The sequence below is a fragment of the Salvelinus namaycush genome, chromosome 21, assembly GCF_016432855.1.
Source record: "Salvelinus namaycush isolate Seneca chromosome 21, SaNama_1.0, whole genome shotgun sequence".
NCBI lineage: Eukaryota > Metazoa > Chordata > Actinopteri > Salmoniformes > Salmonidae > Salvelinus > Salvelinus namaycush.
This window is the reverse complement of record NC_052327.1, coordinates 9,580,511-9,868,868: the sequence shown is the minus strand read 5'-3', so window position 1 is coordinate 9,868,868 and position 288,358 is coordinate 9,580,511. Positions and strand designations below refer to the sequence as shown.

The 288,358-nt window shown below is 42.3% G+C and overlaps 8 protein-coding genes and 1 long non-coding RNA gene across 17 annotated transcripts; 3 read left to right on the top strand and 6 right to left on the bottom strand.

Moving 5' to 3' along the window:
* The first annotated feature begins 9,808 nt into the window (after nucleotides 1-9,808).
* adpgk (ADP-dependent glucokinase) lies at nucleotides 9,809-15,717 on the top strand. Of its 3 annotated transcripts, none has more exons than XM_039017169.1 (8): nucleotides 9,809-9,975; nucleotides 11,609-11,834; nucleotides 11,989-12,214; nucleotides 13,263-13,325; nucleotides 13,557-13,677; nucleotides 13,863-14,059; nucleotides 14,172-14,270; nucleotides 14,511-15,717. In XM_039017169.1, exons 2-8 carry the CDS (start codon nucleotides 11,623-11,625, stop codon nucleotides 15,075-15,077), a joined length of 1,485 nt encoding a protein of 494 aa, XP_038873097.1. In that variant the 5' UTR covers nucleotides 9,809-9,975; nucleotides 11,609-11,622; the 3' UTR covers nucleotides 15,078-15,717. The 3 variants fall into 3 exon arrangements, with proteins under 3 accessions (XP_038873097.1, XP_038873099.1, XP_038873098.1); XM_039017171.1 differs by having other exon boundaries at nucleotides 9,810-9,975; nucleotides 14,514-15,717; XM_039017170.1 differs by having other exon boundaries at nucleotides 9,834-9,903.
* A 9,518-nt stretch (nucleotides 15,718-25,235) lies between these two features.
* bbs4 (Bardet-Biedl syndrome 4) lies at nucleotides 25,236-38,020 on the bottom strand. Its single transcript, XM_039017982.1, has 16 exons — nucleotides 37,997-38,020; nucleotides 37,018-37,069; nucleotides 35,727-35,806; nucleotides 34,596-34,659; nucleotides 34,354-34,465; nucleotides 34,046-34,118; nucleotides 33,821-33,874; nucleotides 32,424-32,551; nucleotides 30,430-30,484; nucleotides 30,259-30,327; nucleotides 30,004-30,156; nucleotides 29,413-29,584; nucleotides 28,811-28,880; nucleotides 28,515-28,650; nucleotides 25,928-26,117; nucleotides 25,236-25,556 (listed from the first exon to the last, which is right to left on the bottom strand). The coding sequence occupies exons 1-16, from the start codon at nucleotides 38,018-38,020 to the stop codon at nucleotides 25,408-25,410; spliced, it is 1,581 nt and encodes a 526-aa protein (XP_038873910.1). The 3' UTR covers nucleotides 25,236-25,407.
* Nucleotides 38,021-49,730: 11,710 nt separating this feature from the next.
* On the bottom strand, nucleotides 49,731-51,914 carry LOC120066071. The gene is made up of 4 exons (XR_005478730.1): nucleotides 51,776-51,914; nucleotides 50,934-51,008; nucleotides 50,673-50,841; nucleotides 49,731-50,502 (listed from the first exon to the last, which is right to left on the bottom strand). It is a non-coding gene; the product is annotated as an uncharacterized LOC120066071 (long non-coding RNA).
* A 498-nt stretch (nucleotides 51,915-52,412) lies between these two features.
* On the top strand, nucleotides 52,413-57,066 carry ppib (peptidylprolyl isomerase B (cyclophilin B)). The gene is made up of 5 exons (XM_039017168.1): nucleotides 52,413-52,601; nucleotides 55,971-56,084; nucleotides 56,198-56,291; nucleotides 56,389-56,573; nucleotides 56,675-57,066. The coding sequence occupies exons 1-5, from the start codon at nucleotides 52,467-52,469 to the stop codon at nucleotides 56,795-56,797; spliced, it is 651 nt and encodes a 216-aa protein (XP_038873096.1). The 5' UTR covers nucleotides 52,413-52,466; the 3' UTR covers nucleotides 56,798-57,066.
* Nucleotides 57,067-57,291: 225 nt separating this feature from the next.
* On the bottom strand, nucleotides 57,292-75,412 carry snx22 (sorting nexin 22). 4 transcript variants are annotated; one of them, XM_039017164.1, is made up of 7 exons: nucleotides 75,137-75,412; nucleotides 63,617-63,700; nucleotides 63,242-63,346; nucleotides 61,981-62,131; nucleotides 59,804-59,836; nucleotides 59,250-59,317; nucleotides 57,292-58,055 (listed from the first exon to the last, which is right to left on the bottom strand). In XM_039017164.1, exons 1-7 carry the CDS (start codon nucleotides 75,215-75,217, stop codon nucleotides 57,831-57,833), a joined length of 747 nt encoding a protein of 248 aa, XP_038873092.1. In that variant the 5' UTR covers nucleotides 75,218-75,412; the 3' UTR covers nucleotides 57,292-57,830. The 4 variants fall into 4 exon arrangements, 3 of the variants coding, with proteins under 3 accessions (XP_038873092.1, XP_038873093.1, XP_038873094.1); XM_039017165.1 differs by having other exon boundaries at nucleotides 62,037-62,131; XM_039017166.1 differs by lacking the exon at nucleotides 59,804-59,836 and having other exon boundaries at nucleotides 62,037-62,131.
* Nucleotides 75,413-81,866: 6,454 nt separating this feature from the next.
* snx1a (sorting nexin 1a) lies at nucleotides 81,867-95,862 on the bottom strand. 2 transcript variants are annotated; one of them, XM_039017163.1, is made up of 16 exons: nucleotides 95,699-95,862; nucleotides 91,769-92,038; nucleotides 91,165-91,720; nucleotides 90,346-90,482; nucleotides 88,405-88,468; nucleotides 87,878-87,921; nucleotides 87,634-87,775; nucleotides 87,306-87,384; nucleotides 86,987-87,062; nucleotides 86,454-86,567; nucleotides 86,136-86,229; nucleotides 85,742-85,947; nucleotides 84,185-84,328; nucleotides 83,485-83,565; nucleotides 83,321-83,392; nucleotides 81,867-83,027 (listed from the first exon to the last, which is right to left on the bottom strand). In XM_039017163.1, exons 1-16 carry the CDS (start codon nucleotides 95,816-95,818, stop codon nucleotides 82,977-82,979), a joined length of 2,250 nt encoding a protein of 749 aa, XP_038873091.1. In that variant the 5' UTR covers nucleotides 95,819-95,862; the 3' UTR covers nucleotides 81,867-82,976. The 2 variants fall into 2 exon arrangements, with proteins under 2 accessions (XP_038873091.1, XP_038873090.1); XM_039017162.1 differs by having other exon boundaries at nucleotides 91,165-92,038; nucleotides 95,699-95,861.
* Nucleotides 95,863-97,357: 1,495 nt separating this feature from the next.
* sv2 (synaptic vesicle glycoprotein 2) lies at nucleotides 97,358-116,991 on the top strand. 3 transcript variants are annotated; one of them, XM_039017159.1, is made up of 13 exons: nucleotides 97,358-98,033; nucleotides 98,267-98,365; nucleotides 100,360-100,521; nucleotides 100,855-101,017; nucleotides 101,351-101,472; nucleotides 101,816-101,979; nucleotides 102,218-102,298; nucleotides 110,878-110,970; nucleotides 111,324-111,412; nucleotides 111,562-111,689; nucleotides 111,953-112,048; nucleotides 112,367-112,526; nucleotides 115,529-116,991. In XM_039017159.1, the coding sequence occupies exons 1-13, from the start codon at nucleotides 97,919-97,921 to the stop codon at nucleotides 115,710-115,712; spliced, it is 1,656 nt and encodes a 551-aa protein (XP_038873087.1). In that variant the 5' UTR covers nucleotides 97,358-97,918; the 3' UTR covers nucleotides 115,713-116,991. The 3 variants fall into 3 exon arrangements, with proteins under 3 accessions (XP_038873087.1, XP_038873088.1, XP_038873089.1); XM_039017160.1 differs by lacking the exon at nucleotides 97,358-98,033 and adding an exon at nucleotides 98,044-98,153; XM_039017161.1 differs by lacking the exons at nucleotides 97,358-98,033; nucleotides 98,267-98,365 and adding an exon at nucleotides 99,285-100,050 and having other exon boundaries at nucleotides 100,112-100,521.
* A 17,694-nt stretch (nucleotides 116,992-134,685) lies between these two features.
* On the bottom strand, nucleotides 134,686-155,261 carry cpeb1a (cytoplasmic polyadenylation element binding protein 1a). Its single transcript, XM_039017981.1, has 12 exons — nucleotides 155,247-155,261; nucleotides 154,574-154,748; nucleotides 153,002-153,208; nucleotides 141,517-141,719; nucleotides 137,302-137,587; nucleotides 136,785-136,898; nucleotides 136,548-136,640; nucleotides 136,024-136,172; nucleotides 135,539-135,737; nucleotides 135,183-135,277; nucleotides 134,978-135,058; nucleotides 134,686-134,796 (listed from the first exon to the last, which is right to left on the bottom strand). Exons 1-12 carry the CDS (start codon nucleotides 155,259-155,261, stop codon nucleotides 134,686-134,688), a joined length of 1,728 nt encoding a protein of 575 aa, XP_038873909.1.
* A 2,162-nt stretch (nucleotides 155,262-157,423) lies between these two features.
* On the bottom strand, nucleotides 157,424-256,459 carry LOC120066608 (AP-3 complex subunit beta-2). Its single transcript, XM_039018032.1, has 28 exons — nucleotides 256,347-256,459; nucleotides 200,451-200,526; nucleotides 195,379-195,453; nucleotides 194,796-194,891; nucleotides 193,860-194,020; nucleotides 193,684-193,750; nucleotides 193,226-193,408; nucleotides 192,879-193,088; nucleotides 192,634-192,731; nucleotides 191,533-191,587; nucleotides 191,290-191,361; nucleotides 191,145-191,207; nucleotides 190,844-190,976; nucleotides 185,888-185,997; nucleotides 185,396-185,572; nucleotides 183,608-183,794; nucleotides 183,206-183,324; nucleotides 181,739-181,798; nucleotides 174,566-174,680; nucleotides 173,595-173,775; nucleotides 168,534-168,705; nucleotides 166,481-166,568; nucleotides 165,996-166,108; nucleotides 161,437-161,665; nucleotides 161,056-161,140; nucleotides 160,627-160,724; nucleotides 158,365-158,503; nucleotides 157,424-158,083 (listed from the first exon to the last, which is right to left on the bottom strand). Exons 1-28 carry the CDS (start codon nucleotides 256,457-256,459, stop codon nucleotides 157,933-157,935), a joined length of 3,426 nt encoding a protein of 1,141 aa, XP_038873960.1. The 3' UTR covers nucleotides 157,424-157,932.
* Nucleotides 256,460-288,358: the final 31,899 nt, after the last annotated feature.

Sequence of the window (288,358 nt, the reverse complement as noted above, 5' to 3'; positions counted from 1 at the left end):
GTCATGGCAACTTATCTTTTTCCTCTTTGTCAATTTTTTTGTGCTTTTGTACTTCTCTTAGCAGAGCTTCTAGAGCGCATCCGTCTATTATTTGATCATCATTGAAACTTTTGCTACCCTTGTGCCCTGACACTTTGTGTGGGTTGGGTGCAGGAACGTAGCGATCAGGTTGATTGTAGCGGTAGTCGTTTCGCTGGCGACATTCTTTATAGTTATTTGGACCGTGGTGGTTATTGGTATCGTGGTTTCGTGGTAGATACCGTTGTTGTGCTTCATCTCTCACCGCTACTATCCCACCGCTACTACCCTCTAACTGGAGTGACTGCTCCTGTTCAATATTGAAAACCCGAGATGTCAGGGCTGTAGGGCCCAAGTAGTTAATGAAGTTGGGATACCTGTTCGACAGAAACATTTGTTTGAATAGCATTAGCTCTTCCTTTCCTGTTTCAGTGAGTAGGCCAAAGTAAGCTGAACGAAGCCTATGATAGTATGCTTGTGGGTGTTCATTCCGAGCTTCTTTGACAGTGTTAGCCAGCGGGCTGTCATGTTTGTGAGTCGCAGAACCACTGAATTCTATTTTCAAAGCCGTGGCAAGTTTCGCGTAGTCGTTTTTCACGTGTTGCTGTTGTAGACGGATGAACCTTGTCACGTGGCTATTAGACGTTCGCTTCAACAGGTAAAGCCTGTCAGTACCCGTAGCATTTGGCTAGCCATCCAAGGCATCCTCTATGTCTGCTAAGAACGTCTCAGTGTCGATTGGCTTCCCTGGAACGGGGTCAAAGGTGCAGAAGTTCTTTATGATTTTGTCAAGGTGTTCCTCGTCAAGTGCGCGGAGAGGGTTGTCTTCATCCTGTTTTGAATTTTGGGCCGAAAGGCCAAGAGGAGAAGCCAAGCTTTGGCTTTGTTGGCGAGGAGGCGCCATAGTACTCTGTGCCTAATGGCCAAAAGGAAAAGACTGAAGGGGCACCTGAGAGAGGTAAAGTCTGAAACCTTCTGTCTTCACTTCTTTGTGTACCAAGCTCCGGTTGCGAGCTTGGTTGCTTTGTTGAGTAGTCACGCTGTAGCGCGTGACTGTTCTGGAGTTCTTCCAGGTGGTACCTAAGTGTGGTATTCTGCTGCATAGATGAGTCCACTTGGGCGCTTAGAGTACTTATTTTAGGGCCTCCCGGGTGGCGCAGTGGTCTAGGGCACTGCATCGCAGTGCTAGCTGCGCCACCAGAGTCTCTGGGTTCGCGCCCAGGCTCTGTCGCAGCCGGCCGCGACCGGGAGGTCCGTGGGGCGACGCACAATTGGCATAGCGTTGTCCGGGTTAGGGAGGGTTTGGCCGGTAGGGATATCCTTGTCTCATCGCGCTCCAGCGACTCCTGTGGCGGGCCGGGCGCAGTGCGCGCTAACCGAGGGGGCCAGGTGCACGGTGTTTCCTCCGACACATTGGTGCGGCTGGCTTCCGGGTTGGAGGCACGCTGTGTTAAGAAGCAGTGCGGCTTGGTTGGGTTGTGCTTCGGAGGACTCATGGCTTTCGACCTTCGTCTCTCCTGAGCCCGTACGGGAGTTGTAGCGATGAGACAAGATAGTAATTACTAGCGATTGGATACCACGAAAATTGGGGGGAAAAGGGGATAAAATAAAATAAAAAATATAATAATAATAAATAAAAAAAGAGTACTTATTTTAGACACGTGAATGTCGCACTTGCTCCGTTCGGCCTCATGCTTATCTGTCATGGTTTGCAGGTGGAGGTCTTGAGTGCTGAGTGAGAGATTCAGTGATTAGTTTTCCTCCGCTAGTTTAGAGATACATTTTTCCATCTTCCTCACTTGGGTTCTCTCATCATTCCATTGGTCACCGACTTCAATGAGTTCTGCTGTTTTGTCATCCAACTTGGTCATTATGTTCATTAACTGATCGTCTTTGGTCTGCAGCAGTTGGACTAGAACATTATTGCTTTGAGTGTTGTTCATCAAAACTGCACGCATGTTATCAAGTTGCGCGCCCGTTTGTAGATAACTCGTCAAATTTATCTAGATTGGCATGGACTTCGTCATATTTATTTTTGGCTAAATCGAGTTGTTCCTGTAGAAGACAATTTTCTTCAAGAGTTTGTGCTCATTCGTCATCATAAGTTTTTGCCATTTCTTTTAATTGTTCCGTTCTCAAAACGCAGTTCCTCGTCTAGCAGTATCTTTCCTTTTCGGCTTTTGTCATTAGTTTCCTGGTTCTCTCCACCTGTCCCTTTATCTCAACCGTTTCTTGTTTGTGCTTCTGCTGTGCACTGTGGTACTGAACCGATGTCAATCTCTGGTATGATTAATCATTCACCGCACATCTATTCCCTCCTTGTCTAGGCATTTTTTTATTATACTCAATACACATAGCCTAATTTTTACAAGGAAAAAGCCTAGGCGTTACCTTAACGTGGTCAGGTTAAAGCAGTAGTAATTTATAGAAAACAAAGTAAAAATCAAAAGGCCCAAGCAGTGCATCAAAACCAATTATTATGTTTACCAATGCCTGCTTATTTATAAAAAAACAGAAGATCGTAAATACAGTGCCTTTGGAAAGTATTCAGACCCCTTGACGACTTTTTCCACATTTTGTTACGTTACAGCCTTATTCTAATATTGATTAAATCGTTTTTCCCCTCATCAATCTACACACAATACCCTATAACGACAAAGCAAAAACAGGTTTGTAGAAAATGTTGCTAATTCATTCAAAATAAAAACTGAAATATCACATTTACGTAAGTATTCAGACCCTTTACTCAGTACTTTGTTGATGCACCTTTGGCAGCAATTACAGCATTGAGTGTTCTTGGGTATGACACTACAAGCTTGGCACACCTGTATTTGGGGAGTTTTTCCCATTCTTCTCTGCAGATCCTCTCAGGGGAGCGTTGCTGCACAGCGATTTTCAGGTCTCTTCAGAGATGTTTGATCAGGTTCAAGTCCGGGCTCTGGCTGGGCCACTCAAGAACATTCAGAGACTTGTCCCGAAGCCACTCCTGCGTTGTCTTGGCTGTGTGCTAAGGGTCGTTGTCCTGTTTGAAGGTGAACCTTCGCCCCAGTCTGAGGTCATGAGCGCTCTGGAGCAAGTTTTCATCAAGGGTCTCTCTGTACTTTGCTCCATTAATCTTTCCCTCGATCCTGACTGGTCTCCCAGTCCCTGCCGCTGAAAAACATCCCCACTGTATGATGCTGCCACCACCATGCTTCACCATAGGGATGGCGCCAGGTTCCCTTCAGACATGACGCTTGGCATTCCGGCCAAAGAGTTCAATCTTGGTTTCATCAGACCAGAGAATCTTGTTTCTCATGGTCTGAGACTCTTAGGTGCCTTTTGGCAAACTCCGAGCGGGCTGTCGTGCCTTTTACTGAGGAGTGGCTTCCGTCTCGCCACTCTACCATAAAGGCCTGATTGGTGGAGTGCTGCAGAGATGGTTTTAGTTCTGGATGGTCCTCCCATCTCCACAGAGGAACTCTGGAGCTCTGTTAGACTTCACTCCCCTGACCAAGGCTCTTCTCTCCCGATTGCTCAGTTTGGCAGGGCGGCCAGCTCAATGAAGAGTCTTGGTGGTTCCAAACTTCTTCCATTTAAGAATGATGGAGGCCACTGTGTTCTTGGGGATCTTCAATTGTGCAGAAATGTTTTGGTACCCTTCCCCAGATCTGTGCCTTGACACAATCCTGTCTCTGGGCTCTACAGACAATTCCTTTCGACCTAAGGTATTTCTGTTATTGTGTTTTAATAAATGTGCAATAATTTCAAAAAATCTGTTTTGTCATTATGGAGTATTGTGTGTAGATTGATGAAGAAAAAAATGAATTGACCCATTTTAGAATATGGCTGTAACTTAACAAAATGGTGAAAAAGTCAAAGGGTCTTAATACTTTCCGAAGGCACTGTACACACATACATACATACATACACATACATATACAGGTTATGGAGAGGTGTAGGGGGCAGCAACACTCGGGGCTTGGGAAGCTGTTGTTGTGGGGGGTTAAGTAATAATGACTTGGTTACTAAGTAGTGTCTTTTCTAACACGGACCATTATGTATTCACGGAAAATGGGCATATACCTGAACCATCTACTCTGGGTAACACTGCAGCATACAGTGCCTTCAGAAAATATTCACACTCCTTGACTTTCTTCACATTTTGTTGTGTTACAGCCTGAATTTAAAATGGATTGAATTGAACCATTTTGTTATGGCAAGCCTAAATAAATTCAGGAGTAAACATTTGCTTAACAAGTCACATAATAATGTGCATGGACTCACTCTGTGTGCAATAAGTGTTTAACATAATTGTTGAATGACTACCTCATTGCTGTACCCCACACATACAATTGTCTGTAAGGTCTCTAAGTCGAGCAGTGAATTTCAACACAGCTTCAACCACAAAGACCAGGGAGGTTTTCCAATGCCTCACAAAGAAGGGCACCCTTTGGTAGATGGGTAAACATAGAAAAAGCAGACATTGAATATCCATTTGAGCATGGTGAAGTTATTAATTACACTTTGGATGGTGTATCAATACAGCCAGTCATTACAAGATACAGGCATATTTCCTAATTCAGTTGCCGGAGAGGAAGGAAACCATTCAGGGATTTCACCATGAGCCCAATGGTAACTTTAAAACAGTTACAGAGTTTAATGGCTGTGATAGGAGAAAACTGAGGATGGATCAACAACAATGTAGTTACTCCACAATACTAACCTAATTGACAGAGTGAAAAGATGGAAACCTGTACAGAATACAAATATTCCAAAACATGCATCCTGTTTGCAACAAGGAACTAAAGTAAAACCCCCCAAAAATGTGGCAAAGCAACTTTTTGTCCTGAATAAAAGTATTATGTTTGGGGCAAATCCAATACCACGCTCCATATTTTAAAGAATAGTGGTGGCTGCATCATGTTATGTATATGCTTGTAATGGTTAAGGACTGGGGAGCTTTTCAGGATAAAAAATAAATGGAATGGAGCTAAGCACAGGCAAAATCATAGAGGAAAATCTGGTTGTCTTCTTTCCACCAGACACTGGGAGATTAATTCACCTTTCAGCAAGACAATAACCTTAATGATCGGCTATGAAAAGCCAACTGACATTTACTCCTGAGGTGCTGACTTGCTGCAACATCGACAACTACTGTGATTATTATTATTTGACCATGCTGGTCATTTATGAACATTTTAACATCTTGGCCATGTTCTGTTATAATCTCCACCCGGCACAGCCAGAAGAGGACTGGCCACCCCTCATAGCCTGGTTCCTCTCTAGGTTTCTTCCTAGGTTTTGGCCTTTCTAGGGAGTTTATCCTAGCCACCGTGCTTCTACACCTGCATTGCTTGCTGTTTGGGGTTTTAGGCTGGGTTTCTGTACAGCACTTTGAGATATCAGCTGATGTCACGACTCCGACCGAAGGTGACTCCCCTTCCCGTTCGGGTGGCGCTCGGCGGTCGTCGTCGCCGGCCTACTAGCTGCCACTGACTCTTTTTCCTCCCCCTCCTTATGTGTTTATTTGTTACACCTGTGTGGAGGTGATTATCATTAGTTGGGCTTTATTAGTCAGCCAGCCCGTACGTTTCTTTGTGCGGGATTGATTCAGTTGTACATTGGGATTCGGGAGTAGATGAACGTATTTGTTGGTTGCGTTCATTAGAGTGTATTTGGACTGGGTTTTTGTCCCTCGTGTATAGGACATTTGTTTTGTTTCACCCAGTGTTTTCGTGGGGACATTGTTTCCCGTGTGCGCATTAAAAGCACTATATTGAACTCTCTGTTGTTCCTGCGCCTGACTTCACACCCCCGACACCCAGAGCGTTACAGCTGATGTAAGAAGGGCTATATAAATAAATTTGATTTGATTTGAATAACCTAAAACACAAGGCCAAATCTACACTGGAGTTGCTTACCAAGAAGACAGTGAATGTTCCTGAGTACCCAAGTTACAGTTTTGACTTAAATTTACTGAAATCTATGGCAAAACCTGGAAATGGTTGTCTAGCAATGATCAACAACCAATTTGACAGGGCTTGAATAATTTTGAAAATAAATTTGGGCAAATGTTGCACAATCCAGGTGTGGAAAGCTCGTAGAGACTTACCCAGAAAGACTCACAGCTGTAATCGCTGCCAAATGTATTTCTACAAAATATTGACTCAAAGGTGTGAATACTTAAGTAAATGTATTTTTCAGAAAATTTGCAAAAATGTCTAAAAATGTGCATTCACTTTGTCATTATGGGGTATTGTGTGTAGATGGTTGAGAACAATTCAGGCTGTAACAACAAAATGTTGAATAAGTCAAGAGGTATAAATACTTTCTGAAGGCATTGTAGATGGTGGGGCCCCTTAGTGGGGACTAGTAGAGCTGATAATGATGATGAATTAGCTGTGCAAGCTAGCTGTGCAAGAACTAGAACCACCACTGGCTACTTTGTGACCTCACCCTGTTAGGGCACACTCATGTCCTGGTCACCTCAAATATTTGAATCAACCTTGCACACTTAGTTTTGGTGGGGGAAATAAGGCGGCACACTACTAGAGTAGCTGACTGTTGAGTTAAGGTTGCTTTCCTGTGTGGTTGTGTCGTGAAATACTTTTTTTATTTTTTGGAATTACCCATTGTTGATATGCTGTAAATGTGAATGAGATTAAAACATGAACACACACTGAAAAACAAGTTGGATTCGGCTAGTCAAGCACAACAGAGGCATGGCAGTGCCACTCATAGTCCTCCATATACCAAGAACTTTGTGAAACACTTTTAAGAAGACTTTTCCCGCCAAAACGCTAACAAGTTCAAAAGTAACTACTTGAACAATATTTCTAACATAGACCGTGGGGAATGGTCAGAGGCGACCTAAAAAGAACACTAATGTCATTTTGGATGTTATTTTGTGAAGTCATAAAAAAGGTTATAAAGGAAATACTGTAACTTGAAAAGTATACACACTACATGTACGAAGTTTCCATCCTCTGCATTGTGCTTGCTATATGAAAAATGATGAAAGTATTTTTGTTAAGAGAGGGATGTGATTTTAGAAACTATAAGAGGAAACCGTTTCTATAACTGTGCACAGTAAGTTGTCACCGCCCCCTTTAGTGAGATCAGAGAGCATGCCAGCCTGACGAAACCGCCCCTTTTGATTGAACTGTATAAAATGATGGGTTAACAATTAACATATCAGACCAGAGTGACGTGGAGCTGCAGCTCACGTTTAAAGTGGTTTCAACTCTGAATCTCAACACAAGGTAGAGAGCGATAAAGTCACCTCCCGGACAATCATTGGTACGGCTGATTAGCTGTCCTAAGTAAAGTATCTAGAAAAGCGAATTGAAGTGGAACCATGCTACTCTGCTCAAACCACAGTAGTACGCTACTCTCATCACCCCACTGGGAACCATCAACACGGCTGGCTAGCCTATCTTCAAAGAAGCATTTTCCAGAGCAAATGGAAGGAGATTAAACTTGTAGTTCTGTTCAGGACTACACGACATGTCACCGGATACCGAACGACTGGTTAGGAGAACAACAGAGAAACCCCTCTTGGACAATCAGAGCCTTACAAGCGTGCCGTGAAAAGGCCCAACCCCCTTTCCAAGAAAGCCCTGTCCACTGAGAGAAACCAAGGATTTTCACATAAATACATTCATGATTTCTTACTCCAAACGGGCCGCGGTTTGTGTGTAAAGTATAGGAGTGCTATAAGTGAGAGTAGATTCTAAAATGTACCAACGTTAAGTGTCTCTGTCCCCCTCTCTCTCTCTCGCCCTTTCAATATCTTTTGTAACAAGCAGCCATATTGTTGTCAGTCCGCTAGGGACCTGTTCTTAACGTATTAAGTGTGTATGTTTTTCCTGTGTTACCTTGCTAGTTAGCGAGTAAATAAACAATTAAACCAATTTGTGTAGTACTGCATCATAAGTAAAGCTCAGGTTTTTGCAGATGCAAGGAGGTTACGACTGTTCAGAATGATGATATGATACGAGGTTTTGATTAATAAGTTAACTGTTTATGGATGTGATAGGTAAAGACATTTAGAGTTTAATTCGGGAGATGGTAACACTTTAAAGAACCACTCTCATGTTGCCCCAGATCCCAATGAGTTAATTGCTACAGGATTAATTTAAATCGGGTAACAATTAACCATATTTAGGTTGATTAGATAAATAACAGTCTTCAAATGAATTTAGAAGTCAAGTCACGACAACCACCATAGATTACATTTCTTTGCCATTGTTATTCCTAATAAAAAATCATTAAATGTCTGTGTCGCTGCCGAGCTCTCAAATGCCGAACGGTCACTGCTATCCGGATTCCTTTGGATGTCCCTACCCTGAACCCTAGCCCTTACCTAACACTAAACTTAACCCTTACCTTAACCATTTCACATCTCTACTTGATTGAGGTAGGGACACCCCAAGGATCCTGGATAGCAGGGACCCTCTGGGAAATTCTATGAACTCCACTATTTGAGTGAAAGTCATTGACACCACTCTTATTGGTTGTCTGATGTACTGGGAATTGGTAACAACACAGTCTGCGAGATAAGTACCATCCCATGAGGTGTTGAGGGAAAGCCAGATTACTTATAGAATGGACGTCATCTTTTCTAGGCCGTGATAACCAGAAATACACAAGCCGTAGGCTACACAATAGCTCAATGTGGCTACATAAGAATGTTGACTTGCACTGGAAAAACTGTACGTTTCTAACATTTATGGTTGAGATTTAATTAAAATAAATATAAACGATGCACCTTATAACTTATTAACTTGCAGATGTTATTAAAGCATTGGTATGACGACATGTTAGTTACACGTTCAATGGTAGGGAATTTGATACACGCAGGCTTCACGCAGAAGTTAGTAAGGCATTGGTATCACGTCAGTCAGACGTTCACTGGTAGGCGACAGCCACATGGTGGTACTGTTGCCTAGGTTTATATTTGGCCTTCATCACCACTCATACGGAAGAGTTTTTCAAGGTCCAGAGAGAGACATCCACAGGAGCTCAGCCATCCACACAAAAAGATGTGCATGTTGTGAGAAATTTTACATGATGTCACAATCAGAACGATTGGGAAGATTTTTACATGACAAACATCACTACACTGATGGAGCCGAAATCCCAGAAGATAGATGTGGGAGTTGCAGCAGCAGAAAAATATTTGGGTGTGAGAAATTTTTGTGCAGAATATCTACAGGAAGTTTTGAGAGAAGGAGTTCCATCCTTCTGTAGGATTGTGTAGGATTGTTTAGGGCCAAGAAATGGGATAAGGTGGTTGGTTTTGGGGGGGGGGGGGGGGGTAGCAGGGGCGCAACTTTCACTGGTGACGGGAGAAGACATGCCCCCCCACATTTTGAAATTGCATCCCCCCACCAGTTTTATCATTGGAATGTGATACAAAACTAGGCATTGGTGTGCTTTAGGACCATGCGGATGCCTCCAAGCGTCCGGGTAGGCTGTGTGGAGTGTTTATCCGACTGGATATAAAATTAAAAACATAATAATAATGTTATGTCCCCTCCACTTCTAAAACCAAAGTTGCACCCCTGGTGGATGGTGTATAGATGCAGGGTTAGATGGTGGTGCAATGTAAGTTTTTCCAATTCCCCTTTATTTGTTGGTTTTGTCACAATGTGGAATTCACTTTGAGAACTGAGAAATGCAGCAATAATCCAAAAAGTGTCTAGTCTGTCGGGAATTCACAAGAAGAAGCCGAAACAAGGGTGGTTTAATTTACCCCACTCTCCCCTACTGCTCTGTCCTTGAGTTCAGACGTGGCGCCGGGTCTGAACTGTCTTTATACCTCAGAGATCTGAACACCAAGTTCCAGGACATCATCATCTACACTACAGAAAAACCCTAATTTCAACCCAATTTATCCTGGTTCGTAATTTCCCCCCCCCCCAGACAAGCCTATAGTTGTTTCCAGCTATCGTAGATAAGTCAGCTATCCAGGTAGCTACCAACCTTGTTTTTGATTGGGTCTGTCTTAAAAGTTGTCAAGCAAGCTGGCTAAATTAGCCAGCTAGCTAACAAATATATTTGATAGGATGCTAACGTACTTCTAGCTGATAATGCTAGCTAGCAAACTAGCAATGTTTGAATGGAGATAACGCAAGTTTGACAGTGGTTGTCAGTATGTTGGGTATAACGTTACCAAACCGTGGAGGCATTACGTTAGCTTACTAGAAACATGTTTTTTTTGTAGCTTTTTAGCTGCATTGGAGTGCGTGAGCTAGCCAGCTCAGCAACGGTAACGTTAGACCCAGAGCTATCCGATCAAGCTAGCTAACATTTGATACTCGTCAACAACTTCATTGGTAACTAGCTAGCCGTTCGTCCTAATTATAACCTATTTTGCCATACTAGCCGTGTCTGAAAGTGATTTACGAATGGATAACTAAAGTTAGCTAGCTACTAATAATATGGAAGTTAATGCAATGATGACACATCACCCTGTTTAACTTTGATGCTAGCTAGCTACCATGATTCAGCCTGTTAACCTTGATAGCTGTAAAGTCATTTCGCCCATCAGCTAACTAGTTAATTGTCAGTATGTGAGAATCTTGTGCATATCCATTGCAATTCCACTGCTTATTACATTTTCAGACAGGTTTATTTTCGCGCACACAAAAAATAGTAGGTTGTTAAAGTTACAATATGTAACTTTTTGGGCGACCCGACCAAATTCGAATAGAAATGTGAGTTATAGAGCTGTAATTCCCATTGAAAGTACGTCTAAGATGCGTCAGATCTGTATTATGTGCGCTATTCTATGCTTCCAGTTCGTAAGTTTAGTTTTTGCGTCTTACTTTTGTACACCAGCTCCAAACCGCTGAAAATACAATATTTTTGATTATTGAAAATATTTCATAGCGGTTTAGATGGTACAATGATTTTCTACAGTATACTTGCTTTGTCAAGAACTTAAATTAGGCGAACTATTAGAATCTTCGGAACCAGGAAATGGCAGCCAAATTTGTCTCATTAGTCCATTCTTGATATATAGACCCAAAAAATGTTTTTCATGTCAGCAATCAAGTTTAAGATATCTTTCAAAATACAGAAATACTGCAGGTATTATGCATTTTGCTGCCAACATACTGACTCATCTCTAGCCACTTTAATAATGAAAAATTGATGTAATAAATGTATCATTAGCCACTTTAAACAATGCCACTTTATATAATGTTTACATACCCTACATTACTCATCTCATATGTATATACTGTACTCTATACTATCTACTGCATTTTGCCTATGCCGTTTGGCCATCGCTCATTCATATATTTTTATGTACATATTCTCATTCATTCCTTTACACTTGTGTGTGTAAGGTAGTTGTTGTGAAATTCTTAGATTACTTGTTAGATATTACTGCAGGGTCGGAACTAGAAGCACAAGCATTTCGCTACACTCGTATTAACATCTGCTAACCATGTGTATGTGACAAATAAAATGTGATTTGATTTACAATGCAAAACTTAGCATCATATGTTGCAAAATGACAGACAGGAAGACTTGTGTACATTTAGCAGGTATCATTACAGTAGTATTATGCATGTGTGTGTTTGCACTCATATTTCAGAAGTCTGAGAAAACATGTGGCGGAAGGCTGCGGTAGCTGCCCTGTTGGCCTTGGCCGTTGGATACTTCTACCACACCAACCCTGAGCTGCCTGAACAAGTTCTCCAGTACTTGTCCCTGCCTCATCCATCCACTCAGGGCGACCCAACCTTGGAGCAGGTTATCTCCACTGCCTGGGAGACCCTAATAACTGCCCCCGCCAGTCAGTGGGGCAGAGTGGCAGTAGGGTGAGTTTCAGAGACAACTAAGCATTCATGATGTCATGATTTAGAGTTTGCTGTTTTGGTTTTCATCATTCATCCAACAAAACACGGAACTTCCCAAGTGAAATGGTAGTGCGTATTCGGCGTGTTTACTTTTTCTCTGGCTTCCTCCATTTAGGGTAAATGCATGTGTGGATGTTGTGGTGTCGGGGATAGGGCTGCTACAGGCTTTGGCTGTGGATCCTGGGATGGGCCGTGACCATGAAGTGTTACACTCTAAAGAGGAACTGAAAGAGGCTTTCATCCACTACATGGAGAGGGGGTCCGCGGCGGAGCGTTTCTTCACCGACAAAGAGGTCTTCCAGAGGATTGCACGGGCCGCTGCAGAGTACCCTGGTGCTCAGGCAAGTTAACAGTGTTTCTCCCCATTTTTATATCAGGGTCTTCAAAGCTATGATCCTGAAACAAGGTTATATAAGTTATTTTCTTCAAGAATCAACGGGTACATATCATTAACTTATGAGTCCAAAAATGGATATAGCAACTGCTGATCACTGATCTGACATGACAGGATTGTCGGATTCCCTGTTTTTGATGGTTATTCATCAACTATGAGAGCTGAACAGTGTTTGTGAATTTCAGTTGGCCACAATAACAGGAAACTGTTAGATAGCATACACTTCATATCTATTCTTGATCAAGCCTCATCCTGTAGCTAAATGAGTGAAACTAAAATATCAGCAGTATAAGCAAAACAGTATCAGAAGGATTTCCTATGGTCAGATCAACAATATATCACCCAACCCTTAGTTTGGTTTCACACTCTCATGGTCTATACATCAGATAGTTAACACTAACAGAAACCAACTTAGCCTAATTCAAGTTTTTGTATCCATTTGAAATGCATCATCCTTTCTGTACTTGAGGTAATCATCACCAATCCAACATGATTGAATAGGTGAAGGGGCAGTAGGTAGTCAAGAGGTTAGAGAGTGGGGACAAGTAGCTGGAAGATTACTGGGTCAAATTCTGAACCAGGCAATAAAACGTGGAAGATAAACTGGCAAAACAAAAAGTGAGGTTGGGAGCAAAGCAGACAAAGGAATTATGTCTCCACAGACAGACTGATAAAGTTGTAGGTCTATTTGAAAAAATCAGTTCAAGCTCACCCTGAAAGTTTGATATCACATGTATTTTTGGCATCTGTAATTGGCTTCACCCCCCTGAAGACGAAGCACTTTTCCTTTTGAATAAAGGTTCCATCCAGAGAGGTTTGAGTGTCTGTGTCAAATTTAATTCTACATGATCAACAGTAATTAATAATTTCACTACTGGGCTATTTCTTGGTGCAATTGTGGTTATTATGATGGCATTTTCTATCAGACTCACTGATAAACCTCAACTCATTTTTCATCTCTTGCTCTCTCTTTCCCTCGCTCTCTCACTAATTAGCTATATGTTGGAGGAAATGCTGCTCTCATTGGACAGAAACTTGCCACATACCCTCAGCTGATGGTAGGTTGGCACTTTTAATCTCTAAACTCCTCACTAGAATGCACACATTTTGTACCATTTCTACTGTTCAACCACTGTTGAATGGTTATCTGCACAGGGTTGTGTTTTTTTGGCACAGAGAAACTGTGGCAGTTTGTTTAAAAGGAATTGAGGACATTGCTTAACTTTTGAAATGTCCCCTACGTCTATATTACTGAAGTCAGTGACGGTGGAGGTTTCTGCCTTTAATAGGTTCTGCTATGTGGGCCTGTTGGGCCTAAACTACACGAGATGCTGGATGAGCAAATCGTTGTCCCCCCCGAGTCCTTGCAGGAGACTGATGAATATCACCTAATTCTGGAGTACAAAGCAGGTAAGGACCAAAGGCAACCTGAACCACAACTAAAAATAGGTTTCATAAGCTTTTAATAGCTAGGTGATTAATGGAAACACATTCCTTATTTGTATTTCTTTACCTCAGGTAGCCTAACTACACTGTCGGCCACTATCAAAATATTTGTAGAAAATGCATAAGTCTGTCCTTTTGCCTCTATCTAGGGGAGCAGTGGGGTGCGACACGGGCTCCCCAAGCCAACCGCTTCATCTTCTCCCATGACGTGTCCAATGGGGAGATGAGAGCACTGGAGATGTTCGTGGCCAGCCTGGATGAGTTCCAGCCAGACCTGGTGGTCCTGTCCGGTCTGCACATGATGGAGGGCCAGGGGAGGCAGATGTGGGAGCAAAGGCTCAAAGAGGTCCGTAGCAAAGCACAAACAACAGCACAATAGTATAGCGCATTTAGGGTTCTCGCCAGAGTTTTGTTAAACTTTTGTATAGACTGAGATGGTTTGCTTGATACCTTTTCAGGCAGTGGCGGCCATTTCTGACGTCCGCAACGCGGTCCCCGTCCACCTGGAGCTGGCAAGCATGACTGACAAAGACTACATGAACAGCATCATGCAAGAGGTAAAGGTGTAGGTTTAACAGTAACTAAAATACAAGTTTGGCAGAACTCAATATTATTATTTTTTTTTTTTAAAGGCACTGTCTGGTTAAAATTGGGATTTCTATCAAATTTGATCATCTTTGTACGTGATGTCGTCAAAATAGGTGATGTCAATTTAAAGTGGATTATAGCGCTGCGTAATAAAGTCATGTATTGGAGCTGATGCATACAATAAACGATTTGGTGTTGTGTTCTGTTAGCAGGTCATGCCCATAGTGACATCCATCGGGCTGAATGAGCAGGAGCTACTTTTCCTCTCCCAGGCCGGCACAGGGCCTCACGCTGAGCTGGCCTCCTGGGGGGGCATACCGGATGTAGGCCGAGTCAGTGACATCCTCCTGTGGGTCCTTGAGCAGCATGGACGCAGTGACCCCGAGTCGGAGGCTGACCTCACGCGTATCCACTTTCACACTCTGGCGTACCATGTCCTTGCCACTGTGGACGGGCACTGGGCCAACCAGGTGGCCGCCGTGGCAGCAGGGGCCCGTGTGGCCAGCATCCAGGCCTGCGGCCTCCAAAGCATAGATGCCAGTAAGGTGGTCCTTAGAGCTCCGCTGGAGTTCCACAGTTCCCATGGCGAACCTAGAGAGAAGTTGTCCCTGAACCCAACTGAGCCTGTCACTGTTTGGCACCGTGGCAACGTGACCTTTCACCTTGCACCCGTGCTGGTCTGCAAGCAGCCAATCCGGACAGTAGGGCTGGGGGACGCCATCTCAGCAGAGGGGCTCGTATACTCTGAGCTCAGGCCACAGCTGCCATTTTTGTGAGGTCCTTTTTTGTTACACTCTTGTTCTTTTATTGTATGGTGGTGTGCACCATATCTCCCCAACCCCAACCAACCAGTGATGTCTTTACCTGTACTGTAGCTTTTTCTTGGGTTGAAATTCTGATCCTTGGTTAGCTAAGTATTTTGCACTGGGCACAGTTTAAGCCATTTCTGTAACTCCAATGAGTTGTGCTGGGTTACCTCTGATTTCATTTGCCTTGTGAAAATTCAATGTAAATGTTTGTGTACAAAGACAATGCCAAAGCTGCTTGTCAGTTCGGTTTGGAGGGGGGGGAAATGGAAAAATATTCAGCGATATGGTCTCCATAAGTAGCGGTGCGATTTCAGACAGAGTTTGAGCTTTCATGCTGCACAATAGAGGAGCAAACTCCTGTGCACATATGCAGATGCTGAACAGTGCCAATGAGTTCAGCCTCTTGCATCACACTCTTTTGGAAGTTTATTTTCACATCATCTCGCTGAGTCTTAGTTCAATTTCCTTCAATAATCTTTTCTTGTTGACCCTGTTCAGAACAAGCTCCCTCATCCAAGCACTATAGTTGGGGAAAGTGGGGTAAGTTGAGCCAAGTGGTTAGTTGAGCCACCCCTTGTTTCTAGGAAACTATACATTTTGTGTATCATGTGACCAAATATTTAGGAAGAGGTCATAATTTCATGGAGTCTGTGAAGGAAGAAAGAAACCACATGGAAAAAGTGGTCCAAAGGGTAAAAAAAAAAAAATTCACAGTCAAATTCATTTCTGTTATAGGTTTCATGTTTGTATCTAAACCAAAGTAGATTGTTTTATACATCAGTTGCCGTTTCTATAAGCTGCAATATGAGGTCCTAAACCTAGCATTAAAGTGCATTCTTGTAGCTACAGTATATGGGCTAGTGTTTGGGCTAATATGGGCTAGTGTTTGCCTCGGGGTAAATTGAACCAATCACTACCATACCCCATACAAATTATGATTATTTTGTTAGTTTTATGCATAGTATTTTAGCAAGGTGTCATGCATATGAACTCGAGTGGTGTATTTTTATTGTTACAGCGCAGACATCATGCCACGTGTATACAAACGTAAAACAAGCAGGGGTCTAGCCCCCCCTTGAGGTTCTTGAGAGCAGCCAAGGAAGGGAAGAAGTCCATTCAAGCAGCAGCAGCAATGGAATATTTTTTTTTTACTGAATGACACTGAAGAGGTACTATAACGTTTTTATGCGAGTAAAATACATGTTGGATAAAACATTTTTTGACAGTCCTGATGGAAAACCATATTTCTTGGTAGACTTTCCAAATGTCGACAAAACAAAATATGCCAGACACGGTGGGATCTTTTTGTGTCTATAAAATGTGTTATGTGAGAAATGGTGGTGGAAAAGCTTTTACGTGCTAATATTGATATAACTATATCAATAACCACCAGGCATACACAAGGCTCATTCCTCTGCACAGGCGTTGCTGCTGCCTGGCAGATCTGGATAGGTATTATATATATCAGCTATATACACATGTTATGGCAATCTGTCAGTCAATGACACAGTTGATGATGTGGTATGCAAACATTGGTTAATGCATGCAATGTCTGATCAGGGGAATGTGACCAAGGTCTTATCTGACGACATCAAGTCTGACTTGCTAAACAGATCAAGAATCTTGCGGACTAGTTTTATGGGCTTAGTAGCCTCAAATACAGAGAACATGCCTATGATTTGGCACATCAAAACTACTTCCCTGTCCCAGACAACTGCTTAAGAAATTGAATAGTATTGAACAGAGAGATCTATATCAATGTAGGCATACATTTAAAATATACAATATACCACACTCCCATCCATGAATTAAACATTGCCCTACCAGCACCATCACCCAATTACCCACTTAGGGTAAGTTGAGCCAAGAGACCACTTTTTTCTGGACAAGCTATGTTTTCAAAACGTATACTATATTTCCCTTGACATAGTGATGCTGAATGTAAAAAATCTCACAACTACATCCCCTCATTACAATCAATACAACACCTGTGCAAACTGGGGCAGGAGCTAGAGGTTAAGCACCCAGACAGTTTTCTGTGGGGATTTGGTCATTTAGTTTTCATTTGGCCAAATGAATACATTTAATCCATCAATGAAAACAGTGATGAAGCAAAAACAAATATTATTTTGGGTTGGTTGGCGCTATAACTTATTACTGAAATTAAGGGGTAATAGTTCAGTGCTTCATTCAGGCTTAAAGTGTCCCCTTTTTAACGGAGCCTTTACAAGTTTCCATCTTACGCAGATGATAGGACCTGTTCAATACCCACAAAGTGCAGTAGGAAGGGTTGTGACTGACATGTCCTATGACACGCACAGCAGGGAAGGCTGCTCACCCAAACTGGGTTTCCCAAACTCGGTGCACGTTTTGTTTTTTTCTCTATCACTACACACCTGTTTCAAATAATCAACTAATCATCAAGCTTTGATCATTTGAATCAGCTGTGTAGTGTAAATGAAAAAACCAAGATGGCACCCCTTGAGGTCCCGAAAACCGAGTTTGGGAAACGCTGCAGTAGTAACTCTTTAGCACATCTGATGAGACTGCTATCTATTCTAGTACGTGGTTGCTGTCCTCTGGCTAGCTGTTTGCCCTGTCACTGTCTGTTTGAATACTTTGAATGCCAGTAGCACACAAGCTGTACTCCTACAGCTGTCATGACATCCACCTAAGCCGGAAATAATATTTGGATCTCCTGTCCGCAATGGCAGACGTACACAAGCATTCCAAGCCCATCTGTATCCTTGACTCACAACTGGGTCAAGCAGACTGTGAGGGGTGAAGTGTGGCAATGAAATACTTCATATTATTGTGAATTGTCACTTTTTGTTCAGCTATTTTGATCAACTTTAGGGCTGTTTTGTTTGCCCTATGTAGGGTGTTCCACATGGACCATTTTGTTTGCCCTATGTAGGTTATGCCACATGGACAAGTAAACATGGAAATTATACCTGTTACACTGCAACTAATGAAGCCCCTTGTTAAAATTCCTACAAAGCCGGATTGTTACTGACAGGGTGCTGTTGGACATTGCACACAGCAGACTGTGATGAAGCCTGCAGACCCAGTAGTGCTTCAGCACATCTGATGAGAGTACGATCTAGTACTTTGCTGTTGTCCTCTGGCTAGCTGCTTGCTCTAGCTTCTGCCAGTCTGACTGAATGATACAATGAATAATGCAAAGATGTACTTCTACGGCTGTGTAGTCTACTCTGCTGCTGTCAGGACATCCACCTCGCAGCCGGAAAGTACTATGTTAATCTCCAGTCCACAATGGCGGACGTACACAAGCATTCCAAGCCCATCCTTGACTCACAACTGCATCAAGTGCAGATTGTGTGGTGTCCAGCCACTATGTAAAGTCAAGCAATAGAATACTACATAATATTAATTTTCAGAGTTGCTACTTTTCCCCCCAGCTATTTTGTAAAGATTTAGGGCTGTCTTGTTTATCCTATGTAGGACATGCCATATGGGCAATTCAACATGTTAATAATTCCTGGTATACTATAACTGATGGAGCCCATTATTTCTACTTCTTGGTATACGTCATGTTTATTGGTTTCACATCATTTGTGACCTTGAGTAATTAAGTAGAGGAAAGATCCATTTTAAAAGTATTTGAACGCTCCATCCATGCTCAAACATCACTTACCTTACCATTATGGAACTTTGAGGGTTCATGACATAGGCTCTTTCTAGTAATTTAATAGGATCTATATGAAGCAGACTGACCGCTATGCTCACCGTTTCATTTAAGTGAAACAATGTGACCTATCATAAGCTTTGTCTGGTTCCACCAGGCTAAGAAAGCAGTGAGATTCGAGACAAATAAGTTCTGCATAGCTTATGATTGCTCTGTTTTGTACCACTGCTAAAAAGAACTGGAAATAATATTTTTTGTTTTGATGCCCAACGTACATTTTTGCTTTGTTGCCGCGAAACTGAGAATTGGGATGGTACAAAACAGAGCAATCATAAGCTATGCAGAACTTATTTGTCTCGAATCTCACTGCTTTCTTAGCCTGGTGGAACCAGACAAAGCTTATGATAGGTCACATTGTTTCACTTAAATGAAACGGTGAGCATAGCGGTCAGTCTGCTTCATATAGATCCTATTAAATTACTAGAAAGAGCCTATGTCATGAACCCTCAAAGTTCCATAATGGTACGATAATGGAGGCCATTTTGGTCAGGGAGAAATCCAAACCACTTTAGTTGCGGGAAAGGGGTTAATGGTAATTGAACGCAGCCGTTCCATTGACCAGAATGGCGCACAATCAACAAATCTAGTCTAACAATTTGGAGATTCTTCAAATCCGTCATGATTTATGCATTGTAACAGGCCCACAATGTGCTTACTTGAGTCCGATTTTGATACATTTGGCTGTTTTGCTGCATGTAGAAGCTGTCCCTTTTCAGGTTTAGAAGAAGTGACTGCTAAATGCTAACTCCCGTTCGTAGAAACTGGTTAGCATAGAGAAATCATTGATGGTAGCGGGTCGTTTTTAACTGTAATGCACTTGATTGGTAACGATGACTGACATGTGTTGGGGTTGGCATCCATACAAGCATTATATTCAGATTTTTACCTCAACATAGTGTGAAATACACATATAAACAATTGCCTAAATGTAGACTAATGTTGCTGGGGGTCAATGAGGAGACTCGGATGTTTCCCCCCACGCGTTTCCATGGCAATTCCATTGTTTTGGTCGAGTACGGTTTACCTTTTACCGCATCTATTTCGAATGAATGGCAGAAGAGGCATAGGTGATACGTTTCCTGCTTGTACTTATGCAGGAAAATAAAAGGCATGCGATATCAGAAATTGTGTAATAGAATTGTCAACCTAAAAGACTGTCATAATTATAAATACAGTTTATACAGGTTTTATACAAATGTTCTGTATAAATAACCTCTAAAATATGTAAACCGACCATAAATGTCTACATTTTAGTTTTTTTGGAAAGCTGTGAGTTATTATATGAGTACTTGTATTTACAATGTGTCTAAGTCCTATCATCAACTGATTTCAGACAGTGTATGGCTGTGGATTGACTGCATTGTTTGTTTGGAATATTCATTAGAAAACATTTATGGAATCATTCCACTAAAACTGGTTGGCTAGCTAGCAAACATACAGTGCAGATAATCTTCAAATCATTGTTTTACACAGTCGTGTATCCAGTGGTGGCTGGTGACACTTTAAATGGGGAGGACCTGCTCATAGTAATGGCTTGAATGGAATGGTATCAAACACCTGGTTTTCCAGGTGTTTGAAACCATCCTCCCCTCAACAGCTTCCCCTGCTCTTATCACAGCACTGGCTGACCATGGTTGACCAACTCCCTTACCAAAGTGGCTGATCTTTTATACTGTCAGGTTCATGTCCATTCTAGTATTCTAATTCCTAATTCTATCGTCTGCTTGACCAAGCTACTGCTTATTGTATGATCATGGGAATGTGCCAGTCTTCTTTGACAGCTTTGTGTTGAAATAGTGACTGTAAATATGCATTTAGTAAGAAATTGATTATTCCTTTTCATTGCAGTGAATTTGTTAGGTACAATGGTTTGGTAATACAGTTCGAGAGTTGCTAGGGTTTTCAGGGCGTTCTTCTGAGGCTGGTGAGACATATGCCTCTACTTCCTTCGCAGATTTCATCTGTTTTTGTTCGATAAATTCACATCCTACCGTTTGATTGACACTCATCATTGAGGATGTTGCCCCTTGGATGGAGCTATGATCAAATTTGGGCGTAGCTGCCATCACCCACACCTTTATATGCATAAGTAGGTTTCACACATTTTTGTCGACAATATGACGTCATACATATCATGGTTACTTCCTGCTTACAGATACTACCACCAACAACAATATTCAAGGTGCAGTGGCTAGATGTAGATGCGAGCATAGGTTATTTACTACTAATTTTCCAAAGATAATTGAGTATTTACCAGGTATCATTAAAGAAACATTCTGCCTTGTTCGTGTCTAGTTTAGTCACTTGTGGCTCTACTGAGTTTTCAGCACTTTAAAATGAGACTATATTTGATGTAATTTCATATTAACACCCATGTCTTACTGTAAAGGTTAGCAAGAGTTATGCTAGCTCATTAGGCGGAAACACTGCAACTTAACAACTAGACCTCCTTTTGAAGGTTACTTCAACTGGTACCGGGCTACCTTCAGACAAGTTTTGTGAGGTTTGTGGGCGTCCTAGAGCAAAACAACCAACACGTTCGTGAGAGTCTCACCTTTCCATAGAGTGGTCATATTAGTTTGTAGGCCAAACCGTTCGGACATTACAGATGTTTGTGAGAAAACCGATTTTCGGTATGTCTCATGGTCTGACAAACGCTGCTGTAGCCCGGCCACCTTCCCCCGCAGATGCGGAAGGCTGTCATTGGCATATGCGGTGGATTGAGACGCAGCCCATGCAACAACAAAAAAACATCTCTAGTTTAAAACAGACGGATTTTGATGGGTATGTTTTTATTATGTTGATTAGATTTCCGCGGGGGCGCGGACATCGACTCTATGGGGTTAAATGTTTGTGGAAATATATATGGAAGTAGTTTAGTGCCAAAAAAGGGGTTATATATGGGTACATAAAAAAAAATCCTTTTGAGTCTGAATCTGTTATTCAATGCGTTGCTATGGGCAGTAAGTAAGCAGTAAGTTTCCTCCAAAAAAATTGCTATATATTGATACCTAAAATTCTATATCAAATAGCTAAATGATCCTTGGTATGACCATTTTAACCCCCCCCCCTCCCTATAATTTGAAGGGGCAGTTATACACAAAATACTCCATATGTACATACATTGTTTGTTGATTAGCAGAGTATGGAAATCCATTTTTCCAGTACAAGTAGATGTGTAATATGTGGGGAAATAATCTGTGAATTTTAGAGATCAAATGTTTTTTTGTGTGTGTCAGTGAGATGCTTAGAATTTTAGTGAGGAAATCAGGAATTTGTCTTAAACTTTGTTGACTCCATAATCTGTTGTATGGAAATATACTGTACTCTCACCACGAACATATGAGTACAATAATTATTTATTAAAAATCTATTCTAAAATATAAAATAATTATTACTCAAGAATTGTTCAGACTTTTGTGAATTAGTGTTCATTATGCAAAGTCTTATTGGATTCCCTTTTCTTTTGTCATCTGATGTTAAGACTGGAACTCAACTGACATCTTAAGTTTGGAAATGTTTTTATATTAATAAAGTCTGCTATTTTCATGTCAATTTAGAGTTTTATTTTGTGTTAAAGATGCATGTTGCTAGCCTGGAAATCCAGACTGAATTAAGCTTAGTTTCACATTTGTTTCTCTTCGCATTCAGGTCATCCCACACATTGGCCTGGTTAGAAAACAACCAGGAAAGTCAAAATTATATATATATATTCTGTAATAACATTTTATTTAGAATGCAGCATTATTTTTTTTTATAATTGACAATATTTGAAATAAATTATAATTATCAATTGATTTTGTTACAAATAAAATCTGGCAAACAATAGTCATGATTAATTTCAATAGCCCTAATAAAGTCTATGCTTTACGGCTATAGATTTTTTTATTTTCAGAAAAATTCTTACACTTCGGAGAAAATGTCATAATTCTGAGAATGAATTTCTTAGTATTAGTATGCCTTGTGAATTTGAGCCCTGAGATCTTACCATCCTCAATAACTTGTACACAACTGTTTAAAAATGCTGATTCACAAAATACTTACTGTAAAACTTAAATTCAATGCACACAATCTCAAATAGCTGCCTGTCCCTTTTATTCGCGGCGCATCGGCACACATTTAAGCAAATAAACGTCCGTTTCAAAAAAAAAAATTTTTTACTAGTGAACTTCAGTAAGTACCGTAAAGATTGGGCAAAAGAAGAGAAAGGAGAGCAACATTATTGCCATGGATGAAACAGCAGTCTGGTTTGACATGGTTGGCTCAACTAGCAAGATCTCACGGTCTCACTTCAGTATTCAACGTTTGTCCAGGGGGGATAAACCTCTATGGGTGAAGTGAAAGTAGGTAAGGGTTAAAGGTTAAAACAGAAAATTATATTTTTAAAAAAGCAACAAAAACTTGACGGTTAAGTTGTCCCTAGTGGATGGAATGGAAGGCATCTCCCGATGTCCCGGGGACCTGAACAATCGTTGATTACTGAATTCTATCTGGTAAGATCATGTTGGTGCTGATGCATGACATTGGGGATGTATGATAGGCAGCCTAGTCTTTGCAAGTCTGATCTGTGATGAATTTGTTATGTTTGTACTGGTCAAAAACAGTGTGCTAGTCTTTTCAACATTTTATTGAGGAAAAGCTGTGTGCATTAAGGATAGACACCTGTCTCAAATAGGAGCCTGTCTCTAACAAACGCCGGTTATGTTCAGTGATTGAAGCAAATAAACACCCAGACTATTAATTTAAGTTTTAGGGTATTTGGACCACATCGTGTTGGCTTTCCAAAAGCAATTTTTCTTATGAAAGGCCTTCCATCTTGACAGGGAGAGGATGAGACAACACTCAAGTCAGTAACACTAACAGTTTATACATTTTTATACCACGGTTTTGTTGGACATTCAATTCTGATTGGGTGAAGGGTGCTTGATAGGTGGGCATACATTTGATTAACCATTCAGTTGCAACATCCTCCAGAGTTACACCTTTGTGTATTCAGACCCCTTGACTTTTTCCACATTTTGTTACATTACAGCCTTAATGAATACGTTTCTTTCCTTAACAATTTACACATAATACCCCATAATGACAATGAGAAAACACATTTTTAGAAAGGTATTAAAAAAAACTTATTTACATAAGTATTCAGACCCTTTGCTTTGAGACTCGAAACTGAGCTCAGGTGCATCCTGTTTCCATTGATCATTCTTGAGACGTCGCTACAACTTGATTGGAGTCCACCTGTGGTCAATTCAATTGATTGGACATGATTTGGAAAGGCACACACCTGTCTATATAAGGTCCCACTGCAAAAACCAAGCCATGATGTCGAAGGAATTGTGCGTAGAGCTCAGAGACAGGATTGTGTCGAGGCACAAAACATTTCTGCAGCATTGAATGTCCCCAAGAACAGTGTCCTCCATCATTCTTAAATGGAAGAAGTTTTGAACCAAAGACTTCCTAAATCTGTCTGCAATCGTGCGAGAAGGGCCTTGGTCAGGGAGGTGACCAAGAACCAGATGGTCACTCTGACAGAGCTCCAGAGTTCCTCTGTGGGGATGGGAGAACCTTCCAGAAGGACAACCATCGGCATCACTCCACCAATCAGGCCTTTATGGTAGAGTGGCCAGATGGAAGCCACTCCTCAGTAAACGGCACATGACAGCCCGCTTGGAGTTTGCCAAAAGGCACCAAAAGACTCTCAGACCATGAGAAACAAGATTCTCTGGTCTGATGAAATGCCTAAATGCCAAGCGTCATGTCTGGAGGAAACCTGGCACCGTCCCTATGGTGAACCGTGGTGGTAGCAGCATCATGCTGTGGGGATGTTTTTCAGCGGCAGTGACTGGGAGATTAGTCAGGATCGAGGGAAAGATGAACGGAGCAAAGTACAGAGATCCTTGGTGAAAACCTACTCCAGAGCGTTCAGGACCTCAGACTGGGGCAAAGGTTCACCTTCCAACAGGACAACGACCCTAAGCACATAGCCAAAACAACGCAGGAATGGCTTCGGGATAAGTCTCTGAATGTCCTTGAGTGGCCCAGCCAGGGCCCGGACTTACACTTGATTGAAAATCTCTGGAGAGACCTGAAAATAGCTGTGCAGCGACGCTCCCCATCCAACCTGACAGCTTGAGAGGATCTGCAGAGAAGAATGGGAGAAACTCCCCAAATACAGGTGTGCCAAGCTTGTAGTGTCATACCCAAGAAGACTCGAGGTTGTACTTGCTGCCAAAGGTGCTTCAACAAAGTACTGAGTAAAGGGTCTGAATACCTATGTAAATGTGATATCAGTTTTTTATTTGTAATAGATTTGCAAACATTTCTAAAGACCTGTTTTTGCTTTGTCATTATGGGGTATTGTGTGTAGATTGAGGGAAAAAACTATTTAATACATTTTAGAATAAGGCTGTAACCTAACAAAATGTGGAAAAAAATCAAGGGGTCTGAATACTTTCTGAATGCACTAACGTCTCCCCCTACTTTTATTCAAAACATCTTAAACCTGCAATTAAGAATCCAACCCCAATACAGTACATACTACTCAACTATACACTGCTACACTTCACATATAGCAGTGGATCATGGACCCTACTCAGCCACAGGTTTAGACTTGCTCTTCTTTTCTTTGGCTTTGGGATCCTCTGACTCAGGGTCCCCCAGGGGAGGGGAAGGGGCATTCTCCACATCATGCTCTTCATCTAGCGGCGTGGAGGTGGACTTGGGTGGAGCCTTAGAGCCTTAGGGATGAGATAAAGGATATTTTTCTCTTACAACGTCTGACACGCATTCCCGTGGAATCGTATCATATGGAAACTAAAAACTTTCTACTTCATGTCACTTTGTGCAGTGGTGGACAACCGTTAAAAAAAGGTAGGATCATATGCAATCTGTGTTTGATCAAAGGTGCAAAAAAATCAAGTAAGGTTTGGTGTCTGGATATGGTTGATCCAGACCAGCCTACTGCAGAACTCTCTATTTAGAGAAAGATGATATGGAATTACAACTAGAATCCAAAAACTCATAAATGAATGGGTGAACGAAAACATTCAAAGGCAGCAACATGGCGTCCATCTCTAAATTTGACCTCCGCTTTCACTGCCACACACACCTGCAGCTAGCTGGATGCTTTTGCTGGCAGCTGAAGACATGGCCTGCCCAAGGGCCTGGTTGGTGCCCAGGGGCTGCAGGGACGTGGTCTTGGAACGCTGACCGACTTTGGAGTCCTTACCTGGCTTGGTCCACACCGAGGTCTCTCCCACCTGGAGAGCAGATGCCAACTTCTGGGCCATCTCAATGAGCTGGGACAAAAAGGGTACAGACCGCTCAACATTAGGGATATGTGTTAGACTGGGAGCCAGCTTGAAGTGTTCAAGAAAGGAGCCCTGCTTCAGTATCAGAACATGGAGAACACGGTCAACACACTGACTTTTTATGATGTGATTGTGGATCTATCAGGAGTCAACAGCACTGATATGTTTTATTCCGGCTTTTTCAGTACCCATTTTCTACTTCTTGGTGTTAATGACATTGCATTATGAGCAACATGTTACATAACATCATTACTGCAGTGCAGATTGCACTGGTTACACTTTATACCTAATCCTCTCAAGTCTATGATGTGTTAACTCTTAAAGGGTCAATACACAGTTGAAACAATAACAAAATGACACCCTGCCTCGGTTTTGGTAAATTCATAGAGCTATTTATGCAAGGACTGACATTCCAAGATAAAGCAATTATCATATTTTTAAAGCTATATAATGTTTGTGGTAAAACAAGCTTATATTTTGGGTTTTAATGGTGTACGACAGTTGAACTAAGCTCATGAGCAGGGGTGAAAGTAAGACGAAGGTAAAGAAATAGTTGGGATACACCGTACCGGTAAAACATGAGCCTATCACAATTTTTTTTAAGATCACAAGAAAACTATGCTATTACATCGTCATTTATTATGACTGCCTGTCAGCCGCATTAAAAATATGGTAGGCCTATATACTCCAAAATGCGGTGTGGTTCGACGTGAACACAAAAATAACTGTCCGGGACCGAGATCCGCGCGGACAGCAGTGGACTCTTAAATCAATGTCATTACCCTTTTTGGTGTTTTAATAGACGTCTTTTTCCATTCATCAAATGGCGTGTGCACATTGCACTGTTATAGATGATGGAATTATTTTAAAGTGGACAAACATGGGCAGGTAGCCTACTTTATGAAGTGATTTGTTTGACAATCAGATGAAAACATCATGCCACATATTAAAAGGTCAAACATTTTTATAGTTAAATAACATGGTCTTTACTCTTAGGTGTACCGGGAAGAAACGATGGGTCTTTCTCAATAAGCATACTACCATGCCATCTCATGCTCCGAGTGCATTCTCAGAGGACGTTCTTGTGAGGAAGAGAGTGTAGAGAACGCATAAAACATTACATTTGAGCAGCACTTGCACTCCCTCTACTGTATTACCTCACGCTGCACCGCCCCATTCACTGAACTTTCATCCAGCCAGGACAAATGGTAACAATAGAGACGAAACAAGATACACAAAGCATACGTTTTACTTCATTATTATCAGCTAGCTATATGTGAATCGTAATAATCTAGCTAGCCAGCTAGTTAAACAAGCAAAAATGACCTAAAATGAATGTTATGCAAGGTAGATGTCAATTCTTCGTGGGTAGCTACTAGTTGGCGGCCAATTCTTCGTGGCTATCTAGCTAGCTAACAGTAGCTAGCCAGTTATCCCTGTTGACTTACTATGGGCATACCCATTCACTCAACCTTCTTCCAGCCAGGACAATGGCAATAGACAAAACAAGATATACACAAAGCAAACATTTTGCTTCATAACTATCAGCTATCTATATGCGAATCATAACCTAGCGAAACAGTTTAACAGGCAAAAGTTACCTAACACTAATGTTATGCCAGGTAGATTTCAATTATTCGTAGGTAGCTAGCTGCCAGTTATTTGTGGGTATCTAGATAGCTAACAGTAGTAGCTAACCAGATCGCCCTATTGACTTACTATGAGATTTCGATCTTCACTACAGTGGGTATTGTAGGCAGGTAAACATGCCAAAATTAACACAGTATGTATTTATCAAGATAAAATATTGTAGTCAGGCAACATATGAGATGTGAATGGGCAACATTTTATTTCTGAAATCTGGGTTTATTTTCTCTCGCTTCAGCTAAAATAATGGTTGATTTCAAGTAGTGCTGCGCTATTTTCTACATGGTTCTACATATTTATGTGCAAACTTTCTATTGAAGCTTGCATCGATGCATGCTTTAAATATGTACAAACGGAGTACACATCCGAGAAGTGCCCTCCATGCTCTGTTTCGTGTATTTTGATTTAGACTCATACTCCAACCCTCCCGTGCTCCAATTTGCATGCTCAGAGCAGGGTAGTATGCATTTTTGAGAAACATCCTATATCTACTTTCACCACTGCTTATGAGGCATGTATAAGTTATATTCTTCAAGAATCAATGAGTATACAGTATATCACTCATTTATAAGTCCAAAATTGTATTTATCAATTGCGGATTGCCCCTTTTAAAGAGTCTGTGAGTAATGGTACCTCAAAAACACAGACATGTACGCATGCACGTTCACACACACACACACACACACACACACACACACACACACACACACACACACACACACACACACACACACACACCTCTGGGTCAAATTCTTCATTATGGCTGCTTTCCATCACTTTACTCTCCATCTCCAGGTACTGTTCTGTGGCTCCTTTTTTGTCTCCTTGATTGTACAACAGGACTGCGAAATTCAGATTGATCAAGGGGTTACAGCTGTGAAAGATAGGCACAGAACAGTATACATGAGTTTAAGAACTATTAGACAATAGATTTTGTAATATTAAAAGGCCTGAAAATGTAGGATTGAGGATGATACCCCCCTCCCCCCACCCCGCCGTTCATTAAAAAAAATGAATTCAGGTAAAATACTTACTCATCCAACAACACTGCTTGCTCGTATGATCGCTTGGCATTCTCCCCGTCATCCATATTAGTAAGTGCAACTGAAAGAACATTTTAAAAATCTGATTGTCAATCAGTCATGACCAATAAGCCATGATCACACATTAGAATTTAGACATTGCTTTAAGCCACAAGAAAGTACTTGTCCACAAGAAATTCAATAAATTGGAATGGACATTCAAATGCAAGTGGGGGAAATTAGAAGAAGAGAAACACATCAGGCAGTGCCTGCTTGATGCCAAGTCAACAAGGTTAAAACTACAATCTGGGATTAACGGGCAAGATAAAATATATATATATATATATATATATATATATATACATAGAAGCCAAGAAATGAGCAAAACAGGCAAAAAAAAAGTATGTGTTGAAAGACATTGAATCGGAGATGGCAGCCATAAGGAAAAACACGAGGTACATTTGTGAAACTATAGTATCACTGAAAATGCCCAGGGGAGCATACATAAAAATCATCCCTGTATGGTGGCACTAAGGGTCAAAGTAGGTTACTACATTTTACAAGCTACTTTGCCCCTTGGTGCCACGGTACTTTTGCAATTAGTTCTCCTGTACCTGCCAGCAGCATATAGAGCTCTGCCATCTTTGGCTGCAGGTTGACGGCAGCACTGAGGAAGTGGAAGGCTGAGGCGTACTGCTGCATGGTGAGATGCACCAGGCCCAGGTTGTACAGGATTTTCCAGTCAAACGGAGACAGGTAGTTGGCCCTCTTCAGACAGCTGATGGCCTGAGGATGTGGAGGAATAGAAGATAAAAGGCTAGAGAAAGCCTGTATACCCAGTAGCTGGTTATGTCAATAACACAAAGTGAATGGTTTAGATTTGTAGTGGTCGTAGTTTCACAAATGCATTTCTATGTGGTACGTATTCGTAGATGTTAGGTATTTTCTCATTCTTTTTTAAAATAATTATGGGACTGACAGAGACAAATATTGGTTATGTGTAACGGTACCTCAAAACACACACACACAACCCTCTGGGTCAAATTGTGAACTATGGCTGCTTTCCAGCACATCAAATATTGGGATCAGACTGAAAATGTGGCATCGGTTGGCCAATTGGTCGGAGGGAAGTCTAGTTCGAAATGAGTCGGAGAGATGGAGCGAAACAGGCAAATTGGAGGTTGTCACCCCATGAATTTCCCTACCGCCACATATTTCTTGTTTCCGAAGAAGCACATGCCAATGTTATTCCAGAGGGGTGAGCTCTCAGGTACAGCATAAGCTGCCACGCGGTACTTATTCATGGCAACATCATAGTCCCCATGCGTCTGCATCATGCTGCCAGCTGCCAGTATGGCCTGAAGAGAGTAAAACACACACACACTGCTGCAGTGATATTTAAGCCAGTTGCAAATATAGCATCCAATAGGATAGGGAGTATTAGGGAGGGCCTCCCCTACCTTAAAGTTGTTGGGGTCATACGTCAGGGCATTCCCAAGGTGTTCAAAGGCTTTCTGATATTTGCCTTGCTGGAGAGGAAATAGACTGATTTAGTTTCAAACTCACAAACATGACTTGACCCATCATGGTTGGAGTGTGATCTTAGGAGGGACTGAAAGGCCTCGACTTACCTGCATGTATAGCAGGCCAAGAGTGGTGAGAAGATCCGTGTTTTCAGGAGAAAACCTGAAATAAGAGGATTTTTTATTTACTCAACCTTTATTTAATCAGGATGTAGGAACTCCAAAGTGGCGCAGTGGTCTAAGCTGTACCGCTAGAGATCTTGGTTTGAGTCCGGGCTCTGTCGCAGCCGACCGCGACCGGGAGACCCATGGGGCGGCGCACAATTGGCCCAGCGTCGCCCGGATTAGGAGAGGGTTTGGTCGGCAGGGATGTTCTTGCCGCATCGTGCACCTACAACTCCCGTGGCGGGCCGGGTGCAATGCACGCTGACACGGTTGCCAGGTGTACGGTGCTTCCTCTGACACATTGGTGCGGCTGGCTTCCGGGTTTAGCGGGCAGAGAGGCTTGGCTGGGTTTGTTTCGGAGGACGTAGGACTCTTGACCTTCGCTATCCGGAGTCTGTACGGGATTTGCAGCTATGGGACAAGACTGTAACTACCAGTTGGATACCATGAAATTGGGGTAAAAAATATATATTTTAAAAATAATTTACAAATATTACATTAAAAAAACAAAAACAGGATGGCCCATTTAACCAGGTCAGAAGACCTCTTTCCCAATGACATAATGTATGTTCGTAGATGGCCTAATATACTAACTATGTGAACTAAGCAAGCTCATGGAAATAACGCTAACAAACATTTCCTTGTTAATCTATATGTAACATTAAAACAACACACAGAAAAACATATACCGTAAAACTTCAATTAATAGCCCGGGCATTTACTTGCTTAAATCACTGAACACAACAGGCGATTATTAGAGACAGGCTTATATACTGAACAAAAATATAAACGCAACATGCAACAATTTCAAAGATTTTACAGAGTTACAGTCAATTGAAATAATTTCATTAGGCCCTAGTCTATGGAATTCACTTGACTGGGCAGGGGCGCAGCCAAGGGTGGGCCTGGGAAGGCATAGGCCCACCCACTGGGGAGCCAGGCCAATCAAAATATTTTTTTCCCCACGAAAGGGCTTTATTACAGAAAAAGAATACTCCTCAGCAGCAGCCCCCCTCCTCAGGCGATCCCGCAGGTGAAAAAGACGGATGTGAAGGTCCTGGGCTTAGAGGACGGTTGGACGTACTGCCAAATTCTCTTGATATGCCACACCTGCCAGGTGTATGGATTATCTTGGCAAAAGAGAAATGCTCACTAACAGGGATGTAAACAAATTTGTGTACAACATTTGAGAGAAATACATTTTTTGTGCGTATGGAACATTTCTTTGACTTTTTATTTCAGCTGATGAAACATGGGACCAACAACTTTACATGTTGCATTTCTATTTCTGTTCAGTATATTTGAGCAAGGCATCCATTTCCTTAATGCACACAGCTTTTGCTCATTTGCATAGTTAATTTTCTATTAAGGTATCTTTACTTTTACTCAAGTATGACAACTGGGTACTTTTTCAGCCACTTTTGTTGTTTTTTTGTTTGCCAGTTAGCTAGCGGTTCTCATCTGTTAGCAGTCAATGGCTAGCAGTTTCTTACTGGTGATAAAAAGGGATGATTGCCCTCATTTTTTTATCATTACTGATTTATTTCATGTAACAAATCAGACATTAAAAACTGTCAACAATTCATGGTAATCTTGTACACAATTCATTTAGAACCGGCATTTATTTGAAACAGGCGTTTATTTGCTGAAATGTGTGCCTATTGTGTGCCTACAGGCAGCTATTCGAGACTACGTTTAATTGAAGTTTTACGGTAGATAATAAAAGGGAACAGATGAGCAATAACCATTCTCAATCAGTCATGGAAATGCCAACACACTCACTCTCACAGACTTTAGTGGTCCTGTGTGACTCAGTTGGTAGCGCATGGTGCTTTCAACTCCAAGGTTTGTGGGTTCAAATCCCGCTGGGGCCACCATCCATAGGAAAATGTACACACAAGTCGCTTTGCATCTGCTAAGTCCCATATAATACTCACTCAACAGCACTCCTGTACACGTCGATGGCTTTGTCAGTGTCCCCTTCCAGCAGGTGAATCTTTCCCAGCATCATGTAGGTCAGGTCGTGCTTGCTCAACTCCAGGGCGATGTTCAACTGCTCTTCTGCCTGGCAGTGCACACAAGCACACAGCTTTTACTTTCATTAATTTACAATGTTGGTGTTTGAAACATTTTAACAATACTACACTGAACAAAAATGTAAACGCAACATGCAACAATTTCAAAGATTTTACTGAGTTACAGTTCATATAAGGAAATCAATCCATTGAAATACATTTCATTAGGCCCTAATCTACAGATTTCACATGACTGGGAATTCAAATATGCATCTGTTGGTCACAGATAACATAAAAAAAGGTAGAGGAGTAGATCATCAGAAAACCAGTCAGTATCTGATGTGACTGCCATTTGCCTCATGCAGCGCGACATCTCCTTCTCATAGAGTTGATCAGGCTGTTGATTGTGGCCTGTGGAATTTTGTTCCACTGCTCTGCAATGGCTGTGCAAAGTTGCTGGATATTGGCGGGAACTGGAACATGCTGTCGTACACGTCGATTCAGATCATCCCAAACATCCTCAATCGGTGACATGGCTAGTGAGTATGCAGGCCATGGAAGAACTGGGACATTTTTCAGCTTCCAGGAATTGTGTACAGATCCTTGTTACATGGAGCCATGCATGATCATGCTGAAGCGGCAGATGAATGGCACGATACCCTGATGAGGCGCGTTATCTCTGTGCATTCAAATTGCCATCGATAAAATGCAATTGGGGTCGTTGTCCATAGCTAATGCCTGCCCATACTATAACCCCACCGCCACCATGTGGCACTCTGTTCACAATGTTGACATCAGCAAACCGCTGATACACGTGGTCTGCGGTTGTGAAGCCGGTTGGACGTATTGCCAAATTCTCTAAAACGATGTTGGAGGCGACTTACGGTAGAGAAATGAACATTCAATTCTCTGGCAACAGCTCTGGTGGACATTCCTGCAGTCAGCATGCCAATTGCTCGCTCCCTCAAAACTTGAGACATTTGTGGCATTTTGTTGTGACACAAAACTGCACATTTTAGAGTGGCCTTTTATTTTCCGCAGCACAAGCTGCACCTGTGTAATGATCATGCTGTTTTATCAGCTTCTTGATATGCCACACCTGTCAGGTGGATAGATTATCTTGTCAAAGGAGAAATGCTCGCTAACCGGGTTGTACACAAATTTGTGCAAAACGTTTCAGAGAAATAAGATTTTTGTGCCTGAGGAACGTTTCTGGGATATTTTATTTCAGCTCATGAAACATGGGACCAACACTTTACATGTTGCATTTATATTTCTGTTCAGTGTATTTTCAAGAGGGACTAAAAGATGTAACTTACACTGTTGAAGTCTTTGGTATAGATGTAGCACACACCTAAGTTGTGGCTGATCTCCTTCAAGTAGAGAGGTTGAAAAAGGGGCATTGAAAATGTGATAGCCTGTAAACTATATTTCTTATCTGGGAATCATAAATACGTAAAATGTGGAGTAAAACTTTTCATACTTACATATTTTTTTTAACTGGTCTTCACAAAGTAGTATATTTATAAACCAAAGTTACTTACCCAGTCTTTCTCATTGAGCTGTGAAGCCTCATTGTAAACCTCTATGGCAGCCTTATGCTTACCAAGGAGAAATCTAGAAAAACAAAAATGAACAAAATGTCTAAATTGCCAAATCATATGTACATACCTGGGATTCAGACTTAGGAAAGTAAGCAATTTTCCATGGATCAATAAGAGTTAAAAAAAAATTGTATTCAGAAATATCTTGCATGGGCACAACACACACAAAGGCAGCAAATATCTTAGCAAATAGCCTTGACGCTTGAATTATAAAAAGGCCCCGATTTTTCAAAAAGTGTGCTCCTCACAGGGATCTGGCCACTTGTTTGAGGTTATCCGAGCTGCCAGGGTTGAGTATTGCACAGCTCTGGAACAGGTCCAGTGACTGCTGGATTTTCCCTTCCAGGCGAAGGATTAAAGCTGAACAGAGAGAGACAGACAGGTATCCCATCATGCTGTGAGAATCTAACATTTGGTCAGTTACACCTGACCTATTGTAATATACTTGTAACGATTGAAATGGTTCTGTTCTGCTAGACAATCGCCATACCTTGTACATAGATGGCATATTCACACATCCCCCCGGTTTCGTGTAGCTGCTCTTTGATAATTGACTGAATGAAAAAGAGGACAGCATGAAATTATACACTTTCAACAAATGCATGTTCCTGTCCATTGTTTTACAATGACACTTTATATGCAGTGTTGGGGAAGCTACTGTGAAAATATAGTTTACCAAGCTACCAATTACTTCACACTGGAAGAAGTTAAGTTACACTAAAGCTAACCTTTAAGGTCCAATGCAGCCATTTGTATCTCAATATCGAATCATTTATATGTAACAATTAAGTACCTTGTGATTGTTTTCAATTAAAATGGTCAAAAATAAACGAAATTAGCTTCTTAGCAAAGAGCATTCTCAAGCAAGAATTTTGCTTAGGACTGTCTGTGAGTGGTCTGAGCATAGAGATCCTATTAAATTACGTAATTAAAGTATTACTGAATAGCCGTTAATGGCAGAGAGTTTAGAACTCTTTCTTATTGGTCTATTAAGTAATTTACCACCTGGTGATGTCACCAGGAAGGCCAAAACTTGGTCTTTTCAAACAGCTCTTACACTAAAATGGCATTATCATAATTTTTGTTACAATTTCACAGTATTATCAGTGTGGAAATATATATAACACACAGAAAAATCAAGTTTGACTGCACTGGGCCTTTAAGAAAAATACAGTTACTTAATTAACTAAAGACACGTTGAAAGACACTTCAAAAAACTACATCCAAACTACGTAGTAAATTATATCTAAGTGTCATAGAATACAAATTGCAAGAACAGATCACTCTGGAGGCAGATGTTAACAGAATGTTTAATTTAGCCTATTAAACACAAAAACTGTTTCAAGTGTAGGAAAGTCCGATGTCAAAAACAAAAGGAAATTCTTGCCTACTTCATCCATATTTTATTTTTGCAAAAGAACTAGTGAGTAGTTCACTACAGTAAAAGTAATGAACTACTAAAAACACTACCCATATCTGAATTTAGTTCAACTACCACCAAGCTACTACAAAATGTAGTAAAATTACTGGTTAAATACATGTAGTTCCCTACTCCCAAACACTGTTAATATGACACTTTTTCTCTCCGAGACAGAGACCTAACAAACAGATGTCCTCCTACCTTACAGATCTCATAGTCTTTACGGATGTAGTGAAGGTGGATGAGCCAGTTTCTTCTCTCCAAAATAGGGAGCTCAGGCGCTGAATAGAAATAAAGGCAGATAAAACCCAGACCTATCTAAAGTATGTCATATCTCCAGTAATTTCAATTAATTAAATATGCTGCTTGATTTGAAAGAATATGACTTATAAATGGCTTAGAGGTGCAATCTGCAATAGTTACTGCCGTTCAATAATTACTATTTAAAAGAATGATATACCAATTGATTCTTGAAGAATATAACTTATAAATATCTCAGGAGCTATGAACAACTGTCTTAATGGCCCAGTGCAGTCAAAAATACGATTTTCTTGTGTTTTATATATATTTTTGAAAAGGTTTCCTGAAATTTCAGCATGTTTTCGTGGGATGAAGTTTTTGCCTGCCTGGTGATATCACCAGGCGGTAAATTAGCTGCCAATAACAGCTAGTTTTCAGTTTTTCCCTCCCGACTCAGACCCCTCCCAAACATTCAGCAAAATTCTTGCTTGAGAAATTGCTCTTTGCTAAGAAGCTATTTTAGTTCATTTTTGACTATTTTAATTGAAAACCACAGTAAGATACATAATTGTTACCTAGAAATTATTTTATATTGAGATAAAAACGTCTGCATTGGACCTTTAAGCAACCATAACTCTAAATAAAAGGTTGATCCACCCCTCTGAATGTAAACAACGTATGTTTAAAAAGTTATTTCCAGGACATCAAAGGCACTAAGGAAGCAAAGTGAATTGACCAACACAGCCTTGCCTTCCAGGCAGCTACCAAATCTGGTTTAGCTAAAGCTGATCTATTTTGGTCTAATCCTCTTCAAAGGGAAATGAACCTGCTCAATAATGACACCCAGTGGACAAAAAGAAACCTAGTCAAAAACATTTCTAATGCATGCAAACAATATATATCTTTACTAAACCTTTAGTGTGGATTGAATATACCCATGAAGTAGTCACCTGTAATGTTTGTATTCAGTGCAACGCAAATTGGACAGCCTGAATTAAATCTGTGTAATTGAATAGTGGCAGCTACAGCTCACATCAGAGCTGTAGGCCTACATACTTCAGAAAATAAAGGGATAATGGCTACTGTAGAACAGTTTACATCAAAGAACATGTCTCCGGGAAATTGGAATGCTTGGTAAGATAGTTCAACTTTCAAGCCCAATGTTGTACATTTCTCTCTCAGTGTAAAATAGTTAGCATATTTGTCAGTAATGTCAATCTAGGAGGCTTCAATATGGGTTTGAACAACAAACCTTTTTTCGGACGAGGCTTCCTGATTTCAGAAGCTGGAGGCAGTTGAGCATCCTGGGAAAGACACGCACAAACCATGCGTTACAAAACACATCATCATCACATTTGTTGCTCTATACTGAAAGTTCTCTATCTTGGTAACTTGATATGCACATTTTGGGGGGATTGTATGAACAGTGGACTAATGAACAACATATTAAAATATAGTTTGAGTGAACTATCCCTTTAACCTGTAGATAATACAAAATAATGAAGTATATTGTGGCACATGCCACTTGTAACTCATCTCAGTCCTGGGGGGGGGGGGGGGGGGTGTCTTTCAGTCAAAGTAACCAAATTACATCCAAAACAAAGTCATAGGCCAAATGTTTGACTCAAAGTAAATCAATATTTGTACTACAGTATTCCTGACGCAAGGCTACTTTATACCTCTTTCAGAATGACACAAGTGCAATATGGGTTAATTCACTCTGAGTGCAATTACAGTAGTATTCATATTGACACACATGACACGACTGACATGCAGTGTTGTTAAGTTGCAGCAGAGAAGCGAAATAGATGCAATCAATTACAAGTAATCTGTACAAGCCTCAACAAATCTAACTAATGATTAAAATAAAATCAGTATGCATTGCATATTTTATTTATGTAACCTTTATTTAGCCAGAGTGATTGAGAACTAAGTCTACAAAGAAGAGGTGCACAAGCTGTACATTTGTTATTTAAGTCTACAATATTTATCAGAAAAGCATTACTTTTGGAGGCTACATGGGGAGCAGGGGGACGTATCTCGAGGTGGGACGCATCTTCTCGATACAACACGCACCTTTATAAATCTTGCAAGGCAAGTCAAACTCTCTATCAGTTAAGGCTAAAATAATGGATATACTGCTCTATTCGCTAAATAAATGCTGCATATAACACAACTAAATGCAAATGTGCAATGGCAATTTGTTAAATTGTTCTAATTAAATGGCTTACCGCTACGGGATTGTCGTCTGCCATGTTTACTTCTATGGTCGGGTTCTTCTTCTTTGATGAGGTTTAACGGCAGTTGGCGTCCAATAAAATGTTGCATTACCGCCAGCTACTAGACTGGAGTATAACTCCCTTATACTTTCCTTGATAAAATAAAATAAACAAATACCGTACCATCTAACACTGCACTCACAATGTTTTAAATTATAAAATGTAACACCACCCTACTCCACTATTTTAATCTATTTAGTCCTACCTCAGGCCAACAACTTGAAAGGATGGGACACCACCAGTTAACAAACCCTGTAACTCTTCTGATGTCAAGTCTTGCACACCCAAATACCTCTCTGCAGCTGCCACCAAAACCTAAATTTTTTGCGATTTATGTTCCATCCCTACAGTACAGTTGATAACTATTTCTATAAATGCTAAAAATCCAATCTTACTGAAACATATATCACTTGTTGGCCGATCCCTCTGTACTGGTACAGATCTACTACTCACACCACTCCTCTCAGGAACCCTCCCCCTTGACCCATCTTCCTCTACTTTCTTCACTACCTCAGCAAATGCCAACTTCTGCACTACTCTAACCCTGGAAACCTCAACCTGCCTCTCTCGCACGGGACATTTCTGATCCCCAGCCCCATGGGCACCCCTACAATTAATACACTACTGTCCCCAATGCTACACATTCCTTTGTCTCAGGCCCTTCTGCACACTTCTCACACATAGAAACCTCCATCCTACACACTGCTGCCACATGCCCATAACTTTGACACCTGTAACAACCTTACAGCACAAAATCTCATACAGGATAACTTTAATATCCTAACATCACTTTGTCGGCCAAAGACTCAACATCAAATCTCAAAAGAACAGACAATGACTCTTCTGTTTCACCATTCACGCCACCTTGTCTGCGTCGCACCAAACGACGAGCATCACAAACATCAGGAATCTTCCCCTTCAGTTGGTCAACTTTTACATTTACTGGTGCCCCAGTAATCACTCCTTTCAATGGCACCCTTTTCTTGAGAGCAAAAAAACAACAAATTTCTTGCCCCCATTCGTTTAACACGGAGCACCTTCTCCCTCTGACCAGCATAAACACAAAGAAAATAAGGAAGAGCCCTACTAACTTCTAACAAACCCTTCTTTGGAGGGAATATACAGTCAAAGTCAGAAGTTTACATACCCCTTAGCCAAATACATTTAAACTCAGTTTTTCACAATTCCTGACATTTAATCCTAGTAAACATTCCCTGTCTTAGGTCAGTTAGGATCACCACTTTATTTTAAGAATGTGAAATGTCAGAATCATAGTAGAGAGAATGATTTATTTCAGCTTTTATTTCTTTCATCACATTCCCAGTGGGTCAGAAGTTTACATAGACTCAATTAGTATTTGGTAGCATTGCCTTTAAATTGTTTAACTTGGGTCAAATGTTTTGGGTAGCCTTCCACAAGCTTCCCACAATATGTTGGGTGAATTTTGGCCCATTCCTTCTGACAGAGCTGGTGTAACTGAGTCAGGTTTGTAGGATCCTTGCTCACACACGCTTTTTCAGTTCTGCCCACAAATTTTCAATAGGATTGAGGACAGGGCTTTGTGATGGCCACTCCAATACCTTGACTTTGTTGTCCTTAAGCCATTTTGCCACAACTTTGGAAGTATGCTTGGGGTCATTGTCCATTTGGAAGACCCATTTGCGACTGATGTCTTGAGATGTTACTCCAATATATCCACATAATTTTCTTTCTTCATGATGCCATCTATTTAGTGAAGTGCACCAGTCCCTCCTGCAGCAAAGCACCCCCACAACATGATGCTGCCACCCCCGTGCTTCACGGTTGGGATGGTGTTCTTCGGATTTGAAGCCTCCCCCATTTTCCTCCAAACATAACGATGGTCATTATGGCCAAACAGTTCTATTTTTGTTTCATCAGACCAGAGGACATTTCTCCAAAAAGTACGATCTTTGTCCCCATGTGCAGTTGCAAACCGTAGTCTGGCTTTTTTATGTCAGTTTTGGAGCAGTGGCTTCTTCCTTGCTGAGCAGCCTTTCAGGTTTTGTCGATATAGAACTTGTTTTACTTGTTTCCTCCAGCATCTTCACAAGGTCCTTTGCTGTTGTTCTGGGATTGATTTGCACTTTTCGTACCAAAGTACATTCATCTCTAGGAGACATCTCTAGGATCTCTAGGAGACAGATATGATGGCTGTGTAGTCCCATGGTGTTTATACTTGTGTACGTACTATTGTTTGTACAGATGAACGTGGTACCTTCAGACGTTCTACAATTCTTTTTCTGAGGTCTTGGCTTGATTTTCCCATGATGTCAAGCAAAGTGGCACTGAGTTTGAAGGTAGGGCTTGAAATACATCCACAGGTACACCTCCAATTGACTCAAATGATGTCAATTAGCCTATCAGAAGCTTCTAAAGCCATGACATCATTTTCTGGAATTTTCCAAGATGTTTAACGGCACAGTCAGCTTAGTGTTTGTAAACTTCTGACCCACTGGAATTGTGATACAGTGAACGATAAGTGAAATAATCTATCTGTTAACAATTGTTGGAAAAATGACTTGTGTCATGCACAAAGTAGATGTCCTAAACGACTTGCCATAACTATAGTTTGTTAACAAGAAATTTGTGGAGTAGTTGAAAAACAAGGTTTAATGACACCAACATTAGTGTATGTAAACTTCCGACTTCAACTGTAAATGCTGGCTCTTGGGCTCTGAGTCCCACCTCTTCTGCCACACATCTATCATAATGGATTTAATCTTACATTTGTCTTCACCTCTACCCAGTGGAGCATGAATATCAATTATATAAATGTATTCTGTACAGGCTTGCTTCTTTTCACTCTGTCATTTAGGTTATTATTGTGGAGTAACTATAATGTTGATTTCTCCTATCACAGCCATTAACTCTGTAACTGTTTTAATCCTTAAGAGATATCTGGATGGGCTGCGTCTCAATCCGCCACATCCGCCTATGTCAGCCATCCGCATTTGCTGTGGAAGGTGGCAGAGCTAGAGTGGTGTTTGTCAGACCTCCCGAAAATCAGTCTTCTCACAAAATGTCTGTAGCGTCCGAACGGTTTGCTCTACGGGACTCGTCTGAAGTTAACCCATACAAATGAATGGAAGTATGGTGGTAGTTCTGTGCCAACAAAAATAAGGGGTTAAATATGTGCAAAAAAATTACAAATATATATTTCCTGAGTTTTCTTATATCTTTTAGATATAGTACAGACACTTCAAAACCTTATTCCTTATGATACATTTTTTACTGTCTTTTTGGCCATTTGTGAACGTGTTATTCAATGCCTTTCTATGGGCTATAGTAGTAACGGCCAAATTAATTATTTTATCAAATAATTTTTCTATATTTTTTGGGAAAATTATGAACACACAAAGAGACGAAAGATAAATTATTACATTTTTAGATTTTTATTGGTCAAATATTTGGGGAAGCCTGGCTTTACCTGGCAAACATGAATGCACACAACTGATACAGACAGGGAATCTGAGCATACTACATTTCTGACCGTTTGAGTGTCCTCCACCCACTGGAGAGCAGTTACTATCGCCAACAGTTCAACTCAGTATACTGACAATTCATTAGTTCATCATTGTGAATAAGAATTTGCTCTTAACTGACTTGCCTAGTTAAATAAAGGTTAAATAATTTTTTAAAATTATTATTATTATTTTTATCTGTAAGTCTTCAACATATCTCCACATCAAATTCAGGAATGTAAACACCTGCTCCTGTATGACCACTATCTGGGTCCTTGATTAAAAAAACTATTAAAGCTTCTACTAATGTAATTGTCAACCAGTTCCCCTATGCCACTCCCTTCTGACCAATATATATATTTTTTCTACCAAGATTAGATCAACAGGATCCAGGAGTAAACATGGAGGAACATCTCCCATCACCACAGAAGGGCCAACCTCCAACTCTTCTCAGCAAACTTTCCATCCAAAGTCACTGCCTTGTCTATTAATATATTCCCAACATTCATCTAGATCAATAACAGTGGGATGATCAATCTTACAGCCTTTCAGTAGCAACGGTAGGTTTTAGGTTTTAAAAACAATTCCAATAAATGCAACAGTTGGACAAAGGCTGAAGATACTCCAAACTTTTTGAATTTTTCTAATCCATCAGATATTATCTTGTAAGGGAGTAAGTAACTGGCGGCAGGGAAGTCAGGCGCAGGAGAGCAAAACTGGGTAATCAACGGAGCAGTTCTATTCATAAAAAACACCGGAAACCAGAACAAACAAATGGGTACAAAAACCGTCGCGCACCAGCGAAAACATGCACTTACAATAAACATTTCCGCACTAAGACATGGGGGGAACAGAGGGTTAAATACACAACATGTAATGAGGGAAATGAGACCAGGTGTGTGGGAAAACAAGACAAAACAAAAGGAAAATGAAAAGTGGATCGATGATGGCTAGAAGACCGGCGACGCCGACCGCCGCCCGAACAAGGAGAGGAACCGACTTCGGCGGAAGTCGTGACATATCTGAATTATAGCACATGAAACCTTTTACTGGCACAGACAAATAATGAATGTAGTTCAGTGATTTTGGTAGGAATTCAGGTATTCAATTTATTGTGAAATTTAGAAGGCACTCATATATACATTTTTTATTGTATCAGGTATTTTGGTAACTCTTAATTTTAAGGGGTCCTTATTCATGTATTTAATAAAACATGTATTTTTACTGCTCTAATTACATTGGTAACCAGTTAATAATAGCAATAAGGCACCTCCGGGGTTTGTGATATATGGCCAATATACCATGGCTAAGGGCTGTGTCCAGGCACTACGCATTACGTTGTGCATAAGAACAGCCCTTAGTCGTGGTATATTAGCCATTTACCATAACTCCTCGGGCTTCATTGCTAAAGTAGATAATGGGTGCATTTGTAATTTCGCTCTGGCTATCTATTCCGATTTCAGAGCAGTCTTGTCTGAGTGTGCCAGAGCGCAGAATAACTGATGAATTTAAAAACACTCAGCACCGGTTGAATATGGCAAAAAAGCCAAATTAAATTGTTGCCAGCAGCACAGTTACCAACGCTCTGGAAAACATGAAAACAGCCTAACCAGCTCTGCTACAGCGAGTAAAATAATCAGAGTGAGGTGTTCTCTCATTTGTGTCTGTACCAGTGGCGACCCGTCATTCAGGGCAGGTGGGGCAGAGCCTGTTAGGCTGTTTTCATGTTTTCTAGAGCGTTGGTAACTGTGTTGTTTTGTGCTGTGCTGTTTTGAGCCCCACATTTTTAGCAAAAAAAAAGGGGCTTGCATGTTTTGCATCTTATTTTGGAATTATTACGTGTCACATATCAGTTTACAAACAATGTAAAAAAAAAAATATATCACTGAGTTAATAAAGCTGCATACACGCATGTTCAATTATTTGTTTTCTTGAGTAAGGCAGCTCCAAAATGCAGGCGTTTCAGCATATCTCAGTGCTTTCTGTGGTGGTGGGGCGTGCCAGCAAAAAATAGGAGCATTGCGCCGTGATTGGTTCAGTGTTCTGTCACTCATGAGGACACTACGTCATCGCAAAGTGTATGTCCTTAGAGAAGGAGAAATAATAGACATCCAAAATTTCAGCCCTTTGGCTGAAATTGAAATGCCATAGAGTTATATTACAAGTGCCCTTCCAAGAAGGCTCAAGATCACTGGCCACAGATAAAATGACATCAAATCACGTTATATGTACAGTAGCTTAGATTGGACTGTTCATGTCAACATCTTACTTTCAAAGTCTTAGCTAGGAGTCATCATCATGAATCAAGTTGACAATCTACTGGCAAATGCTTTTTAATCCTTGTCATATGAAGAGAAATAATGAAGAGAAATTATAGATAAAGCGTATCGGTGCTCATCGGCCATTGGACATAAAGATTACACAACAAGTTGGAAATTGCAAATTCAACAATGAGTCGTTTGTAAGGAATCAGTGGCTGACTGCAAGCAGTGCAAAGCAACCAGTAGCCTGCTATTCAATGGTGGCTGTGTGTTTGACAAAGTTTGATGACAAAATCACCTTCATGTTTAAGTGAGCACATCCGAAGCCAAGGTGAGTCCAAAAATGTCTTGTATGCTGCTGCATAAATTATGCAATATGCAAGGGAGATATGTATACTGTAGCTAAGAAAGTAATACTAAGTGTATGTTGTGTAGTAAGCTGTTAGTAGCCCATGTGCCTCACCCTAATAATTTGGTCTATTTTCACCTTTTAATTTCGCCTAACGTTACTGTTCTGACTCGGTGGTGCTGCACTTGTAGCCTATAACCTGTTTTTGAGAAATGTCATCATCTAATATTGTAAGTTTCATTGTCTGCTTATATGCTCCCTTTATTTATCCTACGGTTCTGACTTGGTGTACAGGTTAAATACTGTAAGAGCAGCCCACGTTCTGCATTCTGTTGCTGTACATTTCAAAAGTGCTGAACACATAGTTACTATATTGACTACGTCCGTTGTCATTCGCTCATTAATTTCTTAATCGAAATTACGGAATGACTCTTATCGTTCCCTTATGCCATCGTTTGTACATCTAAATTGTAAGTAGAAACCATATTTGCTTAAGCAAGTCAGCCATATCAGCTATGTTTTTAAACGAGGCTGAATTAATTTTTTCACTGACAGCCAGGTGTAGCGGTGGTAAAGGATTCACTCCATTGTGCTGGAAAGAAAGCTCTGCTGTTGGGCCAGCTTTATGTAGGCCCTAAAAGTTTGTGGGCACCGCTTGCCACCGTTATAGTGCAAGTAATGTATTTTTTAGTGTTGTGTAGTGTCTTTGCTGGCATGCATTTATTTTTTTAATGTTTGAGTTTTCCCCACCAAGATTTACATGTTAAAATCGCCACTGGTCTGGACGTAGCTAGCAAGTTAGCCAGTTAGCTTTGGTGCTTGACTGCGGTTGAGGTCAGAACGCTCGGATCAACCCAACTCCTTGACAGACTGACAGACAGAACGCTCTGAATTTACAAACAGTCTGACAACGCCCAAAGCGCACTCCAGAATGAATTTACGAACACACCCAAGTTGCTAAGTTTTTCAAACTTACTTCTACATTACAGCTATGTTGTTGCCATGGCAGCAGCCTAAGCAGAGAGCTCTATGTACATTTAAGTGTTTTTAAATGTTTTATCTGTTTTTGATAACATTGAGTTTTATTACAAATTTGCAGATGGACTGGCAGGTCAATTCTTTTTGGCTTGGCTAGCTAGCTAACGTTAGCTGGCTGGCTAATTATTATTGTTCGAATGATGCATCTGGACCAGCTTTTTTGTTTCACCTAGCTACTGGTTCTTTTTGTTTCACCTAGCTACTGGTTCCTGATCTTTTAAAACAGAGTCACCTGAAAGCAATGTGTAATGGAATAAAGGAATGCAGTGCTGAGGCAGAGGGCTTGCAGTGTTGCTAACTCCTCAGTAAGGAAAGTAGCTATTGGCTGTCCTAAAAGTCGCGAAATGGCGTCATCACCTAATTTGCATAATTGGCCATGTTAATGTAATTGTGATGGACGCTGTAGGAGAGGAATAACGTCGTGGGAGAGACAAAAGGTGAGTAAAAAAACACTCTAAATATTGTAATGAAACAGGCAGGGAGCAGGTCTCGAACCCTCGACCTTCTAGCCCGAAGTCCAGCGTGCTATCGACTGTGCCGCAAAAGCATGCTCGTGCGGCAGAGTCGATTTCCGCGCTTATAAACCCAGGGTCGTTACACTACTCCCTCCTTTCAAAGAGCGCGTCCTCGCGCTAGCTTGCGACTCTACGTCTTACAGGAACGCGCTCACCGGCCAAGCACACAGACTGCCGTGGATGCAAGGTCCGATCACTTCTGACAACAATGTAATGAAACAGGCAGGGAGCAGGTCTCGAACCCTCGACCTTCTAGCCCGAAGTCCAGCGCGCAAAAGCATGCTTGTGCGGCAGTCGATTTCCGAGCTTATAAACCCAGGGTCGTTACACTATGTTTAGAACTACAAATGAAATTTCTTTTTTTTTATGTCACAATTCCAACCCTCCTCCTTTATCCGGGATTGGGACCGGCAAAAGTTACACAAAATAGACACTGGCGAAGTTACTTTGTTGTTTATTTTATGTTTTGTTTTTTATTTTTCTTAATTTGGTTTGGTTTTTAACCTATGGTCCACTTAGGAGCCTACAACAAGTCACAGTAAAACATGAACATTTTTAACCATAACATAAAAAATATAAAATTTGTATACAATCTACATTAACAATCTAAATGGACCAAAAAGAGACAATAGAAAAAACTGTCAATGGCAATGTGAGAAAATTATGGTAACTAGTCTGGCCCTAATTCAGGTTAATTGTATTTTTTTATGTAAGCCAGGGTGGGATCAGACAGCGGTGGCTTCCCACATGAGCGATTAATTTGCAGTCTGGACTCGGAGGGGTGAACATCTCCTTCTCTGACTGCAGCTGGGAGGGACTGCTGCGTGAGGACTGGGCCGCAGTCCCTCCACCCCTGTGCTTTGGGACGGGGGTGGAGCCCACAGCAGCACCCGCTGCTCGTTGAGAAGAGTAAGAACGATATGTGCTTTCACGTCAGTCTCCAAAAGTTTCAAATAACACCAGAAAAAGTCACTAGATTTGTCGCCAGTCACTTTTTTGAACATTTGTCACTAGAGTGGTCTGAATACTCGCTAAATATAAGTTGGCAACACTGGCTCTGAGCGCACCTGCAACCAATTTCCCTTGTTAAATACCTGAGTTCCTTTGTCTTTTAATTCAGGGCCAAACAACCAATGCAGTTGTGAAGAACTCTCCCGCATTTATTTCTGTAATCTGTGCTTCCCAGTTTCCAATGTGAGTAACCTGAAATATTGTTTACATTTTACTTGCTTTTTCATGAGTATAGAACGCATTTCGATGCATTGTTGTTTATTAGTGTCAGTATGTTTTGATGTTGCTGCGTATGGATAGTAATGTTTGATTTGCTTTGAGATTAATATATTTTGTAAATGTTTAAAATTATACTAATGCAAATATATTTTTTAGCACTTACAGAAGTGAAATGGATCATTTAAAGGATCAAATAAATGGGAGCTGCAACTAAAAACCATAACCTCAAGTCTCTCTCCCCATCCTTGTCCTCTGACTGGGACAGCTGCACCTGTATCAACTTCTACTCCCACCAGTGCATTCAAAATAGGCAGCCTGCCTTAATAAGATAGTCTATCTTGATCATTTTCAAATGTAGTAACAGGTCCATGTAGAATAAACAAGTCTGTAGGCCTACATAATACCATAGAAGCAGTGTCCTGCTAATATAACAATGTGCACCTTCATCTTTGGTCATTCCCAGCCGATATAGATACTGTGCCTATCTGCATTTTGTCTGGTGGTAATGGGGCTGCCTTGGCAAACATGTGAGTGGTCATACCTTCCTGTGTGGTGTCCTGTATACAACAGGAGTTCTCTGATCCTGGTGCAGAAGGGTTTACCCTCCCCATAATGACTGACACTATTCATTTAAATAATAAAAGACAATGCAAGTAAAATTTGAATGCAGAGTGCCAGGTCTCTCTCCATTAAGAGACATAAGTATCAAGCCTGTCTGGCCTACATAATACCATAGAAGCAGTGTCCTGCTAATATAACAATGTGCACCTTCATCTTTGGTCATTCCCAGCCGATATAGATACTGTGCCTATCTGCATTTTGTCTGGTGGTAATGGGGCTGCCTTGGCAAACATGTGAGTGGTCATACCTTCCTGTGTGGTGTCCTGTATACAACAGGAGTTCTCTGATCCTGGTGCAGAAGGGTTTACCCTCCCCATAATGACTGACACTATTCATTTAAATAATAAAAGACAATGCAAGTAAAATTTGAATGCAGAGAGTGCCAGGTCTCTCTCCATTAAGAGACATAAGTATCAAGCCTGTCTGGACTTCATAACATCATCTTGCAAGTCTCCATGTGCAGCCCCATCCATGTTCCTGTGGACACATACAGTCACTGTTCTATTACCAATGGCAGTTAGAGATACATGTTTTTTTATTTTTTTTATTTCAGCTTTATTTAACCAGGTAGGCTAGTTGAGAACAAGTTCTCATTTGCAACTGCGACCTGGCCAAGATAAAGCAAAGCATTGACACATACAACAACACAGAGTTACACATGGAATAAACAAACATACAATCAATAATACAGTAGAAGAATCTATATACAGCATGTGCAAATGAGGTAGGATAAGATAGGTAAAGGCAATAAATAGGCCATGGTGGCAAAGTAATTACAATATAGCAATTAAACACTGGAATGGTAGGATGTGCAGAAGATTAATGTGCAAGTTGAGATACTGGGGTACAAAGGAGGAAGATAAATAAATACAGTATGGGGATGAAGTAGATTGGATGGGCTATTTACAGATGAGCTATGTACAGGTGCAGTGATCTTTGAGCTGGTCAGACAGTTGGTACTTAAAGCTAGTGAGGGAGGTAAGAGTCTCCAGCTTTAGATATTTTTGCAGTTCGTTCCAGTCATTGGCAGCAGAGAACTGGAAGGAGAGGCGGCCAAAGGAAGAATTGGCTTTGGGGGTGACCAGTGAGATATACCTGCTGGAGCACGTGCTACGGGTGGGTGCTGCTATGGTGACCAGTGAGCTGAGATAAGGCGGGGGTTTACCTGGCAGAGACTTGTAGATGACCTGGAGCTAGTGGGTTTGGCGACGAGTATGAAGCGAGAGCCAGCCAACGAGATCATACAGGTCGCAGTGGTGGGTAGTATATGGGGCTTTGGTGGCACTGTGATAGACTGCATCCAGTTTGTTGATTAGAGTTTGAGGCTATTTTGTAAATGACATCGCCGAAGTCGAGGATCGGTAGGATGGTCAGTTTTACGAGGGTATGTTTGGCAGCATGAGTGAAGGATGCTTTGTTGCGAAATAGGAAGCCGATTCTAGATTAAATTTTGGATTGGAGATATTTAATATGAGTCTGGAAGGAGAGTTTACAGTCTAACCAGACACCTAGGTATTTGTAGTTGTCCACATATTCTAAGTTAGAACCGTCCAGAGTAGTGATGCTGGACGGGTGGGCAGGTGCGGGCAGCGATCGGTTGAAGATCATGCATTTAGTTGCATTTAAGAGCAGTTGGAGGCCACGGAAGGAGAGTTGTATGGCATTGAAGCTCATCTGGAGGTTAGTTAACACAGTGTCCAACGAAGGGCCAGAGGTATACAGAATGGTGTCGTCTGCGTAGAGGTGGATCAAAGAATAACGAGCAGCGAGAGCGACATCATTGATGTATACAGAGAAGAGTCGGCCCGAGAATTTAACCCTGTGGCACCCCCATAGAGACTGCCAGAGGTCCGGACAACAGGCCCTCCGATTTGACATACTGAACTCTATCGGAAAAGTAGTTGGTGAACCAAGCGAGGCAATTATTTGACAAACCAAGGCTGTTGAATCTGCCAATAAGAATGTTGTGATTGACAGAGTCGAAAGCCTTAGCCAGGTCGATGAATACGGCTGCACAGTAATGTCTCTTATCGATGGCGGTTATGATATCGTTTAGGACCTTGAGCGTGGCTGAGGTGCACCCATGACCAGCTCTGAAACCAGATTGCATAGCGGAGAAGGTACGGTGAGATTCGAAATGGTCAGTAATCTGTTTGTTAACTTGGCTTTAAAAGACCTTAGAAAGGCAGGGTAGAATAGCTATGTCTGTAGCAGTTTGGATCTAGAGTGTCTCCCCCTTTTGAAGAGGGGGATGTGTGTCAGATCTCACCTATGTTGAAGTTTGAACAGGTCAGCCTAAACCTAATTCTGTTCTCCCCATCATAGACTGTTGGTGAGCAGGCAAGATGTGAGGCTGGAGGTGAGGTCTTTGCCAGAGCCCCATTGATGGACATAGTAGCGTAGATCAGCTCCTGGCCCCTCACAGATACTGGTCGGTCACACACACAGCACTGATTACATTATCAATGGTGGTTATGATTAACTTGGTGGAAATATCCTGATTGCTCCATTCACCTTTTCTATTTCACTTTAGATATAAAATTTGAAGTGAAATAGAATGGTGAACACAGGGATCAGGCTGGTTCAACCGGGCTAGGTTATGCCCTGGACATTATACGCAACTAAGAAGTAGAAAATAAGCAACAACTGTCAGTTTACATAATTGTTTCACAATTGGGTTATCAAATGTATCAAAATAATGAAATGTTTGTATTTGTACAAATGATGATCCTGTGAAAGCTTTTGCCGCGGACAGGTGAAGGTTGCTGGTTAGATACTTGTCAGCCACAACATGTGGCTGACTGTTCCATTCATAGGAATGCTCACTGCGAGGGCATGTCTGCATGATGCTGATGAGGGACCCCTTGCTTGTCTTTTCTATGCTGCATGTTCAGCTGCAAACTGGACATCTCTCAAACAACTGCAGCAGCCAATCTTATTAGGTGGTGTTGACTGGAAGTGCCTGTGACAGGGTGATATAATAGACAGCCAAGTGATAAATTGCATTTTGTTCTAAAGGACAAAGCTTTTTGCTAATGCACTTCACAACCAAAATGACTCTACTTGACTGGGGAATTAGCATATTTTATCAAGCCGGGTATTTATAAAAAATAAACTTTTCACAAACATTACCTGTCGATGAAGCCATCTCTGTCGTCAGGGCAGTAACTCAGGTCACGGTCAGAGGCCTCATGATGGCGTGTCCTTTTCATTAGAGTTGAGGGAGACTGGCAACAATGGATGAGGTGTCACAAGAGTACTTGTTGTGAAACACACTTATTCTGAGGTCTTGCCTGACAAGCTGTGAAAAAAGCAAGTGAACAGTGAATTCAATTATTTTTGGAGTTCTCTAAACCATTGCAATCACATTGCTGGACATGTTATGATACCCACCTTTGCTCCTTCTGGTAGGTTCCAGCATCCGTTCATGACCACGGGATCAGTCTGGCACCCAACTATGCACTTCGTCTAACAGAAAAACAGGGTCAACGATTGTCAGCCTACCTAAATTATAAACACAGCTCGAGAAATAACGTAATCTCGTTTGAAAGCTACTTCTTCTCTTTACAGATGTAGATTGACTGTTTGAGTTTGTTACTGCTAGTTGGTACACTGTTGTAGTCAGACATGAAGCTGCATCCAATATTTATTTGTGCCCTAGATGACATACATGGGTTGCACCTCAGAGGCTAATGTGACTGTTTCGTCTAAATTACACTAATTTCGAATGGCATGGCAATATGACATTGCTCGAGTAGGCAAATAATTAGTAGCAAACAACTTTGCCATAATTATGTCAAATTTACTTTAGATCGGTTGCAACTCATTACTGTTACAATCAAAGTTTGTCAAAAATAGCTAACAAAGCTAATGTTAGCTAGCTAAAATACAGCGGTCCCTTCAAATCTGCATCTGAAGTCAATATGGCGACATCACAATCATGACAAAATGTTTTCCTTCTAAGTATTTGCCTTCTTTTGAAATGTTATTTTTTCCAAGCCAAATCCGAGTTGTATTGAGGTAGGCTGACATTAGCTAGCTGTGTCAGCTATGATAGTGATAATGGTTATCAAAATATACTGACCTCTATGGTCTATGGTCTAACTACCGGTATACTGACATCCACTGGGGACCAACGAAATACAACCTGCATGATGGAGTCCTTCTGCAGGGCATGCAAACCATAGTTGTTGGGTGTGCATCCTGCTGGAAGACTAGGTTCAAAATATACCCACCTTCAACCTAGCTGGAAGCATGCTTTGCATGGTCAATCCGTATAGGGCTTTTCAGTCTCAAACGGCCATGATCGCTTTGGTTTAGGACGAAGAAACAACTGAGCTACATTCCATGAAGGGGAACGAAGTGGGAGGGGCAATTTACACGTGGAGTTTGACAAAAGGGGCATGATTTATTGACATAATTGTAATCGAAACCCAAACTTAATTTACTCGGTGTGATGCCCCGAGGTTCTAAACTCGGGTTTAGACAAGACTGACTTCATGAACAAAATTATTATTTTTACACTTTGTAGTCAAGTTTGACACTATAATACATGTTTCTGACTCATATCAATGCCACATCGCTGTTTTTTAGGGGCAGTCGCTCTTTAACCATTTTAAATGGAAATCTCAATGGGGTAGGGACCAACCCGGGCCAGATAATCGAATTCCTTCACGGATGTGTCTTTATGTGCGCATTACGCGTATCCATCCATGATTGGGTTATACATTGCATTATGTGCAGACTAAACCAATCATAGTAAAACGTTTTATTTTGGCTAGATTAAAACCGCACCTCCTCCAATTGGATATCATGGGCGGAGGGTAAAGACCTGCGTTAGGCAGCTGTCTCCACCCCGGATATACCCACTTTTCCCCCGGCACATATACGTACATTAGGGCCGCCACGGCTACACTTTTCTTGTTCATGGTTCGAATCTGCGAGAGAAGGATGAAGTTTTTGGTTGCGGTCACGGTCATCGTTGGGTCGGTGATATTTCTGCTCTTCCCGAGCGGATCAGACGCTGACGAGAAACAGAAGGGCCCAAAAGTGACGGCCAAGGTAAGGTATCTAGCAAATCGAAAGACGGGAGGGTTTTTTTTGTGCACAGCTAACGTTTGCAGTAAGAAACCGTCTTGTGTTGTCTGACTTCAGGTCTAAAACATTGCGAACTACAATGTCACAGGACGTGATACAATGAAACGAACTCGGCGAAATGCGATGCAGCCGTTAGTTACTAGTTAATGCACGGCCTCGATGCTTGCACGAAATGCAGGCCTTAGCTAGCTAGGTTTTTTAGCTGCTGTAGTTAACTAGGCCACGTCCACTTATTTGGCCTGGGGCTACGTGTGACTCTGCGCCCAACGTCGTCAGCAATTGTTTTTATTTAACTTGGTAAGTCAGTTAAGAAATTATTTACAATGACGGCCTACACCGGCCAAACCCTAACCAGGACGACGCTGGGCCAATTGTGCACTGCCCTATGGGACTCACGTTCACGGCCAGTTGTGCTACAACCCGGCATCGACCCATGGTCTGTAGTGACGCCTCTTAACACTGGTGCAGTGCCTTAGACCGCTGCGGCACTCGGGAGCCCATTCACGAGTTTAAAAAAAAAACGTGCTCACGTAATTGGAAGTCATTTTTGCGTTTGTTTGTGCAAACATTGGGTTTGACCGGTTATAGGCAATGCAGTTCGCGTGTTACTTCCATAATCAAATTTCCGGACAACCTACTGCAACTAATGGTTAACTGAGAACTAAGAAACCGGTGTTGCAAATCACAACCTTTCAAACAAGTCTTACTGCCAAGCATGTCTGGGCGGAGTCTAACTCCTATACCTTTTAAATGAAATACCAAAAGCTGTTTTAGGTTTAAAGCCACTCTAAGCAGTAGCGATGCGTGGGTAAAATCAATGGGAAAGCCATTTTACAACCTGGGTGATAATTGGGTTTGCTCTAGAAAATGAATGCTTTGCAACCGTGACACATAGGCCTAAAGGACAAGACAGAGGCAGAATAAATTCAACCACCTTTTTGTTTTATCACAAAACCGGATAGCAAACTGCCTGGTTTAGTCCACAAATCGCATGTAAAGACAGTTACATGACCTTACAGCATGGTAAAGGAAGTTAATGTTTCCGTATTTTTCGGACCACTAACACCAATTGATTTAGAACCACGCGTCGCAAAGAAACAGGAGCTGCCTGCACAATTAACGTCATCAAATCACCTCTGCTTAGTCTAAATCAGTGACTATTAAAAAACACCAAACACAATTTAGTCCAACTTATTGTAACGACCCTGAGTCGTTATAGTATGCTAAATATGTCTGTTCATGGTTCGAATGTGTGCGCTCGTGTTGACTCACCCTACTTGTAGAGAAATGCCAATGCTATCCACATGTTGAAGAAACTCTCACTGTCCTACAGTACACGCTGTTTGGGGTTTTATGCTGGGTTTCTGTACAGCACTTTGAGATATCAGCTGATGTAAGAAGGGCTATATAAATACATTTGATTTGATTTGTCCTAAGGCTACATGGCTAAAATGCTTGCTCTAGCATAACTTTTATTCATGGGTAACGTTAGATGGTTAACACTGCCTTCTACATTTAGCTACATATTGAACTTCCATCCTCTCAAACCAGGGGCACAACAATGTATGAATTGTTTCGAACAAATCGCCATTCTAATCATTGGTCGCTCTTGTGCCGAAAATCCTCCCTCCGCCCCTCATCTCCTCCCTCCCTCCGCCCCTCATCTCCTCCCTCCTCCCCTCATCTCCTCCCTCATCTCCTCCCCTCATCTCCTCCCTCCCTCCTCCCCTCATCTCCTCCCCTCATCTCCTCCCCTCATCTCCTCATCTCCTTCCTCCCTCCTCATCTCCTTCCTCCCTCCTCATCTCCTCCCTCCCCTCATCTCCTCCCTCCCCTCATCTCCTCCCTCCCCTCCTCCCCTCATCCCCCTCCTCCCCTCCTCCCCTCATCCCCTCCTCCCCTCCTCCCCTCCCTCCCCTCATCTCCTCCCTCCTCCCCTCATCTCCTCCCTCCTCCCCTCATCTCCTCCCCTCATCTCCCTCCCTCCTCCCCTCATCTCCTCCCCTCATCTCCCTCCCTCCCCCCTCATCTCCCTCCCTCCCCCCTCATCTCCCTCCCTCCCCCCTCATCTCCTCCCCTCCCTCCTTCCCTCCCTCCTTCCCTCCCCTCATCTCCCTCCCCTCATCTCCCTCCCTCCTCCCCTCATCTCTTCCGTCTTCATTGCTGCGACTTGCTTGCTAGTTGAGATTTCTGCTCTTCACTCAGTTTTCAGTCTGGCTATTTATTTCAAGTGTGTGGCGGTTCTAGCTTGTATGGCGCCCTGGGCGAACCCCCAACCTTCGGCGCCCGCACCGCCCCCGGCAAGATGCCTCCTTGGGCGGCTGCACATGTGGCCCGTACCTAAATCCGCTACTGATTTGTATTAGTCTATACAAATCTCAGCCAAAATTCGTCATCTCTCTCATGTCTTATTCGACTAGTATTTTTGAAAGTGTAAGGATAATTCAGCCATAGTTCTGAAATGTTTATTGCTTGCCAACATTTTACACCTATGTTTAACATGCATTCATTATTAATTTAGGTTGCCTATCCTGAAGTGAAGTTTATTCTATAGAAAGTTTGACTCGAGCCCCAAAATTAAGGCAATTAGAGGGGGGGATTTCTGGCAGGGGGGAGATTTGACACTGGACAGTACGGAGAATTAAGTAAAACCACAAGTCTAAAATTTGCCATATTAGGGATTTAGGAAAGGGCCTACTTTAGCTAGCTAGCCACCGGAGGACAACCACACAACGAGATGCAACACTTCAAGTTGTTGCTGTCAATAACGTATGGTCTCAATGCGATTTGATAGGAGTTAGGCCAAAACCCAAGCTGGCTTCCCATGGTATGTCAGGACCATTCACAGTTGAGCTCGCTCAGTTTAGCTCAAAGTTAACTTGATACAAAAAAGCAAAATGCTCACTGGCTTCCCTTGCATTCCATGCAATGCTATGGGCGGCAACAATGTTAGTCGTTTGGACCAGACGGCATCAGATGGCCTACACGTAGAGACAGAGGGGCGCTGTTTCACTTGCTCAGATGCTTTTTCCGGTGAGCTACATTCAGCTTCTTGAGAACTGAAGGAACCTTATGAAACGCGGGATGGAAGATATATATATTTTTTATTCCGGGGAAGCCTAGCATCTATGAATACACGCCACTAAGATGTGCGCACCATCAGTGGTCCTCTGGGGGGGGGGGGGCCATGTAAATGCATCGTGACATTTCTCTCATGTCACTTGAGTTCCATGATGGCCTATCTGTAGTGCTCAAGGGATGACATTCCAGGATGAGGACAAGTTGCTTTTGATGATTCCTGCTAACCCATTTACTCATGCTTTCCCTTAACAGGTTTATTTCGACATCAGAATTGGAGATGAGGATGTTGGACGAATTGTCATTGGGTTGTTTGGGAAAACGGTACCCAAGACCGTTGAGAACTTCATTACACTAGCAACTGGAGAGGTGAGTTTTTTTTAATTTTTATATATATACCCAGGGTATCGATTTAGCAAATTGGATGTGTTATGGTAGAACCATTGAGGTACTGACTAATGCATTGCTTCTTGTCTTCACAGAAAGGATTTGGCTACAAAAGCAGCAAGTTCCACAGAGTTATCAAGGATTTCATGATCCAGGGTGGTGACTTCACCAGAGGAGATGGCACTGGCGGTGAGCGGAATTCACTTGGATATCGCTCTAACTACCAATAATGATATGGGCGTCAATGCAAATGTTGATTATCGTCAATGTCCTTGTTTCCCTGAAGGAAAGAGCATCTACGGAGACCGATTCCCTGATGAGAACTTCAAGCTGAAGCACTACGGACCTTACTGGCTGAGCATGGCCAACGCTGGCAAGGACACCAACGGCTCCCAGTTCTTCATCACCACCATTCAGACGCCTTGGTTGGATGGCAAGCACGTGGTTTTCGGCAAAATTTTGGAAGGCACGGTGAGTACTCCCCACCCACCCCAACACAGAACAAATACACACCTCCCTCTGCAGCTGAATCTGTTTGCATACCCCTCACTCGCGGTTTTGCTCCCCTACAGGATGTGGTGAAGAAGATCGAGGGCACAAAGACAGACGGCCGGGACAAGCCCCTCAAAGACGTGTCCATCCACGACTGTGGCAAGATTGAAGTGGAGAAACCCTTCGCGATTGCCAAGGAGTAAAAACAAGTCAACTATTAAATGGGGGAACAGGACTGTGGGGTGTAGGTAGACCATTGAATTTTCTGTTTTGTTTACCACTGGTCCTGTAGTGGGGCTCCTGCGCGGGTTGTCCTGGTAGCAGAAGCTGCCCATTGAAGTTAAGTGCCAGATCAACGCAAAGGCACACTGGGTCCATTTCCAAACAGGCATTCCAGTATGGTTGTCGTGCAGCTGATACCTGCTCATTTTGTAAAGAATACATCTTCAATAAAGGATCCAGGTTTTGTTAAGATGGTTTCTAGTGTTCAATTATTGTCAATGTTTTAGTAGTGTCACAATCTTATGTATGTTGTACCTTATTTTTAGTATTACATTGTTATTGATTACTGCATTGTTGGGGTTAGAGCTGGCAAGAAAAGCAGTTCTTGTGCATGTGACAACTTTACTTTAAGTGGCACTTAGTTTCTTGTAAGAGATTGCAAGTAGAACAATGAACATCCAAACTGACCACTTGATTGGGGCAAGTATTACATTTATATATAGCTTAACATGTGAAAACATTTACATATGAAATGCCAGTGATTGTGAAACTGGCATTCCAGGCAGACTTGCATAAACCAATGGTTTGTTGCCACACTGGATAGGTGCAATGACATGTTTTACAGGATCAGCCATAGTAGTACAGCATCCCTGGGGGAAACTAGGGTTTAGTGCCTTGCTCAAGGGCAAAGCATTTGTCAGCAACCTTTCGCTTACTGGCCTGACATGCTACCTGCCACCCTATTGAGGCATCAAATCGTTGTATGTGGATAGCTGATAGACACATCTGGAAGGTGACCGATATGCCATTTTGAGTGAGTTAAGGCAGTTAATGGTGGACTCAACTCTGCTTACAAACCAAATTGCAGACTTGAGTTTTGTTTATAAGCAGGAACCACCCCGTTTTATCTTAACCTTCAATTGGCCTATATTTGTGACTTTAGTCAAGCAAACATCTATATGGTAGTATACAAGCAAATGGGCCTCCACTGGTTGCCGATTCTGACACTGGACATTAATCCAAATTACTATCAAGGCCATTTAAAATCCTAGTGTCAGGACTTCTGCACGGGCTGCCACTATATAGAGGGAATCGCTGGAGCTTTGAAGGTACGGGCTGGACTTGGAGCCAGACTGGGTCTCTCTGGGAGGCTGGGTTTTGTGCAGGCTGTGAAGCTGACACGGATGTCTCGGGGGTACAAGCCCTGCAGGACCCCATCCATGACGATGTCTGGCAGATCTGTTGGAAAATATGAATTCAAAGTTCAATACCGACTAGATTAGTTGCACGCCATATCAGCTTGCCATATGTGGATAGCTGATACCACCTATCCTGGCAGGCAACTCCAATGTACACTGAGGCCAAAAGTATGTATATAGACATCCCTTCAAATGAGTGGATTCGGCTATTTCAGCCACACCCGTTGCCGACAGGTGTATAAAAATCAAGCACACAGCCATGCAATCTCCATAGACAAACAGTAGTAGAATCAACCGTACTGAAGAGCTCCGTGACCTTAAATGTGGCACCGTCATAAGTCCAACAAGTCAGTTTGTCAAATAATCTGCCCTGCTAGAGCTTCCCCGGTCAACTGTGCTGTTATTGGTTCGGGCTAGGCTCCTTAGTTACAGTGAAGGTAAAGCTTAACGCTACAGCACATGACATTCTAGACGATTCTGTGCTTCCAAAGTTGTGGCAGCAGTTTGGGGATGGCTCTTTCCTGTTTCAGCATGACAATGCCCCTGTGCACAAAGCAAGGTCCAAACAGAACTGGTTTGTTGAGATTGGTGTGATAGAACTTGACTGGCCTGTACAGAGCCCTGACCTCAACCGCATTAAACACCTTTGGGGTGAATTGGAATGCCTGCTAAGAGCCAGGCATAATCGCTCAACATCAGTGACCAACCTCCCTAATGCTCGTGGCTGAATGGAAGTCCCCGCAGCAATGTTCCAACATCAAGTGGATGCCTTCCCAGAAGAGTGGAGGCTGTTATGGCAGCAAAGGGGGAGACCAACTCCATATTAATACCCATGATTTTGGAATGGGATGTTCGACGAGCAGCAGGTGTCCACATACTGTCTTTGATCTGGAACACAACCAATAACTAAAACGTAAACAAAAATACTAAAGCACAGGGCATTTGCGGAGAAAGCTTTCAGCAAGCTCTTTAAAAGGGAGACCATCCTGAGGAAACATTAACATTGAGCTAGCTGGATGTTACTGGCAATGATGGTAGAGTGTGGTGATCTCAAAAGGAGGAGATAGGCTCTAAGCCAAGGGTGGGCAGTTCTAAATATACAGTATAGGTCCATTATCATTTCTACTTACTCTCTACCTAGTTTTAGACACTCAAGTGTAAGCCCCCCCATTTAATCATCTGGGTGGTCTAAGGATCTCCAACAACCATACGACAATGAGGAGGCCTGCCGTACCTGAGGGGGACTCCAGGAGATAGGGGTCACGACAGAATCCCACCACACGCTGATGCTGCAGCTGACAGCTGAGGGACAAGAGACCACTGGGTGAGTCGAAGAGCTGAACGAGTAAAATGTATGTTGCTACAATATAGATGTGTGCATTGCAATATGGAGTGTAACCTTTGCAGATTTCAGCATTCTAAATTGAGATTTTACTTTTCTTATGCATAAATTTAATTGGCATCTTTTTGTATGGCATTTACACTTGCCCTCTGCTCTGCATGCCCAAACCCTCATAAGCCAGACGTTCTCACTTTGCCCCCAGCCAATCCACCAGGACAACCAATCCACCAGGACAACTGACTCAACAAATCAAGGGCTTGCTGATGAGTTGGCAAGATGAATCAGGTGTGCTAGTGTTAGAATAGATCATAGTGGAACTTCAGAGGGTCCCGAGCCCGAGCATAAACCCGAGGACCGGTTCGGAAACCAAAGTACAGGGGGACATGTACTCTATGGCACACAGGAGGAATACACATGGCTGTTCACAAGATAAAAGGGAAGCTCACCCATATCCCTGAGGGTCACTATCATCAAATGATCTGAAATGAGGAAACCACCGTTTTTATTACAGCCTATTATTTGCCCATGTTAAACAATATACACAGAGTATACCAAACATTAGGAACACCTTCCTAATATTGAGTTGCGCCCCCAGCCTCAATTTGTCGGGTCATGGACTCTACAAGGTGTCTAAAGCGTTCCACAGGGATGCTGGCCCATGTTGACTCCAATGCGTCACACAGTTGTGTCAAGTTGGCTGGATGTCCTTTCGGTGGTGGACCATTCTTGATACGCACAGGAAACTGTTGCGCGTGAAAAACCTGTCAAGAAACTTGAGCGTCAAAAACCTGGCAGTGTTGAAGTTCTTGACACAAACTGGTGCGCCTGGCACCTACTACCATACCCCGTTCAAAGACACTTGTATCTTTTGTCTTGCCCATTCACCCTCTGAATGGCACACACACAATCAATGTCTCAATTGTCTTAAAAAATCCCTCTTTAACCTGTCTCCTCCCCTTCATCTACACTGATTGAAGTGGATTTAACACATGACATCCATAAGGGATCATAGCTTTGACCTGGCCAGTCTCATGTAAAGAGCAGGTGTTCTTAATGTTTTGTACAATGTGTATATTGGCTACATATAACATGACCGAATTCAATAGAGGGTCTCTACATTTTCAATTGCAAAACACTGCACCGTATAAGGTAGTCGTACAGTGCCTTTAGAAAGTATTCACACCCCTTGAAGTTTTCCACATTTTGTTGTGTTATAAAAAGTGGGATTAAAATAGATTTAATTGTCATTTTTTTGTCAACTACATACACAAAATACTCTGTCAAAGTGAAAGACAAACTAATTTAAAAAAATATTATTTTGGAAAATAAAATACTAATATATCTTGATTAGATAAGTATTCAACCCTATCAGGCGATACAAGTTAGAATCACCTTTGGCAGCGATTACATCTGTGAATCTTTTTGGGTAAGTCTCGAAGAGCTTTGCACACCTGGATTGTACAATATTTGCCCATTATTCTTTTCAAAATTCTTCAAGCTCGGTCAAGTTGGTTGTTGATCCTTGCTAGACAGCCATGTTCAAGTCTTGCCATAGATTTAAGCAAAAATGGTATCTAGGCCACTCAAGAACATTCAATGTCATCTTAGTAAGCAACTCCAGTGTATATTTGGCCTTGTGTTAAGTAATTGTCCTGCTGAAAGGTGAATTTGTCTCCCAGTGTCTGATGGGAAGCAGACAAACAAGTTTCTCTAGGATTTTGCCTATGCTTAGCTTAATTACATTTCTTTTTATCCTAAAAAACTCCCTTGTCCTTGATGTTGATAAGCATACCCATAATATGATGCAGACACCACCATGCTTGAAAATATTAAGAGTGGTACTCAGTCATGTGTTGGATTTCCCCCTAGACAAAAAGTGAATTTCTTTGCCACATTTTTTACAGTATTACATTAGTGCCATATTGCAAAAAGGATGCATGTTTTGGATTTAAAAAAAATATTCTGTACAGGCTTCTTACTTTTCACTCTTTCAATTAGGTTAGTATTACATTCATTAAACTCTGTAACTGTTTTAAAGTCACCATTGGCCACATGGGGAAATCTGAGCGGTTTCCTTCCTCAGAGTTCGGAAGGACGCCTGTATCTTTGATACACCATCCTAAGTGTAATTAATAACTTCACCATGCTCAAACGGATATTCAATAGGTGTCCTTCTTTGCGAACCATTGGAAAACCTCCCTGGTCTTTGTGGTTGAATCTGTGTTTGAAATTCACTGCTCGACTGAGGGACCCTACAGATAATTGTATGTGTGGGGTACAGAGATGGCGTAGTCATTTAAAAACCATGTTAAACACTATTATTGCACACAGAGTCCATGCAACTTGTGACTTATTGAGGCTTGCCATAACAAAAGGGTTGAATACTTATTTTTATATCATTTTTAGTTAATTTGTAAACATTTGTAAAAACATAATTCCATTTTGACATGGGGTATAGTGTGTAGATCAGTGACACAAAAAAGTCAAGGGGTGTAAATATTTTGAAGGCACTGTATACCTCAGATATCATACAAGCTTGACTGACATCGGATTCTCCATTCCTAACCACACATGTCATATTCAGTATACTTTTTTTCTGTCTGATAACTTTATTGAAGTGAACCTGATGTGAGTAGCTGGTTGAGGTGAGGGGACAGAGGCAGGCAGGCAGGTACATACTCAAGGCTGCTTATTTTGTTCCCAGAGTGGAAATGTTTCACATGCAGGAAGTCCAGCAGCACCTGAGGGACTTCTTCATACTGGTAAATTATATCCTACAAAGAGAGGCCAGTAGAAAATACAAAGAAAATGGTTTTGATCACACACAGTCTAAAATTAGATTAGTAACTGTTATTGAAAATTTCAACTATCCCAGACTGCAATCCAGTGGGGCTAGTGTAAGCATCAGGTAATGCCCATACGGAACATAGTCCCTCAGTCATACCTAAATATTGTATGTCAATTCATACCTGAATATAGTTTCAAAGTCCTAATATGGCACGTACAATATATTAATTCATTACATTTCATACCTGAATGTGGTAACTGAACATGGTATGTAATTAATATATGTAGTCCTCCTAACTGAATAAAGTAAATACGGTAACACTTTACTTGACACCCAGCGTTATAACATGTCATTACAGCTGAAATAACTTGTCATAACACTGTCATGACCTCTATTTAGACCTGTTGTGACATATATTGCGTTATTTTATGGCTGGTTATGACACCTACATAAGAGTCTCAAAACCCACAAAACCTACCACACAAGGCAAAACATTCCATTACACCACAGCCTATTTGTTAACAATATATTTATGTTCTATAAAATGTTCTGAAATTGACCATCTTAAAACATCATTGTAATTGAGCACAAATTTCAGGAGCAGGACAAGACACCGTCTTTTTCACTGATGACTGACAAGGGCATGTACGTGATAGGCCTATCTGGCTTAAATGATTTTGACGGTCCTAATGCTTCTCGACGGGGTCATAAAGTGTATTTTCTTAGTCCAAGTAAAGTGACACAGGATGGTCATAATGCTTCACGACAGTGTCAAAGTGTATTTTCTGCAAGTTATTTAAAATAGGATGAAAAAAAACATGACCGTAAAACAGAATTCATTACAACAAAGGACTTAAGAAACAAACTTTCAAAACGAAAGGAAACTTCTTGGCTGGGAAAAAACACATTGGAATAAATGTGGGTTTTGACAACCTTATGTAGGTGTCATATTGCATTATTTTATGGCTGGTTATATGTCACAACATGTTTAAATATATTGGCCATGACCGTGTTATGACCATATTATGACACGTTATGTCAGCTGTTATGACGTTGGGTGTCAAGTAAAGTGTTACATGTATCTACGCTATTCTACCTGAATGTAGTCCTCCAGCTGCTGCCTCCTCTGCTCAAGAGGCTTGGTTCTCAGATGGGTGCTCCTCTTGCTGGGGAAGTCTGGGGGATGCAGAATCTTCTTCAGCTATGGAGGCAGGAGGAAACTGTAAATGACATTACGGGGATGGGCCTGTAATGGCTTAATGTCCATCACGCAACAACTAAGCCGTTGCATTGCGACCATCATTTGCATGTTTCAAGCAGGGAAATGTAAGCATATTTGTAGAGCAGTTAGCCATTGGTTTGTATGGCAACAGAGTAGAGTATACTGTGTAAAAATTTTTTTTTAATCATTCAGATACTGTATAATTCTGGTGTCAAGTAAGGGGAGGCAGAGAGTCAGCAATTGCTTTACCTTTCTGTGCAGCGTCTGGAATTCACTGTGTCTTCTGAGCACAAAGTGTTTCCTTCCATTGAACAATATCTCAACTCTAAAGAGCTAGAAAAGAAAAGAGCAGAGCGGAGCTTTGCGCTATTACACTGGTTTTCTGGAAAGGAATATCAATAGAATTATGTTTGCTCGTCATCGGACAGAAACATTTATGTACAAAAGGTAAGTCTTTCCATTCACATGAGAGTTTGCCTTTCTAAAAGGTAGTTCTACACAAACTAGATGGACTTGACGTGCTGCAATCATGCCTGAGTTTAGTGTCCAGTGTAATGCAGTCAGATATCCAGCAGGGGAAGGAAGAGGCCTGTTGGAGATAAAAACGAATCCTATCAAACTTTGCAGCTTTTGCTTGAGGAATTGGACAACAAGTGTGCGTCCCAATATCTCCTTTCTCCTGCAGTATGGACTCGTTCACACAAATGGTTGGTGCGGACATAGGCTTGTGGGAGTTCCCACCATATTTCTTATAGTAGTAATTTCCTTTCAAAATCAGTGAAGGGGTCAAATGTCTCCTGACCCCTCATGTCTCATCCTCCAGTATTTATGCTGCAGTAGTTTATGTGTCGGGGGGCTAGGATCAGTTTGTTATATCCGGTGTCCTGTGTGAATTTAAGTATGCTCTCTCTAATTCTCTCTTTCTTTCTCTCTCTCTCGGAGGACCTGAGCCCTAGGACCATGCGTCAGGACTACCGGGCATGATGACTCCTTGCTGTCCCCAGTCCACCTGGCCTTGCTGCTGTTCCAGTTTCAACTGTTCTGCCTGCGGCTATGGAACCCTGACCTGTCCACCGGACGTGCTACCTGTCACAGACCTGCTGTTTTCAACTCTCTAGAGACCGCAGGAGCGGTAGGGATACTCTTAATGATCGGCTATGAAAAGCCAACTGACATTTACTCCTGAGGTGCTGACTTGCTACACCCTCAATAACTTCTGTGATTATTATTATTTGACCATGCTGGTCATTTATGAACATTTGAACATCTTGGCCATGTTCTGTTATAATCTCCACCCGGCACAGCCAGAAGAGGACTGGCCACCCCTCATAGCCTGGTTCCTCTCTAGGTTTCTTCCTAGGTTTTGGCCTTTCTAGGGAGTTTTTCCTAGCCACCGTGCTTCTACACCTGCATTGCTTGCTGTTTGGGGTTTTAGGCTGGGTTTCTGTACAGCACTTCGAGATATTAGCTGATGTACGAAGGGCTATATAAAATAAATTTGATTGATTGATTGAAATGCAGTCTTGGGAAGCAGGAGAGACAATTGGGACATTACCCAGGAGCACTTGCCTAGACCTGACCTGTCAACAGACAGGGCAAACAACTAGATGTACAAAAATCGCTTTGCCTTTTCGTGGTTGCTAAAATTCTAATTTAAGTTTGTGGCAAAACACGCAGTGTAGTGTATAGAATCATTGTATCATCTAAACCGCTGTGAAATATATTTTCAAATACCAAAAATATAGTATTTTCAGCATTTTGAAGCTGGTGTACAAAATTGAAAGTATAAAGGGGCATAAACAAAACTTCAGAACAGATTGCATAGACAATTCGCACATAGAACGTATCTACCGCTTCTTAGACTCGTTTTTAATGAGAATCACAGATCTCTCTCTCAAATTTCTATGTGCATTTGGTCGGGTCGACAAAAAAGTTACATATTACAGCTTTACGTGGTCAAAAACAACTCAGTTATACATGCATTACTGCTCACAAGAAAAGCAAAACAGATCCCCTAGAATGACCATAACCCTAGGTAAAAGGACGACCTGTGGAAATGTTCTTTCTTAAAGACATTCTACACCTTCATGAATGGGAGGACACGTCCGCTACAGCGCACCTGCACATCCTTAGCAATCAGTAATTTGATAATTTGACACTCGTCACCCAGAACTGAGGTTAATGACAAGTACAAAAGTGGCCATCCTTTGGTCTTCCCCACTTTCTAAAATGAAGAAAACAGGGATATCTTTTCCAAATTGATCTGAAACCAAGTTAACAATAATACATAAATAGCCACTGACAAAGAGAGGGATAGAGTTCCAAAAATATGAATAGAAGGGACTCTGTCTAAACATGACAAGGTGTGGTGAACAATGAATGACAAAAATTCTAGCCTACATTTCCAGCAAGCTATTATCTAAATATTCCTTTGAAGTTGTTGACTTAAAGTTGGAGCTTCAGGACATGCTGTTTAGAATCCAGTATTCAGGGTCATGTTTATACGGGCATGCAGCAGAAAACAATCCAGGTAGACCCTCCCCATTTGAGTCTGTTTCCTTATATTTAGTGCCAAATGAACATGACCCAGGACAGAGAGTCATCCTGACATGGGGATTAGCAGAGTCATGCAGTTGATCCACACTTTTTTTTGCCAGGCCCTCACGTTAAATATAGCTGACTGGCTACATTCAGGCTATAATTAAAGGCCCATGCCCCCCTTTCCACCTAAACTCATCTCTCATGGGTTGATCCAGAGTGATTGCTACAAGGACAATTTTGCCACCCTATAACTAATTTAAAGCTATATTTTAATCTATGAACTAGTCTACAACCATACAACACAATAAATAAATAAAAACTGTACATTAAAGAGTTTACCTTTTTGGTATTTATTCTTGATCTAAAAATACATCGGGTCCTTAATTATTCGCAACAGAGAGAGTGCTCAGCCAGTTACTTCGAAAGAGTGCTGACCCTAAAATCAGCAGTGACTCGAGCGGTCAGCCTAGTACAGTACTTAACTCCTCTCTCAGCAAACAGTCATGTTGACTGTCTGTAGCTGTGTAGCCTGGTCCCAGATGTGTCTGTGCTGTCTTGCCAAGTACCAACTCTGGCAAGACAGCACAGACCGATCTGGTACCAGGCTAGCTGTTCAAAGAAGGCACAGGGCCTCCATATTCCTGGGTTGCCAAGGCGACTCGCGACCCAGTGGACCGATGGGGCTGGAGCCATGTCATCACATACCAATGATGGTCCAAAACAGATGACCCTCAATCCATGGATGAATGAGCTCTCAGAGCAGGAGGGCTGTGGCCATTATCCAGGCAGCCACTGGATCTAACATGGATCCTCATGAGCAGAATAATCATCAATCCTTGACTAATTATCATATTGGTAAAATCGTTATAAGTGTTACCATACTCTGCAATCAGTGCCCACTGCCCAGAGTATACATTTGAGATGTTTCAAGATTACTGTTTACATAATACAAGATTATTACCCTGACGATACAGACTTTTGACCATCACCTGAACTGTGATTAATGGTTATTTAGTGACAAAGATATGTGACTGACTGTTAATGAGCTTTAAAAGTAACCAACTCCTCTCAATGACACACAAATTTCCCTTTCCTGAAGTTGCTGTTCTTCCCGCTATGGAGGAACTCACTGGTTTAGTCAGTTCCACAAAGTCAAGTATCACAATGAACAACAAGTACCTGCTTCTGCTCAATGTTCAGCCTGCTTCACTAATCTGCAGAAGTCAGTCTCAACCTCAGCACCTATTTCATATGAAATAACTCCCCTGGCCTACGCATGCACACCTTGTGCTTCTTCATTCGTTTACCAAATTACTGTTCAGGACAAGAAGCACATGATTTAATTGATTGAGTTACATCTGCCCAAAAAGGTACTTCTTGTCAAAGAAAAGAGTCTTTGTCTGCTCACTCGAGACTTGTAAACAAGTTTTAAAAAAACAGCTCATCCACTTTTGATGCTTTAACTCGTTAATTTCAGGTAACAAAATGTCACTATATGTTCCCCATGCAATTATATGTCTACAGATGAGCTGATGGTACATTCACTCAGTCCGTGGGGATATATGAGAGTACAGAGATTGTCATCAGTTTATGGGAAAGACCATTTTTCCATATCGGGTCTCTTTGTTCTTGAAGCCATACAGCCGGTTTACAGACAGAACTGGGGCCATCCTCTCTTTCTCGCCATCCCGTCAATGGTCACCCTTCCGTCACAGAGCTTTCATTGTTGCGGGTGTGCAGATAGGACTAGATATTTCCACCTGCAAACCCCTGGCACAGAGGGGCCCGATGCCCCCTCCTTACATAACACAGCAGAAGGCTCAGAGTGGAACACGCAGCACCCCAAATCAGACAGTTAACAGACAAGCAAGACCCTTTTCACACTACTTAGCCGAGCTCATCCAAGGTTTGCTGAACTGGCCTGGATACGCATGCACCATACTAGCTTAAACCCTGTTTGAAAGGGCAAACTGTATGTGCATAGAAAATATACAAGCCAGCACAGAATAGTTTGGGTCGGCATGTTGGCGTGAAATGGATATGATTGGACCACTTCTTGAACCCCACTCTATTTCAAGAAATGGATAATTGACTATGCCCCTCTGCTTGTTTAAAAGAAGACTGGCACCAGCTATATTATCAGACTAGCTAAGGGTCAGCTCAGCTCACTTTTAGCTTCCCAAGCAATATTAGTCTCATGCTGGAAAGGAGTAGACAATGTGAAAAGAACACATCCAAGCCTGCACAGAAAGTGCTGTTCAGGTTGGCACAATAGTGTGAACACACACACACCAAAAGCTCACGAGTGACTCGAAGCAGAATTAAGTGTCAGTCAAAAATGACTTCAGTCTTACTTTTGTTGATAATGGAGGCAGGCAATTTAGTCATCCTGTTAAGACTACAGCTGCTGTGGGATGTGTAACGTGAACCCATTTTTCAACTGGGTCATAGGTTTGATTCCAGCCGTGGCCACCAATAAGGAAAAGTATACAATTACTGCTTTGGATAAAAGTATCTGCTAAATGGCATACAATGAGTGTACAAAACATTAAGAACACCGTCCTAATATTGAGTAGCACCCCCTCTTTTGCCCTCAGAACAGCCTCAATTCGTTGTGGAATGGACTCTACAAGGTGCAGAAAGCTTTCCACAGGGATGTTGGCCCATGTTGACTCCAATGCTTCCCACAGTTGTGTCAAGTTGGCTGGATGTCACTTGGGTGGTGGACCATTCTTGATACACACGGGAAAATGTTGAGCATTGCAGTTCTTGACACAAACCGGTGCGCCTGGAACCTACTACCATACCCCGTTCAAAGGCACTTCAATACTTTGTCTTGCCCATTCACCCTCTGATTGGCACACACACAATCCATGTCTGAAGGCTTAAAAATCCTTCTTTAACCCGTCTCCTCCCCTTCAGCTACACTGATTGAAGTGGATTTAACAAGTGACATCTAACTTGGATTTAACAAGTGCATAGCTTTCACCTCATCCATCTATTTCATGGAAAGAGCAGGTGTTCATAATGTTTTGTATTCTTTGTGTAATTTGGCAACATATAACGTGACTTAATTTACTGGCTCAAAGTTCAGAGACTTGGGCAAAGGGTTTCCTTTTGCTTGTTTTTTACAGTGAAATTAGATCTTTTCACATCAGATATTTGTCAGAAAAAAAGACCAGAATTGGGCTGCCCTGTGTAGATGCAAGCCAACAAGCAGACAGCTCTCAAGCCAACAAGCAGACAGCTCTCAAGCCAACAAGCAGACAGCTCTCAAGCCAACAAGCAGACAGCTCTCAAGCAGACAGCTCTCAAGCCAACAAGCAGACAGCTCTCAAGCCAACAAGCAGACAGCTCTCAAGCCAACAAGCAGACAGCTCTCAAGCCAACAAGCAGACAGCTCTCAAGCCAACAAGCAGACAGCTCTCAAGCCAACAAGCAGACAGCTCTCAAGCCAACAAGCAGACAGCTCTCAAGCCAACAGCTCTCAACAAAAACCGGTGGTAAATGACTTCAGACATTGTTTGGGGGTTTTCACTGTCAAAAACAAAAAACTTCTTGCCCAAGTCCATGAACTTTGAGCCAGTATATTCAGTCATGTTATATGTATCCTATATATGCCATTCAGCAGATTATTTTATCCAAAGCAATCAGAATTGGGCTGCCTGTGTAAATGCAGACAAAAAGTGCACTCAAGTCCCCAGTGCTAGGTAGGTGCAAAAAGTGCTGTCAACTAGAGGTCGACCGATTAATCGGAATGGCCGATTAATTAGGGCCGATTTCAAGTTTTCATGACAACCGGAAATTGGTATTTTTGGACACCTTTATTTAACTAGGCAAGTCAGTTAAGAACACATTCTTATTTTCAATGACGGCCTAGGAACGGTGGGTTAACTGCCTTGTTCATGGGCAGAACGACAGTTTTTTACCTTGTCAGCTCGGGGATTCAATCTTGCAACCTTACGGTTAATTAGTCCAACGCTCTAACCACCTGCCTTACATTGCACTCCACGAGGAGCCTGCCTGTTACGCGAATGCAGTGAGAAGCCAAGGTAAGTTGCTAGCTAGTATTAAACTTATCTTATAAAAACAATCAATCAATCATAATCACTAGTTAAATACACATGGTTGATGATATTACTAGTTTATCTAGCGTGTCCTGCGTTGCATATAATCGATGCGGTGTGCATTCGCGAAAAAGGACTGTCGTTGCTCCAAAGTGTACCTAACCATAAACATCAATGCCTTTCTTAAAATCAATACACAAGTATATATTTTTAAACCTGCATATTTAGTTAATATTGCCTGCTAACATGAATTTCTTTTAACTAGGGAAAATGTGTCACTTCTCTTGCAACAGAGTCAGGGTATATGCAGCAGTTTGGGCCGCCTGGCTCGTTGCGAACTGTGTGAAGACTATTTCTTCCTAACAAAGACAGCCAACTTCGCCAAACGTGGGATGACTTAACTAAAGTGCATTTGCAAAAAAAAGCACAATCGTTGCACGACTGTACCTAACCATAAACATCAATGCCTTTCTTAAAATCAATACACAGAAGTATATATTTTTAAACCTGCATATTTAGCTAAAAGAAATCCAGGTTAGCAGGCAATATTAACCAGGTGAAATTGTGTCACTTCTCTTGCGTTCATTGGACGCAGAGTCAGGGTATATGCAACAGTTTGGGCCGCCTGGCTCGTTGCGAACTAATTTGCCAGAATTTTACGTAATTATGACAGAACATTGAAGGTTGTGCAATGTAACAGGAATATTTAGACTTATGGATGCCACCCGTTAGATAAAATACGGAACGGTTCCGTATTTCACTGAAAGAATAAATGTTTTGTTTTCGAGATGATAGTTTCCGGATTCTACCATATTAATGACCTAAGGCTCGTATTTCTGTGTGTTATTATGTTATAATTAAGTCTATGATTTGATAGAGCAGTCTGACTGAGCGATGGTAGGCACCAGCAGGCTCGTAAGCATTCATTCAAACAGTACTTTCGTGCGTTCTGCCAGCAGCTCTTCGCAATACTTCAAGCATTGCGCTGTTTATGACTTCAAGCCTATCAACTCCCGAGATTAGGCTGGTGTAACCGATGTGAAATGGCTAGCTAGTTAGCGGGGTGCGCGCTAATATCGTTTCAAACGTCACTCGCTCTGAGACTTGGAGTAGTTGTTCCCCTTGCTCTGCATGGGTAACGCTGCTTCGAGGGTAGCTGATGTCGATGTGTTCCTGGTTCGAGCCCAGGTTTGAGCGAGGAGGGGGACGGAAGCTATACTGTTACACTGGCAATACTAAAGTGCCTATAAGAACATCCAATAGTCAAAGGTATATGAAATACAAATCGTATAGAGAGAAATAGTCCTATAATAACTACAACCTAAAACTTCTTACCTGGGAATATTGAAGACTCATGTTAAAAGGAACCATCAGCTTTCATATGTTCTCATGTTCTGAGCAAGGAACTTAAACGTTAGCTTTCTTACATGGCACATATTGCACTTTTACTTTCTAATCCAACACTTTGTTTTTGCTTTATTTAAACCAAATTGAACATGTTTCATTATTTATTTGAGGCTAAATTGATTTTATTGATGTATTATATTAAGTTAAAATAAGTGTTCAATCAGTATTGTTGTAATTGTCATTATTACAAATAAATAAATAAAGTGGCCGATTAATCGGTATCGGCTTTTTTGGTCCTCCAATAATCGGTATCGTTATTAAAAAATCATAATCGGTCGACCTCTACTGTCAACACCAACTTTTCTTCTGGCAACTGTCATTCCAGCAGCTAGGTGTAGTCAGTGGTGTAAAGTAACTAAGTACAAATACTTTGAAGTGCCATTTAAGTATCTGTACTTGACTATTTATATTTTTACTCCACTACATGCCTAAAGAAAAATGTAGTTTTTACTCCCATACATTTTTCCTGACACCCAAAAGTACCCTTTACATTTCGAATGCTCAGCAGGACAGAAACATTGTCAAATTCACGCACTTGGTCATCACTACTTCCTCTGTCATGCTGAGCAAACCCCGCCCGCATTTCGTGCACGAGCGTTATAAAAATACATTTACACATACATGTTATTCAATCGTTTCATCCAAACTGCTCGTGGATGTCAGTATAGCCAGGCTCTAAAATATAACTTTGTTCTATTTTAGACGCTTGACGTGCTGCAATTCCCGCCTCTCCCATCTACTCATTGGTTTTTAGGAGCATACTAACCCACCCGGGTGATTGAAAGATGAACAAGGTCCACACTCCAGTCGTTGGTGGCGGTTATGCACCTTAAAAGTTGGTTGCCAACCGCCATATAAAATCCACAGAACAACAAACGAGGAGAGATTAATCAAGGAAAACTGAAAACGAACTAGGTTTCCCTTTTTATCTGTGGATTAATTGTCGGAGTAGAGAACCCACGATTTTGTGTGACTCAAAATGGGTTAAAATTCTACAAAGTTCCAGCAAAAAAAGGACCATATGCATTTTAGGTAAAATAACAACCCAATATTTTTCTCCCAAGTCAAATTAGCAAGCTAGCTAAATGTCCATGAATGTTTTGTGTGTGTTTGACTAGAGGTCGACCAATCAACGCCGATACCGATTATTGGAGGACCAAAAAAGCCGATACCAATTTAAAAAATGTATTTGTAATAAAGACAATTACAACAATACTGAATGAACACTTATTTTAACTTAATATAATACATCAATAAAATCTATTTAGTCTAAAATAAATAATGAAAGCAGTTCAATTTGGTTTAAATAATGCAAAAACACTGTTGGAGAAGTAAAAGTGCAATATGTGCCATGTAAAAAAGCTAGCGTTTAAGTTCCTTGCTCAGAATATGAGAACATATGAAAGCTGGTGGTTCACTATTCCCAGTTCTTCAATATTCCCAGTTAAGAAGTTTTAGGTTGTAGTTATTATAGGAATTATGACACGTCTACTATTTCTCTCTATACCATTTGTATTTCATATACCTTTGGCTATTGGATGTTCTTACAGGCACTTTAGTATTGCCAGCCTAATCTCGAGAATTGATAGGCTTGAAGTCATAAACAGCACTGTGATTCAAGCATTGCTAAGAGCTGCTGGCAAACGCAGTAAAGTGCTGTTTGAATGAATGCTTACGAGCCTGCTGCTGCCTACCACTGCTCAGTCAGACTGCTCTATCAAATAATTGACTTAATTATAAAAAACACAGAAATATGAGCCTTTGGTCATTAATATGGTCAAATCCGGAAACTATCATTTAGAAAACAAAACGTTTATTCTTTCAGTGAAATACGGAACCTTTCTGTATTTCATCGAACGGGTGGCAACCCTAAGTCTAAATACTGCTGTTACATTGCACAACCTTCAATGTTATGTCATAATTATGTAAAATTCTGGCAAATTAGTTCACAACGAGCCAGGCGGCCGAAACTGTTGCATATACCCTGACTCTGCTTGCACTGAATGCTAGAGAAGTGACAATTTCCCTAGTTAATATTGCCTGCTAACATGATTTCTTTTAAACTGAACATGCAGATAAAAAAATATATACTTCTGTGTATTGATTTTAAGAAAGGCTTTGATGTTTATGGTTAGGTACATTTGTGCAACGATTGCGCTTTTTTCGCGAATGTGCTTCCGTTAAATCATCACCCGTTTGGCGAAGTAGGCTGTGATTCGATGATAAATTAACAGGCACCGTATTGATTATATGCAACGCAGGACAAGCTAGTTAACCTAGTAATATCATCAACCATGTGTAGTTAACTAGTGATTATGTGAAGATTGATTGTTTTTTATAATTTATGTTTAACGCTAGCTAGGAACTTACCTTGGCTCCTTGTAGCCACAAGGTCCTTTTGACTCTGCACTCGCGTAACAGGTGGTCAGCCTGCCATGCAGTTTCCTCGGGGATTGCAATGTAATCGGCCATAATCGTTGTACAAAAAGGCCGATTACCGATTGTTATGAAAACTTGAAATCGGACCCAATTACAAATGGGCCATGCCGATTAATCGGTCGACCTCTAGTTTTGACATGAATTAATATAGTTGGTTTTGGTATTTTAACCTGCGTGTCATGAACGTTGCTGGAGGGCATAGACAAAATCAACATGCGCACAATGACTCACGCGCAGAGCCAGTTTTGTCAGCATATGATCTGGCGGAGTCACTAAACAAATAATTTGTAAATTGTGTTGGCTTGTGCCCCTGGCAGTGGCGATTTTAGCATGTAAATCTTGGTGTGGCACACTAAAAAATGTTTTTTAGATGCATGTCAGCAAAGACACTACATAACACTAAACAATACATGAATTGCACTATAACAATGACAAGCAGTGCCCAAACTGTTAGGGCCTTTGTGACATGTATTAATGCCAAAATAACATGCAAAACAGGCAAGCCCCCCCAAAAAATGGCATCTATAAATGTGGGGTTCAGAGCCCCACCTGCCCTTAATGATGGGTCCCCGACTGGCCCCTGGCAATCCGTAATTAAAAAACTAAATCATGCTGTCTTGCTTACTTAACAAGGAATGTGAAATGATTCATAGCATTTATTGTTGATACTTAAGTATATTTAAAACGAAATACATTTTGAATTCTACTCAAGTAGTATTTTACTGGGTGACTTTCACTTGAGTCGTTTCTATTAAGGCATCTTTACTTTTATTCAAGTATGACCATTGGGTACTATTTCCACCACTGGGTGTAGCCTGTGTTTATGGCAACTGTCCTCGAAAAAAGATTGGGTGCTTGGCTTCCTTTTGTTTGGCATGCAAACTGCAATACTTTGTGTTTATGTGTCTCTTTTTCAAATGAGGCTCAGGGCTTTCAAATTATATTTTAAGGGAAAGTGGGAGAAAGCTGCCACAGACAACTGAAGCTTTTCACAATTGTGTAATACAAGACACAAGGGCAACAATGGTTCACAAAATGATAGAAATGATATAATATACGCTATATAAATCTATGGAATAGGTGCCCTTCTAGCTTGCCTGGTGCAAAGGAATGGCGCGGCAGCCAGCACGAATGGCAAACCTGGACCAGTGGAATATCGCCTATCCAAGCAGTAAAAAATATTTTTTAAATCTTATTTGTCCAACAAAATGTGCATGACAAGTTGTGGGAAAACATAAGAGAATGCCTTAAAATAAGTATTGAACTTTACTGTACCACACATATCCAGATATTTTTTAAGTCTACAACAGTTTACCTTTCTCAATTTCCCCGACTCGTCTACCTCTCGCTCCAGCGACGGAATCGATACCTCAATCATAGGGGAATCTTCAGCCATTCATCGGACTTTTCTGAGCGCAAACTGTCCAATTACCTTCCTACTGAGTGGTGCTGCGGCTTTTCTGTCTTCAATCTTTAACAATGTCCCCTTCTAAACATTCGGGAAAATTCAGGTAAGAGAACATAAAGCGATAATGGCCAACGTGACAATATCAACTCGGTTACCGTAAATTCAGGACAACGTTTGAGACTCTCTCCAATGCTCCTCCCACAAACTATTTGGAGAATCTGTGCACCCCATCTAAAATGCCCTAGGTTAAAAGAAAAAAACGATATCCTTGTGTTGATTCAAATGTTTCGTGTTACACAGGGCATTAATTCAATAGCCATAATGCCAAACAACATTATTTTACATGGTGTGCGGGAATAACTGGTTTGACAGATTACATATAGCTTCGTCTCTTGCTGAGGTAGGGCTATTCTGCCTTTGTAGAAAGACAATAATGAAAGCTTCGGACTATGAGGTTCTATTTGAAATAAATAAATAAATGAGTTGGTCACATAATTGATGTTTAGATGGTTCTTCATCTGTCTGTGAAGTTAGATTTCAAAAATACATTTTTTTAACTATAAAGTTCTATCTGCATAAACCCATTTGAACATGGCACTATATGACTATAAGGTTATATCTGCAATCCAATCACCAGCCAAAACAATTACAGATGGACCAAACAGAACACGTCTTTGCCAATAGAGTACTACAGTATGAGTCATAATACCCATAAAACCTAGCGGTCAAACAAGGAAATGGTTCCAATAGTTTTCCCACCATTCATTTTTCCCCATAGGGGATTTTTAGAAACACTTCAAATAAGGGCTGTGTTTTGTGTAGGCTTACCCTGGAATGACGTTTTGATAACCATGTAAATCACTCTAGGACAAAGTGACTTTTCTATCATAAAGAACTAATAATGCCATGATGATGATCTGGATGAGACTTCCGAATCGAGGCAAAGGCAAGAATCTCTGGATTAACTATCTAATGTTAGCTAAATGTAGTAATGAACAAAATGGCTACATTTCTTTAAGTGGACAATTCTGTGAACTGTCTTGTGCAAATTAGCATAGGTGTCAGAAAGCGATGACGCTCAGGAGTTTGCAGGGATTTGTAGTCTTGCATGATGTCTACGTTGATCCTAATTAGCATTTTCTAATCTGAGCATAAATATAGCCAAATATATGGATAAGTCTCCTTGTCCGAGAGATTTACATGGTTAGCAAAATGTCAAGCCTACACGAAACACAGCCGTTATTTTAAGTGTTTCTAAAATCCCTTAAGGGAAAAATGAATGGTGAAAAAACGATTGGAGCCATTTCCCTCTTTGACCGCAAGGTTTTATGGTTATGACACCTCCATTGTGGTGCTCTATGGTCTAGGCTAGTCGGTCATCACTTCCACAAAGTCATAAACCCTGCCTATGTCTACAATTAATTTTCTTATAGATGCACTATGCAGAAATCACTCAGCCATTTCCAGGTTGCTAAAATTCTAATAGTTCACCTCATTTCAGTTTGTTACAAAACAAGCAAGTAAAGTGTAGAGAATCATTGTACCATCTAAACCGCTATGAAACATATTTTCCATAACCCCAAAATATTGTATTTTCAGCTGTTTGAAGCTGGTGTAAAAAAACAAAAGTAAAAAATGCAAAAACAAAACTGAAAGAACGGGAAGTATAGAAATAGTGCACATAGAACAGATCTACCTCTTCTTAGACTTGCGTTCAATGAAAGACATAAAACACATTTAAGTGAATTGTTTCCCAAAAAGTTAAATATTGCAGCTTTAAATTGTGATTTTAAACCTAACCTTAACCATACTGATAATACCTAACCCTAATCTTAAATTAAGACCAAATAGCACATTTTTATTTTCATGAATTTTTACCATACAGCCAATGTTGACTTTGTGGCTGTAGTAACTAGTGGAAAATCCAGTCTAGCCAGCAATAATGGAAGGCAAGTTAAAAAACTACACTGTCAAAAATCTTAGTGTATGATGTTGGATCGTTGTTCAGGGATGACAGTAATTATTCTTAATTTCTTAATGTATTGGATTATGTGTTCTGACTCTTATATTGGTAAAATAGTGTTATTCTATCATGTATGTATTCAAATAGCTACAGTTTTCTTAACGGAACATGTCTAATTCAGAAGTGTCAGATAGAACCTCATGGCTGGACCCAGATTGACATTTCAGAGCCATAAGGTTCTATCTGCGATTGCACCCCCCTAAAAAAAAACGAATTTACAAATGTCTCAGGATTTTGATACTCTGCACTTTAGGTACCTTTAAGACCTTAATGGCTTATTAAAGAGAAATTCACTACAAATCAGTTCTGAGATCTGAAAACTATATTGCACAGGTAGAACCTTATCTTCCCAAAGTCATTTCATAAGCCACACACACACACACACACACACACACACACACACACACACACACACACACACACACACACACACACACACACACACACACACACACACACACACTTTCTAATGTGAAACAATATACTTATTATTGAGGATTGTGGATATAAAAAAAAAAACTCCCCCTCGCCAAACATGGTTACCTGACCAAACACGAATTTGCATGTTTACACAAGTCCAATGACATTGTTTTCTATGTATAGAAAATGATAAATGAGAATCACATGGTGTGACATGATATCCTGTGACTTCCTCATTCATGTATTCCTCTGCTGACTTGGGTTTATTCAATCCAAGCAGGAAATAATGCTCACATAAGCAACTCTGAGGAACAGGGCATTGTGCTGCGCTATACACTTGGTTAACCAGAAAAAAAACAGAAGGCTAGAGTATAGTAGGAACAAAGATAACATTAGCTGTACGCACACAACTACTGCAGTAGAAGTCACAGCATCAGCAAACTAAAAAAACAGCACAAAAAGAAAGTTAGTCTCAGCTATGTGGTCATTGGCCATGTGAGGCCGGGCTTTGTATAATGGACAATCTGATCTGTTTGGAGCCTCTGAACACACACACACACTAATTAAAATAATATATTCTAAAAGGCTTTATTTCACCAGAGTTCTGAGAAAAGTTATGTCCTTGAGGTGACAGTGGCTGTAAAAATAAGTTAAGTTAAAGATAAACAAGGCAAGGTTCCCGTAAAAATATTTACAGTTTAGAACTTGGACTATAAACCCACAAGTCGTTGTTGGGAAATAATTTACCCTCAGCTTTTGTAAGACATACTGCCTACCAAGGCCTTGTTTAGACTTGACCTGAAGTGAGTAAAGGGAAAGTTGGGGGAAAGGTATTTCTCCACCTGAATAGTCAGCTAGCTTGGGCTGCTCAGTCAATAACCTCAGGGGGTTTCTGTATGTGCATAATCCTAACCCTAATGTGATGTTGGCAGATGAGTTGCAAAGATAAACTGACGTCAACAAAACTACTCCTACAGTCAGTCTAGTTTAAGCAATTCAACCTAAAAGCAAAGGACATTGAGACTAAGGAGGAGCTTATAAAAGAAATGTGACTAAAAACATAAGCAACAGTGAAAGTGTGAGGGCTTCAAACCAAGGATCAGTTCCCTACTAGTGTCTCGGAGTAGGATGTGTGAGCCCGAGGGCAATATAATAGCTTTATACACATCCTCTAACAGGTTAAAAGTGGAGAAAGTGGATCCATTTGTGGTTTCAGGGTGGGTGGGAAAGGAGTTGGGTGCAGTTGAATCAGTGAAGGTAACCTGTAGTGGTCTTGTGATATGTTTGTTTTTTCTGCCCAGATGGAGCAGGCGCTCTGTGTCACGCAACATTGGTCAACATCGGTTTCTTGTTTTGCGCTTAGGAATAGGGCACTACTGAAAGGAGTGATTGATTTCTGGTGTAGTGTTAATTGTGGAGGTGGAGCAATTGAATTTGAAGTTTGGCGTTCGTGACGCCTGCTGTTTGATGCAACACAGACCCGGTGGTGAGCGTGGTGAAACAAGAGTCACAGTCAGTCGTTTTGAGTCAGTGTCTTTTACCAATAAAGTAATGTTAGAATATATCAGTGTCTGTTAGAGCTTTTCTGCTGAATCCACAGCAGTGTCTCAGGTGCAACATTTATGGACAGGTTGCAGCAGTGTAGGAGGGAGATTCCAAGTTGTGGGAAGTGTTCAGGAGGGCATAGGACAGAGGATTGTGTAGTTTCAATGGATAAAGTTGTGTGTGCCAACTGTAGGGGGTGTCCATTTTGCTGGGAATCAGAAGTGTCTGGTGCGAAAGAGACAGGTTGAAGTGGCCAGAGTAGTGCAGAAGTTGTCGTATGCTGAGGCAGTGAAGAAAGTAGAGGAGGATGGGTCAAGGGTGAGGGATCCTGAGAGGATCCCTGTGAGTAGTAGATCTGTGCCAGCACAGAGGGATAGGCCAATGAGTGATATATACTTCAGTAACGTTGGCTTCTTAGCATTCATAGCAATGGTTCTCAACTGTACTGCAGAAATCACTGAAAATAGATGTTGGCAGCTGCAGAGAAGTACATTTGACTTCAGAAGATTTACAGGGTGTGTTGAGCAGTGGTGTCCCGTCCTCCCAGGCCGTTGGCATGGTGCAGGAGCAGATAAGGTCAAAGTAGTGGAATGGGGTAGTGGGTTTTTTTCACAAAAAAAATTGTATCAAAGTATAATGGATTTATATTATATTCCAGTTGGGGGCAGTAATGCAACATATTGGATGCCAACCGCTATTAAACATTGATGTCACCCATTAAATCCACTCCAATCAGTGTAGATGAACTGGAGGAAACAGGTTAAAAATATACTTTTAAGCCTTGAGACATGGATTGTGTGTGTGCCATTGAGGGTAAATGGGCAAGACACAAGATTTAAGTGCCTTTGAACGAGGTAATGTAGTAGGGGCCAGGCACACTGGTGTCAAGAACTGAAACGCTGCTGTGTTTTTCCACACACAACAGTTTCCTGTGTGTTAGTCAACAATGGTCCATCACCCAAAGGACATCCAGCCAACGTGGCACGACTGTGGGAAGCATCGGAGTCAACATGGACCAGCATCCCTGTGGAACGCTTTCGACACCTTGTAGAGTCCATGCCCCGGAGATTTGTGGCTGTGTTGAGGACAAAAGTGGGTGCAACTCAATATTAGGAAGGTGTTTCTAATGTTCTGTACACTCAGAGGTTGGAATAATACTGTGAAAATGCCTTTTTAATGTAAGAGCTGTTTGAAAACTTGGATGGAGCTTTTGGCCTGCCTGAAGACATCACCATGTGCTAAATTAGTTACACCAATAAGAGTTCCAAACATCTCTGCCAATAACAGCTACTCAGACCACTTCCAGACAGTCCTAGGAAAATGCTTGCTTCAGAAATTGTTTTAAATTAAAATGGTCAAAAGCAATCACAGCAAGGTACTTAATTGTTACCCAGAAATTATTTGATGAAGAGAACTCCCAGAATACAGTAGCCCTTTATTAGTATTGCACATGGAGGGGGCATATAAATAACGGGTAATTTGACGCCTTTTTTTCTTTTCTTCAAACAACTTTATTTCCCATGATTTACGGCAGTTAAAAAACCTCTGGTTTCTGAGCTGCCAACTAGAATTAAACGTCCCCATTAGGTATAATCTGTTGTGTAGCCATTACCGCAATTGTGTTTAAGAAAGAAAAAAAAACATGCTAATCTAAAATAGAGAAATGTATGTTAGAAGTGGGATCGATTAATAGGGCTGTCATAACATCATTTATTTGACAGCAGCATTGAGTGTGTTGGAAATTAGCCGCCTTATATGTAAAAGTATAACATTTATTTATTTCTGCCTTAACCAATGATCTGTGTCTCTCTTAAAGTGGTAATACAACGATGGAAGAAACGTGATCTGTGTATTGGCCTATGGTTTACATAAACATATATAAAAGGAAACTCTCAGTATATTGTATGCTCTAAAATAAAACGCATCCCAACAAGTAAGGAGAAGCATTTGAATTGCACTATAGAAGGGTTAGCTGACAACGTCACAAACGATGCGCACGCTTCTAATGGGGCTTGTGGAGACTCGTAGGTGGCTCGTTTCATCTTGTTCTTGAAACCATGTCTTGAGGTATTTTGACGTTACGTATATGCTAGATAGCTAACCAACAACTAACAATGTATTTGAGTGCTCATCGTGCAAATGTATTCGTTTTCAATAAACATTGAAGACGAAATAAAGTTTACATGCCAACAATCTAAGCCAACCCCATCTGTTTTGCACCATAGCTGCGCACGCGTCATTTTGTTGCTAAACAACCAGTCTCTAGCATCCTCCAGGTTGAAATTAATTTAGCTATGGTTTACATCCCAAAATCCCATACATTGAGTCTTGCTTGTTTCTCTTGACTACTACAATTATGATTTGTGCATCTTTAATCTTAACAGGGGTTGTTTGACGCAAGCATCTTGAGGACCATGTTCTTAGACTAATTGATAAGCACTGAAAAATAGACTTAGTCATATGTATATAGCCTACACATGGCTCTAATCTGAGCCAATAAATCATGATCAACTGTTTGCACAAGGTCCAGGAAGTTTCACTCAATCAGAATGACCAACCCAATTGTATTACTAGCTAGTCTACTGAATTAAAGACCCACTACCTTTCATTCTGGGAAAGTAACAACCTGTAACAACTGTTCCACAAAGATTACAGGTAGTTGAACATTTTAATGGATGCGGTTCCTCGTGCAAAGTGAAAACTACAATGCATGTTGAGAAGATTTGATTGCCCTTTTGATGTAGGAGTATTTCCCTGAAACAGTTTCATTTCCCCCCAAATCCAATGCCATTCATCCAAATTAATCACAATCTGCAATAACTATTATATAAAGACAGCTTCCATTGAAATTAACGCGTTTTCCATGTGGACCAGCAGTACTTTTAACAGTTACTGACGTGGTTTCAACTTTTTACATTATTTTTCACACAATCAACCATGGTTCTTATTTTCTTGACTTTTATTTTGGAGGGTTAATGTCATGTCCCACAGTGATTGAACCGATCATGTATAATAATACAAAAAAAAGTTTGACTCAAAATTTTGAAATTTAAACATCTCAAGATCCTCCCAAATTATACAGGCTGAATGTGGCTCCACGTGTGTCTTTGACTCAATTCCAAATGGACCCCCAGCCACAATATAGCAATAACGCCAAGCCTTTTGGAAGACTGGGTGGATGTTCTGTGTTATTATTGCTTACTTCTACCCAATCCTTTATCTTGATTTTTAAGAAGTGCATGGGGAGTAGGGTGCTGGTGTTTGATTTGGAATTGGGCATTTAATTCAACTAGGTCCCCTTGAAAGCCCCAGAAACTCTGCCTAGTGTGTCATGTTTTGTGTGATGGGCACTCTGTTGTGAATTATTAACAATGCTAATGTGTAAAAATCTCCTATTGTTAATATAAGGATGTTGCACTGAGAACAATGATTTCTCCTGCTCTGAAGTGGAAACTAATGGAATCATTAACATTGCATACGCAAGTAGGACACCCAGCCCTCACACACATCCATACCATCACAAAAGAGCTAGTTTGTTTTCACCATTTAGAAAATATATGTGGAAGGTTAAATGAAAATATACAATTATTAATACAACAGTTAGAATGAAGCGCTATAGGTTTAGGATGATTTTAAAAAACGAATCAAATTTCCCTTTGCAGCGCACTCTCTGGTTATTTTCTTGGTTTATAGGCGAGAGGTAAAGTGTATAAAAAAGGCAGCCTCCTCTTCTTTCTTTCCATTGGCTGGCGGACTCCATCACGCAATTGCTTTTGCCTCTGGCAAGAATGCCTCCCAGTACTTTATCAGCTAAAAAGAGGGAGAAGTACAAGAACATTGTCACTCATGTTCCCAAAACAATTCAGATATTCTTGCCATTGGAAACTGCCTTCTTATACCAAATAACTCATGCGTTATGTAATGCATCTGACCCAGTCTTTATTTAGCAGGGTCCATATTCAAAACATGTCTCAGTATGTGCTTAAATAGGATAAAATACCCCTGTCCATATGAAAGGGCTAAATGTATCCAAGATCAGCAGTCATGTTCTGAGACACTATGAACACAGGCCCAGGTTTACACCAATGCGCAGAAACAATTACCTGTTGCTGCGACTGTAGCAGAGACTCCAGGTATTTGATGATCTGTTTTTTGAAATCGCGGGCCTTCTCTTTCTGTTAGAAAAAATTACACAAGTAATAATTGTTTTTATATTCTCTCCATCTTATCCAGCACCTAACCCCCCCGCAGAATAAAAATGTTTTACCTCAAACCTGAGCACCTCCTTGCGAACTGTAGCAGACACTCTGTCAAAGTCTCTCTCATACTGAGTCACCTTGGCCTCCCACTAGGAAAGAGAGGAGTTGAGAAAGGAGGCACAGTTGGTATGTAAGCAATGCACATTTACTTCCCTTTAGGTTACCATTTGGTTTGTATGCTAATGTGTACAGTTGGAGACAAATCCAGTATACACAGTGGATTTAAAGGATCAAATGTTAAGAAACATTCTAGTGGTGGGCAATGGGTGAAAGGCACAATCTGCAAGTTTAATTTCTGGTAAAAAGTGATGCCATTTTTGGAGGACTGAAAGTAAAAGGAACAGGTGCATTTTATTGGCATTAGTCAAACAGTGACTTGTGTGTCACGTGACTTTTGTATGTACTTGGTCTGGTTGCAACAGGAGTCTGGTTGCAACAGGGGTCTGGTTGCAACAGGGGTCTGGTTGCAACAGGGGTCTGGTTGCAACAGGGGACAGAACTTCCTGACCATGTGTTTAAGTCTGAGACATTAGGGCACGATTCAGAAAATGCTTTACGACGAAAAATCCAATTAGACTTTTCTAATAAAAGAAAAATGTATATGCATTCCCTCCCTTTTCAATTTGTTTTCTTCCATTTGGTTCCTAATGAACACAACCCTGAGAGACAGAAGGTATTGGGCAGTACAGGTGTTGGGCAGCGCTCTACCTCAGTGATGTCATCCTTGGCCTGCTGCAGCTTGTCAGGCTTGTTGGCCCACAGCAGCTTGGCCTCTGTCTCCCTCTTTTTCTGCAGCATGTTCTGAGCATCCTGCCAGCGCTGCCACGACTTCATCCGCTGGTCAAAGGAGGCCTTAGGACAGAAACGCACACCGTTTAACGGTCTCATCTCAGGGTGACAGTTATTATGGTGTGTTGCCTATAGCTGCATCTGAAAACGTTACTCTTATTAGGGCTGTGGCAGTCATTACATTTTGTCAGCCAAGTTATTGTCATGCAAAAGACTGGCGGTTTCACGGTAATTGACCATTAATTAACAAGCACGTTTAGCTTCACCAGGCCTCCACACATACAGGCCTACATGCCTTTGGAACATCTACATTTAAAAAAGTAATATACACCATAAAATGTTTATTTTATTTTAGTCAGGTCTAAAGAAACACGAAGAGAATGTATTTCAGAAGAATAGAATGAGTTAGCCTACTGTATGTAATCTGACTATGGGTATGTTAAGAAATGCTTAAAGTCCCGTGCCATTATTGTATATGGAACAAAAATATAAAATCGCAACACGCAACAATTTCAAAGATTTTGCTAAGTTACAGTTCATAAAGGAAATCAGTCAATTTAAATAACTTCAATAGGCCCTAATCTATGGATTTCCCATAACTGGGCACTGGGGAGCCAGGCCCAGCCAATCAGACAGCAGGAGCGGTAGAGATACTCTGAATGATCGGCTATGAAAAGCCAACTGACATTTACTGAGGTGCTGACCTGTTGCACCCTCGACAACTACTGTGATTATTATTATTTGACCATGCTGGTCATTTATGAACATCTTGGCCATGTTCTGTTGTAATCTCCACCCGGCACAGCCAGAAGAGGACTGGCCACCCCTCATAGCCTGGTTCCTCTCTAGGTTTTGGCCTTTCTAGGGAGTTTTTCCTAGCCACCGTGATCATATTTTCACCCATCAGACTATTCTCAATTTAATCTTTACTAATATGTCATTTGTTTGTTAGGCTCTGTTGTTAGGCTTTGAAACATCCACAACGACCATGTTTTACACCGTTTCAACCTGCTGTTAAACATCAGTGAGGTAAGTTTTGAAATCATGTTTTGATGATAAGTGTTATGTTATTTTCGATTGCATTTGCATTGATGTCAGAGTGGTTAGAGGGACAATAGAGCAAAGAGTACCAGGTCATTAGGACCTGATGGTCATTAGCAAGATGGTTACTACCAACATGTCCAGAGTTCATAAGAGGAGATTACCGTGACTCCACAGTCACATGGAATTTTACTGCGGTCATGTCACGACTGCCGGTGTCGTGGTAATACGGTCACCGCAACAGCCTTAGTCATAGTCAAATCGCTTCCTCCGTCCTTGTTTCCTTAATACTTCACTCTCAAAGTGCCCTTACCTCCAATGTGCTTTGAGAAAGGGGAAAGAACTGGAGGAAAAAAGGACGAGGAAACAAGGATTTAACAGCTTTTAACATTTTCAGACACAGCCTTTGTTATGCCATTGACTCTCTGTAGGTACCCGGACGGATCCCAGCAGGCGGATGTAGTCGGCGAGCAGCTCGGCGAAGCAGAACGAGTCGCTGGCTGCCTGCTCTTGGTGCAGCTGCTCCATCTTGTCCTCCACCTCGGCAAGCTGGGAGAGGGCTCTGGACAGGGCCGTGTTGTCCTCCGAGCTGCCCAGCATCGCCACGCTCTTGGCAAAGCCCCCCGTGTTTACCGACAACTCTGGGGGAAGTAGAGCGGGGGAGTTAAGCATGTGCCGCTTAAAGCCTATTGTGTGTAGTTTGGTGGGAAAAAGGGACAGCAAGAAGACATATTTCCATTCCACACACAATAGGTGGCCATGCACTGCTTATAGCCTTGTGTCCGTCTGAGTCTGTCCGATAAAACACTTATATTCCATTGTACCGTACCTTTCCTGTGTCCGACCAGAGAGTCCACCATGATGTGGAGCTTCCTCAGCTGCTGGTCCTCAGCCTCCACTTCCTGCAGTTTCTCCTCGAACCACTGGTAACACAGCATGACACAGGCAACCACACATTAGAGCCGCAACGGTTGTATCTATTATGCAAGATAGTGGGTGCATTCGCTTTAGTGACGCTGGGTCCATTCGCCTGGATGGGTGGAGATTTCACTTTAAAATAAGCACACTCCGCCACTGGGGCTACAGGCGAGGTAAAACGAACACACCCAGTCAAATGGAGACTGTGTGTCAGTGGAGGGAGACTCACCACGTCCGACTCGTTCATTTTGATGGTCATCTTGCTGATGGAGTCTGTAGCCCTGTTGATCATCTTCAGGAAGCCGGCGCCGCTCAGAGCCTGGGTGTTGTGAGCCCTGGGCATCTACAATACACACACACACCCTAAGAGTCACATCAGGGTCGCATTCATTAGTGCACAACGTAGCAAAATGCTTTGCAGTCAGGTCTCTTGTTGTCAATTCAGGCAGTCAATTGAAATGGCTGCAAATTCACGTATGGAAAAATCCGAATTGAAAATGGACGGCGCTCTGAAATTCTTGAATCAGACACCAACCCTGATGCACTTGCACACATGGATGACAAGTCTGAACAATTTGGGATAATATATATCACTTAGCGTGTGAAAATGTAACAGAAAGCCTGTCAAGCATTTAACAGAAAATGGGACAGCAGGGTCCTGAGACATTAAATGGGTCATGTGCAGTGCAAGCACCTCTTGTGTGTGGATAAACAGACAGTATCTTTGTGTGAGGGTGGTGCACGCACACAAGCTGAGCTTACATCGTCTCTCTCCAAGAATTCTCTGACATCAGGGTCTTGTAGCAGCGATGGGTGGAACACCACTCTCTGCAGATACCTTTTGGGATGACAAAACCAAACAAATTAAAACATTTCACTACAATTAAATTGGAGCCATTTAGTCCGAACTTCTTATTGACCTCCCAACTTTTTGCATACTACCATGACAAACCAAGTCCCTATGCAATGGCTCATTAAAATGTGCTCATCTGCAAGTTATACTATCACGGTTCCAAGTCTACTGCTACCCATCACCGTTTTGCCAATACAGGAAACCTCAAGAGGAAAGCCTATTCGGTACCTCTCCAGAGCCGCCCGCCTCCTCTCCACAAACTCAGCCGACGAGTTGTCCTCTTTTCCCACTTTGACTTTAGTCATGCCTGTCCGAAACATGACAAATCAATTAGGCTAAAACACACATACAATGGTCAAAACCAGGACAAACACATCAATAGGTCAAAGACCCACGAACCAAAATTGATCCTTTGGCAAGTCCCGCCCCCTGTAGCTACTGTTATCATTTAGGTATTAGTGGAAAATGCATGACTCCCATTGAGAAACTATGAATGATTTGCTGCCTAAAGCGACATTACCTCAAGGTATCCAATTATGCGTATACTATAGATTACCCATAATGCTCTTCTCAGGCGGCGGGGGCACAATGTAGCCGTTCAGCGTGTGTTTATCCGAGAGCTTCTCGTAGAGGCCTAAGAAGTCACTGAAACGCCGGCGCACTGTGAACGTCTTACTGCGGAACATGGGCAGTGTGGTCTAAAAGAGAGAGGAGTGGAGATGCAAAGTGTTAGCTAAGGGGTAAAGAAGACACTGAACTGGAAAAGGCTAAATGTTTAGAAAATGTTACATTGATATTACCTGTGTGGAGACTTTGTAGGCCATGTAAGCGTTCATGCCATCCCCTGTAGAATGAAAGACAATTATTAACTGGACAATTATTCTAAGGGGTAAAACCAACATCAGTTTTAAACTTCTTGGTTTGACCCCTTTTATCGTTACATGTTACTTTTGTTTAAAAAAATATGACCTCCACGTATTACATTGATATGGGTAGTTTGGTAGCGATCATAAGCAGAGTAACAGAAGGGTATACTTTATACTGTACTGGAGGACATCCACTGAAAATTACAATATCTTTACCATGAAAGAACTAGAAAATGTCAGTCTTTAGAAAAGCAGTTGACAGGAAGAACCAATCAGATCTACAGCTCTATTGCTGGCTACGCCCTTCACTCTCACTTCAGAGAAAGGAAGGAGAGGAACCAGGAAAAGAGAAGCAGCAGGCATTGAGAGAAAGAGGAAGCCATTTATTTTTACGACAACTGATGCAGGGTTCCGCATAATAGGTGTCATTTTCACAAAAGGAAGAAAACGGTGAAACTCACCAACTTTCTCTGGATTGGTTATTGAGATATTCAGCTCAAATTTGTCCTCAACCTCCTCTTCCAACTGCATATAGTAGGGACAAAATAGTCATTCAAATCAGTCAATTGCCATTATCTGAAATGTTTTCACAACAAGTTCACATACAAAATAGTGATGTTGTATTGTTGGACCCAGACAATTTAGAGTAAGAACTATACTAAACACAAATATAAAAAAAAGTGTTGGTTCCATGTTTCATGAGCTGAAATAAAAGATCCCAGACATTTCAGGGACAAATTTGTTAGTTAGTGAGCATTTCTCCTTTGCCAAGATAATCAATCCACCTGACAGGTGTTGCATATCAAGAAGCTGATTAAACAGCATGATCATTAGACAGGTGCACCTTGTGCTGGGGAGAATAAAAGGACACTAAAATATGCCGTTTTATCACAACAATGCCACAGATGTCAACTTTGCACAGCTATTAGAGGAGTGGGACAACATTCCACAATCAACAGCCTGATCAACTCTATGTGAAGGAGATGTGTTACGCTGCATGGGGCAAATGGTGGTCACACCAAATACTGACTGGTTGTCTGATCCACAACCCTACTTTTTTTATTCTGTTACTAACAGATGCATATCTGTATTCCTAGTCATGTGAAATCCATAGATTAGGGCCTAATTAAATGTATTGCAAATGACTGATTTCCTTATAACTGGTACTGTACATACACACATCTAAATACATTTTCCTTGATTACTTTCTAATCCTACCACCCGTCCCCAAATTGGAGAAAACTAGTGAACAACAACTTAAGCTTCTACTTTCAGCTTTTATTTATATATACACACACTATATGCATTTTATGGGCACAGTCTACTTTACAATAGTTATATTTTGTTTGTTTTTACTTATGTTCTTCCTCTAACCTCAACAATCTATTTCTTTCATAAAAGTTCTGAACCTATATATATTTTACGGACATGGTATGTTTTAAATTAGTTAGCTTGTTGTTATTAGTTCCACCCTTCAGCGCCATTCAACCCCTCCCAGCTATCTCTTAACACCATCCATATTGGATTTCTATTTGCCTTGTATTTTTCAACTGTGCTGTTTCACAAACATTCTGAACCTTACTACATTTCTACAGATTGTAAATTATTAAAGTATATTATTGATCGATTGACTTTTCAGATCACCCAGTAGTGCAATCTGCAGAGTTAGCGCCAGGTAAATGTTGCAATTCTTCAGCCATTCCTTGACCGGTGACCACAAACAAGCTACATATGGACAGTACTAAAACAGATGATCTAATGAGTCTGTCTCTTCGCAGCAAAAATCTGCAGAGCGGGGAAGGTTGTATCCCCGTATTTTATATATATGGATACAACCTTCCCACACACATACATAAAGAATTTAAATAGAAAAATTTGAGGTTTAGAAAAATTCCCCATTCAGTTACACACGTGACCCCCCCCCCCCCCCAATACCTTGCGACCCCACTGAGAACCACTGCGCTAGCTCACACGACCTGTGCTGATTGACAGTGATGGTCCAATCAGAGGACTGAGTGTGCGTTTCACTAGCACGTTTTGTTTTGCAAGGGGGGTGCTGCGGCTACTGTCTTGATGCGTGTAGAGTAATCCACGGAGACTCAAGTCTGAAGTTAGTTTATATCATGTCGGGTATCACACCTCTTCCAAATATACACTTAACTGAGTCAATTGACATAACCAAGGTGGTGGAAGAAAAGCATGTACAGCTGTATTTTGAGTGACCTTTAAATTAAATTGTACAACACTGAATACCCATGTTGGGATGCTCTGTGGGAGTGAACATGTGAATGAGCAGTTAAAACCCCTTAAGGTCAATGTATACGACGCACCCACGGAAATCTAATTAACAATACAAAAATCGTTTTAGTTACAGTTCTGTACCGTACTGTAATGTACTGTACCTCCTCCAGGGTCTTGGGTTGCGGTTTGGAAGCACTTGCTGAGACTGAGGGAGCAGGGGCAGAGGCAGAGGGCTTGCCTGCCTCTTTCTTTTTTCTGTCATTCCTAGGGCTGTCCAGAGACAGCTCTACAGTGGCTTCTGAAAGAGGGGAGCAGAAAAAAAAGAGAGAAAGAGCAATGAGGGTAGTAAGACTAAAATGTAATGGTATTGGAGACAGTCACGCTTTTTCAAATTTAAGTTAATTGGAGTCAATTCTCACATTTCCAATTTACCCCAAACCTGTTTATTTTCTTTGCATCAGTAGAACCACTGAGAACCACTGCGAACCTGCTGGTTGCCACAAACTCACTCAAAGGTCTGGAAGATCTGACTACAATAGAGGCACCATCTCTGTCAGGGAATAGTGACAACAGCACTATTCTTCCAGACTAAATCATAGTCAATATTTTCTGAGATTGTGGTGGAAAAGCCAATGGGAGAATCAATTGAAGATTTTGACTGATATTTCACTCCCGTCTTTTGGTCAGGTGAGTGTGTTTGAGTCCACGTGAGAGGGGCCACATTCCTTATGATCAACACCAGGAAGGTACTACTCTGTCTGTTTATTAATGTGAGTGAGGTGTCAGCAAAGGACACTCCTGTTCCAGCTTTCCTCTTCCTAACGGCACAACGCTGAGACAGCAGTTTCCTTATCAGCCCAAATGGCGTGCACACACACACCGTTTTTGTTCATTTCACTGCTTGTTTCAAGCCCTCAGCAAATATAGGACGTTAAAATGTATCATTTGAAATATATGATTAATAATCTGTAAATTCTTACCTGCAAATATATCAGGTTCCTCCTCATCGGAGTGGACCCCGTTGGTCTTGGAGTTGACGGAAACAGTACTGACTGCACTAGGGAGAGTAGTGATGGCCTCCTCAGTGAATATATCAGTGGGGTCCTCTTTGTAGTTGTCACTCAGAGGCCCGCAGACATTGCTAGCTTTGGCCACTGGTGCAAGTGCTTCTTTGAAGACATCATTCTGAGGTTTCTTCGAGGCTTCACCCAGTGGGTCGCTGAAGAGGTCCTCATCAGGTTCGTCGAAGATGCTAGTTTGTTGTTGCTTGGCAGTGTTACTTTGTCGTGGTTCAGCGAAAAGTTCGCTGGGCTCATCGTCAAAGAGGTCGCTCGGTGGCTCCTGGGGCATCGCAGCAACCAGTGTTTTGACTTCACTGAGTGGAGTGTCGTTGATAATGTCAGCCAATGGGTCGATGTCAGGTTTGGGAGGCTCCTTTAGGTCGTCGCTTGCTGGTTCCATAAGGAAGTCAACCATTGGAGCACCAGATGCATTGCTTGCTGGTTGCATAAGGAGATTCATCGGAGCACTAGATGCCTCGCTTGCTGGTTCCATAAGGAGGTCCACCATTGGAGCACTAGATGCCTCGCTTGCTGGTTCCATAAGGAGGTCCACCATTGGAGCACTAGATGCCTCGCTTGCTGGTTCCATAAGGAGGTTCATCATTGGAGCACTAAATGCCTCGCTTGCTGGTTCCATAAGGAGGTCCACCATTGGCGCACTAGATGCCTCGCTTGCTGGTTCACTAAGGATGTCCATCACTGGAGGACTAGATGCTTCACTCAGTGGTTTGGTTGAACTTGCGATGTCACTTGCAGACAGCGAAGGGTCCATCTTTATCTCCAATGGGTTATCCTGGAGATGCAGAAAGAACAGCATTTCTCAAATCATGCAAATAAGCAAGGTTGCAGCAGCAACAGCAAAGACACTCGCGTCTGTCACATTTTACAATTGATTTAACATCCATGTGAATTCCACCCAAACTACATAAGAGTCAAAGATTTAAAACAAATACAAATAACTATTCCACATAAAAATGAGTAACTGCACAGGAGAAATAGAGAACTTACCAGGAATAACACAAAACGTCTGTCGGGTCTACACAGATAAATACATGTCTAACCACAACTTCTAAGAGGAGGAATTCAATGTTTTTCAGGAATCAAAGATTGCGTTCAGAAGCCAGAATGAAAGAATTCAAACTTGGGATCTATGGAAAACTTCCTGGTAGTGAGCATGTGGCCACATCTGAGACTCACATGACTGGAGGCTGAGCTTTAGCCTCCCTTCCTGTACTTTTACAGCAATATGAGGTTCACTTGACATGTGCAAACTCCAGGGTGTGACCTATACTCAAACTTGCCTTGCCCTCCTACACCCTGAGTGAGTAATTTAGCTGACAAAGCTGTTGGGTTCACCGACAGAGGTTTTTAGAAAAGTTTGCACAAGAATCTAAAACAGGGGAGCTTTGGAGCAGGTAGGGACAGTTCACTCCAAAATCAAAGCTTTTCAAATGTTTTCAGGAAAGTACTCTACTGTCAGGATAAATCCACATCATGGGTTGTGTAGATCATGGGTTGTCTTACGAGCGAGCGGGGGGGGGGGGGGGGGGGGGTCACAGCACTTAGAATGCAGCTATAAAGTAAGTAGGCACGTGCTCATCTAACATCTTATTCTAAAAAACCATGGGCATTAATAAGGAGTTGATTCCCATTTGCTATAGCAGCCTCCACTCTTCTGAGGATATTGGAACATTGCTGCGGGGATTTGCATCCATTCAGCAACAAGAGCATTAGTGAGGTCGGGCACTAATGTTAGGCGATTAGGCCTGGCTCGCAGTCGGCGTTCCAATTCACCCCAAAGGTGTTCGATGGGGTGGAGGTCTGTGTAGGCCAGTCAAGTTCATCCACACCGATCTCGACAAACCCTTTCTTTACGGACCTCGCTTTGTAAACAGGGGCATTGTCCTGCTGAAACAAGAAAGGGCCTTCCCCAAACTGTTGCCACAAAGTTAGAAACACAGAATCGTCATTGTATGTTGTAGCGTTAAGATTTCCCGTCACTTAATTTCAGTCACAGGAAATATTAACACTACAGCATACAATGTTGATTCTGTGTTTCTACCTTTGTGACAACAGTTTGGGGAAGGCCCTTTCCATGAAAAACACCCCCAGACCATTATTCCTCCTCCACCAAACTTTACAGTTGGCACTATGCATTGGGGCAGGTAGCATTCTCCTGGCATCTGCCAAACCCATATTCATCCGTTGGACTGCCAGATGGTGAAGCATGATTCCTCACTCCAGAGAACACGTTTCCACTGCTCCAAGCTTTACACCAATCCAGCCACCGCTTGGCTGTGCGCGTGATGATTTGCGGCTGCTCGGCCATAGAAACCCATTTCATGAAGCTGCTGACGAACAGTTCTTGTGCTGACATCACAATTGCAACGCCATGGTCCTTCTACACACGCTCAATATAAATATTGTCTTATTTTTATATATACATATACACACACATTTAACTGGGCAAGTCAGTTAAGAACATATTCTTGTTTACAATGATGGCCTACCGGGGAACAGTGGGTTAAAACTGCCTTGTTCAGGGGCAGAACGGCAGATTTTTACCTTGTCAGCTCAGGGATTCGATCCAGCAACCTTACGGTTACAGGCCCAACACTAACCACTAGGCTACCTGCTGCCCCAGTGTCTGTCTGCACATACTTGGCCAAATCCTTTATAAATTCTTACACTGAAGTTGTTTGGGGAGGAAAGCTCTTACAGCGTCTTACATAACCAAGCTTCACAGTAGGTATTTGATCTTAATCAAAAAGCAACAGGACCGACAGACTTCTGTTTTCTCCATTCACCCAGCAGGTCAGACGACGGGCACCAACCACACCAGGAATTCTCTTCAGGTATTCAACCTGAACATTTGTCCTCACCACTGAGATGACTCCTTTGAAGGGTGCTCTACTCCAAAGTTCAAAACACAATTTCTATTGTCCGGATTCTTTGAGGCCCACTGCAATCTTCCTCTTCCTCACAGAAATACAATTAATCAAAAACAAGACCACTCCTGGTCACAGACTACATTTTTCCTAACTGCATACTTCACAATTTCCAACAGCTCAAACCGGTCTCTCACATACGCATCCTTAAACAAACGCATCCCAACAAGAAGTGATTCATCATCATTCATACACGCATCCTCCACTCCAATTTTAGACAATTTCCTTTTTGTTCCAGTTTTCGATACTACTGTTGTCCATTCTGAACGTTCGTATTCACCAACTTTGCTCGATGCGCTGCTTGATTCGATCTCAGCATCCACTTCCGCTACCTTCTTCAAATTCCGAGTGTTTTTTTGAGCAGTGATGGTTTTAATAGGACATGCAACCTCATCTCTCGTGCAATTGATTTCAACGTGATAATTGATTGTTTTGTCGATGTTGCGTTTCTGTTTAGGTGACCCCCGTAACAAAGCGCAAATGGTTAAGGACTAGGACACTTTAAAAAATGTTTTGACATTGGGTTATTTATCATTAGGTCTTGTCAACCGGACGCAGCTACAGCATCATTTTCAACTTAAGTTTAAGGAATATAAAATGGAACTTTCAATATTATTTATTGTGGTATTGTACTCAGGTAAAAACTGCTGAATGAGTCCAAAAACGTGCTGTTTATTTTGATGATATACCAGAAAATCCCCCAAAATGGTTTGCCCTGCCTAATATTGATCAAGGTACAGTACTGCTTCCCCGGGGACTTTTGTAAGAGCCACAAAGCTTGCGTTTATTACGGTACGGTTTTGCAAACATAACGAACGCATCTTTCATATCAGCGATAAATAATGTTTAACTAAAAAGTTTAATTACTACACACCTTTATAGAGTTAGGGCTAGTGTTCCCACACCGCCATATCTCCATGTTACAGCGCGTGTTTAGGGAAGACCGCTAATTAGCACAAGTGGTCGTCTATCTAGCATGCTCCGAACGCCTACCTGTGTGTGGAAGGCCGCCAGAAACGTGTTGTGACTGAAAAAGACTTCTGGCTGCAACTGTAATAGTAGGTTTAAATAGTGTATATTTAGTATTTGTGAAATTATTTTGATGTGACTTGAAAGTAAAGGGCTTTATGTTTCTAGAACCGTATCGCAATTGAACGTTAATTCACGTTTATATGGAGTATTTGGCTGTTTTGGCTGCCCGAGCCAGTCTACCTCTGAAAATAACATGTATTTGGACCTGAATGAGTAAGTTACGGTTAACGGTAGGACACGCCATACTCGGGGGTAACGTTAGCTGCTCCGGAGACGAGCACTAGCCAGTTGATGCATATCCGGCTAGTTAGCTAACTAATAGCTTCGTGTCAATGAACCCAATGGATTTCACAGGCCCTTGTTAGCAATGTTTGGCAGCTACAGTAGCTAGCTACTTGGATAACAACCCGGGGAGTGCCGAGTTTTCTAGACAAAATAATAACGTTAGTATGAAATCAACAACAGACACTCACTGCGCCAAGAAAAATGTCTTCTCCGTCATCACTGTCTTGGTCTCCAACTTCGTCAGGCTCCGGTTCCAGGTCCTCGGGAAAGGGAGGGGGACTACGCTCTGAACTGGTCGCCATCTTCATTCAACGCAAACAGACAGACAGCATCATATAAAACTTTTGAGACTGAGGGGAGGCAGAAAAAAATAACACCACCTACCGGCTCAAACAATAGTGTGCAAGTGCAGCCTACAATTCGGGGCATTCCTGCATCTGCAGGAACGCCTCCATCACCGATTATCCAATTGGTTCCTTCATGAACATCCCCCCTCGAGTATCCCATTGGTTCCTGCATGGACGCCCCCACCCCCAGCACCCCTTGTGTTCCTGCAAGAGTATTCTTCAAATGTCATCGCTATGCTATTAATTTAGCATTTCATTAAAATGTCAATGTATTGAAATAAGCACTTTTATTTTGAAGGCCAACCAAATTCAGACCGCAAATTTTAACCTTTATTTAACTTGGCAAGTCAGTTAAAAACAAATTCTTATTTACAATGAAGGCCTACCCTGGCCAAACCCGGACGACGCTGGGCCAATTGTGCGCAGCCATATGGGACTCCCAACCATGACCAGATACAACCTGTGATACTGCCTGGAATCAAACCAGGGACTGTAGTGACGCCTCTTGCACTGAGATGCAGTGCCTTAGACCGCTGCGCCACTCGGGAGCCCAATACAATACAAAGAACAGTGGTTCTCAACTGGTCTTGCCTTGGTACCTAAATTGAACCAGGTTGTCTCAGTCGTGAGCCAACATTCGCACCGCGAAAAATATTCGCCAAAATACAATCTGGAAAACTATTTGAATGCTATATTGATAGTAAATGTAGCAACTCTTTCATTGTCAATAATAAAAATTTTCCCCATATTCTTGACAAGGAATCAACCAAAATAGTGCCGCTAATAGCTGTATTGATAATACTGTGATTGAAAAAACAAAACATTAATTATTATTATTATTATTATTATTATTATTATTAATTATTAAATTTAAATTATTAAATTATAAAAAAATATTAATGAATTATAATTTCTACACACTTTCTACCTGGTTTAAGTCATTTAGGTTCAGACTGAAGTATTTTTTCATTGTAAAAAAAAGTAATTTATTATTAAATTTTTTACTCAGACACCCGCAACCCATTCAAAACCTCGACCCACCAGTTGAGAATCATTGCCATAGAAGAAGGCCAACCAGGTCCGTGACACCTGTGACACTCGCAGACCCAGTGGTGAAACAGAATGTCTGTCTGTCCTTTTGAGTTTTGATGCTGAGTCGTTACCCAACAAAGTAATGTTAGTAATCAGTTATCCCATAGAACCTTTTGTGCTGAATCCACTATGGTGTTTCAGGTGCCAAGTTTATGGTCATGTTGTGTGTAGGATCTGATAGGGTTAAATTTGTGCAAGGTTGTGGCGGTTTTTTAGTGAGTATAGGGGTTAGTTGTCAGGAAAAAAACATGTGATCTTCCTTTTCCTATGTTGTCACAAAGTATAATGGATTTGTACTCCAGTTGGTGGCGGTAATGCAACATTATATTGGATGCCAACCGCCGTTAAACCCCACCGAAGAAGGCTAACAGATCATCCATTTCTTAAAACAGGAAGTAGGTTCAGTTCACTCAGAGAGGAAGAGGCGAAGCAAGAGGGGTAACTTAGGCCAAAATCTGTCTACTCCGGCATGTGGCGTTTTTCCGCTCACCAAGCGAGGAGTTTTTGTATGGAGGTCAATGAGAGTGTCGAATTTGGTTAACAAAAAGTTGAATGGTTTATTTGCTACATGTGGCTTATTTGATATAATCGAAGTTTTGAAATGCGTGGTTTGTTACGCGTGTACTGAAATACGTAGGACACGTGACATCCTGGCAACTTTGAGAAAAAACACTTCATATCGGAGTTGCGCGTGTTGTTCACTCAAGTTTAGCCCTCTCATTGGCTAGAATGGTCCCACATGATCTTGCCTCCTCCGACTGCCTTCCTTTTTTTGGAAAACATATCGTTTCATTGTTAGAGCGGCCACTAGAGTATCTGGTCAATATAATGGATCATTTTTTGGTTCACTCCATAACTGTGTGTGGATAAATATGTGGTTCTCTGGTAATACAGTTACTGTGCATTAAGAAAGTCTACACTGACATGTAGTCTCTACAAAACAAGAGGTCGTACTGGTGCTTTAGCTTGATGAAACAGCCGGCTATGTCTCGACATATCCATATAGAGGCGTCCGGCGATGATGCAGCACGAGTGCCACTTCTCACCAGCCACCTGGAGCTAGCTAGCCTCGACTCGGATGAAGGTACATGCGTAAACTCCACCTGGTAGACTTTGAACTTTCATGCAGTCTCCCACGTAAACTAGTCCAACCTGTGTACTCTTTATTAGTTTAAAAATGTAATTCTGATGTCAAATTCAACAGGTAGTAGCTGTACCTGTTATCAGACGTATGTTTTCCATGAAATGTTTTGAGTAATTTATGCTCATACAATTTACAAAGCCATTTATCATGCATGTTTTTTTTTTACATTTCAGGTGAAGTTATTTTTGAGAGGTGTATTGGAGATAATGCAAATGATGTTCAGAGAAGTACACAAAGAAAACGAACATATGAGGAAGCTGTTGAGGACGCAGGTAGACTTTACTGGTATTTTGATTTTGATGTGTAACACGAGGTGTATTCATTATTATAAACTGGGTGGTTTGAGCCCTGAATGCTTTTTATTAATTGTTACTGTTCTAATTACGTTAGTAACCAGTTTATAATAGTGTAACGACCCTGGGTTTATAAGCGCGGATATCGACTCTGCCGCACGAGCAGGCTTTTGCGGCACAGTCGATAGCGCGCTGGACAATAGCTATAAGGCACCCCACCCCAAAATCTACACACAATACCCCATAAACTGAAATGTATCACATTTACATAAGTATTCATAGTCCTTTAGGTGCCTTTTGCCAAACTCCAAGTGGGCTGTTGTGTGTCTTTTACTGAGGAGATGACTTCTGTCTGGCCACTCTACTCTACCATAAAGGCCTGATTGGTGGAGTGCTGCAGAGATGGTTGTCCTTCTGGAACCTTCTCCCATCTCCACAGAGGAACTCTGGAGCTCTGTCAGATTGACCATCGGGTTCTTGGTCACCTCCCTGACCAAGGCCCTTGTCCCCTGATTGCTCAGTTTGGCTGGGCGGCTAGCTCTAAGAAGAGTCTTGGTGGTTCCAAACTTATTCAATTTAAGAATGATGGAGGCCACTGTTCTTGGGGACCTTTAATGCTACTACAGATTTTTTTTTGGTACCATTCCCCAGATCTGTGCCTTGACACAATTCTATCTCAGAGCTCTACGGACAATTCCTTTCGACCTATGGCTTGGTTTTTGCTCTGACATGCGCTGTCAACTGTGGGACCTTTATATAGACTGGTGTGTTACCATAGGTGGATTCCAATCAAGTTGTAGAAACATCTCTAGGATGACCAACGGAAACAGGATGCACCGGAGTTCAATTTCAAGCCTCATAGCAAAGGGTCTGAATACCTAAGGAAATTAAGGTATCTGTTTTTATTTTTTTATAAATATGCATAAAATCTAAATTATGGGCAATTGTGTGTGTGTGTGTGTGTGTGTGTGTGTATAATGATGAGGAAAACAATTAATTGTATCCATTTTAGAATAAGGCTAATGTAACAATGTGTAAAAATTTAAGGGTCTGAATACTTTCCAAAAGCACTTTATATGGCCAATATACCATGACTAAGGGCTGTATCGCTTTGCGTCGTGCATAAAAACAGCCCTTAGTTGTGGTATATTAGTTATTATAAACTGGATGGTTTGAGCCAATGCTGATTGGCTGAAAGTCGTGGTATATCAGACCGTATACCACGGGTATGATGAAGCATTTATTTTTACTGCTCTAATTATGTTGGTAACCAGTTTATAATAGCAATAAGTCACCTTGGGGGTTTGTGAAATATGGCCAATATACCAATGCTAAGTGCTGTGTCCTAGCACTCCGCGTTGCGTCATGTATAAGAACAGCTCTTAGCCGTGGTATATTGGCCATATACCACACCCCTGCTCTAATTACGTTGGTTACCAGTTTATAATAGCAATAAGGCACCTCTGGGGTTATACCACATCCCCTCGGGGCCTTATTTCTTAAAGTGCAAACCGTAGCAAATGTCCCTTATTGATCAAGTTCAGGGGTGTATTCATTAGTGCACACCATCATAATGGAAAACTCTAAAGTTAGAGAAATTCAGGTAGGTTCCTCCCCGTTTCCTTCTGTTTGGTTCTGTTTGGTTCATAGTGAATACACCCCAGGTAGGTCCCTCCCCGTTTCCTTCTGTTTGGTTCTGTTTGGTTCCTAGTGAATACTCCCCAGGTAGGTTCCTTCCCGTTTCCTTCTGTTTGGTTCCTAGTGAATACACCCCAGGTAGGTCCCTCCCCATTTCCTTCTGTTTGGTTCCTAGTGAATACACCCCAGGTAGGTCCCTCCCCGTTTCCTTCTGTTTGGTTCCTAGTGAATACACCGCTGATGCCTCAGTCTCAGACTTCCAGACATCACACTGTATTCTCATTAGAAAATGAACAGTATTCCTGTATTGTCTGGTCTCTGCGCCCCACCTTCAGGTTTTGGTTTGTTCCATGGGCTCCTGTTGGTGGTGTGTGGATGGGCCAATGCCAGTGATGCGGTGGAGATCCTGTGTGTTTCCTTTCTGCTGCCCACTGCCCGCTGTGACCTCCATCTCAGCACCTCAGACATGGGGTTACTGACGGCCAACATTTTCCTCGGTAAGGAATAGCTTATATGGGTAAATAGTTTATATAATTTCAACTAACGAATTCAGTCATCACATTTTAAAGTAGGCCTAAATATCAGTTTAGTTGATTACAGATGCTGCTGTATTACTTATATGTAAGTGCAGACTTAACCAGGGTTCTATTAGTGTGATAAGACTCATGCTTAACAACCAAGTCATTAATCATCAATCACATGTAAAACAAAATTTCACATCAAGTTCAAGGATTATGAATAGCAACATTGTAAGAATTCTGTGCATAAAACCTTTTCTAAATGAGGCCTCTGACTTTTCTGTGCTCTGTTTTTGCCCTTTGTCCCCATAGGAATGATGATAGGTGGGTACATGTGGGGTTACCTGGCTGACCAGAGGGGGCGCCAGAAGGTCTTGGTGATGTCCCTGACAGTGAACGGAGTGTTTGGAGCGCTGGCCAGCTTTGCCCCCAGGTTCTGGCTCTTCCTTCTACTACGGTTCATCAGTGGTGTAGGGTAAGCACTTCATTACATACCCCTCTGATTGGATCTAATGAAGATGGTACACACACACATCCACAAAGACACCAAGACGGAAATGTAACGTGAATCATTTTACAAACACTCAAAGTTGCATCTGTCCTCTTCATTTAAAGAATTCATTTCAACTTTCACCGGAGTGTCTTTCCAGGGCATAGGCTACTCGTATGTTTCCCTCTCACCCTTGCCAACAGACAGTTGTCATTGAAATACCTAGACTCTGCTCAGTTAACACTTTGGAAATCTACTGTGTAGGCACTCAAATTGTGTAGTGGATTCTAACAAGTCTTTTCCATTTGCCTTTTCCAGGGTGGGAGGTTCAATCCCGGTCATCTTCTCCTACTTTTCAGAGTTTCAGCCCCGGCTGAAGAGAGGGGCAATGATAAGTGCTCTGGCCACCTTCTGGATGGCAGGGAATATTCTGGCAGCAGGTGCGCAGTTGACACCATTACTACACATTGTCTTCTGTTAGTCAGATGATGTTTGTCCTCGTGTAAAATGTTTGAGGGAGGTAGAGATGATTACTGTTGCATGTGTCTGTAGGCAATGTTTAGGTCCACATGCTCGTTAAAAGCATAAAATATAGACCCATAAACAGAAAAATCATATTACTGGACGTGTGTCAATCATTCGTGAGATGTGTACCTAATGGAAATGCGTTAACAAATAGTCTAGCTGCACAATTTTGCTCCAATGCAAATTATTTATGGAAAGTCACAATATATGATGTTAATGAACATTAGGTAAGCGTCTGGGTGTGTGTTTTCCCTACAGGCCTGGCGTGGTTGGTCATTCCCCGGACCTGGGTCCGCTTTTCTCTGGGTGGGCTGGACTTCCAGAGCTGGAGGCTGTTTGTGGTGCTGTGCTCTGTCCCCAGCCTCACATCGGCACTCATCTTCAGTCTGGCCATGCCTGAGAGCCCCCGGTTCCTCATGGAGGTACACCAGTGCTTACAGGCCACCAATCTTTAAAATCCAAAATGCTGTCTTTAAAGACTGCCTTTTTGTGTAACAGTAGGCCAGCCATACAGTATAGATCCAATAAGTGTTTCTGAGTAATACAATAGGACACTTAGCCTTGTATACAAGTCCAATCAAGTTTAAGAAGTTAGTTTACAAAATAATATCTGGTGTTTGGTTTGTTTCTTCATTAAACACACTTCTCTTTCTTTGCAAGGCTGGCCGTGAGACAGAAGCCCTACGTGTCTTCTGCAGGATGTTTGCAATAAACCACAGAGGCAGTCTCAAGACCTTCTCAGTATGTACCGTACTATGTGTACCTTAGTGCAGTGGCTCCCAAACTGTGGGTCGTGGGCAGATGTGTCGCGGGTTCACACGATTTGACATTCTTTGGCCATAGATACTCATCAACCCTTATTGGGGGTTTGCCACATGTCAATTGGTGGGTTATGAAGCAAAAGGTTTGAACCCCAATGTATACCATCCCATAACTCTCCAGGTATAACAAACTTTAATATATAAGATATTGGTTTTGTTAAAATGTTTTACTCAAAAAAAAAATTGGAGTTCAGCAGGCACATTTATTGAGTATAAAGATTACAATATAAACATCAAGGGTATAAATTTAGAGTTCTTAAAGTGACTTAATAATAACTTCTTAAATAAGTGGTTAATGCTTTATTAATAGTTAAATGGCTACAATGCTTAGAAATGTTGTAATTGTAAATGTTGAAAAAAATGCTGGACTACTCATTTATTGATAACATATTATTTTTAGATAGTTGCTTAACAAGTTTCAGTAATTAGAAGTGATTCATCACACTTACAAATCATCAAATATAATCTAAAATATTATACTTTATTAACGCTAATTGTGGACCTTCATGTTCTATACAAACTCTGATAAATGTACTATGTTACTATAACATGTGAAAATGAATAGTACAGGTCATGAAACATTTCCCTCAAGGACCCCTGATACATGGGAGTTTCCCATCCTTAAGGAGGTATAGGAGGGGCTGCACACACCCAGTCACAACTACAATAGACAAACTAATTGCCCTGGCAAGAATACCCCGTGTGAATTCTAAGTAATCTTGCATTACTATTACCACTATCATCGGAAGATAATTAATCAGCATTGTAACTAGGATAATCAAAATGATCCCGCGGCCCAGGTTTCAGACCTCTCAGAACCGTCAAACAGCAGAACAACTTCAGAGAACCAGACCAGGGAACTGCTTGTAGAATTTAACACTATTTGACGTTGACGTGTCAAATAACACTATTTGACTTATTTGACGTCAAATAAGCTTCTTTACCAATCAGGACCTGAATATGACGCCGTCACATAATGATTTAACACGTTCATTAATTTTGTACGTAGTTATTACATATTGATTACACTCACTCGTATTTCATATGTCACAACTATTCACAGATTTTGTCACTGATGATCACATTTGCATAAAGGTCGTTTGGACTCCGCCCAAGTCTCAGGTACTGATGAAAGACGTACACTCAACTTCTGTTCTTCCGAGGTAAAATTAGCTAGCTAGTTAACAATGGCTGACCAATTTCTCGAAAATTGTAAATCTACCATCTCTGATTGCACCAGACTGCTGCTCACGGACAGAAGACATGGACTTCAACCATCAATAGCCAGGTAACGTTAACTTAATGTTAGCTAGCTATCTAACGTAGGTGTTGAGAGTGAGTGGTGTAACAGCTGCAAAAAAACTAACGTTACATAATATAACACTAACGTCACCTAACTACCAACGGCGTTAGCTAGCTAACGTTAGATCTGCCGGGCCATTGATATTTAACTGAACTCAAGATAGCTAGCTAAAGTTAATTGTTCATAATCTAATGTTAATTATGGAATCTATAAAACGTTAACTAGTTACTGCTGTACAGTAACGTTAGCTAGCTAGCGAATGAAGATACATTTTTAGCTAGTTTGAAGCTAAAGTACGTTAGTTAAAACTGAATCGCCTGTCAGTTGGCACAGTTTAGACAAGAGAGAACTTTTGGGGTTGTTAACTACATACAGATAAAATGTCACTGGACCCATCGGGTCTGCGGTCTATTTTTCAGGCTAGAGACCATGTTGCGGAGCCTCCGGTGGGCAAGCGGTCATTTGATTGATGAAGAGATGGCCAGCAATCTAATTGCTGTTGCAGAGGAGTTCCTACAAGAGGCAAATGACATCCAACAACGGAGCCTTACGAAGATGGCAAGTTGTTACATTTGTATCTTTTTGTTGTTGTTGTACGGCATGAGTGAAGGCTGAGATTGTATCATTTTACTTGTCCTGTGTTAAAACTTCTTATGGCTGCAGGGGCAGTATTGAGTAGCTTGGATGAAAAGGTGCCCAGAGTAAACTGCCTGCTCCTCAGTCCCAGTTTCTAATATATGCTTATTATTATTATTATTATTGGATAGAAAACACTCTGAAGTTTCTAAAACTGTTTGAATGATGTCTGTGAGTATGACAGAACTCATATGGCAGGCAAAAACCTGAGGGAAAAATCCAACCAGGAAGTGGGAAATCTGAGGTTTGTAGGTTTTCAACTCATCGCCTGTGGGATATGGGTCAGTTTGCACTTCCTACGGCTTCCACTAGATGTCAGCAGTCTGTAGAACCTTGTCTGATGCTTCTACTGTGAAGTGGGGCCGACGGAGACGGGAATGAGTCAGGTCTATCATGAGCTGACCATGCGCATTCACATGAGGGAGTTCTGTTCCATCGCACTTCTGAAGACAATGGAATTCTCCGGTTGGAACGTTATTGAAGATTTATGTTAAAAACATCCTAAAGATTGGATACATCGTTTGACAATACATCGTTTGACATGTTTCTACTGACCGTTACCGAACTTTTTGACATTTCGTCTGCTTTTAGTGAACGCGCTTCCTGACTTTGGATTTGTTTACCAAATATGCTAACAAAAATAGCTATTTTGACATAAATTATGGACATTACCGAACAAAACTAACATTTCTTGTGGGAGTCCTGGGAGTGCATTCCGACGAAGATCAGCAAAGGTAAGTGAAGATTTATAATGCTATTTATGAGTTTTGTTGACTGCACAATTTGGCGGGTAACTGTATGGCTTCCTTTTGTGGCTGAACGCTGTTCTCAGATTATTGAATATTGTGCTTTTGCCGTAAAGCTTTTTGAAATCTGACACCGCGGTTGCATTAAGAACAAGTGTATCTTTAATTCTATGTAAAACATGTATCTTTCATCAAAGTTTATGATGAGTATTTATGTTATTTAACATGGCTCTCTGCAATTTCTCCGGATATTTTGGAGGCATTTCTGAACATGGCGCCAATGTAAACTGAGGTTTTTGGATATAAATATGAACTTTATCGAACAAAACATATATATGTATTGTGTAACATGAAGTCCTATGAGTGTCATCTGATGAAGATCATCAAAGGTTAGTGATTCATTTTATCTCTTTGTGCTTTTTGTGACTCCTGTCTTTGGCTGGAAAAATGGCTGTGTTTTTCTGTGATTTTGCGGTGACCTAACAATCGTTTGTGGTGCTTTCGTCGTAAAGCCTTTTTGAAATCGGACACTGTGGTGGGATTAACAAGAAGTGTATCTTTTAAAATGGTGTGAAATACTTGTATGCTTGAGGAATTTTAATTGAGATTTCTGTTTGAATTTGGCGCCCTGCACTTTCACTGGCTGTTGTCATATCGATCCCGTTAACGGGATTGCAGCCATAAGAAGTTAAGTCTCCTGTGTCAAGTCAATCAATAAAAAAAACATTTGGTTGGCCTATAATGCTGTTCCTAAATTCTATATGGTGATCTTAGTCTTTTAACCTAAAGTTTTTAGGAGTGTATTTTGTAATTAATTATATTGTATTTTTTTATTTCAGTATCCTATCAAGCGCCTTTGGAGGGAAGGCGGTATCACATCACCAAGGAGCAGCTTGAGTTCCTCATAGATTGTCATATGACCATCAGATAAATGGCAGATGTTCTCAATGTGTCGCACTCTGTGGTCAAACTGTTGCGGACAATAATTCCATTGGAAGGCCCCAGAAACAGCCTGGGAGTTGACAATCTACAGAGGGTTATGGCAGTTATATCTTCAGCGCCACTCGTTCCTACTTCAACCTGACTTACTACATACACCCCTACTGGGATGAGGGTTTGGACGCTATATCTTTAGCGCCACTCGTTCCTTTGAATCAGTTAATTTTTATAATACTATTATACATTTTATAATACTAACATTCCCCATCTTTCACACACTGTATGATTTGGTCTCTATAAAGGTACGATAGACATCTTTAACTCTAAACGGATGGGACCAGAGTTTAGCCACAGGTGGCCTTAACAAATGTTAAGTACTTCCCCATTCCAGTATGATTTTGTTTGGTCATATTTTGAGATAAGGCCTATGGTTATTGTATTTTGCTCTATGGCGCTTTAGCACAGCATTCCATCTGCTGACACAATATTTGTCTTCCACTCAGTACAACATGACCCAGGAGAGGCCTACTGCGAGCACTGGATTGGAGCCTTCAGAGCGTGCTTGCTGTGGGAGGACAACAGAACATTCTGAATGGACATTATTAAAACAGAACTTACATTTTTATAATGCCCAATCGGGACTTTTATAAATTGTTAAAATAAATAATTGTGTGGAGAACGCCCTATAGTAAAAAAAAAAAAAAAGAACTATGAAGATAGTGGTTCGCCCCCATTACATTTTATTTAATTGTGATTAACAGCAACCTATTACAGTTAGTAACATAACATTGTTGACACATTGTGTCAGCTCCATTTATGTGGTTGAAGATGGACTAGTGCAGGGCTCCTAACCTTGTTCCTGGAGAGCTACTGTCTTGTAGGTTCACTCCGACCCTAATCTATTGCACCTGAATTTAATAATTACCTGCTTAATAAGTTAATGAGGTTAGTTAAAACTGAGGTTGGATTGAAAACCTACAGGAGGGTAGCTCTCCAGGAACAGGGTTGGAGAGCCTAGGACTAATGGATCTAGTTCTTAGATCAATGCATTTGAAATTCGATAAGTCACTACAAAGGTGCAGTTCCCAGAAGTGGAGCTGTCACTTAATGCAGTGGATGGGAAACCTTATTTCATGTAGTTCTAATGAAATGATAATGGCTGAAGTTAATTTGTTCTTAATGTAGGACATCAAGTTTGGATGTGTTGGCTGCAGTACTTCAGTCAATATCAGCAACGGCTATTGGTTATTAGTAAAGTGTTACTAAAAAAACGAAACTTTAACACCAAAACAAGCAATATAGATTGTATAATTAAATTTTAATGATCATTAAGTGAACAATAACAGCCAATATGGAATTACAGTGCATTTGGAAAGTATTCAGACCCCTTGACCTTTTCCACATTGTTACATTAGAGCTTTATTCTAAAATGTATTAAATACAACTGTAGCGTCATACCCAAGAAGACTATTGTGTAATCGCTGCCAAAGGTGCTTCAGCAAAGTACTGAGTAAAGGGTCATAAATGTAATATTTCCTTATTTTTTTTATTTTTTAAATACATTTATAAAAATGTCAACCTGTTTTTGCTTTGTCATGATGGGGTATTGTGTGTAGATTGATGAGGGGGGGAAAGTATTGTATCCATTTTTGAATAAGGCTGTAACGTAATAAAATGTGGAAAAAGTCAAGGGGTCTGAATACGTTCCGAATGCACTGTACAAACAATACAGATGTAAGTAGATAAATGCTTAAATATTGATGTGCAGTTACATTTTCAAACACTCAATTGCTACTGTAAGTTAGTGCTACTAGATACAATTATGTATCGTAAAAATGTTTTTATGCAACACCAAAATGTGGGGAATTCACAATACCGGAGGCCATGAATTCCCTAAAGGCATTGTAGGTGCTATGAAGAGGGAGCCTTAGTGTCACAGCACACGTGTTTGCCTCTAGGGACTTTCTTCTGCTGCCCAGCGAGACGCCCTCGCGCTGTGTGGAGGAATTCAATGGTCGGGGTATCCTCAAACCCACCGTTGCCCCAGTAGCAAACTCAAACACCATCGCCACTGTTAGAGGACATTAGCCATCTGTGGAGTACACAGTAAAACATTTAAAATACATATTTAAATCACAAAATGGAATAATATGCAGTTACCGATAAACTTGAACAATTTACTAATTTTACCTTGCACCTCAGCCAGCCAGTTGCCGACAGGTATGGAATAGGTTACTTTAAACAGGTCCCTGGCAGTGGGAGGCTTTATGGAGTCCACAAAAAGTGCTCGGAAGCTGTCCGGGTGGTTCCTCAATGCTTCGAGCAGCCCAAGAGAGTTGAAACGATATTTGAACCTGTTATGGTTTAGAGACAGTATGTATATTTAAAATAAGTGTTAAGGACAATATAGTGAAGTGTATTGATTTAGGGGGGTGGACTGATTAAAAATACTTATGTTAGAGGAGGTAATGACAAGTACTTCACAGATTTATGACAGAGTTGACTTACTGCTCCAAGGCCACCTGCATGCTCCCTTGGACAAATTGTTGAGCCACCAATTCAACCACACCATCTCTGTCCTCCATTGTCTTGACAACACTCCTTTAATTGTAGGGGAACAAGCCTCCTCCTGTCTGTCTTAAAGGCCTCTACATTTGGATTCATCTGGGGGAATGTTTCCCCCAAAACCTTTAAGAAGCTGCTCTCCTCCTGACCATGGGGCACTTTGATCTGCCTCACAGGACACTCTAAAGATACTGGTATATGGAAACATTATTTAAATCGAATAAAAAGTATGCTAATATAAAACAGGGAAATAGTCCATGATCTTTAAATCAGTAAAATAACATACAATAAATCTATGTTGAATCACAAGATAGATTCACACCTAGCTTACTTACAAAGCAAGCACTGTGTCCTCATGTACTACATGGATATAGGGAAAATGTACCTATCCTGTTCAGCTGCTGCATGTTAGGCTCAGCGATCAGGCAAACCCTCATAGTTATCAACCTGATTCACCCGGTTTGCCGCCTTTGGACTCCAGCATTATTCCGTCTCCTGAACGATTGAAATCTGACATGTGCAAACGTTATAAAAGTTACAATAATGACACTCAGCATAATCGACGCCGCCCATACTCGCGCACCCCACGGTAGCTGTTGCAATCATTAGCAAGCTAACGTTACTAGGTAGTTGTGCCGGTTAATGTAGACTGTTGCCAGGTATTACCTAACCTACCAGAATTAATCCTACCTTTGAACCACCCGATCCTCCTGGGGTGGTTGCACTTGGTTGGCAAAAGTTAAAAAGCGGTCTCATGTTTTCAAGGTTCGACATGACTTAGTCGTTTGTTGGTGATGAATGAGAAGTTTTTCATATAGTGATTGGCCAACATTTGCATATAGTTTACATATTGTTATTTGACGTGTCAAATAGTGTTACTTAACGTGTATCTTTTTGACACGCAAAGACCCAAACGGCGTTCCATAAATGATAGAAGTTTCTAGTGGCTGTTTAAAGAAACCATGGAAAACCGAACCATGGATTACAGTGTCTCATGTCACATGTTATAGACTACTTTCAGGATGAGGAACCATAAAACATCAAGTTATAAAATCCTGAACTTCCCCTTACGTGAATACAACTGAATACAATATTTTGCTATCCAAATATGTGACATTTCAAAGATATATTTCAAGTATAACATTTTAACAACTTAATTAATTTAACATTGATGCTGGTCTTTAAAAAAAACAATGGCTATATGAATGTACAAAGCCATTGATCACGTGACACCATTCATTCCTATGTCATGACCTCATCAGTCCATTAGAAGCTTTCAGGCCCGTACACACTATGGTCGCGGAATGGATGTACAGCCAGATCTGGGTTCAAATACATGATTTTTATATCACATATCAGTTTAGGATTAGGTATGCTTCATATTGTGGACCCTGCTCAATATACAGTATATGTCTTGGAGGGACCAGTTAGACCAGGGGTGTCAAATGTGGTTCATGGGCCATTTTTGTCTCCATTTTTTTATAAATCTGGCCTTCACTTGTGCTCCCTCTTTCCAGTAATGGCCCCAATGGAAAAATTACTTTGACACTCCCAAGTTAGAAAGATCACTTTTTAATGTTTTGGCCTTGATGAACTGCATGTACTGTGTTACTGTAAGTGTATAGTGGTTGCTTCTCCAGTTAAGCAGTAAATATCTCTAAACCGATCCATTTTTCCTGAACACGTGTCTCCATCTTTTTGTAAATAAATACAGCCCATCACATGGAGCATGGTATGTAAAAGTAGAGGGAAATTGGCACTCATGACCTTTCTGATCAGCCCCTCTTCACAGTAATGGCAAAATCACACTTGCAAGTTAGACAGACGTTTTAGCTCCCCATATCTCTGAACTAAAAGCTGCCCAATTTTGTTGATATCATCTTTTCAAATCCCTTTGTTTTGGCCTCGATTAACTGCACATATGGTATTAGCTCATATACCAGAGGTGATCAATCTTGGGTCTCTATTTAATCTGTATCTCTGAAGTGTTACAGATAGCGAGATAGAAATGTGAAAGGAAATTTACGATTGAGCCAATATATGCAGTGTTGTACGATGAATGCAGTCTCCGCTAACACGGGAACATTGCCTTTAAATTTAAATCGCGCTGTAACGCTGAACTTCCATGATACGGATTGAATACGGCCCTTACCCTTCACGTTTCAGTGTGGTTGCAGGCTTTTGCTCCAGCCAAGCAGTAAACATACTTCTATCAATCATAGTCTTCCTTCATTAGTAGAATTAGATATGTTAATGATGCTACTACTTTTCACTTGATGTTAAATATAGTGTGTTCTATATCATTTACAGATTTGTGGGCTGCATATCCCTTCTGAGAAGAAAGAGAGGGAGACTAGGAGAGGTGGAACACACACTCAGCGCTTTGTCAAACTCCTCAAACAGGTAACACCATACATACATGTACACATGCACACAGACATAGGAGACCGGCACATACACAAATACACTCTCATGGTGTTTTTTTTCTTCTTCAAGACTGGAGCACCCTCCGATGGGGTATCACAGCTTCAAAACTATCGGATTTGCTGAAGGAAATGTTGTACTGTACTTTATGCTGCATCTCAGATCCCCTATATACATGTATGCTGTTGGTCTTTACATTCAGGTTTTTCTTTATCATCACATGAGGTTCAGCACAAAGTAAAATACAAACCCAGTATGTGAATATTCCAATAACACTTATTGTATGTAGGACATGTTTATTTTCACTTAAATCAATGTTGCTTGTGTTGCAGGTCTTGGCACCAATAAGACAGCTGTTTGTTGGAGAGTTGGCCTCTAGAAGTGTATGTCTGGTCGTTATATTCTACTGCATCTCATTTGGGTGGGTCTCAGCTCTCCTTAATACAATGTCTGTCTTCAGCTGTCCTTGACTTTTTTGACACAAATATACATAAACATTGACAGCTAATATTTCTGTGGGTAGTTATCCTGTGTCCTAACCCCTTTGTGTGTGTGTGTGTGTGTGTATAGATACTATGGTCTGTGGATGTGGTTCCCAGAGCTTTTCAAGAGAGCAGAGGATGGAGGCTCACCTTGTGCCAATGTGTCTCGCTTACAAAGCCATGACAACCAAAGCTGCTACCCAGTCAAAACAGCAGGTGTGTACAATACACGAGAGCAATGCACTTTTCAATAAAATGCTCACTCCTGTCAGACTTACAGAAAAAGGTTGTGTAAACAGTAGCTATGTATGTTATGTAAATCTGTGGGCACCAGTTTCTCTTAAATGATGAAATATTGCGCTATCTATAACATTTTGCAAAGTTTGTTATTCAAGTAAAAAAGTATATTTCATGGCACTTTACTGGCACTTTTATTTATTGAAAACTAAGTGAGTGTGTTGGACTGCTTCCTTTCGCAGTGTACATGGAGGGCTTTGTCACTGCAGCCTCAAACCTACCAGGGAACATCTTCACCGTTCTCCTAATGGATGTCATTGGAGGAAAGGCCCTGCTTTGTGAGTTGTTTTCCCCTCCCTTCTTAAAAGACAGTAGGGCATGATCAAAAAATTAATTTAGTTATTAAAAGTTTCAGTGACATTGTGGCTCAATCAGAATAATTTTGCAGCATTGGGAATGGTGTCATAAAATGGCCATTTGCAGACGCTTTGATCCAAAGCCTCTCACAGTTAACCCATGTTTGTGGTCTATGCCGGAATCAAGTCAAAGTTGCTAGCCTAGAACCACATTCCAACCAAAGCCATCTTGGCATGGATTCTATTCCCTGTGTGTGTCCGTCTGGTTTTTTGAAGTATGTACTGTGCTCTCTGTCCCAGGTTGCAGCCTATTGTTGTCCAGTGTGAGTGTGTTCCTCATCTACGAGGTGAAGACGAAAGCACAGAGTCTGCTCATCTCCTGTGTTTTCAGTGGAGTGTCTGTGGTGGCCTGGAATTCCTTGGACGTGTTGGGCACTGAGCTCTACCCCACCCAGCTACGGTAACTGCAGACACCATCATAATAGCCTGGTCCTAGATCTGTTTGTGTTGCCTTCCCAACTCCTATGTACTAGAAGGCTTCACAGATCCACCTGTACCGGAATACACGAGACCCAAGCGGGTCCGGATCCAGAATTCTAAATAATGTCATGGGTCTGATCTAATATGATTGTCACGGGTCTCGGGCATGTGTAATTTTAACGGACTTGTCCGGAAGGGCCCGTACAGATCATAAACGCGACTGCTGCAGTAGAAGCGAGACATTTTGTAATTCATGCTGCTGCTGTAGCTTTTCACGAGAGTGCAGCATGGCGCGTATAGCTTGTTGTTGATCAATCATAAGTCATCAAAGCGGCATTAGGCTAACGTCAAAGAGCCTCACTCCGTGTGTGGCAAAAGTTAAGAGATATCTAATCAATGGAAGATGGAATCAAAAGTTAAAGGAGAAGGATAGGCTACAACAACCAAGAGCCAACAGGTAGGCAGGCTGCTACTTAATATTCAGAATGGCGTTGTTGTCATTTGTAACTGTAGGATGAGGAAGCGCATGCGCTGCAGCCTCAGTTAGCCTGCTAGCTAACGTTAGCTAGCTTAACTAGCTTCTCCCGGTTTGATGCAATCCAAGACAGATACTACGTAATCATATTTGATGATAAATAACCTAGTTATGTCAGCTATTAGTCTACTAAGTCGGCTTGGTTGGTTGCTGTCTCTTCCTCCCTGCTCCCCATGTCACTCGCAGCCCCTCCCCCGCCTGCTAGAGCGACACCCCTCTCGCTTTCAGCTCCTTTTTAACTTAAATTACTTTTCAGCTGCTTTCCTCACTCGGATCAGACAGGCTCTGGATCCAACCAGATATATACAGTCGTGGCCAAAAGTTGAGAATAACACAAATATTAATTTTCACAAAGTCTGCTGCCTCAGTTTGTATGATGGCAATTTGCATATACTCCAGAATGTTATGAAGAGTGATCAGATGAATTGCAATTAATTGCAAAGTCCCTCTTTGCCATGCAAATGAACTGAATCCCCCAAAAACATTTCCACTGCATTTCAGCCCTGCCACAAAAGGACCAGCTGACATCATGTCAGTGATTCTCTCGTTAACCTCTCTAGGGTACGTGGGACGGTAGCATCCAAATTCAAAACAGAAATCCTATAATTAAAATTCCTCAAACATACATGTATTTTACACCATTTTAAAGATAAACTTGTTGTAAATCCAGCCAGTGTCCGATTTCAAAAAGGCTTTACGACGAAAGCAAACCAAACGATTATGTTAGGTGAGTGCCTATTCACAGAATAACACAGCCATTTTTCCAGCCAAAGAAAGGATTCACAAAAAGCAGAAATATAGATAAAATTAATCACTAACCTTTGATGATCTTCATCAGATGACACTCATAGGACTTCATGTTACACAATACATGTATGTTTTGTTCGGTAAAGTTAATATTTATATCCAAAAATCTGATTTTACATTGGCGCGTTACGTTCAGTAGTTCCAAAACATCCAGTGATTTTGCAGAGAGCCACATCAATTTACAGAAATACTCATTATAAATGTTGATGAAAATACAAGTGTTATGCATAGAATTTTAGATGCTCTTCTCCTTAATGCAACCGCTGTGTCAGATTTCAAAAAAGCTTTACGGAAAAAGCAAACCATGCAATAATCTGAGGTCGGCGCTCAGAGCCCAATCAAGACAAAAATATATCCGCCATATTGTGCAGTCAACACAAGTCAGAAATAACATTATAAACATTCACTTACCTTTGATGATCTTCATCAGAATGCACTCCCAGGAATCCCAGTTCCACAATAAATGTTTGTTTTGTTCGATAATGTCCATCATTTATGTCCAAATTCCTCCTTGTTCTAGCGTTCAGTACACTTTCCAAACTCACGACGCGCGGGCAAGTCCAGCGGAAAGTACGGACGAAAAGTTAAGTTATATTACAGTGCGTAAAAACATGACAAACGAAGTATTGAATCAATCTTTAGGATGTTTTTAACATAATTCTTCAATAATGTTCCAACCGGAAAATTCCTTCGTCTTCAGAAGTGCGATGGAACAGAGCTTGCTCTCACATGAACGCGCATGGTCAGCGCATGTTCAGGTCATGGTAGACCTTACTCAATCCCCTCTCATTCGGCACCACTTCACAGTAGAAGCATCAGACAAGGTTCTAAAGACTGTTGACATCTAGTGGAAGCCTTAGGAAGTACAACATTACCAATATCTCACTGTATCTTAAATAGGAGCTGAGTTGAAAATCGACCAACCTCAGATTTCCCACTTCCTGGTTGGATTTTTCCCTCAGGTTTTTGCCTGCCATATGAGTTCTGTTATACTCACAGACATCATTCAAACAATTTTAGAAACTTCGGAGTGTTTTCTATCCAAATCTACTAATAATATGCATATTCTAGCTTTTATGGCTGAGTAGCAGCATAATTGACAGCATGCCAGGGCGGATTGCAGAGGTCTTGAAAAAGAAGGGTCAACACTGCAAATATTGACTCTTTGCATCAACTTCATGTAATTGTCAATAAAAGCTTTTGACACTTATGAAATGCTTGTAATTATACTTCAGTATTCCATAGTAACATCTGACAAAAATATCTAAAGACTCTGAAGCAGCAGACTGTGAAAATTAATATTTGTGTCATTCTCAAAACTTTTGGCCACGACTGTACATAACGGGCCTAGTTGTCCTGGGGTCCGTTCGGAACGGGTCTCTATATTTAAAGAAATGTATTTATGCATATTGGGTCCGGGTGGGAAAGCCCCAGGTCCACTTTAGAACGGGTTCTATTGGTCCTCTATTGTCACGACTGGTCCAAGATCTTTTTCTGCTGTCTTGCCAAATCCTATGACATGTAATGGGACCAAGCTACCATACAGCCTTCTTTTAAACAATTTCCCAGCAAAGGCTCTTTGCCAGGCTGATTGTCTTGTCTCTCCCACTGTGCTCACTGTCAATCTTGGTTTATTTTAGGTCCTCCGCTCTGGGCTTCTTCACAGGAATAGGCAGAGTGGCAGCCATCATGGGTAACATAGTCTTTGGCCAGCTGGTGGACACCAACTGTGTGATACCAGTTCTACTTGTGTCTGCTTTGCTGCTGACAGGGGGGATCACTGCCTTGCGCCTTCCACGCACTAAACAGGCAGAGCTCACCTGAGGTCTCTGTGAAAATGAAGTCCAGAAGACACTTTTTTCCCCCTGCTCGTAGTCCTCGCCAAGGGTTATTCCCTGAACCTAGTCTACCTAGAGATGCCTTTTTCCTATCATGACCAAAGATAGACGTAGAATAGATTTTATAAAACGGATGTTGTGAAATACTGGATTGCACAAGTGCACTTTGAGAAACCGTGTACCTTAACACATCATTGACCAGAGCTAATAATACAGTGATCTACAAAAGTATGGGGACAGTGACACATTTTTTGTTGTGTATTAAAAGTAGTCAAAAGTTTAGTATTTGTTCCCATATTCCTAGCATGCAATAATTACATCAAGCTTCTGAATCTACAAAGTTGTTGGATGCATTTGCTGTTTTGGTGGTTTCATTTCTATTGGTCACAAAATAATCAAAGGTAAATAATGTATTGTCATTTTGGATGAACTTTTATTGTAAATAAGAATAGAATATGTTTCTAAACACTTCTACATTAATGTGAATTAGTGTTGCATGGTATACCGGTACCACAGTAATATCACCGTACAAAAACATCATGATACCAACATTTATAGATTATCGTTTCATATAACACTACCACATTTTTCAGTCCTACCGATCTAAGGCACTGGCGCCTGTTATAAAATGTGTATAAAGTCAGTTTTGTTTATAAATTCTGTAAAAAAAATAAATACATGCAACTAGTCTCTTGTCCAATAATGTCCACTTAACTTTCATGCCATATCACGTGTAGCAGCTGTAATCCGCCAGCCCATCCCATTCCAGCCATCACTCACCTGTTTCTCTCCATCTGCACATCCATTCCTTCATCAGTTTTTAAAATATAATTTAGCCGTGATGGCAAGGGGGATGCATACCCTGATCAGTCTTCTGTTGTTACATTTGTACATTTAATACTTTGGAGCAGCGTGTGCAGAGCAAGCAAAATTGATACATTGTATATAATTTAATCTCTGGGTTAACCAAGTGCACAGGCCAGTCGTATAGGCTTTGCAAGTTTGCTGTCACACAGCAGTGCTAGAGGAAAAACAGCTTTGCGACAGTCATACTTGCAGCTTTACAGCATAGAAAACGGCTCCTCTCTAGATCAAACGGTTAAAAAAATTACTCATTACCGGAGCTACTTTTTTTTCTTTTTCTACCTCCGATTTTGCACGCATTTGATATATTGAACAAAAATATAAACACAACATGCAACAATTTCAAAGATTTTACTGAGTTACAGTTCATAAAAGGAAATCAGTCAATTGAAAAATGAATTGGGCCCTAATCTATGGATTTCACATGACTGGGAATACAGATATGCATCGATTGGTCAAAGATACTTAAAAAAAAAAAAAAAAAAAAGTAGGAGCGTGGAACAGAAAACCAGTCAGTATCTGGTGTGACCACCATTTGCCTCATGCAGCGCGACATCTCCTTCGCATAGAGTTTATCAGGCTGTTGATTGTGGCCTGTGGAATATTGTCCCACTCCTCTTCAATGGCTGTGTGAAGTTGCTGGATATTGGCGGGAACTGGAACATACTGTCGTACACGTTGATCCAGAGCATCCCAAACATGCTCAATGGGTGACCATGTCTGGTGAGTATGCAGGCCATGGAAGAACTGACATTTTCAGCTTCCAGGAATTGTGTACAGATCCTTGTGACATGGGGCCATGCGTTATCATGTAACATGAGGTGATGGCGGTGGAGGAATGGCACGACAATGGGCCTCAGAATCTCCTCACGGTATCTCTGTGCATTCACTTTGCCATCGATAAAATGCAATTGTGCTCGTTGTCCGTAGCTTATGTCTACCCATACCATAACCCCACCGCCACCATGGGGCACTCTGTTCTCAACGTTGACATCAGCGAACCGCTCGCCCACATGACCCCATACACGTGGTGTAAACAAATTTGTGCATAACATTTTTGAGAAATAAGCTTTTTGTGCATATGGAACATTTTTGGGATCTTTTTTTCAGCTCACAAAACATGGGACCAACACTTTGCATTTTTATATATTATATTTTTCCCCCGAGTAATTTCACAAACCATGTCGCGGGACGTTTTAAACTAATCCCAGGATGCTTATTATTGTTTTGATAACAAACAATGTTGTTCAAATTTGATTGGCACAGGAAAAAAGTCCTGGTATCATGGTAGCATCCACATGAATGTAGAAATATATTCTGTCCTTATTTACAATAAAAGTGACTCCAAAATGACATTCATTTCTATTGGGCACAAAATAATCTGAAACACAAACAAAACAAACAGCAAATGCATACAACAAGTTTAGAGTGACAAACTTGATGTAATCATTGTGTGCTAGGAATATGGGACCAAATACTAAACTTTTGACTATAATACACCATAAATGAATTTGTCCTAATATTTTTGTTCCCCTAAAATTGTGGGACTATGTACAAAAAGTGCAGTAGTTTCTAAATGGTTCGCATGATATTGATGAAAATACCCTCAAATTAAAGTTGACAGTCTGCTCTTTAACATCAGTTTAACATTGTTTAATTTAAAATAAAGTGCTGTGTAAGTGTTGGTGCTCACTGTGTATTCGATATGAATAAATCAGTGATTCATTGCTTCATTAATTCATTGCTTGAGTCTGGGCACTTAAAGGAGAACTCCACTTACTATCTTTTGATCTTTTTTTCATTAGTCCACTGTTGATACAATCACAACATGTTTTGCATGTTAGCAGTCAAGTTTAAAAGATATCGGATTTCAAGAAGCCAAGTGTTACCAGCCACATCACAAAACGCATCATCATCATGATGTGGCCGGTGATACTTTGCTTGAACTTGACTGCTGACATGCAAAACATTTTGGGACTATATCAACAGTTGATTATTGGGGAAAATACCAAAAGATCGTTTGAGTGGAGTTCCCCTTTAAGTCAAGTGACAATCAAGATAGTGTGGCCCACAACGTTTTGTCAAAATGCTAAGAAAATCCAATGTATAGGTATTTGCATTGAGTTGACTTAATTAGATCCAAAGATGTATGACCATCTGTAAGGATGGGTTGCCACTGCTTATAGTCCATGTTATAACACACGTTGCATCAAAACCCAGATATGGTGCAGAGCGTTCGATTTGGTTGCTGGGGGGCAAGGAGACCCCCAGCTCCGCTTAAACCATTGACAACTACTTACCGTTTAAGAGACTGTTAAATAAATGCTAATTATTTGGTTGTAATGTCATCACCTCTTCAAGAGCACAGTCAGAACTACAAATGTCAGATTATTCCATGTAAAACAATTGTGCACATTTAGCTCTATCATCAGTGTTAAAGTAACTGTAGGCTTTTCATAATCAGTAAACATTGATCATGTAATTTGAATTGCATATACTCGACGGTAGTGATGGGTTCTGATTTCTTAAATGTTGGAATCATGAAATATACTTATTAATTTCACTGAGGGAGAGAGGATAATGTATAACATTTACATTATGTCAGGATATGTTATTTTTTGCCATCAGGGATCCTATGGGAGGAGAAGAGACAGTCTAGTACCAGTCACCATGACAGCCATGAGTTGGGGGGGAGTGAGGAATTTGGGCAGAGGTCAGGTTAGATGAAGTGAGGAAGAATATATATATATATATATCACTAATCTTCTGGATAGCAACAGAGGTGTATTGGCTGTTCAGATGTGTAAGGGGCTCAGCATAGGAGAAAGGGTTAAATATCAGTGCTTGTGAGAATCTGTTATTTGTTTGTTCAGCTGTTCGATCCTTTGGGGTGAATAAACTTGGTTGGAGCTTTTATAGTGTCCGTCGATTTCTTACTCTGATTTTTAGAACCTAACAGTAGCCTCAATATATATCAATATTGGCCACTATTAATTGGATATTTGAGTGATATAAAAGTGAACTATACCTGACAAGTATGAGTGGTTTTGGTTAATTTCCCGTCCTGTCAAGCAGCAGAAGGGCGCAATTGCTGGCGATGTAATTAATAAACTAAACAAAAAAATACTGTGTTAGCTGATAATGTTTACTTTGCAAGCTACCGGTAGAAACGTACAATTGGCTAAACATAGTTATAAATAGACCTAATGTACTTTTTTCTCCAACGTAGGCATACAGTTCCTAGTGAAGTTGGCTCCCCTTTCCCCATTTTGTTTTTAAGTGTTTAATCACGATTTGCTGCTGACAGACATGATAGGCTGTTGATTGGACCACGTCAAATTGTCTAGCTAGCTAATAACAGATCACCTCAATATGGCTAGTTGACAAGCTAACTTTCAGGGGATTAACCAGATGGCTATATTTGTATGGAGGACCAAACCTGCCGTAATTAGAAATAAATGTATAAATCAATCAATACACACATAAATAGATAAATACATGAATGAATAAATTCATATACAGTAAATGCGCACAGATATTATTATTGAAGTCATTCTTAAATCAACAAACTACATCATACCTAAAAACACATTCTAAAATGTTTTTGTTTTGTTGCATTGGAATGTACGTCACGATTATCAGCCAAAGAGACGATTCCAAAGGACTTTCTTCAATTAGCTAACTAACCCTGCTTTTAAGATGCTGAAAAGCTGTTGCGTACTGTTTTTTTTAAGCAATAGGAGAAAAGACCACCGAATTTAGTTTCATCAACTGCCTAAGGTCCAGGTTAGACGAACCTCATGGTTTCAGGCTATTACGCCGTGATGATGATGGAAAGCTGTTACAGCTCCTGTTACTCGATACCAGTGATGAGGTGTTTGAACACGTAAGTCACTTTGCATAAAGGTTACTAGGACTAGTGAGCTTTATCCGTCCAAATAACAGCTGTAATATTCTTCTGCATTTATGCAAACCTGGAGATTCCACCAAGTAGGTGTCTATCGCCATAGGCTACGTTGGTTTGGGCCATTTGGTAGGGTTATATTTAGGGTTGGGCGGTATCCAGATTTTCATATCGTCATACTGTCCTTCTCTCATGTTGTGTTGCAACCATGCTGTGTTGTCATGTGTTGCTGCCTTGCTATGTTGTTGTCTTAGGTCTCTATGTAGTGTTGTGTTGTCACTCTTGTCGTGATGTGTGTGTTGTCCTATTTTGAATCCCAGCCCCCGTCCCCGCAGGAGGCCTTTTGGTAGGCAGTCATTGTAAATAATAATTTGTTCTTAACTGACTTGCCTGGTTAAATAAAATAAATGTTATAAATTGCCACCACTAGAAATTGTTGTGAACAAAATGTAATTTATGTACATTCAGATTTAAGATTTTACTTAAAGTTCATCTGCGTCTTTGGGAACTCTAAAGTGGTCATCCATGACTTCCTGTTTCACTGGAGTATAAATATGAGGTGACACACAGGCTAAACTCCCTTAGTCATCTATAAACATGGGAAAGGTCAGAGACCATAAATTAAATGAGAAAATGTTGTTGACCTTCACAAATCAGGCAATGGCTATAAAGATGGCTACACACCTGAAAATACCAATCTCCACTAATAGGGCAATAATTAAGACATTTAAAACAACTGGATCTGTGATGAACCTGCCTGGAAGAGGATACAAGTGTATTTTGCCCCCACTCACAGTGTGAAGGGTAGTTCAAGTGGCCAAAAAATATCCAAGGATCACAGTTGGAGAATTGCAAAAGTTGGTTACATCTTGGGTCCACAAAAACTACAATTAGACGGCACTCCCATGCCAACAAGTATATTGGAAGGGTTGCCAAACCACAAACATAAATTCCTGGAGAAAATGGTTCACTGATCATAGAATCTAGATTTTGCAATGGCCATCCCAGTCCCCTAACCTAAACCCCATTGAAACCCTGTGGGGTGAGCTGAAGAGGAGAGTCCACAAGTGTGGACCTTGGAATCTGAAGGATCTGGAGAGATTCTGTATGATGGAATGGTCTCAAATCCCTTCCTATGTGTTCTACCACCTCATCAAACATTATAGGAGATGACTCCGAGCTCTTCTCTTGGCAAAGAGAGGGTGAATAAAGTACTAAATGCAGATGTGCCAATAATTGTGACACTTTCTTTTTCAAAAACATGCATATTTATTGATTACTAACTCAAATGTTAGATTTGATAGAGTTTAAGAAAGAACAATGACATTTTTTCACAGCCTTTTTTCCCCTTCTCATATTTACCAAGTGTGCCAATAATTCAGGAGGGCACAGTATGCTAACGAGCGCAAACGAAAATAAACGAATTGCAAAGACAGGCAATCCAGCTCAAAGTTATACTTGTGTATATATTGTGGCGTACAGCAGGTCAGCCACCAGGGGGAGACTCGTCGAGGCCTGGTAACAGATGGAGTATACATCACAAGGCGATGGCTCCATCTGCTGGACGTGCCAGGTCTCGACGGGCTCTCCAGCCAGGACTAATTGGGGCTGATTGGGAGCTGGTGAGTAATCAAGGGCGGATTGCTCACCAGCTGTGCAAGGCCCATAAAGCTGCCAGAAGGGCAGCACACAAGGGGAATGGGGGAAGAAAGGGTCTGCCACAAGATATATGTGTATACACACACACAGTTGAAGTCGGGAGTTTACATACACCTTAGCCAAATACATTTAAACTCAGTTTTTCACAATTCCTGACATTTAATCAGAGTAAAAATTCCCTGTCTTAAGTCAGTTAGGATCACCACTTTATTTTAAGAATGTGAAATGTCAGAATAATAGTAGAGAGAATTACTTATTTCAGCTTGTATTTCTTTCATCACATTCCCAGTGGGTCAGAAGTTTACATACACTGAACTAGTATTTGGTGGCATTGCCTTGAAATTGTTTAACTTGGGTCAAATGTTTCAGGTAGCCTTCCACAAGCTTCCCACAATAGGTTGGGTGAATTTTGGCCAATTCCCCCTGACAGACCTGGTGTAACTGAGTCAGGTTTGTAGGCCTCCTTGCTCGCACATGCTTTTTCAGTTCTGCCCACACATTTTCTATAGGATTGAGGTCAGGGCTTTGTGATGGCCACTCCAATACCTTGACTTTGTTGTCCTTAAGCCATTTTGCCACAACTTTGGAAGTCTGCTTGGGGTCATTGTCCATTTGGAATACCCATTTGCGACCAAGCTTTAACTTCCTGACTGATGTCTTGATGTTGCTTCAATTTATCCACATACTTTTCCTCATGATGCCATCTCTTTTGTGAAGTGCACCAGTCCCTCCTGCAGCAAAGCACCCTCACAACATGATGCTGCCACCACCGTGGTTCACGGTCGGGATGGTGTTCTTTGGCTTGCAAACCTCCCCCTTTTTCCTCCAAACATAACGATGGTCATTATGGCCAAACAGTTATACACTGCTCAAAAAAAGAAAGGGAACACTTAAACAACACAATGTAACTCCAAGTCAATCACACTTCTGTGAAATCAAACTGTCCACTTAGGAAGCAACACTGATTGACAATAAATTTCACATGCTGTTGTGCAAATGGAATAGACAACAGGTGGAAATTATAGGCAATTAGCAAGGCACCCCCAATAAAGGAGTGGTTCTGCAGGTGGTGACCACAGACCACTTCTCAGTTCCTATGCTTCCTGGCTGATGTTTTGGTCACTTTTGAATGCTGGCGGTGCTTTCACTCTAGTGGTAGCATGAGACGGAGTCTACAACCCACACAAGTGGCTCAGGTAGTGCAGCTCATCCAGGATGGCACATCAATGCGAGCTGTGGCAAGAAGGTTTGCTGTGTCTGTCAGCGTAGTGTCTAGAGCATGGAGGCGCTACCAGGAGACAGGCCAGTACATCAGGAGACATGTAGGAGGCCGTAGGAGGGCAACAACCCAGCAGCAGGACCGCTACCTCCGCCTTTGTGCAAGGAGGAGCAGGAGGAGCACTGCCAGAGCCCTGCAAAATGACCTCCAGCAGGCCACAAATGTGCATGTGTCTGCTCAAACGGTCAGAAACAGACTCCATGAGGGTGGTATGAAGGCCCGACGTCCACAGGTGGGGGTTGTGCTTACAGCCCAACACCGTGCAGGACGTTTGGCATTTGCCAGAGAACACCAAGATTGGCAAATTCGCCACGTGCTCTTCACAGATGAAAGCAGGTTCACACTGAGCACATGTGACAGACGTGACAGAGTCTGGAGACGCCGTGGAGAACGTTCTGCTGCCTGCAACATCCTCCAGCATGACCGGTTTGGCGGTGGGTCAGTCATGGTGTGGGGTGGCATTTCTTTGGGGGGGCCGCACAGCCCTCCATGTGCTCGCCAGAGGTAGCCTGACTGCCATTAGGTACCGAGATGAGATCCTCAGACCCCTTGTGAGACCATATGCTGGTGCGGTTGGCCCTGGGTTCCTCCTAATGCAAGACAATGCTAGACCTCATGTGGCTGGAGTGTGTCAGCAGTTCCTGCAAGAGGAAGGCATTGATGCTATGGACTGGCCCGCCCGTTCCCCAGACCTGAATCCAATTGAGCACATCTGGGACATCATGTCTCGCTCCATCCACCAACGCCACGTTGCACCACAGACTGTCCAGGAGTTGGCGGATGCTTTAGTCCAGGTCTGGGAGGAGATCCCTCAGGAGACCATCCGCCACCTCATCAGGAGCATGCCCAGGCGTTGTAGGGAGGTCATACAGGCACGTGGAGGCCACACACACTACTGAGCCTCATTTTGACTTGTTTTAAGGACATTACATCAAAGTTGGATCAGCCTGTAGTGTGGTTTTCCACTTTAATTTTGAGTGTGACTCCAAATCCAGACCTCCATGGGTTGATAAATTTGATTTCCATTGATAATTTTTGTGTGATTGTTGTCAGCACATTCAACTATGTAAAGAAAAAAGTATTTAATAAGAATATTTCATTCATTCAGATCTAGGATGTGTTATTTTAGTGTTCCCTTTATTTTTTTGAGCAGTGTATTTATGTTTCATCAGACCAGAGGACATTACCCCAAAAAGTATGATCTTTGTCCCCATATGCAGTGGCAAACCGTGGTCTGGATGTTTTATGTTGGTTTTGGAGCAGTAGCTTCTTCCTTGTTAAGCGGCCTTTCAGGTTATGTTGATATAGATCTCGTTTTACTGTGGAAATAGATACTTTTGTACCCGTTTCCTCCAGCATCTTCACAGGGTCCTTTGCTGTTGTTCTGGGATTGATTTGCACTTTTCGCAACAAAGTATGTTCAGCTCCAGGAGACAGGACGCGTCTCCTTCCTGAGCAGTATGGCGACTGCGGGGTCCCATGGTTTTATACTTGCGTACTATTGTTTGTACAGATGAACGTGGTACCTTCAGGCATTTGGAAATTGCTCCCGAGGATGAACCAGACTTGTGGAGGTCTACAATTTTTTTTATGAGGTCTTGGCTCATTTCTTTTGATTTTTCCCATGATGTCAAGCAAAGAGCCACTGAGTTTGAAGGTAAGCCTTGAAATATATCCACAGGTACACCTCCAATTGACTCAAATTAGCCTATCAGAAGCTTCTAAAGCCATGACATCATTTTCTGGCATTTTCCAAGCTGTTAAGGCACAGTCAATTTAGTGTATGTAAACTTCTGACCCACTGGAATTGTGATACAGTGAAATAATCGACTGTAAACAATTGTTGGAAAAATTACTTGTGTCATGCACAAAGGAGATGTCTTAACCGACTTGCCAAAACTATAGTTTAACAAGAAATTTGTGGAGTGGTTGAAAAATGAGTTTTTGTGTTTACATTTTTACCACCCCCTTTTCGTGGTATCCAATTGTTAGTAATTACTATCTTGTCTCATCGCTACAACTCCCGTACGGGCTCGGGAGAGACGAAGGTCGAAAGCCATGCATCCTCCGAAACACAACCCAACCAAGCCGCACTGCTTAACACAGCGCGCCTCCAACCAGGAAGCCAGCCGCACCAATGTGTCGAAGGAAACACCGTGCACCTGGCTACCTTGGTTAGCGCGCACTGCGCCCGGCCTGCCACAGGAGTCGCTGGTGCGCTATGAGACAAGGATATCCCTACCGGCCAAACCCTCCCTAACCCGGACGACGCTAGGCCAATTGTGCGTCGCCCCACGGACCTCCCGGTCGCGGCCGGCTGCGACAGAGCCTGGGCGCGAACCCAGAGTCTCTGGTGGCACAGCTAGCGCTGCGATGCAGTGCCCTAGACCACTGCGCCACCCGGGAGGCCCGAAAAATGAGTTTTAATGACTCCAACCTAAGTGTATGTGAACTTCCGACTTCAACTGTATATTCAGGTTGACACACCTGTGTGATGTCTGATATACATACATTTCTAAAAATGTATTCATCAATTAGCCTATCAGAAGCTTCTAAAGCCATGACATCAATTTCTGGAATTTTCCAAGCTGTTTAAAGGCACAGTCAACTTAATGTATGTAAACTTCTGACCCACATATATAGATGAACGTACTTTGGTGCGAAAAGTGCAAATCAATCCCAGAACAACAGCAAAGGACCCTGTGAAGATGCTGGAGGAAACAGTTAAACGTATCTATATCCACAGTAAAATGAGTCCTATATCGACATAACATGAAAGGCCAATCAGCAAGGAAAAAGCCACTGCTCCGAAACCGCCTTAAAAAAGCCAGACTACGGTTTGCAACTGCACTTGGGGACAAAGATGGTACTTTTTGGAGAAATGTCCTCTGGTCTGATGAAACAAAAATAGAACTGTTTGGCCATAATGACCATTATGTTTGGAGGAAAAAGGGGGAGGCTTGCAAGCCGAAGAACACCATCCCAACCGTGAAGCACGGGGGTGGCAGCATCATGTTGTGGGGGTGCTTTGCTGCAGGAGGGACTGGTGCACTTCACAAAAGAGATGGCATCATGAGGAAGGGAAATTGTGGATATATTGAAGCAACATCTCAAGACCTCAGTCGGGAAGTTAAAGCTTGGGTCGCAAATGGGTCTTCCAAATGGACAATGACCCCAAGCATACTTCCAAAGTTGTGGCAAAATGGCTTAAGGACAACAAAGTCAAGGTATTGGAGTAGCCATCACAAAGCCTTGACCTCAATCCTATAGAAAATGTGTGGGCAGAACTGAAAAGGCGTGTGCGAGCAAGGAGGCCTACAAACCTGACTCAGTTACACCAGCTCTGTCAGGAGGAATGGGTCAAAATTCACCCAACCTATTGTGGGAAAATTGCGGAAGGCTAACCAAAACGTTTGACCCAAGTTAAACAATTTAATGGCAATGCTACCAAATAATAATGGAGTATGTAAACTTCTGACCCACTGGGAATGTGATGAAAGAAATACAAGCTGAAATAAATCATTCTCTACTATTATTCTGACATTTCACATTCTTAAAATGAAGTGGTGATCCTAACTGACCTAAGACAGGGAATTTTTACTCGGATTAAATGTCAGGAATTGTGAAAAACTGAGTTTAAATGTATTTGGCTAAGGGGTATGTAAACTTCCGACTTCAACTGTATATCCCAGACAAGCCTGAAGAATGGGACAAGACCGTGAATAGACCGTGAATACAAGTCAGTCAGTGATTGTAGCCACTTGTATGAATTTGAGAGACTGTTGCTGTACTCCCAGGTAAGGCCCTTGCTTCCGGTACCACTGAAGGCTACAGTATTCAGTCAGGCAGCTGAAGAAGATGTGTGACCATCCAAGCCTATGTCACAGCATGCAGTGGTTGGGGAGATTACAATAAATGCATGATGCACCTTTCATCACCAAAGCCATGTTAGCGTTAACTGCACATGCTGCTTAACAGTTCAACTCCTTAGTTTGTGTCATTGATATGGAAATTCACCTAGAATATTCAGTTCATAAGCATTGACTATAATACCTCTAGGGCAGGGGTGGGCAACCCTAGTCCTGGAGTGCCGCAGGCACTTCATGTTTTTGATTGAACAAACCTGGAAACCAGGTGTGTTGAATTCAGGCAATTTTTATTTAACTAGGCCAGTCAGTTAACAAATTCTTATTTACAATGATGGCCTACCAAAAGGCCTCCTGCCGGGACGGTGCTGGGATAAACATTTTATATATATGCACACACCACGACGAGAGACACCACAACACTACATAAAGAGAGACCTAAGACAACATAGCATGGCAGCAACATGACAACAACATGGTACAAACATTATTGGGCATGACAACAGCAAAGGGCTAGATGGTAGAGACAACACATCACGCGAAGCAGCCACAACTGTCAATAAGAGTGTCCATGACAGTCTTTGAATGAAGAGATTGAGATTTTTAAAAACTGTCCAGTGTGAGTTTTTTTTGCAACTCGTTGAAGTCGCTAGCCGCATTGAACTGACAAGAGTGAGGCCTAAGAGGGTTTTATAAATAAGCATCAACCAGTGGGTCTTGCGAAGGGTATACAGAGATTACCAGTTTACAGAGGAGTGCAGTGATGTGTCCTATAAAGGAGCATTGGTGGCAAATATGATGGCCGAATGGTAAAGAACATCAAGCTGCTTGAGAGCACCCTTACCTGCCGATCCATAAATTACGTCTCCGTAATCTAGTATGGGTAGGATGGTCATCTGAATCAGGGTTAGTTTGGCAGCTGGGGTGAAAGAGGAGCAATCACTGAACCGATGAATCAGCTCAGTTTGTCAGGGGTGCGTTCAGTACATAAAAACGTAATAGAACATTCAATTGAACGGAAACTGCTGTACTGATCAACCAGTTGAAAAACGGGGAGGGGTAGGGGGGTTCAAAATGCACCGCTTCTCTTTTAAATACGTCACTCATTGCTTCAAGACACACTCCGGCACACCCACCGAACGGAGCAAGCGTATCTCAAAGTATGTTCAAGAACGTACAAGAATGTTTTGGGGAAAGGTGTCGTTCAGTACAAGGTGTTCCGCAACCTAGCAAACGTTCAAGCGAACTGAACGCACCCCTGGTGTGGCGCCTTGTTGGACAAAATCCTTCAGTACTTTAGGCTTACGAGTGTTTCAACAATGCATCGTAAATATAATGTCCGAAGATGTCACACCCGTTTCCCAAAACACCACACAGTTACAAAGTTACATTTAACTGTGTCGTTACAGGAGCTGTCCCGTGCTGAAAATTATTCCAGAATATTAACTAAAGAGCTCACAGTAGCTCTTAAATGATTTATGGCATTTCAAAGTAATCTGTTCTACACAATACCGTTTTTTTCAAAGTAATCTGTTGTACACAATACAGTTTTCCCATCATAAGAATACATTTTGTGTAGCCTATTATACTTTATGTGTTTGTATTATGTTTGCCATTTGTTATGTATTCTGTTTTTTCGTGCTAATTTGTATGCAATGTTTGCTTATATAAATTCAGAATTTCTTCAGTTTGTGTAAACGGAGAAAAGAAAGTCAGTCGCTCGTTCGCTATAGAAAATATCAAAGTTACCTAAAAATAGAATATGTTGACAATGATTTTCGTAATTGCTCAACAAATCATTGTAACCTAATGTCATGCAAGGTGTTCTTAATGTTTTGTACAGTGTGTATAATTCGGTTCTGTTTTTTTAGCCTTGCCTCATTTGTTTATAACATTGCAAACTTTTAAGCTACTAATATTCAACAAAGTTTTCTGCGGTCACAGAAAGACAGATAAAAAATCTTCATTCAATGTTTACGGATATCTTCTGTGTGTAAAGTGACTTGTGAGAGAAAACGGTGATCTACGAGTGGTCTGAGGCGGGCGTTAGATTAAAAGAGATTTCAAGTGCAACATTTATTATTATTATACTTTAAAAAATGTAAGTAGTAAATTTAAGTAGGCAAGTCAGTTAAGAACAAATTCTTATTTACAATGACGGCCTACACCGGCCAAACCCGGACGACGCTGAACCAATTGTGCGTAGCCCTATGGGATTCCCAATCACGGCCGGTTGTGATACAGCCTGGATTCGAACCAGGGTTCGATGACGCCTATAATGACGCCTCAAGCACTGAGCTGCATTGTCTTAGACCGCTGCGCATAACGAGCATAACGTTAATAAAGATGATTTTGGGAAACGTCTCAGAAATTCAAGGATGCTCTTACAAAGGTTCTAACGATGACCTTTTAAGATGTTGTTGGGAAACCGGGCCCAGATGAATAGCTAGCAAATATATAAATATATGGCTGACCCAAGTTTTCGATGCATGCCTCCACACAGAAAAGCAGGTACAGCTTTTACGGAAATGTTGTTTTCAGCTGAGGCCAGCACTTCCAGAGCCACCTATGTGAAGCTACCCACAATAACTATTAGCCACAATAGTGACATTTGTGGTTCGCTTTCAAAAATAAAAGTCCTGCATTGAAACTGATGCAAACAGATACAAAGATGCAAACAGATACAAATAGTGGAATCATGACATATTTGGGCTAGATAATGCTTAAGAAGTTTGGAATGTTATATACATTTAACAAAATACAATAATTAGTTCATTTGACTAAGGACAAATCAGTTGAAATCACACTGTGGATGTATTAGACTTCATAATTGCATTGGAGGCATACTGTATGCGCTGTACAGCCTTACCTATGGATCTAGGGTCCATGATATGGGGTATCAGCCTATTCAGTGACACCCACAGAACACAACTGTTCAGAGTCTACACACATATTGTCGTAGCTCTTATTGCAAATCTTTTACTTTGGGAAATCACCTCAATATTGAGCCTATTGTGTGTATTGAACATTCATATTGTAATGTACAGCCTTACCTATGGATCTTGTGTCCATGGAATCAGGTCCTAAGAGCTATGACGCTAATATTTGTGTAAAAACTTCACAGTTGTGTTCTGTGGGTGTCACTGTGTAGGCTGATACCTATGGATCTTGGGTCCATGAAATGGGGTCAGGCTATACATTGCAATATTAAATGTTTAGTTTATTAGGATCCTGCACATGCAGCAGCTACTCTTCCTGGGGTCCACATAACATGTACAAATACATGACAAAGTACAGAACAGAAAAACAAAGTTACCTTTTGTCCTCCGAAGAGAGGGGTGGATGGGCCAATAAAATACATACAAATAGAGTATGTAAACTGGGTTAGGGTGGCGTTTCCCCTTACACTGTAAATAGCTTTAGGTGTCTAGAAAAGTGCCAAGTAAGTCCAATCAGTTATTATTATTGATACATGTTTTGCCGTCTTCCATAGTTTGAAGACCATGCCTTTGTAGAGACAGAAACTGATACAAAGAAAGTTTAGTTAAATAAATTACTATAGTAAGTGCCCAGATGCCAAATAAATTAACAGGGTTGAAGTTATCTTAATTCAGCCAATTTCAAAAGTTGACATTTTTGTGAGTCTACTTTTGAACTTTCGTTTTAGGACTAATGCCTCGCTGAGCGTTCTACTCAATGCAGCGTCAATGGGTGCTGATGATTTAGTCAAAAGTGCATTACTGTAGCTTGGAAATACATGACATTTCAAAAGGAATCAAATACTTAGTAGGGCAAGCTTTTGTCATCGTGATGTTTCCAGATTGACTTTAGATGCAGTATAATTTTAGCTAGCTAAGATTAAGGGGAGGACAAATTTTTGCCAGTTAACGTTGCTAGCTATTTCTTTCTTTTACCTCTTTTTCGGTAGAAACAGTCTTGTCCCATTACTGCAACTCCCCTACTGGAGAGGCGAAGGTCGAGAGCCAATGCATCTTCCGAAACACGACCCTTCCAAGCCGCGCTGCTTCTTGACACACTGCTCACTTAACCCGGAAGCCAGCCACACCAATGTGTCGGAGGAAACACCGTCCAGCTGGCGAAGTTAGCTTGCAAGCGCCCGGCCCGCCACAAGGAGTAGCTGGTGCGCGATGGGGCAAGGAAATCCCAGCCTGCCAAATCCTCCCCAAACCTCGACAATTGTGCACCGCCTCATGGGTCTCCCGGTCACGGGCATCTGACACAACCTGTGATTGAACCCAGGTCTGTAGTGACGCCTCAAGAACTGCGATGCATTGCCTTAGCTAGCAATGGCCTCCTGAGTGGCGCAGCAGTCTATTTCTTACGAACTTTGCTAGCTCATGCATGGCAACTTTGCCATCTCCCTAAAATAAACTTTTCATCATAATGGCAAACCTGTTTACTAATTATCGGTCTACTTTAGAAACATATTTCCAGGCCACTATAGTGTAAATTTGACGAAACAATCATTAGCCCCGATCAGAAAGACTTGGCATTAATCAGAGATCCTAAAAGATTACTAGAGGGGTTATGTCATAAACCTCAGTTACATATTGGGAAAAAATGGCAGCCATCTTGGACAGGGAGAAATCCAAAACCAGTCTAATTGGAATGAATGGCAGTAGAGGCATAGGTGATGCATTTCCTCCTTTTTAATTATGTAGGATAATTTAAAAAAAGACACGTGATGTATCAGACATTGTGTAATGGAATATTGTCATATATAGTTTATGGGTTTTATACAAATAGCCTCATATGTTTGACCATGTCTCAGAATGTCTCAGATTCTGTTTTCTTGTAAAGCTGCAAGTGCGATTATATGATATCAGTTCGTGTTGCATTTACAATTTGTCTAAATCCTATCAACTGATTTGAGCCAGTGTATGGCTGTGGATTGACTTCATTGTTTGAATGGAATGTTAGCATATTGGCAGTTTATTAGAACAATTCTAAAATTGGCTAGCTAGCTAGCACACATACAGTGCAGATAAATTCTTCACATTCATTGTTTCAGACAATATCTGATCACAAACCAACATGGCTGACTTTTGGATTATCACAAGGGTGGATGCCATTCTAGTATTGTAATTTCTAATTCTATGGCATTAACCATCATTCAGACAATATGCTGCAGCAGCTGTAGAAAGTTGATAACAATGAGACTTAGAGACAGGTGCAATCCATGTATACTAACATTTTGTAAAACTGGAGGGAACTTGGTTTATGCAAGATAGTCAAACAGGACATACAGTTGAGGCCAAAAATATTGGCCACAAAACAGGCACTCTACATGGTGATGATTTGTAGAGAGAAACTAGCTAGTTTAGCATAAGTATTGACACCTGACTTCAACTAATCCCCATTTCCCAGGGTAGCGTACCCATTCATACACACAGAGTACCAGTCAAAAGCTTGGACACAACTAATTCAGGGTTTTTCTTTATTTTGACTATTTCCTACATTGTAGACATCAAAACTATCAAACACATATGGAATCATGAAGTAACCAACAAAAAAAGGGTTTAACAATTCAAAATATATTTTAGATTCTTCAAAGTAGCCACCCTTTGCCTTGACAGCTTTGCATGCGCTCAACCAGCTTCAGGTAGTCACCTGGAGTGCATTTCAATTAACAGGTGTGCCTTGTTAAAAGTTAATTTGTGGAATTTCATTCCTTCCTTTGTTTAAGGTCTACTTGACCAAGGAGATTGATGGAATGTTGCATCAAATGACTTCGCCTCCATCACCTGACCTCAACCCAATTGAGATGGGTTGGGATGAGTTGGACCGCAGAGCGAACTCCTTCAAGACTGTTGGAAAAGCATTCCAGTTGAAGCTGATTGAGAGAATGCCAAGCGTGTGCAAAGCGTGGCTACTTTGAAGAATCTAAAATATATTTTGATTTGTTTACTACATGATTCCGTATGTGTTATTTCATAGCTTTGATGTCTTCACTATTATTCTACAATGTATAAAATAGCACAAATAAAGAAAAACCCTTGAATGAGTAGGTGTATCCAAACTTTTGATTGGTACTGTATATAAACACACACTAAGATCATGTGTACATTTGTGAATTTACTCTCATATTCCCTTGAAGCCAACACTCAATGCGGGTTTTTTAGCAAATAAACAAGGAACCAATGATAATGCTTCAACACCTTTATTGTGCAATCAGAACACCCTCCACACCTGTAGGCAACTTTAGCAATATTAGCAAACCAATGAGGTAGACTTTCAAACCCTAAAAAGCAGCACAAGAAACTTGATAAAAGAAAAAGAGGGATGACAATAGGTCTTTGGAACAGAGCCTCCGATGACAACAAAAGGGGTGGGAGAAGGGTATGGGGAGGTAAGCCATGTTTGGTCGCATCATACTAGCAAAGTTAGTTCTACATTCAACAGGAACCAAGCGGCTAAGAAAAACACTTCCAATGGCATCTGTCCTGCTGAAAAAAAGATAACAGGTGATTAAAAAAACAAGTCAAACCTTTCAAGTGCAAATTAAAAAGTACAACACTAAGTTGATTAAAACTATGTACAGTCGAGATCAAGGTTTGTTCCAGTGTTATTTCCATATTATCTGATCATTAGTTGAAAGCCTGTTGGTTTGACTGGTCAGCATCTGGCAATGGATGGCTAAAAACGCTGGAGCACCGACACAGCTAGGCAGAGCAAAGGCTTCAACCACTTCCTATTTCTAAAAAATGAAATGTACAAACCGACAGCCCCAGGCAATTACTTTGAAGGGGCAAAAACTAAAAATCGGGCAAAAAAAATTAAAAAGCAGTCAAGTAGACATTATATTAAGTTACCATGTTAGGACTTAAAACCATGAGTAAAAATGTGTAAAATACCTGCGTAAAAATATCAAGGTACGCTACTGGACAACTGATTCCCAAACTCCTCACCCCCCCCCCAACAAAAACATCTACCTCTGAGGAATTTTAGTAGGTGTGGTGGGATGGTCAAAATCACAAAACAAAAAAAAACAAGGCATAGTCTGGCATCTGCAATGAAGGACAATGGGACCTGAAATATATAAAGTGAAGGATCAACAACAAAATAAACTCAAAATCTAGGGAGAGGAACATCTATGGATGCCTTTTAATGTCCTGCCCTGAATTGTAATAGTAGTTGTCTCAATGACTCCAACACTTTACTGTGCATAAGTGCCATTAGTGAAAACAAGTAAACGGCAAAAAGAGAGCGCAGTGCAGTAGTGAATATTCCTAGTGGTTCTTCCCCTGGGCCCTGTTGAGGGGGACAACAAGCTCTGGGGCTCCTGTGGTTAACCTATCCCTCATCCTGGCTCCAGCTCCTGTGGGGGATCTCTGGAGCCCCCTGGAGTGTTGCCATGGCAGGCAGCTTAGCTACAGTCCAAGCGCTTCTGGTTCCTCATGAGAGGCCTGTGGCTGCGGAGCACGTCCATGGAGTGCTGCCAGTGCCAGCAAGAGCGGCAGAAGTACTTGTAGCAGGCCTGTAGAGAAAACAAGTCACTCAGTCAGTCACCACTTCAGACTGGAGCACTCGCATTTATTTCACTAATAACAAGACCTGAAATGCAGCATCCCCAAACTGTTTAGTATTAAGTAATAACCCATCAATAAAATTAGTGCTGGACATTATCCTCTACCCTCCATTGTATGGTGTGTTCTCACCAGGTCTCTGCAGAAGAAGGGCCCTGGTTGTCGGTTACACACTTGGCACGTGGAGTCCTCCAAGTAGGGGTCGATCTGAACCTGAGTAGACAAATCAATGCATTGATCCAGCCCTGTAAAGAGGTTGAGTACTGGGTAAGGCTAGAGAGCTTAGGTTGCCTCAATCCATCTCTCAATGGAGATGCCCAATGGAAGCTCTCCTTACCTTTTTGGTGAACTTTGGAGTCTTGATCTCCACAAAGGCGGCGCTCACAGCCTTCAGGTAGCTCCTCTGGTTGTTGAAGGTCACACGTCCCGACCCTGCCGTTAAGGACACATGCTTAAACATCCCCTTCGTCAAAGTCACAACTACCTCAGTCAGACTGTCAGCTGTTAACAGATTCATTTTCCCTTGTATTATAAAGGCACTATTCCCTTTTTAAATATCATGCTACTTGTTATCCCTGAGAAAAAACAGCTCACGTGGTCCAGTAGACAATGATGGAGCTTGGGAGGGTAAAGAGTAGTGTCAGGAGACAAGGCTAACCAATCCCAGAGTGCGTTGGTCCACACTACACCTACCTATAGGGTACTTGTGTTTGTCCGTGTCGATGCCAGAGTACATGACCCCTCCGAAGAGGTTGTTCATGATGAAGGCCAGGGCCTCTGCGTTGAGCATGCCATGCAGCGCTCCTACAAACACAGTCTTACTGGGGACCAGCCGCTGGGACGGGCAGCGCACAAAGTTACTGTCAACCAGCACCCAAGGGATTACCTGCACCTGAGGACATGCGGGGAAGGGGAAGATTTAAAAAAATGTAATAGAGGGTTTCAATTTGAATACTGCAACCAATTATGAAGGCTCCATCCAAAGTCAGTCACACATGGAAATGAGTCTATCCCTGATGGGGCCAAAGACTGAATTAGTGAGAGCAATATAGCAGAAGGGCCAACCTCATTGCCTTCACCCATCTAATTCCTACAGGTCAGACAGCAGGTAGGCTAGGTGCTACAAGAACGTCCCATGGACAGAAATGGAACCAGGCGTTTGAAAGGGCACTACTCACGTCCTTGCAGCGCATCCTTCGGCTAGACATCTTGTAGTAATACTCCCTATAGTCATCCTTGTGGAGCAGGTCCTGGGTGCAAGCCTGCAGCAGCCCATGGACAGACCGCTCACTCTCAAACACCAGATACACATAGCCTGCAGAGACCAGTGTCAGTTCAAAAACACACGCACGGAGTATATCATTCCCTGCCTGACGTAGGCTAGACATACCACAGCGTGTCAGTGTTATTCTACATTCTTCAATATCTATATCCCTGTAGCATTGTATCCCTGTTGTATATCCTTACCGCCTACACGCAAAAAAACACACAAAAAAAAAGGTACATAACATTTGCACATTTCCCTGAAATACAATTCAGGTTGACTATGGATTTTAGGTTATTTTATTCCACCGAAGAATAAACAAAAATAGAAGGCACCACTTACTGTTAAACACCAGAAGTGAATACATGCCAATGTACGTGTCAACCTCTGTGCTCTGGGAGAACAATGAGTAAAATAAAATTCCTACCACATCAGCATTACCTTTGGGTGGGCAGCGTGGGTGCCTCCCATCCTTACCCGGCCACTCCACACTCAGAGGTCCGTACATGCTGAACGTGCCGACCAGGCTGGCTGTGGAGGGAGGGGAGAGAAGAAGTTTGTCTGCTAAATTACTGTGACTCTTATCCATCAAACCTGGGTTATGTTCAGTAGCGCACAACGTTTTGAAACGGAAACAAAATTAGCATTCTTATTGGGTTATTTGGCTCTTCTCACCTTCAGTCACATCCCATGGCACACCGCCCAGGAACACTTTACATGAGTACACTTGGTTCTTGTAGTTCCTGGGAGGCAGCTGGCCACTCCATGTGAAGGTGGCATCGTTCACAGCTGGAAGAAAAAGTAAGAAAGATGATAGCACAGAACTGTAGCATGTAGAAGAATATAGTGTAAAATGCAACTAAATTACTAGACTCCTGAAATTGTCAACCATTTACATTAATTGGGCAATCAAGTTGAGTGAGAGGGGGGAACCAGCAAGAACGTGGCCGTGGAGAACTGGGGTGTATTCATTACTTCTTGCAACAAAAACATTTACTGTTTAAGACCAAAACGGAAGCAAACAGAGCAAACGGAAAGAGGGGCCTACATGAATCTGTCCAATAGACATTGGAAAATGTTTTCCGTTTGGAGTAAACAGTGTTGCAAAACATTTTGTAAAAGACAAATCATTTTGCAATCGAATCAAACTAACGAATACACCCAATGTTGTTTCCTGTGGTAGCTACAGTACCTGCAGCCTGTCTGTGCAGGCGAGCCTCCCTCTCGATGTTGAAGGGCTTTTGGGGATCCTCCAGCAAGTCCCAGCTGGGCCACACTGAGGCCTGGGGAAAGCGCTTGGCCAGGGGCACCCCACAGCGGCCCTGGCCCGGTAGGGTGGGGGGCTCAGGGCTGAGAGCGGAGTTGTCGTCGTGGAGGGCCAGGCGAGAACAGCCAACGGCTGTGCCTAGAATGTGGGGGTCCCTCTGTTGTACCCCCGGCATCATGAAGGGCAGGGGCGGAGAGATCCGCAGAGAAGACTGCAGAGAGGGAACACACACACTTAACTACAGCCAGAACTGTGCACAGAACTCTAGTGTCAGTTCCAAATCAATACCTACCAGTGTTGTGTTCGAGACCGATTCAAGATCGGGAGGGGGACAAGGGGTCCGAGAGAGTCAAGACCAGAAAAATGCCAGTCCAATTCAAGACCATTGTAATTTTGTAAAACCACCACCATAAGAGTTCAAAATATCCAGTATTTCTGTGTTCATATTTCAGAACATTTGGATTCTTTAGACATTCAGAATAGTGAAAAAATACATGCGGAGGGAAAAATAGAGCCACGTTACAAATTATTACTAGCCCAAACACTGTGGGAAAATAATGGGCCTGCTAACGATTTATAAAATAATGTAATTCTTTTTAAATATTTCCGATTTATTCTCTTTAGTTTTTGTTGGAAAGGAAAGGGTTAACACGGAAGAGAAAATATATATAAATCCTGATTGTTTCTTTGCTGGTCTCTAGCTAGCCAAGTCAGCTATTGGCTAGGCCATCTGAAGCAAGATAAAGGCATCTGCCATTCAACTGTAGTAGGGCAACATTTTGTGGAGTGACAGTGGAATCAACCAATAACTATTTTTTATTAACTAGTCAAGTCAGTTAAGAACAAATTCTTATTTACAATGACGGCCTACCCCGGACGACGCTGGGCCAATTGTGCACTGCCCTATGGGACCTCCAATCGCGGCCGGATGTGATACAGCCTGGATTCGAACCAAGGACTGTAGTGGCGCCTCTTGCACTGAGATGCAGTGCTACACCGCTGCGCCACTCGGGGAACTTAATAGGTGGGACCGTTTTTATAAAAACGTATGGAAACTTCTGCCTTCTTGAAGGCCAACACGTCACCGCGCAATAGCGAGCAGTAGTTTTCTCCATCTCGCTAGCTAGCTTTTGTCGTCGGCTAGTTTGCAGTGGCTGCAGCAGGTGTTATCAAAGAGGATGTTGTTGCTAATTTGTTCTTTTGCTAGGTAAGTTTCAAATGATCATCATCAGGTGAATGGAACTGTGTTTATTGCAGAGCGCTTGCTGTTTGCCATCGCTGAAAATAACGTGAGAAACATTGCTGCATTTAAAGTTTTACTGACAGCATTTTAGCGTCATTAAATCTTATTAAAATCTGTTCATATACACCCCCAGGAAGTATGACACTTAAACATTTTCTGACAAGCGACCACTTAGGTGGCCATTTTCACGTTTACATTAATGTTTAGAATGTGTATACTATGGCATTTGTGAAAATTCTATAGCAATATAGTGTGTGAAAGTGGCTGTGCATTTGGACAATTAATAGACACTGCAGTAAATAAAACATGTCTTGTCCAGGACCGGAGTCTACACAGACCTGACCTTGCAACAGCGCAAATTTAGATAATTCGAACGCATTCGCTAAAAGCCACAAAATACACCTGCATGGATATCTGTAAACACCACGTGAGTCCTCTAACATTTGGGAACTTTACAGTCCTATTGATCAAACAACCATGAAAGGTAGGCTCTCTCCCTCAGTTATGCACATCAACTAATGCTAGCCAGAGCAAGATGAGATCAAATTTAACAACGGAACATTAGATAAACCCTCTCAAAACTTTGCAGCTAGTTGGCCGTCAAAATTGCACTGATAAACGATGGGGAATTGTAGCCTCCTCATCCTTCTGCAGCCTCCTCATCCTTCTGCAGCTTGCCTGCCAATGCATGCTTATCCCAACCTAGCACCCAAGCTAACTGGCTAAAGTTGGCTAGCTAGCTACTTCCAGACAAATGAGAGAACACCTCACTGACCATTTTACACGCCTTAGCAGAGCTGGTTACATGTTATCTAGAGCATTCTTGACCATCACGCTCCCCATCCAACCTGACAGAGCTTGAGAGGATCTCCAGAGAAGAATGGGAGAAACTCCCCAAATACAAGTGTGCCAAGCTTGTAGCATCATATCCAAGAAGACTTGAGGCTTTAATTGCTGCCAAAGATGCTTCAATAAAGTATGGAGTAAAGGGTCTGAATACTTACATCCAGGTGATTTAAGTTTATTTTTAATACATTTGCAAAAATGTAAAAAGGGGTATTGTGTGTAGATTGATGAGAAAAGCAAAACAATTTTATCCATTTTAGAAAAAGGCTGCAACATTAAATGTTGAAAAAGTCAAGGGGTCTGAATACTTTCCGAATGCACTGTAAATTGAAACGTCTTTCCTTTCCTACCGATGTCATTCTTCTGTGAGCTGCTCCTTGCCAAAACAAGTTGAAAGCTGCACAATCTTGCTGCCTGCAGATGATATTCCACTGAAACTAGGCTATGTGTGCGGCGCGCATGTGAATATATTTCATGCGCTTTGCGATTATGTAGGCTACTTTGAGCATGATTTCTCTATTGTACTACATAATTGATCGTATACCTCCACTACACTACCTTGATACATATCAGTAGGGATTAAGTAGTGAGTATACACAATGCCCACTGAAAAAAAAAGATGGGTATAATGTTTATACCCGCGTATACCCTCCTCTACACCACTGGCACTTTGTGAGTGCGCTGGTATTACGTTTGCTGTCCTTTCAGAATCGCAATGTTTTCAAGAAAGGAGTCTATACATCCATCCTGGTATGGCAACAGCTTGGCCTCCGACCGCAAGGCACTACAGAGGATAGTGCGCACGGCCCAGTACATCCCTGGGGCCACGCTTCCTGACATCCAGGATCTATATACTAGGCGGTGTCAGGGGAAGGCCCCAAAACATTGTCAAAGACTCCAGTCACCCAAGTCATAGATTGTTCTCTCTGCTACCGGAGCTCCAAGTCTAGGACCAAAAGGCTCCTTAACAGCTTCTACCCCCAAGCCATAAGACTGCTGAACAATTAAATCAGATGGCCACCCAGACTATTTACATTGACCCCCCCCCCTTTTTGTTTTTACACTGCTGCTATCACTTATCTATGCAGTCACTTTACCCCTACCTACATGTACAAAATAACTTGACTTACTGTACCCCTGCACCGGTACACCCTGTATATAGCCAAGTTATTTTTTATTGTGTTACTTTTTAATTTGACTATTTTTACTTCAGTTTATTTAGTAAATATTTTCTTAACTCTTTCTTGAACTGCATTGTTGGTTAAGGGCTTGTAAGTAAGCATGTCACAATACCTGATGTATTCTGAGCATGTGAAAAGTCAAATTTGATATACATTTTGTCTGACAAAGCGGTTATGCGCTGACAGAATGGAAGCAGATCATTTGTTTTTTTTGTGTTTTTTAAAAACTCCGCTGGTCTAGGCTGTCTGAGACGGAGTCAAGACCGAATACATATGTATCCGACAAGACCGAGCCAATGTGTGATCTCGAGACTGGTTTTGAGTACTACAACACTGATACCTACCCAACCTTTACTCTGACATACATTTTTCACAATTAGTTTGTTGTTGATGGATCCAGTTTAAGTTTAAGTGCATACCAGGAATATTTCCAGCTGCCTCAGGCTAGCCATAACTGATTATAGTGGAATCAAATGGGGCAAACCGCTATTTCACTATAAAAAGCACAAAATGGCCTACATCATCTTGAATATAGCTGAGGAGTGATCAGATTAAACAGGGCCCCTTAACTTACTGTTGAGTTTGAATAGTAGACATCAGCAGTGCTCCTCGTCATTCACTAACAGACCTTAGCTCAATTATTAGCCTTTAAACGGCAACATTTTATCTCCACCCCATGCCAAAATGTGTTGAATTGCAGGAAATTAGCTTTTGATTTGGTTGGTGGGGTGTCTCAAAAGGTCCCAAGGTGGTGGGGCCCCCAACCTAAACTTGCTTAGAACCCCTAAAAGGCTAGGGCCGGGCCTGAATCTGGGCCTATGAAACTGCGCCATAAAGACGTCTATTCTAGGGTCTTCAATCAAAACTCACCAGCAGCTCAGAGAGGTGGTCCGATCCGGAGCTAAAACCACTGGTTTCAGAGTCGGCCGGGCTGTTGCAGCGCGAGTCCAGGAAGGCGCGCCCCTCCACGCGGGGATTCCCACCATGACTCAGCCCAGGGAACATCGCCAGCAGATCTGTGGTGCCCAGAGGTTCCAGAGGCTGGCCCAATGGGCTACCCAGCATGCCTAGCACTATAAATACAAAGAATACTCATGTGCTCATCATACTGCAACTTGAGTGGGACGTAACTGAAGGAAACCTCAACAAATTCACAGAGCCAGTGAAGACAGCATTTTGTTTCCTCTAGGTCAGCGTTTCTTAATTCTGGTCCTTGTGCAAAGAGGTACACATTTTAGCCCCAGCACTACAAAGCGGATTCAAATAATTAACTCAAGCTTTGAATCAGGTGTGTAGTGCTAAGGCAAAAAACAAAAATGTGCACCCCTTTGGATTCCTGCAACCAAGATTAAGAAATGCTGCTCTGGGTGATTTCAAGTTATAAACCTTGGAACACATTAAAGTGAAGTACACAACCTTAATGTATGGGTTTTAATGGTAAAAGGATAAAGCAGAGGAGTATTCAGATGAACAGCCCTGGGCACAGTTTCCCAAAAGCGTCAACGCTAAGTTCATCGTTAGAACTTGCATAAGAGCGTCATTAAATCGGAGCGGTTTCCCAAAAACATTGTTAACGTTGCAATTGAAAAGCGCTCGTAATCTAACACCTGCCTAAGACCACTCATAGAAGACCTAAGTATGTCATTAGATACTTTTTGCCCTCCCGTCACTTTATACACAGATCTCCATTTAACAGAATCACACGCTTTATCCATATCTCTGTGACCGTGATAACTTCAGAACAAAGTTGATAAGTTGCCAATGTCTTTGCAATTGATACAAACAAGCAACGTATAAAACAATGCTTCAAATGAAAACAAATCATATTTAAATACATTTCATGTTCAAGCAATTGAGTTCTTTTGCTACTCTCCAATTTGTCTCGATACATTTCATGTGTAGCCTAACAGTGTGACAAATCTGTAATTTAGTGTATTTTCATTTTATAAGCATTAGATTAAGCCACCTCAATATTTGCAGGCATAGGTGGTAATATTCCTAGGAGCTGATCAGTCGTCAGTATTGTGAAATTATAATGTTAATGTAAGATGATTGGAGAAAGTACAGCGCTCCCCTTTTGATCCTATAGTATCGACATGCTCCAACGACACACTTAGCATCTCTGCATGGTGTTTTGGGAAACTCATGTTACATCTTCGGCCGTTGTAGAAAAGATGCATTGTTAAAACACTCCTAAGCCCCATCGCTATTAGGAAACTGGGCCCTCGGCATTCAAATGTGATTACATTCAGTGGCCTCACTGCCCTGGACGAGGGTGCCACTGCCAGGCCAAACAAAACCGTGTCAGCAGCGAGTGTGCCATGCCAGAGAAAACTGATTAGTCATAGCAAAGAATTAAGAGACGTGACGAGGCAGAACCAGGGCTGGCCCCTTCTGGAAGAGTGTTTACCCTTGTGCACAGAAATAGGTCTGATGAATCATCCTTGGAAGTAGGAGCTCATTGCTGCCACTTGCATCAGAGGCCATCCTAATTCAGAGAGCACATTATAGCTCAAAAATCATACCAGCACACCCCAAAAGGGGATTAGGGGGTTCTATTAGAACATTTGAAAGAATTAATCACAGCAAGGTTTATCACAGCAAAGGGTTCTATTAGGGCTGTGGTGGTCACTAAATTTTGTCAGCCAGTAACTGTCAAGCAAATAACTGTCGATCTCACACGAAATGTGTTTATGTTAATTAACGGCAATTGCCATAAACACATTTCGCATCTCCCGGCTTCCACACAAGCCACTGATGCAGATCTTTGGAACATCTACATTTTTAAAAGTCTATAAGTCCATGTAATATAGGCTACACCTTCACAATAAATACATTATTTTTGACAGTGTGAGAGCAAAATTGAAAGATTGTTATACTTTTATTGCATCAAATGGTTGTTTTATGCAACAGAATAGAGAGTTCCTATTGTGTCTGTGTGAACTGAAAGTGGGCCTCTGGTAGATAACACTGACAGGAGATTTACAATGTCTTTGGGGATACCGCATTCCAGAGCATGAGTTAATGTTTCTGTTCTATATGGTACCAGAGAGACATGGCTCCAGTATGGAGTTGGGGGGCGAGACACTGGTCTCTACACAATGAAAACTTTACAGCAGATACTGTCTGCTGTGAATTATAAGTATCTTTCATATAAATCTTAACCTCGTGACCCCTATTGTGTTTTATGTAGACTGGAAGATGGACTTTGCTATAAAATGCTGTGGCTCAAACCAGCTTGTTGAGTTGGCAGTGATCACCTCCAGGGGTGGTTACCGACCAGCTCCATTACTGCAGTAATTAAATAACGTTTGATTTTTAGATTTCTTCAAAACAACCTCTCCTTTTGATTACAATATTTACACCACAACAGGCCTAAAGAAACATGATATGAAGAAAATGTAGTCTATTTCAGAAGAACAGAAAAGCATACTTTTTAAAAGTTATCCTTATGTTAGGTACTGATCTGGCTATGCCATATGGCTGTGGGCTACACTAGTTCATTTAGCAGACAAGATTTGCATATAATTCTGTGGCATTATTTTATAGTATGAAGATCAAATTTAATAGAAATAATATTTCCTCCAAACAATTTGAGGTAGTGCGCACATGCAGCTATTCTATGTTGAGAGGTTAACAAAGAAATAGGTACTCCTATATACTTAATTTAGAGTTATGTAACTTTAGTTGTGATACAAATGGTGGGCTACATGTTTAGATTTTTAATACATTGTAAGGCTGCATGATGCAACTAATGATGATTTGAAAAAAGTTGCTTGAAAGGCATGAGCTCTACTTTGTTTTTTATGCAGGCTGTAGACACTCGTCGTCTCTCATTCACAATTTGAGAAGCACTTGATAATGCCTTGAATTTCCCAGCGGCATCCCCTTTGTGTGGCCATAATGTAACCTAAAAAAATCCATTCCTTTTGCATCCCTTCTCCCCGAGTGCTGCCTGCTCCGAAGCACCTCTCACTCACGCGGCTGATCGGATCTTTCTCACAGGCTACAAGTGAAGACAGACACATCGGGACGCAACTGCTTGCGTCCTTATCCAACTCCGAGGTGCATATTGAAGATATTTGAAGAACTGTCCACATTTACTTTGTCAGCCAACAAGATGAGTAAACCTAACGAACAGCAAAGGCACTAGCCTATGTCAATCTACTACCATAGTACAAAGTTGACCCATTCTATTCTGTGCCAGAAAGAAATAATCCTACGTCTGGCACAGTTGTGGGATGCGATAGATCCAAAATTAATACAAGCACTAGCATAAAAAAAAAACGAGGCTGACATGTGACTGATTTCTTCACATTACATGAGCAGCAATGCGCACACGGCAGTAGGCTATAAGCACGAATGGTCCATTAGCTGGAAAACACCATTATGACCACAAATGCGATTATGCGTGTAATGCTTTTATTATAAAAGGTGAATTTTTATGGTGAAAATGATCTTCCACAAACTTGAAACTAACACGCTGCGTGACCCAGTTAGGCTCTACACCTGTTTTAAAGCGGATTAATGTGGTTAATTTTAAGAAGTTATTCGGCCACTTTAGTTGTGATACAAGCCTTACAAGCCTCTGGGCAAGGCTACATGTGTGCAACTGTGATTAGAAATTTGTTTAAAAAGGCATTGTTTGCCTTAAGCTGGGCATCATTCCCAAGTGCTAATATATAATTCACAAGTGATACAGTAGGCTAATATTGTCACCCATCAGACTAATCTTGATTTAACCTTTACATATACTAACATGTGTGAAATTCATTTTGATTTAGAATGGACCATTATCATGCACGGTCTCAAAATAGGGACAGGGGGGGAAAATGATGATGTTGGCTTCGTGACTGGTTGAGCACCGCCGGTACACACTACCAAGTGCGCCATTTTTCAGATGTAGCCCTACCGGAGATACACAGTAATAGCGTCACTGCTATTAGCTTCACGGCATACTATGGAACGCCGTTTGGGTCTTTGCGTGTCAAAAAAGACACGTCAAATAACACTATTTGACACGTTAAAAAAGCTTTTAATTTACCACGTCAAATAACAGTTATATTAAAGAATGTTGTGTGTTCTGAATTTGCACGTGCAAGCCAAGCACCACCACCACTATCAGTAGCACTGTCAAAGTCTGCAAACAAGCGAACACCGGCCACGAACGATGTGCTTACAATAGCGCGTTGGTAATAAAGAATAATTCGTTCGACTGCAACTTCTGGGGTAGCTAGCTAGCTTTAGCTTGGTACCTAGCTAGCACCAATACAACCAGCCTGAAGACCATGACCAGTAGAAACTGCAGTCATTTTCATTATTCTTAGCAATGATTTAGGAATCCCTGCGAGTAAGTATTAGCTAGGTAGCAACTTGTTCGCCTATTGAAAATAAATAGCTAGCCAGCTACTTAACCCTGTTGCCCAAAGCCAATGTTATAAGCAGCCGGCTAGCTTCATCTGGCTAGTGAAGCTCGAGTGGACCGGGTTTTGTTGTGAAGCCAGCCACAATAAGGATTAGGCACAATAGTGGAATTTGCAGTTTGCCTTCAAAATAAAAAGTACCTCTTTGAAAGTGATGCAGAAGGTTACAAATTGGTGGAATCATACCATATTTAGACTAGATAATGTTAAACAAGGTTGGAATGTGAAGCAATGAAATGGGGTATCAGTCTACTCGGTGGTACCCAAAGAACACAACTGTTAAAGAGTTTACGCAAATATTAGCGTTGTGTCTCTTATCGCAGGACTGTGGAATCACCTACCCAGTCAGCCTATTGTGTGTATTGACATTCATATTGCACTGTACAGCTTTACCTAAGGCTTGGGGATCAATGAAATAAGGTATCAGTCTACTCAATGCCCAAGATATTTTTTCCCCAACGTCCTCCTCAGAGTTCAGACTCCAAAATATCCACGCAGTATTGTTTTTCCTCAGGAATAGTGTTCAGTACACATAGGTTGACAATAAATGTGGCTCAATTCAGTTGTTGTTTCAGAGTCCCGCAATAAGAGCTACGACACTAATGTTCTCTGGGTGTCACTGAGTAGACTGATACCCCATGTAATTGATCCACAATCCATAGGCTGTACAGTGAAATAAGTAAGCCCCCAATGCAATTCTAAAGTATAATACATCCAGTGTGATTTGATTAAATAATTTGTTAATTTGACACTTGTTGATTTTATGTAACATGCCAACCTCGTTTAGCATGATCTATTCAATTATGGCATAATTCTACTATTTGTATTAATTTGCATCACTGTCAATGTCATATTTATATTTTGAAGGCTAACCTCAAAGCCCGTGGCTAATCCTTATTGTGGCGAGCTTTACATAGATGGGTCCGACCACCATTAATCAAATAAAATAACTGTCTTATAAACTAGGGTTATTTTAGATGACACCTAGCTATGTAGTTATACTATAGCTACTGAAACATGTCGTTTTGCTATGTTTTAGGGGAAGAACATTGTTTGCATCCATAAACTATTATTATTATTTTTTTTAAATGACCAGCACTGTAGGTGTGCGAGACAACTTTACCAGCATCATAGCATACGTATCGATGAACCGTTGTGACATATGAAATACAAGTGAGTGTAACCAATATGTAATAACTCCGTAAAAAAAATGTATGAACACGTTAAATTATTATGTGACATGAGGTCATATTCAGGTCCTGATTGGTCAACAAACTTATTTGACGTGCATCTTTGACACGCAAAGACCCAAACGGCATTCCATAGAAATCCTGGTTGAGAATGAAACGACTGAACAAATGAACAACAAAACAGCACAGCAAGTAAGTGAAAGAAATAGGTTTTGATTATGTTTCACTGGTAATGGGGACTAGAGGTCGACCGATTATGATTTTTCAACGCCGATACCGATTATTGGAGGACCAAAAAAGCCGATACCAATTTAAAAAATGTATTTGTAATAAAGACAATTACAACAATACTGAATGAACACTTATTTTAACTTAATATAATACATCAATAAAAATCTATTTAGCCTCAAATAAATATTGAAACATGTTCAATTTGTTTAAATAATGCAAAAACAAAGTGTTGGAGAAGAAAGTAAAAGTGCAATATGTGCCATGTAAAAAAGCTAACGTTTAAGTTCCTTGCTCAGAACATATGAAAGCTGGTGGTTCCTTTTAACAGGAGTCTTCAATATTCCCAGTTAAGAAGTTTTAGGTTGTAGTTATTATAGGAATTATATGACTATTTCTCTCTATACGATTTGTATTTCATATACCTTTGACTATTGGATGTTCTTATAGGCACTTTAGTATTGCCAGTGTAACAGTATAGCTTCCGTCCCTCTCCTCGCCTCTACCTGGGCTCGAACCAGGAACACATCGACAACAGCCACCCTCGAAGCGGCGTTACCCATCGCTCCACAAAAGCCGCGGCCCTTGCAGTGCAAGGGGAACAACCACTCCAAGTCTCAGAGCGAGTGACGTTTGAAACGCTATTAGCGCGCACCCCGCTAACTAGCTAGCCATTTCACATCGGTTACACCAGCCTAATCTCGGGAGTTGATAGGCTTGAAGTCATAAACAGCTCAATGCTTGAAGCACAGCGACGAGCTGCTGGCAAAACACACGAAAGTGCTGTTTCAATGAATGCTTACGAGCGTGCTGGTGCCTACCATCGGTCAGTCAGGCTGTTATATCAAATCATAGACTTAATTATAACATAATAACACACAGAAATACGAGAAATACTTAGGTCATTAATATGGTCGAATCCAGAAACTATCATCTCGAAAACAAGACGTTTATTCTTTCAGTGAAATACGGAACCGTTCCGTATTCTAAGTCTAAATATTCCTGTTACATTGCACAACCTTCAATGTTATGTCATAATTACATAAAATTCTGGCAAATTAGGCAGCCCAAACTGTTGCATCTACACTGACTCTGCGTGCAATGAACGCAAGAGAAGTGACAATTTCACCTGGTTAATATTGCCTGCTAACCTGAATTTCTTTTAGCAAAATATGCAGGTTTAAAAATATATACTTTTGTGTATTGATTTTAAGAAAGGCATTGACGTTTATGGTTAGGTACAGTCGTGCAACGATTGTGCTTTTTTCGCAAATGCGCTTTTGTTAAATCATCCCCCGTTTGGCAAAGTTGGCTGTCTTTGTTAGGAAGAAATAGTCTTCAGAGTTCGCAACGAGCCAGGTTAGCAGGCAATAACTAAATATGCAGGTTTAAAAATATATACTTGTGTATTAATTTTAAGAAAGTCATTGATGTTTATGGTTAGGTACACATTGGAGCAAGACAGTCCTTTCTCACGAATACGCACCGCATCGATTATATACAACGCAGGACACGCTAGATAAACTAGTAATATCATCAACCATGTGTAGTTAACAAGTGATTATGATTGATTGATTTTTATAAGATAAGTTTAATGCTAGCTAGCAACTTACCTTGGCTTCTTACTGCATTCGCGTAACAGGCAGTCTCCTCGTGGAGTGCAATGTAATCAGGTGGTTAGAGCATTGGACTAGTTAACTGTAAGGTTGCAAGATTGAATCCCCGAGCTGACAAGGTAAAAAAACTGTCGTTCTGCCCATGAACAAGGCAGTTAACCCACCGTTCCTAGGCCGTCATTGAAAATAAGAATGTGTTCTTAACTGACTTGCCTAGTTAAATAAAGGATAAATAAAAGGTGTAAAAATAATAATAATACAATGAAAAATCGGTGTAAAAAAATACAGATTTCCGATTGTTATGAAAACTTGAAATCGGCCCTAATTAAAATCGGCCATTCCGATGAATCGGTCGACCTCTAATGGGGACATACGTAAATGTGTAACCTTAAACTAGGAAAATCAGTTAAGAACAAATGTATTTACAATGAAGGCCTACCCCGGACGACCCTGGACCAACTTTGCGCCGCCCTATGGGACTCCCAATCACGGCTAGATTTGATATAGCCTGGATTTGAACCAGGGACTGTAGTGACGCCTCTTGCACTGATATGCAGTGCCTTAGACCGCTGCGTCCATGTGTGTGTGTTAACTATTTAACTGTACTAGAATGCTTAAAAGGCCGCTCAAATATCGGTTATTGGCTCCAGGATGCTGGCCTTCTAGGCAGCGTTGCAAAGAAAAAGCCATATCTCAGACTGGCCAATAAAAAGAAAAGATTAAGATGGGCAAAAGAACAGACACTGGACAGAGGAACTCTGCCTAGAATGCCAGCATCCCGGAGTTGCCTCTTCACTGTTGACGTTGAGACTGGTGTTTTGCAGGTACTATTTAATGAAGCTGCCAGTTGAGGACTTGTGAGGAGTCGGTTTCTCAAACTAGACTACTGTACTTGTCCTCTTGCTTAGTTGTACACCGGGGCCTCCCACTCTTTCTATTCTGGTTAGAGACTGTTTGCGCTGTTCTGTGAAGGGAGTAGTACACAGCGTTGTACGAGATCTTCAGTTTCTCGCATGGAATAGCCTTCATTTCTCAGAACAAGAATAGACTGATGAGTTTCAGAAGAAAGTGCTTGTTTCTGTCCATTTTGAGCCTGTAATCGAAATGCTGATTCTCCAGATGCTCAACTAATCTAAAGGCGGCCAGTTTTATTGCTTCTTTAAATCAGAAAAACAGTTCAGCTGTGCTAACAATTGCAAAAGGGTTTTCTAATGATCAAATAGGTTTATTTGAACAGTGACAAACAGAATAACAAAAAAATCTAGAAAAACACATGTCAAAAATTTTATAAATTGATTTGCATTTTAATGAGGGAATTAAGTATTTGACCCCCTCTCAATCAGAAAGATTTCTGGCTCCCAGGTGTCTTTTATACAGGTAACTAGCTGAGATTAGGAGCACGCTCTTAAAGGGAGTGCTCCTAATCTCAGCTTGTTACCTGTATAAAAGATACCTGTCCACAGAAGCAATCAATCAGATTCCAAACTCTCCACCATGGCCAAGACCAAAGAGCTCTCCAAGGATGTCAGGGACAAGATTGTAGACCTACACAAGGCTAGAATTGGCTACAAGACCATCGCCAAGCAGCTTGGTGAGAAGGTAACAGTTAGTGCGATTATTCACAAATGGAAGAAACACAAAAAAACTGTCAATCTCCCTCGGCCTGGGGCTCCATGCAAGATCTCACCTCGTGGAGTTGCAATGATCATGAGAACGGTGAGGAATCAGCCTAGAACTACACGGGAGGATCTTGTCAATGATCTCAAGGCAGCTGGGACCATAGTCACCAAGAAAACAATTGGTAACACACTACGCCGTGAAGGACTGAAATCCTGCAGCGCCCGCAAGGTCCCCCTGCTCAAGAAAGCACATATACATGCCCGTCTGAAGTTTGCCAATGAACATCTGAATGATTCAGAGGACAACTGGGTTAAAGTGTTGTGGTCAGATGAGACCAAAATGGAGCTCTTTGGCATCAACTCAACTCGCCGTGTTTGGAGGCGGAGGAATGCTGCCTATGACCCCAAGAACACCATCCCCACCGTCAAACATGGAGGTGGAAACATTATGCTTTGGGGGTGTTTTTCTGCTAAGGGGACAGGACAACTTCACCGCATCAAAGGGACGATGGACGGGGCCATGTACCGTCAAATCTTGGGTGAGAACCTCCTTCCCTCAGCCAGAGCATTGAAAATGGGTCGTGGATGGGTATTCCAGCATGACAATTACCCAAAACACACAGCCAAGGCAACAAAGGAATGGCTCAAGAAGAAGCACATTAAGGTCCTGGAGTGGCCTAGCCAGTCTCCAGACCTTATTCCCATAGAAAATCTGTGGAGGGAGCTGAAGGTTCGAGTTGCCAAACGTCAGCCTCGAAACCTTAATGACTTGGAAAATATCTGAAAAGAGGAGTGGGACAAAATCCCTCCTGAGATGTGGGGAAACCTGGTGGCCAACTACAAGAAACGTCTGACCTCTGATTGCCAACAAGGGTTTTGCCACCAAGTACTAAGTCATGTTTTGCAGAGGGGTCAAATACTTATTTCCCTCATTAAATTGCAAATCAATTTATAACATTTTTGACATGCATTTTTCTGGATTTTTTTGTTGTTATTCCGTCTCTCACTGTTCAAATAAACCTACCGTTAAAATTATAGACTGATCATTTCTTTGTCAGTGTGCAAACGTACAAAATCAGCAGGGGATTAAATACGTTTTCCCTCACTGTACATATATTTTTTTAAATCAGGCGTTTCCAGCTCCAATAGTAATTTACAACATTAACAATGTCTACACTGTATTTCTGATCAATTTGATGTTATTTTAATGATTTATTTTGTTTAAATTTTTTTTACGTGCTTTTCTTTCAAAAACAAGGACATTTCTAAGTGACCCCAAACTTTTGAACGGTAGTGTACATGCTCGTAGTTCGTCTATTTTATAATCCAATGATTGTACGTTGGCTAATAGGACCGATGGTAAAGGCAAACCCACTCGCCGTCGGATCCTTACAAGGCACCCAGACCTACATTCCCGATATCTCCCTCTCTTTCTCCTGCGAATGACAGGGATGAGGGACTTGCGGGTGTCTGGAGTAAATCCTTCGGGCCCGACGAGTTAAAGAAAAAATCTTCTTCCAGTACGAGGTGAGTAATCGCTGTCCTGATATCTAGAAGCTCTTTTCGGTCATAGGAGACAGTGGCAGAAACATTATGTGCAAAATAAGTTACAAATAACGCAAAACAAGACAATAGCACAATTGGTTAGGGGACTGTAAAACGGCAGCCATCTCCTCCGGCACCATTATCCTATCCTATAAGCAATGTACTTCATATTAGGAAAGTTGAGAAATAAATAGAGTAGGCCTAGCCTACATAAAGCTGATGGAATTGTCTTTTTAAGAGGCCATCACTTTGTTTTCTCACGCAATAGCATAGCCTATAGAAATGTTACGCAACATGAGCTCATGGGCTCTCATGAAGTGTTTGATTAGATTTTCGATTACAATTGCATTGATGTCAGAGTGATTATAGGGACAATAGAGTGCTGAGTACCAGGAAGTTAGCAAGTTTGGTAAGCTACTAATAATCATAATCATCATCAGCATAAGAGATTGGAGAAGCCTAATTACCGTGACCCAACGGTCACATGGAATTTTACGGTCTTCATGACCGTGATACGGCCCCCGCAACAGCCCTAAGTCATATTCCTTCCCGGTGACCCCAAAACCAGTTTCTAACGAAAAGCAAAAATCATGATTCTTCCATTTATCCAAAACAGACTACTCCCACCTCAACTACATTTCATAAAGGTTTTTTAATTTCTTAAAGAAGAAACCCATTTTTCCCCCCTTATGAAGGTTTTGTAGGTATGTGTATAATATGGCACTGGTACTCACTGGAGGGCGAGTTGGTGTGCGACGGAGGCTCCATGGCAGCGGAGGGCTGCTCCCAGCAGGCTAGGCTGAGCGACTGCAGCCCCAGGCCCAGCTGAGTGAGGTCAGACAGGCCACCACCACGGAGCGTAGAGCCCTGGGCTCTGGAGGGGCAAGGAACCTTGCTGCCTATAGGGCTACCCATCGGAGCAAAATCACCATCTAGTAAGTCTGGAGAGAAGGAGAGAGAGATAGAGTGAGTATAAATGAGGCAGAGAAGGAGTACAAAGAGAGAGAACCAGACAAACCAAGTTGGGAGAAACTGAGTAAGGGAAGGCGTGAATCAGACAAAATAACAGAGAGCAGGTATAAAGGGAGGGTATAGTGAGAAAACATTCACAGCAGGCAACACCAAGAGAAATGCACAACCTCTGGAAAATCAATTCTACATAGTCTAGTACCTAACTACCTCCCACCTCATCCACCACACCCCTACCATCATCTCAGCCTTACCTACTGTACCCGGGCAAGTGCCCAGAGGCTGCCATGCCTCTGTCGGCATCACCACCCAGCTAAGCATGTGACCTGGACTCGGCTGCCCTCACACACTTCTGACGCTGCCATTCGGTGGTGTGAGAGATGGGTTGAATAAAGCTCTCACTCAGCACATGGATCCAACCAGGCAGCACCCGTGGCTGGGTGGCTCAGGAAGCAATGTGCTCTACTCGGTATCTCTCGGTAGAACGTGTGTGAGTGTGGGGCTCAGCAGTGCTCCCCAGAATCTCTCGGCCGACTATGTATGTGTGCGTGCGCGTATGGCCGACTCTCCTGTAGCTCTCGCGAGTGTCCAACCGCCGCTGCGCACTGATCAGACAGGCTGAGAGCTGCTTTCTCTTGCCTGCCTGAGCATGTGTTCTAAAACACTGACTGGATTCACACAACAGCGATCTGAGGAGAACAGCAGTCTGAGAAGTTGGACCCCCTCCAGATTCGCCTCCAGACCCCCTCCCCATACGCCTCAGTCTGGTCTGACTCAGCAAATTGGACCGGTAGGGAGGCAGACAGATTCAACACTACTATTCATTCAACACTACAAAAAAAAGCCTAGAAGCTTATTCAGAAGAGTATAAATTTACTGCTCAGATAAAGATATATATTTTGAGATGCATAATTCTCAGCCTTGTAGAACAGGGCATTATGTCAGTTCAATACATTACAATTCTATCTGCAATGTTACAAATCTTGCATCTTGCTGACTAAGCCCTTTACCATTTGGCAAAACTAACAAGACGTCCCTGTAAGGAGATGGAAGTCAAGTTCTGCCTCGGTATTGGCAGGAACTAGTACCTGGATCGGTTACAAGAGCAGCATGAATCAGCTTCAATGCTTTCCCAATCTCATTGACAAAAAGGGAATCAGCTGACTGCCATTGTGGTCCCAAACTGCTATAGAATGAGTTCTGCAGGAGTTATGAGAAACAATGCTGAGAACTCAGCATATTTATCAGAATAAAACTGAAAAGTGATGCCTCATAGCTGTTCAATTCTAGACTAGACCCAATTTTACAAAACATTTCTTAAATGGCTTTGGAATTACCTGACAGGTGATGGACACGCTCCCCCTTGTGGTTTGTGGGTGTAGTGCACACCCCAGTGAGGTCCAGAGAGTTGCCCAACATATTGTTAATTCGGCGGAAGATATCACCATTGCTGCATGTAGGCAGGGTTTGAGAGCCTGTATGCCAGTGGTCATGGAGCCTCAGGTCTTCTTTCTGTTTGCAGTATGAATGTAGAACATGCAATGTACAACAAACAGACAATACTGCACATACATCAAATTTAGGCTTATTCCCCAATAAAGTAGGTTTATTCCCCGTGTAGTCTAGATAGGAAACGTTAAAATAATAGGCCTAGTCTTTACAACTTGGCCTTGTTGGCTATTATTTCTCCGGTTGTCACTACGTTTGAGGTAAACTTATTATCAGTCAAGTGATGGCAAAAACACGATTAAATTTGCACTAGACATAAAAGGCAACCATAAATACATTTACATCGTTCAACAGTTAGAGCTGGACTGGTGATTATTTATGAATAGAAAATGTTAAATTGAAATAACATATTGAAAATGTCTATAGCTAACGTTAGCAGTTGCACCGTGGACAAACGCTAAAGATGCTAAAGGTTCATTTTACAAAGGACATAGTCGTTGAACGACTGCGAAATGTATTTTATAGACAGCGCTCGACTATTCACACAAAAAGTCTACTTACCAGAGAAAAGGCCATATTATTGGACAGGAAACCGCGGGGATGTGTCAAATATCTGTCTGTCTGCCTCGAAACACTATTTGAAGACTACTTTCAAGACTCAGGTGTCATGATTAGGAAAATGTGCGTCAACTTATCTGTTAACGGCATGCGGGGTAATTCATTTGAAATGGCTGAAGCTGCACCACTGAAGTAGAGATGCACAGACCTACAAATCAAATTTTAACTAATTAAAATGGGGTACATCATGTCGTAGTTTCAGTACTATAACTTCAGTATTTCATTGCCTCCAGTTAACCTCTGAAAACGGATTTTGAGACACCTATTGAACTATTTAAAGTTCAGCACGCGGAGCGAAATCACACTGTCTGCTCATGGGCCCTAGGGTCAGTTGCTTCCAGACATGACGTCATATCATATCTAAATTGGATACATTGTACTTTACAAACAGGAAATAGCTGAATTTGATGACAAGTCGATAACAAATATCTACATCAAAGTGTATCAAGTTAGGTTTTCCATCTCTTCGGTCCACATACAAAAAGGCTATAGACATTGACACATTTCATCCGTTTTATTTCATTATTTTCATTTGAATAATAAATAAAGCTTAAACACCACATTATTTCATAACCACACAGAAGATATGGTAGACCATAATCATGACATCAGAAAGAGAAAGCGAGTGTGCATTAAAATAACAATACCCTTTAAAGGATTGCTCCATCCACTATTATCTTAAATTCATTGCAAAGTTTTCATTTTGAGATAAAGGTTTAACCTTTTAAAGTTATATATAGCTTTGTATTTTAGGGGAGGAAATAATAGACCACTGCCACGTTTAACAGTACTTTTCATAAGGTATGTGGTCAATGGTATGAGTTAAGCAAATTATGTCCTCAAATTGTCTGCATACCAGTAGTAAAATGAATTTGAAATTACATGTAAATTCAACTTAAATTCTCCTTTGTTCTTTGACTGTGTCATGACTCTACAAACCAGTGAATTAAGTTCACAAGCTTGAAAGATTTACCAGTGCGATACTGAACAAATAAAACAATTCAAATTTCAAGGAGTAAAAAACTGCTGTCATTTTCCCTTTTCTTTCACTCTTCAACTTTCTATGATAACTGTTATTGATGCTTGCTGTATTGAACTCCTTTGGTGAGACGATACAATTACATGTTCCTATGGCAAAAAAAATCTAAACAAATAAATAAATAACTTCACTTATATCATGAAGGCAGCTCGCAGATATGCAGCTGGGTTATATCATATCAGGTGTCTCCCCTATACAGAGCAAGGCCCTTTACCTAGCGCCCAAAACAGCATAGCACAGTTTCCTTAGGATCGCATTTCCATTTCCGTAGGTCTCATTATGACAACATCAGTGGGTTTATAGCATGCTAGAAACCACCTTTAATTATAGCATGGTTAACCTATACTGGAAATACAGTAAGTATATGCAAAAGTCAATGGAAAGGCAGAAAAACACAGACAGCTGCTGATTACAGAACAGTTTGCCTTGGGCCATGAGGATTTAATATTGTCATGTTTGGAAATCATTCATACACACAGACACAGACACACACTAACACAGACCTTCATTTTTGTATTAAATATTGCAATGCATACAATCACATTTACTGTATATCATTTTCATCTGCAGGAGTCCCACTCAATAACATCTATTCTATGTGTATGACATTTAGCGGGCCAGGCGGTAGAGATTGAGAATAGAGAACCACACTATTCAAAGGGGGACTTCATTGAACATTCAGCAGACCAAAGTAAATTGAGGAGCGACCACTTTTTCCTTGATGATATACCCTGTTACTGTACCTAAGTAATGTTGGTAATGGTGTAATGGTACCACGCTACATTTAAAAAAGGCATGGTGTTTTCTACATAGTACATTTGCGCTTGGCTGAAACAAGTATAGCAAGAGTATAGGTGAGGACTCGCAGTCTTTCGTTCAGACAACAATGTACTGTACATCATGAGCCATTCGTAGATATGGCTAAAGAGAGCATGTCAAACCTTTACAGCAGTCATGACAAATGATAAGGAGGATTTTAGGTTAGGATAAAAATCCCACCGGGCACTGACCTCAGTTCAATGTCTAGTTTTGATTAAAACATTTTTGAGTTAACGTGAATTCAATGTGAAATCAACAAACAAATGTAGGTTAAAAGTTGGGTGAAAAAAATAACAAAATTCCCTTACGTTGATTACTTTTTGCAAATCCAATCAGTTTTCCATGTTGATTCAACGCCGTCACAGATTTTATTTGATCAGTGGGATGATTCTTAATGACTTATTGTCTTTACAAATCGTGTACAGTAATGCCTTTCTGTAATTTGTTATGACAGTTCGTAGGAAGTGATTTTAAAAGTCAAAGTGGGGCCTATTATTTCCCCCAGATTTGCGTCTCTCGTATAAGTAAAAAATCATCATAATTTGTTTGAAACCTGCATTACATGCAGAATATCAATTGAGCGATGGATCAAACCTGTCTTCTACATATTCTTATCAGACTACCAGTATCTTAAGGAAGAGAAAGAGGACCCTAAGTATGGGGGTATTTGGAATGGGAGTGGATGAATGTGTGGTTGTATGTATGTGAGTGAGCAAAGGGAGACAGAACCGAGCTGTAGGAGAGGAAGGAAATTGCTGGGGTCAGGGGTCATCACTGGGTGAGGGCCTGAAGGATGTCCTTGACCAGCATCGTGCCAATCACCATTTTCTCACAGTTGACCGTCAGCTGGGCGGCCCCATCCTCTTTGGTGACCACACTGACCAGTACAAGGCTGCCACTGGTCACCGTCTTCCCAGCGAACCTGTGAATCGGAAACGGGGGAGGAGGAACAGGAGGGCTAAGTTCAAAGATCAAAGAGCAGAAGTAAAGATGAAGTTGAATAGTTGAATCAATATTATGACACAAAACAGCAATATTCTTTCATGATTTCATAACTTCCTATTTGACACATTCCCCTACTATCTCCCCTGTCTAATAAAACATGCAACATACTAATTCAATAAATAAAAAAATCTATATCAATATGTATTCTGGCGACATCTGCCAACTTTGACAACTTTTCCAAACGCTCGCCACCCTCACCTGCACTCCTTGTCTGAGCCACAGGGCACTCGGCTGAGGTTGGCGGCAGCGGTAACCCTCTGAACGACAGCGTGCTCGCCCTGACACTTCTCCTCCAGGGTCAGCTTCTCTGTGATCTCATTCATGCCCATCAACTGACCTGAGGACAGTACAAAATACCAGCGGTCAAAAGACGAGTGGTCAAGGAGTCTGCATCAGCATCTCAATTCATCTTCCCGCGATTCCTTGCATCCTATCTCCTCGGCTCCTTCCCCTCCGTATTGGAGGAGACGGTCCAAGGCCCCTCGCCTCAGACTTTCTTCTCCAATACCTTTTTAGGGATGCAAGGAAAGAGGATGTGAGGAATCTAGGAAAGATGAATTACAGGTTCCAGCTTGAGTGAGATTGAACATGTGTTTGAAGAAGGTCAATTGAATTTTTGTTTTTATGAATGCTCATTGTCACCAGACTCCTTCAAAATAGGAGACTGTCCCGTGAATACATAACATTTTAACCAAACCTCCTTGTGTAATATCTCATACTATATGGAGGCATTTGTGTCCATATACCATTTGATACTACAACAATCTAAAATCCATACAACTCTATAGGGTCTACTACCATAAAAGGGTTGGGTTTTACACAATTCTCTTAGGACTACACTAACTATATAATGCCTTAGGATTAAAAGACTAGAGATATGAGCCATTACATAAGCATGGGGCTTAATGTGAAAAACTAATCTCGCAAGGCAGTGACACTTTCCTAAGAATAAGAAAGTAATCTGATATTTGCCAAAAACAGGAGTTTGAGGGGAATAACCTGCATGTGGATTACTTTATTTATCAGGTTGCAGGTCTATAACTCATATTTCTATCCTGCTTGTCTACTTGTCACAAACTAATTTTCTCATATATCACTGTCAAACTTCCATGAACATAGAAAAGGCTCCCTGAAAGAGATTGAAATGTTCCCTCTTCGTTCTGTGACGTCTTAGTTATATATAGCTGAATTCAGCAAACTTCTGCACAAACTTCCTCCACACTAAATCTAGAATACAATGACCATTAACTTGAAATGTATTATAAAACACCATTATATGCATTAAATGGAAGCAGCATGCTATACTGTCCTCTCACCACTCAGACAAAGTTAAGTTAGCTATACTTCTCTAAAACATCTGAATGTGGTGAATGTGGCCTACAGTATGCATTAGTTACAGCCCATGTGTCTTACAGCCCGTATAACACAATCAATGCTGTGAAAGAAGAGCGTAATGGTTTCAAATGCAGTGCCTTTTAAAAAATTGGACATCCTCTTTGCGCATTCCCGGAACTACAGTATTCCAGTGCTAAGACATTGATTTGGGATTAGTGGATCTAAGTGGAGCATTCCCAGTCATTCCCAGTGGAGCTACAGTACATGTTAGAGGCTGGGATGCAGGTTAGGTTATGTTAGGTCAGTTGTGTCTGCCATTGAAGTGAACTGGAGATACATAGTGCAAATAGTCATTGGCACCCAGGCATTAGATATCGCTGTGGGGGGTATAGGAGGGAACAGCTTGAAGCAAGGGGGGAGATGTTGAGGGGAAGGATGGGGAGGAGAGGTTGAGTCTCGTATGGGGGGGTAGGTTGTTAAGGCAGGTGGCACATAGACAGCTGACGAGAACAAGTTCTATCAAAGGAAACTTACCTAGACTTTGTAATAGCGTCTCTATTGGGGCCAGTATCAAGAGGGAAGAACGGAGGATATGACACGTTTAAACACACAATATGGTTGGATTTGAGTTGAAAACCTTGCCCAGTGTTAGTGATTATGCTCCAAGGGTGACCATTGCTATTAAACCAAGTTAGAATGAATACCAAGGTTTCCTGGTGGATGTGGATTTGATCAAGTCAGAGGTGATAGTGCGGTAGTAGTCACATGCCATTGTTAGGGTTAGTTTGTGTAGTGACTGGTGGAAACTGCCAGTCACTGGCATTATTGACAAAAAATAAATATACTATGATTTGCCTCAGAAATGTATTAATTCTTGAGTGTTCTTTTGGATACCAACTCAAAACAACACCCAGAGAGGCAAAGACATCTCAAAACATACTGCATCAATTCAGGGATTTTACTATTACAAAACTATAAAGTTGTATTACTCTTTGTTGACACTAGCATTGTTTCTTTAGCTCAGCCAAAATGGGGCCCATATCAAATGTGTTTGAGGTGGTTTCGTTGTCACTTTGATGTTTTTGTTCAATTGTTTGATTTCCATGCAGTGGTTCCTGTGCTCACCTTGCTCCTTTTTGAACTCATTTTCTGTCATAAAGATTGGCATCATCAGCTCTCCAACCGGTGGCTGGATCGACACAAAGAACTTCCTGGTGTGAGTGCTGCAAAGGAACAATAAAACATGACATGATTCACTTATAGGAGAATAGAGCAATAGGACTGTGCGGTGATTAGGGTCGCAAACTTCCGGAAACTTTCCCAGGAATTCTCTGGTTTTCCAGAACTCCCAATAAGATTCCCGGAATCAGGAGGGAATAAGTAGGTAGGGAATCCTACAACTCGGAATCTTCCAACCAGGATTTCTGAAAAACCCAGGAACTTTGTGAAAGTTTCCAGAATTTTGGAACACTAGTTTGATACTTGATTGGCCATATGGGGGATGGGGGGGTGGGGGCTCTCCCTACAGCCATCAGGGAGCAGGCTCTTTCTTACCAGAGCTGGAAGTTGGCCGCCTGTGTGGAATCACAGAAATCGATGCCCATCACCACGCTAAGAGTCTCACCCGCAGGTAACACCTCTGAAAACAACACAAGATACTAGGTAAAAGAGACAGTGCACTAACTAGCCCAAAACAATGACAAACAGCTACCAAGATAGATCACTGAATGACTGAGGTGTAATTCTAATTTAAACTGACCCCGTTGCAAAACTTAACCCAACAAAGAACCATTTCTTTCAATGAGCTTTTCCAAAAAGTCTTCTTCAGATAAAAAAGGGTTCCATGTAGAACCCTACCGGTCCTCAAAGGATCCTTTTAGAACCCCTTTTTCAAAACTATTAAAAGAGGAATTCTGTTGTGAAATGTTGACTGACCGATCTCAGGGAACTCTTTGATCCTCATGCCTGACTGCAACTTGGTGTCCTCCATGTGCAGGCTCTTGGCCTCGGAGGTGGCGCTGTTGATGAACTGGATTTTGACTGCCACCATGTGTGGGTCGGGGCTGAACGGCTGGCGGCTGAAGCAGTACTCCACTGACAGGCCCTCGCCGGTGATACGGTGGAGCAGCTCATAGGTCTTCAGGTTGCCGGATGGGACGATGGTCTGTGGTACGGAAACAGGTAGGGGGTTGAGTAAAAACTGCATGTTCAGCCAACCAGGCGCAAACACCTGGACACCTCATGATCTGTTGATGTAAGGGCTATAGTGTTGGGTTGACATTCGCTGGACCCAGTTTAGAATCCCGGTTGGGGTTACTGTAGTAGGATGGCCCTTGTGGGTATCCGTACCTACAGTATGTATGACATGCGCAGACTAGGCTAGTAAACATGCTGAAGCAAGAACCTCGTTGTTGTACCTCCTTATTTTAGATGATACTACATTGTGTCAGAAGTGGTTTTAATAATCACATAAACGTGAAGGACTTACCAAGTAAATCATAGATTCAGTATCTGTATGACGTGTGAAATGCTTGATAATGTATGTGATATCAACACAGAGGTATATTTTCTGGGTGATATAAATATTGACTGGCTTTCATCAAGCAGCCCACTCAAGAAAAAGCTTCAAACTGTAACCAGTGCCTGCAATCTGGTTCAGGTTATCAGTCAACCTACCAGGGTAGTTACAAACAGCACATGAATGAAATCATCAATATGTATTGATTACATCTTTACTAATGCTGCAGAAACTCTACTCCACATCAAGTAACTCATGCAAGCAGTAAAATTAGATTAAAAAAACAGACAAAAAAAACATTATGGAACAGCGGGGACTGTGAAGCAACACAAACATAGGCACAGACACATACATATACATATACACACACACACACGATAATATACGTACACATGGATTTTGTACTGTATATATGTGGTAGTGTTGGAGTAGGCGCCTGAGGGCATACAGTCTGTGAATGTATTGTAATGTTTTTAAAATTGTATAAACTGCCTTAATTTTGCTGGACCCCAGGAAGAGCAGCCCCAGGAAGAGCAGCCTTGGCAGCAGCTAATGGGGATCCATGATAAAAACAAATACAAATACAAAGCAAATGCATGAGGTCTCAGAGGAGGAACAGCAGCTACAGCAGGACAGCATCTTTCTGGGACAAGTAAGGAGAAAACAATGCTGGCTGTTACTCAGATATTAAACTCAATGGGGAGGTTGTGTCATTTAAACCAGACACAGGGGCAGCAGTGACAGCAATCCCCACAAGACTGCATAGTTATAGTAGAAATGGCCCTTTGCTCTCTACAAACAAAAAACTGTAAGATATTACCAGTGGTAGGGCAGTTGGTGAGTAAACTGGAGAGTAAAGACAAAAGTGCCATCCAACCTGTCTTCGTCATTCCCTCTCTGGCCAGACCGTTGCTATGGCTGCCAGAAATTGAACTGGATTACCCAAGGGAGATTTTCCAAAAGACATTCCCAAAAGTGTTTTCTGGCCTAGGAAGGTGACTACAAAATCCACCTGAAAGAGGATGCGGTACCCTATGCCCCCCCCCCCCCCCCCCCCCCCCCCGTGTGCTTATCCCTTTATTGGCCAAAGTAAAGGAAGAGTTGGTGAGGATGGAAGAAATTGGGGCTGTGTCTAAAATAGAGTCCCACTGATAGGTGTGTAGGGATGATGGTGGTCCCAAAAGCCAATGGGGACTTGAATGAGGCTCTCTGCTGAGAGAGACACATCAGTGGAGCAGTAGCTGGCTCAGTTGGATGGCTCACAAATCTGATGCCCGCTCAGGACTGTTTTAACGTTTTGCCATTTGGAATCGCTTCCGGTCCTGAGCATTTCCAAAGACACATGTTCCAATTGCTGGATGGGCTGAGTGGCATCATAGTCCACGTCGACGACGTGCTCATGTGTGGACGGGACAGAGCAGAACATGATGAAAGGCTCATAGCATTTCTGACCAGACTCCAGGAGACTAGCCTGACACTCATTGAAAAATGCATCTTTGCACAGTCATAGGTCTTGTTCTTGGGACACAAAATCAGTGCAGCTGGAATAGAGCCGGGCCCGGAGAAAATCAGCATCATCACAGATGTGCCCATCCCCCAGAATGCGGCTGAAGTCAGGACCTTCTTCGGCATTGCCACATATTTCGGTATGTTCCTCCCACAGTTTTCAGATACAATCAAACCCCTGAGAGACTTACTAGCCAAAGAGAATGACTGGTCATGGGGTCACATGCAACAGGTGGCATTTGACAAGATCAAAGGAGACCTGCTGTCACAGAGAGTGTTGGCCCAGTACCGTCCCCAAGCTATGACAAAGGTGTCAGCAGATGCATCATCCTTTGGGCTAGGGGCGGTCCTCACACAGATGCGGGACAACATGGAGTGGCGTCCAATAGCATACATCTCACAAAGCTTATCCGACACGGAGCAAAGGTATGCACAAGTGGAGAAGGAGGCGTTTGCTATCACATGGGCATGTGAAAGGCTCAGCCAATACCTTATTGACCTGCAGTTTTCAGCAGAGACTGACCACAAACCACTGTTGGCTCTGTTAGGGACAAAAGCACTGGACGACTTGCTTCCCAGAGTTCTGCGCTTCCGCCTCAGATTGCTGAGGTTCACCTACAAGATGGTGTATGTGCCAGGGAAGGCACTGATCACAGCAGATGCACTCCCCAGGGCCCCAATTAAACGTCCATTAACAGAGGAGGAGCAATGTCTGGAGGGTGACGTACAGGTGTCCATTAATGCAGTAAGAGACAGTCTACCTGCATCTCAGACCAAACTGCAGCAGATTGCAGAGGAGCAACAGCGAGACCCCATCTGCCGACAGATAGTACAGCAGTGCAAAATGGGATGGCCCTTGCAGGAGGAACTGCCTCAGCTGCTGAAGCCCTATTGGGTGCACCAAAGTGACTTCCACTATAATGGAGACCTTCTCATGAAAGGACAACGAATAGGTATCTCAGAGACTCTACAACCGGAAATTCTAGAGAGTGCATGAGGGACACATGGGGATAACCAAATGCAGACAGAGGGCTCAACAGTCGGTGTGGTGGCTGGGTCTGAGTGAGGTGTGTGCACAATGTCAACCTTGTCATCCTGAACCAATGATGGCAACGGAGCTGCCAAAACAGCCATGGCAAAAGGTAGGGGCAGATAAGTTCTTATGGAAAAAAGACACCCATTACCACATCAGCTGGTGTTATCAATGTACTAAAGTCCATTTTTTCTGGGCAAGGGGTCGCTGAGGTCCTGGTTACAGATAACACTCCCCAGTTCTCCGCAAGCTCCTTTTTTGCTTTTGCTGTATAATATGAACTTCACACGTGACCAAAAGCCCCTACCATGCACAGAGCAACGGTGAGGTAGAGAGAGCTGTGAAAACAGTCAAAGGACTGTTGAAAAAGGACAAGGATCCGTACATGGCTCTGTTAGTTTACAGAGTTACACCACTGCATCATGGGCCGCCGCCTGCCGAGCTCCTGATGGGCAGGAGGCTGCGCTCCCTCCCTTGCCTGTCTCGGCGGCTGGGCTTAAACCCCAATGGCCTAACAGGAAGGCCTTCACTGAGAGGGACAAATGGCTGAAAAAAACACAAACTTGAGACTTTAAATCGGAGACACCGTGCTACGGAGAGGCAAGAGCTGACAGAACGTCAACGTGTGTGGATTACAAACTAAAAGACACCAGAAATAGTGCAGAGGAAAGCGGATGCCCCACGCTCCTATGTGGTGGACACAGGCTCTGAGGAGGTACGGATGAACAAAACACACCTCAGAGCTCTTCCAGATCTACCAGGCACACAAGGTTGAGGAGGCCACAGACAACGCACAAAAAGAGGGAGAAGGAGAGAGAATGCTCACAGAGCCACAAGCTCACCCAAAAAGGGATGTGAAGCCACCAGAGTGGCTGAAATACTATGTTACGTGAAGAGAAAACATACTGTTGGGGACCATACCCAGCAAAAAGAGACAGTACCTAAGTTAATGCATAAGTGTTAAAGAGAATAATACTGGTTTCCAAATTGCATTTCATTTATGCTTCAGTGGTTATGAGTGTATAATTACTTTTCATTGGAGAGGGGAAGATGTAGTAGGATGGCCCTTGTGGGTATCTATACCCATGTATGACATGCACAGACTAGGCTAGCAAACATGCTGAAGCTAGACCCTAATTGTTGTGCCTTCTTATTTTAGATGATACTACAGTTACCCCCTAAAATTTTACTGAAAATACTATACATTTAGATGATACTACAGTTACCCCCTAAAATTTTACAGAAAATACTATACGTCTTCAAAAATATTCAGTAAAATTGGCACTCATAAAATGTTATAAAGCTTGGAATGTATGGTACTTAATCTCTCTTTAAATCTACGTACATTATCTTTCTCTATCAATCGACATCTTTATGAAGTGCTTAGGCCCTCGGGGTTAGGGGCTATGGGTAGTTTGTCCTAGAAAGGGTACTCACCGTAGGTGACAGAACGTTGTCGGTCAGGGACAAGCCCTCCAGATCTGTCACTAGGCTGCTGGACAGGAAGTTGTTGAGGGGCGTGACTTGAGACGGAGATGGAGCGGGGTCAACTAGGAAGAGGAAGGAGCACAGCGTTTTCTCAAAGACTGGGGAGCAATCATGTATAGTCTGATGCTGCGCTAATGTAAACAAACAAGCAAATAGCGGCAATTCTGCATCATTGACAATGGTAATTGTGTACTTCTGAAGATGCAATGTTCAGTACCACAGACACGGATATATTTGATTTTAAACATTTGATTTCGAATTTTAAATAATAGGGAATAAATCTGCATATAATTAAAATAGACTTATCCAGTGACATCCATTACCAATCGTTCATCACCCCATTCAAATTCTATGTAGGACCACTTGAGGGGGAAAGTGTAGACTGTCACTGTATTCCTGGTATCGTGGATTTAGTAAAAAGGAGGTGAACTTACAGTCATCAAAATCAAGCAGAGACATTTCTTTCTTTTCTTTCTTGTTCTCTTTTTTGGGTGGTTTGGATGGAGGTTTAGATGCTGTGGTCTGAAAAGAAGAGAAAGAGAAACTAACCCACAAGCAAAAGGAGACCTGCCACCTGAATATAGTGAGGAAAAAACGTAAATAGATATAAACTATATTACCACTTGTGCATGAAAGCAAAGGAATATGTTCATACAGTCCCACCGTGACGCTGGAGCGTTTTGGACTTCTAACCCCTTTTAAACATAGTGTGTTTGAGCAACAGACTTCTGTTGAACCATTGGATTAATCTCGCTCTTCTGCATCCATTGAAACCAATCACTAGTCTGTGTGATTAACTTGGGCTGAGCTAGGGCAGTGTTTGTGAGACAAGGGCGGATCCCAAAGGGGCCTGGGGGCGATTCTTCTCACAAAAACGTCTCTAAAGCCAGAATGGTTTGAGCGGAGACTCTGTCGTACACGTACATGTAATCGTGCATGTTTTGCATGCATTGTTTGCTCTATGATGCTCACAAGCCATACAACAGTTTTTTGAAGGTAAGGAGTTTTTCTACATTGAAGATCATAGGAAATGCCAGGACATACTGTCTATAATAGTGTAATAAGCTCAGATAGTTGCTGTCACAAATTCCAAACTTCACATTTGCCACTGACCAGTTGGATATTAGTTTCCCAATGAGCAAACATAAAATCAATTTTATCAGGTTTTTACTTGGCAGACCTTTTTTATTTTTTTTACATTTGTCAATAAAACTCATGAATGTAACTGTTTATGTCAAATTGTAAAACACTTCATTGTGAGGCTAAATATAAGGGTTAGACATGCAGATAAATGAAAGTAGTGCCTAGGGCAACTCCACGACTTTTCAGCCTCATTTTCATTATGTCCAGCACAATCCCAGTGTCAATATATGTGAAAATGGCGAATTTCGACGTTTTGAAGAAAATAAATTGTTAACAAGTTCATCAAAACTTAAAACATTTTAAAAACAGTGATTTTCAAACACTGATATTTGAGGGGAGCAAGAAAATACCCTCCCTTCTTGGGCTAGAAACTCATTTTAATTTTTTTATTTTTTTTATTCATAATACAAAAATCAACTTACATTGCTACATCATGGTCTAGAAAGTCATTGCAGGTTTTGATCCTACCTTGTGAAGTCACAGAGAAGCATTTCTATTTTAACCATGGATCATAGAAACACTGTTTTCACATATGTAGACACTGGTTGGTGGTGGAGATTATGAATATGAGGTTGAAAAGTGGCAGAATTGCCCTTTAAGTTTATTAGTTTACTGTATCCATTGGGATACATGTTGACATCAAATAATATCTATGTGCTTTATGCCAACCATCAGATAATGCCAATGTAGAATGTGTGTGTTACGTTTTTCCTTTATGAAGTCTTATAAATTGAAAAATTATTTTTACAGCTTATTAGCGTACACCTAATATGTTCCCCCTGTTGACGATGCTCATTATATATTAAGGTTGAACCAAAAGATTACATGTAACAAAAATGAAATGAAATGATTATGTGAAATTGAATGAAACAATAATATATGTTGATGCTAATATGATGTACAATATTCCATTATGTTTCTATATGATAACAATAGTGTAATATATTTAATATGCCATATACTATTTTTTAACAGTTTGACAAATTTATTTTAATTAACTTAATCATTATGACACACCCCTCACTATTGTCATTGGTTACACTAATTGCACTGTGTGTCTGTCTACATAACCTGGTTCAAAGTATTTATGATATTACCCTGAGGAAGGCACAGTGATGCCGAAACGTTGGTAAATACCCATTACATTGCTGGGAGTTTATACATGGAGTGTGCAACTTTCTTTATTTTGATAGTCCATGGGAAATTTTGACATCAAAGAATATCTATGTGCTTTATGCCAACCATCAGATAATGCCAATTTAGAATGTGTGTGTTACGTCTCTCACTGTGTTTGTGTGTGCGTCTGTAGTACGTGTATTTTCGAATCTCTCTATCTTTACCCACCTTCTTTTTCTTCTTGGTCTCCTCCTCTGACTCCTCTTCTGACTCCTCCTCCTCTGACTCGCTGCTCTCTGATTCACTATCGCCGTTCTCCTCGGATTCTGACTCTGTGCTACCAATCCGCGGTTTGCTCTTCTTCTCGCTCTTCTTCTCATCCTCTCCACTGCTCTGCTCACTGTGATGCAATGGTCAACAAGTATCAAAGGTTTAATGAAGGAATTTCACATCTTTAGAGCTCATGTCATAGCATTGCATTTCCTAGTGCTCTGCTACAGATTTTGACTACATTCCCTGGGTTACACACTTGGTAGACATATCAGATTGAATATGAATTAATAGGTAAAGGGAAAAAAATTTACAATTTCAACTTTTGACTGGAAATCCTCTTTAATCATTATCCAGGTCATGTATAATTGAGATTAGGGCCAACAATGAATTGTCAATGGCTGATATTAAAGATGCGTTATAAACGTTTTGTATAATTTTAGCCAATAGTTTTCAAAGTAGCGCACACGAGCCAAAACGTGTCCCCGAAAATTGTGTACATCATCACATCATTGTTCTCGAGCCTCTGTAGAGTGTGAGAAGAGAAGAAGAAAAAAGATGTTGGGCTCATTGGACAATACTGTGCTGACCTGATCCCACCTCCCACTTTAATCTTGCAACCTCATTGGACATCATTCCACCTGCCAATCAACATTGTTTATCAGCTTCGGTTGTCACGCATGGTCTCATCAGATTAGTATGGCAAACCAGCAAGCGAATGTGATAATGTAATTTTATACAACGGAAAATGTATACTTATGTTTGCATCAAATGTCCTACTCCTTGAAAGTCAGGTATCAATTATATCATATGCCTACGTGATGAATGATGATCGCTGGCAATTAACAGCTGTAGTGTTGCCTACATTGGATTGCCCCATATCATAGAATATGTGTGTGAAAGTTTATAAAGACAAAAAGTGGACACATTAAATTATTTGATTTGGATGGACGGTTGAGACAACATAAAGGGGAATCTGGTAATGAATGTTATAGCTGTTGAACAAGTTGAGACTAAATTACTTGTTGTTACCTTAGATAGTAAACTGTCACGGTTAAAACATATCGATTCAATGGTTGTAAAGATGGGGAGAGGTCTGCCCGTAATTAATAGATGCTCTTTTTTCATGACACCGCATTCCAAAAAGCAAGTCCTGCAGACTCTAGTTTTGTCTGCTCTTGATTATTGTCCAGTCGTGTGGTCGAGTGCTGCAAGGAAAGACCTAGTTAAGCTGCAGCTGACCCAGAACAGAGCGGTACGTCTTGCTCTTCATTGTAATCAGAGGGCTGATATAAATACTATGCATGCCAGTCTCTCTTGGTTAAGAGTTGAGGAGAGACTGACTGCATCACTTCTTTTTATAAATTGTTTGCATAGTCAACTTACACACACTTACCCCACCAGACATGCCACCAGGGGTCTTTTCACAGTCCCCAAATCCAGAACAAATTCAAAAAAGCATACAGTACTATATAGGGTCATTATTTCATGGAACTCCCTTCCATCTCATATTGCTCAAATGAACAGCGAACCTGGTTAAAAAAAACTGACAAAGCAACACCTCACGGCACAAAACCTCTCCCTTATTTGACCTAGATAGTTTGTGTGTATGGATTGATATGTAGGCTACATGTGCCATTTTTAAATGGATGTACTTCTGTTCTTGAGCTGTTCTTGTCTATTAATGTCAAATCAAATCAAATTTTATTGGTCACATACACATGGTTAGCAGATGTTAATGCGATTGTAGCGAAATGCTTGTGCTTCTAGTTCCGACCGTGCAGTAATATCTAACAATTTCACAACAGCTACCTTATACACACAAGTGTAAAGGAATGAATAAGAATATGTACATATAAATAAATGGATGAGCGATGAACGTGCGGCATAGGCAAGATGCAGTAGATGCTATAGAGTACAGTATATACATATGAGATGAGTAATGTAGGGTATGTAAACATTATATAAAATGGCATTGTTTAAAGTGACTAGTGATACATTTATTTCATCAACTTTTTTATTATTAAAGTGGCTAGAGATTTGAGTCAGTATGTTGGCAGCAGCCACTCAATGTCAGTGATGGCTGTTTAAAAGTCTGATGGCCTTGAGATAGAAGCCTTTTTTTCAGTCTCTCGGTCCCAGCTTTGATGCATCTGTACTGACCTCGTCTTCTGGATGATAGCGGGGTGAACAGACAGTGGCTCGGGTGGTTGTTGTCCTTGAGTATTTTTTTGGCCTTCCTGTGACATCGGGGTGCTGTAGTTTGCCCCCGGTGATGCGTTGTGCAGGCCTCACTATCCTCTGGAGAGCCTTACGGTTGTGGGCGTAGCAGTTGCTGTATCAGCCGGTGATACAGCCCGACAGGATGCTCTCGATTGTGCATCTGTAAAAGTTTGTGAGTGTTTTCGGGGAAAAGCCAAATTTCTTCAGCCTCCTGAGGTTGAAGAGGCACTGTTGCGCCTTCTTCGCCACACTGTCTGTGTGGGTGGACCATTTCAGTTCACCCATGATGTGTACGCCGAGGAACTTAAAACTTTCCACCTTTTCCACTACTGTCCCGTCGATGTGGATAGGCGAGTGCTCCTTCTGCTGTTTCCTGAAGTCCACAATCATCTCCTTTGTTTTGTTGACGTTGAGTGTGAGGTTATTTTCCTGACACCACACTCCGAGGGCCCTCACCTCCTCCCTGTAGTAAGTCTCATCGTTGTTGGTAATCAAGCCTACCACTATAGTGTCGTCTACAAACTTGATGATTGAGTTGGAGGCTTGCATGGCCACGCAGTCATGGGTGAACAGGGAGTACAGGAGAGGGCTGAGAACGCAACCTTGTGGGGCCCCAGTGTTGAGGATCAGCGGGGTGGAGATGTTGTTTCCTACCCTCACCACCTGGGGGCGGCCCGTCAGGAAGTCCAGGACCCAGTTGCACAGGGTGGGGTCGAGACCCAGGGTCTCGACCCCTGGGTCGCGCATTCAATATGCTGATAAAATTTAGGAAGCCTTGTTTTCAGATTAGCTTTGTTAATATCCCCAGCTAAAATATATGCAGCCTCAGGATATATTGTTTCCAGTTTACATAGAGTCCAACGAAGTTCTTTCAGGGCCGTCGAGGTGTCTGCTTGGGTGGGGATATACACGGCTGTGATTATAATCGAAGAGAATTCTCTTGGTAGATAATGCGGATGGCATTTGATTGTAAGGAATTCTAGGTCAGGTGAACAAAAGGACTTGAGTTCCTGTATGTTGTTATGATCATACCACGACTCTTTTTTCTCCTCTTTTTTTTAATTTTTTTTTTTAATTTTTTTTATCCCCTTTCCCCCCCAATTTTCGTGGTATCCAATCGCTAGTAATTACTATCTTGTCTCATCGCTACAACTCCCGTACGGGCTCGGGAGAGACGAAGGTCGAAAGCCATGCGTCCTCCGAAGCACAACCCAACCAAGCCGCACTGCTTCTTTAACACAGCGCGCCTCCAACCCGGAAGCCAGCCGCACCAATGTGTCGGAGGAAACACCGTGCACCTGGCCCCCTTGGTTAGCGCGCACTGCGCCCGGCCCGCCACAGGAGCGCGATGAGACAAGGATATCCCTACCGGCCAAACCCACCCTAACCCGGACGACGCTAGCCCAATTGTGCGTCGCCCCACGGACCTCCCGGTCGCGGCCGGCTGCGACACATACCACGACTCTTTAATCATAAGGCATACACCCCCGTCCTTCTTACCAGAGAGACGTTTGTTTCTGTCGGCGTGATGTGTGAAGAAACCGGGTGGCTGTACCGACTCTGATAACATATCCAGAGTGAGCCATGTTTCCGTGAAACAGAGAATGTTACAATCTCGGATGTCTCTCTGGAAGGCAACCCTTGCTCGAATTTCGTCTACCTTGTTGTCAAGAGACTGAACATTGGCGAGAATTATACTCGGGAGCAGTGCGCGATGTGCCCGTCTACAGAGCCTGACCAGAAGACCGCTCCGTCTGCGGCGCCGTTGTTTTGGGTCGCCGGCTGGGATCCAATCCATTGTCCTGGGTGGTGGTCCAAACAGAGGATCCGCTTCGGGAAAGTCGTATTCCTGGTCATAATGTTGGTAAGTTGATGTTGCTCTTATATCCCATAGTTCTTCCCGGCTGTATGTAATAATACTGAAGATTTCCTGGGGTAACAATGTAAGAAATAATACATAAAAAAACAAAATACTGCATAGTTTCCTAAGAACGCGAAGCGAGGCGACCATCTCTGTTGACGCCATCATCTCTGGTCTGTTCTGTATTATGTCATGTTTCATATGGACCACAGGAAGAGTAGCTGCTGCTTTCGCAACAGCTAATGGGGATCCTAATAAAATACCGAATACTAAGGTAGGCCAATAATTTTTCATCTAAAAAGTGAGTGAAAGTTTGCAGTACACATTTCTCGAGCGCATCAAAGTTGTATGTTGTGTTGCGATTCACGAAAGGGATGGATGGATGCGTGCCTTGTAAAAATCTTATAGCCTATTCCACAATATATTCTAAAATGTTAACAAAATACACCAAAAGCATCATTTAGGAGATATGAGCAGAGTGTTTCTGATTGGGTTAACAATGATCTTCTAATGTGTTTGTGTGCCTACAATGCCATTGACTACAATGCCAGTGAACAACATGTTCTGGTTTGCAGAGAAATACATTGAAAAAGATAAATGAAACCACTACCGAGGTCTAATACATCTAACTTATCATTTGAAATGTTTTATCACTTATAATGCATGGATTTGATTGATGCATTCAATGTATTTTCACTGTTATCAAAATAACTAATGTTAAGCCATGCAGCCACTTAAAACTTGCTTCAGAGTGGGGGTTCACTACATCACAGGAACGAGCACATTCTAAAGGATGGCAGGTTAGAATGTAGATGGTTTATTATGCATTTATGAACCATATATTGACATGTCGAGTCCAAAACGTGAGGTTTAAAAAATAACAAGGTAGTTTTCAATATTCCGGAATATTTCTTTAAGCGAAAAATGTGTGCTACCTTTCACTTTCTGGAACAGGTTTTCTTGCTTTGATCTTCTCCACATTCTTCTTTTTCTTCTTCCCCTCTTCCTCCTCGTCCTCCTCGCTTGCAGACTCAGACTCCTCGTTGCTCTCCTCACTCTCGGATCCCGAGCCGCTCTCCTCACTGCCACCGCCACTCTCTGAGCCGCTGGCTGTGTCTGAGGCTGGGGGTGGAGAGGAAAGGTTTATATTCATCCCATCCTACACAGATTCTGTCTCATATACTTAAAGGTAGGGTTGCAAAAGACCTGTAAGTTATTGGCATTTTCATTTTTTATTAACAGGTAATCTATGGCAACTTTGGTAATTTATACTTGAATAACTTAATTTTTTATTTATTTATATAAAATAAAATAAAATTGATCATCTTTATATCTGTCTCCACATTTTCTATGAGGTTGTAGTGGAAAATAGGCTAATTAATGAAAAAAGCATTGAATTAACAATGGCATCATTTTCAATTAAACTCTGCAACTGTCACAACTATTGACTTTTTTCACAACTGCCTCAAAAACATTTACAACAAAGACATATTGACATAGTAAAATAAATAAAAGTGTGTAAAAATATAAAGGATATTTCATGCTGAAACCCTGATATTAAACACCAACGGTATTCACTAAGTTGATGGGTTATATTTAGGACAATGTTTTACAGCTTTTTCATCATTTTCTTTAATTTAAAAATCATCTTATCTTATTATTTCATGAAAATTACATAAAATCCTTGAAAGTTTCCCAAATTCCGGTGGTTTTCTGGAAAACGTAATATACCCTTCCTTTGCAACCCTACTCATAGGACATGATAAAACACATATAGGCAAACATTTCCACGGATGCACACACACGCACAAACGCTTTTTACGTCATCACAGTATTATTCTTCATTTTAGGACGTGTGGTGAAGGGGGTTGTGAGGTTGTGTATGGAAGTAAGCAGCCCAAGTCACCACTGTCAGCAGACTCGGTCGGGCCAGACTCGCCCTCCGAGTCAGAGTAGAATGGCTTGTCCGCCTTCTTTTCTTTCCTTTTCTCACGGCTGCTGCACTTGGTCCACTCCGGCACCTGGCAAAGAGGTCAGAGGTCAAAGAGTCAGCCGTGTCACCACCACGTCCGAAGCATTTCAATGGAAGCAGAGAAGAGGGGTTCATCTGAAATGCCACCGTATACCCTAGTGCACTACTTTTGACCAGGGCCCGCATAGGGCTCAGGTCAAAAGTAGTGCGCTAAAGGGGAATGGGGTGCCATTTCGGATGCAGCCAAGGATCGAAGACGCAGCATGGCCATGACTGCTTCCCCCTGGGGCCGACCCTGTGAACCAAACCAACTGGCCATAATGGGCTTCCATTATGGTACAGTCCCGTGAAGCTTTATTTTACACAATTGTCATAACATGTACTGTATAACATGTTTAACTTGTATTTATTGTTTTCCACAACTAGGTGGCAGCACCAGGTGATGCCTTCATGGCCAGTTCGGTAACAGTGTTTGATTTTGATTTTTTAAAGGGAGTAGTTCCAATAAAGATGTGATGTCCTCCAGGAGTAGTCAATGTCCTGGCACTGAAAAATGTAACAACATTAAAATGTATTGTATTAACCAGGGTGTATTCTTTTCTATTCTTACTGATACGGTATGTTAGTTGTTTATCTCACATGCAAAAAACAACAACAACAACCATAAAAAGTAAGAAGAAGAGAAGTTTCAACAAGTGGGAGGACCGTCAACTCTTCTGAAGGAATCGACTCTTTAATGGTATAGAGAGGAGGTTGCTGAGCTGGGTAGTTTTGCTGAGTTAGCTAGGCACAGAACAGCAGCTACGGTAGGCCGGGGGTGTCAAAAAGCACTTTGGCGCTTTGGGGAAGGGGGGGGGGGGGGGGGGGGGGGGGCTCAAAGAGGCAAGCTCTTTGCCACTGACTGACTCACGCTGGTTAAAGTTGTGACTCTTTCAAGCAGCGTAATAACCTGGCAGGACGGAAGAAAGAAAAAGATTGGGATGGAAATGAGATGACAAAAAGGAAGAAAAGTCTAGAAAGAGGTATGAAAAACAAGGCAAAAAGGAACAGACGGATTCAAGTTGCACTTACTCAATACTGTAGTTGTTCAAAAACAGTTTTCACCTCTACGCGATTGTTACAACAAGGATTTATCTTACTCTCTTTAAAAAATATTATTTAACCATAATTAAGCATTCATGAAACAACATTACCAAAGTACTTAAACATTACTTCAACAACTTGAAATTACTTCAACTAGCAATTTGTTAACTTACTTTAACCAAGTTATTAAATAACTTAATAAAGTTAAAAAATTCACAATTACTTATGGTTATCATAATCATTACAGTACACCCAATATCAAAGACTATATATCAATGGTAAAGCATGAGGTGGTGTTTGCTTATTTAACTTCTCTATGGTAGTGCAACCTTGATTGAATGAATCCAGCGGGGGTTGAATGGTGGAATACATGAGGAGAGGAACATAGAAGATCGAGAGAGGCAGATTTTGGATTGGAAACAAGGTTGGCACACACTGCACAACAAGCAAGAGTCAAACACAGCAGTTCACACGCAAAATACACAAACTGTACCACTAACTCAAGTCCAATTTCAGTTACTAAAATTAGAGACCAGTAGCCTAACTATCCATCTAGCTAAGGTCCCTTTCAAAACGGAAACTTTCTCTTCATATAAATAGCTATAAGAGACAGAGCTTCTATAGCATTAATTATTGAAATACGTTCATAGAATACCTGTAGCAATTTACCATCCTTTATAGGCTCAGCTAAGTAATAGTAATAAGTGAATTCCCATCTAAACCAATCGGCACTTTGACATCCAACACCAATCTTTTTTAATATGGTGCCACAGCTGGTGTGCGATCTCTAATATTTATATCCTGTAGTACTGCTCAGCGGAGTTGGAATACTTCAATAAAAACTGTCGACCATACTATTTACCAAGAATTTTCATCTATATTTTTCGTAGCTGTCTATTTACCACCACAAACCAATGCTGGCACTAAGACCGCACTCAACGAGCTATATAGGGCCATAAGCAAATAAGAAAATGCTCATCCAGAGGCAGCGCCCCTAGTAGCGTTTTTTTTTACGCAGGGAAACTGAAATCTGTTTTACCAAATTTCTACCCGCATGTCACCTGTGCAACTACAGGAGAAATAAATCTAGATCACCTTTACTCCACACACAGAAACAAATACAAAGCTCTTCCTCTGCCTCCATTTGGCAAATCTTACCATAACTCTATCCTCCTGATTCCTTACAAGCAAACACTCAAACAGGAAGTGCCAGTGACTCGGTCAATACAGAAGTGGTCCGATGAAGCGGATGCTAAGCTACAGGACTGTTTCCCTAGCACAGACTGGAATATTTTCAGGAATTCATCCGATGGCATTGAGGAGTTTACCACATCAGTCACCGGCTTCATTAATAAAGTACATTGATGACATCATCCCCACAGTGACAGTGCGTACATATCCCAACCAGAAGCCATGGATTACAGGCAACATCCTCACTGACCTAAAGGCTCGAGCTGCCACTTTCAAGGAACGGGACATTAATCCGACGTAGACGTAGAGCCGGAGTAGTAGGATTTGATCTTAGTCCTGTATTGAAGCTTTGCCTGTTTGATGGCTCCTGCTACGACCTTTGACGAGCCATCAAACAGACAAAGCATCAATACAGGCCTAAGATCGCATCCTACTACACTGACTCTGATACTCGTTGGATTTTGCAGGGCTGGCAAACTATTACAGATTACAAAGGGAAACCCAGCCGCGAGCTGCCAAGTGACGTGAGCCTACCAGACGAGCTAAATGCCTTCTATGCTTGCTTCAAGGCAAGCAACACTGAACCATGCATGAGAGTACCAGCTATTCCGGACGACTGTTTGATCACACTCTCTGTAGCCGATGTAAACAGGTTAACATTCACAAGGCCGCAGGGCCAGACAGATTACTAGGACGGGTAAGAGCATGCGCTGGCAAGTGTCTTCACTGACATTTTCAACTTCTCCCTGACACAGTCTGTAATACCTAAATGTTTCAAGCAGACTAACATAGTCCCTTGTGCCAAAGAACGCCAAGGTTATCTGTCTAAATGACTATCGCCCCGTAGCACTCACATATGTAGCCATGAAATGCTTTGAAAGGCTGGTCATGGCTCACATCAACACCATTATCCCATACACCCTGGACCCACTTCAATTCGCATACCACAGATGACGCAAACTCTATTGCACTCCACACTGCCCTCTCCCACCTGTACCAGAGGAACACTTATGTGAGAATGCTGTTCATTGACTACAGCTCAGCGTTCAACACCATAGTGCCCTCCAAGCTCATCCCTAAGCTAAGAACCCTGGGACTGAACACCTCCCTCTGCAACTGGAACCTGGACTTCCTGATGGGCCGCCCCCAGGTGGTGAGGGTAGGCAACATCCCAGCCTCCACGCTGAACCTTTAACATGGGCGCCCCTCAGGGATGCATGCTTAGTCCCCCCTGTACTCCCATCATTAAGTTTGCTGACAACAAGACAGTGGTAGGCCTGATCACCGACGATGATGAGACAGTCTATAAGGAGGAGGTCAGAGACCCGGCAGTGTGGTGCCAGGACAACAACCTCTCCCTCAACGAAAGCGAGACTAAGGAGCTGATCATGGACAGGGGACGGGTTGAGAGCTTCAAGTTCCTCGGTGTCCACATCACTAACGATCTATCATGGTCCACACAAACAACACAGTTGTGAAGAGGGCACAACAATACCTTGGGTTTGGCCGGCCGGGATGTCCTTGTCCCATCGCGCTCTAGTGACTCCTGTGGCAGGCCGGGCGCATGCACGCTGACACGGTCGCCAGGTGTACAGTGTTTCCTCCGACACATTGGTGCGGCTGGCTTCCGGGTTAAGCGGGCATTGTGTCAAGAAACAGTGCAGCTTGGCTGGGTCGTGTTTCGGAGGACGCACGGCTCTCGACCTTCGCCTCTCCCAAGTCCGTACGGGAGTTGCAGCGATGGGACAAGACTGTAACTACCAATTGGATACCAATAAATTGGGGAGAAAAAGGGGTAAAAATAATAATAATAATAATAAAAAAGATTCTATAGCTGCATTACTGAGAGCATATTGACTGGCTGCAACACCGCTTGGTATGGCAACTGCTTGGCTTTGACCACAAGGGGCTACACAGGGTAGTGCATATGGCCCAGTACATCACTAGGGCCAAGCTCCCTGTCATCTAGGACCTCTATAACAGGTGGTGTCAGAGGAAATCCCTAAAAATTGTCAAAGACTACACTCTGCTACCGCACGGCAAGCGATAACGATGCACCAAGTCTGGAACCAACAGGACCCTGAACAGCTTCTACCCCCAAGCCATATGACTGCTAAATAGTTAGTTAAATAGATAACCAAATAAACTGAACAAAAATATAAACGCATCATGCAACAATTTAAAAATTTGACTGAGTTACAGTTCATTTAAGGAAATCAGTCAATTGAAATAAATTCACTAGACCCTAATCTATGGTTTTCACATGACTGGGGATACAGATATGCATCTTTTGTTCACAAACACCTTAAAAAAATGGGCCTCACTGTCACGCCCTGGCCTTAGTATTCTTTGTTTTCTTTATTATTTTAGTTAGGTCAGGGTGTGACATGGGGAATGTTTGTGTTTTGTCGTTTTGGGTGGTTATATGGTAAAGGGGGTGTTGGGTGTAGTGTATGAGTTTGTGTTGAGTTAATGTTTCTAGGTATGTCTATGGTTGAGTGAATGTGTCTAGGTATGTCTATGGTTGCCTGAGTGGTTCTCAATCAGAGACAGATGTCTTTCATTTGTCTCTGATTGGGAGCCATATTTAAGGCAGCCATGGGCATCATGCATTTGTGGGTAATTGTCTATGTCTAAGTGTTTAGTGTCAGCACTTATGTTTGATTAGCTTCACGGTCGTCTGTTTTGTTGTTTTGTTTAGTTGTATAGTGTTCGTGTCGTTTTCGTCTTCTTTCTTTAATAAAGAAGATGTACTTTCCACACGCTGCATTTTGGTCCTCACTCTCTTCGCAAGACGATCGTGACACTCACAATGGGCCTCAGGATCTCATCACGGTATTTCTGTGCATTCAAGTTGCCATTGATAAAACGCAATTATTTTAGTTGTCCGTAGCTTATACCTACACCACCGCCACCATGGGGCACTTTGTTCAAAATGTTGACATTAGCAAACCGGTCCCCCACACAACGCAATACACATGGTCTGCTGTTGAGCGGCTGGTTGGACGTACTGCCAATTGCAATCTGTGGCATTGTGTTGTGTGACAAAACTGCACATTAGAGTGGCCTTTTATTGTCCCCAGCACAAGGTGCACCTGAGTAATGATCATGCTGTTTAATAAGCTTCTTGATATGCCACACCTGGATGGGTTATCTTGGCAAAGGAGAAATGCTCACTAACAGGGATGTAAACAAAATGGGAGAGAAAAAAGTTTTTTGTGCGTATGGAACATTTCTGGGATCTTTTATTTCAGCTCATGAAACATGGGACCAACACTTTACATGTTGCGTTTATATATATTTTTCATAATTACAGTATTTTACTAGGTGAATTTCACTTTTACTTGAGGCATTTTCTATTAAGGTGTCATGACTCTCCTGTGAGGATCCGAAGGATCAGGTTACAGTGAGTCCGCTCTACAGCGCCCTCTCTCTCCCGCAGAGGGGGAGAGGGGTGACGTTGGTCGTTTTATGACGCTCGTAAATACATTGTAGAAACAGGATTGAGGGGAATGAAACCTTTTGTTTCAAGGAGATTACTCCCGCCAAAACTACAACATCAAAAGGCTGGATAATGAACAATATTTCTGTAATCCAGACATTGGGAATGGTCCGTGGGTATTTAAAGAATAATGATGTTAGCCTTCTAAATGAAAAAATTGTTTTTCATATAAAGTCTTAACCAGTCAGTGACCACACCCACGTGGGCACAGACATTATGTCGGCGTCATGGAACGCCCCTTTTGCCAGAGTGCATAAAACCCCTTGTGAAGAATTAACATATCAGACCAAGCCGGTGGACGGTGTTGAACCGGACGTCACAAATGGTTCGACTCTATGAGACCAGAAAAACGTGAAGCGCGGCTGCACGTTGAAATGGTAGGAATTTAAATCTCTAGATATAGTACATTGCTGTGTTGCTAAGGGCGTGTAAAATGGTTAGACTCTACATTAGACCAGCGTGACCGACAGCGTGAGCTGAAAGATACGAAATGGTTAGAAACTCTCTCTCTCTCGAAGACAACACAGGAACATTCAGTCTGCAGCTGTTTAAGTATTATTCAACTGTATGTACGATAGTGGAATTCCTTTGTTTCTCCCTTTCCCTCTCTTTTGAATCCGCCATTTTGTGTAACAAGCCGTCATATCGGTTTAGTCCACTAGGGACCTTTCATTGCATTGTGTTAGTAACCAATAACTATACTGTGTGTGTGTGTGTTTATGTATTTCTCTATGATTATTTAGTTAGTTAGTAAATAAATAATTACGCCAATTTGTATATTGCTGATTCATAATTTATGCTAGGGTTCGTGCAGATATCCAAGAATATTGACTATGACTGATGTAAGAGATATTTATATCTTTAGAGTTTAGTCAGGAGATAGTAACTCGTTAAATAACTTTTCCCGTGGTGCCCCAGATTACTACTTAATGAATTGTCATATGATTCATTTAATTGCGTAATAATTGAACGTGGAATGTAATTATTTTATAAGATAACAGTTTTACTCAAGTATGATAACTGGGTTCTTTTTCCACCACTGGATAGAATCCTCTGCAAAGGGTTATACCCAGCACCAAAAAGGGTTCCCCTATGGGGACACACCGAAGACCCCTATATGGTTCTAATTAGCACCATATAGGGGCTAGACTATCCATACAATAGGATCAACTAGTTATTTGGGCAAACTACCCCATCAAGTGTCTGGAATTAGTTATTTGGATGAACTATCTCTTTAAGTCACTGAAGCGCCCTGTTTGAGTGGTACAGAGAAATTAGAGAGAGAGTAGAGCAGTCAGTAAAAATACACTGCACTCTCAAACGGGAGGCACCTCTCGCCTGTCTCCTAGCAAGCCGATCCGCCCCTCACTGCTGGTTATGACCTCCTCTATCTGCGGACCGAGGGCAGAGAGAGAGAGGTCATGGGGTCAAAAGTCACCAGATACAAATCCACATGTGAACTCGTCTGGAAATCTGCTTTGGTCATGAATGACACATTAATGCAGAATCATGGGGAATGAAAAGACATTGTTAACACAAACATAAACAGTTCACGGAGCAACGATAAACCAAGGGAACAACCAAACCAAATCAAGAATTCAAGTCCCTCCTCCAGTGCAACAAAAACATTTTTTTAAAGGGTTTTGTAGGCTGATTTGGACGTAAGGAGCGAGACTTAAGGATATTGATGTCAGCCTTTGGCACATATCGTTGAAAATGAACCGATGGCACATGGAATGATAATGTGGAAAAATGGGAGCCTCTGTGGTTTGGGTAATTAGAGGTGTTTAGGTGAGACTATACTGCAAGGTGGTTATTTGAGTCTGTGTGGTGTGTTTTAGTAACAGTACATTTTCTGGGTTGTTTTCATTAGGCATCAAACAGAAGAAAACTACTTGGAGTTGTCCAATAAACGCTTATTATGGTTTTCCGTTGTAAAATGAATAAGACCCTGTTTTGCCTCTTTTCTGTGTGTTCCAAGCTGAGCTGCATTGCTGGAAGGTACCCTTCCATCCCTTTATGCCATGTGCCATTGGCTCAAGCAGGTGAGTTATCACCAAAGGGGGTGTGGGTGTGGGTGATTGAGTGTTTGTTACCCTATAGAGGCCAGAGGAGCGAGGGGTCTAATGGGTAGCATAGTATTGGATAAACTTGGCAAGTAGGCCACAGCTAGGCCAGCTAGAGTTTACTAGCGGACACCTGACAGTGATTTCCCAATTTCACTAGTGTGTGCTCAGATGTGATAGCTAACTAGCCTCAGCTGCCATTAGCATAACAATATTCCACTCTGTTACCAGTTGATCGGAGTTGACACTGGGACAGGTGATTCCTGTTACCCAGTCAATTTCAGATTCATTCTGTTACGTTATTAGCTGTTACATAATCATGTTTACTGGGCAGATAATATGGCAACCATACAGTTCAAGCATCTGGGTCCTTGAACTTGACTAAAACAGAATTAACCTTTTCAGGACACATTCTGGCACCACTGGCAGTATGTGCGGAAGCAGCATCCCATTGACAATGCATGGGAGACAATAGGGATGTCCGTAGTGCATACGTGGATGACGTTATGCTAATGAACAGTGAGTGACTGGCAGGTGGACATGATTAATGAAGTCAGTGTTATGTGTCAGTGTTTGGGTGCTACTGCAATTTGGTGGTGGTGCTGCGCCCCCTCCAAGGCAATGCCCAACTAGAGGAGCGCCCCCTCGGGCCCCCCTCGGGTTTTGGGGGGCCCCTAGAGGCCCCCTGTCTCTGGCTGTTACTGTTTCCACTGCACGCACAGACTCCTTCACCTCCACGTTGCGCACAGAGGGGTCTGGGGCGGCCTCGGGCCAGTCGGGCAGCACCTGGTAGCCGCCGGCCTTGGCATTCAGTAGGTGGGACAACGAGCCCAGCTGGAAGTGGTCTCGATCTGGAAAACACAGAGGAAAAAAGACCGTAAGATCCACATAATTTCATAAAACATTATTATATTGTATCTCTATGGTATGAATTATGGTTAGGACCATGTTTACTTACAATTTATTTTTAAAAGGCTCATGTCTGACAACACAAAACAGAAATAGTAAGAGTCTCAGATCTGGTTGTGGCATCTTGCCAACTCTGCGGTCATTATCGCCATAGACGTTGGCAGTAGAGCACAAACTGATCTGGGACCAGGATAGTAAAAAATAACACCATCTGATGAAAGACACCTTTAAATGGAGACTCGAGGACGGGCGCAGGCTTAAGGGCCAGGAACAGCTTCTTGGCATACTTGCTGAGGGCACCACTCTTGTCAGTGGGCACGATGAGCTGGCGGATGAAGCGCGCCCGGTCGCGAATGTCATAGTTCTGGTCGTACTTGGCCAGGTTCAGCACGTACTGAGTGAGCAGTTTTGTCTGAGGGAGGAGAGGAACAAGGGAGGAGGGAGTGTGGGAGGAGGGGAAAAGAGAGAGAATGTTACTTTCAACTGGAGGGAGGTGACAGCTTGGTGCCAGAGACAGAGAGAGAGAGACACAGAGAGAGAGATTTCAACACCATGGACAGCGCCATAGGGATGACTGTATCATACCAGTGGATCATTGGTGGAAGGACCATAGAAATAGTAACGACTGCACAAGAGCCTTGGCTGTACCATATTGAATCATGCTGAAAGTCTAAATCACTCCCTACCTATGGAAAATATGCTTTAATGGTGAGATGGAAGTGTTTTTATCCAAAAAGGGAGTAAGCCTGCTTGTGCAGTAAAATGAGAACAACATTATTTGCTTCTCTGCCATCTTGGGAAAGGGTTTAATACAAGACACTGCTGCGAAGCTGGGGAGCTAAAGCAGCTAAAGGACGTGGCCATACTAAACCCACTGTTTTGGTAAAAACTTTACAAATACAAGCTGCTGTACCAGCTGTTCCCTAGAGAACCATGGGATAGAAGGGGAATAAAGACAAAGGGAAAATATAGCCTAGTGCTGTGCCTGTCTTATTCTCATATGCTGAAACATGAGGTGATGGCGGCAGCTGAATGGCACGACAATGGGCCTCAAGATATCGCTGTGCATTCAAATTGCCATCGATAAAATGCAATTGTGTTCGTTTTCCGTTGCTTATGCCGGCCCATACTATAACCCTATCATGGGGCACTCAATGTTGACATCAGCAAACCGCTTGCCCACACAACACCATACACGTGGTCTGCGGTTGCGAGGCTGGTTGGACGTCCTGCCAAATTCTCTTAAACGACGTGGGAGGCAGCTTATGGTAGAGAAATGAACATTAAATTCTCTGACAAAAAGGTCTGTTGAACATTCCTGCAGTCAGCATGCCAATTGCACGCTCCCTCAAAACTTGAGACATCTGTGGTATTGTGTTGTGTGACAAAACTGCACATTTTAGAGTGGCCTTTTATTGTCCCCAGCACAAGGTGCACCTGTGTAATGATCATGCTGTTTAATCAGCTTCTTGATATGCCACACCTGTCAGGTGGATGGATAATCTTGGCAAAAGAGAAATGCTCACTAACAGGGATGTAAACAAATTTGTGGACAACATTTGAGAGATTTAAGCTTTTTACACGTATGGAACATTTTTGGGATCTTTCATTTCAGCTCATGAAACATGGGACCAACATTTTACATGTTGTGTTCATATTTGTATTCAGTGTAGATGCTGGCACCTGTTCGGAGTTGGCCAGGTAGAGTTTGTCAGCCAGGAGATGGTTATAACACATTATAACGTGGTCATACATGCTCATCACAAGTCCTAAATGCATTATAACTGCATCACCTGTTTGGAGTTGGTCAGGTAGAGTTTGTCAGCCAGGAGATGGTTATAACACATTATAACGGGGTCATACATGCTCATCACAAGTCCTAAATGCATTATAACTGCATCACCTGTTTGGAGTTGGCCAGGTAGAGTTTGTCAGCCAGGAGATGGTTATAACACATTATAACCGGGTCATACATGCTCATCACAAGTCCTAAATGCATTATAACTGCATCACCTGTTTGGAGTTGGTCAGGTAGAGTTTGGCAGCCAGGTTGATGATCTGCAGCTTGACGATGTCTTCCTCGTTGGTGAAGGTCTTGGCCATCTTCCTCAGGACATCCGGAGCGATCTTGGGAACGTGCTCACAGTACTCCCCGATCAGCCACAGGATACTGGCCCGCGCCATGGGCACCTGTGTAGGCAGACAGTGCATGAACATTGCAAACAGGCTGAGTCAAGTGGAGAAACTGGAAGAGCTAGCTCTGGCTCTCGGTCATATGTTACAATTCCTGAAATACAATCATAATACAATACAATTCTTTTTTTCAACAAAAGTGCCTATTTGTTGCTTACTCAAAACAAACTGACAGCACAACCAAGCAGGACTGTTGTGAAGGTTTGGGGACAAATATGATTTAAAAAAATAATAATTATGACAAGAAAAAGAGCACCTCATGTAGTAACACTATGGGGTCAAAGTTAAGATCAGAGGCCTAGGTACACATACCTGGATGTTGTCGGTGAGTTTGGCCATGTGCTTGATGATGTCACTGTGCTGCTCGGGCTGCATCTGCAGCAGCTTCTTAATCACCACCACCGACTCGGCCACTACTAACTCTGCAACCGACACATGTTCATGCTGTTATTTCACAACCTTCATTGAACTTTTGTTATATCACATGGGCCGTTGAGAGGAAATGTTTGATATGCTGTCAGCTGAAGCACAGGGAATCCTGATATGTGAAGGCGACATGAATGTACGTTCAAACCCAAAACTTGACTCTACAGGAATGACCCCAACACAGCCAAAACCCATTTGTAAGAAAATCAATACTTTAAAAAAAAAAGTACCAGCCGTGACTGTACTTGCTTTTCTTCTCCTTTTCTTCAGTTTACAATAGGATTCACTATATCTTTACCTTTAGTAAAGATAGGCACATAATTGAGGAATATGATATAGGAAAATTTTTAATTAAAAAATACTATTTTTATATAATATTATTTTTAATGTTATTTACATAAGTATTTAGATGTTTCTACAACTTGATTGGAGTCCACCGGTGGTAAATTTAATTGATTGGACATGATTTGGAAAAACACACACCTGTCTATATAAGGTCCCACAGTTGACCGTGCAAGTCAGAGCAAAAACCAAGCCATGAGGTCGAAGGAATTGTAAATAGAGCTCAGAGACAGAATTGAGTCGAGACACAGATCTGGGGAAGGGTACCAACAAATGTCTTCAAGACAAGAACACAGTGGCCTCCATCATTTGTAAATGGAAGAAGTTTGGAAACACCAAGACTTCCGAGAGCTGGGCGCCTGGCCAAACTGAGCAATCGGGGGAGAAGGGCCTTGGTCAGGGAGGTGACCAAGAACCCGATGGTAACTCTGACAGAGCTCCAGAGGTTCTCTGTGGAGATGGGAGAACCTTCCAGAAGGACAACCATCTCTGCAGCACTCCACCAATCAGGCCTTTATGGTAGAATGGCCAGACGAAAGCCACTCCTCAGTAAAAGGCACATGACAGCTTATTTGGAGTTCGCCAAAAGGCACCTTAACGATTCTCAGACCATGGCGAAGGTTCCCTTCCAACAGGACAACGACCCTAAGCACACAGCCAAGACAACGCATGAGTAGCTTCGGGACAAGTCTCTGAATGTCCTTGAGGGGCCCAGCCAGAGCCCGGACTTGAACCCGATCAAACATCTCTTGAGAGACCTGAAAATAGCTGTGCAGTGATGCTCCCCATCCAACCTGACAGAGCTTGAGAGGATTTGCAGAAAAGAATGGGAGAAACTCCCCAAATACAGATGTGCCAAATTGTAGCGTCCTACCCAAGAAGACTGAAGGCTGTAATCGCTGCCAAAGGTGCTTCAACAAAGTACTGAGTAAAGGTTCTGAATACTTACGTAAATGTGATATTTACATTTTTATTTTTAATACATTTGCAAAAAAATTCAAAAAACCTGTTTTTGCTTTGTCATTATGGGCTATTGTGTGTAGAATGATGAGGGGGATTTTTTTTAAATCCATTTTAGAATAAGGCTGTAACGTAACAAAATGTGGAAAAAGTGAAGGGGTCTGAATACTTTCCGAATGCACTGTGCCTTTGAGTTTGCATCAAGATCTGCAATGCTGCTGGTATTTCCACGCTCAACATTTTCCTGTGTGTATCAAGAATGTTCTACCACCCAAAGGACTTGATACAACTGTGGGAAGCATTGGAGTCAACATGGGTCAGTATCCATGGGGGGGGGGGGTTGCAACTCAATATTAGGAAGGTTTTCGTAATGTTTGGTATACTCAGTGTATGTCCATGTGTTTGAATAATAGACCAAGATCAACTCAAGTATTTTGAATAACCCACAGATGAGGGTACAAATGAATCTGGACATTTAAACCTATCTGGAACAGAATGACAACGGTGAGGTGTCACCGTCTGTGCTCTGGGATGTATGCAAAGCTGTAATGAGAGGGGAAATGATCCCCTCTACATCTCTTTTAAAGAACATTAGAAGAGAGAAACTTAATAAACTGCAATCTCAGTTAAAACAATTAAAAAGGGCATAAACCTCTGGATCCCAAGCTGAAACAAGAAATTAAAAAGATGAAGAATAAAATGGGAGAAAATGTACTCACAAGAAAAAAAAAGTATATTCCTACAACAGAGGTACTATGAAGTAGGCAGTAAGTCTATGAAACTATTAGCCTATAGACTGAAAAAATAACAGGGCAACAGTCTCCCACAAATGATTCAGCGCCCCCCCCCCCCCCCCCCCTTGGGCCAATTAGGGCCAATTATTGAAATGTATGATGTGTGGAGTAATGAGAGAGAGAGATAAATAAAATTTAAAATAAAATTAAAATGTCTAATTTGCGGAAAATATAATGGGCGGAGCTTATAGGTCCTTATGGGAAAATTGTTGCTTAATTTCCTTATGGGGTACAACAAGCAGATATAACTGTCTACAAGATAAGGAACCCCCTAACCAAAATAATTCAACATAAAGTAGAAGGGATACAAGAGAGCTTTGAAATATTTTACAGAAACCTGCACTCCCAATCACACTTTGACAATGACTGTCACGTTCGTCATAACTAGGAGACCAAGGCGCAGCGTGATGATAATACATCTTCTTTTTAATAACGAAGAAGACTGAACAAACTATACAAAATAACAAAACGAACGCTAAATGACACGAGTGCAGACATGCAACATCACATAGACAATAACCCACAAACCAAACTGGAAAATGGCAACCTAAATAGGATCCCCAATCAGAGACAACGATAAACAGCTGCCTCTGATTGGGAACCAATCTAGGCCACCATAGACCTACATATGCCTAGACTACACACACACACACCTAGACATACAAAAACCCTAGACAATACAAAACAATCATATCCACCCTCGTCACACCCTGACCTGACCAAAATAATACAGAAAACATAGAATACTAAGGTCAGGGCGTGACAATGACTTACAAATAGACACATTTTCTTACTCACTGAACTTACAGTACCCACCATCATTGAAGAACAGAATGAGATGTTAAGCTCATAAATTACCACAGAGGAATTAAATACAGCTATTACTGGTATAAAAGCAAACAAATCCTTGGGTACGGACGGTTTCACCTCTGAATGGTAGAAATCATTTAGAGAACAGATTATCCCAAGTTTACTTGCAGCCTGTAACTGGGCATTTCAGAAAGATGAAATCCCCTCCTCGTGGATCTCGGTCCTAAATATGCATTAAACTATACACATCTATTCTAACTAGAAAAATAGAAAATATCTTACCAGAGCTCATTCACTTAGACCAGGCAGGCTTTATCCCACAGACACACTCAGTACAATATTACACAAACATTACAAATGATGATACATTTCCAAAATAATAAGGTAGAAGCCATTGCAATGTGCCTGGATGCTGAGAAGGCTTTTGATTCTGTCAGATGGGCCTATATCTATTCTGTGAGGACATTATTAAAGCCTTTCAGGCATTATATGATAGACCATTAGCAAGAATTAAAATCAATGGTGACCTCTCAAACCAGTTTGTATAAGAACAGGGTTTGACACAGGGATGCCTGGCCTCGCCCCTTCTCTTCGCCCTATTTATAGAACCCCTGAGTCAATGGATTAAACAGAATAACAACATTAAAGAGATGGATATGGTGGGAGGAGAAAAGCTATATGAGATAACCAGTTTAAAGGATGGGCAACAAGAGGCCTCTCAGCCTACTGTACTTTAGTACACAAGGGGGCACTTCAAAGCTTCCAAGTATTAAGAGAGTGAAAAGGATTAGAACGTCAAGATTTCCATTAATATCTCAAAATATGTCACCGATTTGATGAAATCATAAAGGTGGAGGACTCTGAGACTATAGAAAATGCCATATTCAAATAGTAATATCTGCTTATGAATCAGAAACATGCAGCAAAACTATCTCCAGACTATACAACGACTTCTTAAAGTACAAATCTGAAAATACACTATACTGTATATAAAAGGAGAAATGGGAAAGGGAGGGTAACATGGTCATTTCTGTGGATGAGTGGGAAACCCTATGCCAATTACAATGGAAATCAACAAGCTATTTGACTTGTGGGGAATTTGGATGGAAAAATATGACGCAGTTCTTTAACACGTCAGGGTAATGAAATGGAGTGTTGGAGATTATGAGGGCCTATTGAAGTAAACCATTACCACATATTTGGGAATGCCCTAAGCTTGTTCCATACTGGCAGGATGTCCATAAATGCATGGAAGCCGTATTTAGTGTTGATGTCCCATTCAGAGGGGAGGTCCTGTATTTAGGGTGCATTACATTTGATCTCAGTGATGCTTTAGACAAACACTTGAATGGGATACTTCTAGTAGCAAGTAAGAAAGCCCCGACTAAAAAATGGTCACAACAAGAGGCAGCCGTGGTCGATGATTGGACAGATGTGATACATGAGATGTTTGTGATGGAGAGACCGACCTTTTCTCTGAGACTACGAAAAATACAATCATAAAGATTTGGTTGAATTGAGTATATAACAGTGTTAAGGTCCGATTTTGTTACATGGTCAAAGTGGAAAAAACTAACATCCCCCTGTTCAACTGTTAATAGTTACTGTGAGAAGAACAGAAGAGAAGAAATAAAATCATGGCGATAATGCCTAATTATTAAGACCGTTGAGCTATTTGTTTTTCACATTTTGTTTTGTTGTGCTCTTTTCCTTTTTAACCGTTGACATCTTGCATACTCTCGCTGTTCATTAACGGTGGCAACTATGTACATGCTCTGTATGGACTTAGTGGTGCGGCGTGGCCCTGAGGGCTGCGTTGCATGAATAGACTTGCATCTGGACTATTGCCAAACTATGGATTGGTGTAAAAGAAGTCTCAATGGCAATGCAAAAATGTCACGCGTGTCTGAACGGGGAGAGTGTGACGTCTACTCACCATCGCGGTTGGAGAGCAGCTGCACCAGGCCGTTGAGACAGGTGTCCCTCACCTCCCCAATGTTGGTCGCACAGCGGCCGATGGCCTGGATGGTGGCTGCCACAAAGTCCTTATCATTGCTTTTAATGTACGTCTGCCAGAGAGAAAACATGGAATGAAGTTAACCCACTGTAGGCAGACCTGTACTGTACCTCCATGTACCCCTAGTGACACATGTATCCAAACACACAGGAAAGCAAAACAAATAATCCTCCTGATCACAAATGGCAGTCAAGCCAACCAGAAGTCTGATCCATTTTACCTGGAATTCTCTCAGGATGGTAGATATGTTTGTCTCGTTGGCCAGATTGGTCAAAACCTCCAGCTGTCGAAACAATCAGGACCATAATTAAAGTTCTGAAAGGTCAACGTGTTGCAACATGTCATTGTGAGAAGTGTTTGGTCACCTTGAGGACTTTAATCTGGGTTGGGTCTGTGGAGCGGATGTAGAAGCTCTTCAGATAGGGCTCAAACATCCCCTGGGAAACACAGAGACAAATAACATGTATCATTTCAGATCGTGCTGCAGACCCCATGCAGTACCTCCTCGGTTCCAAATAATCAACCCCTAAACTATTTTGAATCCATTTTACCATTCAATACAGCCCCCTTTTGCACCCTTTGGAGATATTGTTGGAGTTATGACTCACCCTTCTCTTGATGGACATCGTTGCCACATTCTGAAGGACGACATATTGCACTTCACTACATGGGGATAGAAAGGGGGGTGGGCAGGGAGAGAGAGAGAACATTAATATAATTAATTACATGCAGCTGCCTCTTCACACACACACACACACACACACACACACACACACACACACACACACACACACACACACACACACACACACACACACACACACACACACACACACACACACACACACACACACACACACACACACACACACACAATGAGATGTAGCTACTGTCACGTCACACGTGACAATACTGAAGTCATCCCTGGGCAGATGGATGTAGCTGGTTCTCTGAGCAATTTCATGGTGACATTTCCTCGTTGCTGACTGATGACCTCATCACTGTGCACGCAGCTCCACAACACCATAAATAAACTAAAGAGCAGGTGCTAGACAGCCAGGATGAGCAATTTCTTTGCTTTTTGTGACATTGTTCACTGTTTGTGCCTGTTCTTGTCTATGGTCCCATTCATGTGGACTCTAGATTAGAGTTATATTCATAATATTCAAACACATTCAAACAATATAAAAAGTCTGACTTACAGGTGTAGGATCTTAATTTGATCACCCTGTTGTGTGACTATTTTCCTGCGCTGCAGGAAATACAAACTTGTAGCGTAGGTGTTGTGGAGCAAGGTTTAAAAAGGCTTCTAAAGTTAGTAATTTCCTCTAAAATGTCAGACTTGATTTGCTCTAATGAAAAATGGATAAACCCCTACAAAAATGTCCATTAATTATTATCCACATAATAATTCCCATTTCCTGTTGTTGCAGGATTATTTTGCTGCTGTGAGGAACTGGTCAAATTAAAACCCTACATATGTAAATTAATGACACTAATATAACCATATAAGTTATGACAATGGAGTAGATAAGAGAATTCTCTAACAAATTTAGAACAGGGTGTTAAGTTTCTCTAATGGAAAGAGAGCACCGTCTCACGTCATATAGCATGACGACGCTGTACTGAGTATAGATAGTTCATGGCAACACGTCGGCTACAATGACTCCATCTCTGGGAAGACAATGGGAAAGACAGGTGACACTGACCTGTGACTCCTCATGAGGCGCACCAAAGCCTTGGCAATGACGCCTACCTCCGCTTTGGGTGCCAGGTGGAAATATAGCTGAGCCACAGCCATCACCACCTAGAGATAAGAGAGAAGGAAGAAGGAAGAAGAGAGAAATAATCATTAGAATAGTAGTAGTAGTAGTAGTAGTAGTAGTAGTAGTACTGGTAGTAGTACTGGTAGTAGTAGAAGTCGTAGCTGTAGTAATAGTTGTATGATACTCACTGCTGCGTTTCGACTCTGCAGTAGGGGCTTGGTATTCCTCAGCAGTAGCCGGTGGTCTGGGTCCATGACGTAAGGCTTCCTCTTGACAATGGCAGTCGCCTCAGTCTTCTTCTTCTCCTTCTCCTCTTTGTCTTCCTCATCATCGGTGTCATCATCATTATCAGAGCCATAGAAGGCCTTCTCTCCACCCCCCTCCTCCAACAGGGATTCCTATAGAGAAAGGGAGGGATGAGTGAAGTAACACAGACACACATATGCGCGCGCGCACCCACACACAAACTGTACACCCACACACAAACAAACAGACAACCACGAAGACACAGTATGTGGGGACCTGCTGTACTCACGTTCATGTTGGGGTTGAGGAACTGCGTCCGGGCATAGCGAGTGAGCATGTTGATGATGACCACCTGACCCCACTCCTCCACGTCGATCAGCAGGTTACACAGCTTACGGTAGTTCTTATGGATCAGGTCTATGCGCTCAGGACACACCTCCTCAAAGGCCATGACAACACTACCTGCCACTAGCTGCAGGCACAGTCAGAGGGAGAGAAATTCTGTAAGTCCTGTAGATACCGTAAGCTCAAAAAATGGCCATATGTTGACTTTGGCAGAGGCATGATAATTGGCACATAAGTATCATTTTCACACTTAACACAACCTGATATGGTACCATTCACGCAAGCCTGTAATGCCACCAATAGGCCAAAGCAGAATATGGGTTTACCTGAGCTTAAGTTTTCAGTCATAGTTTCCCTTGTAAAGGGCATACAGAGTTGGCTAACGGGAAATATTTAACCTACTGTGGTTTTATCAGCCAGGAGCTTCTCAATGACCTCAATCAGACAGTCCTTCTGCTCTGGGTCCAAGCTGAGAGGAGTCAAGAGACATGTGTCAGGAAGACAAGGAGCTGGATTCAATCTCTCTCTTTCTGCCTATATCTCTTTCTCTCTCGTACAGACACCCCCCCATGTTATACCTGTAGAGTTTGGGGATGGCGTGAGCGGCCGTCTTCCTCACGTAGGGGGACATGTCGGAGGCAGCCTCTTTGATGGCCAGCATCATGATAGGGACAATAATGGTTACTCTGATGCTGGAGAGCACACGCAGAGCACTGGCCCGGATCAACTGGTTAGGGTCCTAGAAAGAGACAGAAAGAGTCAGAGACACAGAGAGAGAGAGAGAGAAAGATTTAAGAGACATTTTAAGAGATCATTGAATGACAAGTCATTTCTTTATAACTCAATTACTTCCTTTATTATACATATGGCTATTCTTGACTGCTGGGAGGCTCTGTAGGTCCAGTGTGAATTCAGTGAAGTGTCAAAAACACCATGACCCTCGATCATGAAGAAACCTACTGATATGCTACATGTATCAAGCTTCCAACCTTTTGGACCTATTTGGACCTAGCAGCATCCTTACGTGTGGCAGCGAGGACAGAGTGACAAAAAAACGAGAACTCTAATCTCAGAATTAACTCTCGATTGGCTATTAAATCTGTGAGAGAGAGGAAATGGAAATGGAAAGGGGAGAGAGAGGAGATCTAGCTATTTTTTATTAACCTCCTCTAGTATCTCCTCTCAGATTCAGTAGGAGAGCAGGTGAAACAGATGGTTATTGTAAAATGGCTGGAGAGAAATCCCCTGCTCCTGCTGTGTATGTGTCTGAAGAAAAAAATAATGATCTTACGACTTTGATAATAGAACTATCTTTGTCTTGTCATAACAACACCATCGGATCATGTCACGTGTTCACAACTCAATGGACCCCTTTTACTCCAGAGGAGTACATAGAAGTTGCCTCTGACCACAGGTCTAGGGTCAGATATCTTTGTCTCCCTCCAATGGTTAAGGTTAGGATCAGAGGTAGGATATCTAATGCTAGATCTGTGGTTATGGGCAAGGTGACTGACCTTCAGGCCTCTCTGAAAGGTTGAAATGGAGAGCAGAGCCAGATCCTGCTGCTCCTCAGCATAGCGCACCAGGTACACATAGACCAGCTTCTTCACCTGAGATAGTGAAGAGGTCGGGGGGAGGGGGGGGGGGGGGGGAACTTGAGACATGACGGTACAACACACCTTTGGATATATTACCCAAAACCTGCCAATTACCAATCTACAATGCTTCCATTCATTGCCATTCACTGGCATTCATAGGCAAGTCTTTAAGCAAAACCATCACCTTAATATTTGTCTCGCATCCACACTTTGTTTCACATGAAACAGAGCAATATTCAGTCTGGATGCAAGACAACCTAAACATTGCCAAGCCTTCAACTACTCTTCTGCCTCTATATTGTTAGCTTCATTGTTTTGCTTGAGATAGTTTACAAAATGAAAATAACGGGCAATTTAACAGTTTGATATATAGGCCTATGCACGGCTCAAAGATCTAAAATGTAACACTCGGGCCAGCCAATACCCCCCTGAAAAATAAATGTGACCTCAACTGCATGCTACTGTATATGTGGGATGGCTGGCTGGCTCCAAGACTTACCTCGATGTTCTTGCAGGCCACATTCTTCACCACTGCTGGGAAGAGGTCTGAGGCATTCTTCCCTCTGGCGATCATCTGGGGATCACAAACCCAGTACAGAACGGTCGCACACTGGACTGCATTGTCAAAACCATCAATTTAGCCGTATGTTATTGGATTAGTGAGAAACTATGAACACTCAAATGCATAGCAGCAGACAGTAGCCTGAATCTCAAAGGACAGTGTGGGCTTTAAAATATATTATGTCCATGTGGAATGGAGTCAAACACATGATTTCATGTGTTTGATATGGTCAAATGTATTCAGTTCTAGACATTACAATGAGCCCGTCCTCCTATAGCTTCTCCCACCAGCCTCCACTGCAGTACATTTTCTGCTGTTCTATTGCGTATGCAATGACGTTCGAGAGAAAAAAGCAGTGTTTGTTGTTTGCAGTAACTTTGTTGTTGTAATATCCCAAACTGATGTGGCAGTTTCAGCAATTAGTGATTCCAGCTTTAAAGGTAAACCCAGCAATATGACATCATCATAAACAGCCACATCCTGCTTGAAACATTACACTGTTCCAAGATTGTCACCATCGGCTCTTGAGTTGAAGGGGGATAACGGCAAATTCTAGCTAGGTGCAAGGTGGCTAACATTAGCTAGGCTAGGGGTTAAGTTTGGGAGTTAGGTTAAAGGGTTAAGGTTAGCTAAAAGGGTTAAGGTTAGGTGAAGCGCTAAGGTTATGGTTAGGGGAAGGGTTACTTAACATGCTAAGTAGTTGAAAAGTTGGTAATTAGCTAAAATGCTAAAGTTGTCTGTGATGAGATTTGAGGGTTAATGCAAAGTAACTAAAAAGTAGTAAGTGGTTGAAAAGGTGCTAATTACCTAAAATGCAACAGTTATCCCGTTATGAAATTCGAACTCGGAACGTTTGGTTTGCTAGACGTTTACCCACACCGACCAACCACCATCCTATCGTTGTTGACTTAAGTAATCATCTGTCTTACGTAACCATACCAAACGTGACATATCATACCAAAGGACTTTCTCGGAATTACGTACAGAATAATACGAAATGTTCTGAGACCAGGTCGTCACAGGGTTAATACAGCCCGCCACTCACTGCACTACTAGATATATCTTCGCCAAACGCAACTCTACGAAAAATATAAACGTTCTGTCACAACAAAAATACTAAATTGGGAAAGTCCAATCGATTGTGAGATATGGCATATACATTTTATATGATACATTTGGGTCGCGGGTTCACAATTTGACCTTTTCTGAGATCTCTGCCCATCAAAGAGGAAAAAGCCACCAGTTTATGCAACAACACACGCATGAGGCGGCTGCTCATAAAACACAACACACCGGCAGTTTTCAAAATAGCCTACATCAGAATTTAGCACAACACAACACGCCTTTTAGCCTACTATATTGTCAGAAGCATCACCAGACCTCGGCAGTAGCCTATTTATCTCTGTTTCAATGCTCTGGAAACCAAGCAGAAAATCCCGTGCTCTAAAGGTGGCATCATAGCCACACAAATACATTATAAGATAATTGTCGATCTGATCAGAAACAGTGTGCTCGCAACCTTAATCTCGTAAATTATGTCGCTGATGTATTTTGTTTGAATTTTGGAATATATTGCGCAATAGAGCCCCACAGTGGAGGTGTCATAATACCCATAAACCCCAGCGGCCAAACAGGGACATGGTTTTTCCACCATTCATTTTTCCCATAGCGAATTTTAGAAACACTTAAAATAAGGGCTGTGTTTCTTGTTGGCTTACACTGGCGTGATGTTTTGATAACCATGTAAATCTCTCTCGGACAAGGTGACTTATCAATATATTCGTCTCTATTTCCTCTCAGATTCAGAAATGCTAATTAGTAAATCCCTGCAAGCTCCTGCACGTCATCGCTAAGAATACTTTTCCATTTGATCAAATTTGCCTACATTCTCTTGCTCGCTCGAGGAAGGCAATTTGGGGTAATAATAGCAAATTTGATCTATGAAAACTTGGACGTGAGCATGAAATACATTTCAATAGATTCATGCATCAGTACCTAAGCTATCTATTATATCTGCAACAGAAATTCATTTACAAGGATATGTTCGGTGTGGATGAAATTTATAATCAAATGATACATTTGTTTCATAAATAATCCTTATAGCCCATATGTGTCATCCCATGAAGCGGATGTTATGTTGTACACTCACTAGTCTTTCCCTCTCAATTTACTAGATATATTTTGCCGTAATGATCTGATCACACCATGCAATGAGGGAAGTAGCCTACAGTCAGAGAGGGAAGACGGACAAATGTGTAAACTGCAGCCCGCAATTCGAGGCGTTCCTGCACCCCCACCCCCCTCGAGCATCCCATTTGTTCCTTCATGAACAACCCCCCTCGAGCACCCCATTGGTTCCTACATTAACGTCCCCCCTCAAGCACAACATCTTCATACTTGTGTGACATTTTGAATGTGGGTCAAAAGGGAAATAAATCTATTATCTGAGTGTCCTTCACTCACGCCTGCCCTCACCGTCGTTAACAGAACTGCAGGAAAACAGTGCCCGACAGGCAGGGTCAAGAGGACACTGTCTACCGGTTGCCCCGTCTCCAGTTAGTACAGCAGGCGGGAGGCTGGAGTGACACCATGTGCTAGCTAACTAGCTAGTGTAACCGGTGTGAAATGGTTAGCGGGATGCGCGCTAATAGCGTTTCAATCGGTGACGTCACTCGTTCTGAGACTTTGAAGTAGTTGTTTCCCTTGGTCTGCAAGGCCCGCAGCTTTTGTGGAGCGATAGGTAACAATGCTTCGAGGGTGTCAGTTGTTGATGTGTGCAGAGGGTCCCTGGTTCGAGCCCAGGTTGGGGCGAGGAGAGGCACGGAAGCAACACTGTTACACTAGTTTGCTAGTTAGCGACACCATGTGCTTGCTTGCTAGTTAGCTAGCAGATTGTGTACCGGAGAAACCCGTGCCCGACAGGTGGGGGCGAAGGACACTGTCTACCAATGTTGTCCATGCCTACTGCTAACTACTCTGGTACACAGCAGGCAGGGGCGACACTGTGTGCTTGTGACACAGTATGCTAGCTTACTAGTTAGCGAACCAGCACATGGTGTCGCCCCCACATGTCATGTACCGGAGTCCTATTTAGGACTAGCTGGCTAAGCTAGCACACAGTGTCCTTCGCTCCCACCTGCCGAACACCTACCCTTGCCGTCGTTAACAGAGCTGCGGGAAAACACTGCCAAACAGGCAGGGGCGAAGGACATCTGTGTGTACTAGTTATAGCTAGCTACCATTGTTGGCCCCGGAATTAGGATTAGGTCAGCTCCTTTCCTCATTGCTTAGCAGAGATCTCAGAAAAGGTAAAATTGTGAACCCGCCACAGGAGGTTGGTGGCACCTTAATTGGGGAGGTTGGGCTAGTGGTAATGGCTGGAGCGGAATAAGTGGAATGGTATCAAATACACGGTTTCCATGTGGTTGATCCATTTGCACCGTTCTGGCAATTATTATGAGCCGTTTTCCAATCAGCAGCCTCCTGTGGAACAGATTATTTCAATTCACTGTATTACAATTCCAGTTGGTCAGAAGTTTACATACACTAAGTTGACTGTGCCTTTAAACAGCTTGGGAAATTCCATAAAATGATGTCATGGCTTTAGAAGCTTCTGATAGGCTAGTTGACATCATTTGAGTCAATTGGAGGTGTACCTGTGGCATTATTTAAAGGCTTACCTTTAAACTCGGTGCCTCTTTGCTTGACATCAAGGGACGCCCTTACAGACGGATCCGGCCCGTGGGTCGTATTTTTGACACCCCTGGCCTAGACGATTATATCCGCCAAGCAGGGTTGTGTATATAAAAATAAATATAAGGAGGCTCAGCGAAATGATAAAACCTGTATTTGGAGTTATTTTCATAAAATAAACACAGTGTTTTTTTTTTTTAGACATACAGTGATAATGTTAATTTTTAAGACAGCATGGCTTTAAAAGATGTTAACCAATTCTTCTATCCTTTTGTCAAAGTAGGCTGAACATGAAACCTTATACTTTGTGTAACAGTACTGGTGGCGGCAATACATTCGCAGTCGAACAGACTTATATTTGACCACAAACTTACTCGGCCTAGCTTCATTTTCCCCTCCACCTCTCTAACTATTCTCAGATATAAATTATGCAGTCACGGCTGCTCTGCTTCAGTAGTAAGAAACTGACACCAATAATGAATATTCTCTCGCTTTCTCTTACAGCTGTCGTCTTTTATGGGACGTCTGGGATCAGTGTTAGGAACGGCAGATATTCAACTTCAATACCTCAGGCTATTCTTGTTATCAGGAGTATGTCCTCTTCGATTGAAAGCACATTTTTGACAGTAGCAGAGGAAATGATTTATGCGAAAGAGGAAAGAGAAAGTGTACTCCAGAAAATAAACTGTTCTGCCTTTACAATTACATAATTAATGTCATGAATATTTTAAAAGCTACCGTATTCATAATAGATGTCGATTGGAAAATGCAAAGGGTGCAACTGACGTATGTGCTAATTGGGACAGTCAGGAGGGTAACTCACACAAGTTAGAAGACTAAAGCCTACTGATGGTTGTTGAAGCTAGGACTAAGACCCTTTATCAACCACCAGAAGGATATAAGATATAGAAGGATATAGGATAAATGCCATCTATGATTTCCAAAATAGTGTGGGCTAGTGAGTTTACAGAAATCATAATTACTCAAAGAGTAAGATCTGAAACTTTACCTAGGACATGGGGACAGATTTGAAAGTAATTTTTTTGAGTAATTTTTTATGATGGACAGAAGGTGTCAAGGTGACAGTGAATCCTCTTAGAAAGTATTGAGTCTGTTTCTCTTTTTACTCCCGTTTGGTTATTTTGAGAGAGAGAGAGAGAGAATATTGAAAGTATTTTCCAAAGATTCCTCATGTGCTTGATTTCTCGCCTCCACCTGAGTAATCAAGGAATGACTTCTGAGATTCACCCAGTGAGTTTTTGTTGTTGTTGAAGATGGTGGTGGCTGACAGTGGAGATGAAGACAGCAGTACTCACAGCCACAATCCTCTTCATAGCTTCCAGCTTCAGGGAGTCTTTGTTGCTGTCCAGCATCTCTTTCAAGTCATCATGTCTGGGGGAAGAAGAAGGAAGAGTCTTCAATTACTGAAGTTATCCAAACTAGCCACTTTCTGGTGTAAAAGGTCATTAGCAACCTTGTCTGAGACCTGAAGACTCACTTTAGCTCCCTGAGCTTATTCCTAAGGCTTTAGCTCAGCAGGCTAAAACAGTTTGTGGAGTGCCAATGACCCCGTTTTCACACCCAGTTGATCACACTAACAGACATCTATGTCTGTGGTTGAGAGCAACTTCTACCTCGAGCATGTAACCATCGCAGGTGATGGGTAACGAGATACTTCTGGGTCCTGTTCAGTAGGCACGAAACCATCTGAATTTTTCAATAAGAAGCACTCATATTTGTTTTCTATTTTAAAATAGATGTCGGAAAAAACAAGATGAGGGACATGTCAAAATCCATCTTTTTTTGCACTTTAGCAAGTTTTTATTCATATCAAAATGTATTGAACTTTCCATGTGGTCTATATTAAAAGGGTACAATTCAATATTGGTGCACAATACTTACTTTTTCAAATCAAAGGGATGCAAAATGTACTCTATTCTTGGAACGACCCACGAGACGAGATTTGGAAGTATGGCCACGCGAGACTATATTTGACATGCTACATAAATATTGCAATGTAGGCTTGATCGAATAGAGCTATGAGTCTAGGTTTACAATATTAAACTAACTCTGAAATCTTTCGAACAGCAATCCCAACCTATTTGTGACACTGTACGTTGAGTAGCGAAGCACGTTTTTGCAGTGGCTTGACTCATTCACTCATCATGGCTCTACTCTGTATTGTGGAAGCTTTGTTATTGTTTCAACTGCGGATTTCCCCTTTAAGGCTGTCACGAGAGACTACCTGTTCAGTAAAGCCACAAAGCCAGTCCCGGTGACAGCACAATGGTCCCATTTAATCCCATGCTATCGAGTCTGAAGATATGAAACAGTATATCAATGACAATTTGGTTAAATGGTTTATTCAGAATATAGAAAAAAAACTAGACTATAGATATGAATTATGTGAATTATTCAATTAGAAGTGCAGTGACCATCTCAGTATATCACAGGCTTGGATGTGAGGGATGAAGCTTTCCAATCTACCTCATTGATACTATAAGTGCCTATTTAACTTCCAGTCTAGAGGTACTGTATACTCAGCAAATAGTTAAGTGATTAGTTTGGGTTGGTCATCATCTCTGATCATTACCAGTGTACTCCCCCCCTCCATACACTTCTAAGGAGCAGCAGCTTGGGCACTAAGTAACAATGCTATTTAAGGCTAATTGTAACCAGTTGAGACTAAATGGTGTAAGGTAGGGGGGCAATAAAGCAATACATCATAAGGCAATGAATCAAAACCATGACTGTCCATAAGGAAAGCATGGAAGACAGTGGTTTTAACTTTGTTACTAAATGTAATCCTTTGGTGAGCTAAATATGGGAGAAACGTGGGAAGAATGCAGAGGGACAACAGAAGACCAAGCAACTCGCAGTCAAATTCCCCCTCTACATGGATATATTCACTAACTGTTAAATACTAATCTGAATTAAGCCAGACCAGTGTGAAAATAGGCCTCAACACGATGGCACATGTCGCAAAAATGCTCCTGCTCCCGTACACACACATGTGCACATGCATGCAGACAGACACACACATGCACGCACGCACACACACACACACACACACACACAAAAAGAGCTCCTGTAGCCTGTTATTCACACTTGGCTGGGGAGATGTCCAAACAGGCCCTGAGAGAGACAGTCCAACACCACAGCACAACACTCAATAGTTTATGTGAAAGATAAAACACACACTGTGTTTCTATGGCAACAGTCATTCGTTTCTTTAGCACAGGTGATCAATGGCGTCGTTAGTAAGATTCCCCAGCTAACTAATTTCACATAAGAGATAGGACATGCAGGCAGAGTGTGAATTATACTGTGACATTCGGGGGTGTAAATTTTTTTGTTGATGGGATTTCCTATTTGGCGTGCACTTTTTTTATGGGCCTAATAGTAAACACATGTATTTTAATGGTACACATGTAGTACAATTTAATGTGGTGTTAACACAAGCAGTCATGATGTTCTCATCTGATTGTCAAACAAATCTCTTAAAAAAGTAGGCTACTTGTGCACATTCGTCCACTCCAAAATAATTCCAGCATCCAAACAGTGCACTGTGCACCTGCCATTTGATGGGAAAGAGACATCTGTTACAAAACACCAAAACGTGTAATGACATTCGACGATTGCCATTAGACCTACAGTCTGAATTCATTTGATGCGTCTTGCTGACAAATGTACCTTTTTTTTGTCAAAAGAAAAGTCGGGACACCTGAAAAGGGGCTGAAATACGGGATTCAAGTACAGCTGTGTCTGTCCGGAGCTCATCCATGCAGAAAACTGTGAGGGCCCAGTTGAAACAATGTTGCAAGTTCGCTAGCGAAAGCTCAACCCACTGGGCACACACTGGTTGAATCAACATTGTTTCCACGTCATTTCAATGAAATTACGTTGAACCAACGTGGAATAGACATTGAATTGACGTCTGTGCCCAGTGGGAGAGAGAAAAAGACAGAGATAAAAAGGCAGACAGGAGATGAATGCGATTGAAAGAACCTAAACCAACTGTGTCACTGGTTTAAACCATGTCCGAGATGTGGGGGTGTTCGTTTAATTTTGAATAAGCTTTTATTTTCATATTTGACACTGTAGCATAACAGTACACAATTGCATTTTTAACAACTAGGAGAATGGTTAGAGACTAAAGTTTGACGAAAGTTTGAGTTTTGCTGCATCTCATTCGGTGGCCATGATCCCCTGTAATTCGTGCACATGTTTCACATGGTGAAAGAGTTATAACACTTTACTATCATAACTGATTTGGTATTGACCATGCCCTGTTTAAATGCCTTCTATATTAATATATTACTGGAAAAAGCACACGGATGCCTGCTCATTTGCTGATAGTCTCAATAGTGTACTCTACAGACACTTTACGGTAACTTACTGGCAGCCAGTTGCCTGTATGTTACCGTTAATGAAGTATGTTACTGTACAGTATTTTACGGTATCCAATACTGTTACTGTAACTGATTTATTGTACCAGTAATGCTACTGTAGCCATTTTACGTTAACATATACTCTTACCGTAATCTTTGGTATCGTTGTTTTAAGGTAACTTACAGGCAACCGGAACATCACTCTCACTAACGGTACAACAAATGTAGCCTCTTACAAGGCATGCCTAAAAACATGTTAATGAGCCAGAAACAACAATATCATGCACCCACTAGTGGTCAAAACGTTTTTGGCGCTCCAAAAATACAGTAGGGTACTGTATTCTGTCAGGTGGAATTACAATACCATTTGAAATACAGCAAATATTTACAGTAATGTACTGTTAAACTAAAGTTAATTTGGAATTGATGGTATCATTTAACAGTTATGCCTAAAATCATCCAGAGTGCATTGCGATTTACATCAATTTACTGTAAATGCTTGTCATTGTTCATTCTATCTGTTTGTAGGCAGTCCCCTGCCCCTGTAATATGTTTGGATGTACTGTACCTTCCTTTCTAACTGAAAGCAATACCTCATCATTGGAAAGATGGGAGGAGTCCATAACCTGTGGTGCCCCACAGGGTTCAGTGCTAGGATCCATTCACTTAATCTATACATGCTGTACTGTAGCAGTACCTTCTTACAACGATACACCCATGCATAAAGAAACTTGAATTCTATCCAAAAAGAGGATGATATCACATTGATACATTTATAGTCAGTCCAGGCCAGCCTGAAATGGTTCTGTAAAATTCCTAATATGTAGCTATTTGATCTGTGCCGTCTTAATGTGTTCATGGGCCATTTGGGGAGCAAAGACCCAAAGACATTGGCTCCATCCCAAATCACAGCCTATTCCCTATGCACTACTTTTGACCAGAGCCCTATGGGCACTGGTCAAATGTAGTTCACTAAATAGGGACTGTGGTGCCATTTGGGACACATCTCTTCTCTAAATAGCAGCCCCATTTGCTAAGAGCCTGCTGAATGTGAAAGGAGATGGGTTTTTCATTGGGCCAGGGTGAGGGAGATTTGTTCATCTGTCATCCATGCGAGTGGCAATGGGGACAGACTAGCTGCAACACGTGTGGGCTTAGAGTCATGCTGAGGGGATCTGAGGTGATATTTTCTCTTCCCCCTCACACACACACACACACACACACACACACACACACACACACTATCTTCCAAATTGATTTTATCCAAATTGATTTTATTATATGCTACACAGAGATTCTATACAAATCCTATGAGAATAGGAACAATTTATCATTTTTAACCATGGCCTGATTACCTTACCTGGTTGGCAGAAACTCATGAGATGACTTATTCCAGTAAACTAGCCTATGTATAAGTAATCTCGTCCCCCAAGCCGGCTCTCTCTCTCTGCTGAACCAATTGAGCCTGGGGACGAGGTCAATGTATAAGCCATTTCTGATCAATACACTACTGCATGCATTCATACAAACAAAACTCTGACCTAATAATACGTAGTCCGTTTGAAAAGCATTCTTCCATTAATATTGCTAAAGGATATACATTTCTTTGTAGTATGAGTTTTAATGTCTATATTAAATCATATTGCTGTTTCTGTTCCTCTGCTAATTATAATAATTACTGGGATGTTAGGATGCAAGTCTTCAACACTCAAGCACATTCAAAGTCAACAGCATTGCAATGCAATGTGGTGTAGCACACTGTTCCAATGTTAGTTAAAGCTGTAACTTTTTGGGCGATGCAACCAAAAATTCACATAGAAATGTGAGTTATAGACCTGTCATTCTCATTGAAAACAAGTCTAAGAAGCGGTAGATCTGCTCTATGTGCGCTATTTCTAAGCTTCCTGTTCTTAAACCTGCACTGCGTGACTGTGTGTACATTGTCTTTAGAGACCCCTCTGACAAGAATGCAATATTTTTTTCTAGATTTGAACCCGATATCCCAGAAACCCCAGCTCTCATTGGTTGTCGCCGCTGGGATGACGTAGCACAGGCCTGGGCAATTATTTTCCATGGAGGGCCACATTAGAATAGATTTTTGCCATCATGGGCCAAAATCATATTACAGGATTATACATCATGTGTATGACTGTGTTATACAGATATAGATATAGATATATAGATATAGATACAGATATGTCTACTATAAATCACGTCCAGATATGCTACTTTTACTTTTTTAACATGCACAGAAATAAACCACTTCTATGTTCTCCTTTCGGTAGGTATTTTCATTATTAAACATGCAATGAACTACACGGAGGGAAAAGTACACTGTGCATTCAGCACCACAGACAGAACTCTTGTTAACTCTTAAGGATACGCCCCTTTTTTCCAATTTTCGTCTAAAATGACATACCCAAATCTAACTGCCTGTAGCTCAGGCCCTGAAGCAAGGACATGCATATTCTTGGTACCATTTGAAAGGAAACACTTTGCAGTTTGTGGAAATGTGAATGCAATAGAAAGGCCATAATGTATTATTCCAGCCCAGGTACAATTTAGATTTTGGCCACTAGATGGCAGCAGTGTATGTGTAACGTTTTAGACTGATGCAATGAACCATTGCATTTCTGTTCAAAATGTTGTATCAAGACTGCCCAAATGTTCCTAATTTGTTGATTAATAACTTTCCATGTTCAAAATTGTGCACTCTCCTCCATCAATAGCATGGTATTATTTCACTGTAATAGCTACTGTAAATTGGACAGTGCAGTTAGATTAACAAGAATTTAAGCTTTCTGCCAATATCAGATATGTCTATGTTACAACCTCATGCTAATCACATTAGCCTACGTTAGCTCAACTGTCCCGTGGACGGGACACCGGTCCCGAAGAACATTTATTAACGGGTATGCACAAAAACACAAGAAAGAGAGAGAGCTTAACATTACATTTAAACTAGTCAGTGTGAGGAATGAAGTCTATGAAGGGCATTGACAGAGTAGTGAAGTCAGGTATAGTTTCTGACGTCGCTATGCACAGAATTGTTGAGAGGTGAGAGTCAGTAAGAGATGATTTGTCTCAGGATTGTAAGTTGGTGGTTGAAGATATCCCTCTAGTGGTGCGGGGGCTGTGCTTTGGCAAAGTGGGTGGGGTTATATCCTTCCTGTTTGGCCCTGTCCGGGGGTATCATCGGATGGGGCCACAGTGTCTCCTGACCCCTCCTGTCTCAGCCTCCAGTATTTATGCTGAAGTAGTTTATGTGTCGGGGGGCTAGGGTCAGTTTGTTATATCTGGAGTACTTCTCCTGTCTTATCCGGTGTCCTGTGTGAATTTAAGTATGCTCTCTCTAATTCTCTCCTTCTCTCTTTCTTTCTCTCTCTCGGAGGACCTGAGCCCGAGGACCATGCGTCAGGACTACCGGGCATGATGACTCCTTGCTGTCCCCAGTCCACCTGGCCTTGCTGCTGTTCCAGTTTCAACTGTTCTGCCTGCGGCCATGGAACCCTGACCTGTCCACCGGACGTGCTACCTGTCCCTGACCTGCTGTTTTCAACTCTCTAGAGACTGCAGGAGTGGTAGAGATACTCTTAATGATCGGCTATGAAAAGCCAACTGACATTTACTCCCGAGGTGCTGACTTTCTACACCCTCGATAACTTCTGTGATTATTATTATTTGACCATGCTGGTCATTTATGAACATTTGAACATCTTGGCCATGTTCTGTTATAATCTCCACCCGGCACAGCCAGAAGAGGACTGGCCACCCCTCATAGCCTGGTTCCTCTCTAGGTTTCTTCCTAGGTTTTGGCCTTTCTAGGGAGTTTTTCCTAGCCACCGTGCTTCTACACCTGCATTGCTTGCTGTTTGGGGTTTTAGGCTGGGTTTCTGTACAGCACTTCGAGATATTAGCTGATGTACGAAGGGCTATATAAAATACATTTGATTTGATTTGATGATCTGTGCCTTGACTTGTTATATTTCATCACTGAAAATGTCTGTTCACATACATAGGTTGACCCAAACAATACAAACATCTTCTGAGCATGACTCCTAATCTTTGGAAAGTTTTGTTCATCGAGAGATGCATAGAACCTCATCAGTGACATTGTTTTGAATAGTTCTCCAATCATTGCATCAGACTGAAGATCGATAAGCTCAAGTTGCATGTCAGTGGGAGCGTTATCCACGTTGAAGGTGAAAGGAGAGGAAACCAACAGCATGTCATTTTCCAAGCTTTTTAAATCCTCAAAACGGAGAGAAAACTCACCATTCAAAGCACACAGCAGCGATGTATACTTCTCCCGCTGGTCAACAGATAGGGAACAGACTAGTAGTGTTGGAAGGTTGGTGAGATTGTTGGCTTCTACTTGGCGGGTCAGGAGGAGTAATTTTCCCTTGAAGGCTTTGACAAGGCTGTACATCTGATGTGCAAAAAGGCCTTTCCCTTGTAGTTTGGAATTCAGTTCATTCATGTGGGCCATGATGTCCACGGTGAAGGCAAAATCAGCCAACCATTTTTTATCTTGAGGTTGAGGGAATTCCACATATATTCCTTTAATTTGCAAAAATTCAGCAATCTCCGACTTCAGGTCCCATACACTTTTAAGCACCTTTCCCAAACAAAGCCATCTCACGTTTGTGTGGTAGGGGAGATCTGCATGACCCAACTCTGTTTCTTCCAACAGTGAGACAAACTGCCTGTGGTTTAAAGATTTTGCTCTTATGAGGTTTACCACTTTAGTGACTTGTATCCACAACATGGCTCATTTTCAGAACACCCTCCTGATGAATAATGCAATGCAGGAAAATAATTTTCTGATCTGGGTTCAGCTCAGCTACTTTATCTTGTAACCTTCTCAAAAGGCCAACGTTTTTTCCTGTCAAGTTTGGGCACCCATCAGTGGTGACACTGGATAACTTTTCAAAACTCAGTCCCAGTTTTGCCACACTCTTATTAACCTCCTACCAATAAATATTACCCTGTGGTTGTGTTCATCCTTGAATGCACTGAAGCAAGCTCCTCTGTAATTACAAAGTCTGGGGTTATGCCTCATAACACGGAACCCAAACAGGCTGCGCGAGTGTGCCATCGTGCATAACATGTATTTTGTCCCCCTACACCAAACGCGATCACGATACACAGGTTAAAATATCAAAACAAACTCTAAACCAATTACATTAATTTGGGAACAGGTCAAAAAGCATTAAACATTTATGGCAATTTAGCTAGTTAGCTTGCACTTGCTAGCTAATTTGTCCTATTTAGCTAGCTTGCTGTTGCTAGCTAATTTGTCCTGGGATATAAACATTGAGTTGTTATTTTACCTGAAATGCACAAGGTCCTCTACTCTGACAATTAATCCACACATAAAACGGTCAACCAAATCATTTCTAGTCATCTCTCCTCCTTCCAGGCTTTTTCATCTTTGAACTTATATGGTGATTGGCATCTAAACTTTCATAGTATTACTACACCGACTGGCAACACAGTTCGTCTTTCAATCACCCACGTGGGTATAACCAATGAGGAGATGGCACGTGGGTACCTGCTTCTATAAACCAATGAGGACATGGGAGAGGCAGGTACTTGCATCGCGATCTGCGTCAGAAATAGAAAGGAGTTATATTTTAGCCCTTGGCAACTCAGACGCTCGTTGACGTGCACAGTGTGGTGCAATAATTGAATAACATAGATTTCTAAATTTATGTTGCAACTGTCGCGCACACGACTCGAGCGGTGTGGTCAGCCTATTAGAATATCAACAACTACACCGTGTCATGTGCATCACTGCTCTCATCCAGGGCCAAGGAGAAATAGGTGAAAGGTGAAATCCTTTACCTTGTCTTTCAACTGTTGTTCCATATACTCTGCGATGTCCTCAACACGCCGTGTCACTGTTCGTCTTGACAGGGAAACGTTTTCAAACAGCTCTTTCTTGTCGGGGCAGAGTATTGCTGCAGAGTCAATTAAACATTCTTTAATGAATTCGCCCTCAGCGAATGGCTTGCTATGTTTAGCAATTTTGTGGGACAGCACATAGCTAGCTCTCGCAATTCCATCGTTTGCTGAATGCAGTTTTGTGAAAAGTCCTTGCTGCTTTTGCAACTGAGAAAGCAACTTTTTCGATGCACTTGCCCTCTTCTATGAAGACATATTCCTATATTTCTGTGCATGCTTCGTCTGGAAGTGTCGGGACAAGTTGTAGTCTTCAAGACAGCGATGCTCTCTTTGCACACTTCCCTGATACCTCAATAAAGAAATATGTTGATGTCCACTCTTGCTGGAACACCCTACATTCATTGTCTACATTCCTTTGATTTGAAATCTTTGAAATAACTCATTTTTGCTAGCTAACTTAGCTAGCTACATGGTTGATAATAGCTACCATGAATTTCCTTGCTCGGTACAAAATTGTAATTTAACGATAAATTTAGCTAGTACATTAGTTATCACACTTGCGTAAAAAAAGCAGTGTAAAATAAGGAATTTTGACTCATTATAGCTTTGTCTTCATGGAAAATAAAATTGGCTTTGGTAAGTCTGATGAATGTGTTTGTTTTTTATGACCATGTTTTTTTTAGCTGCTTGCATTTTGTATTTATATTTTGATGTGGGTCATTTCTGTAATTTCTGTAACTCAAGGGTCATCTGTAAAAGAGACCTTGGTCTCAATAAGACTCCCTGATAAAATAAAGATAAAATAAATTAAAAGTCCGTTGCCCTTCTTTGACTTCTACACTAGCTAGCTAATAACATTTATGGGATGGCCCGTTGATTTTTGAGAGTAATGGCTATGAAGATGTTTATTTATTGTAGAAGTGTTATACTTAACTCTTCTGCATGAAAATCCTTATTGGTTATACATAAAATACCATGTAATGAACATAACAATACTAATAAGTGTTGTGTACATGTTTTTCTTCTGTAGGATTTCAGTATGAAGAGCCGCAGACCGTCCAGTGACACAGGCAGGGGTGCAGAAAGAACTGTAAAGGAAGACCTTGAAAGGGCTGCCCGACTGCAAGAAGAGAGGCTGGCCGAGATGAATGTTAGTAAAAATATTTAACCTTTGGTGCTGTTTACCCTTTTCACAACATTATAATCATATCACACAACATTTGGCCGCATTCTATAATTTCATGTTGCTTATTTTCTTATCATTACAGGCTAAATTGCAAGAGATATCCTTTAATGAAAGGGGAGAGGTGCTGGAGCTGTCCTCTTCCCATCTACATGGAGTGATTTTTGGCATCATGGACTACCGGAGAGCTATCCCGGGTTCTCCGGACAACCTCGCTGGTGCACCTGCATGAATTGCAGGGAGACTCCTGCACCTTACAACACACAACTTCTGCCATTTCACCACTGCTGTATTCCATTTATTTATTACCAAGTATGTTTACATCGTTGGCTGGCCCTCGCTTCATATTCGTCGCCAAACCCACTGGCTCCAGGTCATCTATAAGTCTTTGCTAGGTAAAGCCCCGCCTTATCTCAGCTCACTGGTCACCATAGCAGCACCCACCCGTAGCACGCAGGTATATTTCACTGGTCACCCCCAAAGCCAATTCCCCCAAAGCCATACTATTATTATTTTTTTGCTCCTTTGTACCCCAGTATCTCTACTTGCACATTCATCTTCTGCACATCAATCACTCCAGTGTTTAATTGCTAAATTGTAAATATTTCGCCACTATGGCCTATTTATTGCCGTACCTCCCTTATCTTACCTCATTTGCACACACTGTATATAGACTTTTTTTCTATTGTGTTATTGACTGTATGTTTGTTTATTCCATGTGTAACTCTGTGTTGTTGTTTGTGTTGCACTGCTTTGCTTTATCTTGTCGAAGTCGCAGTTGTAAATGAGAACTCGTTCTCAACTAGCCTACCTGGTTAAATAAAGGTGAAGTAAAAAATTCAAAAACATAACAGGTTAATACTTTCCACAACTACACTGTACTTTATTCTTCATTTGGATCCCAATTGTGAAAAATACTTCATTCAGTCATATCTTTTGTTTTCCTTTATTTTTTAGTAGATCAGCTTTAATATCTATCAATGTAATTGTCTGCATCATTTCCAATCCCCTTTCAGTGCATTCGGAAAGTATTCAGACCCTTTCCCATTTTCCACGTTTTGTTACGTTACAACCTTATTCTAAAAAAGATTTAATCAAAAAAAGGTTCCTTAAATCTACATAGAATACCCCATAATGAAAGAGTGAAAATGCGTTTTTAGAAATGTTTGCAAAATGTATTAAAGATAAAAAACGGATATACCTTATTTACATAAGTATTCAGACCCTTTGCCATGAGACTCGAAATTGAGTTCAGGTGCATCCCGTTTCCATTGATCATCCTTGAGATGGCAGCATCATGCTGTGGCTACCACCATGCTTCACCATAGAGATGGTGCCAGGTTTCCTCCAGATATGACGCTTGGCATTCAGGCCAAAGAGTTCAATCTCGATTTCATCAGACCAGAGAATCTTGTTTCTCATGGTCTGAGAGTCCTTTAGGTGCCTTTTGGCAAACTCCAAGCGGGCTGTCATTATCCCTTCACTGAGGAGTGGCTTCCATCTGGCCACTTTACCATAAAGGCCTGATTGGTAGAGTGCTGCAGAAATGGTTGTCCTTCTGGAAGGGTTCTCCCATCTCAGCAGAGGAACTCTGGAGCTCTGTCAGAGTGACCATCGGATTCTTGGTCACCTCCCTGACCAAGGCCCTTCTCCCCAGATTGAGCTGGCCGGGTGGCCAGCTCTAGGAAATGTCTTGGTGGTTCCAAACATCTTCCATTTAAGAATGATGGAGGCCACTGTGTTTTTGGGGACCTTCAATGCTGCAGACATTTTTTGGTACCCTTACCCAGATCTGTGCCTCGACACAATCCTGTCTCGCAGCTCTACGGAGAATTAATTTGACTTCATGGCTTGGTTTTTCCTCTGACATGCACTGTTAACTGTGGGACCTTATATAGACAGGTGTGCCTTTCCAAATCATGTCCAATCAATTGAATTTACCACAGGTGGACGCCAATCAAGTTGTAGAAACATCTCAAGGATGATCAATGGAAACAGGATGCACCTGAGCTCAATTTCAAGTCTCATAGCAAAGGGTCTGAATACTTATGTAAATACGATATTTCAGGTTTTTATTTTCAATACATTTACAACCTTTTTTTGCTTTGTCATGATTACGTGTTGTGTGTAGATTGATGAGGGGGAAAACATATTTTATACACATTTTGGAATAATGCTGTAATGTAACAAAATATGGAAAAAGTGAAGTGGTCTGAATACTTTCTGAATGCACTGTATTTTTTAGTAAATATACAGTACCAGTCAAAAGTTTGGACACACCTAAACAAATCAAAATATATTTCATATTTGAGATTCTTCAAAGTAGCCACCCTTTGCCTTGATGACAGCTTTGCACACTCTTGTCAGCAGTGTGCTGACAAGCTATTAGCTAACGTTAGCTAGCTAATACGAACTATTGGACACGTGGCTTGAAAACAATCAAAAAAGTAATCCAAAATATTACTGGCATACATATTTACAAAAAAAGCGATTTCTGCATATTGCACCTTTGATATGAAGCTCACTTCAATAGCTTCCTGCCATACAAGGGAAGCTGGACAGGGAATTCCACAAAGTATGATGGGCTTTTGTTACTGTTAATCAGCAGAGTGAACAATTCATGAATCAGTGGTTCAGTGGATGATCCTCAATCAATTATTCCATACGTGATTTTTTAAATTGAGAGACTGATAAACTTTGATATACTGTATTTTAAAAGCTTCCAGATATACACTAGTCCAAACAAGTTTAACCTGGAACTGCTAAAATGTGCAGCAGTTTTTTGATGATGAGCGACAAGTATCTCTAATTAAATAATGTAAATCAACTTTGTTCTCATATTCAGTTTGCTTTTCATAATGTTCTGCAAGTGATTATTGCAAATGTCAATGTAAACTAGGGCTGTTACTAAACATAAGGTTTGTGTGTGTATAACTGTTTGTTTCTTTACCGTGTGTATGCAGATGTGTGTATCTGTTTGAATGTGTGTGAATATTCGCATTAGGTGTTTGTACAGTATGTGGTAGTGGACTTGTTTGTGAGAGTGGATGCTTCTGTGTGTGTAGGTCTGTGTCTGCAGCAGCATAGTACACTGACAATGACCATTTCTGATACTAATTAGCTGTGTGTGTGTGTGTGTGTGTTTTGTGTGTGTGGTGCGCATGTCACCTGACAGCTGAGGCACATATGTGTTTGGGACCGCAAAACCTGACTCAATAGGGGATGGTTCGGGTGGGCATCTATGATGGATGACACATGGCGTCGGGGGCGGCTCCGCCGGAAGCTCCGGACCGTGGGTTGTCGCTGGAGGCACCGGACCGTGGATCGTCGCCGGAGGCTCCGGACCGTGGATCGTCGCCGGAGGAACCGGACCGTGGATCGTCGCAGGAGGCTCTGGACTGAGAACCCTTGCTGGAGGTTCCGGACCGTAGACCGTCTCAGGAGGTTCCGGACCGTAGACCGTCTCAGGAGGTTCCGAAACGTAGACCGTCTCAGGAGGTTCCGAAACGTAGACCGTCTCAGGAGATTCCGGACCGTGGACTGACGTTGGAGGTTCCGGACCGTGGCCCGTCGTTGGAGGTTCTAGACTGGGAACTGTCGCCGGAAGCTCTGGACTGGGAACTGTCCCCGGAAGCTCTGGACTGGGAACTGTCGCCGGAAGCTCTGGACTGTGGAGGCGCACTGGAGGCCTGATGCGTGGGACCGGTACAGGTGGCACCGGGCTGATGACACGCACCTCAGGGTGAGTTCGGAGAGGAGGCACAGGACGTACTGGACTGTGGAGGCGCACTGGAGACCTGATGCGTGGAACCGGTACAGGTGGCACCGGGCTGATGACACGCACCTCAGGGCGAGTGCGAGTAAGAGGCACAGGACATACTGGACTGTGGAGGCGCACTGGAGGCTTGATGCGTGGAACCGGTACAGGTGGCACCGGGCTGATGATACGCACCTCAGGGCGAGTGCGGGGAGGAGGCACAGGACGCACTGGACTGTGGAGGTGCACTGGAGGTCTAGAGCGCAGAGCTGGCACAACCCTTCCTGATTGGATGCTCACTCCAGCCCGGCAAGTGCGGGAAGCTAGCACAGGACGCACTGGGCTGTGAAGGCGCACTGGCGACACAGTGCGTAGAACCGGCGCAGGATATCCTGGACCGAGGAGACGTACTGGAGACCAGGAGCGCTGAGCCGGCACAATCCGTCCTGGCTGAATGTCCACTCTAGCACGGCAACTGCGGGGAGCTTGCACAGAGCGCACCGAGCTGTGGAAGGCATGGTGCGCAGAACCGGATAACACGGTGCGCAGAACCGGTCACTCGCTCCCCACTGTAAGCATGGGGAGTTGGCTCAGGTCTGAACCCTGACTCCGCCAATCTCCCCGTGTTCCCCCCCCCCAAATATTGGGGGGCTGCCTTAATGAATAGACCAAGGCGCAGCGTGAGTAGAGTTCCACATATTTTTTATAAACCGAAACTCAGCAAAACAAAACAAAAAAGCACAAAAACTAAACGTGAAGCTACTGTTGTGCACTCAGGCAACTAAATGTAGACAAGATCCCACGAATAACCATGGGGAAATGGCTACCTAAATATGATCCCCAATCAGAGACAACGATAAACAGCTGCCTCTGATGGGGAACCATATCAGGCCACAATAGACATACAAATTCACCCAGATGACCCACCCAAGACACTATCACACCCCAACGAACACAGAGAATAAACAGCTTACTATGGTCAGGGCGTGACTACGTGCCTTTTTGCAAATTCCAGGCATGCTGGTCATGTGCCTTTTTCTCTGGACCTGCTTCTGTCTGGTTACTCTCCCATAAAGCCCAGATTGGTGAAGTGTTGTAGACTGTTGTCCTTCTGGCAGGTTCTCCCATCTCAGCCAAGGAACTCTGTAGTTCTGTCAGAGTGGTCATTCGGTTCTTGGTCACCTCCCTGACCAAGGTCCTTCTTACCTGGTTGTCAGAGTCTGGGTAGTTCCATATTTTTTCAATTTTCCAATGATGGAGACCACTGTGCTCTTGGAAACATTCAACATTCTTGAAATTGTTTTATATCCTTCCCCATATATACTGTATGCCTCATCACAATGCTATCTCACAGCTCTACGGACAGTTCCTTGGTATAGTTCCTGCTCTGACATGCACTGTCAACTGTGGGACTTTATACAGGGCGTGTACAAAATGTTAAGAACACATGCTCTTTCCATAACATAGACTGACTAGGTGAATCCCTTATTGATGTCACTTGTTAAATCCACTTCAATCAGTGTAGATGAAGGGGGGGTTAAATAATTATTTTTAAGCCTTGAGACAATTGAGGCATAGAATGTGAATTTGTGCCATTCACAAAATATTTAAGTGCCTTTGAACAGGGTTTGGTAGTAAGTGCCAGGCGCACCGGTTTGTGTTAAGCACTGCAACTCTGCTGGGTTTTTCACGCTCAGCAGTTTTCCATGCGTATAAAGAATGGTCCACCACCCAAAGGATATCCAGTCAACTTGAGACAACTGTGGGAAGCATTGGAGTCAACATGAGCCAGTAACTCAATATTAGGAAGGTGTTCTTAATGTTTTGTACGTTGAGTGTATAGCCAGGTGTGTTTCTTTCTAAATCATGTCCAAACAATCGAATTGGCCACAGGTGGACTCCAATACAGTTGTAGTGACATCAAGGATGATCAAAGGAAATTAGATCCACCTGAGCTCAATTTGGTGTGTCATAGCAAAGGGGTGTGAAGACTTATGTAAATTAGATATTTCTGTTTATAATTTTGAATACATTTGCAAAAAATTCTAAAAACATGTTTTCACTTTGTCATTATGGGGGATTGGGTATTGATGGTTGATAACCGCCCCCCCCCCCCCCCCCACTTTAATCAATTTTGAATCCAGGCTGTAACACAACAAAATGTGGAATAAGTCAAGGGGTATGAATACTTTCTAAATATAGTGGGGTCCGAAATTATTGACACCCTTGATAAAAGGTGAGCAAAAATTACTGTATAAAATAAATAATTTAAAAAAACTGAGCTAAATAGAATGCTTGTGCTCAGTGCTTCACCGAAATGTTGGTTATTTTTTGTTTTTTAAACAACTACTGTAATTGACCTACGTTGGATCAATTATTTGAATTCCATTTAAAATAAGGGAGTAGGGATGTAGTAGGGAGTTGTAGTTTCCAACAGGCCAGTATTCTACATAGTTTAGAGCAAAAACGTGGTAATTAACTACGATGACCACAATCCATTGCACGCCTACTTGTCCGGTCTGTGTTTTTTTTTACGCCTGCTACATAAAAAAGAGACAGAAGAATGCGCAATCGAGAGGGATAGAGAGCAGTTGCTTTGTGAGGTATTTCTACCTTAAAATACATGATCTAAGCAATTGATAGTTGGTATTCAGAAGTCATAAAATAATGCCTTATTTACTTTGAAGAACTACTAGAATAAGGATTTTCTCAGACAGCATAAGCAGCAGCTCTATTGAGATGAGATGATGACTTGGAGTGAAATAATAAAGTCATGAAATTAAACATGTAATATACACAACTGAAATATGTTAACAATTATATGTTAACAATTTATCACGGTTTTTGATTTCAGTTTAGCTATTTTTTTAAACATGAAAATGCACTATGCATTATGTGGGTTGAATGCTGTAACAACATAATAAACTATTCATAAAAGTCCCATGATGGTAGTGACTGCCCATTACTGCTTATCACATAATGTACTCACATTACACTATTTTATCCCAAATTCTAATATCATCACTATAAAGCTGCATGCTGCCTATGCTGTCTGAGAAAATCACAATTTGAGTTGTTTTTCAAAGTAATTAAGGCATACTTTTATGACGGCTCAACACTAATTATCATCACTTAGATCATGTATTTTCAGGTATAGATACTTCGTGAAGAAACTGCTATCCCTTTTGATGGTGCATCCTTCTGTCTCTGCTTGAAGCAGGCGTAAAATAGGCGCGACATGGATTATGGTCATTGTAGTTAATTACCATGTTTTCTGCGCTAAACTATGTTGAATATTAGCCTGTTGGAAATTACAACTCCCTACTACGTCACACACTTTGGGCTTGATCTGATTTTTTATTTTTATTTTTTATTTTATTTATTTCACCTTTATTTAACCAGGTAGGCAAGTTGAGAACAAGTTCTCATTTACAATTGCGACCTGGCCAAGATAAAGCAAAGCAGTTCGACACATACAACAACACAGAGTTACACATGGAGTAAAACAAACATACAGTCAATAATACAGTAGAAAAATAAGTCTATATACAATGTGAGCAAATGTGGTGAGATAAGGGAGGTAAAGGCAAAATATGCCATGGTGGCGAAGTAAATACAATACAGCGAGTAAAACACTGGAATTGTAGATTTGCAGTGGAAGAATGTGCAAAGTAGAAATAGAAATAATGGGGTGCAAAGGAGCAAAAATAAATAAATAAATACAGTAGGGGAAGAGGTAGTTGTTTGGGCTAAATTATAGATGGGCTATGTACAGGTGCAGTAATCTGTGAGCTGCTCTGACAGCTGGTACTTAAAGCTAGTGAGGGAGATAAGTGTTTCCAGTTTCAGAGATTTTTGTAGTTCGTTCCAGTCATTGGCAGCAGAGAACTGGAAGGAGAGGCGGCCAAAGGAGGAATTGGCTTTGGGGGTGACCAGAGAGATATACCTGCTGGAGCGCGTGCTACAGGTGGGTGCTGCTATGGTGACCAGCGAGCTGAGATAAGGGGGGACTTTACCTAGCAGGGTCTTGTAGATGACCTGGAGCCAGTGGGTTTGGCGACGAATATGAAGCGAGGGCCAGCGAACGAGAGCATACAGGTCGCAGTGGTGGGTAGTATATGGGGCTTTGGTGACAAAACGAATGGCACTGTGATAGACTGCATCCAATTTATTGAGTAGGGTATTGGAGGCTATTTTGTAAATTACATTGCCGAAGTCGAGGATCGGTAGGATGGTCAGTTTTACGAGGGTATGTTTGGCAGCATGAGTGAAGGATGCTTTGTTGCGAAATAGGAAGCCAATTCTAGATTTAACTTTGGATTGGAGATGTGTGATATGAGTCTGGAATGAGAGTTTACAGTCTAACCAGACACCTAGGTATTTGTAGTTGTCCACATATTCTAAGTCATAACCGTCCAGAGTAGTGATGCTGGACTGGCGGGCAGGTGCAGGCAGCGATCGGTTGAAGAGCATGCATTTAGTTTTACTTGTATTTAAGAGCAGTTGGAGGCCACGGAAGGAGAGTTGTATGGCATTGAAGCTCGTCTGGAGGGTTGTTTTAAGTATAAAGAATGGTGTCGTCTGCGTAGAGGTGGATCAGAGACTCACCAGCAGCAAGAGCGACATCATTGATGTATACAGAGAAGAGAGTCGGCCCAAGAATTGAACCCTGTGGCACCCCCATAGAGACTGCCAGAGGCCCGGACAACAGGCCCTCCGATTTGACACACTGAACTCTATCAGAGAAGTAGTTGGTGAACCAGGCGAGGCAATCATTTGAGAAATAAAGGCTATCGATTCTGCCGATGAGGATGTGGTGATTGACAGAGTCGAAAGCCTTGGCCAGGTCAATGAATACGGCTGCACAGTATTGTTTCTTATCGATGGCGGTTAAGATATCGTTTAGGACCTTGAGCATGGTTGAGGTGCACCCATGACCAGCTCTGAAACCAGATTGCATAACGGAGAAGGTGCGGTGGGATTCGAAATGGTCGGTGATCTGTTTGTTGACTTGGCTTTCGAAGACCTTAGAAAGGCAGGGTAGGATAGATATAGGTCTGTAGCAGTTTGGGTCAAGAGTGTCCCCCCCTTTGAAGAGGAGGATGACCGCAGCTGCTTTCCAATCTTTGGGAATCTCAGACGACACAAAAGAGAGGTTGAACAGGCTAGTAATAGGGGTTGCAACAATTTCGGCAGATAATTTTAGAAAGAAAGGGTCCAGATCGTCTAGCCCGGCTGATTTGTAGGGGTCCAGATTTTGCAGCTCTTTCAGAACATCAGCTGACTGGATTTGGGAGAAGGAGAAATGGGGAAGGCTTGGGCGAGTTGCTGTGGGGGGTGCAGTGCAGTTGACCGGGGTAGGGGTAGCCAGGTGGAAAGCATGACCAGCCGTAGAAAAATGCTTATTGAAATTCTCAAATATAGTGTATTTATCTGTGGTGACAGAGTTTCCTATCCTCAGTGCAGTGGGCAGCTAGGAGGAGGTGTTCTTATTCTCCATGGACTTTACAGTGTCCCAGAACTTTTTTGAGTTTGTGTTGCAGGAAGCTAATTTCTTGGCTTTTCTAACTGCCTGTGTATATTGGTTTCTAACTTCCCTGAAAATTTGCATATCACGGGGGCTGTTCGATGCTAATGCAGAACGCCACAGGATGTTTTTGTGTTAGTTAAGGGCAGTCAGGTCTGGAGAGAACCAAGGGCTATATCTGTTCCTGGTTCTAAATTTCTTGAATGGGGAATGCTTATTTAAGATGGTGAGGAATGCATTTAAAAAAAAAAAACAGGCATCCTCTACTGACTGGATGAGGTCAATATCCTTCCAGGATACCCGGGCCAGGTTAATTAGAAAGGCCTGCTCGCTGAAGTGTTTCAAGGAGCGTTTGACAGTGATGAGGGGAGGTCGTTTGACCGCTGACCCATTACGGATGCAGGCAATGAGTCAGTGATCGCTGAGATCTTGGTTGAAAACAGCAGAGGTGTATTTAGAGGGCAAGTTGGTTAGGATGATATCTTTGAGGGTGCCCGTGTTTACGGCTTTGGGGTGGTACCTGGTAGGTTCATTGATAATTTGTGTGAGATTGAGGGCATCAAGCTTAGATTGTAGGATGGCTGGGGTGTTAAGCATGTCTCAGTTTAGGTCACCTAGCAGCACGAGCTCTGAAAATAGATGGGGGGCAATCAGTTCACATATGGTGTACAGAGCACAGCTGGGGGCAGAGGGTGGTCTATAGCAGGCGGCAACGGTGAGAGACTTGTTTTTGGAGAGGTGGATTTTTAAAAGTAGAAGTTCAAATTGTTTGGGTACAGACCTGGATAGTAGGACAGAACTCTGCAGGCTATCTCTGCAGTAGATTGCAACACCGCCCCCTTTGGCCGTTCTATCTTGTCTGAAAATGTTTTAGTTAGGGATGGAGATTTCAGAGTTTTTGGTAGTCTTCCTAAGCCAGGATTCAGACACGGCTAGGACATCCGGGTTGGCAGAGTGTGCTAAAGCAGTGAATAAAACAAATTTAGGGAAGAGGCTTCTAATGTTAACATGCATGAAACCAAGGCTATTACGGTTACAGAAGTCATCAAAAGAGAGCGCCTGGGGAATAGGAGTGAAGCTAGGCACTGCAGGGCCTGGATTCACCTCTACATCACCAGAGGAACAGAGGAGGAGTAGGATAAGGGTACGGCTAAAAGCTATGAGAATTGGTTCTTCTAGGACGTCCGGAACAGAGAGTAAAAGGAGCAGGTTTCTGGGGGCGATAAAATAGCTTCAAGGTATAATGTACAGACAAAGGTATGGTAGGATGTGAATACAGTGGAGGTAAACCTAGGCATTGAGTGATGATGAGAGAGATATTGTCTCTAGAAACATCATTGAAACCAGGTGATGTCATCGCATGTGTGGGTGGTGGAACTGAAAGGTTGGATAAGGTATAATGAGCAGGGCTAGAGGCTCTACAGTGAAATAAGCCAATAAACACTAACCAGAACAGCAATGGACAAGGCATATTGACATTAAGGAGAGGCATGCTTAGCCGAGTGATCATAAGGGTCCAGTGAATAGTGAGGTTGGTTGGGGTGACGGCGATTCAGACAGCTAGCCGGGCCATGGGTAGCAAGCTGGCAGAGGATGGAGGTCTGTTTTTAGCCACCTCGTGCATTTCCGTCAGTAGATTAGTGGGGTTCCGTGTGGTAGAGGGGACCAATCCAATTGGCAAAATAGTTATAGTTATAGTTATAGTGGCCCAAGAAAATTGTCCGATAGACCTATTCAGATAGCAGCCGATAAGACAGCTAACGATTAGCGGGTCGCAGATGGGCGTTCAGCTTACGTTGCGACGGAGGGGCCAGTTGGATAACTCCCTCGGGCAGATAACGTCGGTAGTCCAGTCGTGAAGGCCCGGTGGGGCTCCGCATCGGCAGTAAAACGGGTCCGGATAGGTGATTGTAGCCCAGGAGTGGCTGATGGAACTCTTCAGCTGGCTAGCTCCGGAATAATTGATGTATGCTCCGGGACCGACGTTAGCCAATAGTCACTCGGATAGCAGCTATTTATCTCTAGAGAAACTCTGCAATGTGCGCATTGAGCTCACAGGAAAAAAACGGGTAAATGAGTTGTTTAAAAAACAAATGGAAAATTGCTCAGCACTAGCCAGCAGAGACCTCACATGAGTATCTGTACAGTTTTTCCCTTGGCAATCCTCTACTGACCAAACCACCCCAAGCCAGTTTCTCTAGAAGACACGTCATAGCACTGAGAAATAACAATACAGTAGCAGCCCCTGAATGTCCCCCACACCCACCTCTCTTCCAAATGAACGTCTATTGAAATGAGCCAGACTACAACAGGTTAGGCGAGGGAAGCAGACCTGGGTTCAAATACTATTTGAAATCTTTCAAATACTTAGTGTTTGCTTTAGCCAGCCTGGAGTGCCAGATGGGCGGGGTTTGGACTTTTGCCGCTATTCTATTGTGCCAGACAAACTCAATCAAACCCAGTTCAAGTATTTGAAATACATTAAAATAGTATTTGAACCCAGGTTTGGAGGGTAGCAAACAGAATAAAGAAAACTGGCTAATTGAAAAGATTCCCCTGGGAGTCCGGGCTCTCCATAATTTAAATAGCTATGATATCTCTGCACAAGCCCAGGTTCTCCTGACTAGTTTCCAAGGCAACATAGAATGTGATAAAGTGAAGGGAAGTGATTTCCTGCCTCCGTCGTGTCTTTGTTGCAGCTGCATGCAGAGAAGCAGGCATGAAGTGTCTAACTAGGTGTGACACCGCAGTCTTAAGAGATCATTCCCCCAGGTACATTCCTTTGAGGAAGACGGTCGTTCAAATTCACCTATCAATCAAATCTCTTGATGTCATCTTTTGGGAGGCTGCTGGTTTCAGATCCCAGGTAGTGGCACTATCTCCTGCCATTGTGCCCTTGAGCAACATACTTGTAAACAACATTTTTACTTCAGGGGCCCTGTACTATGGACCCTGGGTTGCTCCCAAAATGTGGGCTGTCTGTTGGGGACAAAGCAGAATTTCCATCTCTGCAGATGGACTAATGATTGCTGACTAAAAGCAATACAATCAAAACAGTCATTAAAAGTCCATTAAATAACAGAACAGAGAGCACATCTGGCAAAGTAGACAGCCAAATACACAGCCAAATGGAGGGCAAAATAGCCCTAGTCAATTGTGGGTAAAATAGCCAAGTGTGGGTGCGAACACTGAAAAGACCACTCTTTCAACATAGCACCCGCCTGCCATTGCCTGGAAAGCTCTTCTATAGGTCGTTATCAATAAAACGTTACAATAAGGTGCAGAGCATTCTATTTGCCTTCTGGGGTGCAAGGAGACCCGCCGCTCCTCTAAAACCATTGCCAACTGCGTGCTATTTTCAAGGGATTGTTAAATAAATGTTAACTATTTGGTTGTAATATTATCACCTCTTGAAAAGCATAGTCACAACTACACATTTCCGATTATTCCATGCAAAACAATTTCACACATTTAGCTCAATCATCAGAGTTCTAGGCCAACAGCAAGTAGACCTAACAGCATGCTTTTTATGATCAGTAAACATAAATTGATTGTGTAATTTTAAATACGTGAGGGAAGCTTCATGATATCTCCCAATATTGGCCATCATTAATTGGATATTTGAGTGATATAAAATGGAAGTGAACTATACCTGACAAGTATGAGTGCTTTTGGTTAATTTCCCATCCTTTGTGGGATCTGCCTGTCAAGCAGCAGAAGGGCGCATTTGCCGATGTAACGTTACTGTTGGCTGATAATGTTTACTTTAAGTTGGTAAGTAGACCTTTTTCTCCAACCAAATGTCGGATTACCTAGCGAAGTTAGCTACCATTATCCCATTTTCAACATTGTATTTAAATAATGTTTAAACATGATTGCTGCTGACAGACATGATAGACTACATTGACTGATGGACCATATCAAATTGGCTACCTAGCTAACAACATATCAGGTCAATATTGCTAGTTTAACAAGCTAACTTTCAGGGGATAAACTAGATCGCCATATTCAAATATTGTTTGATTTGCTTGCTATCTATATCAGTGATGACCATTAGGCTGACTGACAACTTTACCAGGACGATGTCAAGCTCTTTCCAAAAGCCTTATCTCTGATGAAGCAAGCTAAATTACACGTTGTTTGCTTTAGCTAGCTAGCTAGCCAAATGGATGTGGTTACACTCACGTATCTGAAAATAAATGATGAATTGATGTTTACTGATTGCTGTATAACTCTGATGATGGAGCTAATTGTGGAATAGTCTGAAATGTGTAGTTTGACTATGCTCTTCAAGAGGTGATGATATTAAAACCAAATAGTTATAACATATATTTAACAATCCCTTGAAGACGGCACGTAGTTTTCAATGGTTTTAGCAGAGCTGGAGGTCTCCTTGCCCCCCAACAGCCAAATCGAACGCTAGTTTTATTGATAATGACCTATAGTGTTGAATGAAGCTTGGAGGGTCAGACAGGGAAAACTCTAACTTGGTAGATGATGAAAAACGTAATATCTTTCTACATTGACCATTGTTTTGAGTTGATGTTGAGGCATTTTCTGGTTGACGTTTGATCTTTACATGCAAAGCGTTCAAACATATCAAAGCCTACATCTATTTCACTACAATCTGTTATATCCTTCGGTCCATATTTGATTACACAAAGGTACATAATCAAACACAGGCAGGATTTCACAAGAAAAGCCTGTACAACTTTAGGAGGGTATTATCTATGGGAGATTGCCTTAATTCCACACAATCAGAAAAAGACTGAACATTTGATGCAGGCAGATATAAAGACATCATTAAAAGTGGCTGGGCCTGAGAAGAAGATTAAAGATTCAACAGAGCCAATTTTGCAACATTGAGTTCAGACTGAACTGAAATAGCTTATTCTCTCCTGAGGGTTGATTAGCATTTCTAGCTGAATTATGATTAGGAGGAACCCCTACTTTGGTCTCGGTACACTTCAGTGGAGGCTGCTGAGGGGAGGACGGCTAATAATAATGGCTGGAATGGAGCAAATGGAATGGCATCAAACACATAGAAAATGTTTTTTTTTTGTATTTGGTACCATTCCACTAATTCCGTTCCAGCCATTACCACGAGCCTGTCCTCCTTAATTAAGGTGCCACCCTCCTTCTGTGCTACACATTCATGCAGTGGTGACCCGTCATTCAGGGCAGGTGGGCAGAGTTATTTTGGCATTAATACGTGTGACATATCAGTTTGCAAACAATGTAAAAAAAAAGAAGCATTGAGTTAATAAAGCCACATACAAACATAGTCTATTTTTTGCTTTCTTGAGTAAGTGCTTTCTGTGGTGGTGGGGCAGCCAGCGGAAAATATGGAGCGTAGGTGTTGGTTATGTTCTCTAGTTGCACCATGATTAGCTCAGTGTTCTATCACTCGTGGGGACAGTATGTCACTGCCAAGTCTAAGGGTAGACCTCGAAAATTCAAGCCCCTTGGATGCTGCCATAGAGTTATATTAGAAGTGCCCATCTAAGAAGGCTTAAGGTCATTGGCCACAGATAAAATGACGTCAAATCACATTATATCTACAGTAGCTTTGATTGGACTGATCATGTCAACATCATACTTTCAAAATCATAGCTAGCAGTCATCGTGAATCAAGTCGACAATCTACTGGCAAATCCTTTTTAATCCTTGTCATATGAAGATAAACTATTAAGATAAATTATAGATAAAACGTATCGGTGCTCATCGGCCATTGGACACAAACATTTCAAAGGAATCAGTGACAGTGGCTAACTGCTATTCAGTGGAGTGGCTGTGTGGTCCTAAATCTGTGATTAAGGGTCTCTTTTCCAAGTTTAAAATGATAAACATTCAACATTGGCCATGCTGTCAATGAAGCATGATTTGTGCCGTGCTCAAAACAACTGTTAACTCGGAACTGCGAAAACTTGACTTCAGTGAGTTCAAGACAACTGGGAATTTCGGAAAAAACGAGCTCCGACAGGGAAATACATTTTGAACGGTCATCCAGCTCAAAATTTTAAGTCGGGAACTCGGGCCTCTTTCTAGAGCTATGACCTGAAGATCAATGACGTCATCATGATTCGTGACCCAGACGGGAGACACTGTTGAAAGCACCATAAATCCAGAGAATGCCAGACTTTGATGACAAAATTTGCCCACAAAGGACCGCCGTGCCACCTTCCTGTTCAAGTGAGTACAACACAACAAGGTGAGTCCAACAATGTATTGTATGCTGCTGCATAAATTATGTAAAATGCCAGGGAGATATGTATACTGTAGCTAAGAAAGTAATACTAAGTGTATGTTGTGTAGTAAGCTGTTAGTAGCCCATGTGCCTCACCCTAATAATTTGGTATATTTACCCCTCTTAATTTTGCCTACTGTTCTGACTTGGTGGTGCACATGTAGCCTACATCTTGTTTTAGAGAAATGTAATCATCAAATTTTGTAAGAACTTTCATTGTTTGCTTATATGCCCCATTTATTTATCCTACGGTTCAGCCCATGTTCTGAATTCTGTCGCTGTACATTTCAAAAGTGCTAAACAAATAGTTATATTGACTACGTCTGTACTAGCTCGCTCATTAATGTCTAGATCGAAATTACGGATTGCCTATTATCCGCTTGTCGTCCCATTATGCCATAGTTTGTACATCTCAATTGTCATTAGAAACCACAGTTGATATGGCTGACTTGCTTAAACAAATATGTTTTTTTACAAGGCAGTAAATGAGGCTGAATGAACTGTTTCGTTGCCAGACAAGGCTCCACTGGTAGCCAGGTGTAGCAGTGGTAAGATGTTAGGGCCTACATAAAGCTGTCCCAACAGCAGTCCCAACAGTTTGTGTGCACCGTTTGTTACCGTTATAGTGCAATTAATGTATTGTTTTGTGTTGTGTTGTGGCTTTGCTTGCATGCATCCCACTTTTTGCCCCACCAAGATTTACATGCTAAAATCGCCACTGCATTCATGTTCCTACGTGGCTTCTGTTGGTAGACTGTGCATTATTCAGTTATTTCGAACTGAACACTGGAAGCTTCATAGAGGAGAGCTAAGAAGGACTACAGTTCCCATAAAGCAATGCACCATGCTTCCATGTAAAATCAAATCGGGTAATAACTTAAAGTTAAAGTAAAAATGATTTTAGTGCTAGGTTAACAATCTTGCATTTGTCTCCTTATGAATACAAGTCATAATGTACATGATTGTAACGGCGTTCCTCCTCCTCTTCATCCGAAGAGGAGGAGCAGGGATTGAACCAAAATGCAGCATTGCGATTTGACATGATATTTATTAAATAAACCGAAAACACGAAGAACACTTGAAAAGATACAAAACAACAAACGACGTAGACTGACCTGAACGTAAGAACTTACATGTAACACGAAGAACGCACGAACAGGAAAACAGACTACACAAAACCGAACGAACAAACAAACCGAGACAGTCCCGTGTGGCGCGACAAACACAGACACAGGAGACAACCACCCACAAACAAACAGTGTGAAAACACCTACCTTAATATGGCTCTCAGAGGAAATGAAAACCACCTGCCTCTAATTGAGAGCCATATCAGGTCACCCTTAAACCAACATAGAAACAGAAAACATAGACTGCCCACCCAAACTCACGTCCTGACCAACTAACACATACAAAACTAACAGAAAACAGGTCAGGAACGTGACATAACCCCCCCCTCAAGGTGCGAACTCCGGGCGCACTAGCACAAAGTCTAGGGGAGGGTCTGGGTGGGCATCTGACCACGGTGGTGGCTCAGGCTCTGGGCGAGGTCCCCACCCCACCATAGTCAATCCCAGCTTACGTCTCCCCCTCAGAATGACCACCCTCATCTTACACCCACTTAATATAACTGGTAACCTTAAGATAAGGGGCAGCACCGGGATAAGGTAGCTCAGGACAGAGATATAGCTCAAGACAGAGAGGTAGGTCAGGATAGAGAGGTAGCTCAGGATAGAGGGGCAACTCAGGATAGAGGGGCAACTCAGGATAGAGGGGCAACTCAGGATAGAGGGGCAACTCCGGACTGAAGGGCAGCTCCGGACAGAGAGACAGCTCTGGACTGAGGGGCAGTTCTGGATAACTGGCAGCTCTGGGCTGAGGGGCAGCTCATGACTGGCTGACGGCTCTGGACGCTCATGGCTAGCTGACGGCTCTGGACGCTCATGGCTGGCTGACGGCTCTGGACGCTCATGGCTGGCTGACGGCTCTGGACGCTCATGGCTGGCTGACGGCTCTGGACGCTCATGGCTGGCTGATGGCTCTGGACGCTCATGGCTGGCTGACGGCTCTGGACGCTCATGGCTGGCTGACGGCTCTGGACGCTCATGGCTCGCTGACGGCTCTGGACGCTCATGGCTCGCTGACGGCTCTGGACGCTCATGGCTGGCTGACGGCTCTGGACGCTCATGGCTCACTGGCGGCTCTGGCAGATCCTGTCTGGTTGGCGGCTCTGGCAGATCCTGTCTGGTTGGCGGCTCTGGCAGATCCTGTCTGGTTGGCGGCTCTGGCAGATCCTGTCTGACGAATGGCTCTAGCGGCTCCTGACTGACGAACGGCTCTGACGGCTCGGGACAGACGGGCGGCTCTAATGACTCGGGACAGACGGATGGCTCAGACGGCGCTGGGGAGACGGATGGCTCAGATGGCGCTGGGGAGACGGATGGCTCAGATGGCGCTGGGGAGACGGATGGCTCAGATGGCGCTGGGGAGACGGATGGCTCAGATGGCGCTGGGGAGACGGATGGCTCAGATGGCGCTGGGGAGACGGATGGCTCAGATGGCGCTGGGGAGACGGATGGCTCAGATGGCGCTGGGGAGACGGATGGCTCTGGCCGGATGAGGCGCACTGTAGGCCTGGTGCGTGGTGCCGGAACTGGAGGCACCGGGCTAAGGACACGCACCTTCAGGCTAGTGCGGGGAGCAGGGACAGGGCACACTGACCTCTCGAAGCGCACTATAGGCCTGGTGCGTGGTACCGACACTGGTGGTACCGGGCTAAGGGCACGCACCTCAGGGTGAGTGCGGGGAGAAGGAACAGTGCGTACAGGGCTCTGGAGACGCACAGGTGGCTTAGTGCGTGGTGCCGGAACTGGAGGCACTGGGCTGGAGACACGCACCATAGGGAGAGTGCGTGGAGGAGGAACAGGGCTCTGGAAACGCACTGGAAGCCTGGTGCGTGGTGTAGGCACTGGTGGTACTGGGCTGGGGCGGGGAGGTGGCGCCGGAAATACCGGACCGTGCAGGCGTACTGGCTCCCTTGAGCACCGAGCCTGCCCAACCTTACCTGGTTGAATGCTCCCCGTCGCCCGACCAGTGCGGGGAGGTGGAATAACCCGCACCGGGCTATGTAGGCGAACCGGGGACACCATGCGTAAGGCTGGTGCCATGTAAGCCGGCCCAAGGAGACGTACTGGTGGCCAGATATGTAGAGCCGGCTTCATGGCACTTGGCTCAATGCTCAATCTAGCCCTACCAGTGCGGGGAGGTGGAATAACCCGCACCGGGCTATGCACACGTACAGGAGACACCGTGCGCTCTACTGCGTAACACGGTGTCTGCCCGTACTCCCGCTCTCCACGGTTAGCCTGGGAAGTGGGCGCAGGTCTCCTACCTGCCCTTGGCCCACTACCTCTTAGCCCCCCCCCCCAAGAAATTTTTGGGGTTTCTTCTCGGGCTTCCTTGCTAGCCGCGTACCTTCATATCTCCGGTTCCCTTGTCCGGTTGCCTCTGCTCTCCTCAGTGCCTCCAGCTGTTCCCATGGGAGGCGATCCCTTCCAGCCAGGATCTCCTCCCATGTGTAGCAACCCTTGCCGTTTAATACGTCCTCCCATGTCCATTCCTGTTTCGTGTTCCACTGCTCGAACTTACGCTGCTTGGTTCTGGATTGGTGGGTGGTTCTGTAACGGCGTTCCTCCTCCTCTTCATCCGAAGAGGAGGAGCAGGGATTGAACCAAAATGCAGCATTGCGATTTGACATGATATTTATTAAATAAACCGAAAACACGAAGAACACTTGAAAAGATACAAAACAACAAACGACGTAGACTGACCTGAACGTAAGAACTTACATGTAACACGAAGAACGCACGAACAGGAAAACAGACTACACAAAACCGAACGAACAAACAAACCGAGACAGTCCCGTGTGGCGCGACAAACACAGACACAGGAGACAACCACCCACAAACAAACAGTGTGAAAACACCTACCTTAATATGGCTCTCAATCAGAGGAAATGAAAACCACCTGCCTCTAATTGAGAGCCATATCAGGTCACCCTTAAACCAACATAGAAACAGAAAACATAGACTGCCCACCCAAACTCACGTCCTGACCAACTAACACATACAAAACTAACAGAAAACAGGTCAGGAACGTGACAATGATTGAGCCAAAATTTGCATCCTGCATGACCAAAGAAGCCTTTTTGGTGGCCATCTTCAAAACGAACACTTGATTCACTGTCGTTGTCAAATGTTAGTGTGATAGTTTAGGAATGCCTTACACCCTCTTTCTCTCCTGCCAGTAAAGAAAGACAGGTGGGTGAGTTGATCCAGAACTAGTCAGATATCAAGTTCCACAGAAAAGGAACCATACACCTATATTGGGTTTCACTGTCCTAGGTCTTAGTCTGCCCGGCAGAGAATAGCTTAATTTACGAACCCAGTACTCAATTATTTAACTTACCGAGGCATTGTAGAGCACTGGCCCAATGTCTGCATTGGTGGTCAGGTTACTGGTGGTCAGTTTATAAGATCAGCCAGAACTTTCTAGCTATTTTGAACTATTTTAGAAGCGTTTCACAAACGCAAAGTAGGGTGCCTATGGCAGTTACTACAAAGTTAGAGTATGTACATGTATGTTTTACTGTGTATACATCCATGGCAATGGCAGGGTAATTATACTGTACGTTTGTGCTAATGGATACAGTGCCTTCAGAAAGTATTCACACCACTTGACATTTTCCACATTTTGTTGTGTTACAGCCTGATTTTAAAATGGATACAATTTAGATTTTGTGTCACTGGCCTACACACAATACCCCATAATGTCAAAGTGGAATTAAGACATTTTTACAAATTAATAAAAAATGAAAAGCTGAAATGTCTTGAATCAATAAGTATTCAACCCCTTTGTCATGGCAGTTCTAAATAAGTTCAGGAGTTAACTTTATGTCCTGAATGCAAAGCGTTATGTTTGGGGCAAACCAACACAACACTCTTCATATTTTCAAGCATGGTGGTTGTTGCGTCATGTTATGGGTATGCTTGTCATCGGCAAGGACTAGAGAGTTTTTGGGGGGATAAAAAGAAATGGAATAGAGCTAAGCACAGGAGGACCTAGAGGAAAACCTGGTTCAGTCTGCTTTCCAAACAGACACTGGAAGACAAATTCACTTTTCAGCAGGTCAATAACCTAAAGCACAAGGCCAATATACACTGGAGTTGCTTACCAAGACAACATTGAATGTTCCTGAGTGGCTTAGTTACAGTTTTCACTTAAATCAAGACTTGAAAATGGCTGTCTAACAATGATCCACAACCAACTTGACAGAATTTGAAGAATTTTTAAAATAATAATGTGCAAATATTTTACAATCCAGGTGTGCAAAGCTCACAGCTGTAATCATTGCCTAAGGTGATTCTAACATGTATTGACTCAGGCGTGTGAATACTTATGTAAATTAGATATTTCCACATGGTTTAATGAAAAACTCATGAGGTTCCAGCCTGAGTCCTGGTCAGTAGATCAAACAACACAAAGTGTCCAAAGTGCTGTTGTGTTGTGAACCTCAACATGCAGAAACTTCCTAACTAAGTAGTCAGTTTAGCCTCCAGCTAGAACAAGCTCGTACTGTGACAGTCACATCCATAAAACATAGAAGAGGCCTCTTCTTGCATTCGAAATTCGACTAAAAGGCGCATGTAATTTACACCACCCATGAATTCACATAAATTGACTAAGACACTTTGAGAATCTACAATGTCCTCATGCCTCTGTTAAACTATCCATTGGTTCTCAAGAACAGCTACATTTGCTTGAATTCTCTGATGCATTGCTGGGGAGAGACTACTAGTGCTGTTTTTTACGACAGCGCAAAAATAGACTGAATCCTTTGAACCCTGTGTACAGCTCAAACCTCTGGGATCAGGAGAGAGGCCTCGAGAACACAAAAACAAAATAAAAAAGACCTCTAGAGCAACTGTTTCATACCTGTGCTCTTTAAACATTTACTCTCTCACTGCAGCTGCACACACAAAAACAGAAGCGATTCGGGTGAGAAGCTTAAAGTAAAGAACATCAATGACTAATACGTGTGAGCATATATGTGTGTGCACATGTGTCTGAGTAACTCCACAGCAGCAGGTGCGAGCAAGGTTTTTTTCAGGCATTTTCAGCAGTACATAACCTAGCGGTGTGCTTATTTCTGAGGTCCAAACACTAGCCGATGAGTCACGTAAGTACCCGTGGTTTTTTAAAAGACCCCCTCCCCCCCCCCAGAGGAAAATTGCCGACACTGTCCTTGAGAGGAAATGCACGTTTAGGTTCCACTTCTGAAGAATGATGAAGGCTACATAAAGATATTAACGAATTGGGTGTGCGAATTTTCCTGTGGAGTTGATAAACATCAACAAATAGGGCACTGACAGCTGTCAGTGTAGCTAGCTAGCATGCTAACCTTATCGAGCTAGCTATCTAGCTAACCTTATCTAGCTAGCTAATGTTATCTGTCGTTTCATTTATTTTATTTGAACAACACCGTATTCAAAAGATTAACCAGCTGTCTCAATGGCTGGTTCTGGGGCTGGATTTGTCATAAGCATTGACTTAAGGAAAACTTCGCCACAGATAAACTACTGGCAGCGAATCTGCTATAGAAATACTTAGAAATAATAAGATGACGTTCCAGGTTATATGGATAACTATTGACAGATAGCTGATATGCATTTTTCTACATTGTAATGGACACGGTGCAACCATTGGTAGGTAGGCTGCTGGCAGACTTCGGCAGCGGTACAGCAAAGCCAAGTCAGCCCGTGCTCATGTTTCTCACAGGGGAAGCGAAATTAAAGGCTACAATGACTTTGCTCATGATCATGCATGCCACAAATGAAATGTGTTACTTGAATTTTCTTTTGCGGGTGCTTGCTCATTATCTGAATATACACTTGTGGTTTCTAGCTAACGTCACAACAATAAAAGCAGTGGAGAATGAAGTGAAGCAAAACTTTAGTGGTCAAAACCATTCATCTTGGGGCAAAGGTGGAGCGGGTTTTCAAAATGCTATCATATCAAGTAATTATATTTATAAAATGGTCACACATATATTTTTAATACAAACTATCTCCAAAATTGTTAACATTTACAAATTACCCAGTAGATGATGATAATTTTCTGTTAAAAAAAAAGTGGAGGTGCAAAAACAGGTTTGCGCACCTTATTTTAAATTTGCTCCATGGATCAGGAGGCCAAGTAGATACAAGGCTGTTTGGCTCATCTCAGTCACGAAGAGGAATAACTTTGCAGTGGTTTCTGATTAATAAAAAATGCCATGCTGGTGGGTGGTAACAATCAAATAAAACCCAGGCCTGAAACGAAACGTAGGCTGAAAATAATTTGTACGTCATATCATAGGAATAGTCACCACATTCACACAGATTGTACAAAGTGGGCAGTTTTGATTTGTTACTTCAAGCTTAAATATATCATACTTTGACTTACTGACTTAAATCGTTGTGCAACATCATGGGTAAGCTCTGGCCATCGTCTTTCAGCTCAAAAAAGTAGATTTCTACTGGTGTGGGCGTTTAACAGCAGTATTATTAACATAGATTACAGTTTTCACAAGGCCTGGACGCAACAGGCATATAGTGTTAAGAGTTTGTGTGTGTACACGAGGTGTTTTCACATCCCAGGTGTGTGTGTGTGTGTTTATGCTTATCTAATTACGCTGGTCTCTTTCTCATTATGTCTAATTACTGTCGTCTGCATACTCACTCATCAGTAACACACGTGCGCAAGCGTTTTCAGGTCTGTTTATGCACATATTCACACGGCACATGTGTCTCATGCTGATGGCACCCTACCGCAAAGGCTGGGTCACAAGGCTGGATAAACTGCCTCCCCCTTCCTCCAGATGGGCCCGCTCCTCCTGGTCACCACCTCCGCTGCCAAACCGGATGTGGCGTGGGTCGTTGGGCTCCCCGTTGTACCAGTTATGGTTTCCGCCATCCGGGGTCATCACAGGGCTTTTGGCCTCATCCTGCTGCCCCATCTGGTCCTGCGCCGTCTTCACCATATTCATCGCGTTCACCGGCAACTGGAGGAGCTTTTGCATGGGCGTCATGGCTAGCGTCGTAGAGTCCTTTCCCGAGAAGAAGCCCAATCGCAACCTTATGGACTGAAGAACTCAAAAAAACCTAGACCTTCGTAGATCGTTTCTATATGGCGTAGCTGTAGATGTGGGGTACTGGAATGAGGATTGGAGAAGGTAGATCCAACAGTGGGTGTCCACTTTCATTCTCCAGAAGCTAATGTGGTGAATACAGTCATCAACAACAAACCCAAACTCTTGGTATCTTCCTTTGAGATGGTCCTACTGAGCTGGAGAATAATGACTTATCCACTATGGATATGCCTTCGAAGAGGAAATAATGATGCGTCAGGTCTTGCCTTGGATGAAGCCTTAATGATGACGAGTGCTGACAGCTTCCTCTGACACCACATAGAAACACAGCCTTACAGTTGCTCTTCTCGTGTGAACCGTACGCTCTGCTATGCTAGGGCTGTCTAAGGGAGTCCAGTGAAGCAACAGTAGACTGCACAGCACAGTGAGTAGCAAGTAGGTGCTGAGGATAGAAGGCGTGGATGGAGTTCCCTCCCCTTATTTTTCCTCCTTCGCTTCCTGTTCTGCTCCTTCTCTTGCTCCTCTCATGGGAAAAGGGGCTCCGTCTGCCTCTCCGAGGGTTTGGCGTCTGGCGCTGATCTCCAGTGTTGCTCTGCGCCGATGGCATAGCCCCCTTCTCTCCCTCCTTCCTCCTTCTCCGCCACGTTAGCAGCTAGCACCCCTCCCTTCTCCTCTCCTCTTCACTCCTCCCCCTCTCCCTCTCCGTCTCGTGTGTACGCAGGTTTTCTGACGCTCTGCTCCGTTTCATCTCTCGCTCTGCCTTGACTCCAGTGCACTCCTCTCCCCTGAAACTGTATTTGTCTCTCATCGCTTGCTCTCTTCTCCCCACCATCTTTATCTCCATCATGCTTAGTTCCCTTCTTCTTCGCCTGATCTTGTTCCCTTCTTTCACCACCCCTCCCTGTTTCCTTGCTTGCTTCCTTCTGGTTACATTATCTTTGTCCGTGCCCTCTTTTCTCTCCCTTCGTTTTCCTGTTCCCTCGCTCTCGAGCCTTACATGACTCAGCTTTCACAGCAGTGTCGTGGTGATGATGTTGCTCTTTCTCACACGCACACTCCTCCTCGTTCTTCCAATCAACAGTGCCACCTAACAGCAGGAATCCTTTCTCTCTTCCTCTCTCTCATTCCTTAATCTCTCTCATTCCTTCCACTCTTCCTCTCTCATTCCTTAATCTCTCATTCCTTCCCCTCTTCCTCTCTCATTCCTCAACCTCTCTCATTCCTTCCCCTCTTCCTCTCTCATTCCTTCCCCTATTCCTCTCATTATTCCTTAATGCCTCACTGTCTCTCTTTTTCCTTTCTCTCTTTCTCTCTCTCATTCCTCTTTCTCCCGGAGGCTATAATGTAACGGGTTAACTTACAGCCAGAGAGAGACTGTGGGATTGTGGAGGACTGATGGCCATGATGATGGCCCCCTGTGTGTGTGTGTGTGTGTGTTTGTAGGCTGATCGAGATAAGGGAGTGCCGCACTGAAGCAAGGGAACATTAAATCACATCCTTTACTAAAGGGGCATAGGCTGCTAGGCAAGGGTACTAAATTACCCCCTTCAGTAAGGGGCTAGGACACAGATGTGGCCCATGTTCTGTTCAGTGCTAAGGTTCCAGAAAACACAGATTGAGCATGAAAGTCAGGTTCTTTTGCTTGTATCTGTACTGAATCTAACACACTAAATTAAACATGTCAGATGCATAAAATCTCAACAATTATCCAATTTGCTTTTTCATGGTATGGTATGTCTCTCTTCTCTCTCTCTGCAGTATTACTGGTACCATCCCCCACCTATCTCCTTTCACCATTTCTCACCAGGATGCGTGAAACTGTGACATCGCGCTCTAGTGAATTACACACACACACACACACACACACACACACACACACACACACACACACACACACACACACACACACACACACACACACACACACACACACACACACACACACACACACACACACACACAGTCAGCCAGCCAATGTGGCACATAAACAGTTTCTCCTCACAGCTCGACATCATCTCATCAGTCAGCCCTGCTGCACTCTCTGCAACTCATGCCAAGTCAATTGCCCACCATCCAACAGACAGGGATACTATGACATTTCATCTTCAAGTGAATTTGTCTGATACACACTCCTGTTTCAGAGACCGAGAAAGAGAGCGAGACAGAGACACAGAGACTGATCCCCGGCTGACCGGACCGACTGATCTAGAAATTATAATTATTAGTTAGATAGGATGCAGGGTGATTTACAGATCTCCTCAAACACACACAGATAAAGAGACCGAGACTGCAAAATCAATTGAATAATAGGGGAATTGTTCAATTATCAATTGACAATTAACACTGAGTGACATTGTTGTAATCAACAATCAAGTGAACACTGCAAACAACCAAACCAAGATGGCCGCTTAGATGGCGCACAAACATATTGAGTCTTCTGAGAAATAAACAGAGAGGATGAGTAGGTGTGGGCCACAGGAGAGAGACATTTTTCAGAGAAAAAGCCAGACAAAAATCAATGACATTTAGAGAGGCAGGGGAGGGAAAATAAAGATGATATCAGAACAGACAGTCATACGTACTCCGAGGAGGTGAGAGAGAGGAGAAAGATCAAGTGAAGTGAGCAAAAGCGAGGGAGTCAGGGGAAGCAATGTATTATACACAGTGCCTACAGAAAGTATTCATACCCCTTGACTTTTTCCACATTTTGTTGTGTTCGATTTTGTGTCACTGGCCTACACACAATAACCCATCATGTAAACATGGGATTATGTTTTTACACATTTTTACAAATTAATACAAAATGAAAAGCTGAAATGTCTTGAGTCAATAAGTATTCAACTCCTTTGTTATGGCTAGCCTAAATAAGTTCAGAAGTAAAGATATGCTTAACAAGTCACATAATAAGTTGCATGGACTCACTCTGTGTGCAATAATAGTGTTTAAAATGATTTTGAATGACTACCTCATCTCTGTAGCCCACACATACAGATAATTGTAAGGTCCCTCAGTCGAGCAATACATTTCAAACAAAGATTCAACCACAAAGACATGGGAGGTTTTCCAATGCCTCGCAAAGAAGGGCACCTATTGGTAGAATAAAGAAAATGCAGACATTGAATATCCCTTTGAGCATGGTGAAGTTATGAATTACACTTTGGATGGTGTATCAATACACCTAGTCACTACAAAGATACAGGTGTCCTTCCTAACTCAGTTGCCGGAATGGAAGGAAACCACACCATGAGGCCAATCGTGAATTTAAAACAGTTACAGAGTTTAATGGCTGTGATAGGAGAAAACTGAGGATGGATCAACAACATTGTTGTTACTCCACAATACTAACCTAAATTACAGAGTGAAAAGAAGGAAGCATCTACAGAATAAAATGATTCCAAAACATGCATCCAATAAGGCACTAAAGTAAAACTGCAAAAAATGTGGTGCAAATCCAACACAAACCATCACTGAGTACCACTTCATACACTATGTATACAAAAGTATGTGGACACCCCTTCAAATCGGCTATTTCAGCCACAGACGTTGCTGCCAGGTATCTAAAATCGAGCACACAGCCATGCAATCTCCATAGACAAACATTGCCAGTAGAATGGCCTTATTGAAGAGCTCAGTGACTTTTAATGTGGCACCGTCATAGGATGGCAACTTTCCAGCAAGTCAGTTCATCAACTTCTGCCCTGCTAGAGCTGCCCTGTAAGTGTATGTGCTGTTCTTGTGAAGTGGAAACGTCTAGGAGCAACAATGGCTCAGCCGCGAAGTGGTAGGCCACACAAGCTCACAGAATGGGACTGTCGAGTGCTGAAGTGTGTAGTGCGTAAAAATCGCAGGTCCTCGGTTGCAACACTCACTACCAAGTTCCAAACTGCCTCTGGAAGCAACGTCAGCACAATAATTGTTTGTCGGGGGCTTCATGAAATGGGTTTTCATGGCCGAGCAGCCGCCCACAAGCCTAAGATCACCATGCGCAATGCCAGGCGTCGGCTGGAGTGGTGTAAAGCTCGCCGCCATTGGACTCTGGTGCAGTGGAAACGCGTTCTCTGGAGTGATGAATCACGCTTCACCATCTGGTAGTCTGACGGACGAATATGGGTTTGGCGGATACCAGGAGAATGCTACCTGCCCGAATGCATAGTGCCAACTGTAAAGTTTGGTGGAGGAGGAATAATGGTCTCGGGCTGTTTTTCCATGGTTCGGGCTTGGCCCCTTAGTTCCAGTGAAGGGATCTTAACGCTACTGCATACAATTACATTCTAGACGATTCTGTGCTTCCAACTTTGTAGCAACAGTTTGTGAAGGACTTTTCCTGTTTCAGCATGACAATGCCCCTGTGCACAAAGCGAGGTCTGTCAGAAATGGTTTGTCAAGATCGGTGTGGAAGAACTTGACTGGCCTGCACAGAGCCCTGACCTCAACCCCATCGAACACCTTTGGGATGTATTGGAACGCCGACTGTGAGCCAGACCTAATCCCCCAACATCAGTGCCCGACCTGACTAATGCTCTTGTGACTGAAAGGAAGCAAGTCCCCACGGCAATGTTCCAACATCTAGTGGAAAGCCTTCCCAGAAGTGGAGGCTGTTATAGCAGCAAAGGGGGGACTAAATCCATATTAATCCCCATGATTTTTGAATGAGATGTTCGACGAGCAGGTGTCCACATACTTTTGTAATGTAGTATATTTTCAAGCATGGTTGGTGGTGGTTGCATCATGTTATGGGTATGCTTGTCGTCGGCAAGAACTAGAGTTTTTTTTAGGATGAAAATAAATGGAATAGAGCTAAGCACAGGCAAAATCCTAGAGGAAAATCTACTTTCCAACAGACACTGGCAGACAAATTCAACGTTCAGCAGGACAATAACCTAAAACACAAGGCCAAATATACAATGGAGTTGCTTACCAAGATGACATTGAATGTTCCTGAGTGGCCTAGTTACAGTTTTCACTTAAATCGGGTTGAAAATCGGGTTGAAAATCTATGGAAAGACTTGAAAATGGCTCTGTAGCTATGATCAACAAACAAATTGACAAATTGCAAATAATGTGCAAATACTGTACAATCCAGGTGTGCAAAGCTCTTAGAGACTTACCCAGAAATACCCAGAGCTGTAATTGCTGCTGATTCTAACATTTATTGACTCAGGGGTGTGAATACTTATACTTTAATATTTCTATATTTAATTTTCAATACATTTGCAAACATTTCTAAAAACATGTTTTCACGTTGTCATTATGGAGTATAGTGTGTAGATGGGTCAAAAACAACATTTAATCCATTTTGAATTCAGGCTGTAACACAACAAAATGTGGAATAAGTCAAGGGGTAGATTTTACTCCGAGGGAGTAGTTCGCTGGGGTGAGAATGGTGCTGTTGACAGGTTTCGAGACCTCAAATCCCACAAACCTTAAAGCCTGCTCCCTTCCATCATCCTTGTATACAGTCTATGGTTCCTCCACAGAGAATACAATGGACTTAACCGGACTTAGCTTCACAACTGCGCCTCAACCAACGCAGGCTTAACAAGACATTTATTCTCTTCCTTCAGGAGCCTGTTAGTCGATGACTCATTGCTAATAGAAGAACACATTACGTAGGGACGTACAGTAGGCCTCCGTGACTAGAGAATCTTCTGATGTTTAGCATCATGCTAACAGAGGATGATACTAGTGGGCTGGCGTATTGCTCAGCAGGGTGGGACTGTAAATTAGATTTCAATAGATAATGAAGTTATCGATTTTGACAATGAAAGGAAGGCAAATCTTGGAGAGATTACTAGCCTGGTCCCAGAGCTGCATTTACTGTTTAGCCAACTCCTATAGTTGTTGTCCTGTCAAATTTGTTGGCACAAAACAGATCTGGGTGTCACGCCCTGACCGTAGATTGCTTTGTATGTTTCTATTTTTAGTTTGGTCAGGGTGTGATGTGGGTGGGTATTCTATGTTGTAGGTCTAGGTTTTCTATTTCTATGTGTTTGGCCTGGTATGGTTCTCAATCAGAGGCAGCTGTCTATCGTTGTCTCTGATTGAGAGCCATACTTAGGTAGCCTGTTTTACCACTTTTGTTTGTGGGTGGTTATTTTCTGGTTAGTGTTTGTTGCACCTGTCAGAACTGTTCGTTGGTCGTTTTGTTGTTTTTGTTCGTGTATTCTTCTTGATTAAAAGTAATTATGGATACGTACCACGCTGCACTTTGGTCCTCCTCTCCTTCTCCCGACGACAAACGTTACACTGGGACTGGGCTAGTAGATTACACCACCAAGACAACAACCTATTCAAATAACCTACCCAAAATAATGAGGAGGAACATCTTGACTTTACTGTGTGTAAGCGGTTAGTGGTTTGTCTTTGGCTTACATGACAACATGGAGAATGTTTGTGCAGAAACATGAACATTCCTTAATCTGCTACATCCATCTCCCAGCTGTGTGAATGTCACATTGAAAAAGCAATTCTCTCCAAGGTCTTATTGCTTTTTCTCCACGAACGTCACTTCATCCTACATCTCAACTCAAAATGTTATATTGGAACCAATTTTCGCTGTATTTTTTTATCATCCCTGAGAAAATTTCAGGTCTGCTGAGAGAAAACTCGAACATTCTGTGCATCTTCTGGCACGCGTTTAATGTTAACACTGAGGCTGTACCCGCTTTAAGTTAGTTTTAACAATGGTCAAGTAAGCTACTGTGGCTATTTGAACGTAATGTAGGCCTACCAGAGTGTCTCAAAATACAACAAAATAAGACAAAAGCAAGCACTTTACCTTACTCGCTTTTCAAAGATGTCTAGAAATGTACACGTTTTGTGCTCTTGTAGGAAGCAATCACTCCCCCTTTGCTGACTACAGATTATCTATAACTGCGCTAATAACTTACTAACTAGCAAAGGATATGAGCAAATGTACACATGTGCACACCTCGCTACATGTAACTCACTTTGATCTCAAAACAAGCGCATCTACCCACAACCGCTGATGCTGTAAAAACAGTCCAGTTTAAAGTGAATGGCACAGATCCATACATGGCAATGGTCTATTTTCATATAGGCCTACTGCATCTCTGATTGGTTATGGCGCACCGGTCTGTGCAGAGTACATGCCTGAGTCGTGCCAGTCAATTAAATAAAATCATACTCTGTGTTCTGCCTACAATAAAATCTCCTGTATTGTTAGTTTTACACGCTAAGTCTTGCGTAGTTCATTTTGTTTTGTTATGTTGCATTGAAAGTGGCTAATATTGCGTTGATTCGATCACAATTCCCAAAGTAAAGGGAAAAGTTGAGTGAAGTTCAATCTCGTGCTTCTCTGCGGCGTGCTAATATTTCTTCTGCTTGGCAGTCCAGGGGAGCTGTGCTTTAGAGGGAACATAGATTGTAACCCCACTTCATCCTAATTCATTCAATGCAGAATTTAAGGATTCAAATGGACTTGTGAAAGAGCCAAACAGATCTACAAATGGCATCAATCTGTCACGTTTTCGATGACATGGCAGAGAAAAATGCCCTGAGCAACATGGAATGTGGTGGTGACTCGGGCAGGTTTCCAAGGCAACAGCCTTTCCTCTGCCATGTTTATACAGAGACCAGCCGACTTGCCATCCTGTGCACCTGGGATACAACAGAACAATGCAAACATGCTGGGTAATTGCACATCAGATAAAAACTAGCTGTCGAGTGGCCATTATTGAACAGTTGACTAAGTGCTGCTGCTGCTATGACAATTTAAAACGGGATTTAAAGCTGTACAACGGAGGTATATTGTGTGTGTTGTTGTCTCATCTAGACATGTCATATAAGCAAGGTTTAGGGTCCAACTTTAAGAAATATTTTGTGCATGAACCAGTTTGTTCAAGCTCTGTAGTAATTGTTGTTGCTGCTATGACAATCTAAAACGGGATTTAAAGATGGACGATAGTAGTATATTCTCTGTGTGTTGTCTCAACCAGACCTGCAATATAGGATAGGCTAAGGGTTCAACTTTTAGAATGTCCATGCACTGGTAGTTTGTTTGGCTCCCCATGTCCTGTAAAAGCACATTTTCTATGGCATACATTATACGTGCCACTGCCACTAAATCAATCTCTCATTTGAAAGGCCTGAGCTAGATATCTTTCCCATTATGTATGATACCATAAAAAATAAACTGAATGTACAAAACATTAGGAACACCTGCTCTTTCCATGACAGACTGACCAGATAAATGCAGGTGAACGCTACAGGATGATCCCTTATTGATGTCACTTGTTAAATCCACTTCAATCGGTGTAGATGAAGTGGAGGAGATAGGTTAAAGAAGGATTTTTAAGCCTTAAAACAATTGAGACATGGATTGTGTATGTGTGCCATTCCAACTCTCTCTCCAGATTTTTTGAAGTTCAGCTGTGAAGACAGGATCATTTTTTAAAATGACATTGCTGCAAAACAAAATCTCTGCTTAGAACATAAGATTGCACAGCTAACCAAACATTTCTGCTGAATACATGGTATATACTGTAAAGCTTCGATACAATAACCATGTTTCCATCCACATTTTTTATTTGAGTAAAATCATAGCATATGAAAAAAAATCACAACAGCTGTGATGGAAACAGGAAGTTACTGTACATTTTTATAAATGCCAACAGTTCATTCGTTCGTTCAACAGTGTGGGATCTTTTTTGTGTCGGTAAAATTAGTTATGTGAGAAATGGCGGTGGAAGCAACTTTATTGGCAAATATTGATATAACAACCATCATATCGAAGTAAACTTGGAGTAACGCGATGATATGGTGAGTGGTCCTCCCACCACGACTCGGGAAACCATGCAGTTTATTAGGCTACAGATTAAATAAATGATGATGAACTTCACAGGGTGGTGAAAGTGCACATTTATCTTGATGCTCCTTTCTAATAAATATCGAGAGCCTTATTCTGGTAACATGATGATTGACGCTTAACTGCCATTTGAGAAATACAAATATTCTCGCTCTTACCCATAATAATCTCATCATGTAGACTAGCCTACCCGCACTTTATCAGCGAGCTGTTGGCTAGAGCGCACGTTGCCAACTCCTCAGTAAGGAAAGTAGCTATTGGCAGTCCTAAAAGTCGCTAAATGAAGTCATCACGAATTTGCATAATTGGCCATGTGCATGTAATTGTGATGGACACTGTAGGAGAGAGGAATAACGTCGTGGGAGAGACAAAAAGTGAGTAAAAAACACCCTAAATATGTTTAGAACTACAAATGAGCAAGCTGCAGAGAGTGGCTCACACAGCGAATAAGAACCAGATATTTGAGGCCATACTCCTCCTTCAGCACTTTATGGACCCCATTGTTAATCCGCATCATAACAGAGGCATTGTCAGTCCCTATCCCCAGGAGTTTCTCTTTTTTTAAGACAACACTTCTCGAGGAAAGCCACAACAGCACGGGCTAAAGATTTGGCATCTCCTCCCTCAACTCAACAAGCCCCAGAAATGTTGATACAATTGTCTGCTTGGTGTCACTAAAGTACCTTATCACAACCCCCAGGTACTTAGAAACACTTACATCTGTGGACTCATCGAGGAGGAGGCTGAAACGCTGGTCACCCACATCTGCGACCAACTTTTTCAGAAAGTATGGTGCTAGAACACCATTAATAATTTCTGTGCACTTTGTCCTGTTCATTTTGAAGTGGGTAGCAGCAGTGGAGTCTGAGAAAGCAGCTCTACATGCTTCTCCAATGTGATCACATGCCAGCATGGAACAGTGCGATAGCTAATGCCATGGTGGCCTCAGCCTTTTTTGCAGAGTCAATTTTTTTAACCATAAATGGCAGCTTGTTTTGGGTGGAACTGTTATTAGGCTTTGCCTTTTGAGTATGTTTTTGAGTTGTCATGTGTTTTTTTACATCACTAAGTTTGGCGTAGAAATCAGCGTTACAATACAGGCAGTATGCCCGTGTATCATCTCCAATAAACGGCTTCAACCAGCCTTTGAATTCAGGGTTTGATTCCCACTCCTTTCTGTATTTTTGAGTGTACAGTTTAGACTGAGACATGATGAGCTAGCCAGTTAGATGTTTAGCTTATGTCACAGAGAGGCACACACACAGTGGACAAGGTGAGTAAGTGACTGAGGCTGTGTGAGTCAAATGCAGTGATTTATTTTAGACAAAGAACATTTTACATCCCACCCTGAATGTAAGCCAGGGCGGGATCAGCCAGCGGCGGCTTCCCGCATGCACGATTCATTTGAAGTCTGGACGCGAGGGGTGAACATCTCCTGCTCTGACTGCAGCTGGGAGGGACTGCTGCGCGAGGACTGGGCTGCCTGTGAGCGCTTTGGGACGGGGGTGGGGCCCACGGCAGCACCCGCTGCTCGTTGAGAAGAGTAAGAACGATAAGTGCTTTCACGTCAGAGTCTCCAATAACACCAGGAAAAGTCGCTAGATTTGTCGCTAGAGGGGTCTGAATTCTCGCTAAATATAGCGACAAAGTCGCTAAGTTGGCAACACTGGCCAAGACCAGAGTAGGCACATTTGCTATTTAATGCAACAGTTTTTGTGGCAAAACTACGGTAGAGTTGATGGAGCGACTCTACCGTAGCGATGGAAACACATTTAACTTTAGATTTTTATTCGGTACATGAAAAATGTTGTGTGCAGTACGTCATCACTCACTGAATGGAAAATGCGCATCTTTTCTTCTTGCAGATTTTAGAATATTTGCATTAAAATCTGTCGCCAATTGGATGGAAACTAGCTATTAATTAAGTGGTCAAGAATAATTATATTGTTTTGAAAATTGTGAATTTACACTGTTATCCCAATTCACTCAATTCACCTTCACTCTCTGTGTGTGAAACATTCAATTAGCTTAAATCTAATACATTATCTAAAATTGGGTTATTTGTGATGTTCATAGTTTTATCACAGGTTGCACTCTGTCTCACTAGGGTTGCAAACATGGCCAGCAAAATCCATGGAATATTAAAAAAATTATAAGTCAGCAACTTGGCGTGCCTAGCTGGTTGGGGTTCTCTGACATAGACTGTGTACCCATTGAAACCACTCAAGGCCATCCTGTCATGGAATAGCAATCCAGTGAAAAAGCCTTCAACACAGTGACTTAACTGTGAGCACCATCTGCTGGTGTAAATGTTTCAGTACACTTTATTGAAGGTTATCTATTGTCAATAGCATTGACTTTTGTGCTTATGTCAACAATTGCAGGTTAGTATGTCACTGAAAATATGTTAACGTATATTATATTGATGTTATAATAAGGGGTATTGAGGGTTCGTGCATTGAGTATTTCACAATTGCTTTTGCAGGGGTGCTTTCATGTAATGGAGGCTAGTTTGTTTGCCATCCTCATCCACTAAAGCCTAAAGAAGACCAAAATATATAATATGTGAAAAAAGTTTATTACAAGACAATTTTATGCCAATTGTTTATCCCAATAGACAGTTGAATATTTTACACCATGATGTCATGGTTAAAAAACGTGGAGCTTGCTTGCAAATGAACTGGGATCACAGTTATGGCAATCATTTCACTGTGAATACATCATGGCAATCTCCAAAACGGATCTTGCAATAACAGCCTCTGTTCTATTCCACCAAAAGAGAGTAAGTGTAGCTCCTGTTTGGTAAGCCTACCTTAAATTGTGATGTATTATCTGTAAGTAAAAAAAAAAAAGGTGCTTAAATAAACCTTCCTTAAATGGTGGTGTATTATCTGTCAGCCAAAATAAAGTTGCTTAAAAACTCATACTTCCATCAAAAGTGAGCTGACCTATTTAATGTAAGAGCAATTTGAATGATTTCTCACTAATTTGTGGTTGTCATTAACACTGAATATTTCTGAGTGAAAATCTTTCAAAAGATGTAGAAGGAAAACCATGAAGGTGTTCAAACAAAGAATGTGTAATAAAACATGCTTAATTTCTAGCCTAGTCACTACATATAGTAGGCCAGTCACTAGACTACACGGCTCCCCAGACACATATAAAGGCTACACTTATATATATATCATCAAATATACCAACATACCAGACCAGAACCTCTACATGGCCAGGAAATTAACTTCTTTTTAATCACACAAGATGAGAGCATCTTTGCTATTGGCTTCAGCAACACACACACACACACACACACACACACACACACACACACACACACACACACACACACACACACACACACACACACACACACACACACACACACACACACACACACACACACACACACACACAGTGATGCCTCCCATTTTGCATATTTAATGCATTCATTTCACAGGCACCTAAATATAGCCCCTACCTGGAGTACATCCCAAATGGCACCCTACTCACTATATCATGCACTACCTTTGACCAGGGCCCATAGGGAATAGAGTTCCATGTGGGACACACACCTGGAGTGCAGCAAATACAGTAAATACCACAGACTAGTCCGACTAGTCCCATGGAGAATCATAAAAGAGTAAATTAATAATTATGTTTTTAATAACAGAATGACAAGGGCAATCTGCTTCAGCTGGGGACTTAGAGCACCATGCAATCATGCTTAAGAGTAGCAATTTGGGTCAAAGTGATGGCGTCCTTTAATAAAGGCCTAATGTGTGGGAGCTGAAAGCTATGCTCATAGGGGGGAATTCCGACCAGAGTTATGCGTGCGTAAATGGAACATAATTCCCTTTTTTAATGGACTTTTTTCTCGACGCATCTGCTGACCTTAGACTATGCATGAGAATAGCATGCTATTCCCCCGCTATTTGTTTGGGGTGGAGACCAAAGAAATGAACATGTGGTGGAGGTGTGTCTACAGTTACACCATATTCCAACCTTGACTTAATTCCCTAATAATTCCACCACCTTTACGCGCGATAAAGTGATGAATAAGGTCAAGCAACCTGTAGGTTCCAAGTGGAAAAACATCAAATTTATTTTTCCCCCGATAGAAATAACACCATTCTCCATTAAATGTAATTTACAAATTGATCAGAGCTATTGATAAGAGCTAAGTAAATGAGTAAGCTGTTTGGAGAAGGGGATTGTAAACATAAATGACCATTTTTTAAATCTATAAATCTATTTTATCTTATGATCGCTGGAGATAAATGTTAAACAAGTCATATGGCAGCAAACTGAAGCATACACAGCTAATCACCATTTCCACAGTGAAGTTTATTAAATGCTGGCCTTTATAATTTGCAGGGATGAAAGAGACCCACTCTATAGGCTTCTGTTGACATGTGCAAATAACAGTATAGCACCAAACCTACCTAATTGATTTATGATTTCTAGAATGTTTTAATTATATTACCGGACTTTTCACTGTATTTGTTTTTTACAATTTTGATCATATACATTTTTCTGCCACTAATCGGTAACCACAGTCAGGTATACCCACATACAGTGCCTTCTGAAAGTACTCAGACCCCTTGACCTTTTCCACATTTGTTAGGTTACAGCCTTATTCTAAAATTGATGAAATTGTTTTTTCCCCCCTCATCAATCTACACACAATACCCCATAATGACAAAGCAAAAACAGTTTTTTAGAAAAACTGAAATATTACATTCACGTATGTATTTAGACCCTTTACAAAGTACTTTGTTGAAGCACCTTTGGCAGCGATTACAGCCTCGCATCTTATTGGGAATGACGCTACAAGCTTGGCACACCTGTATTTGGGGAGTTTCTCCCATTCTTCTCGGCAGATCCTATCAAGCTCTGTCAGGATGGATGGGGAGCGTCGCTGCACAGCTATTTTCAGGTCTCTCCAGAGATGTTCGACCGGGCTCAAGTCCGGGCTCTGGCTGGGCCACTCAAGGACATTCAGAGACTTGTCCCGAAGCCACTCCTGCATTGTCTTGGCTGTGTGCTTAGGGTCGTTGTCCTGTTGGAAGGTGAACCTTCGCCCCAGTCTGAGGTCCTGAGCCCTATGGAGAAGGTTTTCATCAAGGATCTCTCTGTACTTTGCTCCGTTCATCTTTCCCTCATTCCTGACTAGTCTCCCAGTCCCTGCCGCTGAAAAACATCCTCACAGCATGATGCTGCCACCACCATGCTTCACTGTAAGGATGGTGCCAGGTTTCCTCCAGATGTGACACTTGGCATTCAGGCCAAAGAGTTCAATCTTGGTTTCACCAGACCAGACAATCTTGTTTCTCATGGTCTGAGTCCTCTATGTGCCTTTTGGCAAACTCCAAACGGGCTGTCATGTGCCTTTTACTGATGAGTGGCTTCCGTCTGGCCACTCTACCATAAAGGCCTAATTGGTGGAGGGCTGTAGAGATGGTTGTCATTCTGAAAGGATCTCCCATCTCCACAGAGGAACTCTGGAGCTCAGTCAGAGTGACCATCGGGTCCTTGGTCACCTCCCTGACCACCTCCCTCACCCCAGAGAATGCGATTCCACTGCTCCAGAGTCCAATGGCGGCGAGCTTTACACCACTCCAGCTGATGCTTGGCATTTTTCGGCCATGGAAACCCATTTTATGAAGCTCCCGATGAATAGTTATTGTGCTGACATTGCTTCCAGAGGCAGTTTGGAACTCAATAGTGAGTGTTGCAACCGAGGACAGACGATTTTTATGTGCTACGCGCCTCAGCACTCGACTATCCCGTTCTGTGAGCTTGTGTGGTCTACCACTTTGCAGCTGAGCCGTTGTTGCTCCTAGACGTTTCCACTTCACAAGAACAGCACTTACAGTTGACCAGGGCAGCTCTAGCGGGGCAGAAATTTGACGAACTGACTTGTTGGAAAGGTGGCATCCTATGACGATGCCACATTGAAAGTCAGTGAGCTATACTGGCAATGTTTGTCTGTGGAGATTGCATGGCCGTGTGCTCGATTTTTATACACCTGTCAGCAACGGGTGTGGCTGAAATAGCCAGATCCACTACTTTGAAGGGGTGTCCACATACTTCTGTATATATAGTGAACTTAGTGCGTAAAGTGTCGCCAAACCATTTTAAAAATGATTCATAACTACTTTCCTAACGCTAAATAATATACAAGATCAGAGTATTTTTAAATATACAAATTTGTCACACCCTGAACTGTTTCACCTGTCTTCGTGCTGTCACCCATCTTCCTCATTATCCCCAGTGTATTTCTACCTGTGTTCTCTGTTTGTCTGTTGCCAGTTTGTCTTGTCTTGTCAGGTCTTACCAGCGTGTTTTCCCGTCTCCCTGCTTTCTCAAGTTCTGTTTCCTAGTTTCCCCGGCTTTGACCATTCTGCCTGACCTGACCCCGAGCCTGCCTGCCATTCTGTACCTGCCTGACTCTGACTCGTTTACGAACCTCTGCCTGTCCTGACCCCAAGCCTGCCTGCTGTTCTGTACCTTATAGACTCTGCCCTGGATTACAGACCTATGCCTGTCTTTGACCTGTCTTTTGCCTGCCCCCTGTTCGGGTCAATAAACATCTGTGACTCTAGCTGTCTGCATCTGGGTCTTATCCTGAGTTCTGATACCAATTAGTGCTGAAAAGGAGAAGAATATGTGTATATTTAGGCCTACGTGGCTTTATTTCATTGATCCCTAATATTCTGAACCGTTCTCTCCATATATTCCAGGGAGTCAGTCGAGAAAATGCTAATTAAAAGGTACACCAAATTTAAAGGGATGGCTTTAGATAAATTTACTGAAAACCATTATGAATGAACTTCATGAGAAAATCTGTTGGTTGGAGGGTTTTCAGCGGTTGAATTCAATTTATTCAGGGCACGCATGGGAACCAGGCCTGCAAAGCCTGTTATGCACCTACATAAGGTAAGTCTGAACATCAACTTCTGAGACGTGTGTAGGAAAAGCGTAAATCTGAATCGGGCCCATAGTATATAACACAGTCTGTCTCCAAAGGATATTGTCAAATTAATTTTTCAATGTTTCCTTACCCTTTAAGCCGTCTATGGACAAGATATGACAGGATTTCATTCTTTGGTTTAGTTTTCATGCCACCGTTTTTCAATGTATTCAATGAAATATCAGGTACATGATCTTTTTTTTTTATCACAACATTAAATATGTTTACAGAGATAGTTCACCCAAATTACAAAATTACATATTGGTGGTTTCCTTACCCTATAAGCGGTCTATTGACAAGGTATGACAGCAATCCATGCTTTGGTTAAGAGGCGCTGCATGGTCAATCGGACGTCTGCATTGGCCGTGCAGCATTTACGGGGATATGGCCTCTGCAGAAGGCAGGGCATTCATACTTCTTGCTCTGCACCGAGCAGAGCAGCACTGTTGTGAAGGAAGTTGTCAAGGAAGTAAGTTTGTGTTTATACAGGACCTCCCGCCCCCACCTCCCATCAACCAATCATGTCAATGCGGAGCTATACAGAGCCCTATGCATTGTTACAAAATTTGGCCGGCGAATGGTGATGCAGCACAGAACTCAATTTGGCCTCTGCATGCCTCCGGAGGATCAGCAAATGCGTCACACCATCCATACGGCCCCTTTGACCACAAAGGTTTGGATCAAGCATAAATTGTCTCTTAGTTTCCCTGGCGTGGTTACCCGCATACTTAGGGATGTGGCGGTGATGAGATTTTGTCAGCCGGTGATTGTCAAGCAAATAACTGCCGGTCTCACGGTGGGTAATCAAATGTTAATTAACATAAATACATTTAGCATCTCATCGCTTCCACGCATAGTCTACAAGCCACTGATGCAGAACTTTGGAACATCTACATTTTAAAAAGTCTAATAAATCCATGTAATATAGCCCACACCATCACAATAAATATTTTTTTGAATTTTAGACAGGTCTAAAGAAACATGATATGAAGAAAATGTTGTCTATTTCAGAAGAACAGAATAGCATACTCTTGAGTAATCCTTATGTTATGCCAGCAGCATACCACCCTGCATACCACTGCTGGCTTGCTTCTGAAGCTAAGCAGGTTTGGTCCTGGTCAGTCCCTGGATGGGAGACCAGATGCTGCTGGAAGTGGTGTTGGAGGGCCAGTAGGAGGCACTCTTTCCTCTGGTCTAAAAAAAAATATCCTAATGCCCCAGGGCAGTGATTGGGGACACTACCCTGTGTCGGGTGCCGTCTTTCGGATGGGATGTTAAACGGGTGTCCTGACTCTGAGGTCATTAAAGATCCCATGGCACTTATCGTAAGAGTAGGGGTGTTAACCCCGGTGTCCTGGCTAAAGTCCCAATCTGGCCCTCAAACCATCACGGTCACCTAATAATCCCCAGTTTACAATTGGCTCATTCAACCCCCTCCTGTCCCCTGTAACTATTCCCCAGGTTGTTGCTGCAAATGAGAACGTGTTCTCAGTCAACTTACCTGGTAAAATAAAGGATAAATAAAAAAATAAAAATAAATGTTAGGTCCTGATCTGGTTATGTCATAAGCCTGTGGGCTACACTAGTTCATTTAGCAGACATATTTGCTTAGAATTCCATGGCATTCTTCTATACTATTTTATAGTATGAAGAATACAACTGAACGTAGCTGAATAAAATAGAAAGGATCTTTTCTCCAAACGATTTGAGGGAGTGCGCACATGCAGCTAATCTGCATTGAGTGGTTATCAAAGAAACATGTCCTATATGCTTAATTTAGAGTTATTATGCAACTTTGTTTGTGATACAAACTTTGGGCTATATGTTTTGATTGTTAATACATTCTAAGGCGGCATGATGCAACTCTAATGATGATTTTTTTAAAGGCATGAAAGGCATGAACTCTGCTTTGTTTTTTTGCGCAGGCTCCACGCACTTCATCAGTCTCTCATTCACAATTTGACAAGCATTTGATAGTGCCTTGATATTCCTGGTGGCATCCCTTTTGTGTGGCCATAATGCCCCCTAAAAAAATCCAGGACTTTTGCAGCCAGTGGCCGTTGTGCTCTTGGGCTGAATATAATAATTATAATTCCCTTCTCCCGGCTGCTTGCTCCGAAGCAACTCTCACTCACATGGCTATCTCAGATAGCTCAATTCTTATTAGCCAATGCCAGTCACGTGATCAGAACTTAAAAATATATATATTGAATATTAAAACATACAATCAACCTGCAGTGAAGTCACTCAACATTTACATTGCATCCAGTCATCTAACAGACTCCCATCCAGAGCGACCCACAGGCGCAACCAGGGTTAAGCGCCCCGCCCAAGGGCATGTTGACAGATCTCCCATCAAGTCAAAACGGGGACCCGAACCAGCAACATATCGGCCACCGGCCCAAGCTCCCAACTGCCAGGCCACCAACCATCTAAGATCCCCCCCACAGTTCCCTGTGATCGGTTCTTTGTCACAGGCTAAAAGTGAAGACAGACACATTGGGGACACAACTGTGATCGTCCTTATCCAATTCTGAGGTGCATATTGAAAATATTGGAAGAACTGTCCACATGTACTTTTCGTCAGCCAACAAAATGAGTAGGCCTAATGAACAGCAAAGGCAGTAGCCTATCTCAATCTACTATCCCCCATAGTACAAAAGTTAACCTATTCTATTCTGTGTGAGGGATAAATATTCCAAGCATAGTCTGGGATGTGATAGATTCCAAGTTAATACAACCACTACCATCAAAAAAAACGTTTTTACGCAATGTGGCTGACACAACAGATCAGAACATTTAGCTTAAAATGTTGATAAACTATTAGGCTATTTCTTCACATTATAAGCGCAGCAATGCGCACACGGCAGTAGGCTATAAGCGCATATGTTCCAAAATAATATCAATTTGCTGTAAAAAACGCCATTCTCAAAAGTCAACTCCAATGCAGATATGCATGTAATGCTTTCATTATAAAGGTGCATTTTTATGGTATGCATGCCAGTTAAGCTCTACACTCGTTGCAAAACTGATTAATGTGCTTAATTTTAAGAAGTTGTTTGGCCATTTAATTGTGATACAAACCTTATCAGGCCTATGGGCTTGGCTACATGAGGTGTGTGACTATTATTTGAAAAAGGTCGCAAAAAAAAGGCATGCTCTGTTTCTTGCCTTACTGCACACAAGCTGGGCATCATTCACATGTGATAATATGTAATTCACAAGTGATAGGCTAATATTGTCACCCATCAGACTATTCTTGATTTCATCTTTTGTCTTTACATATACTAAATAATATATGTGTGAAATTTGTTTGGATTTAGAATGGACCAGGGGCAAGGGAAAAAATACATGCCATCTATGCACTTAAATAGCGAATTAAGTACGCTTTTCCCATGGTTCATTATCATGCCAGCCAGGTAGACTATACTCCTGTTGTAAAGAGAAGCAATGTGCTTAATATTAGGAAAGTTGAGAAATAAATATAGTAGGCCTTGCCTATAGAAAGCTGATGGGATCCTCCTATTTTTAATAGAGAACATCACTCTGTTTCTCATGCAATTTCTTAGCCTATTGAAATGTTGCGCAACATGAGCTCATGGGCTCTCATGAAGTGTTTGATTAGATTTTCAATTACATTTGCATTGATGACAGAGTGATTAGAGGGACAATAGAGTGCTGAGTACCAGGCAGTTAGCAAGTTTGGTAGCCTACTAATGATCATCAGCAGCATCAGAGCTTGGAGAAGCCTAATTACCATGACTAAATGGTCACGTGGAATTTGATTGCTGTCACAACTCGTGACCGCCGGTGTGGCGGTAATACGGTCACCGTAACAGCCCTACACATACTGACGTTTTAGCATTTGTGGCACAAATACCATTCAAGTCATGGGACCGATATTAGCAATTTTCACACATCATCTTCAAATCATCTATAAGTGACTTTGTTGAGCTTCACAATCAATTTTAAATACTTTTGGACATAATGCGCAAAAAATGCTAATATTGGACCTATAATTTGAATGGGACTTTTTTGTCACAAATGCTAAAACGTTAGCATATGGAAACGGTGGCATGAAAACTAAACCAAAGAATGAAATCCTGTCATATCTTGTCCATAGACGGCTTAAAGGGTAAGGAAACCAGTGTGTCATTTTGTAACTTGGGTGAACTATCCCTTTAAGTATAAAAATGGGATTACCGATAAATGTATAAAAGATGCCACATTTTGGCAAAAGGACCAGATGTGGCTTAATGACCTTTTATAACACCGTCTATGTAGTACTATAACTTTGCTTATGAATGATTAGTTAACCATTATGTAGTGATTGTGGAGACTATGAAGCCTTTATAATTTGTTGTTATGCCTGTTTTAAAGGTGTGACCGATGAAAGAAACACCTACAAAGCACAGATGCAAAAGTTAGACCTTTATGAGGTTGTCTTATCTTACATGAAAAATCGTTTGTGGTCCTTCCAATGCAGCCATGCATGCACATATCAAATACCACAAGCCGTTGTGACATCAATGTTTCCTCTTTTATGAAGAAAGCATCAATGTGAAAGTGACAGCTCAAGCAAAGGCAGCTGGGATGACCTGTCCTGTCCCGCATATTTTACTCTAGCTTTCTCACTGGAGCCATAGACCGGCCCACTTGCCATGTCAGAAAAAAATACAGTATTTGGAAGGACATTTAGGCTATAAAGTATTACTTATACAGTAATCTTGGCACCCTGAACCAAACAGTGACACAAGAGACTTATACAGTATAAGTGTCTACCCTGACTTGGGCATATTAATAGTGTAACCAGTGCTCCTTTTCTCCAATGCACTTTATTGCATTGCACTTAGAGCGGGTTGGGGTTGATGCCTGCAGCAATCAATGAACTGCAGATAAGAGCAGAAGTGACAGGTAGGCAGACTGCCCTTTCCTCTGCCCTGCAATCTTCAACCATAGATCCAGGATCCAAGAGAATACACTCGACACACACACTAAGCTACAAACTAGTTTCAATAGCAGCATTAGCATCTCCCCCTACTCCTTCATCAATCTCAAATAACATGAATACAACAATACTGATAAATAATACAGTACAATTTAATAGCACTGTCTAGACCTGCAATGATTAGACTCAACAGAGCATTGTGTAGGGTCAAACATCAGATTCAGACAGCACAGTTAATCAACTGAATTATTTAAATGGCAAACTTTATATCTCAGAAATTCATTAATCAAATAACATTTTATTAGTGTAAAATAGCAGTGAATATCGGTTGATAGCAGCCTATTAATTGTCTTAGTTTGCCTTCGCTTTCTTAACCTTTTGCCAAGTGGCCAAAAATGGAAATTATATTAATCACAGTTCCCTAATTGCCCTTCAAGAGTAGGCTATACAGACAAGGCCACTTGAAACGACCTTTCTGGAGAGCATTCTATGAACACAAGCCACTTCGCCCTACACACACACCGTCCTCTTCAGCACCACGGAGCTGTCCGGTCGGCGGTTCTGCAAATATATAGAAAACGAACGCTCTTTACGTAGACTATTATGAAGATTATTATGCCTAGTTTCATCTGTAGTATCAATTTCCAGCAACAATCTATCGCATATTTTCCCCTCCTATCATGTTTGGTTGACTAGGCACTGTAAACTGATTTCTAATGGGACAGCGTTTTGGACGAATAGGCTATGCTACACACGAGTTGTCAGCCCCATTCGCGTTCAACTCAGATTAAGAATTTAAAATGTAGCCTATGGCCTAGATAGGATACTGAACAATTACGCTATGTAATAGCAATCTGTCAATAAATAAACCCACTCTAACAGAATATGCATATTGCTTCTGCGGCCTAGTCCCATTTAAATTGGCCCAACACCAAATCACTGTAAGATTCAGAGCTTCAGCCCTGATGGCCTTGTCGTGGTAGCAGCATACGGCAGTTTCCCAAGCAAATAATCTAGGACTCAAGAAAATACACAACTATGACTGTTCAAACACATATTTTTCAATCGAAGTAGGCTATGTTGGAGACATTTTTTATTCTAACGTCCCCAAGCCTATAAAGCCCGTTCAAGCGCCGCTTCCTCTCCATCTTGACAGGCAGGAAATTGCATCCACCTCGCACCTCCCCCATAAACTGCCCATGATATTTCAATATGACAACATTAAACATAACCGCGACAAACGCAAGCGGCGACGGGTTTTTGCACGTACCTTTTGTAGTCGGAGGAGAAAATCCCTCCGCTGGCCGGGTCGTGGCCATATTCGGGCTCCCCGACATTCGAGGAGCCCCCTTTTTCATCATTGAAAGCGGAGCTAGCAGACATTTCAGCAGCTTCTTTGGAACACAATGATGGAGATTTAGTGCGGCGGTCAGGACACCTCTTAAAGGCACACTACCCGCTATCTCCCCTCTATTCTCTGTGACACACTGTCACCAAGTAGACTAGGAAATTCCCCAACATTGGAGCTACGTAAGCCTACAGTCGACAACATAAGGTCTGGGGACTCATTTATAACAGTTGCGTAGATTTCTGTGTGCGCCATTTCTGAAAAGTCTGCGCATGTACACAAATATTGAGATTTATAAACTTGCCATATACTGTATACATGTTTCTGTTATAAATCAGACCTGTCGTAAAACTGCACATGAACGAGCATTAAAACTCCGTTTGGAAAACGCCCAACATTCACCTTTTATGGTGACAATAACGCCATTTATTTGCTGTAAAATGTGAAACTATTTGAATTAGGCCATGGCAGTTTCTATAATATATATATATATATATAGTGGCAGACCAGGGGGTTTGGTCAAGACGTTTACACAGATCAGACACGGACAGAGTAGGATTAGCTCGGTTTCAATGGTGTTTATTTAAATAATAAATCAAAAGAAAAGAATAGGTCTCCCCCATGAGACCCTCTCCGGGTTACCGTCTTCTGGGCTCCGGGTCTTGCTGTATCCTGTCAGGCACAAAAACTGAACTCCCTCCTTTCAGCTCGGGCATCGTCTCCAACTATACGGAAGTCACCTTTAGGCAGCTTTATGGGACTCGTACAAGCTGGTGAGCAATCAGCCCTTGATTACCCACCAACCACAATCAGCCCCGATTAGTCCTGGCCGGAGAGCCCGTCGAGACCTGGCACGTCCAGCAGAGGGAGCCATCGCCTCGTGATGTAGACTCCATCTGCCACCAGTCCTCGACGAGTCTCTCCCTGGTGGCTGACCTGCTGTACGCCACAATATAGTACCAGTCAAAGTTCGGACACATCTACTCATTCCAGGGTTTTTATTTATTTACACTATTTTCTACATTTAAGTCAATATGCCTTGTCTATTGCTGTTTTGGTTAGTCGGGGTTGCAATCAACTGCAGAGATAGCCTACAGAGTTCTGTCATTCTATCCAGGTCTGTGCCCAAACAATTCCAGCTTCTACTTTTAAAAATCCACCTTTCCAGAAACAAGTCTCTCACTGTTGCCGCTTGTTATAGACCCCCTTCAGCCCCCAGCTGTGCCCTGGGCACCATATGTGAATTGATCGCCCCCCATCTATCTTCAGAGTTCGTACTGTTAGGTGACCTAAACTGGGATATGCTTAACCCCCCGGCCGTGCTACAATCTAAGCTAGATGCTGACAATCTTACAAAAAATAATCAAGGAGCCTACGAAGGGAAAAACCCTAAATCTGTAACCAGATATCATCTAGACCAACTTGCCCTCTGAATACACCTCTGCTGTCTTCAACCAGGATCTCAGCGATCCCTGCCTCATTGCCTGCGTGCGTAATGGGTCCGTGGTCAAACGACCACCCCTCATCACTGTCAAACGCTCCCTAAAACACTTCAGCAAGCAGGCCTTTCTAATCGACCTGGCCCGGGTATCCTGGAAGGATATTGACCTCATCCCGTCAGTAAAGGATGCCTGGTTGCTCTTCAAAAGTGCTTTCCTCTCCATCTTAAATAAGCATGCCCCATTCAAAAAATGTAGAACTAAGAACAGATATAGCCCTTGGTTCACCCCAGACTTGACTGCCCTTGACCAGCACAAAAACATCCTGTGGCGTTCTGCATTAGCATCAAATAGCCCCCGCGATATGCAACTTTTCAGGGAAGTCAGGAACCAATATACTCAGTCATTTAGGAAAGCTAAGGCTAGCTTTTTCAAACAGAAATTTGCTTCCTGTAGCACTAATCCAAAAAGTTTTGGGACACTGTAAAGTACATGGAGAATAAGAGCACCTCCTCCCAGCTGCCCACTGCACTGAGGCTAGGAAACACTGTCACCACCGATATACAGTGGGGAGAACAAGTATTTGATACACTGCCGATTTTGCAGGTTTTCCTACTTACAAAGCATGTAGAGGTCTGTAATTTTTATCATAGGTACACTTCAACTGTGAGAGACGGAATCTAAAACAAAAATCCAGAAAATAACATTGTATGATTTTTAAGTAATTAATTTGCATTTTATTGCATGACATAAGTATTTGATCACCTACCAACCAGTAAGAATTCCGGCTCTCACAGACCTGTTAGTTTTTCTTTAAGAAGCCCTCCTGTTCTCCACTCATTACCTGTATTAACTGCACCTGTTTGAACTCGTTACCTGTATAAAAGACACCTGTCCACACACTCAATCACTGCATTCTTATCGGCAGACTCAATAGCCTTGGCTTCTCAAATGACCGCCTCGCCTGGTTTAACAACTACTTCTCAGATAGAGTTCAGTGTGGCATATCAGAGGGCCTGTTGTTCGGACCTCTGGCAGTCTCTATGGAGGTGCCACAGGGTTCAATTCTCGGGCCGACTCTTTTCTCTGTATACATCAATGATGTCGCTCTTGCTACTGGTGATTCACTGATCCACCTCTACGCAGACATCACCATTCTGTATACTTCTGGCCCTTCTTTGGACACTGTGCTAACAAACCTCCAAATGAGCTTCAACGCCATACAACACTCCTTCCGTGGCCTCCAACTGCTTTTAAATGCTAGTAAAACTAAGTGCATGCTCTTCAACCGATTGCTGCCTGCACCCTCCCGCCTGAAAAAAAATCACTGATGCTGGAGTCTTATATCTCCCCCTCCAACTTTAAGCATCAGCTGTCAGAGCAGCTTACCGATCACTGTACCTGTACACAGCCAATCTCTAAATAGCACACCCGACTACCTCATCCCCATATTATTACTTACCCTCTTGCTCTTTTGCACCCCAGTATCTCTACTTGCACATCATCATCTGCACATCTATCACTCCAGTGTTAATGCTAAATTGTAATTATTTTCGCCTCTATGGCCTATTTATTGCCTTACCTCCCTACTCTTCTACATTTGCACACCCTGTACATAGATTTTTGTATTTTTCTTTTCTTTTGTGTTATTGACTGTACGTTTGTTTATGTGTTACTCTGTGTTGATGTTTTTGTCGCACTGCTTTGCTTTATCTTGGCCAGGTTGCAGTTGTAAATGAGAACTTGTTCTCAACTGTCCTACCTGGTTAAATAAAGGTGAAAAAAGCACGAGAAACAGTGTTTAAACCCTTTACAATGAAGATCTGTGAAGTTATTTTGAATTTTACAAATTATCTTTGAAAGACAGGGTCGTGAAAAGGGGACGTTTCTTTTTTTGCTGAGTTTATATACACTGAGTGTACAAAACATTACCAACACCTTCCTTAAGTTGCAATGTTTTGTGCACTTTGTATATTTCAAGTGAAACATGCATGCTGCTCATATAGCGAGTGCCTGTCCACGCATTCTGCAATATTGATTGTATTTTCGAAACAATTTAAAAGTAGGCTAAATGCTACACTTTTATGCAAAATACTTTGTTTATTATTAGGTTTCTATATCCTGCTTTGGATTAGGCTCTGAGATTCAACAGGCAATGATGTTGCACTGTTATCGCACAGCAATAGGCTACTGTAACTTACGCATACTATCAAATATTTGACATAAGCTACCGGTCTATTTACTGTGTTGGCAGAATCTTTTAATCTTTTGCAGTAATTTATACCGTATTTGGCAAAGGACTGTGCCAGTTTCTGTAAGAGAAAACAAAGGCAAATTGTTGTGGACCTTTCAGCGGAACGTTTGAATTCAACAATGTATTGCATCGACTTTTCCCCCAGTCTAAATATTATGGACCTGAAATATTATGGACCTGCGAATTCTGAAACATTGTAAAAAACAACAACAATTTCAGTACTTACAGTAGCATACATACAGTGCCTTCGGAAAGTATTCAAACCCCTTAACTTTTTCCACATTTTGTTAAGTTACAGCCTTATTCTAAAATGTATTAAATATTTGTATTCCTAGCAACCTACCCCATAATGATAAAACGAAAACAGGTTTTTAGAAATGTTTGAAAATATATTAAAAATAAAAAACAGAAATACCTTATTTACATAAGTTTTCAGACCCTTTGCTATGAAACTCGAAATTGAGCTCAGGTGCATCCTGTTTCCATTCACCATCCTTGAGATGTTTCTACAACTTGAATGGAGTCCACCTGTGGTAAATTCAATTGATTGCACATGATTTGGAAAGACATACACCTGTCCATATAAGGGCCCACAGTTGGAAGTGTATGTCAGAGCAAAAAGCAAGCCATGAGTTCGAAGGAATTGTTCGTAGAGCTCTGAGACAGGATTTTATCGAGGCACAGATCTGGGGAAGGGTACCAAAAACCTTTCTGCAGCATTGAAGGTCCCCAAGAACACAGTGGCCTCCATCATTCTTAAATGGAAGAAGTTTGGAACCACCAAGACACTTCCTAGAGCTGGCCGCCTGGCCAAACTAAGCAATTGGGGGAGAAGGGCCTTGGTCAGGGAGGTGACCAAGAACCCAATGGTCACTCTGAAAGAGCTCTAGAGTTCCTCTGTGGAGATGGGAGAACCTTCCAGAAGGACAACCATCTCTGCAGCAGTCACCCAATCAGGTCTTTATGGTAAAGTGGCCAGACGGAAGCCACTCCTCAGTAAGGCACATGACAGCGCACTTGGAGTTTGGCAAAAGGCACCTAAAGACTCTCAGACCATGAGAAACAAGATTCTCTGGTCTGATGAAACCAAGATTGAACTATTTGGCCTGAATGCTAAGCGTCACATCTGGAGGAAACCTTGCACCATCCCTACGGTGAAGCATGGTGGTGGCAGAATCATGCTGTGGGGATGTTTTTCAGTGGCAGGGACTGGAAGACTAGTCAGGATCAAGGCAAAGATGAACGGCGCAAAGTACAGAGAGATCCTTGATGAAAACCTGCTCCAGAGCACTCAGGACCTTAGACTGGGGTGAAGGTTCACCTTCCAACAGGACAATAACCCTAAGCACACAGCCAAGACAACGCAGGAGTGGCTTCGGGACAAGTCTCTGATTGTCCTTGAGTGGCCTAGCCAGAGCCCGTACTAGAACCCGATCAAACATCTCTGGAGAGACCTGTAAATTGCTGTGCAGCAACGCTCCCCATCCAGCCTGACAGAGCTTGAGAGGATCTGCAGAGAAGAATGGGAGAAACTCCCCAAATACAGGTGTGCCAAGCTTGTAGTGTCATACCCAAGAAGACTTGAAGTTGTAATCGCTGCCAAAGGTGCTTCAAAGTACTTTGTAAAGGGTCTGAATACTTATGTGATAGTTCTGTTTTTTATATTTGATACATTTGAAAAATATTCTAAAAACCTGTTTTTGCTTTGTCATTATGGGGTATTGTGTGCAGATTGATGAGGGGAAAAAACTATTTAATACATTTTACAATAAGGCTGCAACGTAACAAAATGTGGAAAAGTCAAGGGGTCTGAATACTTTCCAATGGCACGGTAGATCTACTTCAATGTAAAAGATCAACTGTTAAATTCGACTATATATGTAACGAGTGCGCTGAGAGTCGGGAAGCAATTACAGGGAGTGAGTGTTTTAATAAGTAAACAAAACAATAAACACGAAACACAAACAACGCACCGACATGAAACAAAGTCAATAACACCTGAGGAAAGAACCAAGGGGAGTGACAGATATAGGGAAGATAATCAAGGAGGTGATGGAGTCCGGGTGAGTGTCATGAGGCACTAATAATAATAATCAGCAGCCTGATGACCTAGAGGCCGGAGAGGGAGTATACGTGACAATATATTATGAACTGCGCTGCCTATGGGATTGCAATACGTATGCAATGTCTATCTGCCATGTCTATCAGGCATTTAGCAAACAGAGAAATGATTAGATTTCCCCAGAGCAAGAAGCACCATCCTACTTGAGTTATAGTGTTTCAGAGACTTTTAGCAATTAATGAAAATCGCTGAAAGACCTCCAATTGTCACGTCGTGTATGTAGGTGGCAGGGAAGTCAGGCGCAGCAGAGTATTTTAATAACTTAAAACAAACTCCAAAACCAAAGTCCATAATAAAATAAATGTGGGTACAAGAACCCGTCGCACACCAATCCATGAAACATGAACATAACAACAAACAATCTCTGACAAGGACATGAGGGGAAACAGAGGGTTAAATACACAACATATAATGAATGGGATTGGAACCAGGTGTAAGAAGACAAAACCAATGGAAAATGAAACATAGATCAATGATGGCTAGAAGACCGGTGACGTCGACTGCCGAGCACCACCCAAACAAGGAGAGGCATCGACTTCGGAAGAAGTCGTGACAGTACCCCCCCCCCCCCCCGATGCGCGGCCCCAGCAGCGTGTCGACACCGGCCTCGGGGACGACCCGGAGAACGAGGCGCAGGGCGATCCGGATGGAGACGGTGGAACTCTCGTAGCAGGGAAGGATCTAACACGTCCTCCACCAGAACCCAGCATTTCTCCTCCGGACCGTACCCCTCCCAGTCCACAAGGTACTGAAGGCCCCTCGCCCGACGTCTCGAATCCAGGATGGATCGAACGGAGTACGCCGGGCCCCCCTCGATATCCAGAGGGGGCGGAGGAACCTCCAGCACCTCAGCCTCCTGGAGCGGGCCAGCCACCACCGGCCTGAGGAGAGACACATGGAACGAGGGCTTAATACGGTAATCTGTAACCTATAACATACCTCGTTCACTCTCCTCAGGACTTTACATGGCCCCACAAACCGCGGACCCAGCTTCCGGCAGGGCAGGCGGAGGGGCAGGTTTCGGGTCGAGAGCCAGACCCTGCCCGGGGCCTCACTGCAATGACGGTCTGCGCCAACTTTCTGGCGCAGTACAGCGTGCTGAAGGTGGACGTGGGCGGCGTCCCATGTTTCCTCCGCACGCCGGAACCAGTCGTCCACCGCAGGAGCCTCTGTCTGACTCTGATGCCATGGAGCCAGAACCGGCTGATACCCTAATACACACTGAAATGGAGAAAGGTTAGTGGAGGAGTGGTGGAGCGAGTTCTGGGCAATCTCTGCCCTAGGCACGAACGCCGCCCACTCCCCCGGCCGGTCCTGGCAATAAGACCTCAGAAACCTACCCACATTCTGGTTAACTCTCTCTACCTGCCCGTTACTCTCGGGGTGAAATCCTGAGGTAAGGCTGACCGAGACCCCCAGACGTTCCATGAACGCTTTCCAGACCCTTGACGTGAATTGGGGACCCCGATCAGACACTATATCCTCAGGCACCCCGTAGTGCCCGGAAGACGTGTGTAAACAGGGCCTCCGCAGTTTGTAGGGCCGTAGGGAGACCGTAGGGCCGCAAAGGGAGGAGTTTGTAGGGCCGCAAAGGGAGGAGACGACAGTACTTAGAAAAACGATCCACAACGACCAGGATCGTGGTGTTACCCTGTGAAGGTGGAAGATCGGTTATAAAATCCACCGACAGGTGCGACCACGGCCGTTGTGGAAGGGGTAAGGGTTGTAACTTACCTCTGGGCAGGTGTCTAGGAGCCTTGCACTGGGCGCACACTGAGCAGGAGGAAACATAAACCCTTACGTCTTTTGCTAAAGTGGGCCACCAGTACCTTCCACTAAGACAGAGCACCGTTCGACCGATCCCAGGATGACCAGAGGAGGGTGACGATTGGGCCCAATAGATCAGCCGATCACGGACAGCAGACGGAACGTACAGACGCCCAGCTGGACACTGAGGGGGAATGGGCTCTGCACGTGACGCCTGCTCAATGTCTGCGTCCAGCTCCCACACTACCGGTGCCACCAAGCAAGAGGCTGGGAGTATGGGAGTGGGATCCATGGACCGCTCCTCTGTGTCATACAGCCGGGACAGTGCGTCTGCCTTAATGTTCTGGGAGTCTGGTCTGTAAGAGAGGGTAAACACAAAACGGGTGAAAAACATGGCCCACCTTGCCTGACGAGGATTCATTCTCCTCGCCGCCCGGATGTACTCCAGATTGCGGTGGTCAGTCCAGATGAGAAAGGGGTGTTTAGCCCCCTCAAGCCAATGTCTCCACACCTTCAAAGCTTTAACGACAGCCAACAGCTCCCGGTCCCCCACATCAAAGTTACGCTCCGCCGGGCTGAGCTTCTTAGAGAAGAAGGCACAGGGGCGGAGTTTCGGTGGCGTACCCGAGCGCTGAGAGAGCATAGCTCCTATCCCAGCTTCGGAGGCGTCCACCTCCACCATGAATGCCAAATAGGGATCCGGATGCGCCAACACAGGAGCCGAGGAAAGCAGAGCCCTCAAGTGCCTAAAAGCCCCGTCCGCCTCAGCTGACCACTGCAAGCGCACCGGGCCCCCCTTCAGCAGTGAGGTAATGGGAGCAGCTACCTGACCAAAACCCTGGATAAACCTCCGGTAGTAGTTGGCAAACCCTAAGAATCGCTGCACCTCCTTCGCCGTGGTGGGAGTCAGCCAATTACGCACGGCTGCAATGCGGTCACTCTCCATCTCCACTCCTGAAGTGAAAATGCGATGCCCTAGGAAGGAGACGGACTGTTGAAAGAACAGGCATTTTTCAGCCTTGACGTACAGGTCATGCTTCAACAGGCGACAAAGCACTTTGCGCACCAGGGACACATGCTCGGCGCGTGTAGCGGAGTATATCAGAATGTCATCGATATACACCACTACACCATGCCCGTGCAGGTCCCAGAAAATCTCGTCTACAAAGGATTGGAAGACTGATGGAGCATTCATCAACCCGTTGCCACTTACAGTTGAAGTCGGACGTATACATACACCTTTGCCAAATACATTTAAACTCAGTGTTTCACAATTCCTGACATTTAATCGTAGTAAATATTCCCTGTCTTAGGTCAGTTAGGATCACCACTATATTTGGAAGTATGCTTGGGGTCATTGTCCGTTTGGAAGACCCACTTGCGACCAAGCTTTAACTTCCTGACTGATGTCTTGATGTTGCTTCAATATATCCACATAATTTCCCTGCCTCATGATGCCATCTATTTTGTGAAGTACACCAGTCCCTCCTGCAGCAAAGCACCCCCCCACAACATGATGCTGCCACCCCTGTGCTTCACGGTTGGGATGGTGTTCTTCGGCTTGCAAGCCTCCCCCTTTTTCCTCCAAACATAACGATGGTCATCATGGTCATTGTTTCATCAGACCAGAGGACATTTCTCCAAAAAGTACGATCTTTGTCCCCATGAGCAGTTGCAGACCGTATTCTGGCTTTTTTATGGCAATTTTGGAGCAATGGCTTTTTCCTTGCTGAGCGGCCTTTCAGGTTATGTCGATATAGCACTCGTTTTACTGTGGATATAGATACTTTTGTACCTGTTTCCTCCAGCATCTTCTCAAGGTCCTTTGCTGTTGTTCTGGGATTGATTTGCACTTTTCGCACCAAAGTACGTTCATCTCTAGGAGATAGAACGTGTCTCCTTCCTGAGCGGTATGACGGCTGCTTGGAAATTACTCCCAAGGATGAACCAGACTTGTGGAGGTCTACAATTTTTTTTATGAAGTCTTGGCTGATTTCTTTTGATTTAACCATGATGTCAAGCAAAGAGGCACTGAGTTTGAAGGTAGGCCTTGAAATACATCCACAGGTACACCTCCAATTGACTCAAATGATGTCAATTAGCCTATCAGAAGCTTCTAAAGCCATGACATTTTCTATAATTTTTTTAAGCTGTTTAAAGGCACAGTCAACTTAGTGTATGTAAACTTCTTACCCACTGGAATTGTGATAGATTTTTTCACTTACAGTATAATTCACTCTGCCTGTAAACAATTGTTGTAAAAATGACTTGTGTCATGCACAAAGTAGATGTCCTCACCGACTTGCCAAATCTATAGTTTGTTAACAAGAAATTTGTGGAGTGGTTGAAAAACAAGTTTTAATGCTCCAACCTAAGTGTATGTAAACTTCCGACTTCAACTGTATCAAACCAATCAAGTTTGCTGGCAGCAGACTGGGCTGTGGGTGAAGCAGGCCCGGTACTGGTGGCATTGGGATCAGTCTTGGTGGGGCTGGCAGCAGAGAAGTCAGCTGTGGTGGTGATGAAGTCATCCAGAGGACTACCAACTGTGGGTTCCAATGCATAGTACTCAAAATCAGTCTCTTCAGAGTCAGAGTCATTGTCCTGTATGGCCTTCCCAGTCTACCTAAGCAGCCAGTCCACACCAATCAGCTTTCCTGAAAATGAAAAAAAAAAGACAACGGAATGCAAAGCAAGACAAAAATCTATGAATGATTTCTCACAATATCTTCATCATACCAAAACACTGACACATGGTTTTGTTTATGCTATGTTTTAATGGATGTAATGATATTAATTAAGAAATGACTGTGTGTCACACCCTGATCTGTTTCACCTGTCCTCATTATTGTCTCCATCCCGTCCAGGTGTCGCTTGTTTTCCCCAGTGTATTTATCTCTGTGTTTCCTGTCTCTCTGTGCCAGTTTGTCTTTTATGTCCAAGTCAACCAGCGGTTTTTCCCTTTCTCCTGCTTTTGCTATTTCTCCTTTTTCTAGTCCTCCCGGTTTTGACCTTTGCTTGTTTCTGGACTCTGTACCCGCCTGCCTGACCATTCTGCCTGCCTTGACCTCAAGCCTGCCTGCCACTCTGTACCTCCTGGACTCTGATCTGGTTTTGACCTTTTGCCTGTCCATGACCATTCTCTTGCCTACTCATTTTTGGATTATTAAACATCTAAGACTCCAACCATCTGCCTCCTGTGTCTGCATCTGGGTCTCGCCTTATGATACTGTGTATTATGCACTGAGGTTTCTCTTAGCGGCTATAGTAGAGGAGAGCACTTGCAGAGCTGGCGGTGTCTTGAGAAACAACAGAGGCAGTGGTGGTCTTCAGAGGTTGTAGCAGAGGGGGTCCTGGAGAAAGGTGAGGTCTCAACAGAGGCCCGTTGCAGGCTGGAGAGGAGCCGGGAGAAATGGGAAATGGTAGACTATTATATAACCTAATATGAAAATAATTTGAGGTGTGACGACAGATACCATTTAAAACAAACAATTTAGTGTACATTTTGTTTACCTTCTGCTCACTTTATTGCATTAGTGAGCCCTCAAATGATACTTTAGCCTAATTTGCTACATAGGTCATCTGCCTTTTTTGCAATTATTTTCTATTGGACAAAAGATGTAACCCACAAATGTTTGCTTAGGTTTTTTTGCCAAACTAACAATGTCTTACTGTATTTAAATTATTTTATTTCAACTAACTTATGTTTTAATTCAATTAAGTGAATTACTCTGTCTGCCGTATTCTTTCTCTTTGCTCTTGTTTTCCTTATTAGGATGTCGGTGGGCAGAGCCGGGAGGGTCAGCGAAATGGGACACCTGGGCTCGGGTGTGTCTTGGGGATAAATGCACTTTTCCCCCATTTGTTGAGACTCTCTCCATGCAGACACAATGTTGGATTTTGGTTGTGGCTGTTTTGTTTTGGCTTGCTTGGGTGCTTTGGCACCTTTCAACACCCCTCATTATCACATCTATGCACGCAACCACTCACTTACACTACTGACACACACATCATTGTTACTTGTTTATAGTTTACTTTGGTTAATAAATATATTTTTGTTATTCCTCAATCTCCATGTTGTCTCCCTTTTTGTTATGGGCTACGAGCCGGTTCGTGAGAAGTGGGGGCTCATCCGGGATTATAAGGTTGGTTCCTAGACATTTTGGCGCACAGTATTATGTGGTAATGTTATTTGGGATGCGCTTTGGTTGGTATTCACTGCATAGTCTTATAAATGTTCGGTATAGTACCTTAGAGGCGGATCAATGTTTTTGGTTGTCCGGTGATGTCATCAAAATGGTGTGTCGCATGAATAAGTATGCCAGTAGGCCCAATACTAGTGTTGTTGAGCTAACACGGTCCCGTGTGGCTCAGTTGGTAGAGCATGGCGCTTGCAACGCCAGGGTTGTGGGTTCATTCCCCACGGGGGGACCAGGATGAATATGTATGAACTTTCCAATTTGTAAGTCGCTCTGGATAAGAGCGTCTGCTAAATGACTTAAATGTAATGTATGAGTCATTTGTTTGGGAGAAAATGTAGAGTTGGTGTTTGAGAACTCTGTAGGTGCTTTGTTTGCATCTTTTGTGACATCTTTTTTGAGTTGCGCTGTTTGGTAGGCCCAGTGTTGGTTGCCTTTTGTTTGTTTTTTCTGGTAGATTTGCCACCGGTGGATAGTTGGATAGAGTAACATTGGTTAGTTTCCAGGCCCCTGCCTAGGCTGGAAAATCTTGCTCTACTCGCTGTTGGGACATCGGTTGAGGAGGTGAGTACAATCTGCTGTGTACCTCAGTGGGAGATTTGGGTAGGGTAGTGCCATTTGCTACCCGGAGCTATAGCTTTTCTTTTCCCCTGTTTCACTTTGGAATACGTTGGGCATGGTTATTTATTTTTTGTTGTGTGTGGTGTCCATGGACTGAGCACTTGTCTCTTCGGCACATCCGTGGCTTGGGGGGAATCCGCAACGTGCTGGGGGGGGGGTTCCCATGCCAGTGGGCTACAATGCATAATTACCCACCGTGAATCCGCACAAAGACTAGGGTTCAGTTATCTCTTTACTGTGGTGCCCAGTGTGATTGGCACTTCTCTTGTTGTGGTCTGGTGTGCTCAGCAGAGGGGAAGAGCAAGATTCTTTTTAGTAGTTACTTGTGACTATGTCATCTAATGTAGACTAGTTCCATCAGAGGAACTGTTAGAAGTATGTACTAAAGAACAGCAGTTGCAGATTGCTGACCACTACCAGGTTGAAATTAGTGATAAACATCTAAAATTCTGGTAGGTTGATATTGGCCAATCTGATGGAGAGTGGTATACTACAAGTTACCACTAGGGCACCTTTCGCAGAGGACTCGCCACCTCCCCAGCCGTCTCCCCGTTTTGTTACAATGGACGCTCCTTCTGTTAGCCCTAGTAGTCTGTCTTTTGAACAACAGAAAGAACTGCTTCTGTTACAACTGGAGCATGAGTGTGTTAAGCTAGAGCATGAGCGTGAGCATGAGCGTGTAAAGTATGTAAAGGAATTGGAATTTAAACAGGATTTGGAGCGTGCTAAAATCAAGTGGCTAGAATTGGTTAGGGAAGGAAAGCTCTCGGGAGAGTTTTCTCTGGGAAGGTGACTCAGATTTACCTAGGGGTCGCTCCTCTCGGTCGGGCCCCGGACACATTTGATATTGTTGGAAACTTACGGCTGTTGCCAAAATTTTATGAAAAGGACCCTGAGACATTCTTTTCATTGTTTGAGCGTGTTGCTAACGCTAGGAGTTGGCCTGATTCTGATTTCACTTTAATGTTGCAGTGTGTGTTGACTGGTAAAGCGCAGGAAGCATTTTCAGCTCTTGGTGTAGCCGACAGTGTCAGCTATGATAAGGCTAAAATGGTTGTTACAGATTTACGTATTGGTTCCTGAGGCTTACCGCCAACGATTTAGAACTTAAGAAAAGGCTGATAAACAGACTCATGTTGAGTTTGTGTGAGAGTTATCTTCACAGTTTAATTGCTGGTGTTCCGCCTCTGCGGTTACCACTTTCCAGGGGCTGTATGATTTATGCTAGAGCAATTTAAGGATACAATCCCTGATCGTATAGCCACGTACATTAGCGAATAAAAAGTTAAGACTGTCTCTGTCTGCGGTCCAAACACTTAAGACACACCCTTATCCCCTCAGCCCTCAAATTAAGTGGACACTTCTGATGACGTCTGACGGGTATACACTTTAGGGCGAGGGAGGAAGGAATGATTTTTAAACGGACCACTCTTGGCCGTAAATTCGTCACTCATTCATCCCGCGATGATTGTGTTCTCAGCCACCAGTGGCTTGTGGAGGCTTTATATGCGCTACATTCAATTATGAGTGCAAGTAATTATTAATATACACCTACTGTATGATAGCTAGAAACTTAACAAGCTAACTAACGTTAGCCTGCCTAGCTGGAACTTCTGAAGGGAAATGTTTAATTTCTACAATTTCCAAAAGATAACCAAACAAAAACATATTTACTTTTTACATAGTAGCAAAATATCTAACTTATTTGCATTTGTTTTTACTTACACTTGTATGTTGACTTCTCCATTGCTGTTTTTACGTTTTCGCTGACTTTTCTTAGCGGATGTACAATTGTCGTGAATTGAATTATGGGAAGTGAACATAATTGTACACTTGCAAAGCCGACAAAATGAGGGCCGAGGGGCTTATGTTGCAAACGTTCCTTGCTTGGCTAATCATTTGGACCACCCTCCAAGATAGCGAAGGGGATTCCCCCAAGGGCATAAGGCGAGGGTAAGTTGCCGAGGGTAAGTTGCCGAGGGTGTGTCTTAAGTGTTTGGACCGCAGCCTCTGAAGCTGTGGTATTGGCGGATGAGTATGTTTTGACTCACACGTGTCTTTGCAGAGCCCCATATTCAGAGCGGGGACGTTCAGAGAGATTTGGGCCTCGCCCACTGAGGCACTCTGGTTTACGGGCAGAGTTTCATTCATCTAGGGTTGAGCATGGCTCCCGTGGTAAAGCTTACTTCAGTCAAGACTGTCACGGTTCAGGTCATTGGAAAAACAAATGTCCTGTTCTCAGGGCTAAGGGTAAATTCAGTACTCGCGCTAACGTTAAACCTATGGCGTGAGCAGCGCCTGTGAAAGTCCCAATTGATCCAGATTATTTACCTTTCATTACGGAGGGTTTTGTGTCTCTGTTAGGAAGTAACGACCTAGTGCCAGTGAAGATCGAGAGACACAGGTGCCTCGGAGTCGTTTGTGTTAGTCTGTGTTACCCTTCTCTGCTGAGACTGATTCAGGGAATAGTGATTTAATTAGAGGAATCTGTTTGAACAGTGTCAGTTCCATTGCACAAACTGATGTTGAATTCTGAACTGGTGAAAGGCAAGGTTGTTGTAGGGGTGCGTCCTTCGTTGCCTATTGAAGGTATCAACGTTATTCTTGGGTATAACTTGGCAGGTGAGCGTGTATGGCCTGTCATGTCGCCAATCTCTAGTGGTTTCCTCTAAGCCGTCACTTGTAGGGATTCCCGATGAGAGCGCACAGAGTTTCCCAGAGGTGTTCTCTGCATGTGTGGTGACGCATTCCATGAGCCGTGGCGACATGGTCATTGCATCGGCTAACAATCGTGCTACAAAGAAATCTCACTACTTTTCCTGTGATCCCGTTATCTGTGCCCCACTCCAATTTAATCAAGGAGCAATGGGCTGACATCACATTAGAGGAGTTGCATGACCAAATTGTGCCCTTGTAACAGTTGGGAGATGTCGCACACGGTTATTTTCTCCAGGATGATGTCCTGATGAGAAAATGGGTGCCTCATAGTAGTTGTTTTGTGGGGGAGGCTATTAGTCAGGTTGTTGTACCAGTTAAGCTTTGTGAGTTGATGTTGAAAACTTAATAATAAAATAATATCAAGCTTGATTAACAACCCCCCCTTCCACATCATAACATACAGCTTCTCCACATAAAAAAAAGACAGCTACAACCGTCTTCTTATTCACTTGGACCTTCCTGTCCTCTGCTTCCCTTTATTCAGATTACAATCGCTCACTTTCGGTTATTTGAGATGAAATCATCTCCAAAATATCGTAATTTTTTAAACAAGCCATAGAAAGTTGGTTGCAATTTCAGTAAAAAAAAAGAAAAAGGAAGGAACTTGTCTGTCAGCCCTGCATTAATGACCAAAATTGGTTAAAGAAAATTGTGATAAATAAAAATATATACCAGTTTCATTTCAGGACTCAAAAAATGACAGCTGTGCCATATAGATTGCAAAATAGTTGGGAAGAGTTATTTGATGTACCGATTTATGAATTGACATGAAATTTTCCATATATTATAACCTACTGCAGGCCTAAAACCTATGGGTTTAACCTTCTGAATTAATGATTATATTGAAGAGTTCCGAGAGCTGATCTGTTATCCAACTATTATTAAATTGTATTATTATTAACCCTGCATTATACTTATATAAAAGCCCCCTAGATATTCTGTGTTTAGCTCATTCAAATAGCCATTGTGTAGAACAGGGCTGGGCAACTGGCAGCATGCGACGCCCCTTTTGAAGGCCCTCAGTCGAGGTCTCAACTTACTGTTGCGAGTTAGAATAGTACAATGCTTAAGGTGCAAGTTCCAAATTTGGTTGTGCATCAGCGTCAGTCACTGATAGTCACCCATGTCGGCAATTCTTTTTTTAGATTGGTAGCAATCATTGTCGAATTACCGTCCGGGGGCCCTCATTGATTTTGATAGTCAATGTCACTGCAAACATTTCACTCCACCCTATAGAAAAATGCATAGAATTGCAGGAAATTAGCTGTTAAACAAAATTTGTATAATTGTACGAAATTAACTCTAAAATGTAAAAATTTGCTCTCTGCTGTCAAGAGCAGGACAGCTAATGTTTTGCTCCCAAGGTAGGGGTGTGTGGTGGTATATGGATGTGGGTACGCAGAACTGCGAGCAACTGCGGCCCCTCATGAGGAGTTCAGATTCTTTGTGGCCCCACCCCCGTCAAAGTTACCCATCCCTGTGGTAGAATAATATTCAAATATGCAAAAGAAGGATATTGCATATTTATACCTTTGTGTGCCTATTAGGATACATCACCATGAAGTGAATGACATTCATATCCATAATTAGGCATTTCTGTGCAGTAGAGATCAGGGACCCATGATGAAATTCCATTACCGCAGTTTTGTTACCGGGTGTAAATCCACTTCACTTACTGTAGTTCAATAACCAAAATATATTTTTTCAAAGTCAATGTGTCATGTCACAGCTGACACCCCATTCTTTCTGCAGACATCATTGCATCTTAATTCGGAGAATATACAATATAATGTATATACAGTACCAGTCAAAAGTTTGGAAACACCTACTCATTCAAGGGTTTTTCTTTATTTTTACTATTTTCTACATTGTAGAATAACAGTGAAGACATCAACTACGAAATAACACATATGGAATCATGTAGTAACCAAAAAACTGTTAAACAAATCTAAATATATTTTATATTTTTGATTCTTCAAAGTAGCCACCCTTTGCCTGGGGGGTGGCAGGTAGCCTAGTGGTTAGAGTGTTGGGCCTGTAACCGAAAAGTTTCTGGATCAAATCCCTGAGCTGACAAGGTAAAAATCTGTCGTTATGCCCCTGAACAAGGCAGTTGTTGGCACTGTTCCCCAGTAGGCCGTCATTGTAAATAAGAATTTGTTCTTAACTGACTTGCCTAGTTAAATAATAAAAAAATGCCTTGATGACAGCTTTGCACACTCTTAACCAGGTTCACCTGGAAGGCTTTTCCAAAAGTCTTGAAGGAGTTCCCACATATGGTGAGCACTTGTTGGTTGCTTTTTCTTCACTCTGCGGTCCATCTCATCCCAAACCATCTCAATTGGGTTGAGGTCGGGTGATTGTGGAGGCCAGGTCATCTGATGCAGCACTCCATCACTCTCCTTCTTGGTCAAATAGCCCTTATACAGCCTGGAGGTGTGTTGGGTCATTGTCCTGTTGAAAAACAATTATAGTCCTACTATGCACAAATCAGATGGGATGGCATATCTCTTCAGAATGCTGTGGTAGCCATGCTGGTTTAGTGTGCCTTGAATTCTAAATAAATCACAGACAGTGTCGCCAGCAAAGCACCCCCCCCCACCATCTCCTCGTGCTTCACGGTAGGAACTACACATGCGGAGATCATCCGTTCACTGCGTCTCACAAAGACACTGCGTTTTGAACCAAAAATCTCAAATTTGGACTCCGGTCTAATGTCCATTGCTCGTGTTTCTTGGCCCAATCAAGTCTCTTCTTCTTCTTGGTGTCCTTTAGTAGTGGTTTCTTTGCAGCAATTCGACCATGAAGGCCTGATTCACGCAGTCTCCTCTGAACAGTTGATGTTGAGATGTGTCTGTTACTTGAACTCTGTGAAGCATTTATTTGGGCTGCAATTTCTGAGGCTGGTAACTCTAATGAACGCTGCCTGATGAGGACTAGTAGTCGAAACGCGTTGCAGTTGTGCGTCCGGATGTACTAGGCTGACTGCTCCCATATGTATTTATATGTAAATATATGATGTTCTTAGTTCACTAAAGTTTATTGCAACATACCGGCCGCCTACCTGTCTTCTTCCTTTGGGTTACCTGCCATTCAGGGGCCTGCCTTCTCACCTGTGGAACATAACTGTCATTTTGTCAGTTATTTAAAATGTACGCTTAATCCAGTATAAACTAATGTATAGAATTGATTACACAACTGACACAATTCACAAATTCTACAGCACAATGGCAGAGTCATGTCTTAAGTGCAAAACTAACAATGACTCAATAATCCATGCCTTCTGGGAATGCTGTCCCAATGCTCTTAACCGCTAGGCTACCTGCCGCTTAGGTAAAGGAGCGCAAATAAATGTGGCTCAAACCAAACAGGTGAGACAAGATAAAAGGCTTTGTTTCACAACTTAAAAAGGGCGAGCTATAGTAAACAGCAGTCTAGCACTTCCAACATCTCTCATTCCAACAGTAGCATTGGCTCTGCAGCTCTTAACTAACTGACTAAACGAGGCGACAGGTGCAACACATCCTGACCAATGAGGAAGACTCCAATCACACCCAAATTGAACCAACCTTGAAATCGAAAACCAAAGCCTGTAACACTCATAGCATCATCAGCTGGATAGTATAATGTACTGCATACTATGTATGCAGTACATTATTCAATCCAGGAGATGGAGGAGTTGTATAAATAGTCACAGTCTAGGAATCGGCAGTGTTGCCTCTGCAGTCACTGTTGCCTCTGCAGGCTCTTGTCTGGTTGCTGTCCAGAAAGTATGAGGAATTGGGTGATGTGCAAATGGAATTCATGGGCAGAATTTCTGGCAACAGTATATTACAACTGATTTACAAATGCACACCTTGCTGTCCACTTAGTAAACTGTGATCAGATCAGATTTTTTTTATTTTACTTAAAGGGTAGGTAACATAAATGTAACAAACATGTAACATATGGATTTGCATTAGTATACACATAAAGTCACACTGCAAAGTTACACCTCACTTTTCTATTTTTCAAGTTAATACATAAAACCGATCATGTTTTTCCAGGGTGTGATGTAATATGGAGGACCCGGCAAGCTAGCCTATTGCCTATAATGTAAACCCCAATAGAAATAACTTCAAATGTATAACTTCAAATAAAATAAAATAATTTGCACTCATTACTACAGGTGTCAATTACATTTTCAGCCAACTTACAGGCAAATACTTTATAAATGTATTGTTACAAATCAACTTGCAAGGTTGCTAGCCAACTAGCCTGCTAACGTTATCCCTATTAGCCTGATAATGCTACGTTAGCACTGCATGAGTTAGCCAGCTGCTATTAACATCTAGCTTACAGCTACATTGAAGTAAACCAATGTTTTGGAAATACACAATGCCATCTAACCAGTTATCAAAGAACGTTAGCTATTTGCAGTTATCTTAGCCGGCAAGATAGCCAGTCAGCTAACATTAGCTATTTAGACAACTATCTATTAGCTTAGCCAGCCACCATTGTTATGGTTGGCAAGGTAAACCCAACTACTGGAGACCAGCTAGAACACAACTAACACAACTAAAACATAACGCATTTTAAAAGCAAAGAGAGAGCAGAGACTTACAGATTGATGTTTGGGGCCCATGTGATGGTAAAACTTTAAAACAGTGCAGGCTGAGTTAGCTACCAAAGCAAAGGGGAGGCGGGAAATTCAGAGCTCCGAGACAGGATTGTGATGAGGCACAGGTCTGGTGAAGGGTACCAAAAAATGTCTGCACAGTGGCCTCCACCATTCTTAAATGCAAGACGTTTGGAACCACCAAGACTCTTCCTAGAGCTGGCTCCCCAGCAAACTGAGCAATCGTGGGAGAAGGGCCTTGATAAGGGAGGCAACCTAGAACCCAATGGTCACTCTGAATGAGCTCCAGAGTTCCTTTGTGGAGATTTGAGAACGTTCCAGAAGGACAACCATCTCCGCAGCACTCCGCCAAATCAGGCCTTTATGGCAGTGGCCAGATGGAAGCCACTCCTCAGTAAAAGGCACATGACAGCCCGCTTGTAGTTTCCCGAAAGGCACCTAAAGGACTCATACCACAAGATGGAACCAAGATTGAACTCTTTGCAGGATCGTCGGGCTAATAAATTCATGAACTTCTTTGAGGAAAAGATCATGATCATTAGAAAGCAAATTACGGACTCCTCTTTAAATCTGCGTATTCCTCCAAAGCTCAGCTGTCCTGAGTCTGCACAACTCTGCCAGGACCTAGGATCAAGAGAGACACTTAAGTGTTTTAGTACTATATCTCTTGACACAATGATGAAAATAATCATGGCCTCTAAACCTTCAAGCTGCATACTGGACCCTATTCCAACTAAACTACTTAAAGAGCTGCTTCATGTGCTTGGCCCTCCTATGTTGAACATAATAAACGGCTCTCTATCCACCGGATGTGTACCAAACTCACTAAAAGTGGCAGTAATAAAGCCTCTCTTGAAAAAGCCAAACCTTGACCCAGAAAATATAAAAAACTATCGGCCTATATCGAATCTTCCATTCCTCTCAAAAAATTTAGAAAAAGCTGTTGAGCAGCAACTCACTGCCTTCCTGAAGACAAACAATGTATACGAAATGCTTCAGTCTGGTTTTAGACCCCACCATAGCACTGAGACTGCACTTGTGAAGGTGGTAAATGACCTTTTAATGGCGTCAGACCGAGGCTCTGCATCTGTCCTCGTGCTACTAGACCCTAGTGCTGCCTTTGATACCATCGATCACCACATTCTTTTGGAGAGATTGGAAACCCAAATTGGTCTACACGGACAAGTTCTGGCCTGGTTTAGATCTTATCTGTCGGAAAGATATCAGTTTGTCTCTGTGAATGGTTTGTCCTCTGACAAATCAACTGTACTTTTTGGTGTTCCTCAAGGTTCCGTTTTAGGACCACTATTGTTTTCACTATATATTTTACCTCTTGGGGATGTCATTCGAAAACATAATGTTAACTTTCACTGCTATGCGGATGACACACAGCTGTACATTTCAATGAAACATGGTGAAACCCCAAAATTGCCCTTCGCTAGAAGCCTGTGTCTCAGACATAAGGAAGTGGATGGCTGAAAACGTTCTACTTTTAAACTCGGACAAAACAGAGATGCTTGTTCTAGGTCCCAAGAAACAAAGAGATCTTCTGTTGAATCTGACAATTAATCTTGATGGTTGTAAAGTCGTCTCAAATAAAACTGTGAAGGACCTCGGCGTTACTCTGGACCCTGATCTCTCTTTTGACGAACATATCATGACTGTTTCAAGGACAGCTTTTTTCCATCTACGTAACATTGCAAAAATTTGAAATTTTCTGTCCAAAAATGATGCAGAAAAATGTATCCATGCTTTTGTTACTTCTAGGTTAGACTACTGCAATGCTCTACTTTCCGGCTACCCGGATAAAGCACTAAATAAACTTCAGTTAGTGCTAAATACGGCTGCTAGAATCCTGACTAGAACCAAAAAATTTGATCATATTACTCCAGTGCTAGCCTCCCTACACTGGCTTCCTGTTAAGGCAAGGGCTGATTTCAAGGTTTTACTGTTAACCTACAAAGCGTTACATGGGCTTGCTCCTACCTATCTTTCCGAGCTGGTCCTGCCGTACATACCTACACGTACACTACGGTCACAAGACACAGGCCTCCTAATTGTCCCTAGAATTTCTAAGCAAACAGCTGGAGGCAGGGCTTTCTCCTATAGATCTCCATTTTTATGGAACGGTCTGCCTACCCATGTGAGAGACGCAGACTCGGTCTCAACCTTTAAGTCTTTACTGAAGACTTATCTCTTCAGTGGGTCATATGATTGAGTGTAGTCTGGCCCAGGAGTGTGAAGGTGAACGGAAAGGCTCTGGAGCAACGAACCACCCTTGCTGTCTCTGCCTGGCCGGTTCCCCTCTCTCCACTGGGATTCTCTGCCTCTAACCCTATTACAGGGGCTGAGTCACTGGCTTACTGGTGCTCTTTCATGCCGTCCCTAGGAGGGGTGCGTCACTTGAGTGGGTTGAGTCACTGACGTGATCTTCCTGTCTGGGTTGGCACCCCCCCTTGGGTTGTGCCGTGGCGGAGATCTTTGTGGGCTATACTCAGCCTTGTCTCAGGATGGTAAGTTGGTGGTTGAAGATATCCCTCTAGTGGTGTGGGGGCTGTGCTTTAGCAAAGTGGGTGGGGTTATATCCTTCCTGTTTGGCCCTGTCCGGGGGTATCATCGGATTGGGCCACAGTGTCTCCTGACCCCTCCTGTCTCAGCCTCCAGTATTTATGCTGCAGTAGTTTATGTGTCCTTGCTGTCCCCAGTCCACCTGGACTTGCTGCTGTTCCAGTTTCAACTGTTCTGCCTGCGGCTATGGAACCCTGACCTGTCCACCGGACGTGCTACCTGTCCCAGACCTGCTGTTTTCAAATCTCTAGAGACCGCAGGAGCGGTAGAGATACTCTTAATGATCGGCTATGAAAAGCCAACTGACATTTACTCCTGAGGTGCTGACTTGCTGCACCCTCGACAACTACTGTGATTATTATTATTTGACCATGCTGGTCATTTATGAACATTTGAACATCTTGGCCATGTTCTGTTATAATCTCCACCCGGCACAGCCAGAAGAGGACTGGCCACCCCTCATAGCCTGGTTCCTCTCTAGGTTTCTTCCTAGGTTTTGGCCTTTCTAGGGAGTTTTTCCTAGCCACCTTGCTTCTACACCTGCATTGCTTGCTGTTTGGGGTTTTAGGCTGGGTTTCTGTACAGCACTTTGAGATATCAGCTGATGTACGAAGGGCTATATAAATATTTTTGATTTGAGTAGTAGCGGGTAGCGGTGCTTCTCTGTGATGTCAATGAGGCCCCTGTAGTCGATGCACGGCGCAGGGTTTTGTGCTTCTTCTCCACAAAGGAGAACCCTGCGCTGGCTGAGGAGGAAGAAGGACGGATACACACTGCAGCTAAGGAGTCCTCGATGTAGGTCTCCATAGACTTGGTCTCCGGACCTGACAGAGAGTACAGTCGTCCCCGGGGCGGTGCTGGGAGAAGGTCAATCCCACAGTCATAGGGTCGGTGCAGAGGAAGTGGCCTTACTGATAACCTCCTGGAGGTCCTGGTACTCCACGGGAATGGCGGGGAGGTCTGGGGCAACTTCTGAGCCTACAGGAAGACGTTCCGGGGCAGTCAGCACTGACTTCAGGCAATGGGTGTGGCAGAACGGGCTCCAGCCCATGATGGCACCAGCAGAGCCAAGAGCATCCCAATACCATGGGAACCTGAGGAGACTTAATTAGCATGAATTGGATTGCCTCTCTGTGTTTCACTGACACTCGTAGCTTGATGGGAGTGGTATTGTGAGTGACCCGGCCTATAGAGCGCCCGTCCAGCGCTCTAACGTCCATGGGAATGGAGAGGGGCTGAGTGGGGATGCCCAGCTGTTCAACACGTTCCTGCATGGATTATCTGAGGAAGTGAAGGACGAGCTAGCAGCCTGGGAACTACCGACGGACCTCGACTCACTCATTGCCTTGACCATCCAGATTGACGGGAATGTAGGAAGGAGAGGAGGTCCAATTCCACCTCGCCTCTGAGGCATCCCGGAAGTCCCCGACGTCTCCGTGGCAGAGAGGACCTGAGGTTTGCCGATTCACCTCTTCCCGAGGCGATGCAACTAGGCGGAGCTAGGCTGTCCCCAGATGAACGTCTACACCGGCTACTTTTGCGAGTTTGGGTGAACTATCCCTTTAACATTGATTTTCTTTGAAAAAATAAATAAAATACCATTACCCAAAAGTAGGAACAGCACCATCTAGTGGTCAGCACCTGGTAATATCAGGATGTAGGATGGAACACATACCTAACAACTTCAATGATACATTTCTCTGAACAGGGGAAAAAAACTAACAAATTCACTGAGAATACATTACATAGGATGAAGAAACAATACTCCAAGCCACAGCTCCATACTACTTGTCATACATAGAGAACTGATACTCTATACTCGTTGTTAGAGTGGGATTGGCGTGAGGTGTTGTGGGAGGCTTTTGATAATTTCTTACTCTTTGTTACTAAAAACTTTTGTCCAAATCGGATGTTAGGTACTGTATTTATTGAATATTACATGAGTCCTATAAATTAAAATGTCCAATTTGGGTGCAATAAATTAGATTAATTTCTCAGAGATAAAATTATATTTCAACAGAATAATGGCAAATTGTGGCAAATTAATGTCAGTGTCATTGTGGACTTTTCCATGAAATGAGATGTTGGCCTATGAGGGCTTATACCTGCATCTAGCACAGCAAAGCATGGCAACGTTCAATTGCAATTATAAACCCTGATTTTAGTCAGCCTATATGCCTATTGAAATAACAAATCAATCTTGCAATTAGGCCATTTATAACAGTTTGTAGTCTTAACATCTGGAATATAATGGCACAATTGCCAGAAAATAGCTTAAAATTTGTTTTTTGAAGTTCGTTCAAGTGTTCCTTGCAGAGATTTCGAGATCCTCTGCCTAACTTTCAGCACTCTCCTGCACGTGTGCAAATGGCACTTATTTACAATTATAACCTGTCTGGCTCTGGCGTTCCGCCAGCGGAACTCCTCCCACATTCCACTGAAAAGGCAGAGCGCGAAATTCAAAATATATTTTTTAGAAATATTTAACTTTCACACATTAACAAGTCCAATACAGCAAATGAAAGATACACATCTTGTGAATCCAGTCAACATGTCCGATTTTTAAAAATGTTTTACAGCGAAAACACCACATATATTTATGTTAGCTCACCACCAAATACAAAAAAGGACAGACATTTTTCACAGCACAGGTAGCATGCACAAAGCCAACCTAACTAACCAAGAACCAACCAACAAACAACTTCATCAGATGACAGTCTTATAACATGTTATTCAATAAATCTATGTTTTGTTCAAAAAATGTGCATATTTCAGGTATAAATCATAGTTTACATTGCAGCTACAATCAGAAATTGCACCGAAAGCAGACGGTTACAATAATTACAGACATCAACGTCAAATACCTAAATACTCATCATAAAACATTTCTGAAAAATCGATGGTGTACAGCAAATTAAAGACAAACATCTTGTGAATCCAGCCAATATTTCAGATTTTTTAAGTGTTTTACAGCGAAAACACAATATAGCATTATATTAGCTTACTACAATAGCCTACCACACTACCGCATTCATTCATCAAGGCACGTTAGCGATAGCAATAGGCACGTTAGCGATAGCGAATAAACCAGCAAGATATATAATTTTGACTAACCTTGATAAGCTTCATCAGATGACAGTCCTATAACATCAGGTTATACATACACTTATGTTTTGTTCGAGAATGTGCATATTTAGAGCTGAAATCAGTGGTTATACATTGTGCTAACGTTGTGCTAACGTAGCATCTTTTTCCCACAACGTCCGGATATTTTTCTGACACTTTTTCTGACACACATATTCTGGCCAAATAGCTATTCATAAACATAACTAAAAAATACATGTTGTATAGGAAATGATAGATACACTAGTTCTTAATGCAATCGCCGTGTTAGAATTCTAAAAATAACTTCATTACGACATCCAGCTTAGGTATAGCGAGAGTACCCAAAAGCTAGGCGCAAACGACTAGTTCACATGTACGACAGATATATGAAATAACATCATAGAATGGGTCCTACTTTTGCTGATCTTCCATCAGAATGTTGTACAAGGGGTCCTTTTTCGGGAACAATCGTTGTTTGGTTTTAGAACGGCCTTTTTCCCTCTCGATTTAGCAAGCACACTTGCCAAGTGGCACGAATCTCTCCATCGTCAACAAACGGAAGAGAACGGAACACGGCAAAACTCCCGAAAAAATTTCAATAATCTGATTAAACTATATTGAAAAAACATACTTTACGATGATATTGTCACATGTATCAAATAAAATCAAAGCCGGAGATATTAGTCATCCATAACGTCAGCTTATCAGAAGGCAAATCCAGGTCCCTCCTCGCGCTCTCCAGAAAACAGGAAACTGGTGACACGTCATGCCAAGAGCTATGATTCGAGTCCAGATCAAGTTACACACTCAATTTCTTCTCTCACTGCTTGTCGACATCTAGTGGAAGACGTATGAAGTGCATCTATACTAATAAATATCAAGGACTTTAATAGGCAGCCCCTAGAAGAGTGCATCGATTTCAGATTTTCCACTTCCTGTCAGGAAGTTTGCTGCAAAAGGAGTTCTGTTTTACTCACAGATATAATTCAAACGGTTTTAGAAACTAGAGAGTGTTTTCTATCCAATAGTAATAATAATATGCATATTGTACGAGCAAGAATTGAGTATGAGGCCGTTTAAATTGGGCACGATTTTCCCCCAAAATGAAAACAGCGCCCTCTGTCCTCAACAGGATAAACTGGGTGGTTTGAGCCCTGAATGCTGATTGGTTTAAAGCCTTGGTATATCAGACTGTGTACCGACGACCATTTTTTTTTACTGTTCTAATTACATTGGTAACCAGTTTATAATAGAAATAAAGCACCTCAGGGGTTTGTAGTATATGGCGAATATACCATGGCTAAGGGAGGTGTTGTGGGACACAGCCTCGGGCCTTATTGCTTAATCATAGCAGTGAAACAAGTTAAATCGACATCCATTGATGGAAAATAATCTGGCGAGTTTAATAAAAGGCAAATTATCTTTTCTTTAAGGACATATTCTTAAACTCGCAAGAATTATTATTTTGATGGAAAACGTGCTTCTTAGCCTACATCGTTACAAATTACATCGATATTCCTTAATTTGCTCGATAACGTTATGGAAAAAGGGTTTATTGGATAAACGTGGCAGCTCCTCTCTTGGTGCAAAAACCCCCAAAACATTTTGGGCTCGTTTTCAGGCCTTGTGGGTGGGGTTTGAGATGTCATTGGGCTAGACATGGCCACCCTGGGCATGTTTGTTTGGATTAGCAGACGATGCCCCCATACAAAAGTATGTGAACACCCCTTCGAATCCCCGAGCTGTCGTTCTGCACAAGGCAGTTAACCCACTGTAAATAAGAATTTGTTCTTAACTGACTTGCCTAGTTAAATAAAAGGTCAAATAAATAGACAAACATTGGCAGTAGAATGGCCTTACTGAAGAGCTCAGGGGCTTTCAACGTGGCACCGTCATAGGATGCTACCTTTCCAACTAGTCAAATTTCTGTCCTGCTAGAGCTGCCCCCGTGAACTGTAAGTGCTGTTATTGGGATTTGGAAACGTCTAGGGGCAACAGCGGCTCTAGGGGCAACAGCGGCTCAGTCGGGAAGTGGTAGGCACACAGAACAGGACCGGAGAGTGCTGAAGAACGTAACGTGTAAAAAATCGTCTGTCCTCATACTTTTGGTCATGTAGTGTACCTAATTTGTAAATCCGGGTTGGTTAGCATGTCTTTGTCCGAGTTGAAATACGTTAGCTAGTTCGAGTTGAAAAATTGAAAGCAAGCTGGCTACATCCTATGATTAGCTAGCAAGTTAATATCCAAGTGCCTGCCTTGAATTGACCCTAAATGCTAATGGACTACAGTTAGCTGTTGTTAGCAAGGTAACGTTAGCTAGCTAACGTGAGCTATACACTTCTTCCTCTGACAAACTACAGCACATTACCTTGCTGTATTTAACTAGCTACAGTATCCTTCCCCTCGAATCTGGTATCAGAGCTAGCCTGGCTCACTAGCATTACCATATAACGTTGTATAACCAAAAGTCAGGTGGGACCAAATCACTATTATTCGAAGGTCCAAATCGAGACCCAAATTGATATTGTCAAGTCCAAGTCGTGCATTCTGAAGTCGTAATAATTCATTTGAACAAATTCCAAATGCAAACTTCATAAGTAAAGATCAATTTCATGCTATTTGGACATACCAAAAGACCAGTAGGCCTTCGCTAGTAATTGTTGCCCCATTGCCAGTGATATTGCAAAATAAACTGTTCATATTCTTGATCACCAAACTATTTTTTTTAGCTGCATATTCATTTATGGCAGTCCTCTCTCTACAATTTCACGTTTGCGCTGCAACGGGTCCTATAGCTGTTACAGCAAATCAGCAATCTGTTCGCTAGCTCAGCGGTTTTCAAACTTTGACCCGCCACCCCCAAAAAGATGTGGTTCAAAACTTGAGAACCCCGCACGTGGACGCACAATCGCAGCGCAAATGTATCCTGTCATTACAGCCCTAAACGGTGATGCATTTTCAAACCGCAAGATAGAGAAATAAACTACATTTGAAACCTTTCATGTTAGCAGTCAATATCAACTAGCGATGTCATCACATTGTCACTTCACTGGAGTCCAGAGGAAGCAGGATCATACCTGTATCCAGTGGAGGATGCAGGATCGGATGGAAAGCATGATCTGTCTCACAAATATCATACATAAATTGCCAGAATGTTGCATCTTCATCGAATAAGTAGTCCCTACCGAAGGACATATAGCCAGTACCACCACTGAGGTATATAATTACAATGAACAAAAATATAAACACATGTCCTAGGGAGTTTTTCCTAGCCCCCGTGCTTCTACACCTGCACTGCTTGCTGTTTGGGGTTTTAGGCTGGGTTTCTGTACAGCACTTTTGAGATATCAACTGATGTAAGAAGGGCTTTATAAATAAATTTGATTTGATGTTGGTCCCATATTTCATGAGCTGAAATAAAAAATACCAGAAATGTTCCATACACACAAAGACCTTATTTTTCTCTCATTTTGAGCACACACTCGTTTATATCCCTTTTAGTGAGCATTTCTCATTTGTCAAGATAATCCATCCACCTGACAGGTGTGGCATATCAAGAAGCTAATTAAACAGCATGATCATTACACAGGTGCACCTTGTACTGGGGACAATAAAAGGCCACTAAAATGTGCAGTTTTGTCAACACAATGCCACAGATGTCTCAAGTTGAAGGAGCTTGTCCGTCAAAGCTTTTGCCAGTGAATTGAATGTTAATTTCTCTACCATAAGCTGCCTCCAATGTCATTTTAAAGAATTTGGCAGTACGTCCAACTGGCCTCAACCGCAGACCACGTGTAACCACACCAGCCCAGGACCTCCACATTCGGCTTCTTGACCTGTGAGATAGTCTGGGGGGGGGGGGAGCTAAGGAGTATTTCTGTCTGTAATAAAGCCCTCATTCTGATTGGCTGGGCCTGGCTCCCCACCTAAACAAAACTAGGCCTGTCACTACATGTTTCCCTCCTGTGGTCACAATACCTTTGCTGTCTGATATTTTGTGCATACATCAAAAAGTGACTTAAGATGTTATGTCTCATTTTCAGAGCACAACATCGCCTATTGTTCTAATCACCATTTAGGTTGAGCTTGTTAGCCATCTCCCCTAGTGGTAGCATTTCCATTCAGAATGAATTAGCATGCCTGTTTGCGATTTGCTCTTCGTTAACATTTCTCATGTGGCAGGCGGCTATTTTCTGTGTATAATGATCATGCTTAATGTGTTGTGTAGACATACAATACTGCACTGTTTACATTAGTATATGTTCTAAGTTTACCATGTCTACAAGTTTCATAGCCTGTGTAGGTTGTTGCCATGTGAACACACATTTCCTGCTAGTGTATAGCCTGTGCTGTAATTTACAAGACTGCTAGCTTGTTAGTCATGTAGAGCGGTGCTATAGTCTAAGTTACCTCATTTCAGAACCACAATCATTTTCAGTCACAATTACTGTCAGAGTGGTGTAGGATCTGTGTGTGTGGATAATATATTATACCCCGAAGCTGAAACACTGCATCCTCGTTTTGGCAGAATGTTTCGCCTTTGCAGTAACTTATGCTGTATTTGGAAAAGGACTGTTAGATTTTATAAATGTAAATCATTTGTGGACCTGTCAAGAGCATGTTTGAATCTATTTCTCTCAACCTATGCTGGACTGACCGCAAATTCTGAAATATTGTCTACTCCAGAAATATGAAATTACAGTATTCACACATCAATGGAAAAGGTGAACAGTCCTGAAGTTCAACTGTAGCCTATTGTTTAAACTGTGGTCCAGGTCAGATAAAGTATTTTGCTAAGTAGCCATTTACAATTGTGAAGTAGTTCCAATTAAATGGGACGAATGGTAGCCTTATTTTTGGGCTGTGTCAGGAGTATGAAAGCATCAGTCAAATTATATTTATTCTGCTAATTATTTTAGATTGCACAAACTCCTCACTAACGGCAAATGACAGAATCTTTTCACAATATTTTCCAGTAAAAAAAAAAGCCTAAGCGTGGCATATCCCCCATTTTCACAAAATACTGTCTGCTTGCAATTCAACCACTACATAGTGCATATGCACGGTCTAAAGTTTGCAGGGGATTAAGCACATTTGGTTCAGTTTTTATTAATGCCCATTTTTGCGTGAACTGGCACCTGTTTGAGTAGATTTTTTACTTAAATGATAATGTAAGTCCCCAGAGCACTACAACTGCTCCAACTGCGTTCATTATAACAAAGACCCAAAGGCTGAATGGAAAGAAATACACTGCTCAAAAAAATAAAGGGAACACTTAAACAACACAATGTAACTCCAAGTCAATCACACTTCTGTGAAATCAAACTGTCCACTTAGGAAGCAACACTGATTGACAATAAATTTCACATGCTGTTGTGCAAATGGAATAGACAAAAGGTGGAAATTATAGGCAATTAGCAAGACACCCCCAATAAAGGAGTGATTCTGCAGGTGGTGACCACAGACCACTTCTCAGTTCCTATGCTTCCTGGCTGATGTTTTGGTCACTTTTGAATGCTGGCGGTGCTTTCACTCTAGTGGTAGCATGAGACGGAGTCTACAACCCACACAAGTGGCTCAGGTAGTGCAGCTCATCCAGGATGGCACATCAATGCGAGCTGTGGCAAGGTTTGCTGTGTCTGTCAGCGTAGTGTCCAGAGCATGGAGGCGCTACCAGGAGACAGGCCAGTACATCAGGAGACGTGGAGGAGGCCGTAGGAGGGCAACAACCCAGCAGCAGGACCGCTACCTCCGCCTTTGTGCAATGAGGAGCACTGCCAGAGCCCTGCAAAATGACCTCCAGCAGGCCACAAATGTGCATGTGTCTGCTCAAACGGTCAGAAACAGACTCCATGAGGGTGGTATGAGGGCCCGACGTCCACAGGTGGGGGTTCTGCTTACAGCCCAACACCGTGCAGGACGTTTGACATTTGCCAGAGAACACCAAGATTGGCAAATTCGCCACTGGCGCCCTGTGCTCTTCACAGATGAAAGCAGGTTCACACTGAGCACATGTGACAGACGTGACAGAGTCTGGAGACGCCGTGGAGAACGTTCTGCTGCCTGCAACATCCTCCAGCATGACCGGTTTGGCGGTGGGTCAGTCATGGTGTGGGGTGGCATTTCTTTGTGGGGCCGCACATCCCTCCATGTGCTCGCCAGAGGTAGCCTGACTGCCATTAGGTACCGAGATGAGATCCTCAGAGCCCTTGTGAGACCATATGCTGACACATGCACATTTGTGGCCTGCTGGAGGTCATTTTGCAGGGCTCTGGCAGTGCTCCTCATTGCACAAAGGCAGAGGTAGCGGTCTTGCTGCTGGGTTGTTGCCCTCCTACGGCCTCCTCCACGTCTCCTGATGTACTGGCCTGTCTCCTGGTAGCGCCTCCATGCTCTGGACACTACGCTGACAGACACAGCAAACCTTCTTGCCACAGCTCGCATTGATGTGCCATCCTGGATGAGCTGCACTACCTGAGCCACTTGTGTGGGTTGTAGACTCCGTCTCATGCTACCACTAGAG

Bases quoted from the DNA above. Each gene is read 5' to 3' on its own strand.
- adpgk (XM_039017169.1), top strand. From the start codon at position 11,623: ATGTGGCGGAAGGCTGCGGTAGCTGCCCTGTTGGCCTTGGCCGTTGGA. The intron at 12,215-13,262 runs GCAAGTTAACAG...CTCACTAATTAG, and splicing joins CAGAGTACCCTGGTGCTCAG to CTATATGTTGGAGGAAATGC. The intron at 13,326-13,556 runs GTAGGTTGGCAC...TGCCTTTAATAG, and splicing joins CCACATACCCTCAGCTGATG to GTTCTGCTATGTGGGCCTGT.
- bbs4 (XM_039017982.1), bottom strand. From the start codon at position 38,020: ATGGCAGACGACAATCCCGTAGCG. The intron at 37,070-37,996 runs GTAAGCCATTTA...TGTCTTTCCCAG, and splicing joins CAGACGACAATCCCGTAGCG to GATGCTCAACTGCCTCCAGC. The intron at 34,660-35,726 runs GTAGGAGGACAT...TTTTTCATTCAG, and splicing joins AAGACTATGAGATCTGTAAG to TCAATTATCAAAGAGCAGCT.
- ppib (XM_039017168.1), top strand. From the start codon at position 52,467: ATGGTTCGAATCTGCGAGAGAAGGATGAAGTTTTTGGTTGCGGTCACG. The intron at 52,602-55,970 runs GTAAGGTATCTA...TTCCCTTAACAG, and splicing joins GCCCAAAAGTGACGGCCAAG to GTTTATTTCGACATCAGAAT. The intron at 56,292-56,388 runs GTGAGCGGAATT...GTTTCCCTGAAG, and splicing joins CAGAGGAGATGGCACTGGCG to GAAAGAGCATCTACGGAGAC.
- snx22 (XM_039017164.1), bottom strand. From the start codon at position 75,217: ATGGCTGAAGATTCCCCTATGATTGAGGTATCGATTCCGTCGCTGGAG. The intron at 63,347-63,616 runs GTAAAGCAATTG...CTGCCTCCATAG, and splicing joins TCCAGACGCTGCACAGAAAG to CTGAAGAAGATTCTGCATCC. The intron at 62,132-63,241 runs GTAGAATAGCGT...CTCTCTTTGTAG, and splicing joins AGCTGGAGGACTACATTCAG to GATATAATTTACCAGTATGA.
- snx1a (XM_039017162.1), bottom strand. From the start codon at position 95,818: ATGAAGATGGCGACCAGTTCAGAGCGTAGTCCCCCTCCCTTTCCCGAG. The intron at 88,469-90,345 runs GTACAGTACATT...TACTATATGCAG, and splicing joins AACCCAAGACCCTGGAGGAG to TTGGAAGAGGAGGTTGAGGA. The intron at 85,948-86,135 runs GTACGGTACAAT...TACTTCCCCCAG, and splicing joins TCTGGTCGGACACAGGAAAG to AGTTGTCGGTAAACACGGGG.
- sv2 (XM_039017159.1), top strand. From the start codon at position 97,919: ATGAAACAGCCGGCTATGTCTCGACATATCCATATAGAGGCGTCCGGC. The intron at 101,980-102,217 runs GTACACCAGTGC...TTTCTTTGCAAG, and splicing joins GCCCCCGGTTCCTCATGGAG to GCTGGCCGTGAGACAGAAGC. The intron at 112,049-112,366 runs GTGAGTTGTTTT...TCTCTGTCCCAG, and splicing joins TGGAGGAAAGGCCCTGCTTT to GTTGCAGCCTATTGTTGTCC.
- cpeb1a (XM_039017981.1), bottom strand. The intron at 136,641-136,784 runs GTGAGAAGAGCC...CTCCCTCCACAG, and splicing joins GCCATGGGATGTGACTGAAG to CCAGCCTGGTCGGCACGTTC. The intron at 136,173-136,547 runs ATGCTGATGTGG...TTGAACTGACAC, and splicing joins ACGCTGCCCACCCAAAGGTA to TGGTCTCTGCAGGCTATGTG.
- LOC120066608 (XM_039018032.1), bottom strand. From the start codon at position 256,459: ATGTCTGCTAGCTCCGCTTTCAATGATGAAAAAGGGGGCTCCTCGAAT. The intron at 193,089-193,225 runs GTGAGTACAGCA...CTTTCTCTATAG, and splicing joins TCCTCAACCCCAACATGAAC to GAATCCCTGTTGGAGGAGGG. The intron at 160,725-161,055 runs GTAAGAAAGAGC...GTTCCTTTGCAG, and splicing joins GCGGCCAACTTCCAGCTCTG to CACTCACACCAGGAAGTTCT.